General features: G+C 35.3%; 4 protein-coding genes across 5 annotated transcripts; 1 reads left to right on the top strand and 3 right to left on the bottom strand.

Annotated features, from left to right (window-relative positions):
- Positions 1–6,421: 6,421 nt before the first annotated feature.
- On the bottom strand, positions 6,422–8,105 carry LOC129246247 (probable 3-hydroxyisobutyrate dehydrogenase, mitochondrial). 2 transcript variants are annotated; one of them, XM_054884909.1, is made up of 2 exons: positions 7,833–7,941; positions 6,422–7,766 (listed from the first exon to the last, which is right to left on the bottom strand). In XM_054884909.1, exon 2 carries the CDS (start codon positions 7,745–7,747, stop codon positions 6,770–6,772), a length of 978 nt encoding a protein of 325 aa, XP_054740884.1. In that variant the 5' UTR covers positions 7,748–7,766; positions 7,833–7,941; the 3' UTR covers positions 6,422–6,769. The 2 variants fall into 2 exon arrangements, with proteins under 2 accessions (XP_054740884.1, XP_054740883.1); XM_054884908.1 differs by lacking the exon at positions 7,833–7,941 and adding an exon at positions 7,988–8,105 and having other exon boundaries at positions 6,423–7,766.
- A 59,073-nt stretch (positions 8,106–67,178) lies between these two features.
- LOC129245795 (mucin-2) lies at positions 67,179–141,313 on the top strand. The gene is made up of 7 exons (XM_054884187.1): positions 67,179–68,224; positions 90,330–90,353; positions 118,112–118,158; positions 135,618–139,261; positions 139,328–139,498; positions 139,565–139,836; positions 139,911–141,313. Exons 4-7 carry the CDS (start codon positions 135,626–135,628, stop codon positions 140,848–140,850), a joined length of 5,019 nt encoding a protein of 1,672 aa, XP_054740162.1. The 5' UTR covers positions 67,179–68,224; positions 90,330–90,353; positions 118,112–118,158; positions 135,618–135,625; the 3' UTR covers positions 140,851–141,313.
- A 5,486-nt stretch (positions 141,314–146,799) lies between these two features.
- Positions 146,800–151,411, bottom strand: LOC129245128 (putative inorganic phosphate cotransporter). Its single transcript, XM_054883130.1, has 5 exons — positions 151,315–151,411; positions 150,858–151,167; positions 150,646–150,782; positions 147,377–148,480; positions 146,800–147,281 (listed from the first exon to the last, which is right to left on the bottom strand). Exons 2-5 carry the CDS (start codon positions 150,916–150,918, stop codon positions 147,063–147,065), a joined length of 1,521 nt encoding a protein of 506 aa, XP_054739105.1. The 5' UTR covers positions 150,919–151,167; positions 151,315–151,411; the 3' UTR covers positions 146,800–147,062.
- A 7,498-nt stretch (positions 151,412–158,909) lies between these two features.
- On the bottom strand, positions 158,910–208,313 carry LOC129244893 (putative inorganic phosphate cotransporter). Its single transcript, XM_054882791.1, has 4 exons — positions 207,627–208,313; positions 165,221–165,357; positions 161,200–162,273; positions 158,910–161,132 (listed from the first exon to the last, which is right to left on the bottom strand). The coding sequence occupies exons 1-4, from the start codon at positions 207,652–207,654 to the stop codon at positions 160,902–160,904; spliced, it is 1,470 nt and encodes a 489-aa protein (XP_054738766.1). The 5' UTR covers positions 207,655–208,313; the 3' UTR covers positions 158,910–160,901.
- Positions 208,314–228,602: the final 20,289 nt, after the last annotated feature.

Here is a 228,602-nt window from a genome sequence, read left to right as displayed (position 1 = left end):
AAAGCTCCTCATGAAAAAGCCATCTAGCGCACGGAGACAGCCTCAAACTGTAGGTCCCTCCATTTGTAGAACAGCATCTAGTCGCCTCGATCAGATTGAAAGAGGAGTTTGACCAAACACCTAATAAAGGGTGTAAGCGCCAATTATAGTATAAGAAAAAATGTCCATTAAAACTTGTGATTGTATCGTTCGAGATTCGTTAGAAATGTAGGTTATGACAAATCTGTGCATAGGGTTATCGATTTTTTCTTTTGTTATTATCAGTAATTTCGCATTTTTAATTTTTTTTTTGATACCTATATTCAATATTCTTCAACGTGTTGTGAAGTGCTGAACGATTTTCGTTCCGAAATTGCAAAATTTTAACCAAAATAACCGTCACATGAGCATTGTTTAGAAGCTTTTGAATGACGTCACGTAGATTGCAATTGCTCAGAAAGATTATAACTGTCAAAGGCCAATTAACGCAGAGCTAAGACCGAAAAAAACGCACAAAGTACCATCAAATGTGAAGTTTTTGATTACTGTTTTCTTCAATTACAATGGCGATATTCGTGCCAGAAGATCGTATGACCAACAGAGAGTATTACTTTGAAGTTATGTGCCAGTTACATGGAACAATACCGAACAGTCTTTATTAACTTCGTTTCGTTCGAAAGTTATGTATGGCTTGCATGCATCTCGTCAACTGCCGATGTGCGTTTGCTGCAAATAAGTCTTTCTTAAGCAACTTTCTTTCGCGTATATTTTAATTGAATACAAAAGAGGCTCAAAAGCTTCTTAAGCTCTCGTTGAAGAGTGGCGGTACTGAAATAATTTCCTTTATCAGCTTTATCATATTCGCTTTATATTTCGAAGCCGAATAAATCTATATTTTAAGCGGAATCGCTTAACATGGACATGATAGTATTGCATCCAAAAGGATGAACAATTTTCCGGTATCCGATATCCAAAATTTTTGCTAGCATTACATAAGATTTTGATGGCTGGCTCATCGGTCATATATCCCACTTCAATATTTTGCTATTTTTTGCGTGTTATTAGAAGTGGCAGTCGGTCTTTAAACCAACTCACTTAGACCATTGCCTATATTTTTTCTACTTTTTGCAACAAAATATTCAGTTCAAGGTAAATAAATTTACTTTGTCTTAAGACTTTTTAGTTTTTCATGTAATGCCTTTAGATTGCCTAAAGAAAAAAATAGCCTATTTTGGGTATGGAGTAAAAGGAAAACACTTTATAATGCTAGAATAACTTTTGTATACGTATGAAGCACACGACAAATATAATGGAAAACCTCGGGCTGTTTCAAAGAGCCCTTGTTTTTAATGGAGACTAAAGCTCTCCGTTTGATTGCATGCTGACACTTGTTTTGTTCACGTACATATAAATGACGAATTGAGGCGCCTTTTATATCATTTTTTCATAATAACTTCATCAACAAAATTGAAAACTCAATATAATGTTTTATATGAATATTTTATTTAAAAAAATTTAGCATTGGACTTATTTTTAACAACCTATTTTCACACACCTTTATTTTCAACTTTTTTCACAACACGTAGTTTATTTTGATCATGCACTCCAAGTTAAATTAATTAATTAATATAGTAAATAAACTCATATGAAGTAAAAAAAAAAATCTTACATCCAAATGGCTCACAGTCAAAATAATAATTTAATAAAAATGAATATAAAAATTTTGCAAATTTAATATTTCTTTCGTTGTTAGTTTTGTTTGATAACATCTTTCAGGAAGGTTAGGTTAGGTTGACCTGGCTGGCTGAAAGCCATCACATAGACCTATTGGCCCTTAGTGTTACCAGATGGAGCTAGACCTTTCTAGACGTTTCTTTGTAGTAGACATCTTGTAATACGTTTGCGTCTTTTGCGAATCTAAGTAAACTCTAAAGCTCTATCTCCGAGAGACATTCCAACTTCTCATATTGGAAAGCTTTTAAGCTTTTTAATCTGATTCTAGTTAACGCAGGGCAATACCATAGAAGGTGTTCTAGCATTTCCCTCTCTTGCAGATCATTGCAAAATCTGCAGCTATCCTTATTTGTAATTCCCATCTTGTATGCGTGCGCCGCTAGCAAATTGTGGCGTGTCAGCATACCTACGATAGTTCAGCTTTCTTTTCGGGACAGAGCAAGTACGAATCGAACGTATTTATCTGCAATCTATGTGCACATGATTTTCGCGGTTTTGCAAGTGGCTAGATTAGTCCACCACCTGTCTATCCCTATTTTCAGGTTCGCAGCGATGCCATTGTATATCGTGTTTAAAGGTTTCAGTATGTCGTTTTCTTGTTCGAATGGTATGTAAACAGCGCTTTTGGCAATCTCATCTACAATTTCGTTTCCTGCAATGCCTTATGCCCGGGTACCCAATAGATATGCAACCGTCTGTCTAAGGCTTCCCTACTTTTTAGAACATTTTTGGATGAAATTTCATATGAGTTTATTGCTTTTATCGCCGCTTGGCTGTCAACGTATATATTTATTTTCCGCAGCCTTACCTACAGCAAAGACTTCTGAATGAAAGATATTGCAGAGGTCAGGGAGCTTAAATGGCTGTCTAATGCCTAGCTCTGCGCAATAGATCCCTGCCCCTACTCCGTCTAACATTATGGAGCCGTCAGTGAATATATTACGTATTAGTATTTGGGTTAGGTTACATTCCTTACTTCCATCCCTCTTCTTCTATTGTTGGTCGGAATTTCTTTACCCAATTTCATTTCGGAGTCATATAGTCGCCTGTAACTCACGCCTTTATCCTACATCCTTTAGGTGGTTTTCCATGGATTTCTTTAGTTTTTCCTTGCACTAGTGGCAAGTTTCTGACCAGAATTGACTTTTGAGAATTGTTTAGGATTTTTTGTTAGTTATGGTACTTTTTCTAAAATTTTTTCTGAAGTATTAGGAGAAATAATATGCTCCAATTATTTTCGTTTTTAGTGAGCCATATCTTATAATGTATACTTGTACATTACATCGGGTCATAAAAGCTTTACCTAGCATTAATTCTTACCCACCCGAGTTATTCTCATATAAATTATAAACAGACAACTAAATTTTTTTGTTTTTCTAATATAAATATAGCTCAACAACAAAAGCCATATAGTACAAAGTTCCAAACTATGTATAATACAAAATTTTTAAAAATTTCAAATTTCAAACTTTCAACATTTTTAACATAATTTCTAGAATTTTTTCGGGTACACAATTATATAGCCCTTTGAATTTTGATGCAAGTGCAAGTGACTACAAAACGCTATTGATTTTGACATTTTTTTTTTTTGCTGAGTTGTTAAACTTTTTTCCATATAAAGTACCTACTCGCATATTTTTATATGGAGAAAAAAGTCTAGCGCCGCCAACTAAAAAAAATCACCAAAAATCAACGGTCACTCGAAACGAAAACTAGTCAGAAAACTGTTAAGAATAATCTGCATAGGAATAATTACAACTGTCCTAATTTTACTTTTTACTTCATCTGAAATGTCACAAGTTCTCTAAGGCATTGACGTTTGGTGGTTGAGGGGGTATTTGGCTGCCCTTTAAATAGCCAAACAAGAGTCACTCTCGCAAATGGTCATAATGTTCATAATGCACTGATAAAATTCCCAAACTAGCAATATTTTCTATAATATATTAGAATTAGAATTAATAACCTTGAGTTTCGGCATGTTTGCCTCCATGAAAAGCAAATTTCCAACTTCTGATGCTGGCATGCATGGCAAAACCATAACTCGAGTTTCAATTGATATAAAAGTATGTCTTAATATATTCGCATGCGTAAAAATAAAGATTTTCCCGAAGTCAACATTTTTTCTTTTTTTTTTAATATGGCTTTTTGTGGTTAATAAGATTATTACAACTACTGTTTTTTGTTTGATTTTGGTTTCGGCATTACAATTCTTAAAAAAAAATGTTGAGAGTGTTTGAAACCAGTTTTTATGCGCTTAATATCTGATCTTCAATTGTTTTTCTTAGAATTCGGCTTTCATCAGAGCCAATGAAAATCTTTTGAATGCTAACTTTTGTTCTAATCTCTAATTTTATGCCGTTTTGTTACACATTGAATAGAGACGGAATTTCTGTTCAAGACTTTAGCAATAGAGGGAGAGAAAGTTATAATAATCTTCTCTTCCGTGGAGACTTGCTTTTTAAAACTATTTTTCCCGAACTTCCTCTGTCCCAAATTTTACACAATTAAATAGTACGATGTTGAAATGATATACATACATCATAAAGAATTTATCGGATCTTCTTTCTGCAACTTTTTAGATTCACATCCAAATTCTTGTCCTTCACCTGCCTACTTTAGTTGTGTTCGATAGGAAAATTAGCCATCACCAGCCATCAATCCAAATCAAGAGCGTAAGCGAAAATTCTCGTCTAAAGAGCAGATAAGGTAAAAAAGTTAACCTATCCAAAATTTAGCAACACTCGCAAAAACCGGTAGAAAAAGACTTATCAGCTGTGTTCATTTAGAAACTTTGCGTTGTCAAAAAAAAAAAAAAATACCAGAAATATATAATAACTACTTTAAAAATTATAGTTTTTGTGTGGTAAATTTTTCATTTTATCGTATCTGACAATAAACTGCAAATTTTAAACCAGCGCAAGTGCTGAAGTGCACAAAAGACCAGATTTCGCAAAAAATAAGTTTCTTTGTTTAAAAAAGGTTCAGTCATATGCTTTCGTGTTAGATAGTTTTTGGTGGTTAAATATCTACAGCGCAAAATAAACGGCTCTCCAATATCCAACTATCTTTTGCTCTTTAAATTTTTACATACTTTTATGGATAACGAACACCTATTTTCAAACATTAAGAATAAATATTAAACATATTTGTGTTATCAAACTCAACTTTTATCTGAAGTCAGTTTGGTTGTCCTATAACGCCTGCAGTTCGAAAAAAAACTAATTTTTGGTTGTGTTTATTGGTTTCGTGCCTTTCTTTTCCACAATCCACTATTAGAAGTTAAAAAATATATAAATTAATAAAATATTGCATGTGGAGTACTTATTCCATGTTTCTTAAACAAATTCGTGTGTTATAAATTCTGATCAAGAGTTCACAGCCATTCATTTTAATTGTTTGTTATTAATTTTATACTTATTTTCGTGAGTTTTTACGTGTACACCATCATTCCATGGCTCCGGAAATGAAATCAGGTTTTGAAAATAATTTTTTTCTACTAGCGGTCGCTCTTTTGCAGGCAATGGCTAGTCTCTGGAGGTATTTCTGTCAAAAAAAAACTGCTCATAAAACCATTTGCTATTGACATAGAACTGTAGGGCAACATCAAGAAATCGTAAACTGGAGGAGAAGCGCGGAAAAGCACCTAATAAAGCATGTGTGAATGAGGGATACATTAGGACGGGTACATTTTTTTGTTTTTCAACATTGATTCTAGCAAATTCGTATTCTACTTGAAATTATAGTAATATATAAGAAAAAAGTCCACTAGCGCATAGCCCTAAAGTCATTTTCAGGTGCTCCAAATTTTAGAAGAAGCTATTTTTAATTAATACGGAGTTAATAGGCAGATTAATAATTTATTTAAGTACTATGAGTGTTACTTTTTAATGCAAACTTGTACTGGAGAATTTTATTTTTTTACATCTATTCCCTATTTAATGGAATGGAAAATGGCGCTAAATATTAGGTACATTTTTTTCTGCATGTCTTAATTCGATTTACAAATAAAAGAATTACATGCATTCATTTTTCCCATTAAAGTTTTCATTTTACCATATTAAAATAACCAAAAGTTTTCTAAAATAAAAAATTTTTTTTAATTTTAGTGAAAACATTTTGAATTTGTTAAATTTTTATGCATATTGTTAAAAGTTTGTAACTTTAATTCTTTCAGTTTTCGTTACACAGTGAACTATATTTTGATTAATAGTTAACGAAAAAAATTTAACATAAGAAATATTGCGATTATAGTAAATGAATCAAGTGACCTAACTATGTGAACACAAGTGTAGCTTCTCTTAAAATTTTGATGGGCTCAAACTTGACTTTAGAGTTGTGCTGTAATAGACTTTTTTTCTCATAATTTTATGTAGAATCCATATCTGCTACTGACGCTGTCGATAAAAATAGTCCCAATAAATTGGCCTGCTTTAATTTAGTATCCCATCAGAGGTGCAGATAGAATATTGTATGGCTTATATATTTGCAAGTGCTTAACTTTTTTAATTGAATTTAGTAAAGCAATACCATTCTTAATATTTTGAACGCAGCTCTACAGCACATACGCAAGATGTTACCAAGCGTTTTTGCTAGCTTACTCGTAAGCATTTTAGCACTGAGTATTATAAAATATTTAGCGATTTTCTGCTGATAAGAGAAGTGGCTGATAGAAAAAGCTCTCAAAAATCATGCTCTCTGTAAAAATATTCATATCTTATAAGCCCCTTCGCCTCGGTGTCAATTACTTCTCACTAAATATAGGCATTGTTTTTGTAAATATTTAATTTATTTATTTTTACTAATAAAAGCTCAACACTTAATTTTTTTCAAATAGGAATACAATTAAAGTTTTAAAATAAATGCACATCTGGTAAAATGCGAAAATGTCACAATAAAAGCTTTTTTTCAACTCAAGTAGAAGCGCTACAACTAAAACATTCATATATGAACACTTATGCGCGCATATCTATTTTCGGCAAGCAAAGTCCAGCATGCCCTTTACAAGTTCATGCTCTCTTAACTATCGCGCTCGCCTGCTTTCTCGTCCCTTTCATTCCTAATTGTTCGCCTCATTCTTCATGAATTCATAGACAATTGAGAAATCTTTGCCGCCCAGCCCCTTTGCCTTCAATGTGCGATAAATTTGATGAGATAGAGCACCCAATGGAATTGGTGTATTTGTCGCGGTAGCCACATCCGATGCCAAACCCAAGTCTTTGGTAATCAAATCGGTGGAAAAACCACCAGCGTAGCCTTTATTGCTGGGCGCAGTGGGTGTAATGCCGGGCACGGGATTGTACGAGTCTGACGACCAGCAGCGACCAGTTGATGAATTGATGATCTCAGCGAATACTTTGGGATCCAAGCCTTGACGTATGGCCAAGTTCATTGCTTCGGAAGTGCCAATCATGGAAATAGCCAACATCATATTGTTGCATAATTTGGCCGCTTGGCCCATGCCATAGCCACCGCAATGTGTAATACGTTTGCCCATACACTCCAGAATGGGCTTGACAATATTGTATTCCTCTTCAGTGCCGCCGACCATGAAAGTCAGTGTGGCCTGCTCAGCACCGGGAACACCACCCGATACGGGTGCATCAATGAAGCGGGCACCCTTGCCGGTAATGAACTTTTGCACCTCTTTTGCTACATTCGGGTCAATGGTAGATGAATCGATGAATATGGTATTCTTGTTGATACCATCGGCAGTTAATTGGTTATAAGTATCTCGCACAATGTCATTGTTGGGCAACATTGTGATGAGGAAGTCTGAATTTTTAGCCAAATCTGAGGTCTTTTCGTAGACAATGGCGCCCTTGGCTTTCATACTATCACAAGCATCTTTTGAAATATCATAGACGTGCAATTTGTGTCCCTTCTTGATCAGATTGCTCACCATATTACTGCCCATGTTGCCCAGTCCGATAAAGCCAACATTCTTGGAGGCAACAGCTTGTGATGACATGGCGCGCACCAACGTTTGGCCCATAGCTTTCGATACAGGCATCGTGAACACAATACGGAGCGCCATTTTCAATCAATTCAAGTAACTGCAAGCAAATAATAATAAATTATTAGATAAACTTTGTTGTTGCTAACAATTAGAATAATGTTACGCAATGGAAACTGCAACTTTTCGACGTAGGCACATACATATGCATATATTTTTCGCAAAAATATTAAGATAGTAGATCGGCATACAAACATATGTACACGAGTGTGTGCTTAAACATGCGCGCACATACGCTTAGATATAAATATTTTTACATACCAATCCAGAAACTCCCGCAAAACGATCAACACTGTTGAATGCTAAAAAGCAAACTGAACCATCAGATGCCGAATTGCTGCTTAACTGCCTAGAATGCTCTAATATATATATATAGTTATACACACACACTGGCGGACCCAGCAACTCTTTACGGGGGAGACTAAATTGATACACACTTGCCTCTGCATTATTTAGTCGTGAAAAATAACACATTAAACTAACTACTTTGTGAAAAATATGCTTAATGTTATGCTTTAACTAATTTTTTAAAGCTCAATTTTCAACTAGTCGGTAACTAGTCCATAATAAACCACTTTTAAAAATTAAAGCACAGTGCCAAAAAAATTAGTTTTAAAATACTAAAAAATGTTAACAATAATTTTCTAACCGAAGCTTAATTTGAAATTTATCATAAATCAACCTATATTAAAGTTGCTACTTTAAGATCTTAAAACAATGGTAAACGCTTGACCATTTTAAGTACCTCGACACATAGAAGGTACTTTTGCCCCCAAAACCTCCACAAATTTCCACCTGCACTACTCTTCATACATGCGAGTACTACTTATACAGCTAATTTAATATATATTATCATATGTGCGACTGTAGGTGCACGTGGAATAAACTATTAGCGTACGTGTGAATAAAACTCGCACACCTCCAATGCTCTCCAGCCTCGCAGCTGTTTCTCAATAAGCAATGTATACTCAATTTTGTGGAGGCACGTATCGATAACGTAAACAAAATAGAGGTGGGAATGTGTGTGTGTTTATATAATAATAAATACATATACATAGGTACGTTCATGCCTTCTTGTCAGCATAGCTGCTGAGTCATTTAATACATAGATTGTCGCTAGTTAGCACACTTCAAATCAGTTCGGCCGGCAACTCTTCAGCATTTATTTACTTATTTGGTGAGTGCGCGAAAGAGAAAAACACGAGCGTATGCATTATAGTGTTGCCAAAGCAAGCGGAATTGAAAAAAAAAATTTGTTTGGGTTCTTGCACGATCATTTATGATGATGATTTTTTTTTACTTACGTTATCACTCTAGCGACAAAAAAAAAAACAATTCAAGCCTAATTCTGACGACTTTGTTGCGATTTCTTCTGAGAGAGTAGTATGAACAATTCTAATGCAAATGATCAGAGCCACCTTTTTTTAATCCTTCACAGATGGGTGAATTCTTATAATGCATAAGGCGTGGAACAATAAACACAATTTTTTTTATTGGCTGGTGGTTTTAAGTGCTTTTTTAAATTTTAAGTTGCTGGATGTAAAGGAGTAATAATAGTTTAAATGCTAATATTTTTACCAAAACACGGCTTGAGTGGGGGTTTCCGGTTACAAGTAATGTGGCCGCTTCGTTGAAAAAAAACGTGAAAAATTCCTAAATGCGAAATAAATAGTTTAATGAATTTTAATGGTTTTTTTCGGCTGAGAAGAAGAAATTTTTTTTTTTAAATGCTCATAACTTAGTCAAAAATGAACCGATTTTAATAATTTTGGGTTCAAAATGATCATTATTACTTATACGAGCGATTTCATGTAGAAACAGTTGCATAAAGGTAGTTGAAAATTTTTTATTTTGCAAAAAACAAAAAGTGCGGAACAGGTTTTTTACTCAAAAATTCATTACTCAAAAACAACGCATTTTAGCTACTAGGCATTCAGCTCAATTAAAATTTGAGATGTCCTATTGATTTGGAAAAAGTTATAAAAAAAAAAATACACTTTTTGAAATATTGAATTTCGAAAAAATTTAAATTTCTTTTCTTTTTTGCTAAATAAAAAATTTTCAACTACTTTTTTGCAATTGTTTCTACATGAAGTCGCTCGTGTAAGTAATTACGATCATTTTGAATCCAGAATTATTAAAATCGGTTCATTTTTTACTAAGTTATGGGCATTTAAAAAAATGTTTTTCTTATATAATTAAAAAAAAATCGAGTTTGAGCCGAAAAACAAAATTGCCGATAACTGTTGAAAAAAAATTTTTTCGGGCGAACAAAAAAATACGTGTCTCATTATTTTGACCAGAGAGCCACATATTTGAGTTACATCGAAATCGAAGAACATGACCCGAATAGCCCGGTTGAATTGAAATGGAAAGCATCTAAGAGCTATGAACTTTTTCCCCAACCTAATAAATTCTGCGATTGTTTATGTTTGAGTCAAACAACTATTTATTCTTTATTTTTAAAGAATTTTGAGTAAATTCAGTAATAATTCAGGACAATATTTTTCCGTGCAAGAGGTAATAGTGTCAGTAACAGACACCATGCCATTGTCTGTATGTATCCAAACACTCTATGTATGTATTCCAGTTAATTAAATAATGTTTTGATATATGTTTAAAATTGTATGCGTCAAACTATTTGTATAAGAATATAGACACCAATTGATATACCGACTAATATTATTTAATATAAATTTTTCAAAGTCAATTTACGCAAAACACTAAAGTTACCTTTAGCTTTAACAAAGCGTTTATCATTGCTACAATTTATTGAAAAAAATTAATAATAATTTATTTTATGAATCTGATATGCAAAAAATTATATTAAATAAATACTAAGAAATTTATAAATATGTAAAAATTAGATTGGTATTTATTCCAAAAATTATTGCCTTCATGCTTCCTTCCTTCAAATACATGAAATTTACAAAACAAAACTTACTTAGACTAAAAAAAATTTATGTAAAAAATAAAATAAATAGTAAAACATTTAGGTATTGTAATAAAGAGTCACGAATATGGTCATAATTTTGAGTACAACTCGAAATGTTGTTATATTGAAATTCGAAAACAAAGAAAAAAATTGTAATTATGATCCATAAACACATTTTCATCAAAATAAATTACAAAAAAAACAACTTTGTACCTTAATTCCAAATGTACAGAAGCCTAAATCCTCACTCCCATTTATAAATATGAACGATACATACTTAGCCACAACACTACTAATGTTATCAAACAATTTTTGAAGTATTTGTTAATATAAATTTTTACACTTATTAAAGTTATTAAATTTTTATTAAAATTATCAACATTATACCAACAAGTTTACTGTTTACCAATACTCTTCGAATATTAGCTTATATACATTGCCAGATTTAACACATACATCCATACAATTTACATACACATACATACCAATACACGCATTTTTACAATAGGTAACATTCATTTTTATAAACCATTAAATATTGAATTTGTAAAATAAAAAATTATATAAAAAAATAAAAAAAAATATGATTTATACCTTAACTAAGATCGATAGAAGTAAAATAGACAAAAATTATTAAAATAAAGTTCGATTTGAAACATATTAACAGAGTACTTTTAATAATTATATAAAAGATGAAGAGGTTCGCAAGAGATTGCGCTAGCTGGGTCACGTCGTCCGAATTGACACAAGCTATCCTTCCACCGACTTATGGTGGTAGTGGAAGAGGAAGGAAGAGTAACACCTTCTCTCTGCATTGGGAGGGCCAAGTGGACGTTGAAGAAAGTGGGTAACACTTGGTATTTCTAATTAATGCTAATTGGCGCACAAGAGAAAAGAACGACTGACGCGCTTTGTGGAACTCCAGCAAAAGTGCTCAAACACTTATGTTATTGTGCCCATTAAGACAAATTTAGTCAAATTCAAATTCAACTCTACTTCATTAAAGAGTTTCGCGGAGAGAGAGCGCAAGATCTCGATTAAATACAGGGTCACAAAAAATAAGTTAACACAACATTTTTTAATGAAAAAAAATTATCATTGATAGTAGTTTCGAAGAGGCCACCTTTAGCACGAATGCACAAGCTCAAACGTTTCAAAAACCTTTGGCCATTCTTGGGAAGTAATGAAAGCGGGGAAATTGGCTTTGCATCACTCTTGGGTTGATTTTGTTCTATGAGCACAGATCGCGGATTTTGACGATGTTCAACAATTTGAACCAATTTCTGTCGTTTTCATTATTGTGAGCGACATCTTTCGAGTCTTACTTTCTTGTTTTCCTCCGTGACATTTTTGTAGTATATATGTCTCACGAGCAATTTTCCTCATCGAGACCATCGAATTTTGTTGAACTCTTTTTTTGATGATTTTTCGGTTGTTGGAAGTGTTAACAGTTCGTTTTCTTCCTCTCCCAGGACGGTCACCTTCATTACCAAGCTCCTTAAATCGAGAAACCAATGAACGTGCAATTCCAAGCTTCCATGCTATCTCGCAGTTGCGTGCTCCTAGCTGATGCAAGGCTATAATACCTGAGCGACTACTTGACATCGTTACACAAAGTAATTAAAAAGAGCTTGAACAGAAACGAATACTTTTTTTTGTACTTCCGAACACACACAACAATAATAAAATAAGAACATTCGCTAAAAAATTCATTATGTTCATCTAATTGCACAGAGACGTTTCTATACATTTATTTTTTGTCACCCTGTAACAAATAAAATTCCCAGTCAAGCGTTCTCAGTTTCAGCTGCTGATGAAAAGAATTGAGATAGTGTGACCAATAACAGACCGCTATTCTGCTCTCAGCGAATTGGACAGGATCAGCTGATAGGCTGACGTACCTGGGGTCACGAAGCGGTTTGTTTACGAAACAACTAAGATTGTGTTAGTGAGATATGAAAAAGAATTTTCAAAATGGAGGGGTGTATGAACACATGTGAAAAGATCGTGCATAATTCGGTTGCCGAATACCTCGTCACATGGCACCCGTAGTTTGCCTCACAATTTTCTTTTTCACCATAGTTATTGGCCAAACCTTGTAAACCTATCATCCTTGGGCACTTCCAATCCTACGAAACACAGAGTATTTATTGTTCTCTCTATCCTTCAGATCTCACAGGTTTCAGGTTTCCTCTGCGTGAGATTAGATGGAAAAAATCTAAATTAATCGAAAACCATTTAGTTTTTCCTAAGCGAATACCGTTGAAATCGAGTTGAGAAATGGCTTCGAGTCATTCTATCTTTATTGGATATCGTTGAATAAACAAATTTAATATTGCTATTTGGCCTCTGTATTGGCCTATCCGAAATACGAATCTAACAAATTATGTAGGCATAAATATTCTCATTTCTCTCATTTTTGGAATGATTTTTATTCAAAAAATTCCTTTTGTGAAATTACGCAAAAAGAAGCAGAGAATCTAAAAATTATGAAAACCGAAAACTATAAATATTTGAAAAGTCACCGAAAAATCGAATTATACTCAGAAACTGCATGAAATTCTCTAAAACATGGTACGGACATGGTACTTTTTACCAGGAAGTACAAGGTCCGGACGTGGATCCTCCCGAAGCTAGGCAACAACGAATTACTTCTCAAAGATCATGCAAGGTACATCGGAGTAATACTAGAAAGTAAATTGCTGTGGAAGCACAATGTTGAGGAAATGGTGAAACGTTACGCGTTGTACGCATGTAAAAGAATGCTGGGCGTTACTTGGAGTCTATCACCCTCTCTGATGCATTGGTGCTACAGGGCAGTAGTTAGACCAATATTGCTGTATGGGGCCTTAGTATGGTGTACTGCAACAAGAAACTGACATACTTAATGCCACTGGAAAGGATTCAACGACTCGCTGCTCTGTGCATAACAGGAGCGATGAAAGCCACTCCAACGGCGGCGTTGGAAATGATACTCAGCATGCCACCTATTGACCTTATAGCGGAAAACCTGGCAGCGAAATCCGCGAGGAGGTTGGTGGCTGCTGGAGTATTCACCTGCAGAACCTTCGGTCACAGCTTAATAGGAAAGTGGAGCTCAGGTTACACAGACTATACGACTCCGTACTTTAGTTGGGAGAGAAGGTTTCGCCCTACAATTGAAGAGGAGGGATGGCACAAAGGCATGAAGCCTGACCATAGAACTTTTCACATCTATAAAGACGACTCTAAAACTCAACAATTAATATATATGTGGACAGTCAAGCAGCAATAAAAGCAATAAGCTCATATTGTATTAAGTCCAAAAATGTTCAACGGAGCAGGGAGGCCATAGGAAGGCCTCCCGCAAACAGTAGGCTGCATATCCACTGAGTACCTGGTCACAAAGGTATTATGGAGAACGAAATAGTAGATGGATAGATATACAATGAAATGGACGAGTACATGAAAAGGCGAGTGGAAGATAGGTGGACTAATCTAACCACATGCAAAACAGCAAAAGTCATGTGTAGAACTAAAGACAAAGAACTGACTCAATTCGCACTTACGCTCTCGCGAAAGGACTGCAGAACTATCATAGGTATGCTAACAGGTCATAATCTATTGGCTGCATATGCGTACAAGATAGGAATTGCTAACACGGACAAATGCAGGAAATGCAGATTAATGCATTATTAAGGACGCGACTAAAATACCTGGGAGCCCCACTTTTTGAGGGTCTGGAGGACGTCTCAAAAGCGCTGACATCGTACATGATGTCTACTTTCGGTATTCATAGAGGTCGGTCACCATCTCGTATCTCTAGGGACCAAAAGGTCTATGCGTGGCTTATTGCCGACCAGGCTAACCTAACCTAAACTCTCTAAAAGATTAATTTAATTTTAAAGTCTAACAGACCGGTACTCATACTTTTTATGATGTACTAATAATTAAGCCATGTAAAATTTCAATTTTTTTTTAGGATGAACGAAGAAGAGAAATAAAAAATAAATGAGACATTCCTTGACATCAAGGATGATATTTGACTAGGTTTGACCAATAACTGTGGTGAAAAACAAAATTGTTAGAGGAACTTTGGTTCCCACGTCACGGGGGTGGTTCGCCAAGAAAATTCTTCAGGATCATTTCACATGAATTCACATACTTGTCCAATCAGTTGTTGCTCTGAGATGCAGATGACCTCTGTTGAGATGCAGATGACCTCTCTTAATTTTCTTTTAATGCTAAATTTCTCTCAATTTTGCTATTTCAACGAACAAACAGATCAAAATATATTCAGCAATGAAATACTAATTGGGTTAGCTTAACTGCGTGTGTGTGAACACGAAAGCCGATAGCTCAATTAAAAACTTAATTTCCTCAATTAAGGTGCATGCCCGCACGTGAAAAGTTAGTTTTACAATTCGAGTGACTGCCAAATGATTAATATTGGATTAAATTTAAGGGATATGGAAAAATTGATCGTTTCTAAAAGTTACTTACATTTAAATGATCACCATCCAATCATTTATTAGGCCAATTTAAATTGGCTCATGAAGAGCGTCCGCTCGCTCTTTTTCAGTAAAAAAATTAGCCATATTAGCATATCAAGAATTTATTTCAAACTCTCGTTTAATTTTTCTGATAATACGCCTCTTTGACTTTCTCAATACCTGGTAGTTTTCCTGTTTGACTTCTGTTTTGTCTGACCGCAGCATGAACCTATGCGCAGCATTTTGCCATTCCTCGGCAGTTTGTTTCCTCACTGTGTCAGTTGTTTTATCGGGCCCGCCCAAAAACGATTTCTACTTCGCCGGAAGTTCGCAATGGCTCCATTGTTCGCAGGAAACGGTATTCAGTGTTCTCTGAAAGTGGGAGTAAAAGTTGAGTGAGGAATTTGCTGGCTGTCTGTTGCGATTGTTGTTTTATTATGTTTACTGGACGGCGGGGTGTGAAGAACCCGGCTACAATTAGGCAATTATTGATTTGATTTGGGATCTTCAGTTTGCGAGTATATCTTTTCTTTTCCTTGTTCACTCCGCTCGGGAGCATAGGGCCTCGACAAGACTCAGTCTTGCGTTGGTTTTGTTAATCTATTTGATTTCTGACAGGGTAGGTGATTAGCCTGCCGCTACCAGTCCTAAGTAGTGGGAATGCCCACCTGACGTTGTTTAAGAGCAACGCCTTCTTACTGCTTGAAGCGCCATCTGTGTGTCACATTTTTTTAGCAGAAGGACCACACAGATGGTTGAGAACTTCGCTAAATTTGGTGTGTCTGCGCTATTACCGCGATTGCCCGCTTCCTCTTGCTGGCGCCGCTGTTGCAATGTGTAACTGTGTTTATTTCTTTTGTTTTTTGCTTATTCTAGCTGCCAGAATGCAAGTAATGCTCTGAGTTTTTGTGCGGGAGTAAGGATTGGAAGGATAAGGTTGTTGGGGTTGAGGAATGAAATTATTTTTATTATTTTTTATATTTTTTTATTTTATTTTACGAGAAACTAGGAAAGTAGATAAGTTTGGCAAAGTGCGAGGACCGTGCTTTACGTGGAACCCGCAATCTCTGGGATGGCAAGCTAGTGCACTTAAGCTATACTACCGAGGCCGCGAGTACATTTAAATTATATTTATTTTTAAAATGTCGATCTATAGCAACACGATTCATCTGGTTTCGCGATTTCCAATGAAATGATAACCACGTATTTTGATACGAAAACTTTGTGTTGCAGACTCTTGTTTCGGGCCCTGGCTAAATCAATCAGTCTCAGTCCAGTATTTGCTGAAATTTCCAACAGTACGACAAAAATCTCTTTCTTACCCACCATGACTTTGAGGTCGTTAAGCACATTTTTCTATCGTGGCGGAAGCAGTGTCCTTAAGAGCATTCCAGAAGCTTATAGAAATATTTTTTAATCGTGTGGTCCCTCTTTTCTACTGGGGTGTGGCTGCAAATGAGCGAGATGTTGAAAAATGACTGTTAATACATGCCCGTTTACCAGAAAGAACGAAATTACTTCGTGGTGAGGTAATTCTTTAATCTTAAAACCGATAACATATTTGAATTATACATGGCAACTGTAGCAAGGTTCAATGGTCGTCTGTTCAGGCCCCATCCATCTGATCTATTGGATGCATGTGATGTTTTTGGTCTTACATGAATATCAACCAGTATGACAGAGACTCCTAGCCACCTATTCGCATGCCACTTTAAACCCACTTATCCCATTGAACTCAGCCCGTTGAAACATGTTTCCTGGCCCTACCGTTAGCTGAGATGGCCGATGACGCCCACTGACTACACAGTACTGGAAGGGTTTGCTGAACTGCAACAACAACAGCAACAATACTTTTTCCGCATTAAGCTACTGCGCGTATTGGTCTCGTGCGAGGTTGTGCTCAATTTTTTTTTTTGTTTTGCGTTCTGCATCCCAAATGTATGAAGTTGTAATACATAATTAATAGAGAGCTTCACTCTTTATAATTCTTTCGAAACTTTTCTCTGTAACAAAATTTGACCTTTGAAACTGGTCAACAATTTTTATTGGCAATGTGATTTAGTTATAATTCTAGCATAATTATGATAACTTGTAATTGTAATATTACATTGCAAATAAGCCATATGACGTATATATGTAAATGCGTTTTGGCATATTGACGTTTAAAGTCGAATTAGTGAATATTACGCCTCTTTCGTTCCACTTGATAAAAAAATATTTTCAGTTTTACCCTATAAAAAATTACGCACTGTTCGTAATATAAATTTAATTACAGTACACCACTCTCTCCTTATAAAAATTGTGTGGTGAGTTGTTTGTTACTGGCCAAAGTCATAAACCAAAACAGTACTTACCGCCCAAATTACAAGATAATAATAATAAAAACAAAAAATGTAAATAAAATTTTTTTTAGTAAATCAAAAACAAAAACAAACCCGTTAAAAGTGACATTATATGCGACATGCGTAAATTGCAGATTCGTATTGACATATGCGCGAGCGTGAAATAATGATTTCTCAGCATTACACAACCGGCACTTGAGCGCACACGAAAAATTAAGAGTAATAAAAAAATTGGTTATAAAAATTTAAAAATAAAAAACAGGTGGAGGCATTTTTATGCCTATGAACAGCAAATACTCGTACGTATTCATTAAAACTTCAAACACCTGGCGCAATGGACGCAAAAGGAACGAAATCTGAAAAATTTTTCATTAAAGCGGCTTTGAAAATTCGGTTAAAAAGAGGCTCTTTCCGAAAATGTATGTGAGGATTTGCGAAATTGGCAGTGGTGTTCAAAATCAATGCGTTGAGTGGAAAATCATTGCATAGATCTGGTTCGAAAGTTGTAGCAACTACAGAGTAGCAGCTGCAGTAGCAACAATTTCAACTATGTTTGTGGTATTCGCAAAGCTCACTAGCTCACCTACTGATATATGTTTATGGAGTGATAGCGAAGCGGGAAAATAAAAAATAAAGAAATAAATATAAAAACAAAAAAAAGAAGGAAAGAAAGAGTTGGAAAAACAGAGGCGAAGGAAGTATTGGAGAGTTCACTATTTGTTTGTCGGGCGTTTGGTTATCCTTGAGTAGTGTTCACTTTGCTTAATTTCAAAGCTTCAGATCAAATTTAGGAATTTACACAAGTACTGTTGCTTATGGATTTCAGGAGCGCTTATAAATTGGAATTATTTCTTCAGTGGGCCCCATGGGGGGTAGTGCCAAGGGTAGTCTGCATAAGAAAACCAGGTAAAAGGATGAACTTGTATTGCAAAGCCTACTAAAATGTCACGGGAGTGTTATTTAACATAAATAAATGATTCAGTTTGCGAAAGCTAATCCACTTATATGTATGACACGATTGGCAATCGATTGCTTGATGACAAAAATGGAGAAGGGCGCTTTGATCAGGAAAAGCATGCAAGGCATACCTCAAACAAGCTATGTATATTTTGATCGGCTATATCTTTGATGTGGCACATACTGGTTAATACAATTTCGATGCAAATGAATGTGGTTGGCTCGAAGTTGACGGCACATGCCACCATGATGAGCGAAATACTCGAAGTGATACCAAAGGAGAGCTGCAAATAGCCAACAAAGGTTTTCCAGTGTAAATAAGAGCACAAAAAAATATAGATTAAGTTCTATGGCATTTATAAAGGGTACAATAATCCGAGTTGGTTTCCTCTTAAAATAAGATATCCCGAACTGACCCCTAAATTAACCCGAATTATTTGGTGGTCATTCTAGAGAGGCTACTTGTATATAAATGTATATATCCTTACATGTCATATATACATATATACATATGTATATATAATCTGTTGTTGGGTGTTGTGATGCGCGTTATTCTAAAGTTTCATGACGGCTCCGAAAGGGAGAAAATTGTTTATGAGGAGCTAATAGAAAAAACCTTCTCATCATATTGATGATTCATTTTCACAGTGGGTTTAGAGCCCGGATTCTACCGGCTGGCAGTCACATACAACCCCGTTCGAGATATTAACCTGTTATTGATGTGAGGAAAAACATTAGAGAAGCTTTCTATGCCAAACAGGCCTACAGAAAAACGATCGACAAACTTTGGGCTTATCTTACCGACTCTTACTTTTCCTCTTTTCTATGAAAGCTGTAGATAATAGGCAACGATAGAGTTCATGCAGTAATCATTTCATTGAAGATGTGGATAGTTCTTTTTTCAACATGCTGATTGTGTATTTTCGCAAATATATTACGAGGGAGGTACAAAGCCTGGTCTGAGAAAATCTTCTTCGCTGCATTACAATGGACTTCTGTTGCACATAAAGGAGCCCTTTTCAGACCAAGCTAGTTTCTGTTTATCTGGCAGTTGAGAAATCCAAAATGGATGAAAGTGCAATTTAAAAGTATAAATAATTTATTGGCTCGGCTAGTAAATTCCATTATATTGATCATCTAAGAAAATGATCCCAAAGCTAACTGTCTAGGAGTTAGTTTTTAGACGATAAGTTCCGGAACTCTTTGAAATATTTCGATTGCTTGGACAAATTTCTTTATAAAATGTTTACTTGGCATTGAAACGAGTATAAGTCGAAATTAAAATCTTTTACGCTGATTGTTCAGGCTTGTGCTTCACAGAAAAGGAAAGTGTGAGATATCGAGTTTAAGCATACCTTCAGTTCTTTTTCTTGACGTCAAGATGTGTCCAAATTGGCTGCTCTTGAATTTTTTAATCCAGATTTTGCTCGTAATGATGGCAACTTTTCGCTTGAAATTCGGGGTTCAGTTTTGCTCCTCTTCGGTTTATGTCACCTAATGCCATGGCTATTTGGATTTCTAAATAAAAGGACTACTCTTTTATTACCGAAAAGGATTGTCTTAATTTTTCCATTGAGATATATTCTGAAATATTTTTAATTAAAAGTTTTCTCTTTTTTCTCAAGTTTTTTTCATATTGAAACTTATTTTATTGATTTAAGCTTTTTACACATCAAATGCAAAAAACAAAAATTTTAATCATAAATCCGGATGACTGCCTGCCTAAAAAACAGTCGACACAATATCTCAAGATAGGAGTCTTTGAAATAGTAATTGTAGTAAAAAATAGACTTTGGCCATAATTACGATGCTAAAATCCGAAATAAAACTGATAATTGCGGACTTGAAAATTTCGAAACTTTTTTAACCATCAATTGTTTAAAGAACGGTTTACTATTAGTTAATAACTATGATCATATTTCATGTTATATAGATATATCGTTGCTATTATAAGACTATGCTATCTTAATATGGTGAACAACAGAACGCAAGCCAGGGAACTGGATACATACTGGAGCACTATGCACGGCTATTGTTGATTCCTTATAAATATATAAATATATGGGTTTATGTTCAACACAGTTGCACTAGCAAAGATCTTGAAAATATACCCACGTCGGTCGTTTGACCACTGTAGTCGCAGCAATGAACTGCAGCTCGAACTGCGTTGTCATTCCCCATTTAGAAAATAATGGAACCAAACGAACGTAGGAAAGAACTTCAGTTCCATCACCTCACCTACAATTTTGTAATAATCCTTAGATCTTAATGGCCCTGCGTTTCCTTCATTGCAATATCTTCATTGAGGAATATCGTGAATCAGAGAGTTAGCAATCTACGAGTACTTAATCTTTTGAATCAGTTGCATTGTAAGTAAAGGTATTTTAAGCGCTTCTTTCAGAGCACTAGAGACCAGTTCTGATCTATGTGAGATCAGCCAACGGTTCCGCTAAAATCTTGAATGGGATTTTATACTGATTATCGAGTCAGTAGCTTTGACTTCTGCCTTTTTGTCTACTTTGGAAAAGTCAAATGGGCTTGGGGGCCAAAAAATTGTAAAACCAAAAATTGTATTTCTTTTTAATCATTGCCACATACGTAAAAATAAAATACAAGAATGAATTTTGATCATGGAAGAAGCGTTTGAATTTTTAACTTATGGTGGCGGCCGCCGTAGCCGAAAGGGTTGGTGCGTAATTACCATTCGGAATTCACAGAGAGAACGTAGGTTCGAATCTCGGTGAAAGATCAAAATAAAGAAAACGGTGTTTCTAATAGCGGTCGCCCCTCGGCAGGCAATGGCAAACCTTCGAGTGTATTTCTGCCATGAAAAAGCTCCTCATAAAAAAATATCTGCCGTTCGGAGTCGGCTTGACGGCTAGACTGTAAGTTTTTTTCTGCATTTCATTTGACATTTTTCAATCTCAGATCAACTCAATTTGAACCATGGAAATATACACAATCGGGCAACGCGTTAAAGTTATTCAGGCTTATTATGAAAATGGGCGTTCAAATCAAAATGCATAGCACGCACTTCGTGAAGAAAATCATCTTCAGTGATGAGGCACATTTTCACCTCAGTGGATTCGTCAATAAGCAGAATTGCCGCATTTGGGTGAATGATAATCCAAGAGTGATTGCAGAACAACCAATGCACCCACAAAGAGTGACTGTTTGGTGCGGTTTATGGGCCGGTAGCATCATTGGGCCGTATTTTTTCCAAAATGATGCCGCTCAGGCAGTTACTGTGAATAGTGTTCGCTATCGTGAGATGATAGTGAAGTTTTTATGCCCCGAATTGGAAGATATGGATGTGGACGATATGTGATTTCAACAGGACGGTGCCAGTTGTTACACAGCTAACGAAACAATGGATCTTTTGCGCGAACAATTTGATGACCGAATAATATCACGACGCGGCGATGTCAATTGGCCGCCAAGATCATGTTATTTAGCTCCGCTGGACTTCTTTCTTTGGGGTTATTTGAAAGAAAAGGTATACGTCGATAAGCCAGCAACAATTCAAGAGCTGAAGGATGAGATAATTCGGCATATTAACGGCATAGAACCACAATTATGCCTCAGCGTCATCGAAAATTTGAACCATTGGATGGAGGTGTGCCGTCGAGGCCGTGGCGGCCATTTGGCCGATATTTTGTTCCATACGTAATTGAACTATATTAATATTATCATAATAAGGAGAAATGACAATAATTTCTTAAAAAAATTGTATTTTATTCAAAATCAACACCGTCCCTTAAAACTTAAGCACCCTTTATAATGTCTAGACTAATAAGAGAATAAATGTGTCAAAGAAGTTGAAGTGGCTACTTACGCTGACGATACAGCCTTCATAGCTTCTAGCGATTCACCTGCAACAGCATCCTCTTTGCTGCAAAACCAATTAAATATATTAGAAATTTGGCTTGATAAATGGAGGATCAAAGTTAACTCCGACAAGTCTACCCATGTCACCTTTACGTTAAGAAAAGATAACTGCCCTAGAATATTTTTAAATAATGCTGTAATACCAATGAATACCAAGGTGACATATTTAGGAATGCATTTAGATCGACGCCTTACTTGGAAATCCCATATTAAGGCCAAACAAGAGCAGCTTAAAAATAAAACCAAGCGAATGCACTAGCTGCTTGGTCGTAAATCTCAGCTTAGTTTTGAAAACAAAATAAGACTATATAAAGCTATTTTAAAGCCTGTATGGACCTACGGTATACAGCTTTGGGGAACTGCTAGCAAATCGAATATAGAAATCCTGCAACGCTACCAATCAAAAACTTTGCGTGCACTTGTTAACGCCCCTTGGTTCGTCACAAATGAAGCAATACATAAGGACTTAGATATCTCATTTGTAAAGAGTGAAATTCCAAACTTTTCTAACAGATATCTTGCACGGCTGTCAAACCATGTAAATACGAATGCTATGTGCTTATTAGACTCAAGTAATGAAACAATACGACTGAAGCGTAATCATATCTTAGACTTGCCATTTCTCTAATTTTCCTGAATTAAATTATTTAATCAACACTAAATAAAAAACAAAATACATAAGTTCCTATATTAAGATAAGCAACTCATTAGTACAATTGAAATTTAATACATTTAAGATCAAATATTAGAATAAATATCGTAATTTTATAAGTAGTTTTGCATTTGTGCAAATACTACCGCTGCTATTAGATAATAAGACCTAATTTGCTGAATATCATTATTTTAAGATAGATTGCAAATAAAATACTTACAAAAAAAAAAAAAAAATATATAATATATTTTTCCATATATAGCAGAGGTTACTTTTAAGATGTGACATCGTCACCTAAGTACTTAACGAACATTTACAACACTTGCGGCACTCAATTGACTCAATTGCAATGGTATATATTTCAAAGGCAAAGTAAGGACTTTCTCTGAAATGGTATTACAATGGCCCAACTGACCCATGTGTACTTGTACTTATATTGCGTTAAGCGGCAATCATATTTGATTAACATAATTTATCTAATATCTATTTAAAAATATGTATTGTATTTTCAATGTCATACGAGCCCGGAACCACAAATTCGCCTCCCTTTGCACCTCGTATATACCGGCAAGGCTACAAAGAAAGTTTTCTTTGTTCCAAACTATTTCAGTGTCTCAACGCATTAAAAATGTAAACCTATGCATCGGTTTTTATTATAAAATACAATATTTCAGTAACAAAATCTGTTAGTTCGCTATATCCACATTATACTATTTGGGGCACAACTCGTTCCTTAACGGGTTTTCATTGAAACACTGCGGCATTGGAAATAACAGAACCAAAAAACACAAAACACCCAAAATAAATTTTTCCTCAACAGTTGATAGGAATGGATGCTCTAGCAAGTTACTTTTCCAGCCGACTCACTACACTTAAAAATTAGTATTTTTAACATATCAAATTAAAGCACTCACAAACACACACATACACAAAATATAACCAGAAACCATAAATACACGAGCGCAATAGAAATAAATTCATTCAACTAAACTGGAGTGCAATTCGAATGAAGACAACAAGTTGACAGAGTGGCTAACAGCTGACGAAGTAGACAGAGCGGTACTTGCAATATTTTGACATAAAATCAAAGCGAAAAAAAATATAAATAAAAGAAAAATCATGCAATGATTTTGATTTACTTATTTGGACTACCAATTGCAACAACAGTGAAGCGAATTAGGTGATCACGAGAAGGCGGCTAAAAAATATAAAAAAATGGGTTTTGGGCAAATATGTGGGTAAGATTTGAAAAAAGTAAGAATTTTGAAATAGTTTTGTAAATAAGGAAATGTTGCGGAATTCAGTGTTTGCAAGAAGAAGAAGAAAATTAAAAAAATGGTCAAGCAATAAAAGGAAGATAATGATTTTGAAATAATATCGTATTGCAAGTATAAGTAAATACTTACTTAAAGACATAGTAAGTAAGCATACAGCAACTTTGTATTTCTAGTCGCAAAGCAGTGCTCAAGATAAGCACAACACTATTAACGGAAAGGAGGCACATAAAAGTGAATGGCCGTTACCGCACAGACCCATTGCAGTACGTAAGAAAGATTTCGCCAGTAGTAAATCCCGAGCTTTAGGTGATCTTTGCACATTTTCGAAGAAGTAAACGTATTTGCTCAGGAAATGCTGAATAAGCTCTAAATCTTCTTTACCTCTAAAATTTCGATAGTAATCTTTATGCGCATTCTGAATTTGGCGGCCATTGAGTTCAACAACCAGTTAGCATCTCTTCTCATTTTTAAGTACCTCAGCTAGCTCAGCATTCCTGGTATATCGATTATTGGTCCAAGTATATGGGAAACTCAGCAGCACTCTCAGTTAGTCGGCATTAAGCTGGCAGCTGCTCTAACCTTTTTCTAAGTATCTGAAAAGAGGAAACCCAGAAAGATTTGTATGCTTGCCCCAAATCCCGCATCAGAATTTTTTTCGTGCACTCATTTGATTCCTCATTTTCTGGAACTTCTTTACGTCATGATAGCCAGTATGCCATATGACGGTATGCTGCCAAAGAGATAGCACTGCTATATATTCTTGATCATATTTGAAGTAGGTTAGATTACGGTGTTTGCTACTGTCCATAAAGATGTGCAGAAGCTTACTTAGACCTGGAAGCTCATTTTATAATAACATTTTATTCATTGTATACTTAGCGATGAAATATTATAAGCGGAGGTTCCGGGCCTACTAGAGATCAAAAATATTAATAGTTTAGACAACGATATCGCGTCCTGACAGTAGCACACGAAGTTTTAATAGCTCCTCCTCGTTCCTGCAGCTGTGACAAAATTGAGATTATTTGAAAGAAACCCCATATGTTTCTCATGCATGTCCATTAGACAATACCCGATGGTAATACCAACTACTGTACTGATGGAAGGCAGGTCTAGATTGATGAGGGATTTAGTCTTTTTTTCATTATCTCTTGGCCAGACCTGTCTAGTTACCTCACAATTGGGTTCCGTGGTTCATCTACTGTTGGCCTATGCGATATAGACCGACCTGATGGAGAGTAAAGGGTTGCCCACATTTTCGACAGAATTGACTGATTTAAGATCAGTTCACCTCTTTGCCAGCTCATTCGCAATACAATCTCCTAAAATGTATCTATATCCAGCGACCTCGATAAAGTTTGTGGTGTACCTCTTAGTCAGCTCATTCATAATAGCTCTAAATTCGATTGCCACTTTAGATGCAGCACTGTTGAGATTCTTAGGTAGCTTGACTGCCAGAATCAATAGTGATCGGTTGTTCTACAGCGGACGAGTCCTCTGACCCATAACGCATAGCAATTAACTCAGCTTGAATGACGCTTGCAGTACTCAGTTGGCTAACTGACTGAACGCTTAAGTTCAGTTGCAGCACTTTTGAGTGGATGTCACTACCGACCATATTATTTCATCTTGATCCGTTAGCGAAGATAGCCTCTAACCCTAAGTCAAGGCCCTTAACTTTGTCCCATTCGCATTTTTCTGGGATTCTTGTGGAAAAATTATTTGCATTTTGAGTAAGTCGTTACTAATATAAAGGCCTTCCTTTCAACCAAACTGTTTCTATAACAAATTTTCCTAACGTTTTTGGGCAACAAATTCTTATAAAAACAGTATTATGACAAACTTTTTTTACTATCATAGTACCCATTGAATAAATTAACAAACATAAACCAACTATAAAAAAGTTACACCAAAAAGTGGTACTACCTTTACGTGAGAAAATATGAACGCCGTTAGTCTTCAGTTAGTCTTAGTTCCTTTACTTAGAGTTAATGTCTCAGATCAATACATACGGGACCATAAAGCAGCCTTGTGTTATTTTTGCATTATTCAAGAAAAATACAAATTTTAAATCATAAAATCATGAAATACGTAGTAATTGTTTCAAGTAGGTGAAGGAAAATTCTAAAGCTCTCCATTTTCGGGATTTTGAAATCATAATTGTTTGTAATAATTTGTGGATTTTCATACAAAAAAAATACAAAAAACAATTTAAGCCAATAGAAACTGGTACCAATTTTCGATTCTGTTAAATGTCGATAACGTAAACCAGCAACTTTACACATTTCCCAATTCTACACATCACCCCTACAGACCCTAACAAATTTCCAAGTTTGTTCAAATATCCTATAAGCGGCAGTTCATCAGTTACTCGGTAATTCGGATAACACTTAAATAGTTCACATCTAATTCGATGCATGTAATGAGAGCGCAATTACTCATACAACTCGGCATTTCCTTTTTCTTTCAGAAAGTACAAATATGTAAATTGTTTTTAAGCATTAGACACTAACCAAAATTATTTACAGCTTCTAAAGAGTGCGCATGAAAGCGTTGAAATAAACATTTCTCTGCAATACTGAAGCTCAAAAAGCTTCACACACAAATCAATGTTAACGATATATTAATATTGTCAAACTGTCATGGCGTTACATTCGGATTGTTAATAAATTTTGTAAACGAAAACAAAAACAAAAACAAGCAAAAAAAAAACAAGTGGAACCGCAAGCGCTAAATGATCGATGAGTTGCAAAGACGAGTCGGAAATGCAGAGTTCGCACATAAATTCAATTGACAGCAGCGAAAAATTCAAAATAGTGCTGCTGTACGGTAAATCGAAAGACAGAAGCAACGAACTTCATTTTGAATTGACAAAAGACTCAGGCAACAAAATTGAATTGAAATCAATGAAAGATCAAAGCAACGTAATCCATTTTAAATAAAAGTTTTTGACCAAATCAAATTAAAATAACAACTACACAATTTGCCAACAAAAGTTTTACTCAATGAAATTTACAAATGAAAGATGCTATTATCTTCCGAATCAACAGAAGCAAGTAGACAATTCAAAAACAATACGCACGCACTTGAAATTAATTTTTAGAAAATTTTCGCTTTCTTTCCATGCTGAGTATTTTTATATTTTTATTTTTTGTTATTTCTAAAATCTCAAAGTTACACTACGTTAAATAAATATCGCACTAGGATTTATACATAGACAAGGTATGCCAATTTTTTTTTGTAATTTGAATAACTTTTTTATGAAAATATAATCACTCTCCTATAAAAACAACTAAATTGAAGTCTGCAACTTTGTACAAATTAATAAAAGCTTCAAATATTGTTCATCTACATTAGAAACTCTGTAATCAGAAAGAAGAAAAAAATATGCGAAATCTAAATGATTTTTGAACTACTTCAAACATCAAAAATGCAATGTGCTATAAAACTGCATTGCAAAAGTTTTTTAAGCGCTGATTAATAAGTGAGAAATTTTGTTAAAAATGTTGCGATTTTTTTATTAATTTCACAAAGTTTGAAATTTTAATTTATATGGTTTTTGTAGGAAAATAAACTATATTTTTGTATATATAAAGGTATTAAAATTAAATAAGAAACTAATAAATTGGCAAAACTTCTCAATAAGTCGCTGTGCTATAGTTTTTTGATGCAGTGTAGATATAGATAATTTATATAATTACAGTCTTGCGCAAAAGATTGCAGATTCCTACAGTTCTAAATAAGCTGGAATGTCAAATTGTAACACAATTTGTATGATGCTAAAATTTTTTATCAAGATAATTGAATTCTAAAGCAAAAATCTGTAGGAAACCAGTCTCGCCAAACAATTTGTTCTATAGAAAACATTAGGTCCAACCTTTGCTTTTTATAGAAAATTTAAGTAATCTGTGAATTTTACAGCCTACAGCCAGAGGTGATTTTGGAAGTTTTGTACAACAGTTGTGTTTTTGAGCATAATCAAGAAAGATTTTACCAAAAGCGGACAACCAAGAACACGTATGTAAGTTGTGTTGTTGTTAAAGCACTATCTAGCCAGTCTCTAGCGCCAGATTGAGGCACTGTTTTAAAAACAAAGCCACTAAAGGGTTTTCGAAAAATCGAAAGATCTTTCGCAGATCATGTCAAATAGGCCTATATGAGATACACTTTTATAAACCTATCAATTATTTGGTCAAAAGATCTCCATTTCGTTAGAGTACATAATATGAAAGAAAATCTTTGAAATCCGTAATATCTCATGGAAAATTCATTAAGAAAATCTCATTGAGAAGTACAGTTTATTACTATACCCAGGCCAAGTACCCCGTATCACTTAACATTTTGAGACATTTGTATATTCAAGCGGTACTCGAAACGGTACTTTCGGCGGGATCCTGTTTATGCATCTGAATAGGCAAAGCAATTTTTGAAATAATCGTAGAAAATGTTGTGAAAAATGATTTATTTACAAATCAGTATTCACGCATTTTGCGCTGTGTTCTCAAAAAGTCGGGTAATACAAACGTTTGACGCTCGACACTAAAGCCGCTATCTTTACTTTAGACAGCCAAAGGATATCTTGTCCTGAAATTGCGGGAAGAGTGAGATGTAGCCATGATACAGTGACAAATTTGCTTAAAACAAAGATACCTGGAAAACCGTTTGAATAATGCCAGCAGAAAGGGGACCGGCAGGAAGATATAAGGCCGGACAGACAACCTCACACACAGAACGAGTATGAAAGATAGTTTCAAAACTGCTACTGAAAAATCAAATGATTTTAAGAAACAACACCCAGTGTCTGTTAGTGCGCGAAATGTACGAAAACGGCTGAATAGTTTGCATTTTCTTTCAGACAAAAAACCATTGCTTATACAGCAAGCGCGATCCAAGTGATCAGAATGGGCAGGAGTGCATCGAAATTTGACTTTGCCGCAATGGAAAAGTGTGGGGTGGTGAAATGAGAGCAAACTTAATTGGCCCTGCGCCGACAATTTACTCTACGTTCGATGAATTTGAGGAGAAAAATTTAAGGATTCGTGTGTCACAAGAAGGGCTAAATCAACTGGAACTATTTTTCTTGCCATATAAATGGACCACTTCAGTGATGCCATTAAGAACGGCCAGAAGTACGGTGATATTGTAACTGATTCAATCGTGTCCGTTATTGAAAATCAATATGGGCACTCAATATGGTGCCATCTTTGAGAACGACTCCGTATGATGCCATCGGTTCAAATCGGTAAGTTGGGTTTTTGAATAACTTGCCAGTACAGGTATATCCAGCATTAGAATTTCAGATAAAAATTGTAAAAAAATTATCTCTATTTTACTTACAATTGTTTTGTCAAATCCCAATAAATTAAAAAAAATCGATTTTGAGCCGAAAAACAAAATTGTCGATAAATCTTGAAAAAAAAATTTTTCGGACGAACAAAAAAATACATGTCTCATTATTTTGACCAGAGAGCAACATATTTGAGTTACATCGAAATCGAAGAACATGACCCGAATAGCCCGGTTGAATTGAAATGGAAAGCATCTGTAGGACGATTGGGCTACGTCGGAAATCATTAATCATTCATTATTTTTACCATATTTTTCCACTTTTCAGGCCTGCGACTATATTTAAAAGAATTTACTCTGAATTGATTGACATAATTAAAACATTAATGAAAATTGATGGGAAAAAATTCATAGAAATCATAGTATCCGAAAATGTAAGAGTTTTTGCATCCAACTGAATGGCAAAGCTGATAAAAGAGAATTGTAAAAAATAATTTTAACACCTTTGAAAGAGAGTCCTTTTTGTGGCCGATTTTTTTAAGTAGTCGAATTGATTAAGTCAAATTTTTGCTCAGCCATGCATTTCAACCAAAATAATTAAAAAAAAAATAAAACTTAATTTGTTTCGTTTCACTAAATTTAATTTGTTTCACTAAAATTTATATAACTTTGAATTTTCGTTGAACCCCAATCTTCAGGATGACCTAAAAATCTGAGAAAATCTAAAAAAAATTAAGAATTAAACAGTACAAAATCCGGATTTTCCTTTTTTTAAAAAAATAAGTCTTCTGCAAGTTCTGAAATCAATCATGATAATCCAAAAGATAAGATAAACTGTAGAATAGTTTCCATAAAACATTTTTTTTATTTGTTAAATTTTTTTTTTGTTAATGATGTGAAGTAACAAATAAAATCGTAAACTCAAAATTTTATCAACCAGCCATTTTTAACTGCCAGGGCTTTATTCAAATCTTATTGATGATTTACATTAATTGGCACACTCTTTAGCTAAAAGCAAAAAAAATTCAGATCCGCGACCTAATATGTAATTAAAAAAGTGAACGTACCAAGAAAAAAAATATTTAAAGACTCTTTAAATGAACTTTGTGGCCTATGAAAGGAGATGTAGGAGCAATACATTGTGTGTTCCTCTGCGCAGAATACTTTCTCTCACCTAAAACCCTTTACTTACTGCTCTGCCTCGAAGAAAAGGATGAAAACAGCCAAAAAAGCTCTAATTTTTTGACCGTCTTGTCGGCTGTCGGTGGGTTTTTTTTGGGATACCTCGAAAACGCTTAAGTTTTGGACATCACATCACATAACCAAATAAATCAGAAACAAAATAAATAATAACGTCCACAATTATCTGGAACGACTTGCCCGGTAACCCACACAAAGTAAATTAAAGTATTCCAAAAACTTTTGCGCAAGACTGTAAGTAAATTTTTGAGTGCCCTTTTACCTGTTTATAAATGTATGTATGTGCATATATTATCAAACGAAAAGGTTTCTGACCTACGTTAATTTCTCATAAGCTTTGCATTTTAGTTTTGAATATTTCGCATACACCAGCGCACGCACACTTAAGCTTTTATGGCGCAAGGTGAATTAAATAGCAATAAAACAATTCGAAAATTTCGCTTTCTGTAATTTTATTTGCTCACTAACACGTTTTTAATGAACGTAATCGAATTTTGTTTTCTTTTTTGAAATCCATCAGCCAATTTGAATTACATATTTTTGCGTACCGATTTACGACAGCTGCATGCAGACCAGTCTTTCTCTCCACTGTCTTTTAGTTTACGCCCCTCCAGAGCATTGCTAATCAATCGCATGTCGTTCACTTTATATCGAATGCAAAATGTATGTCTGTATGTCTGTATGTTTATATGTTTGTGTGTTTGTGTGTCATTTGTCATGCCGCACGGCTGGTCGAACAGTTAACGACTACGATTATTTCCACTTGTCAACCGCGTCACATTTCATTTCCTTGTTGAATTTCAAACAAAATTTTAATATCTAATTTGGCAGTGAAATTGCGCGTGTAATAAAATTTGAGTTAAAAGTGATAAATCAAATTTTATATTGTGTTTGATAGATTTAATTTCTCTTTTTTTGCATAATTAAGCATATAGGAGCATTTATTTATTATTTGCGAAACGTTTCGATGAATTTGGTTTAGTGTATTAATATTAAGTTTTATGACTAATTTACTGCAAAGCTGCTGGATTTTTAACGCTCACTTTAACACATAAAACTCATGGGGTCATATTCAAAAAGTGGACAGAAGTTGTAGGCAAAACAAAAATGTTTCAATTATTCATAGACATTCATTTCATTCTCTTCAAAGTAATCTTCATGCTAACCTCATATTTCCATGCTTCTTTGAATCTTCTAAGACACCTTTAGTGGGCAGATTTTTTACCACTTTCAGCTCTGCTGTGATTTCTTCTTCAACACATGACCCGTTGAAATCAGAAAAAGCTTCCAGGATTCATGTCAGATAAATATCGAGTTTGAAAAAAATGGCACTAATTAAAAAGATGAACTTTGTGGCATATGAAATTAGGTTTATGAGCCAAAAAATTGTCGTAGTGTTGCTTTTGTGCTGAAAAATTTCTCTCACTTAATATCCTTTATTTGGTGCTCTGCCTCGAAAAATAGGAAGAAAGTAGCCAAACAACCTTTTTTGTTTTAAATCGCCTTGTCGACTGTCGCTGTGTTTTTTTTTTTTTGTTTTTGTTTGGTTTTAACTCATCATTATGACGAATATAATACAATACTTCTCACTGTTTCTTTTTTTATGATCCGGTCTTGATGAATTCCATAATAATTTTACTCAAAAGAAGCACTTTTTTAATAACTACAATTCATGGCTGTTTTATATACAATTTCACACTCTCGTTACAAATCATGCTTCTACTTGTCTTATCAGTAAAAAACCGAGCAGTTTGTAAACGAAGCCTGATCCGCTATTTGGTCCTAACTATTCTGTGATAATGAGGCCAATGCAATTGATAATGATTTTTCTAAAACATTTCACAAAACCAGCCAAACAATATTCATATGTAAACCACCTAGTTTGGAGTTTCGCTCCATTTTGCTGTCTTACATGAAATCACATCTTTTGCCACACTGTCGTGGTTCTTCTTCCAGTTCTTTCTTGTGTCTCTTGGCATTATCCAAGGAAATATTTAAGGCCCCCTACTACTTGTTATCTTTACCACTGAAATATCCAACTATTTTAAATAATCTAAATTTCTTTTAGATTCTGCAAGCATCAGCCGCATTTTAATGACGTGTCTGGTGTAATAAAAACAAATTACATTTAAAGATATAAGTTTTTTCTTGCCCTTTTCACTAAATCTCATTTCCTCTCCCCAGCTTAACATTATGTGAACCGGTGTTTCTCGGCCAAGCATAGTGGCTAAAATTTCCGATCTCGGTGTGAGTTTTGACTCTAAATTCCCATGCCTATTTTAAACTCCCCTATTGCAAAGCCATATTCAACGCTTCCTTTTATTCGCTGGCACAGCTCAGAATTTAGTGAGCCTTAAACCTTGAAACCTCACTGGTTCGCTCCCTGTTAGAATACGCTGCTTTCAACTGGAGACCATTCATTAACTACCAGATAACGAAATTTGAATGAAAATAAAACAACTTTTATTCCATTTGCCCTACACCCTTTACATTTCATTGAATCGGTTTCGTCTCACAGTGCTAACTAACTCAAAACCCTTGCACTCTCGTGGTCATATTCGTTTTGACATTGAACGCGGTGCGATTGACTGTCCATTCTTACTAAAGCGCATTTTAATTCTCCGATTTTAAGAACTTTGTAGGAATATACAGGATCCAACACTGGAAGTGTAACTAATTAAAAAGACTATAAATTTAGTTTGGAAAACAACTTTTATTCATTTCAAAGTAGCAAACGTGTGAAAATAATACAAAATCGGAATAATACAGAATAGATTTCCTTTTCCTCGATATGACCCCCATTTGCCTTGACTATGGTCTCGAGACGGGTCAGAAACAAATCGCAAGCTGTCCGAATGTGACTTGCAGGTATTTTGACCCACTCGCGGATAATGGCTTTTTTCAGCGCCTCGAGACTAGTGAATCTTTTAGTTCGGACCTTGCTCTACAAAATGGCCTAAAGAGAATAATCCATCGGATTCGCGTCCGGTGAATATGAGAGCCATTGTGTGGATGTTATGAAGTTCGGAACGTTGTTTTTTAGCCATTCTCGATTCACTCGAGCTTTTTGAGACGGTGCCGAGTCCTGTTGAAACGTCCATGGTCTGCCACCGAAAAGTTTGTCTGCCCACGGCTTCAAAGCAACCTCCAGAATACTCGATGAAAAAGATTAGAGGGCACCCATCTGCGGTTACAGCGGCCCAAACAATTACCTATGGCGGGTGCTGTCTCCTGGTGGCCAATCGATGACTCAAATTCGCTTATAAACGGTCAGCCAAATAAACCCTGACGTTTTGATAGTTCACGATTTGCTTAGTTTGAAACATTTTCTCGTCAGAAAACACAATATTTGAAAATTGACCGCTTTCGGCCAAGCGAAGCAACTCCTTCGCTCTCTCAAGTCTGAGTTGTTGCTGCTTTGATGTGAGATCATGCGCCTTTTAGATCTTGTAAGGCTTGACTTTGAGATCATTTTTCAAACAGAAGTCCACGTCACCGCACAGCATGTCATCCCCTTTATCTAAGTTTAGTATAAACCAGGATGTCCATCTGCCATTCGTTTCTGGCTCCCAGCGCTCTTGCGCTATTTGTAGTAATAATACGGACGCTTGTGTAATCCATTATAGCGTTTTCCCTTTTTAACGATCCATAGATCTCTTCGTTTTCTCTCTAGAAAATCTATAGGTATGGCGCCGCTGATGATGAGTACTGCTGAATACCATAAATTATCTTAAGCTTCTGATCTCATTCCGCCCTATAACTCGCTTCTCCTTTAATTAGCCTCAAGTCCCTTGAAGACTCTCTCTGCCTTTTGCGTTTGACAAGGTGCATGGCAATATTGATTGCCTATTCTGCGTGCTATTCAGTTTCTTACTGCAACTAGGGCTCTTTGTTATTATTTCCCATTTTATACTTCAAGGACTTCAGTATGAATTATGCAAAGTATGCTCCATTAGCACATACACTGGGAAAACTAAACTAGATTTCGGCTTCTATTACGCTCAATTTTTTTTTTTTTTTTTTTTTTGCTAAACATGTGCTTTTTAAACAATTCAACTCAATATTATTTTAGTATTTTCATCAAAATATTTTAAATTAGATTATCATTTCATTTTCATAACCTTCTCAACCCAAATAAAAATTGGGAATAAACTGTCGGTTTGTCAAGGTAATAACCCAGCACATATTATTATCACTTGCATATCTAAATAAGTTGAAAATTCGACTGATGATTTCTTGTTTTTTTTCTTAATTTTTGTTAAAACCTCTTTTGAACCAAATTTATATGCCAATTCAATGTACAAATAAGTTTAGTATGTGCAGTTCCACTTAATCCTCGCCAAATAACCACTTCACATAAATTGTACCGCCAGCCACACTAGTCACCTACATTTCAACTCAACTCAAATCGCCTTAGACCAACTAAAAAATTGCGTAACACAACAACGCTCTGTTGTAGCGGCAAAAATCCAAAACATCTGTCCAAAATCCATGCCTGCTAGTACAAGAGAAGGTGTGTGATTGGGGCAAACAGATATATGAGAGAACATACATACATACGTACATATACTACTTTATGTTATGTTGGACATTTATGTGCGTATGAAGAGTAGCCGGCGGCATGGGAATGTAGGCTTGCATAAATGTAAATATCAGACACACTCTAAACATATCTACGAGTATATGTAATACATATTTCTGAGCGTTGCTCTTTTAGTTTCCCAAGCTGGACAAGTACATATATGAATGTAAGTTGCTATGCAACGTACATACATACATACATATATACGCGTAATTAAATTTGTAACATATCGACTTAGCAGGAAAGTAGTGTGGCTAGCAGTAATAAACACTTCCTGGTGACCAGATAGGCAGGAATGAATAAAAGGAGAAAATAAATAAAACCAACGACGAAGTTTGCAGACATTTGTGAGAGCATGAATGCCGCAAGGATGCCAACTATTGCAATTGTTTTCTTTTCACGGTTGTAAAATATTGGAGGAAGTAAAATACTTCAGTTTCTTAAAATATTCTAAACTATGACTACTTTTATTCGTCATAATAATAATATTCAATACAATTTCTGGGGCAAAAAAGCTATCATATATTGTAATAAAGGGTGGTTAAGTTGCAAGGGCCGGTGTGAATACAATACAATTTTTTTAGAAAATTATTATCATTTCTCTTTATTATGATAATACTGGTATGGCAAAATATTGGCCAATGGCCGCTGCGGCCTCGGCGGCACACCTTCATCCGATAGTCCAAATTTTCGATGACGCTGAGGCATAATTGAGGTTCTATGCCGTTAATATGCCGAATTATCTCATCCTTCAGCTCTTGAATTGTTGCTGGCTTATCTACGTATACCTTTTCTTTCAAATAACCCCAAAGAAAAAAATCCAGCGGAGTTAAATAACATGATCTTGGCGGCCAATTGACATCGCCGCGTCGTGATATTATTCGGTCATCAAATTGTTCGCGCAAAAGATCCATTGTTTCGTTAGCTGTGTAACAACTGGCACCGTCCTGTTGAAATCACATATCGTCCACATCCATATCTTCCAATTCGAGGCATAAAAACTTCACTATCATCTCACGATAGCGAACACTATTCACAGTAATTGTCTGAGCGGCATCATTTTGGAAAAAATACGGCCCAATGATGCCGCCGGCCCATAAACCGCACGAAACAGTCACTCTTTGTGGACAATCATTGGCAATCACTCTTGGATTATCATTCACCCAAATGCGGCAATTCTGCGTATTGACGAATCCATTGAGGTGAAAATGTGCCTCATCACTGAAGATGATTTTCTTCACGAAGTGCGTGATATGCATTTTGATTTGAACGCCCGTTTTCATAATAAGCCTGAATAACTTTAACGCGTTGCTTGATTGTGTATTTTTCGATGGTTTAAATTGAGTTAGTCTGAAATTAAAAAATGTTAAATAAAATGGAAAAAGAACTTTAGGTTTAGGTGTGGTTTACATTCAACATCGGCTCTTAAAATTTAACCACCCTTTACTAAAAGTACACCATCAGTTGACTACTTTTGTAGAAAAAGTAAATATTGTTCATATACGAGTACTAAATAAATAATTGTGGTTCTCAGTTATGAATAAACAAACGGCTTTCGTGTCTTCGGTAACTACCACTAAAATGTTATAATAAATATTTTCCCAGAGCATTCTAGTCCCCAAATATGCTATTTAGAAGAACCTTTCGGACTTTTATTAAAAAGTGGTCAAACTGACACGTGAGAAGGTAAGATAAGAGATTAAAATATTACTCAAAAATTATCCCTCCGTATTACATTGATGGGAACATATGAATTTTAGGCGGTAATAACTTTTACATATTTGGGATTTAAACTAAGTCATGAAAGCTCAAGGGGTATCACAATCGACAAAAGAATATAAACAGCCAATAGAGCATACTTCTTATCTTCCCAACTCTTCAAACCAAAGCTACTTAAGGGATCCCGGTGATCTAGCTCGAAAATTTGGGGTATTTCCAGGAATTTATTTAACAACAAAAAAATCAAAAACGATATTTGAATTTTCTTGGCTTTTTATTTAACTTCTTTTACATACAAAAATGAAAACAAAAAAAATTCATTTTAATAATTTTAAAAATTGCTGACACTCTAATAATCGAGTTTTTTAATCTAAAAATACGAAATAATTGAAGTAATAATATGATTCTAGTAAAGGCGATAGCCATTGATGCTGTGAACAAAATATTAAAATTTCAGATGATTCGGTTGAATCGTTTTTTTTTTTGACAACTCCAGGTCGAAAAAAGTAGTTTTGAAATAATTGAGTTTAAAGTTTTTAGAGTGGCCACGTGACGATTCTGTCTCTACCTGCTGAAATGGCTGTAGAATCGAAAATACTGGGAGTATCCTTCCAAAAATTTGACAAAAATGTTTTAAAAGCCTATACTTTCGATGTATAAAAATTACAAATCGATGTTTTGAAAATTCTAGATGATCGGGACCCCTTAATAGACCGTGCAAAATTACGATGTTTAAATCTGTAGTCCGACCAGTTTTGTGCTACGGTCAAAAGCAACAATGGTGAATGGCGCATAAGATGGACCTATGAACTGGATCAACTAATAAAAAAGAGAATGTTGTGAGCTTCATCAAAACTCTAAGAATCAGATGGCTCAGTCATGTTACGAGAATGGACCCAACAAGAGCGCATCGAAAAATAATCGACGCTAAAACATTTACGACGAAAGCAAAGGGCAAGATCAAATCAAGATCAAGATGGATTGATGAACTGGAGAATGACATTAGGAAACTCTAAGTAAAAACACTGTAAGGAATCAGAAAAAGGAAACATTTTGTTCAGCAAGCTGGAGCTCACACAGAGCTGAAACTCGAAACGATGATGATGCTTAAATTGATAATAATATGTTATCTCTTAGAAGTCAAAGTGATCTAATTTTTACGCGTATAACCTAATTTGGACACTTTGAGCCAGTGTAAAAAAACTACTCATGATGTACATTAAGGATTCTATGATCGCTTTTCTGTTTCAATCAAATATAAAATTCAATGTACTACTAAATCTTATATAATTAGTCGTTTTATATTCCAGAACTTGAATATTTCATCAATACTTCTGACTTATGGCTGATGAAAATGAAAAACTTAAAGTAATTGAGTTCACCAGTGCGAGCCCATATTGCACAATATTTTTTCTTTGATTACGATGAAACGTAAAGATAAAGAAGATCCTGCCGTTACCACGGTTTAAATACTCATTCAATAATAGGCCTTGAAGTTGAGCATCTTTAGTCTTATAATGGACTCAGAAAGCCTAAACTCAGGCTCCTCTGCAACGAATAAGCTTCTCATAAAAAACCATCTGTCGTTCGAAGGCGGCATAAAACTGTGGAAATATATCAAGACAAACACCACGTCGATATTCGACGGTTGCGTAATGTCTCAAGTGAAGATTTGATTGGTTCATGGGGGCGAAAGTTCCAGACAACAAGCTCGGAGGCAAATAATACATGACTGGATCCCAGCCGGACATGGAGAGAAAATCAAAGTAGGAAACGGGTTGCTACAAGTACGCACGATAGTCCGCAAGAAACGACTGCCATGGGAATTCACAAAAACTATTGTACACTTTCAAAATGCAATTTCCATTTTCATTCAAATGAAAGTGTAAATAAGCCAAATTGCCATTAGTGATATCCCAATGGACAGAACTCACAATTAAAACATTTGCAGCCACTTCTCAGTCTCAAAGTGACGGTTTGGTGTGCATTATCAAGTAATGGAATAATAGGGCCATATTTTTTTTGAAAATCGTTGGGGGCAAGCAATTTGTGTGGACGGTGTCTCTTATCGGCGCATGCTTAATGATTATTTTGTAGCAATAATGAGAGAACATCCTTCCTTCGGTACACATACATGGTTTCAGCGAAACTTGGACTTTTCTCTGTGGGGTTACCTAAGAGATAAAATCTGTGAAATAAACCTAGAAAACCTTAGCAAATATAATTGTTTGTCATATTTGGATTTTTCACATTTCTCGTCCTATATTCGGCATTTTTGGTCATAAAGTATGCAATATCTCTGTTTTTGTCTCAAGAAGGAAACTTTTTTCAAGGCTCTTTGATTTGAGGTACAATAGCTGACACCTCAATTTGGTGCTTGACGGAGATTCTTCTCCAATTTGTGATGTGCGCTTTGATGTTTGGCTTGAAATGGAGGGACCAATAATTATGTTCGGCTCACAACTTTAGAGGGGGTTTCGAGCACGGCAGTTACACACAAGCCATTTTTTTCACGGCGACTTTCAGTATTTCAAAACTTATCCTAAAATCAAAATTTATGTTGAGTCGTTTGTTTGTTTCTCCCTGGAGCCATTAAGTTTACCAGGGTGTACCAAAAGTTGTATTTTTAAATCAATTAAATTTCAATTGTATTTTAAATCAACTTATTTTATCAGGCAACTCTGTTACATATGCAACTATCCAGGTATTTGAACGACTAAATAAACACTTGCATGCAACACTTTGAGTTTTTGTTTTTTTGCCTTAGTGGCGGCAGCTGCCAGCGAAATTACAACAGGTTTTTTGCTGCACTCGTAACAGAGCAACACCGGCTTCCTTCCTTGTTTTAGTGGCCCAAATTGAGATGAGATTTTATGGCAGTACTCAAAGTGGGCAGATATAATAGTGCACAGAATTAAAGAAGAGTTTTCATATCAAAATTTAAAAGGTAAAAGGTATTGTATATACCGCCATGATCTCAAAAAAAATATCTTAAAAAATTAAAAATTAAAATTTATAATCTTATATTATAATCTTGATGTTGTTCCACAAATGGAAGAACCTATAGTTTCAAGCCAACTCCGAACGCCAGATATTTTTATGAGGAGCTTTTTCATGGCAGAAATACACTCGGAGGTTTGCCATTGCATGCAGAGGGCCGACCGCTATTAGAAAAATGTTGATCTTAATTTTGGTGTTTCACCGAGATTCGAACCAACGTTCTCTCTCTCTGAATTCCGAATGGTACTCACGCACAAACCCATTCGGCTACCTAAGTCGCCGTAGGGTTGGAAGTCCAAATTTTGCGGGATAAATTCAAATTCTGTAAAAAAGATGGGAAAAGTTTATTCAAAAAATTTGTTTGGCTCACAGTATTTTACCTTATCACCATTATATTTATATAAAGTATTTCACCGTAGGTCTAAGTAGCTGGACTGCTCCATTAATAAGTGTTATATTAAATATTGTTCCTCTCAATAATATTTCTTTACTGAATTCGTTGACATACTAAGATACTGCCCAACACAAAGTTCACTACTTTTTTACTTTTTAAGTTTATTGCCTTGTTACTGATTGCACTGGTATATTTAGGTTTTTTTTTGTTATGAGTCTGGGTTTCTTAATGTATTTTTGTTTGTGAATTTGTATTCCAAAGTGCTTCTCATGTCAGAGATTTTTGTAAAAAAGACCCTAAAACCCGACCTTCTAGATAGGCAATTCTAAATAAAACGGAATTAGCGCTTTGAGGTCCATTAGTTACCGTCAAATTAATAATTTAAGTACAACTGAGCTAAGCGCAAAAAAAATTAGTGGTGGGGGGCTTGTGGGGTAGCCGATTATAATAAATGACTCCGAAAATTTCAGAGCGTTCAGTCTGATAGCGTATGTCGATGATATTAATATCATAGGCATGCAACCGCCCAGTTAGTTCTGCCTTTTCTAAGCTGGAAGCAAAGCGTATGGGTCTGGGGGTGAACGAGCATAATAGCATTGGCAGACAGCCGGATCACCGGGGCAGTAAATTTGGTTAAAATTGTAGTGTAGATGGTTGCTATGCAGATTAGTGAACAACTGATTTGTTTATTGGATCATTTTGTCACTGAACGATGAACCGCCGGCAACAAGTACGGGTATTAGCTGCGCTGATCCTAAAAAATATATAGTTTTTTATTTAAAAGATACATTAAATTGTATATAATATAATATCGAAGGTAAAAGTGCAAACTATTATAGCAACGATACTATCTCATCCAATTCTAAGTTTGATTTATATAATAAAATACAATTTGCTATCAAATTAAAATAAATAAAATTGAAATTCAACGGAGAACCCCTGTTGCCAAGAAGTACATATTTGGACTAAGTAGGCAATTGAGTAGTAAAGTCCTCTTCCGACGAACAAAACTAACACTTTTCAAGTCTCTCATCAAGCCCTTCCTAAGGTACGAGGTGTGTTAAAAAAATATCGTGAATTGTGTGTGTGTTTTTTTTTTAATTATTTATTTATTCATTAATATCTATTTTGTCTCCTTCAAAGTAATCCCCATAAGATATTATGCACTTGTGCCAAGGTTTTTTCCAATCTTCGAAGCACTTCAAAAAATCATTTTTTTTTTATCTCGTTCAGCTCCTCCTTCGATGCCGTCTTTATCTCGTCAATCGTAGCGTAGAGTTGTTCTTTCATGGGCCTCTTCAGTTTCAAGAGTGCACAAGAAAAAATCACAGGGAGCCAGATCTGAAGAATACGGTGCTTGTGGCATCATTAGAGTCTTGTTTTTGGCCAAAAAGTCGCGTTATCGTGATGCAAGAGCCAATTTTTGTTCTTTCACAAATTCGGGCGTTTCTGGCGGATTTCTTCGCGCAAACTGCGCATAATTTGCAGGTAATATTCCTGACCGTTTTACCCTGGGGCAAGAACTCATGATGAACAACGCCCCTGCAATCGAAGACGAACCGAAACACGTGCAAGCAAAGCAGCTGTCAACAATTAACTGAACATTCAAAATGGCCGAACTCGTCGGCATGAGTGAGAGACATGAGTACCAACATATCGCCACAAAAAAGTCGATATTCGAATATACATAACCTGCGAAAATTCAAAATTCGCGATACTTTTTGAACGCACCTCGTATGGCGTAGAAGCTTGAACGATGAGAGCCGTCCTTCGAAGTGTTTGAGACAAAGATTCTGCGAAAGATTTGGGACGTTTGCACGTTGACGATGGCGAGTCTCGCAGAGGGTGGAACAACGAGCTGTATGAGCTTTACGACGACAGAGACATATCGCAGCGAATAAAGATGAAACGTCTACGCTGATTACGTCATGCCCTCCCTAAAAAAGACAGATGATCCAGCTCGGAAACTATTCGATACGGTACCAGCTGGTGGTAGCAGAGGAAGAGGAAGACCTTCTCTGCGTTGAATTAGGTAGAGAAGATAGATCAGGTAGAGAAGAATTTGGCTTCACTTGGTGTGCCCAACATTTTGTTAAACTCAGCCAAAATCGCTTAAGCGGTCATCGCGCCAATCAAGAAGAAGAAGTTCATTTGGATAACATTTGCAATTACAATAATTATTGTTCTTTTTATTCAAAAAGTTTCTCCTGCTAGCCAAATGACACTAAATAGGAACGAATTTATTACTTAAGCATTAAAAGAAGGAAACGTTCATTACGCATTACCGCACTCACACACGTGCATATGTACAAGTAGTTCATGTAACTCAGAAAGAAAGCTTTATAAATGAATTTAGGAAATTCTTACATGACTTGTTGCATAAATATATGCCCATATTTTAATAAAATCAAAGCGAAAATTTAATTTCATAACTCAATAGCTTATTGTGTGACTTATTCTCAACCCACGGCCACAAGTGTGCACTTTTAGCCGGATATTGCATAGTCGTACCCATGCAAGTACATAGATACTATTATATGAGCTTCTGAATGCAGAAAGCTAAGGCTTTCCCTCTTCACTTTCAGTCTGATCAATTTATTAATTTCACTACAGACTTTGGCACGCAGCCGTACCTTAATGTGCTTACTATTATAACATCCATAAGCACATAAATTGATACATATGTAGTTATATATATATTCATATATACACATTCCATTTTCATTGCTATCTATTTTAGGCTTCAATTCATTCGATTTCTATTGAACTTTACGCTTATGCGATGTACTCCGGCCAAGCCGTGGCTGGCGTGCCGCCACTTAGCATAGCATAATGCTATGCTACGCATGCTAATGAACTGTTGCACCGAAAAAGTAACACCGCTTAAGAGCATAAAAGTCACATTAACAAAAGGAAAATATTGTGTAGGCAAATATGTAAAGGGAAATTTTTAGAGCCCTTAATGCCAAGCAATTTGTGAAAACAATAAGAGATTTAATAAAAACAAAAATTAAATGCATTTAATTTCACTTTCGATTTCGATTTTGATTTCCAATAATTACACGTACACACTGCTTATCAGTTGTGTATCAATCTGTCCGAGACGCAGTATGAATTCAAAGAGAGGTAATCGATAAAGAAACTAACCAAAGTAATGAAGCGGTGGGCAGTATGCGGTCATCAGTGGAGAGATGGAACGAGGTGTTAAAGGAGGAATACTGCTTAGTCATTACGATCAATTTGAAAAATATCTTATCATCTTATTTGATATTGAATGTAGGAGGCCCTAAACAACGACGTAGGTGTGCTATTGTAGTGCAAAGTTTTCGATTTTATGGTGACCAAACTTCAACATCCATAGAACAAAATCGATTCAAAAAGGCATCACACGCAGCTTAGGCTTTACCACTTTATCAGCTCTAAGCTATGAGAGTAAGTAGAGCAGTCTAAACAGGATCAAAAAAGTAAATTAGTCTCTGCTCTACAAATATATTGACAAGACAAGCGTTTACGAGGCCAGAGATTAAAGGATCGGCAATACAATCGCGCGATCTGGAAAAGTCAATCTATTCTAGCAGGAAGTGATCCAGCGACTGTCCAGCGGCGAGTAGTAGTTCAGGGGCAGCACATAGATAGCGGTTTTTTGTTTATACAGTCCAGCGATAGCTTCTTGGAGAGAAAAATCTCTCATACCATTTCGGTTTGCACATGAATTCGGACGAAGAACAACTCCTTCGCTTTGCAAAGCACAAAGAAGAAAAAGAAAGCACGATGCTAAGTTCCTGATATCAATACGAATGGAAAAAGATTGGGAGCCTGCACCACCCGTGTATCGAACAGTAGTCACATAAAGATTTTTTTTCTACATCTTTGTTCACTTCGCTCGGGTGCATAGGGCCTCGACAAGATTTTTCCATCGTACACGGTTCTGGGCTGTTGTTTTTGCACCGCCCCATAAGATGCCGGCATTTGCTAGCTCGCGCAACATCGATAGAGATAGATTTTTCAAATATTTTCATATCCAGAGAGAATATTTCGTGGAACTGCGTGATTTCGACGGAGTTTCTTTAGATATTTTCATTCGGTTACAATTTTTTAAGCGAAACCGTCAAGGCGGCCACGCAAATAATATGTAATTTTGAAGTGTTGGATCACTGGTTGTTGCAACAAAAGCTATCTGAAGAGAATCCAACTCGTATTGTGTGACAGAGTTGATACAATTCTGAATAATACAACTAGACCGTTTGGTCGCTTCGATTGTGGCTTCCACGACAGACCGCTTTTTGTGTAGCCGAGCTGGAGAATAATATGGAATAATTGGAGGTTTACACTTCGAACTGAGGGCCTTTTGTGCCCTCAACTTGTACCAATACCTTTTCCAAAACCAGTTTTTTAGTATCTCTTAGATGTTGCTAGCTCGAGTTGAGCGTATTTACCTTTTTTCTGGACTTACCCTGTCGGGTTTTATGGCATACCATGAAAAGTGATATAGAAAGATTGCGATGTATAATGTATGCATAAGTAAAAATATAAATGTGGGAGTGCCCTAGGGTATGGTAGAGGTCATCATGTAATGATTTTAATTAGCTCCCTTGATTGCTGCACGAGGAACAGCAGGGGGTAATTCTCGTTATTCCAACTAACTAAGCAACTATTTTGAGTCAGTTGTACTTTTAGCGCTTTTCATCACTATGAAAACCAAAGAAGCAAAAATTTAAAAAAAAGGGCAGTTATAAAATTGAACAAAAAACTCAAAGAATTTTTATGGAAAGGAATGTTTGATAAAAGATAGCAATAAAAAAATGTAAGTGAAAAATTCATTAAATCAAATCTAAATGAAATGAAATTACTGATCGAACCAAAACCAAAAAAAAAAAAGCAAAAAACAAAAATGAAATGAAATTAGTTATTTTATTACCTTAATAAATTTATGAGTCCAGAAAAAAAAACTAATCAAAATTCAACAAATAGCACAATACCAAAAATGCTATTTCGCAGTTATGTATTTTCGTATTTCATCAGGTACATATGTGTATATGTATGTCTGAGTAATATCAGTGACGAACTAATACCAGGGCAGCCATAAAATATGTGTTTTGTTCCGCATGCCAGCAACAGATGACGTACATATTTCGCCAAAAAATATTAAATTTCAGCTTTATTTCTTTAACCAAATTTCAGCACACTTTAAAGTGAATGCCTATTCCAGAATATTTCACAATAATTGCATAGCTTTGCATACTTTGACATAATAAATAAATTTCGGAAATCCCAACTATTTTGTGACACTGTATCGAAAATTAAATGGATATCAAAGTGCACATTCACGGCGTATTTATATAAATTTATTCTGGGCGGGAAAGATAATACTTGCCCTACTCAATACTACTTCGATGCTTCAATGCTTCGTCGATCAGTTTTTCTCAGCGCGTACAACTTCAATTTGGTGCATCGCGCTGGTCTTAGAATGGGCAATGCAGACTTTTTGAGCCGTTGTTCAATGCTGTCTGTAGCAGAGCCTACGTCGGCCGAAGACATTTGCATAGTAGAAATATCGGCAAAACCAGTTGTCAGCGTACATTTGATTGCCTCTCAAACTTCTAAGGATCCGGAGCTCTCCAAAGTTTTCAACTGGGCGTTAAGGGGGTGGCCCAGCAAAATCAACCGCTCCGATAAGCTGTATCAATACTTTTGCCGTCGAACCGAACTCAGTGCAAAAAGAGGATGTCTAGTTTGGGGAAACCGCGCTGTAATTCCGTCTACTCGTCGAGAGTCTACTTTGGAAACTCTGCATGCACCACATACTGGCATCGTCAAAATGAAGGCCGTTGCTCGAAGTTATATTTTGGTGACCGAACATCGATGCGGTAATCGAACTCGTTGTGAAGAAATGCAGTTCATGTCAGCAAAATCGCAACGAGTAAGCCCAAACAACAACGCACAATTGGGAATCTTCAAAATGTCCATGGTCCCGTCTGCACGTGGATTTCGATTTTGAGGCATACTCATCCACTCCTACCCTAAATTGAAGTGGCCGTCGTTATTCGCCACGAATGGACTACCTGATGAGCTCGTGTCGGACAACGGAACAGCTTTCATATCTGAGGAGTTCAAGAATTTTGTGGAGAACAATCTAATTAGACCCCCTTCGTTCTGCGCCTTTCCATCCTTCTACAAACTGACAGGTGGAGCGAATGGTTCAAGGTACCAAAAATTATTTGAAGAAAGCATAGCCTGACTTGAACATCGATGTCAGCTTGGCTAGATATTTGTTGAACCAACACACCACCTCACACTCAACAACGAACGGCTTGCCTGCAGAGCTACTGCTCAATCGTGAGCTAAAAACTTATTTCGACAAAATTCAACCTCACGAAATAGTGTACGGTAAAGTCACCGATCAGTACTAAACCTTTCATTTCAGGCAGTCCAGTATGGGTTCGTAATCATTCGACTAGGCCGAGATGGATCGCCGATATCTTATGAGGTTCGGTTGAACGACTCAAGGGTCATCAAACGACATCAGGACAAACTTCGTACTCGGGTGGCATCAGAAGATTCCGACTACGAAATACTGTCAACCGAAGACGTCGAAATCAGCAAAACCCAATCATCTGATGAAGTTGATTCACGTTGTGGAGACTCAATCGCCAGGGCAATCAACGAATCTACAGCCTATCGTCTCATCCTCGCCAACACCAGAAAAATTGCGCAGATCGAAGCGCGACCGACAGGCCCCACTATTCTACTCCGCCTCTGGGTGTTAAGGGGTGTCATGTATGAGAGTAGCCAGATGCAATTGAGACACCGATCGAACGCATTGTCCCGCGGATTCCAACATTTTACACACACATTACATATATAAGAGTAATATGTGTTGGTTTCACTTTTTAATAAAGACCATAAGCTCAATACGTAACAGTATCCTTACGATTCTTTCTCATCTACAAACACACCACAATTTTTGTATAAAAATATGGTTAATAGTACAACAAAAACCAATGTGAATCTCTTAAAGGTGGTATCTGTAAACCAGCTGATTTGCTTTCTTCTTTCGCCGTGTACATCCGGATGCCAGCATACAATGAAATGACGGAAAGTCGTTCCATTCGCTCCAACTCCATGTCGACTTCGTAACATAGCTCGTGCTTTTCTTTTTCTTTTCTACTTTATTTTGTCGCGACATTTCTATGTACAAAATGTTGTTCTTGGTCTAGCATCACCACCTTAATGAATGCGCCTTGACTAAAACCATATAACGCAAAGTTTCAAACTTTGCTCAAAAATTTAAAAAAATTGTTCAAAACTGCCATTGAAATATTCCACTTTTTTAATAGAATTTTAAAAAAATGTATGGGTATGCAGTTTTATAGCTCAATGAGTTTTGCCATAAAAAAGTGTAAGTTTTAAGTGACTACAAAATAGAGTTTGTTTTTGACAATTTGTTTCGCTAAAATGTCATGCCTCTTCTTCCATACAAAGTATGGATATGCTCGATTTTTTGTATATGGAGGAAAAAGCCCAGCACCCTCAACAAAAAAATTACCAAAAATTAGAGGGCACTTGAAACTTGCACTGGATGGTATTCAAATTCAAAGAGGTATAACTCTGCGTACTCGAGATTTTTTCCAAAATTCTAACTAAAATATTTGAAATTTTTATGAATATTTGAAATTTTTATGAAAATTATTTTTTTTTACTTTGCACAAGGTAAATTTGCATTTATATGGTTCTTGCAGAACAATGAATTATACTTTCATAAAAAAATTTTAAAATTAAATAAGTAGCACATAAATTGCCAAAACTTGTAAATCAATACCTGTGATTTATTTACAAACGCACTGTATATAAAATTTAAAAGCAGATCTTGGGCTTATGAGGATTTTAAAGCTTTATTGGAATTTAGTGGCATATTTATACGCTTAAAATAGGTTTTTAACATGATACTTCGGGTTGCTTTGCTAGTAGCAAAATTTGGAATTTAACTCCTTTGTTTAGGATTACTTCATAGAGTTTTGCCTACAACTGTGTGTAACTCTACAACGCGTCAGACGAGCAACTCGAGGAGAGAAAACGGTAATAAAAGAGTAATTTAGATCTAAAAATTTTATTTATCCTGTTTCCACCAGACGCATAAGCAGGTTTCCCTGGCAAAATTGAAAAATATGATTGTGTGAGTTTTGATCAGCTTTGGTCTAGATGGAGATCGTAACTGTAGTCTAAGTGAGAAATTGTGAGAAAATTTTCAAAACATTTACCTTCTATGTGAGCTGAGACAAACCCTGAATTTTTTAAGGGTTTGAAAGAAGAAAATTTTGTTACAGAATTTGTAAAACAATTTATAGAAGTTGTTAAACATTGTTTCGCAATATGATCCTTCAAATAGAATAATGAAGAAGGACGCATTAGAATAAAAGTACCGATAAAAAACGTTGGGAAATCTCAGGTTAGGTTTTTTGCAGAAGCCCAGACGGTTATGATTTTTAATAAAAGTTTCAAAAAAATTTTCTGAGCTTATTTTATTAAAAACAAAATTCCTGTTAAAAGTCGACTTTTAGCATTTAGAGAAATAAAAAACTTGGATAAAGAACAAAACTATCAACAAATGACATATTTTTGATATTCGATAAGACAAATCGTTTGGTACCAAATATACTGAAGGGGACAGATACCTGTAAAATTTCGAAAAAACAATTTTTTTATTTTCGTAAAATGTGCATAAGAGTATGTCAAAAAAAATTATAACGTAAATTTAAGTATTTCTTATATTACAGATCGTCAACCGTGATGACTCTATTCTTTGCGTTCGAGCACTGGGAGAGGTATAGTTACGTTGCCGACTTTAGACGCGTTTTTCTCAAAACTATATTTTTCGAATTGGTGTACATGATAACTCGAAAAGTCATTGACCGATCTCCCTGAAATTTTCCACACGTTTTTTTATGATAAAACTTTCTACGTGAATTTACAAGTTTTCGAAAATTTTTCGAAGAAATAATTTTTTCGAAGCAAAACTAGTAGGAAAATTCGCCCCAAAACTCATTTTTTTTTTTGAAGATTTTATACCGCAAATTTTTTTATTCACTTTTTTTTAATCCATATAGAAATTATGACATTAATAAACAAACAAAAAAATCCTTTCTTGTATTCAGGTCACTTACGCTGATGCTACAATGCCCGCCGATTGAGAAGCCCCGCTGCGACCTCCCTGGAAGAATTGAGTGCACATCCGCCATTTTAAATGGTTAAAATAAAAAAAAAACTTTTTTAAATTATTTTAATGTATAAATAAACTGTATGCCAACTTTGAAAGAAAAAATATTGACTTCTTCATTTTAAATAATTTTAATGAAAATCAGGGAAAATATGACCGTTTACAGGTATCTGTCCCCTTAAATTTAACTAAAGGCTTTTTTTGTTATTTACCTAAGAAAAAACTCAAAATCAACATTTAGCAGTTTATATTTGACTTTTTTCAAAAGGGTTAGAAGTATAAGAAACGTATATAGAGCAGATGGGGGCCCAAAAACATTGAAAATGTTTATCAATAAAAAATAATTTGTCCTGGACTTTTTTATTTACGAAGTGATAAATGTGATATTTTTTACTTTGGATCACTAGTTTTTTGGCTTATGTGTGGAGTAACATCATATTCAGCGCTGACCACTCATATGCCTTTATTTTTATCCATCCATTTTCAGCATCACTTGCTTACCCGTACATCAACTGCCACTAGCAATCTTTCTCTCACATTTCATCTTGACATTCTGTATTCGCTTCTTCATTACCTCACACATTTTGAAGCATTGCGTAAGATGGTGTTAACAAATATTTCATACGAATACAAATATACATATAACCATAAAAATATACAAACACTTTCACCTACACACAACTTAAGGCAACAGGGTGGAATAGAAAGTAAATACTGGAATGTGGAATTACGTGTATTGTATTCAAAGAATGTAACAGGTTACACGAAAGGAAAACAAAAATAAAAGCTAACTAAAAATTACTTGATCAAAATATAAACACAAAAACAGCAATAATAAAAAAACAAAGTTAAATGAAAGAAAGTAAATCGATTTGCTGCGGTCGTCGTAAGAAAATGTCGAAAGAGGAAGGAATGACCAGAAGTGACACTAAAGCTGCACTACTCAACTCGACGCAGACTAGCGCGAGCAAGTCAAGTGAAGCTTATGTATTATCTATATGTATGTATGTAAGACAGCTTTATTTATTTTAAGTGAAAATGCCTGCTTTTTATATGTGTAAATCTTTGGTCGCTCAAAGCATAATTAATTTTTGTGGCAACATTGAAACTAAGTCAACGCTCCGTCCGCTCATCGGCAACAATGTACGCAAATCATTTTTTTTTTTGTTATTTTAATTTACTAATAATAAAAAACATTCCTAATTTACAAATTTATAAACACATACATACATACGCGCACATACATCTGCGGCAAGACAGCAACTGTTTGGGAGGGAAAAATAACGTAAGCCGTGAGTTCGCCAAAAGGTGATGTCGGCCGACGGCTTGCAAAGCTGCACAACTTGTCTGGAGGAATGAATGACCTTCACTGCATTGTACATACATACACATGTACAAGTCTAAGTATTTATTTACTTAACTGCTGGCGTGTCGGGCGTGTTGTGTGTGCTATGGTATTGTAACTGCCACAAATGCCACACACCATCACGACCAGCAAGCAGCCACCCACCGCCGCCGCCAGCTGTTGTTTGTTTTCTTGTGAACTTTGCATTTTTCTCACGCGGCTTGCGAATTTCACACAACGATTTGGTGTTAAAAACTATTCAAGAAACAACTAATGCATATTAAAGTTTTTATAACACAAAAAATGCGGAAAATGTTACACTTTGCAGTATTTGTTATTGTTTTTTTTTTTTTTTTTAATTTTTTATCTGCTAATAAAATGGTGCTTTGTGAAAGAACCTGAGTTCGCTGAATTTGCATAAGAAAATAATTGAGCTCAAGTAGATTGGCATAGTCTATAAAATTATTTTTTCAAGCCACTCAAGCGGCGAGTTCTCACATTGCTTTACAATTGTTGAATGAGCGTAAAATAATTTAAGCCAAGCGTGGCGATATTTAGTAATTAAATGGTAGCATGCAAGTAGCTTAAGCCAATGCAGGGTCTTGCAAGTTTGGGTTGATTTTTTTTTTCAATTCACATAAAATGCATATTTACAATGAAAACCCATTAAGGAATACACAATTGGCGCGTTCATTTCTGTTAGGTGTTTGGCCGAGCTCCTCCTCCTATTTGTTTTAAACGTTTTGATGTTGTTCCTCAAATGGAGGGACCTATAGTTTTAAACCGACTTCGAACGGTAAATGATTTTTATGAAGAGCTTTTTCATCGCAGAACTACACTCGGAGATTTGACATTGGCTGCCAAAAAGCGGCCGCTAATAGGAAACGCTATTTCTATCTATTCGTGTTTCGTGCACGGGCCTTAGAGCCTGTGCTCTTCTGAATGGTAGACACGCCAATTATACACCTGTAGAAATAAAAACCGACGCACCCCTTGCGATTATCAATTTTGACTTAAATTTTTTTTTTTTGTCTATTTAATTTTAAGAAATTTTCAGTAAAAAATATAATAAATGCTTTTAAAAATAGTGCTGAAAGAATCAAAAATTCGAGCGAAATCGCGCGAATTTCCGTAAATTAGCATTTGGTCTTATTTTCATACTTAGCACCTATCAAAGAAGATATTGTCGAACTGTGACAACTGTCAAAACATAAATCTGCTAAAAAATGAAGCTCGAAATTGCAAGACTGTGTGAATTTTAAAAATAAGAAAGGTTTAGGAACTGTTGTACATACAGCGTTGAATGGCAAACAATTTTTTTTTTTATTTAATGGCAAATATATAATTTCAGCACTCATTTAGTTCCCAGTGTCAGCCACAAGTGTCTTGAGCTTAGAAGAATTATTTATTATATACCTCGCGAAAAAATTATAGCTCTTAAACATTTTGACCAATTTCGACGATTTTTCTATTTTTTATTTTCATTTTTTTTTAATAAAGGTAAAGCTCTTTTTCTAACAAAAACCATATAATTTCATTTATCAAATTTTATACAAAAATAAAAAAAAATCCACAAACTTCATATACCGATTTAGTCACTTTAAAATAAAATTTGTGCAAAAATTTTTTCCCTGCAGTTTTATTACTTGATGATTTCAGTACAAAAAAAATGCAAGTTTGAAGTTGCTAAAAATCCCTTTGTTTTTTATAATTTTTTGCCCTGGCGGTGGTCCTTTGTCTAACACCCATTTTTTAATAGAAAACAATATTCATTAGTCCTACATAACTAACCTTTCGATTAGTGATTTTCACTTGAAAAAAATTAACACACTTGTGCTTATGATTTTTCTGCAAGACAAAGTGAAGTCCAAAATAAAGAAGTCTGAGCTAAAATAAAAACGACAGGAGCTTTGTTCAGCCACCTTCAAGTTTATTTAATCTAAATAGTAACCTCTGGTCTCGATACACTGTTTTGTGCGATTTATAAGCTTTTCGAAAGAGTGCTTCAGGTCATTGACCGAAATTTTGTTCAGGATGTGACATTTTTGATGGAGTTTTCGGTGATTACTGATTTTAGGCGGCCCGTATGTTCATTGTCATTTATGTCGTCCCAACTATCTCTGAAATGTGTAAACCACTCATGAACTCTCTCACGAGATAGACAAGCACCGACATAAACTTTTTTCAGCAATTCAAATGTTTCGGTAAACGTTTTACCAATTTTAAACTAAAATTTGATATTAGCTCTTTGTTCGAACACACATTTTTGTACCGATGACACAAACATACTGACACTTTAGACGCAATAACTTCGCTTCCACTGAACCGAATGTCACCAAGCTTTCACTGGAGATTAGCTGGGATGTAACTTCCAACGCACTAACTCATTAAAAGGATGGTGCCATCAAAAACATTTCTATGACGCCAGGCTTACTTATTTTGGACTTCACCTTGTAGATTACAGATGACTGTATCTAAAACTTAAAAAAATATATTATATTTAAATATTTATTCATTACTGAAAATTTTGTTATACTATATTAAAAATTAAAAAAATTAAATATCATTAGTTCTCTTCATTTGTGGCTTCACAGACACTGGTAGGTGAAGGAGCCAATTCTCTTCAAACACTGATGCATCACACACTAACCTCCTACCGTGGCATCTACTAGCAAGCAGTTAATAAAGAAAATTTTGCTTATCGATATTCTAATAATATATAAAATAAGAAAAATAAAAAAAAATGTTATAAACATTAGATCCCCATCGTGGTCTTGAGTGATCTTATAAGCTAAAGAATTTCGTAAACCTCGAAACTCACCTAAAACTACTGCCACGTCATAGCCTAATATTTATAAAATTGTATTCTACAAAATAATACAAATTAATTTATATTTTATTGTACTTTTTTATTCGATTATTTTAAAAAGCTACGAAAATTAAGTAGAATTAACTAAAAAAAAAACAAAATAAAAATATTTGGAGGTATTTTATTAACGTCCGAAGGTAACGGTTCTCCGCTATTAACATCTCTAAGCAAAATATTTTCTCCGCTTCACCCTAATACTCACATTTATGAAAAAGTATTGGTTAAGGTTTACATTTTTTTCTACTACTTTACTGCCATGGATTCACACCTATATACCTTTGTACATGCACACGTATAGGTTTGCCATCGTTGAACCAAACTATCATACATACAAACAGTTAGCATTTCCGCCATTTCGCGTACATAATTCTCTGATCGGCTCAGTAATTCCGCAATAAATTTTATTTTATTGATTTCATATATCCAAAAATTGGTTTCTTGTACTACTTGCCACCCAAGTACTCTTCATTATGATTGTAAAAATAATTTATTTAGTGCTCTTGCAACATTATCAAAGTATCAAATTGTGTGTTAATCTTAAAAACAGAAACATTTTTTTTTAGCTTTTTGTTTTTTCGCCTTTTACTTCAATAGTTTAGTCGTTGGAGTGCTTATGCCGTCAAACCGGTTGAAGAGAAAATCCTCCTAATATATTTTACGTATTTTACGTTCAACTTATGGTGCCACATGCCACAGATATCAATCACAAACTGGCCGTAAGTGTTGACGAGTAAGTTATTTGTTGTTCAAACGATTAAGCAATCAATTACATACACAAAAGTGTTTATATTTAATTTTGTACGGCAGTATTGTGCAGACATTTTTTTCTAGATTTTTAGTAAAATATTTTTAGCTAAGTTGTGTTCGTTCCAGAATTGTAAAGGCTTAAAAGTAGGAAAAACTTTGCCCCGAGGATAAGCAGAGAAGTGTCCAGTAGAGTCCTTGAAAACTTAGGCTTCGTTTGTACAGGGTGGCACAATATTTATCTTCCTTTTTTTTTAATAACTGTTTTTACTAAATAAAACAAAATGGTTTTTAATGAGGGCGCTTTTTATTTTGACTTTTACGCGCTCTATTGCTTGGCCGTTTGTATATGATACTACAGCGGTCTAGTACACAAGTGTCAAATATGACTAACGTACGAGCCATATGAAAAAGATACAAATGTTTCGATAGGTTATATATCTAATGCACGGATATGAATGCATTCAATTACACACAGCTTTACGAAACTCTGATTTTGGAGGTTTAAAATTACAAAAAATTGGGATCCTGAAAAATTTCGGAATTTTCTTTCCTAAATTCACATCATTCCGCCTTAAAATTCGATCGGTACCCGCGCATCTGACACCATTTGCAAAAATTATAATCTTCCGATTGGATGATTACATTTGTGCCACCTTGGCCCCCAGTGGCATTAAGAAGCAGACTCTAGACCTAAGTCATACATTCAGCGGCAAGTTTTACTTTATTCGTTTCATTTGAGTAGTGTAAAGGGGATTTTAGACTAATTAAAAAAAATTCTAGATGCTCGTAAAAAACTGTGGTACATTCATTATATGGGAAAGAGAACAACACTGTAAAGGAAAAAGATTACCGATAAATTTCTAGATACTTCAAGCTTGCCTTTGATTATATTAAAATTTAATCGATTATGAAACTGCATACTCAAAATTTCCTAGAAATGCTGAATAAGGTGTGTTAAATTTTGATGGACAAATAAGGATTTTGCACATAGCTTCAAGTTTGGATTTGTGGTTTTTGCTATAGAGTAAATGTGGAAAAAACTGTATTTGAAAGAAATTTATAAAATATAAATATATATATGTACATTTAAACGTGTAACACCTCATATAGGTGCCACTACTAGAAGGCATTCGCTCTATTTCAAAAGTATTCATTACTTTTTAAATCACCATACATAAAAGTTCATTTCATATTTTCACAGTCAATTTTATATATCAAAAGTCTAAAAAATTTGTTAGGCAACTAGATTTTAACTTAACTACCGCGTTTTATATTATATCCCAGAAGCAACAATTATTTTTATTTCAGTGGGTGCCGCATATTAATGAGTATTTCAGTGCGCGTTTGCGAGCCTAACTTTAGAGTTAAAACTCTTAAAGCCACATTTTTCTCAACACTAAGAATTAAGTTTGCTTGTCACCTACACAAATGCATACAAATAGCCAACAAAGAGCTTAAATACCTACTGTGAATATATTTATGTATGCAAGCGACGCAAACAATGTCGAGAGTTCTAGAAAATTATGCAATTCACTGGGCAAAACAAAAGCGCGCTGGGAATGAGCTGCGAAAAGCTATGCGCTTAGGCACAATCGTATACATAATTAATTTGGAAAAATTCCATATTTTAATATACATACCTGAGCAAGGTCGTTAGCTTAAGCTGAGAATTTTACGAAAAATTTAAATTAATTAACATAATTTCCAGAGTAGAGCAAACGAGACAAATGAATTGTTTATCTAATATAGTAATAAAGCTTTGGGCGGGAACTATTATTTATTTTTTTAATGCAATTAAATTAAATTAAATTAAAAATGAGATTCCTTAAAAACCTAAGGCTATCGCGCATATAAGCACTTTGAAGAGTGTTGTACTCCAAAACTCTGCAGAATCACGCATGTATTTTAAAATTTATAAAGATCCACGTTTTAAATGGACACAATAGTAGCTTTCTTATATGTATGAAGCTTGATAACACTATGTTGAGATACCTGATACCTTTCTGATCTTAAGGCTATGACAACGTCTTTGCAACAGCAATTTTGTTCGACTGAATTTAAAATCAACGTCAATAAAACCAAATCCTTGTATCTCAACAGTATCACCTATAAGTCATTCGAGAAGGTGGAAAAGTCTTGCTATCTCGGGAGTATCGTCGACGTAGAGCAGGCTCTGGCATAGACGTTGAACAAAGAGTATGCAAATCGAAGTCTGCATTTGGTACTGTCGCGTCTCAATGGCACAACAATAACATAACCGTCGGTACTGAACTGAAAATATTCAATGCATGTGTCAAATCTGTGTTGCTATATGGGTGCACTACTTGGAAGGTTACATTGACAATCACAAAACGCCTTCAAATTTTCATCAACCGCTGCCTTCGACATATATTAAGAATTTTCTAGCCACGTTAAATAAGCAATTAAGGGTTGCTTAGGATTACCAATCAGGTCGAGATTGCCTGTGAAATGCGGAGAAGAAAAAGGCAATGGATTGGTCACACACTTCGAAAATATGACCACAAAGTGGATAAACAAGCATTAAGGTGATTAATATTATATATATATATATATATATATATCTATAATAAATAGGCAGACACATGTATTTTGGCACTTACTCAGCCAACCCACAAAAGCTGGAGTAAAATGGAGTAGGATCGGTAGGAATTCGCTTGAACTTAGTTATGTAGTACCATTTTCTTTCAATCCATCCCGTCGAAATAGCTTGTTTTCAGGACCTACCATGAGATAATATCGAATATGACTACTGATGATATTATCGCTTACAACTTTTCCACTCTAGGTAATTTAATATAGTAAGTTAGTACAGCAAAAGCTTGTGTTCGCTCTCCTGCTACTTTTTCCAAGAGTAGATAAATAGTGGTTGATCCAATGTAAAATTAATTTGAATTCCTGACCGACTCCGACAATGAGGTACCGAATACTGAGTTTAGATGCCAAACCATATCTTAGCAAAACACTTCACAGAAGTGCTATGGCAATCGATATATGATTTGTCGGAGATTTATTTCAGGTTCAGGCCCCTCACTAACAGAGTAAAGGCTTACAACAATTCCTCGTCGTTAAAAAAAAGCATGCACACATATATATATGCTATGTATGATGTAAATTTTTTCCACATTTATGATCTCGGAATTCTCGGGATCTGGTTATTACATATTTCCGGATTCCGGGACTAGTTCCGATATTTAAATGTTCCAAATTAATTCGAAAGAATTACATTAGTATTATTTAAGAAGCCTCCGACCATATAGTAGGTGGGTTGGTAGGTTAGATGACAAGAGTACCACGGGTACACTAGAAGTAGCACTAGAGTGCCGTTTTAATGTCATAATGTAGACCATTACTTGCGAAAAGTTTCACAACTTTAAGGAAGAAAACCCATCTAATGCTATTGATGTAGTGGACGAAAAAAAAGGGATCTAGGTTGCAAAAATGCCTCAGGCTATCCCCGAAAGGCATGCTAAGGAGCCTCAAGCACCTAGCCGCCTGACCTGGATATTTGCAAAGAAAGTATTCAACTGTCTCTTTTTCTGCCAGATCCCCACAGCTTCTGCAATAGATTATGACCTGTTAGCATACCAATGATAGTTCTGCAGTCCTTTCGCGAGAGCTTAAGTGCGAATTGAGTCAGTTTTTTTCCTTTAGTTCTACACATGACTTTTGCTGTTTTGCATGTGGTCAGATTAGTCCCCCTAGCCTCTACTCGCCTTTTCAGCTACTCGTACATTTCATTGTAAATTGTATTTAGCAGTTTTGGTATGTCGTTCTCTTGTTCAAAAGGTAGTCTCACAGCACTTTTTGCTATCTCATCTACTATTTCGTTCCCCATAATGCCTTTGTGACCAGGTACTCAGTAGATATGCAGCCTACTGTTTTCGGCTAGCCTTTCTATTGCTTCCCTGCTCCGTCGAACGTTTTTGGACTTAATACAATATGAGCTTATTGCTTTTATTGCTGCCTTGACTGTCCACGTATATATTAATTGTTGAGTTCTTTCTTGTTCTAGTGTAGGCTAGCTCCGTGGCTTTCCCCACAGCAAAAACTTCCGCTTGGAAAATACTGCTGTGGTTTGGCAGCTTGATAGGCTGCCTTATCTCTAGTTTTGCGCAATAAATACCCGCTCCCACTTTGTCTAAAGTTTTAGAGCCGTCTGTATAGATGTGAAAAGTTCTATAGTCAGGCTCATGCCTTTGTGCCATCCCTCCTCTTCAATTGTAGTGCGAAACCTTCTCTCTCAACTAAAGTAGGTCCCATACAGCAATATAGGTCTAACTGCTGCCCTGTAGCACCAATGCATCAGAGAGGGTGATAGACTCCAAGTAACGCCCAGCATTATTTTACATGCGTACAACGCGTTACTGGCCTTTTTCACCCCTTTCTCAACATTGTGCTTCCACAGCAATTTACTGTCTAGTATTACTCCGAGGTACCTTGCATGAACTTTGAGAAGTAGATAGTTCGTTGTTGCCTAAAGAATGGAGTTAGTCAGTGTAACTTTTGCAGCAGCGTCATATATGTGAATCTAGTGCATTTCATGTTAAATAGAAAATAAAAACAAATATTCAAACAAAATCATATTTACTAAAAGTTGTAGGCAATGATGTCGTAAAAAATTACAAATTCCGAAATTCCCGACATTATAGACAAATAATCACCAGATTTTAGGAACTCAGGAAAGGAGTTTAATTAAGTTTTTTATATTCTTTGTAAAAAATTAAAAATTGCAGCCCAAAAATCCCGAGATCGTCGGGACTTAAAAAATGTATATTCCTAGTCCTTACATACGTAGACACATCTAAAAAAACAAAATTTACTACAATGCAAAAATAAATTTCCGATTACTTTCCACACTGTTTGTATATAATTACTTCTTCGACTTCCTTAAATATCTGGATTTTTAATTTCATAGCTGATTTTGTGTTTGGTAAATGGCACTTTTCAGTAACCTAAAATTATTTAATTAAAAATTTATTTTTTCCCATCAGTATAGTATAAATTCACCAAAGTATTTATGCATTCCTCGCACTGATTATTAGTTTGTGATTGCTAGCGTTTTATTTTTTCTGTTGTTTAAATATATGTATATTGATTTTGTTTTTACTCATTGCCTCGTCATAATGCCAACTGGCCGTTAGCAACAATTTGGGTCAATACAATTGCAAGTCAATAATTAAAGAGTGACGTTTGCGCATACCACCTCATCATAGGCCTTAGAAAATTATTTATTAACCCCAATACATCAATTATATATAAAAGTTTTGAAAAATTTTTATGAAGTACTTGGCTGCCAAAATTTAATGCTACTACGATTGAGCTCATGGTGTTGGCTTGGTTGCGAAACGACACACAAAAAATGTAAAATTGGTTTCTTAAGCATAAATATACACATTGAACAAATTTGAGGCACCAGGCTATATGTTGATTGAGTAAAAACACCAATAAACTGAAAAAAAGGTCATTTATTCAAAGATTTTATCGCAGCCGCGGAAACACAAGCTGTTGATTACAAGGTGTGGGTTGTAATGCAGATTGTCATGTCGTACTGCACCCTACGTAAATATAAATAGTATGAAATTGCCTTTAATTAAATCAGATTGAAGTCACCTTGTAGAAAAGGAAGAAGTCACCTATAGAAAAAATAATATTTTTTAGACCCTTTAATGATACATCTTAAAATAAAGTTTTGTGATTCTAATGACAACGTTACACGTTTTAAAATAAGTTTTTTTTTTGTGAGAAATGTAATATGCAGATATTTAATAACTTAATAATAATAGTGAGTAGCATGAGAAAAATCAAAGCGAACCTCTTCATAGATGATAGGATTGCTTTAAAAACCATTAAAAAGATGAAACAATTTGACGCTTCTTCTACACCACTCCAGCTACATACCCCTCGATGCAAAATGTGCTATTGGCGTGTGTCGTATCCGTTTGATAGTAGATACCTACACTTTGTCAAAAAAGTACGGGGAATTGTTGAATAAAATGCCAAATAATTATTTAACCATACAATTTATTTTGTCGCCTTCCAACTATTCTCCATTCGAAGCAATACACATATGCCAACGATTAGTCTAGTCATCAAAGCACCATTAAAACGCGTTTATCTTCTCAGCTCCCTCAGCGAATTCTCCTTAATCGCCTCTATCGACTCAAAGCGGCGTTTGCGGAGTGGCAATTTAAGTTTCGGGAAAAGGAAAAAAGTCACAGGGGGCAGAGGCTAAATCCGATGAATACGGTGGTTTCTGAATGATATTTGTCGAGTTTTTGGTCAAAAAAGTGTTCAAAATATGAGCCTTGTGAGACGGTGCGTTGTCATGTTGCAAGATCCATGAGTTTTCTTTCCACCAATTGGGCCGTTTTCTACGCACATTCTCTCTCAAACGTCGCATAACTTCCAAATAATATTCTTTATTTATCGTAGAACCATTTGGAACGAATTCCGAGTGCACAATACCACGATAATCAAAGAGAACGAGTAGCATGACTTTCACTTTTGGCCGACTTTGACCTGCGATTAAATTAATCGAAAATGTTTAATTATTTCTATTTAGAATTTTGTAGCGCAGCGCCTCTCAGTCTAATATGTACCGTACCGAAAACTTGAAACACATTTTTTTGAAACTATATTTTTTTAGTGGCGGTTGCCGTAGACGAATGAGTCACAAGCCAACTGCATAGGGTCGAATCTCCGTATATAAAAAATTAAAATAATAGAAAAAGTTTTTTCTAATAGAGGTCGCCCCTCGGCAGGCAATGGCTAGCCTCCGAGTGTATTTATGCCATGAAAAAGCTCCTCATAAAAAATAATTTGCCGTCAGGAGTCGGCTTAAAACTGTAGGCCCCTCCATTTGTGAAGCAGCATCAAGACGTACGTCACAAATAGGACAAGGAGCTCGGCTAAACACCTAACAGGAGTTAAAGGGCCAATTATTTATTTATTTTATTTTTAAATTTTTATAGGTAGTCAAATGAACAAATAAGATGAACAAATTTTGACCGATAAATTTGAAATTTCAGCTGTATATTCCGATTAAATCGATTTTTTTTTGTTTTGAAATTTTTAATACTTTTATATTTGGTGTTTGTTCCAAGATGCGTAAAATTTGTTATAAATGAAATATATATAGTACATAGCTCTTTTATAAGTAATTTAAGGAAATGTTTTTTTCTATAATTTTGAATTTGAAAAAAATCGCACCCTTTATGCAAAACTCGATATATCAAAAATTTTTACAGCTGTCACATGTAAAAAACAATCGAAAAAACATTTTTTTAGTTATTTTTACTGCACTTTAAAAGCACTTTAGCGACACTTCGATCGCTTTGCAAATGGAGTACGTGAACACTCTTTCCTGAATTAGAATTTTGTATTGCTTCACTGTGCGTATTTGAATGGGAAAACAAAGGGAATCCCGCTTTGAAACTTGCAGAGATTCCTGAGGAAGGCCACAACTGTTAGTGCTAGGTAGATAGGTTAGATGGCAAGACTACCACGGGTACAATACAAATAACACTAAAGCACCGTTTTGATACCATAATGTAGACCGCTGCCTGTGAAAATTGTCGGAACTTAAAGGAAAATAAACCATCTACAGCCGTACTAGATCTTGATATAGTGGAGAAAAGAAAATCGGTCTAGGCACAGAAAGGAGCCTCACTTACAAAGAAATTGTTTAACAGTATCATACTCTGCAGGATACTACAGCTTCTGCAATGGAGGTTGTATGGATGTCTGTTACTTCGCGCGAGTTCCAGCTACCATTACTATGAGTTTGTAAATTAAATAGTAGGGTATCCCCAGCACTTTAAACGTCCTGCTTTTGTCGTACTTAGGCCAAAGCGTTTTTAAGATAGCACACGATAAGATAGAACTTCATCTGTCTTGCGCTTTTTTAAGAAAGAAATTGTGAAGTTTCCCTTTAATAGCGGTCAAAAAGAATCTGATTTCTGAGACGTGGGCAGCTGAAACTGTTTCTGTAGACACTTTATTGGCAAGCTCCTTGGCAATTTCATTTCCTTCTATGTTTCTATTCTCTGGAATGCGAATAAGAGAAATGTCTGAAATCTTCTTTTCAGGAGGTGCCTGGATTGCAACTTGACTATCATAAAGTATATTTATATCTCCCTCCCAACAGCGAACCCTAAGCATATTTCGTACCTTCAAGATTGCGAAGACCTCTGCTTGAAAAACACTGCTAGTTTCTGGCAGTTTAAAGGAGACTGAAATATTTGCTGGTTTAGAGAAAACCCCCTCTCCAATTCCAGATTCCACATTGGATCCGTCAATGAAAACAGGACTACCTATGTCCATGCAGACTTTCCACTCCTTTCAATTTTCTTTATTCCATTAATGATAAAAATAAGAAAAAAATATGAGAGTGAAAAAATGTACGACTTTCTTTCAAAAATGACATATATAAATTTTACTCTAAAAAATTTATACGAAAAAAAATATTTAAACAGTATAGTTTTTCACAAAAGTATTTTAAAAAACTATAAAAAAAATTATAGAAATAGCCGAACATATTCCACTTTAAAAAAACCTAAGCCAAATTTAATATTGAATAATTGAATATTGAAATTATTAATTGGACGACAGCCTCTCTCAGATTTTCATTTTTGGTTTCCCGCGCTGAAAAAAATTCCAAAATTATGTTATTCCTTTATTTATTATGTTTGGTTTTTTATTTATATTGATTTGTTCGTTTTGCTTTTTTTCATATTGTACCCGCATATAACTATTGTCGATTGTTTGATGAGAAATTAGAGACCATTTTGATCTTATAAAATTCGAAAAACTGATAAAATAAAACAGCTTCTGACTGCGAAATTCCCGACATTTTTTATCAAATGAACTATAAAATGGTTTTGAGCTTGTTACTAGTATAGTCGAATTTTGAGTACTAGCCGAACACTAAGTAATCTAAATTAGTAGTGCAACAATAACTGTTTAAACAGAAACGTTGTTTTTCATCTACCCACTGACACAAACGTTTGTGAGATATTGAGGGTAGATAAATAAAATTTAGATTGTTTTGTTGGTAGTTTGTGAGTTAATAAAAACTTTTTACCGCTAACCGATTCTCCCGCCATCTTAAATAAAATAACTTAATGATAATTTAGGCACCACCACATCACCTGCACAAATCACTTAAGCATTTATGTACCACAATTTCATAATACACGTATCACCACATCACACAATACAGCCAAATAGGCTGAAGCCTTAAGTTGGTTAGATTGTTTCAGTCAAATGCACCTTAATAGTAATAAGAAAATACACCAGCAGCTAGGCAGCAGCTGATTTGTGCGTTGGAAATTCCCAGTGTTATTTTATTATACACAAACATGGACACATATGTATACACATATACATTGTGCATGTATGTGCATGTGTTATGAAGCGCCAACGCGCTGTTGCAACGAAAAATACAGCAACGCATTTTGATTGACAAAAATTTGGAGCAATCCGCTACATAAACACTAACAAAACCAAATTTGTAAAATGTATTACCGTAATTTAGGGAATATTATGTTGAATATTTATGCAACCAATAATGCGATCAACTGGTATGATCAAAGTAAATTGAAAATTTGTTTTTATTTAACACGGAGTCAAAAAAATTTAATAAGTTTTTCTAACATTCCAATTTAAAAAAATTATTATATTTTGTATGGTAAAAGGGTTTTAGCCTTTAAGTTAGCACCACCAAATTGTTTTGTTTTGAAAATTAGTTCATTCTGCGGTTCATTTGTGTTGCACTTTTGTTAGTAGACAATGGCAAGTTCGTTGCTTAAGTCTTTTGTTCAACAGAGCGCACGTGTCTTAAATTTGCGTGTTGAAAACCGCAAAGTGTTTTCGATTGTACGTACCATTATTAGCCACCAAGCGAATTGTTTTTAGAAAATATGGCAATGTTGCACAAAGTGTAGTAGGGTGGACTCAGGGGCTTTGTTACAACTTAAATAACCTTTTCTCTAATTCATATGATGATTCGAAGTTATTTAAGTATTTTAGACATTGTCGTCGATTTTTCAGAAAATCAACAAAGGATATGACAAACAAAAATTTTGTTCTCAAAAATTTTGAACAATTTTTTCCAAAGATAATCTTTAGAATGTATATTTTATTATAAAATATTACAAAAATTATATAAAAAACCGAATATATTCCACTTCAAATAATCTATGCCAAAATATTGAATAATGAATAGATATAAAAATTATTAATTGTACGGAAGCCTCTTTTAGATTTTCATTTTTTGTTTCTCCCGCTGATTTTTCTGAAAATCGGTTAGTTTGTAGGCTTAAGTAGGTATAATAAAAAGCAAACCGAAAAAATTTTGAAAAAGTTGATAAATTATAAATTTTTAATTCTTTTTAGTTTAGGATAAAATATTTTTTTTGAAAAATTTTTTTTGTTAAAAAAATTTTATTTAATTTTTTAGGAAAAAAAATGTATTTTAATTTTTGAGGGGAAAAAATTTGTTTGTCAAAAAAGAAATGGCATTACTAGTTGAGTAATCTCTACAAATTTAATAGTGGAGTTCCTTAACCTTTTCGAGTTATATTCAAATAAATACAGCAATTTAATAAAAATGTATGCAAAAATGGGTCTTAAGCTGGGTGAATTCTATCTACTGAAGAATTTCGGTATTAGTGTCACTCCACATTCGACAATTTTTATTATTTACATGCGAGTTTACGACAAAATGGGGTTTGACTCGCAGAAAAATAGAGTTAAGCAAGGGATCGCGCACTTTCATCATTCGATGAATCCTCTGAAAAAATTGCGAGTGGACCGGCAAGTCGGCAGAATTTATTTTGCTTATTTGCTTAAAATAACAATAAACTGAAACTATAATCAGCAGTGAATGTTTACTGATACCCAGCTGAGTAGATAAAGTCCCAGCCGAAAGTACTGAAATGGCCTGTAAGACAGAAGCTACTTCCACACAGTGGAATTTTGGTAGTAATACCCTGCAGTATACATATATATATATATAATTGGCGCGTACACCCTTTTTGGGTGTTTGGCCGAGCTCCTCTTCCTATTAGTGGTATGCGTCTTGATGTGGTATGCGTCTTCCACAAATGTAAGAACCTCTTGCCTCAAGCCAACTCCGAACGGCAGATATTTTTATGAGGAGCTTTTTCATGGCAGAAATACACTCGGAGGTTTGCCATTGCCTGCCGAGGGGCGATCGCTATTAGAAAAATATTTTTCTTAATTTTGGTGTTTTCACCGAGATTCGAAACAACGTTCTCTCTGTGAATTCCGAATGGTAGACACGCACCAACCCATTCGGCTAAGGCGGCCGCAGTATACATGCAAGCTCAAAAAAAAACATTTACAATTTTGAATGATACGGGGTTACCCCTTTAAACTTGATTACGATGAAACTACAAATTTTAGAATTACATTAAGCTACGCTCATAAAAATGACAAATCGTTGGTTTTTGGGGTCCCTGATTATATATACAATGAAAGTTCCTCACAATTCAAAATGAATCCAAAATGGTGGACAAAAACTCAAAAATTTTAGCTCAGGTCTTAATATCACCGCAGATATGTTTGGGTCCTATCAGTGCCTATTACATTCAGACTCGGCAAAAGTGATCGAAAAACGTTTTTACTACAAGTTTTCTTAAAAAGTCGACGTACTAGATACTTTGGCCTATACTTAAAATTTTGGTTAACCCACTAGAGTCATTTTCAGCGCACGAAAATATGTATGAAATGTACGAAACAATGAAGTACACAAGTCTTCATTGTTTCGTGCATTTCATTCATATATTAGTACACATTTTTAAGTTATTTAAAAATTAATAATTGTTAAACATTTTCAATATCAACATATCTATTAGCCATTTATTTATTTTTGAATTTCAAAATATTCAATTTATTATTAATATATTAAATTCTTACTTAACAAATTGCTAATAACAATCTGACATACTGTGCCTACCATCTGCTCTGTGATAAACATTATCGGTTCATTTCCTCACTCAACTGTTCCACTCATTGACGCACTCATTTCACTACTACATCTTGTTGGTTCATTTAGACTTATTTCTTGGCAACAAATGTTGATAGCGCTGTTGGCAGTGGCATAAAAGCATGGCAACATTTTAGCGCAACAGCAACTAAGCGCAACCAAAATTGGTAGCAACGGCTCATACATACAGCAGCAATACCAAAACAAACATGGCAAACAACCGGCTAGGCAGACGGCAAGCGGCAAAGCCACCAAACGACCATCGAACCACACCACATCACCACATTAACTCGCTGCTACTGCCAGTTAAGCAGTCAATCAACAAACCAACTACGTGGGTAAGCAAACATCTGCAGCAGCAGCAGCTCCACCAACTCCAGCGCGCATAGGTTACTTACGTAGCGGCGCAAGGCTTTTCATATCTTCAGTTTGTTAACGAAATGCAAGCGATGCAGACGCGTCTACACGGTAGCTGCGGTGAACAAGCAAACAACTAAGTGTCTCACATAAATACTTTGGTGTAGAAGTGGACTGGTTGCAAGTTTACATAAAACTTGTAACTTGATTGGAAAACTGATTTTTTGTGCTTACTTTTAAAATTCAAGTATTTCTTACGGTGGCAACTGCTATTAACTAATTACCAAAAAACCAGTAAAAGTGACTTCCTCGTGTGCCTTTCAATAAAGTGTTTGCAATTTATAAAACGATTTTATTTGTTTTTTCAATTAACATTCGAAATTGCTTTCGATTCTTCGTTACACCCAAAAACCAGTGGTGTATGTCCAAGTGGCTGCAAGCGGATTAGAAATCTGCAACTAAGCCAGTATTTCACCAATACCTCCATCCACCCACCGCACCAATTTGCGCGCATGCTTGAAAGCCATTGACGTCTTACCTTGCATTTATTTACAATAATTTTCGCCGAATGCAGTTAGTGCAAAAACGTGAAAAGCATTCAACGATTGAAGCGCGGTGAAAATTATTTTCGTTTTATTGGCAACGGGGCGAAGCGTACGAACGTTTAGTGCGCTCAGTGAGCGTTTAAAAGTCTTCGCATTTCATTTAACAAAAGCCTTTCGCGAACTAATGTTTAGTAAAAGTGCTAGATTGCGTTTGATTGCTTAATTAATAATAGCAGCAAAAAAAGTAGCAGAAATTAAACAAACAAATAAACCGCAAGCCGCTTGCAAATGGAACAAAAAGTTGGTGAAGAAGAAGAACTCCACTACTAAGTAATTAATGCGCGAAAAAGAAGGTAAAAGCGGTGAATAGTAACTGTAGAAAAATTTTACCAAACGAGATAAAAATAGAAGAAAAAAATAAACACAACTTGCTAATGTAGGTGAAACTGAAAAGAAAATTGCGAAAAAATTGAATTTATTAGCAAAGGAAAAACGCAAATTCAACACGTGCGTCTATATGTTTGACGCAGGCGAGTGAAATTTTGAAAAAATCAAGTAAAAGTAATTAGTTGCAATAACTGAAAAGTAGTGCAGCATTTGTGGTAAAATATCCTGAATATTAAATTGAATTAATCAACCCGTGATTTTGTGTCAACAAACAACTTCAACAACATTCATTCATTGAGGTATGTACAGACGTTAGAAGAAAAATTATTGCACACTTCATGAAGCAAAAAATAAAAAAAGGAAAAAATAATAAATTACAATTTCTTAAGTTCCACAGTTACCATTTTGGTATTTTTCTGCTTTATAACCAGGTCCATATAATTATTAAAAAGTACAACAACAAATTTTTTGTTTCGCGCAGGAAAGCAACCATTTAATTTCGAAAGTACGAGTATATCAAAAGAAAGTCATGCATGTCCCAGTTCTTTTTTTACAGGTGCCAAACTTCGGTCATACATATATACTTTTATATTATATGGAAAAAGTATTTTCAGTCGATTTCCGATAGAAATGTTATGCCAATATTCTATAGTAAACCATTTCGCGAGGCTAACTTTTGTGTAATAGTTTAACCTCTAGCTTCGCCTTTACGGGTCAATTTACCCCTTTGTAAGAAAAGTCAGAAAATTTCTCTTAAATATAATAGGACAATTTAAAACTACATAAAATGTTCAGCGAAAATATTTGTGAGAAACTTTAATTAGGGTAACCTTTAGACATTAAAGTCGTCAATATAAGCGTTTACTTGGAAATCACGAAAATATTCCCAGAAGAATATTGAAAAGTTTTGAGAAATTTTTTTTTATTAAAATTATTATTCTTTTTTATAAAAATTTAGTTCATTCTATAGCACATAATAATCCAAGCTACAAACTTTGTGTAAGATTTATAAAAAATGGGAAAATCTTCATCAAAATTTTCAGCTTTCAACGAAGCACACCAAGCACACTTGAGCATATAGCTTTTAGCAAGAATTGTAACAAAACATTGACTATGCGCGTTTGTAATAGGATTTCTATAAAAGCGGTAGATATAAGGCAGCGATAAGTTCACGCAACACTCCCTTTCCGAATGCCACGAACTTCAGATTTCTGTGGAGCAGGCAGTTTCCTAATGGCTGATGTTTTCACAAATATATCACGAGGGTAGCAGGATTTGTTGTTAGTGGTCTGGGCGAATTTTCTTCGCGGCATTGCAGTAGGAGTGAGCTATTGATGTTCTTTCAAATAAAACTGATAACGCTTTTTATACTTGAAGGGAAGTAAATAAAGGTAAGTAGGTTTTGTTTTTTTTTCTCCGGCCTTTCCATAGCTTGGATCGGCAAATGGGAAAATGACCCAAGGTTAACTATCTAGAAGAAAGTTTTTAACCGATGAGTTCCGGAACATTTTGTAATATCTCGATTGTGAAGACAAATTTTCTTTATAAAACGTTTATATCGGGTTTTTCAGTAAGAGCGCTTCAACTTTTGAACTTTTTTGAATAAAACACAAACGGTTTGACTTTTTTAACTAATTTTTTTTTATTATCGAGTTTGAACATATACATTTAAGTATGAAATTCGATTTCTTTTGCATGACCACCGCGTGCACGTTTTACGAAGTCCAATCGTTGAACCCAATTTTCGACCACTCTTTTGCATAAATCGACCGAAATTCCAGCAATTTCGCGTTCAATATTGGCTCTGAGCTCACAAATCGTCACCGGCTTGTTACTGTAGACCAATGACTTCACATAACCTCAAAACGGGACGGCTTGTTAAATGGACCGTAAAATGGCCGTAATGATCTTAAAGTAGCAGCAACAAAACGATTATTTTCATAAAAAATTTGCACGATTTGCAATCGTTGCTCAAGTGTGTAGCGTTCCATGATGAAATGTATACTAATGAAGTTTACAAATGACAAGCGAAAAATAAAAAATATTGCGTCGTTCGGGAGGGCCCCTATCGGAAAAAAGTTGAAGCGCACCTATTGAATAACCCTTGACATTGAAAGGAGTATAAATTTACAGGTGCCAAAAACAAAGTGTCACAGAAAAACAAAGTGTCAGAGATCGAGTGTCAACGTACCTTCAGTTCTTTTTCTTGACGATAAGATATGTCAAATTTGTGTGCTCTTGAATATCTCAATCCAAATTTTGCTCCTAATGAAAGTAACTTTTTGGTTGACTTTTGATTAAAAAAAAATCTGCTTATATTTTTGTTTCCCTTTAGTTTCTGTCCACTCATGTCATGGCTATTAAAATTTCTAAATAAAAGGGCTCAGCAAGAACGGATGTTGCTGCATTTTCTACTCTTTTATTACCGAAAAGGAGTTTCTTAATATTTCATTGAAATGTACTCTAAAATATTTTCAATTAGGACTTATAGTAGTAACAAAGTTTTCACTTTTTTTTCAAATTAAAACTTATTTTATTGATTTAAGCTTTTCACACATCAAACACAAAAACAAAAATTTTAATCATAAATTCAGCGGACTGCTTGCCTGAAGTTAAGCTTCATCTCAATATCTCAAGTTAAGAGGATCTGAAACAAAAAATATTTGTTAGTAAAGAATAGACTCTGACATTAACTACGAAGGCAAAAATACGAAGTAAAATTGAAAGTAGTGGGCTTGAAAGTTTCGAAACTTTTTTAATCTTAAATTCTTTAACTATTAATTAATAATTATGATCATATAATATTTTATGTCATATAGACACACATGCAGAATAGCTCGATCGGATTAATTAATTTTTTTTAATCGTGTCAACCAGCTGGTGAAATATTGTGTCGAGAAAAACGCGTTCAAAGTGTTTCAGATGCTTATGGTATTTCGCGTTTTTCGACATATTCAACATTTCAACAATTATTTACTTTAAGCTAGTTTCTCTAAATTGATTTTGATACTAATCTCTAAGTTATTTTGTTCTTGTCTCCAAGTTCCCGATAAGCTAATGACTGGAAATGTTGAGTAAAGCTCAATTTGAAATCATGAAGTCTAGACTCACAACTGTTGTTGGCGAATATAGCTGAATTGACGGTCCTTGACCGAATATAAATTCAAGTCGTTCGGGTAACGTAGAACCACCTTGTATTTCTCAAATTAGAGAATTCCGTTTTTGCATTTTCATTTTAATTTCGATTTTTTGATATTTTTTTACTTCTTCTCACATCACATTCTTGTATTGAAGTAAAAGTTAGTGAAACTGGATTTTTACAATTTCTATGCTTCTCTAAGCCATTTATTTATACTTTTACTTGTTAATTTGGGATGGCAAGCTAATACTGGGTTGCCCATATTCGACGGACACATGTGTTTTTTTTTAATCAAAGAAAAACACAATTTTTTTTTATGTTGACGATAATAATCATTTTGTTTGAGCCTTGAGCCTGTACCGCGTATTGTGCCCATTTTGCAGCATTTTCCATAGTTCTAGCTAACATTTCGGCTGGAATAGCGGCTATTTCCTCACGGAAGTTGTTCTTGAGCTCTTCTATGGTCTTTGGCTTATTAATATAAACCTTTGATTTCAAATATCCCCACAAGATTTTCCGACATCAAACTACGAAGAAAAAATTTCTTCAAAAAATCGATTGTGGTGCGAGCTGTGTGTGGGGGAGCGCCGTCTTGTTGAAACCAGAACTGCCTCATACGCTTTCGGCGAATAATTGGCATCACAAAAGTAGTTATCATATCGTGATAACGCTCGTGATTGACGGTAACAGCTTGACCATCTTCATTTTCGAAGAAAAAACGGCCCAATAATCGTTTTCGCACTAACGCCGCACCAAACAGTGACTTTTTCGTCGTAAAGAGGTACCTCTTGAATTTCGTGAGGATTTTCAGTGGCGTAAATACGGCAATTTTGCTTATTTACAGTCCCATTCAATAAGAAATAAGCCTCATCGGACATGATGATTTGTTCTTCTTCTTCTTCTTTTGACTTCTTTTGAATTTAAATTTCAACAATTTGGGAGCGCTCGCGTGGCGTGTACTTTTCCATGGTACAAATCTGTTGGACTGACGCTTCCAACGCGGTATGTCATTAAGCGATCTGACGTCTCTGTCAAAAGATACGGGGTTGCCAGATGAGTCCGTCGAATATGGGCAACCCTGTATATACAGACCACAGGTGCCGCGAATTTGTGTCAACTTCAATACAAAAACAGTATATTTACCATATAAAATGAACAAAATTGAAAATCAAATATAGATCTTTACAAAAATTAAGGCCTCGCACTCTCCTCGGACCGATCGAATTTTAAGGTAGGAAGATGTGAATTTAAGAAAGAAAATTTCGAAGAATTTCAGGATATCGAATTATCTATTTTTAAATCTCAAAATTTCGATAATCGCAAAACTATGCGGAATTGAATGCCTTAATATTCCTGCATTAGATATACAACCTACTCGAAGATTTACATTACTTAACAAAAATTTTTTTAACTAGTAAAAAAATGTTTAAAAACAAAATTAGGTGATTAATTTTGCGCCACCTTGTACAATATGCCGTCTACTTATATGAAATTTGATTTTGTATGGGCTTACTTAAATAATGAGACTTATTTTTATACAAGAATAATAAACATTAAAACAGTAAAAACTGGTTAAAAGGTAATGTGGTTTTTTTGCTGTGTAAAAACAAAAAACACTTTGAAATAAGCCCACATGTTTTCTTTTTAATTAAAAACTTAATACATTTAAAAGAAACTAAAATGTTTTTCTAAAAATTTCTAGTTACAAATAATCACTAAATTCATGCTATTTTTTATCTTAAATCTACCGCTGAAATGGCGTTTTCTGAATCTACTATTTTATGCTGGGATACTGATTTTTTAACCTAAATTTTGTAAAAACTCTTTCGCAGCTAAATTCTTGGTTGTTTACAAGAGTGAATTACTAAAATCAGTCTTCGCTTTCTTTGTCAAATACCTATTTATACATACACACATACATACACATTTATAGTTTTTTCTATTTGATGTTTTAAAAGCGAAAGTGAGAAATAAATAATGTGACTGATAGGAATTAAAGCGTAGAAACAACAGCCGTGGTTAATAGTAGATGCTTACATATGCACATGTGTACAATTCATACATACATATGTATGTATATTTCCCCCATAAATATGCATAATGCATAAATATGTTGGTTCGCATTCCAAGAAGATTGGCGTAAATGTAGTCACTCCCAAAGAGCATCCAAAGCAATCTTGATTTAGTAGGCATTTACATATTTTATTTGACTTAACTAAGCGTCGAAAGTTTACAAAATACTTGCTCGCTAATGCATAGCTACCGAAAATAAAAATATAATAAAAAACAGCTCAATGCAAATAGCGAAAGCGTAGAAATGTAAATGAGTTAAGGATGCAAAGGGAAAACTCATTTCTTTTGCCTAGGGAAAATGCAACAATTTTATTTATTACTTGTTTTTCGAAATAAGATTTCCACCTAAACCATTTACTTCACACTTATCAATCCGTGACACTTTACTTTCATTGCCAATAAAATTTTTGGAAGCAAAACACAAAAAACGAAAAAAGAAATTATAAATAAATAAATGTCAATAAAAGCGAAAATCAGGCAAGAATCTGATATGTTTATTGGCAAAATATAAACTCACAACAACAATTATGCACAATGTCACTTTTACCATTTCATTTCTTTCGCAATTTTCATATTATTAACTGCTTTCATTTTTCAATTGATAATTTAAAATAATTATTTACCTAATAAATATGCTATAAGCAATTTAATTTCTTTTCATTGAACGCACAATAAAAAGTGAATAAACGTTGATGCATTCACACATGCATACATACGTATGTACTTAGGCACATATGGAAGCTATCAAAAACTTAAATCGCGCAATCGCCACTACAATCAAAGGCAGTGGCTAGTATATGTGCACACGTATTATATATATATGTGTATGTATGAAGTTCGTCGCACATTGATCGATAATGCAAACGGTGAAGAGTATTTGAAGATAAAAGCGAAATAATTTCGTATTTATGTACTAGCACTTACGTGTTTACGACAGCAAAATGTCACCGGCACGCACAAACTTTTATGACTGTATGAGCGTGCATGTGTGTATGCGTCTTTTCCCCCACACATATATGTACGCAAACATTTAAGTAATACTTTTAAATACTTTCTAATTACAACAAAACGTATGGCAATAACGATGAGACCGTCAAGTGAAGTGCAGTCAATAGTGCGCAACATACACACAAGCACTTGCAGCAGCAGTCGCGTAGACATTTCTTAAACATTGAAATGCCCAAAGAAGAGTAGTAGGAGAAATGTGCCAATGAATGTGCTGTGAAAATACATACAAAAAAAATTAATATAATTTTCCAAAGTATTTTACAACAAAAATATGTAAAAAGGTAATGATTGAAGAATTATTTACGTATCACTCGTTTGCTGGCACAGTCTACATAATACTCCGCAAAAAAGTAAAATTACTGAGAAATACAAACATGTCGCCGCCGTAGCCGAATGGTATGGTACATGACTACCATTCGATAGTGCGTAGGTTCGAATCTCCGTGCATGAAACACCAAAACGATTGAAAGTTTTTTCTAATATCGGTCGCCCTTCGACAGACAATGGCAAGCCTCCGAGTGTATTTCAGCATGAAAAAGCTCCTCAAAAAACATAATCTGCCGTTCGGAGTCGGCTTTAAATTGTAGGTCCCTTTCACATTTCACATTACTAGAACTTTTCAGGTATGATTTTTTTGGTTAGACTGGTGATTCATCTAGAATCCGACTAGCGCTTCCGCACCATTCATATTCACTAGAACTTTTCAGGTATGATTTTTTTGGTTAGACTGGTGATTCATCTAGAATCCGACTAGCGCTTCCGCACCATTTTGTTGCTACATCCTCGTTACCAACTTGTTTAACAGTTATTTACAGCAAGACTATATCCAGTCTATGCGGTTTAGGAACCTTATTAAGCTGTTGACGTCTAAGCCAGATAGTTGTTCGAGACTCTCGAACAGCGGCTTGCCCAGAGTTAACATTCTGTCCTTCCATAGGGCAGGGCATTCAAAGAGGAAATGGAAGATTGTTTCCTTTTTCTCCGGTTGTTTACAACTATGACAGTATGTATTGTGAGGAATGCCCATTTTGGCGGCTTGTTCTCTGATAGGCCAGTTATGACTGCCCTTAGTCTACAGGCATCCCGTCGTTTCATGTTTATCAATGTCGACGATTGCTTGAGGTGGGCCATAATGTACTGCTGATTTTGCATTTCGTCTGGCCCCTCCATCAACAATCTGCGCTTCAAAGCTATGGTGTGAATACAGGTACTACAAAAACGTTATTCATGGCAGATCCCAATCTTGCCAGTTCATCGGCCTTTTCGTTACCTTCTATGTTCCGGTGTCCCGGGACCCAAATTAAGGTTACTTTATAGTTTTCACTCACGTTGGCGAGGCTATTCCTACTTTGCTCCTCCACTTTAGAGGTTATTGTAGCCGAGTCCAGAGCCTGGATTGCAGCTTGACTATCCCAAAGAGTAGTGATATTTCCCTTAAAAGAGAAATCTGCGATTAGTAGCCTACAGGCTTCCCCAATTGCCAGTACTTCCGCCTGGAAGACACTGCTGGTATTAGGGAAGCGCACAGATTTTTCAATTCCAAGTCTATAAGAATATATACCAGCTCCAACACCACAATCCACTTTACTGCCATCTGTATAGACTGTGGTATTGAAGTTGTTTAGAGAGAATCCCTTATTCCACTCTTCCTAAGATGGAAAGAGAGTGGCAAAATTCCTATTGAAAGTTACCGTCGGGACGATGTAGTCAGTTCTCACCGAGATTAACTGGGCTTGTCGCAATAATATACTAGCGTGACCATAAGTTTTTTCTTTCCAGCGACCGGCCTCCTGAGCCATATTTTTATGATAAATTGGGGTCAGTTTATAATCTTGCAGAGGCATGTAAAGGGTTTCCCAATAACAGGTGTTATGAATGAATGGATTGCCCTATCGAGAAATTATTATCGATTTTTTGTAGCTGGAATTGGATGGTATTGATCTGGACAACGTTTATTTTGAACAAGACGGCACTACGGGCCACACAAGCAACGAAACCATTGATCTTTTACGGTAAAAGTTTCCGGACCGTGTTATCTCTCGAAGAGGTGATCACAATTGGACACCGAGATCTTGTGATTGAATGCCTTGTAACTTTTTTCTTTGGGACCACGTGAAAGAAAAGGTCTACACCAACAGCCCAGCCTCAACAGCATATCTAATAATATTGTAATTATTTATTTCGAATATCCCAATTACCATAATTTAGAAATAATTGCATACCTACTTCTGTAGGTTACCGGAAATTTCGCTGAGCTCTTGCAAACTCTTTAATCTTTTTTTAAAAACGCATGTTTATATTTTCTCCAAATGGGCAGGTAGGTTGAAATACATTTAACTTCATTAAATCCTTATCCGCTATTCTCTCTGCAGTTATTCAGTGAAATAAGTACACATTCTATAAAAGAAAGCTTAAAAGCGTGATAAATTTCATAAAAGTGTCCTGAGTTTTGTGGACGCCGTGTGACAAAAACTGTTCAACTATTCTTCTCTTAATTTCATTACTGATTGATTAGCTAAGCGAGAGTGTGGTTGGGCAGGCATAGAAAGAGAGAAGCTGACTTAGTAGGATGCTGCATGTGACATTTCTTGCTTTTCAAATTATTGATAGGTTGAATGGGGCTTGATGCGATCGGCTGGCAGTCTGGTTCTACCAAGGTTAATCAAAGCGACTTGTACTCACTTCTATAACTAGTCAAAACGCCTTTACAAGGACATTAGCATTATTAGTTATTATTGTTTTGTAAAAGAAAATAAAACAAGTTTAATTAAAAAACCTTAGCAGTACTTTACCTTTTCCAGTAGAAACTAATTAATATTTCGAAATTTCAAACTTGGCAAACATTTGGTAGAAATTTTTATATTCGTACGTAAAAGTACAAAAACAAAAACAATTTCTTTCCTTTTTCCTAAACAACGTTCCAATACCTCTTTTCTTCCTGCCTGTTTGACATGGCTCGTGCTTTCAGTTGTTCACACGCACCATTTCATTTCTAATAACGTATTAAATACTGCTTTAACTTAAACACGTGCGTACATGCCCATATACAATAGATGAATGTATGTGTACAAACACTCCCCTATTTGCTTGGCACTGTCAAAGTGGCGGACGTGTCAATATGATTTCCAATGAAAGTGAAAACGAACTAAGCGCACAGAAAAATAACAAAACTAAAGGTAATCCAAAGAGCTAACAAAATTATTTATGGACAATCAAAAAAAAGTAAATATTGAAAGTAAGTGCGTGCGCTTGGACAATTCTTTAATTGCAGATTCACTTTCGTTTTTGTTTGACTTGAATTTTGAACTTTTTTCTTTAATTTTTTTATTTTTACACACTTCCCTGACAGCGACCTATTTATGTATTAGTTTATTATGCTTTTGCCCATTAGGGAGGTTGTCGCCTTTTTTTGTTGTTGTTGAATGATTTACTTAATTCATTTTCTAATATTTGCCATGCCAGACCAACATCCGGTTGTGGTTAAGATTTTCCGCCTTTTTTTAGGGTAATTGGAAAAAAATTTTGATTTTAATTTTAATTGTAAAGTCATTTCCAAGCACTTTATTCTATGCATATTTGAATTTTTTTCTTGTCTTCAAATATATCAGTAAGCTAGCAAGCGTAGCAGCAAACAAAAGACTTTAGGCACATACTCGCCGTTGGCATTTGGTTGACTGATTGGGAAGGTTGCTTCTCAGACACTGAGTTGGCGTACAGACAAAAAATAATGGAAGAATGGTAAAAATAGTTGGCGGCATACTAATTTAGGTAATAATAAAGTAGTTGAGTGGCAAGGTGAAGCTCAAAAGTTGGCAAAACTAATAAGAATTAGAATAGCAAAGAATAAATTATATGCAAATAAAGAGTTCAGAAATCTCATATTTATAATAAATGTGTTAGCAAGAACCAAAGCGGATGCATTTTTTTATAGTTAATAGTTTCATATATAAAGAAACCCATACCTCTCCTTGAATTTCAAGTACTAGGGCTTTCGTTGAATGCGCTCAAGGAAATTTTGCGATGGATGATTCTACATTATCTCATTCTGGCCCGCGCTCGCGTAAATATACCCAAGTATTCATCATTGAAAGCGCACTGCCGAATTGAGAAATTCGCTAAGAATTGATTCGTCCTTCTCCATAATCTCCAGATCTGACTCTTAGTGACTATTATTTATTTCCAAACATGATCTCTACGGAAAAACAAAATTTTAATTCATATGCTGAAATCATCGAAGAAATAGATGGCTGTTTTGAAGAGCGCAACAAAATTAAGATATTTTTGTAGTTTTTTCACCGATGCAACGAAGCCAAAATTCCGAAGAGGGTCCCAATTTTTCATCCTATGAACATGTTATAATTTTTATTACTATATTTTTCTCTCAAAGCAGTACAAAAGAAAATTGCAGTGATGCGCATTTTTTATACAGTGTGCGGATCAACAGCACCTGCTGTTTTTAATTCATGTTGTATAATCAAACTTTTTTCGATTATATTGTACATAACATATATTTGATTCCACGTAATAGATACGCAATATTTTCACCAGTTTAGACAACTTCTACTTTGTTTTTAAAATTTTTGTTCCATTTTTTTCTCTACAAACAAATTTCTAACAAAAACACACAATATGTTTCACTCGTTATTTAGAGCAACTGCGCAACACTGTCAAGAGAAAAAATTATCAAAAATTAACGATAATTTTATGGCACCTCAAGCCTGCACGACATTTTATTGCACTATACTTGGATGGGCTATAAATCTGTGTACCAAATTTTTTGTAGAAAATTTTGATTAAAATGTTTGAGTTTTTTATGAAAATTCTTCGAATTCTTATAAATCTTGGACAAGGCTTGAAGCTTCGATTTATAAGATATTTGTTGAAGTATGATCTATTGTTTTATTAAAATTTTATGAAAATTACAAGAACAGAAGAAAAGTGGGGTTTTCACCTGATTGCTAGTCTTTAGAGATCCGAAAAAATTTCCAAAATTTAGCGTGGTACGCTTTGACGGTGGCAATTAATATAATTAATGCGTTTTCTGAAATTAATCAAACATTTAAAATCAAAAACAAAATAACAATTTGAAAACTTTTAAAATTTTCAAAAACAAACTTTTTAAATTTTCAAAAAAAAATTTTTCTTAATTAGTAAAATATTTGTTTGCTTGTTTCACAAATTTGAAATAAAACTGCATTGTGAGAGATATAAAATTTTTTTTCTGGAAAAGCATTAGTAAATCCTTGAAGGGAATTTATTCAAGCCACTCTACAATTTTCTATGCGATCATTGGTTGACGGAATATAGGTGATCGAAGAGAAGATTATCCTCTACAATTAACAGTCCGATATCTCAGTGAGAAACGGTCTTATTAAAGTCTACAAAAATCGAATTAAAAGCTGGGTAAACGAGTGAACCGCTACTTACTGTGGATTAGTCGAAAAAAGCTGTTCATAGTCGGTGAAACCAAAAAAAATTATAAAAAGTTTACAATTTTACTTCACTCTAATTTTAGGTTGCTAAACAATGCTGTCCAAAAAAAATTAAAACTAGAGAATTAAAGTTTGAAATCGCTTTCTATTTCAAACTAACGTAAAACCATTTGTAACTGAAATACAACCATTTGGAAAATTCATAAAAACTCGGAAATTTTTTTTTTTTCGATCCATTATATTAATTTTTTTCGCTAATGTACTTTGAGTATGTCATTTCAAAGCTATTAAAGCATAGTTCCAACAAACCCTGAACATTTAATTTTTTATTTTATTTCAATAGCAGGGTAGCTTTTTATGGATTTGGAAAGTATACCGAACAATAAAAAACAATTGTCAGAAAAAAATAATATTTTCCTTTCCATGCTCGGTACATTTCATTATATGCAGAATTCATCTAAATAAAAGAAATTCGCTGAGAAGTGTAGAAAATTCCACACAGATAGCGGCCTTGAGCTACTCACGAATAATTTCGATTAGTCTGGCTAAGGCGCTGTGTAGCCACCCAGTCAGGCTATGAGTAATTTGTAAGCACACATTTTTCCAACAAATTCAATACTTATTTCTTCAATGCCATTTGGCTGTACTACAAAACTTCTGTATTCGCGATTATTCGAAATATAATATAAATATATGTTTGCATGTATTTGCTTAAACGCTACATTTATTTCAACATACAAAGACGTTTGGCAAGAGTTTTGAAGAAACTAAATATATAGTACATTAGGGTGCCTCACCAGGAAAAAATTGTTTTTTCTTCACCGGTATCATTAAATTTATTATATTTTAAAACTTCCACCAAAACCGGTCTTTTTAGAAATAAATTTATTTTTTTAATATTTCTTCCAAGAAATTAACTCAGTTGAAAGATGATATTCTATCAATGTTATTCAAATAATGGAATTCTCAAAGGTACTTTCAAATCGGTACAGCTTAGGTAAATTTATACATTTTTCTGAAAAATATTAACATATGTAAGTCTTAAAATATAATAAATTCCGATTTAAAAAGGAGTTTTTAATTTTTTTTTTTACACAAAGTAAAGCACCCTAATGTACAAGTTTAGCTCTATATACCATCAATTAAAAAAAATGCACAACTGCACTGCACGACAAAACTTTGTGCAGCTGAAATAACTGAACATTTTAGTGCAAAGCTATTGCAGCAACAATTCACCAGCCACAGTTGAAACAAGCAATACTTCTGTCAGAGTTGTCGTTATTGTTATGGCTGCTGTTGTAGTTAAGCGCTCATGTATGGTCGTGGTGAGATTTTTGCAATGCATAATTGCTGCAACACTGCTAACTGCCAGTCAGGTGGCGATGGCTAACAGTGTGCCGACGACAGCTAGCACCGGCCAGTTAAAATATACACACATTCTTGCAGTGATATGTTTGCCAAAGATCTCACAAGAGTGCAACTGTCGTAGCCACCAGAAAGAGATTGCTTTATATGAAAGTGTATGTATACATATGTACGAATGTGCTTTAAAATCTTAAAATCTTTGTAAGAGATACATGCGTGCAAATGGAGCATTCTCTTTTGATCTGAACAGAGTGAGGTAAGAGAATAATTTAAAATTATTTAAATTTCATAAATTAATCTATATACTCAGGGTCCATTACTCTTTCTTCCAAAAACAAAAAAAAAAAAATAATAATAATAGCGCAAATAAAATAAGAAACCAAAAACTATGAGTTGACAAATTTTTGCATGTACCGCACTTTATTGTCGAAGAACTAATGCGTCCTTCGAGCGTAACAGTACTCAGTTTCGCCAATTTCCTATGCCGAGAGTGTGGCGCCAGCTCCAAGTGGCAATACAAAATATCAATCGTAGAATTAGTAGAGCTAGTAAGAACACTAGCACTATTTCCACCAAAATCTGTTAATTCTGAATTAAAAATATTCAAAATTTCCTCTAACCAGTCCATGATACGTTGAATCTGCAAACTATGATAACTACCGCAGAATCAGTATTTATTAGAATAAAAACATTGCATACAGGGTTACCGAGAAAATCGTCTCAAATAATTTAAGACGATATTATTTAGATCATTTCTGATTAATTTGGTTATGATGCCTAAAACATCGCCGTTTTCGAGATTTTAGATTTTAAAGATTATTTTAAGAAATAATTTCTTTTTCATTTTAGATTCCTCTTTTTTTGTATGTTGATTCAAGCATGCGATATTTTTTTTTTTGTTTTGCTTTTAATTAAAATGTATGTCAATCAGTACAAATCATCAATAGAATTCGAACCGAACCCTGACAACTAAAAACTGCAGCTTGATGAAGTTCTGAATTTACAACTTTTCAGTAAGTACTTGCTAATTCACGTCATTTGTCAACTCCCGTCATTAAAAGCAAAAATGACTTTATGGAAATTATTCTGCAAATTGTTTTAAAAATAAGTTTGTCTCTCTAGCTATCCAAAAAGGTATAACACTTAAATTAGAGAACTAACCTCTAGGCGGATTGTGGGCACAACTAGTGGTGAATAAAATTTTAGAAAAGTTGGCTAAAGCAAAAAAATTTACAATGTAAGCTTTTCTATTCATACTAATTCATTTTCGAAAAGAGCGCCCCTATACTCGACACAAATTCTCATTATTTTCCTAAAAGTTTAAAAAAATTTTTTTTTTCGATTGCTTAAACTATGACAGATACTAAAGAACTACCGGCAACCCCTCGGTTTATTCAATTGCATAACGATCGGTAAATTTCTCTGTTGGGACTCGGAGCAAATTTAGCTTTACGGAGTTATTTCCCCCTTAGGAACTTAAAGCAAATATGGACACACAATTAGTTGAAACTGATTTATTGTGTCTCTTTTCTCTGAAATTTAGATTTTGTAAGCTCTACTGATCCCGAACATCTCTTCATTCCTCTTAATGACATTTTGCTGCCAGATTGGCGGCAACGACTTGCGAATGCCGCCACAGTGGCGACAAAGGGTTAATCTGATGCTGATCAGTTTTGCCTCAAACCTATTGACCAGATACACATTCACTATGCACCAAATCTAAGAAAAAATCCAGGAAATAAAAATCGATTCACACTGTCTCTTCCCTAATTTTTAAGCCGCTTTCACCAGCACGCCTATGTCAGGCTCGCCCATATGGCCTGCCAAGAAGCTTCTCATATCAAGAGTGACTCCCTCTTTTATAATTTTGAAGACAATTGCACCATGGACAAACAAAAATTACCCGAATATCGAAAAGAATGAAAAGATGAACTGTAAGAGCATTACAATGGCAAAGGCATCGCACAGGAATAAAAATTCATCGGCTACGCTGGCAAGATTCTTTTGTGTGAAAGCTCCGTCCCTGAAGTATTCATTGTGTTACTTGCTGGTAGGGCAGAGGAAGGCTTAAACTGTAAACGAGTTGGGGGCAGAGAAAGAGGAGGTTTCTTTTTTTTCTCCAAGTGGAGAAGGATTTAGCCTCACTTCTTTTTCTGATTGACGTTAGTGATCACGAGAAATGAGAAACAACTATTTGAGTTTGTGGAACTTGGCAATAATTCAGATTGGTGATTGGTAAGCAAGGGAATGAAAATTTTGAAAATGCGTGATGTGATCTTTAACATACCTGACAGACAGTACGAGCGTAATTCTGTAAACTACCATGGCTTGAAAGTAATCACTCAAAAAATTTCAGAAAATTTTCAAATTTCAATTGAAACTCCGCAACAGAAATTCAAAAGTAATCTAAAATTTCATATCAAAGAATTGTTCGCATTAAAATGACATGACTCATAAGCATTTTTATTGCGCTTACCACTAAATAGTTTACGATTGCTGTAATACGCTGAAATTGCTCGTTGCAATTTGTGTTTACTTATTTTTTATTATAGTTTTTTTATTTTTTTATTTTTGGTATTGCACTAGTTCTCGCACAGCGACGGATATGTCGCTTACACATTTCTTCTGGCTCTGGGTTTTTGTTGCGTCAATCTTTTCCCACACTCTGTCAGTGGCTGTAGCGACGGGCGATAATATGCATGCGCATGTGCATACATGTGTAATAACATACATACATATAACATATGTGTACAGTATGAAATTGGTACTTATGCCACAATTTTGTTAACGCTAATGACATAATGCTTGTTATATCATGCTAAATATGGCTTTTTGATTATAGAAGTGTTGAAATGCACATAGTTTGCATAAAAGACAAATGCAAAATGAACTATAATTTAAGAAAACGATAGCTAATGAAGACTTTATGAACGAACGTTGTATAGAAAATATTTAGATTTTTTATTTCACTTAAAATTATTTTCATCCACTGTGACTTATATCAGTCAAACTCAATGGACAGACAGCCAGACAGGTAATGCCGTTTTTGTATTTGTGTCACATTTTAGTATCTTTGTCGATAAAGTTATAAAAGCCATCATCGCAAACATAAAAGAAAACATTATATGGAATATTCAGCTGTCAATCGTTATCGTAGTTTGTCATTGAACATAAAATTTTTGAAGATCTATAGAATATAAAATAGGCATACTAGCTTAATAAAAGAGTTATTAACTACTTTTTTAAAAACTCTACTACTTTAACAATTCGACTGTTAAGTAATAAAAAATAATATTACCACAGGAGTAAGAAAATATTAGCGTAGCGGATCAGATAACAAGATCTCAGCTCAGACTATCTGTTTCAGGGTCATTCTTTCTTCATACTCTTTTAAAATGACTTTACTCGGGAAATAAAGCAATCCTCAACATCAAACTTTTTATCATTTATTCATCTCTATTTGGAGATCTTAAAAAATAAAAAAATAAAAATTCTGTCATATTTTGAACTAGAACTTGGAACTTTTTTTCATATACTCACCTGTATTTAGGTACCTTATAAACTAAAGGAGAAAATAAAAATTCATTTATTCTTAGATCTAATTTAATATATATCATCGTACCTGCCCATCAAAAAAACTAGAAATCGGTTGTCACAAAACCGTTAGATCAAATAATTTAATCAGTAAAATATTAGACAGAAACTGTAGCAGAATATTTTAAAAGTAATTAAATTTAATTTTTAGCTCGTTGTTAAAATTTTTGGGAAAATTAAAAATAGCTAATAAAGATTTATTGCGGGTGCCGTAGCCGAATGAGTTGATGCGTGACTATCATCAAAAGTCCATAAGATTGAAACCTCTTCTTCTTCTTCTTAATTGGCGCGATAACCGCTTACGCGATTTTGGCCGAGATTAACAAAGCGCGCCAGTCGTTTTTTTCTCGTGCTAACCGGCGCCAATTGGACACACCAAGTGAAGCCAAGTCCTTCTCCACCTGATCTTTCCAACGCAGAGGAGGCCTTCCTCTTCCTCTGCTACCACCAGCTGGTACCGCATCGAATACTTTCAAAGCCGGAGCGTTTGTATCCATTCGGACGACATGACCCAGCCAACGAAGCCGCTGGATCTTTATTCGCTGCGCTATGCCTATGTCGTCGTAAAGCTCATACAGCTCATCGTTCCATCGTCTACGATATTCGCCGTTGCCAACGTGCAAAGGTCCAAAAATCTTACGCAGAATCTTTCTCTCGAACACTCCAAGCGTCGCTTCATCGGATGTTGTCATCGTCCAAGCTTCTGCGCCATACGTTAGGACGGGCATGATGAGAGTCTTGTAGAGTGTTAATTTTGTTCGTCGAGAGAGGACTTTACTGCTCAATTGCCTACTTAGTCCAAAGTAGCATTTGTTGGCAAGAGAAATTCTACGTTGGATTTCAAGGCTGACATTGTTATCGGTGTTAATGCTGGTTCCTAAATAGACGAAGTCTTTTACAACCTCGAAATTATAACTGTCTACAGTGACGTGGGTGCCGATACGCGAGTGCGCCGACTGTTTGTTTGAAGACAGGAGGTACTTCGTTTTGTCCTCGTTCACCACCAAACCCATTCGCTTTGCCTCTTTATCCAGTTTGGAGAAGGCAGAACTAACAGCGCGGTTGTTAAGGCCGATGATGTCAATATCATCGGCATACGCCAACAATTGTACGCTCTTATAAAAAATTGTGCCTGAGCGATTAAGTTCTGCGGCTCGTACGATGCTCTCCAACATCAGGTTAAAGAAGTCACACGACAGCGAGTCACCCTGTCTGAAACCTCGTTTGGTATCAAACGGCTCGGAGAGGTCCTTCCCAATTCTGACGGCGCTGCTGGTGTTGAGCAACGTCATCTTACATAGCCGTATTAGTTTTGCGGGGATACCAAATTCAGACATAGCGGCATACAGGTAACTCCTTTCCGTACTGTCGAATGCAGCTTTGAAGTCGACGAAAAGATGGTGTGTGTCGATTTTCCTTTCATGGGTCTTTTCCAAGATTTGGCGTATTGTGAATATTTGGTCGATGGTAGACTTTCCAGGTCTGAAGCCACACTGATAAGGTCCAATCAGTTGGTTGACGGTGGGCTTCAGCCTTTCACACAATACGCTCGCTAGAACCTTATAGGCGATATTTAGAAGACTAATCCCGCGGTAATTGGCACAAATTGCAGGATCGCCCTTCTTATGGATTGGGCAGAGCACACTTAAATTCCAATCGGCAGGCATGCTTTCATCCGACCATATTCTGCATAGGAGCTGATGCATGCACCTTACCAGCTCCTCGCCGCCATGTTTGAATAGCTCAGCCGGCAGTCCGTCGGCGCCCGCGGCTTTGTTGTTCTTTAGCCGTGATATTGCTATTCTCACCTCGTCATGGTCGGGTAACGGAACTACAATTCCGTCGTCAACGATTGGGGTATCGGGATCTTCACATTCTCTATGACATGCGCAGCTGTCACCGTTTAACAGGTTCGAGAAGTGTTCCCTCCATAATTTAAGATTGCTTTGTACGTCAGTCACCAGATCGCCGTCTTTGTTCTTACAGGACAACGCCCCGGTCTTAAAACCTTCTGTAAGCCGCCAAACTTTCTGGTAAAATTTTCGGGCGTTGTTCCTATTGGCCAGCATCTCAAGCTCCTCGCACTCACGTATTTCGGCCTCTCGTTTCTTCTGTCGGATAATACGTCTCTCTTCCTTTTTTAGCTCTCTGTAGCGATCCCACATGGCTCGCGTTGCGCCCGATCGCAGCGTGGCTCTATAGGCGGCATCTTTTCTTTCGGCGGCAGCATGACATTCCTCGTCGTACCAATTGTTTTTTCGGGCTCGCCGGAATCCGATTTCTTCTTCGGCGGCGGTACGTAGGGAACGAGAAATGTTGCTCCATTGCTCGCGCATGCCGGTGTGTTGGGCAGTGCTCTCCGAGAGCAGGAGTGAGAGTCGAGTGGCGAATCTTCTGGCTGTCTGTTGTGATTGCAGCTTTTCGATGTCGAACATTCTTTGCGTAGGTAGATGTACGTTTTTTGCCGCACAGAGGCGTGTGCGAAGTTTGGCTGCAACAAGGTAATGATCCGAGTCGATGTTGGGTCCTCGGATCGTACGTACATCTAATACACTAGAAGCGTGTCTTCCATCTATCACAACATGATCGATCTGGTTTCGCGTTTTTCGATCTGGAGACAACCAGGTAGCTTGGTGAATCTTCTTATGCTGGAATCTGGTGCTACAGACTACCATGTTTCGGGCCCCGGCGAAGTCGATCAGCCTCTGTCCGTTACCGGATGTTTCGTTGTGCAGGCTGAATTTTCCGACTGTGGGACCAAAAATTCCCTCCTTGCCCACCCTGGCGTTGAAGTCGCCAAGCACGATTTTTATGTCGTGGCGGGGGCAGCGCTCATAGGAACGTTCCAAGCGCTCATAGAAAGAATCCTTGGTCGCATCGTCCTTCTCTTCCGTCGGGGCGTGGGCGCAAATTAGCGAGATGTTAAAAAATCGCGCTTTGATGCGGATTGTTGCGAGACGCTCGTCCACCGGAGTGAACGACAGTACTTGGCGACGAAGTCTCTCTCCCACAACAAATCCGACACCGAATTTGCGCTCCTTTACATGGCAGCTGTAGTAGACGTCGCAAGGTCCTATGTTTTTCTTACCTTGCCCCGTCCATCGCATCTCTTGGATGGCAGTGATGTCAGCCTTTACTCTCACGAGGACATCAACCAGCCGGGCAGAGGCACCTTCCCCATTAAGGGACCGGACATTCCAGGTGCATGCCCTCAAATCGTATTCCTTATTTCGTTTGCAGGGGTCGTCATCAGTGTTGGAAGTTCTCATCCGAGGCTTTGTTGCTGTTTTCATTGGGGGGGCTTTTTAAGTGGCGGGTCCCAAACCCAGCGCACAACCAGCTATGCTGGGATGCTTCGCCTTCTCACTTTAGCTCACTCCCGAACGGGTGTTCGGAAGCTAACCAGAGGATACGTGGGCTAATCCCGGACGTTGTGAGCTGCTTGAACCATATGTAGAAGAATCGTCCTGGCCACTCCCAAGTGAATGGCGATCAGTAACTTTCCCCACTTGCGTGGACTTCTACACATGGAACCATCCATGAAACCCCGAGTACGAAATACCAATGGATATAAACCTTTTCTTCTAATAAAGGTCGCTCCTCGGTAGGCTTCCCAGTGTATTTCTGCCATTAAAAAGGTGCTCATAAAAATCTCTCTGCTGTTCAGAGGCGGCATAAAATTGTAGGTCTTTCCATTTGAAGGAAAACACAGACCACACCACAGACAGGAGGACGGGATGAACCAAACACACAAAAAGTGTGTAAGACCAATTATTTATATATATTAGCCTGGATCCTCCAGTGCCTAAACAAAGCATGTGCCATATAATATTAATATATTAATTAATATAATAATATTAAAGGTTGCAAGAGGATCTCTCAAATTAATTTCAATTTGAATTTTTGGCACATTTTTGAAATTTTTTACGAATTTTGAAATTTTTAGAAAATATTTGCTCATGAAAAATATAGAAAAAATGGGACAGAAAAGATAAGAATGTGGTACAGCAATTATAGAAGAGGAAAAGTTGTCGAAAAGTGGAACACCTACCACTTTTTAGCAGTAACCTCAACATACAGGGTGCGCCATCTTATATGTTTATATGTAAACACTGAATAACTTTGTCATTTACCAACCGATCGACTTCAACATACATATTTTCGATACCTCAATTCAGTACGATTTTAACCATGGATCGCCTTACACCGAAACCACGCGCTGAAATATTGACGCTATACATACGCGCATATCGCAAAAAGTATCGGGGCAAACAGGCATACGCAACAGGCAGCACGGAACAGTAGGAGATCGTCAACATGCCGTTCATCAACGACCAAGACGTTCCAATGAACTTACTGAAGCAGTGAGGGAGAGCGTTGCCCAGGAGCCAAGAGTGTCGTATCTGTCCCGCTTAGCATTTTGGCGTCAATGAAACCACAATGCGGCGCATTTTAAAGGATGATTTTAATTTGTTTCCGTGACACACAGAATATTGCCGACAGACCATTCACGTCGCTTGGAATACGGCCAAACAGTCGCTCGAATGGTTGGCACTACACCCAATTTTTGGGAGCAAATTTTAATAACTGACGAGGCACATTTTAACCTCTTTGGCAGCGTGAATAAACAAAATTGCCGCATTTGGGGAACTAACAATCCACACGAGATCCATTAAACGCCATTGCATGACCAGAAAGTAATTTGGGCCGGCATTTGCGCCAAAACCATCATTGGGCCATATTTTTACCGAGAAAACGAAACGGTCAATGGAAACCGATATCGATGGATGTTGGTTCATTATGTCTGCCAGCAAATGCTTGAGAAAGGTTCAAACGGTTACTGGTTTCAACAAGACGGTGCGCCATGCCACACTGCGAATGCAACAATTGAATTTCTGCAACGAAAATTCCCGGGACGTGTGGACGTGTCAAAAAGAGTCGACATCGACTGGACCCCCAGATCACCTGACTTAACCCCCCGGACTTCTTTTTGTGCGGTTATCTGAAAAGTAACGTTTACGTCAATAAGCCGCAGACTATTTACCAGCTTAAGGCAAACATTCGTGCCGAAATCGATGCTATAAAACCCGAAATGCTTGGCAAGATGATGACAAACGCAGAAAAAAGATCGCAGCTTGTGATTGCTAATATAATAAAGATGGCCACTTGACTGTTATTGTATAAAATAGTTTTAATAAATTGTTAATGACCAAATAAAAATACCTCACTTATACAAATTAGTTTTTTTTTTCAAAGTTATTCAATGTTTTCATACCGACATAAAAGATGGCGCACCCTGTACTGTAAAAGAAATTGTGATATTTAGGGACCAAACGGCAGGAGCTTTGTCTTCAGTCCATCCATCACATTTGTCTCTGATATAAAAAACTCGTATTACCCTGACCAAATTGAAATTTGAAAATCTTTATTTATTATTGGAAATCAATTTCATTCCCTTCATATATTGCTATTATTTGAAAATAGATACCAATTTTCCAGTATTGTCATATAGCACTAATCACCCAATTTTGTTTTTGAATAACTTTTTTGCTAAATAAAAAAAAATATTTTGGCTGATCAATATCTTCATCTGGACTTTTAAGCGCTCCATTGCTTATCTGTTTCTATACTGCAGCTATCTAGTTCAGAAAAGTCAAATATGACTGACGTACGATGCCATTTGCAAAACGCATAAATCTAACAGCTGGGTAATTAACTTTGCACCACCTGGTAGTTCCATTGCATGTTATTTTTAAATTTTGTGCTCTAATCTCTGTTTTACTCTCGTTTCAGATTTTCAAAGTTGTGGAAAATCAGGTAAGAGGAAAAAATTACTGCACCATACTCATTTTCGGTTATTAGCTTATTCTATGGCTCAGAATTTATGATAAAAATTTCACTTTATATATTAGTTGATGTAAAATTCATAGAATTTTTAATATTTTGAGAAAGTGTATGCGATTTAAGCCGATTTTAAGCCTCTCTGTAAATTCAGAGAAATGTGAGGTCTAAGTAGCCTTTCGAATTGATTTGGATTTATCCCTACGATATCCAAGGAATGTAAACAAGGTACCTATTGGTCAGTGGCATTTTCAAATGGGCAAATTTTTACTAAATTGTATAAAAAATATAGGCAGCCATGAAACTAGTAGATATAGTGACGCCTATTCATAGTCCTGTGTTAGAGAGAGGTATCGGGATCTTCCGTTTCTCTGTATTCAAATTTTAATCGAAAACAGAAAAGTGGGTTTGTCAAGCCGATTGCGGCTATAGGCGTATTCTCCGTCTAAATAGAGCAAATAAATTCATTCCATATATATTTATTTAACACCAAATAAAAAACAAAATACATAAGTTCCTATATGAAGATAAGCAACTCATTAGTGCAAATGAAATTTAATATAATACATTTAAGATCAAATTTTAGAACAAATATCGTAATTTTATATGTAGTTTTGCATTTGTACAAATACTACCGCTGCTATTAGATTATAAGACCTAATTTGCTGAATATCATTATATGAAGATAGATTGCAAATAAAATATTTACACAAAAAAAATATATATATATTTATGTCAATCTTAATACTCATAACTCCTTCATAATATCGGATTCCCTTTCCATTTCTTTAAAATAGTATTTATTCACTAGTTTTCTAATCACGCTCCGTATACAAAGAAATTTAAATTTCATTCAATTTGACAGATCTGCTGCTACTTAAGAACAGTTTTTCATCTTTCTAACTTAGGAGCTGGTTCTAGAGAAGAAAGGGGAGTCTAACTCTATTATGACTGAGATAAAGTCCACAATTAAATGAAGTATGTTTCAGTTTATTTAGAGTTGGCTATGATTATGCGTCAGTGCCTTTAATATTAGCCATAGGCTTTAGTAAAGAATAAAAAATACTAAAAATTAAATACAAACAAAAATATTTTTCAATCTTAACACACTCATAATTTGTTTCCATATTAGCTATCATCAAATGTTTCGACAACTGATTAAGGAGAATGGGTTTGGATGATGTATTGGAAAGTGAAAAGGCCATATTAAAGTGTGGTTAAGTTTCAAGGGCCGGTTTTAATTTTGAATAAAATACAATTTTTTAAGAAATTATTGTCATTTCTCTTTATTATGATAATACTAGTATGGCTCAATTACGTATAAAATAAAATATTGGCCAAATGGCCGCTGCGGCCTCGGCGGCACACCTCCATCCGATGGTCCAAATTTTCGATGACGCTAAGGCATAATTGAGGTTCTATGCCGTTAATATGCCGAATTATCGCATCCTTTAGCTCTTGAATTGTTGCTGGCTTATCAATGTACAACTTTTCTTTCAAATAACCCCAAAGAAAGAAGTCCAACGTTGTCAAATCACATGATCTTGGCGGCCAAATCATATGATCTTGGCGGCCAAATCATATGATCTTGGCGGCCATCGCCGTGACGTGAGATTATTCGGTCATCAAATTTTTCGCGCAAAAAAGCCATTGTTTCGTTAGCTGTGTAACAAGTGACACCGTCCTGTTGAAACCACATATCGTCCACATACATATCTTCCAATTCGGGCCGTAAAAAGTTCCTTATCATCTCACGATAGCGAACACTATTCACAGTAACTGCCTGACCGCCCTCATTTTGGAAAAAATACGGCCCAATGATGCCGCCGGCCCCTTAAAACCGCACCAAACAGTAACTCTTTGTGGGTGCATTGGTTTTTCGGCAATCACTCTGGGATTATCATTCGCCCGCGGCGAATTCGGCAATTCTGCTTATTGACCACTGAGGTGAAAATGTGTCTCATCCCTGAAGAGGATTTTCTTCACGAAGTGCGCGATATGCATTTTTATTTGAACGCCGGTTTCCGTAATAAGCCTGAATAACTTTAACGCGTTGCTCGATTGTGTATCTTTCCATGATTCAAATTAAGTTAGTCTGAAATCTGAAATGCAGACGTTTAGGTGTGGTTCACATTCAACATCGGCCCTTGAAATTTAACCGCCCTTTAGATAAGTAGGCCGAAATGTACACATCAAATTATATCCATTTGCAGTAAATTACCCCTGTTTTCGCCCGCAATGGCGGCATGCATTCCACACACAATTTTCTGAACATCGAAAATATTTTTGTGCCTCTGCAATACATAATTTTGCCTACAAGGGTAAGGCACGAGAAGGAGGGCTTCGAAATGATCTCTTCTATTACAGGGTCCGGCACTCGAAGTGTAACCAATTCAAAAGTGCCATAAATTTAGGTTGGAAAACTACTTTTGTTCAATTCAAAGTAACAAATGTGTGAAAATAATACCAAATTAAGAATCAATTTACTTTTGCTCCATATGAAAGGCCTTTTGCCTTGTCTATGGCCTTAAGACGGTCCACAAACGAATCGCAAGCTGCCCGAATGTCACGTGCAGGTATTTTGGCCCACTCGCGGACAATAGATTTTCTCAGCACCTCGAAGCTGGTGAATCTTTTAGTTCCGAACTTGCTCTCCAAAATGGCCTAAAGGGAATAATCCAGCGGACTTGCCTGTGGTGAATTTGAGAGCCATTGTGTGGACGTTATGAAGTTTTGAACGTTGTTTTTTAGTGATTCTTGGTTCACTCGAGCTTTGTGAGACGGTGCCGAGTCCTGTCTGCCACCGAAATGTTTGTCTGCCCGAGGCTTCAAAGCAACCTTCAGAATACTTTCTCAATAATATTTCGCATTTACCTTAACGCCACGCTCGATGAAAACGATTGGAAAGCGCCAATTTGCGGATACAGCGGCCCAAATCATTACCTGTGACGAATGCTGCCGCCTGGTGGCCAATCGATGATTGATGCCGTGCATCAACTGCGCGAGTAGTCCTAAGTTGGTTACACTACGAATGCAGGAAAAAACTATAGTATTAGTTCTTATGGACCACTTTTGACAATTTATTTCTTTCTTATTTCTTTTTAACAATACCTTTATAAAAAGACCTAGTTTCAAATTCAAAATTCAACAAATTTCCAACAAAAGCTTACACCTTTTAATCACAATTACTACAAAAATTTAGTGAGAAGTTTATTTTTTCCTTTGTTTTACAAAAATATAGTTCATAGTTCCATTTATTTCAGTGCACGTTTCAAGCTTTCTGCAAATTTTAAAAATTGTCAAAAAACTTTCCACAAAATTTCACACTTTTAATCCAAACCCATTGAGAAGTTTGGTGCAATAAAGTGCAAGTTTCAAGTAGCACAAAAATAGTGTTGATTTTTTTAATTTTTTCCTGATGGTGTTGGGTCTTTCTTCTATATAAAAATTATTTCGGGTAAACAAAAGAACAAATATTTCTCAAAAGTCAACGAGATTTTTGAATGAACTAAAAAAAAAATCAGGTATCTAAACTGGTCACTAAGCCTCTGCGCTATAGTTATTTAACGCAGTCTGCCTTGTGGAATAATAGAAAATTTTTATAGAGATTTTAATCACTTTATCTTGTGCTCTATAGATGCTGATGATGTAATCGAAAATTGAACAGAAAAGCTATCAACCAATTCTAACTCTGTCATTTACACCGTTCACAAATACTATCACGCAAAGTCTTGCAAATTAAGCAAGAATAAAGTCAAGGAACATTTGCTAGCCAAGTAATGTTAAGCAACAACATCTGTTTTAACAATTAAGTAGAAAACATTCAGTGCAGACACATGTACGCGTTCATACATATAAGCGCATATGCAGCAAGTTCTTCTATTTATAAATGCACCATACGTATGTATGTCGCTTTGTTGAATGGCAAAACCCATAAATACATACCAACACACCAGCATACGAACATTGAAGCACGCGTGCGTGACACATACTTTTGTAAGTAAAAAATTAATGACACGATTGCAACACTTTTGTAAGTAAACCGTGACAATAAATCTAAATGTGTATTTCCATGTGACAAGCAACAAAATTAGTAAACGCAGCAGACGAGTTAGTAAAATGAATATTTCAATCAAAAAGGGAAGTGGTTTTCCTAAGCAAGTTATATGTATGCATTTATATGTATTTTCTCAGCATGTACAGTGCCATACATAAGAATTCGGACAGGCGCTAAGTTTGCATTTAAAGTGCTATACAATCCAAATGATGCAAGATTCAGCTGGAGGAGTGTTAGTGCATTCTGAAAAGTGGTTCTCTAGTTGCAGTGAGAGGGTTGATTTATGCCTACTAGTAAGAAAATTACTCAAAGTGGCAAGAGCAAGAGTCTGGTTCTACAGAAAAATAAATATACTATTCTGGAAGCAAGTGAAAGAGTTGGACACTTGTTGTCGTATAATGCTTTAAGATTTAAACGAAGACAAGGCATATGAGAAACCGGCTCGAATCGCCTCAGAAATGCCAGCCCGAAGATCTCTCTAACTCTAAGGTGATCTCTAACTGGAATACTTAAGTTTACCAAGTAGAACCAAAGCTACCGAACATCTTAGGAGAGAGAATTCATAGAAGAGGCGGCACTAACAATTGTAGAACAGCTCTTCGTTTGAAGATCTGAGCTTACTTTACAACTCTCTGTCAAGGAGCCATTTTTGAAAATGGAACTGTACCAATAAGTATCCAATGGCGCAAACAACACCACAATTGGACTACAATTCATTGAAAAAGAGTGATTGCCGCAGACGAGCTCCAATTTAGCTTTTTCAAAACCATTCACATGTCGTAAGGAAGGAGACGAATCAGTGAACTCCATAGTGAAAAGTACTTTTCTGAGATGACGCCCGTGAAGAAGAAACTCTCATTAGTACTGCTAGACAAGCATAACAGCTTGCATGACTTGTAACCTCACAGCTACACCTACGTACAAAACATTTCTTCACTATCTGCCACTCTCTTCGTGGAACTGCAAAAGGTATTGCCTCACGTGCCTGATTAACTCATAGGCTTCTAGTTATTGTTGAATAGAATCTTCGAAGCAAAGCTTGGGCATTGGAACAAGATGTGATCAATATCTTTTTCCCTCTCCATGCATATTGCACAGTTTGAGGAACTATCATGGCCAATTCTATGGAGGTATTTTCGAAATACCCTGTCCTATGGAAGTAATTGAGATCGGTGGTAGTTTGAGCCCTTATGGTTCCTTCCGTAAGGATGGCTAGGAACTCATGCGCCCTTACTTTTAAACGCTGCCAGCTAGCTGTGTTAAAAGCACTTTTTTGGAAGTAATTGTGACAGATGAATTTTCAGAGGTGCGTTGCCTCTATTATAGGGCAGCGAAAGCTATCCCTTATAGACGGCAGAGTAAACTTCATTATGGAATGTGGTGTGCGTAAGGAAATTTTGAACACATCGATTAGAAAGCATTACCCACAGGAAAATTCAGCAAACTCACTACACAGCACTACTAGCAAATTCAGTTCCTGCATTTCGGGATCCCGAATATCGGGATTAGTGGAAAACAACTTCATATCGTTCATTTTCTTTTCAAATCGGGATATACTTATAGGAAAGATTTAGAATAAAGTTGAATTAAGCGACGAAATCCTGAATCTTTAAACTGTCATACAGTATTGGTACTCACACACATATATACATACATGCATAATTGGCGCTTACACCCTTTTTTGGGTATTTAGCCGAGCTTCTCCATATATTTGTGGCGTGTGCCTTGATGTTGTTTCACAAATGGAGCGGCCTACAGATTTAAGACCGCCCCGAATGGCAGGTATCTTTTATGAGGAGCTTTTTCATGGAAGAAATGAACTCGGGCGGCCGCTATTAGAAAAATGTTTTTCTTAATTTTGGTGTTTCACATTCTCCGAAATTCTCCGAATTGCAGTCACGCACATTTCACACCCATTCGACTACGGCGGTGCAACCACATAGTTATTACACAGGAAAACTCCATATATCCCTGCCTTTTTTTTTTTTGAAAAAAAGATAGAAATAGGCAAAGGCCAATGAACTTTTCTGGTAATAGTTCGGCCTGAAATATGTATATAATCTTTGGCACATTTTGGAGATGTAAGATAAAAATGGACTGGCTAACATTGTATCTTAATTAATTCAGATTTTTACACACTGGTCTCTCTGCAAAGAAATTGTAAAAAGAAAACTTAGAAATTGCAAACTGAAGCTCCAAACTTTATAAGTAAAACTTAAACAAAAAACCCCTTTTTGAAAGTGACTTATTTTTTTAATGATACTATTGACAAAATTATATAAATTCCAAGCTTTTTATAAAATAAAATTATATCTTTCAAATCTTACCTTTTGAAAACTTAATGCCACAAAAAAAGCTGTTTTTATGTCGGCAAGTTTTAGGTCCGAAGTTTTATGTTTGTAAATGTACGCTTTGGATTAAGAAAAAAGTTCAGGAAACTAAAGCAGAGCATGCTGGCGAAGCATGTCCGCCATAAAAAGGTGTTGTCTACCAAATAACAACCATCTATGTACACACATACATTTGTACATGCACATACCTTTTGGTTTATGCCCACAAGTAAACTCAAAAATGTAAACAAAGGCTCAAATCACTACTAAAGTAAGTGACTACAAATTTTGGTGGAAAAATGTATTTAAAGTAGGTTAACAACCAATTGAAAGTGTCGAGCAGCTCATAGTTTTAGTTGGTAACAACCGGCATGGTTTTTATAAATTAGTAGTAGGCCAACAATAGCTGCTGGAGTTACTCTAACTATTGGCATTCTATTATAACTAATCAAAAATATTGGATTTGGTTAATTTTCTGGCTGAAATATTAAAAGCTATATAGGAAAAGAGGAAACGCCGACACATACGATTAAAAATTCGGTCTAATGCTATTATCAAATAAAATTAAAAAAAAAATAGGCGAATAGTAATACTCAAGAGTTGGTTCATAGAAAGAAGAGGAAGAACTCAGTAAAAGAGATAAAATTAAAAACTCGTTTGAATAAAAAGAAATAAGATTAAGTAATTTTTCCAAACCCCAAATATTAAGCAAAAGAATAAAATTATTTAAGTGATTATAACTTCTTTTGGGTATATTTTTTAATTAACCGCCTAACAAAAAAGGACCGCAAAACATTAAGAAAATGCCAAAAATCTAACACAAAATTTAATACACCTACTTATGTGCAGACTTATCGAGCAATTCTTCGTCTTTCTGCAATTCGTCATGAAAATTAATATTTGTCCATCACTAATTGAATCAATGTTCGATATGATCGTAGAAACTATTGACTGACAAGGTTATTCATTAGAAAGTTCGCAAATACCCAGTTATTGAGAACGTAATTTTGCGCAAAAAAATAGTTGCAATTTAATTTCTAGTATTCAAAAGCAGTCAGAGAGTGCTCATAAATATATGTTATAAAAAAAATATCATACATTAAAGACTTTTCGAATATATACTAAAAGATGTCATGGAGGAAAAAATAACGAAGATTCACTCAAGGTGTACTTCTTTTGTACAACAAGAGACATATGCGATGGCTGCTGTACGTGATATCGAAATATTTAAGACCTCCATTTAGTCTTCTGAGTTAATTTTTTATTTCTAATAAGTAAATAAAGGTTTTTCTAACACTTAAATAAAGGTTTCAAGTAAAACAATTTAATAATTATGCTGAAGTAGTGTCGCAATTTTATTTTTTATTTTACTTGGTTTGAACGAAGAATATATCGAACAATAATTACATGTTCCCGATGCACGTTGTTACGCCACAAAAAACACACATATTGAGATTTGGAATTTATTTTTTTAATAATTATTTTACTAATTTTATTTAATTTAATGTTAATCGATACAATATTTCTGATTCTTTCATTTGTTATAAAAATGTATAGTTTTTTCGGGACACCAAGGTTTTAGTATACCAAACACCATACAATTGACCAAATGAAAAACATAAACTTTAATTTGACAGCGTCAACAGATAGAACAAATTTCATCTGCAGAGAAGTGGCAGCCCTTTTTAAATACTCTGGACTGAAGTATTCTTACATATAGCCCATCCAAAAACCACACAACAATAGCGTTTTGACCAGTTAGGACTATATTTATTTTGTTTTGTTAAAGTTCATAAAAATACTGTTCATTTTACAATAAATTTCAAGCAAATCATTGTTCCATTTCCAAATTCATGAAATTTCAACAAAGATCCAGCAAAAATATGGCATGCATTTGTTTTAAAGAGAAAATTCCCAAAATGAACAGGATTTATTAACAATTCAAAGTCAAACTCGTTTGTTGCACTAAATGTTAACAAGCCGTAAAATTGCGTAACCAAATTTTCGTAAAAATTCTAGAAAAAAAATTTAGTTAGTGAAGTTTTGGTGAAATTTTGCTGATTTTTTTTTAATTTTGTACAACGTTTGAAGCTTCAATTTGTTGAGAATTTTGAGCCAATTCAAATTGTTTATTATACTGAATGAATGAATGCGTTGGAACAAACGCTTCAAAACGCCAAGATAAAAAATTTCATCAACGGTTTGGCCCGTTGGCATGAACTCCTTGTGGACTGTTCTCCTGGAATCGTAAAAACAAATGAGCATCGACTTGATTTTTGACTCCTCCAAACGCAAGTTTTTGGGTAGTGGCTCGTCTGGGGACTTCCATTCGGCACTTTGATGCTTACTTTCAGATTCATGTTGGAAACAACACGTTTCATCACCAACTACAATCTTGTAAAGGAAGTTCTCGTCTTTTCTCACCTCTTTAATTAGATCTTTCGAATGTTGAATTCTGAGCAATTTTAGACCTCAGTTAACTTATGCGGAATAAAACGTGCACAGACCTTTCGTAAGCCGAAATGATCAGCTAAAATGCGATAAATCGAAATTTTGGAGATATTCAACTTCGATTCCATGAATTTCAATAATGATTTCGTTCATTTTTGATAAATTTACGAGCAATTTCGATGGAGTCTTCGGTGGTTACTGATTTTGGGCGGCCCATATGTTCATTGTCATTTATGTTCTCCCAACCATCTCTGAAATATGTAAACCACTCATTAACTCTGGTACGAGAGAGGCAATCACCGTCATAAATTTTTTTTACCAATTCAAATGTTTCGGTAAACGTTTTACTGATTTTAAAACAAAATTTGATATTAGCTCTTTGTTCGAAACTAATTTGAGTACCGTTGACACAAACATACTGATACTTTAGATGCAATAACTTCGCTTCCACTGAACCAAATGTCACCAAGCTTTCACTGGAAGTCAGCTAGAGATGTAACTTCCAACGCACTAACTCATTAAAAAGATGGCGCCATCAAAAACATTTTAATGACGCCAGTCTTGTTTATTTTGGGCTTATAGTTTGTGTGACTTTTAGATGAGCGGCAACTCTATACAAAAATATTTAAAGAAGAATGTAGTTTTAGGTAATTAAGGTTTCATAACCAGTTTTTTATTCAATTTACATAAGTTATTAATTTGAGTTTTGTATATAGGCAGCAACCCTTTTATTTTCGATCCGATTGGTCCTTATCCTTACAGGAAAACTTGTCATACTTTTTCACAATACTCTACTCTTGCTGAAAATTTCATCAAAACTCCATCACCGATATTGTAAACGACTATTTAAATTGATTTTTTGCATATATGTATAATAACTTGTACATACATTTTTAGGTTAAGTGGCAACCCTGTCTACAAATATGTCGAAATTAAAATGTCCTTCGTCTGTAGCCGTAATATGTTGCCTGTTGTAATATGTTGCTTTATTAAAATATTTAATTCATTGTAATTTTTATGTGATGGCAACCCTGTTCAAAAATTATTTTCGGCCAAGCCCCATGCATTCTATTTAAACTTTGTAATATTTTATTTTATTTTTTACATAGTTATTAAATACATTATTAGAAAGGCGGCAACCCACTTAAAAACTATTTATAGTTTGAGGTTTTTTAAATACCTTAACTTTGCCACCCATATCGTAATTTTTCACTTTTCATTTTTCACAATTGATCTTAATTTTTTTATGTAGGCGGCAATTTTATTTTTTATTCGATCGGCCCCACGATTTAGGGTAGCACTTCTCACACTTTTCTAAAGTATTGCTGAAAATTCCATCAGCAGTAGGGAGCCTACACACAAAAGCACATATTTATCCACTAATATGTACAATACATATGTATGTATATACATGTAAAGATTTTGCAATCTTTTCTCTCTTCATTTAGCAAGCTTTTGTACCTCCCCTTGCATGTTTTATTATATATAAAAAATAATTGTTTTGGCAAATTAGGTAAAAAATTCAAGACAGGTTACTATCGATTTTTCCATATATTTTTTCACAGCCTCAAATATTTGATTAGCTAACTAGGTTTCATTTAGCAGTTAAAAACACTAATTATTTCTTTTGCAATTACATATAACCAATTATGTAAAGTTGCAAAGCCGGAAGCTTCAAAATATTTACAAACAGTTTCTGAAAATCATTCACACGTTGTGGACTCAGCAAAAAACGATAATTACAATTAAAAAAACACAAGAAAAAACAACATTTCAGTGTAAAGCAAGTGACTTAAGCACCGTTAACAAGCATTGGCATGTAGCGCTAATGATTTATAGCGAAGTGAAAACTCAAAACAATAACAAAAATCGAAATTAACGTCAAAAACAATTAACACACAAGAGTATTGTGTAATATGAAAATGATATATTTTTGTGTCTCCGTAAAAGTTACTTCCATATATATAAGTAATGTACAGTTTTTTTCTACTTGCAAAATAAAAATTACAAAATTCAGGCAAAGCAGCGAGAAAGTTATGGAATAGCTAAAAACAGAAGCAATCTGTCATTAAGCAACAAAATTGTTTATAAGGTGTACTAAACGGAAACCGTTAAAAAAAAGCAAATTTTATAAATCAACGTGAAAATATGCAATAATCATAAGCCACAGCAAAGTAATCTAAAGCGCGCACACATGCATGCACACAAAGCCAATGTAAACAAAGCAACAGGTGTCATTAAGGCGTTCATGTGGCATAATTTATGTGAATGTACTTAGGCATATGCATGCCTGTATATGTAGATGTGCATGTGCTTGTGCATTTTTTTTTTTTTAATTTAAGCCCATACGCTCGTGACACTTATTCTTGCCTAATTTACGCCAATACCTATGCACATGGAGAGCAATCGAAGAAGCACAAAAAAAAAACAAAATGCGAATGCTAATCAAAAGCAAATTGCGCCATTTCACTTTCGCTTTCAACGCCCCGTGTCGCACTTGACGCTTGGCTGACTAGATGGTTGGCTGGCACTTCACTGTCATCATTCGTCATTAACGCCGCGCCATGTCGGCATATCGCTAATCGTACATTAACATTCTGTTTTCAGTTGTGCAAATTGTGCAAGTAATGACGCTTTAGCGAAACAGCGAAACACACAGGTGAGCTCATATAAACGAAAGGAAAGTTCGTGTCTGAAGTCTTTCGTTTGAGCGGCACAGCTTACAACGTGAATGCGCTAATAAAAGTATAAAAATGTTAAGTATTTGAATAATTTTCGACTGCATGAATTTTTAAGTGCAGACATGCAAAATTATTTTATTTGTTTAGCTATTCGAATTTTGAATGCAAACTTTAGTTTGCTATTTGGACAGCTGTTGTTGCGCACTATAGAAAAGCTTACTTAAAATTGAGTGTTTCAGATATGGGCAATGAAACAATTTCACGAAAAGTTTTCGTATATTAGTGAAAAACGTTCAGCAAATTTGTTTTTTTTTTGGTTTTTTTTATTTCTTTAAAAAGGTGAGGAATTCCGTAGAAATATAATAAATACGAATTGAAGAAACGTATTTCATAAAATGTTATGGGTTAAAAAGTCTAAAAGTTAAAAAATAAAAAAAAATCTGCAAGTCCTGATATTTTGCATAGATTACACTGGTTTACGAATTTTGAATTTTTTTCTCACCGGATACCACTTTCCAAATCCTATGTATAAGTATAAGTAGAAACGAGCGGTGGTTCTGAAAATTTAGTACATTTTTTTATAGTTAAATTTTCGAGACATTTGCTTCACAACCAGGCAGAGAATCAGAAAGCTAGTGTATTCAATAGAAATATATTAAATAGGCATCGGAGAAAATATTTTGATAATATTTTATGGCTTAAAATAAGTCTAAAGTTGAAAAACAGAAAATAAAAGTGCTTAGATAAAAGTAAATGAAAGATATATAAAATTTTCTATAAACAATGCATACATTAAGTTTCAATTGGTATAAGAATTTCTGAGAAATTAGAGTGATTCCATGCCAAGTGATTAGAGTATTTTGGACATGGTCCTCAATTTATCTGAAAATTGTTTTATTTGCAGGCTTAAATATAAAAAAGTAAACTGACAAATGTTCTAAAAAATTAATGATTTCGAATTTTTTCCCCCTTATTCACTCCACTTGGGAGCATACGGCCTCGACAAGACTCAGTCTAGCGTTTGTTTCCTTAATCTACTTTGATTTCTGAGAAGGTAGGTGATTAGCCTGCCGCTACAAAAAATTTGGAATTTATTCAATGACAAAAATTTTGGTATGGAGTTTTTCAAAGTCAAGTAAATGCGGTTCTTTTAAACATTTTTATATATTTTTTTATAATTTTTTTTTTTTTGTGTGATAAAATAAACTTTTCTAAGATTTGAATTTTTTTATTGTATATGATATTATAAATTTTTTTTTGTAGTAAGTGTTTGTATAACATTTTGTTTTTTTATTGTAAACGCTTTTGATGGGCTCGGTATATTCACTGCATTCAGTATATAGAGAAAATATGCAGTATTTCAGTGAAAGAAAAGTTGTGAAAAATCGTTGCAGATTTTCAATCACTTGCATATCACAATCAGGCACTTTATCATACTTGAATATAATAAGCTATAAAATTGCATTCCTAACTGTTTTCTAGAAATTCTAAAACCGCGAAATGTTGCTGATATTTTCTAATTTTTTTTTTAGTTTGATATTGAATTTGAAACTTGGATATATTTGGTATTTGTTAGGCAATGAGCTACAGTTAGAAATAATAATGAGTATTCAAAAAAAAAAAAAAAACAAAAAAAAACCCGCGGCCAAATATCAAAACTGGCTAAAATATTACTCCCATTGCAGTCATATCAGCCACCAGAGCTTTCCTACCATTCCAGTCGTATATCTAATCTCAGCCACCACAGCAGGGAACCATACTAATTTTATACTGTATTATAAGGCCGAAACAGAAGATGTGAAAGATATCAAGAACTGATATTTTCAGGTACTTAAAAGGCACTAACCTCTCAGTGACATAACTACCAGCCCAAAAACAGTAGAAAATGGGCGAGTTAATATTTCTGAGACTGTCCAGTCACGGCGCACAATAGACAATAGAACTTAAGTTGATTTCCGAGCCAAATTGAAGAGAGATCTCCAAGTGATCTTTGACTTGCAAAAGTAGATTCAACATTCGGTGCAAAAGGCTACAGGAGAACAAATGAATTGTGCTATCAAATGAAATCAGAGCTTTTAGAGCCTCGAATGGTAATTTCACCAAAAAGCCATGAGAAAAAGTCTTGACTTTGATCTGTTTAGTTTTGACCGATGAAGAAAAATTAACTAATTTTTTTTTATTTTTTAGAGTATTTTTTGTGTGAAAAAACTATTTTTATTTTTAATACGTATTTACTATGTAACGACGTCGGAAAATTTCTTGCCATTACATTTGTTTACTCGTGTGCATTCACTTCACCCAAGACGTAATTTATCTCTAATTTTTTTCTTTCATTTTCTCGCACATGAACCAGCAAGCAATTGTTCAATGCCACTGACTTGCGGCCTACAATAAATAATAATGGTATAATAAAGTGGCCCACACAACATTGACAGATTCAGGCCAGACTTTTCATCACAGTTTTTCTGCTACTTAATGTTTATACTCAAAAAGCTTTTCGCTTTCCACTTCTATGCATTGTCAGAAGGCATTCTAAAAATCAACCGACTTATTCTTGTTTATTATTCTATGCTGGAACGGCGCGACCCAATACCCTCCCGTAATACCCCACGTACATTGCAAAATTCCTTTAGTGGCAATGGGTTGCAAAAGCGCCCTCAAATGTGCCTGCTTTGCAATTTCTTGTGAAATTTCCGGTAAACATGTTTAGTGTGTGCAGCTTTCCTTTCGATATATTTCTGTGTATATGTGTGTGTATATATTTCTTTATTTATGTGCCTGTGGCAGGCCATTTTTCCGACTAAGGCCTAAGTCTTGCCCACTCAAATATAGCTTAAGTCATTTAAACAAAACCAAAATTGTTAAGAAAATGACAGCCAATAAATCGCTCATTGAAAATAAATTTCAGCAGCGAGAGAAAATTATTCGAAAAATTGTATACAGCTGTCAATGACAGAAGAGAAAGGAATTTTTATTGCTATACAATTTTTGAAACATGTCTTGCGATTTGTAATAGTGACTCTATTGTGCCTTCGCTCGAATCAGACTTGAGGTCTTTGGCACTGATGTGGCGACCACCTTGGCTCCTTGGCACCACAAGGTCTTCTCAGATTTCTTCGGAGGTCGAGTAAATATAAAGAAAATTAAAAAGGGAATCCGAGTGCAGACAAATGGATTTTATTGTGTCTGCCTGCTGTATTTGCTAGCCTGTCCTGATAACAAAGAAAAAAACTCAGCACAACTCGTAACTCACTCCTCCGCTGTCTAACAATTCATTTTGCTAACCCTTTGAGAGGGACTTTCAGGAACCGCCTGGTTGTTTAACAGGTGTCAGTGCTGCTCCAATAGTTCTCATGATATTTATTGCAGAGAGCCTTGAGATAAGACATCTTATTTATTTTGACTACACTTAATCTTACCATAAATTCTGTAGCAAATTTCACAATGCATTCGGCGAGAACAAATTCGCCGGAAAAGTTCCGATATTTTTGCTTTTGTTGGAACTCATAAATTATACTCAGTTTCTTGGTAAATTTCGCTTGTTAACAATGAAATGAGGAGCTAAGGAAAATCGCATTGCATTTTCCAAAACGTCTGAAGTGATAGACAGAAAAAAAGTGGTCGTCCTCGCGCGAACCGAACCGTGCAGCCATAAAAACCGTTCGAGAAAGAATTCGCAGAAATCCCCTTAGAAAATAGAAAATCATGACCAGGGAAATGAATGTGTCAACCAGATCCATATCAAGACTAATTAGAGTTGGTCTCCATATGAAAGCCTTCCGTCGCATAACTGGTCATGTTTTGATAACGCGCTTGAAAAAAATTAGACTCGACACATGCAGCGGTCAACGGTCATGAAAATATTATTTTCACAGACAAGAAAATTTTCACTGTTAAAAAAGTTTTTAATAAACAAAACGGCAAAATCTATGCTAAATCTTCTAAAGACGCAAAAAATGTTGTTCCAATGGTAAAGCGTGAGCCCCATCCAAGTGGGGAGTGTCTTATAAAGGTGTTACATCTCTTCATTTCCTTGCCAAAAGTGTACTATACCAGGAAGATGTCGCAGAAAGCGTGGTGAAGCAGTTGAGCTGTACTATTTTCAATGGAGAACGTTGGATCTTCCAGCAAGATTCCGCTGCAGCCCAAAAGGCAAAAACCACCCAGCAGTGGCTAAACCTCAAACTTCCCTCTTTGGCCCCCTGGAAGTCAAATCTGAATTCATTGGACTAAAACTTGTGGTCAGAATTCGAAAACATGACCTGTCGGAGACCTAATAAAAATCAACAGAGTCTGAACAAATCTTTGTGTACGTGCTGCAATAGCTGAAGCGCCTAATCGTTTGAAGGCTTGTGTAAAAGCAAATTCGAATGAAAATTTAAAGTCTTTTTACATAATATTTACATGATTCAATAAAACTGACTTTAATAAAAAAGTATTATAATTTCATATCTATAACGGACTTAACTTGTAACAGAACTTATGGCAGGACTAAGTATTCCTCACCCAAAACGGAACTTGCAGTTTTTCCACCAGGTTTATATAGTTTATTATATTTTAAACATGAGCCGGACCGATTTTAAAAAACCAAAAACAAATTTTTTTAATTAAACTAGTTTTTAAAAATATTGGTAAAAAAAAAATCAATATCTAATTTACTTTTGCTATAAGCATACAGGATACCTAACTAAAAAAATTTGCAATTTTTTCACCGAAATTATAAAACTTACTATATTATAAGATTAAAAATATTTTTGCAAAAAATCCCCTCAAATAATAAAAGGGCTTACGACTAACGGACTTAATAAAATATGCAAATATTTCTACAGCAAAAATATATATGACAATCTCCTCATTGTTACTCATACGCAACACCAAACTCAGCCAAATATCTCCAATGCACACCAGCGAATCTAAAACTTACATAAATTAAAAAAATAACCTGCAAAGTATCGATACCAACCAAATAATCACCACCATTGCCACTTGCCTATTGCATTTTTAGGCGTACAAGTACGCGCTAGCGTGTCGTAACCACGAAGTAATTAACAGCTGAAATAATAAATATGCATACATACATACACAGACATATATTCACACATACATATTATTAGTCGTATTCATCCATTGTAATGTATATTTCGTAAGGCGTACAAGGCAGTGTCATTAGTAAGTAAATTGAAGCAAAATTAATTCAAAAAGCCTTCGGGTGGTATATGAAAACCCCAAACCAATAAATAGTGTAACAAAAAACTGTCCACAAATTGCAATTCATTCAATAATATTTTGATGTTCAGTATCGATTTTAGGTATGCACGCGTATGTGTGTGTATGCGAGGTAATGTTAACTGCATTATGCGGTTGTGGTCGCATAATTTTTCAGATTTGTCTCTTCTATTATTTCTTCAGTATTTTTTAAATTTCTTTTCACGATTTTTGTGATAATTTCGTTTATTTTTATTGAGGTTTTTCTCAAATCCATTGCACATAAATTCATTAGCTGACGGTCAGATGCGATATATGTGTGTATGTTGTACACTGCTGATGTTATGGTGACAATATTTTTTTACTCCCATTTTAATTGCCAAAAGTGTCTCGATTGGACCACACAACACCAAAATTGGACTACACTTGATTGATGAAAAATTATTTTCTCAGACCAGTCAAAATCAGTTCTCGGCACTCCTCACCATTCAACTTCCAAACTTGTAGCTATGATTGCCGCTCATCGCACAATCGGCATACACGTGGAAAAGCTAGGTTTACCATTTAATTGCTATTGCAGAAGCTGAGGGGGCCTTTCATAGAAGGAGACTGTTGAGCACTTTATCTGTAAATGTCCGGGCCAGGCTGCTAGACGATTAAGGTCACTGGGTGCTCCATTCTTCGACAACTTGGAGCAGTGTGTCAACTTAAATATCATCTATCTTCTCCGTTACATCAACAGCTCTGACTGGCTGTAGATATCTGCCTACTAAAGGTCTCATATCGGTATCAAAACGGCGCTTTAGACCTACTTGGGGAATACCAGTGCGGAGGGCTTCACCCCTTTCACCGACCTAACTAGCTATTTGCTACATTGGCTAAAAAAATCGGCTATATAAAAATTCTGATTAAAAATTTTAAAATTCTGATACAAATTTGTGGAATTTTCTTCAATTTTGTACAAAGTTGTAAAATTTTAATGACATGAATTCTGTTGCAGTATGAACTATATTTTTGATAAATAATAAAAACAAAATAAAAAAAAATTTAGTTTTCTTAATGACCAAAATTTTGCTCTACAACTATAGTGAACACAAGTGTAGACGCTTTTAAAAAATACAGCGCGGTAACTATTCCTTTTGGCTCGTTATGAAATCAAAGCGTACACATACGTTAATTCACATGTATGCAAAATAATGGCTGAATGACAGAAATCGTGATTTGATCTTTGATGAAATATTCTTGTAATCCAACAATCAATTGAAAAACAACTTACGAATATTTACCAGATCACAAATCACACAAACAGACAACGCTACGCAGCGGGTGATAAAATTCGAGTGCATTTGTGAGCTGGCTGTCAATCGTGATAAATGCGGACGTTTATGCAAATCTAACGTAGTAATTTTTTTAAATGCAACGGAACTGAATTGGAATTTCCTTTAATTGATTTGCCCACATTTATATGCTGCAGTGTTTTGATTTTATCTATTAAGTCTTGTCTTTGCAGAGGGTATCAAAAGTGATTAATTGTCCATTAGGAAATATTCAAATTTTAGGAGCCTTAAATTGACTGGCCATAATGTGCGATTTTAACCCATTCGCGGATTTGCCAAATATATATTAGGTTGTTCAATAATTGTTGGGTTCAGTCTGTTTGCAAGCCATTTAGTATCGGCATGTCATAGTATTTCCTACAATGGTAAAAATCAAGTATCATGCAGTGATTGAATTTTGATTTTCGGAAGGTTTAAAAGCAAAGAAAATTTATGTTGCATGCATGTTAAAAGTATATAAGAGCTCTGCGCCATATTTTAGTACAGTAAAAAGATGGATTGCTGAATTTAAACGAATTTAAACTACGTCCAAACACAGCGACAACACCAGAAAATAGACAAAATACAGGATATCGTTTTGAAAAATAGTCGAGTGACTGAAATACATTTATTAGAACCTCTAGGTATCTCATTGATGTATTGGGTTTCAGAAAACTATGTTCAAATTGGGTGCCGCATTTGCTAACAATGAAACAACAACATTTAGGGCGCTTTTGAAAGGATAAAGTATATTATATGCGTTAATTCATCACTATGTATAAGACTTGGGTCTATCACCATGATCCTAAATCAAAACAAGACGCTAAAGAATGGTGTGAGCCTTTCTCTTCTGCTCCGAAACGAGTTCGTGTAAAAAAATCTTCCAAGAAGGTGTTAACTTCAGTTTTTGGAAGCGAAAGAAATTTTGTTTCTGGATTACTTGAAACTGATGAAAGATGAACAACAAGAAATTTTGAATATTATTGTAATCCTTTAGACCATCTGAAGGTGAAAATTCGTGAAATTCACGTGAAACTCGTGAATGTCGTGATTTTGACAATGGCTAAAATCCATGAATTAAAGCTCGAGTTTTTGGAGCGCTTACCCTATTCACCAGATTTTTTTTCATCAAGTCTAGTCGATCGGTCTTAACAGCTGTGTGAGCGTACTTTGCGATTGCACAGTTTTTTCGTAGCGCAAATTTACTCGGAGGGTCGGCCAGCTTTTAGAAAAAATATTCTGAATTATATGATACTAAATATCCTCAGTGCGCTTTGAACCCAGTACCCAACAAATGGTTGTCACAAACCACCTCATCTACGGCGGTAACAATTACTGGGCTACCAGGAAAGTCACCCCAGATACTTACGGACGTTATTATTTAGGTATTCTCTAATTAATTTGGTTAAAGGATATGATTTCCGAAACTTTACAGTTACGATTTTAAGGATTATTAAAAAAAAATGTTCTTGTATGTCCATATTTTTTTTTAATTCTAAGGTAAGAGTCCGCTATTTTCCTGTTTTTAATTAAAATGTATGTCAATCAGTACAATTGGAATATTCCTCTTTTCCTGCTACCACCAGATGGTACCGCATCGAATACTTTCAGAGCCGGAGCGTTTGTATCCATTCGGACGATATGACCCAACCAGCGTAGCCGATGGATCTTTATTCGCTGCAATGTGTCTATTTTATCGTAAAGCTCATACAGCTCATCGTTCTATCACCTGCGATATTCGCCGTTGCCAACGTGCAAAGGTCCAAAAATCTTGTGCAGAATCTTTCTCTCAAACACTCCAAGCATCGCTTCATCAGATGTTGTCATCGTCCACGTTTCTGCGCCATACGTTAGGATGGTCATGATGAGAGCCTTGTAGAGTGTTAGCTTTGTTCGTCGAGAGAGGACTTTACTACTAATTTGCCTACTTAGTCCAAAGTAGCACAAAAGAGATTCTAAGTTGGGGCAAAAGAGATTCTACGTTGGAGTATTTACTATTTCCCTTCATTAAAAAATATGGACAGAAACTAATCTGAAAATGATTTTAAAAACTAGTATGTATTTTTAGTTGTAAATAATAGAAAATGACTCACTCAACTTGTGGAGTGTTGAATTTCATAAGGAGGAACAAATTGTAAAAATACGTGACCAAAACAAAACATTGAATAACATAATTTTTTTTATGCAGAATAATTTAATATCAAAATAACCATCCCAGTTCCTGATACAAATTCACATTCCTTTCTTTAAATTAGTTTTCAAGACGCTTGCTCGTAGATGCTGCTTAATTTCGTTAGCCCCACCAAGTGTCTTCTGTTTTAGATCATCCATATTACCGATCCAAATCATCTCGTTGTATACGAGACGTTTCATTTGACCACACACGGTAACCCTGTATAAGCTGAGAAAGAATGCGCCTACCAGAAGTGGGTGACTAAACTCTGTCACAAATTTGGTATACTCAAACTGATTATACATTGAACCTAATTTCCAATGAAGGAAGGAGGTATTTCAAGAAATCCAAGCAAGTGAAGTTCTTCTTATTCAAGAAATTCGTTTAGCAAATTTCTCACAGTACCAGTGGATGCAAGAAAGTGGTCGATAGAGAAACAATTTTGTGGTTTGTTCAAGAGGTGAAGAATGTTTAATTTGTTTGATAAATTTCACTCTATTAGCTCCTTTTTATAGAGCCTTAAAGAACACAATTTCCATTCCATTGCATCAAAGCGCGTAAACTCTCTTACAGAACGGTGTTGTGTCAACATTGCCGAACTAACAGAAAATGTTGTGTTAACAGCGATAGCCAAATGTAAAAATATTTACAGAATGCTTTTAAGTATAGACAGAGCCATAACTTACGATCAAAAGTGTAATTTATCCATGGAAAATAACTTACCGTTCTTTTTAGCATAAATATATTGAGTAAGAAACGCAATAAAAAGAAACATAAATAAAAATCAGATGTTTAAGTGAAGTCCCATTCTGTAGGATCAAAAGGAACAGAGCTCTAAATTACAGTTAGTGTTTGGTAGAAAAAGGTTGTACGACTTAATAATAGTTGCTTTTTATTGACATTTATTGAAAAACAAGAACTACAGTTGTCAACAAAAATCAGCGCCTTCAATTAATTTTCTTTTAGTGAAAATGCTTGTCATTAATTAAACTTAACAGAGTTTATTTTTTTATAAAATTTTTTTTCATTAGATAAAGTTAAATTTAGTCTTAATCCAAGGCATTTTGAAGTGTTTTTTTTATTTTTTTTTTTATTATTTGGTATTATCCGGCAAGGCGGATGTCTGTCAAAACATAATTTGAGCAATCAAGGAGAGCAAAAAGTGAAGGACAATTTCTCGAAATTCCGCCTGATCAATGAATAGCTTCATATTGAAAAAGAACACAATGTGAAAATCAAAGCATTTTTGCTATCATTCAAAGGGTGAAAATATATATATGTATAAACAAAAACTTCTGCTTTAGCAATATAGCATTTTTTCCTTTTTTCGGTGGTTTCATATTCGCTTGTCTACAAGTTTTTAGACTTTAAACTCACTAAGTTAAATATTTGGCAGAGAAAGGGTTAAGCGCATTCACTTTTTGCAAACACACATCTTGCAAACTTTGTAAAGCAATAGTCAAATGTTTAAGCAATTGCAACTTACTCAATCACACATATGTACGCATGTATGCGCATTGCATAAATCTTAAACTTTACATCTCACACACACTTTTACAATCCAATTTAAATGTACTCGCCTCATTTTTTGCCATTTTCGAGCCTTAAAGCAAGTTTTGTACATTTATCTGCGAATTTACGATAAATTTACGTGTTTTCGGTCACATTTGCACTAAAAAGCGAAATCGAAAATAAAAACAAAAATGTGGCAAAATTTCGAGATCAATTGCAGACGCGTAAGTTTTAATTCGATGTATTTATTTATATTTTCAAAACATGTTGCGCATTTATCATGAACCAAAGTCACAAACATAGACATCTCTTTGAATGCGACAAACCCAATCGCTTAGCAAATCACACATTTGCAATCTCTTGGAGCAATTTTGAGACAAAGTTTAAGTACAGAATTGAAAAAGTGGTGTTTGAAATGAATTTATTGGTTGTAGAAAATGGATTGCAAGTCGATTTATTTTCATTGGCCCCTTCACTAAATTTTGCTTCTGCAGTTGTACAAAATTAAAAAATGTAACGTAATTTCACGACTTCATTTGGGTAAAAAGGGAAACTATTTAACACTAAAATCTTTTCTATGATGAAGTGGTCTAATTGGGACATTGGGGGCTCCAGGTTCAGCAATTTACAACTAACAGAAAATAATGCATTACGAGTAGGAACGAGAGCCTACGACTCCAGTTGAATTTCATAGGGCTAGCTCTGGTTAGTATGATAACAGTTGACCAACCAAGTTAACATTAACTGGCCGAAGGTATTGGGCCATTTGCTTATTATCGAATCAGTTATGTTTTTGTATAATCTGAGCACTTAATTTTGTCTTTTATTGCTAAAGTAGATACTAAAATAGAAGATATTGGGTATCATAACCATTGATAAATATTATCTGTTACCATATCTAGAGCACCTAATGAAGGTTTAGAGGTCCTGGGTAGCCATGTTCTAAATAACCATAAAATAAACTATACCTTACTTTTCTTACATAATATAAGGTTGTCAATAAAATCTTGCGGTATTTTTATTGAATTTTCAATTGTTCATAAAATTGGTTATAATAATGCGATTTAAGTCAAATACGCGCCGTTTTGTTCGATGACGAGTTCCCAACGAGATGCCAACTTCATAATGCCCCTCTTATAGAAGCTCGCTTCCCTATTGTCAAAAAACTCGGAGAGCCAATTTTCACAGGACTCTCTTGTGGACAACTTCCGACTACTAAGCTCGTTCGCCATGGACAGAAATAGGTGGTAATCACTTGGTGCGAGATCCGGACTATACGGTGGATGCAAAAGAACCTCCCGGATCTTCTGGCACGTCACCAAAGATGTGTGTGGCCCGGTGCTGTCCTGATGGAAGACAATTCGGCCCCTGTTGATCAAAGATGGCCTCTTCTGCATGAGTGCTGCATTCAAGCGGTCCAGTTGTTGGCAGTACAGGTCCGAATTGAGCGTTTGGCCATAGGGGAGCAGCTCATAGTGGATGATTCCCTGCCAATCCCACCAAACACACAGAAGAACCTTCCTGGCCGTCAATCCAGGATTCGCCACCGTCTGGGCAGCTTCACCGCTTTTCGACCACGACCGTTTGCGCTTCACGTTGTCGTAAGTGACCCACTTTTCATCGCCAGTCACCATCCGCTTCAAAAACGGGTCGATTTTGTTGCGATTCAGAAGCGATTCGCATGCATCCATACGGGCAAAAATGTTTTTTTGCGTCAAGTCGTGTGGCACCCATACATCGAGCTTCTTTTTGAATCCAAGCTTCTTCAAATGGTTTATAACGGTTTGATGACTCATGCCCAGCTCTTGGCCGATGCTACGGCTGCTACTATGACGGTCTCTTTCGATCAATTCAGCGATTTTATCGCAATTTTTGACGACAGGCCTTCCGGACCGTGACGCATCTTCGATCACCTCTGCACCAGAACGAAAACGTTGAAGCCATCGTTGTGCGGTGGAAATGGAAACTGTATCGGGTCCATAAACTGCACAAATTTTATTGGCAGCATGAGATGCATTTTTGCCTTTATCGTAGTAGTACTGTAAAATATGCCGTATTTTCTCTTTATTTTGCTCCATGTTTGCGACGCTATAACTCACGAACGACTAAAAGCAAACAACAATTAATCAAACACGTGTTAGCACGTGAAAAGAGCTTTCCAAAAAGCTCTAGCGTGAACCGATGCGACGAATACAACTAGAACTACGCGTTTGCAAAGACAAGCTTGGGGAAATACCGCAAGACTTTTTGACAACCTTATATTAAGACATTACAATAATATTAAGACATAACAAGTATTAAGACATTCCTTCCAGAAATAGGCCTACTTCTGCTTCTGAGAGCAGATAATCCGCTAAAGTCAAATATTTCAAGGCACGGTTAACCTATGCACAGATGTCTCAAAGTGGCGCGAGTTAAGGCAGAAGTTTTCTATGAAGAGCTTCACAATAATATAAGCCTTCTGGTTCAAATACGTAGTCAATGTTCACGAAAGAAATACAGTTCCAAGCGATAAGCATTTATTCTGATAACCATGCTTAGTTCTAGACTCTCTAATACTGAACCCGAAATTTCGGGAACGCCTGACTTCGCTATAAAGCTTACAAAAACCTTACAGGAAACTGAGAAGTTTCTGCAGAGCTGGGTAAGCAAGTGATCCGTAAAGTTTCTTCCTGCTAGAAAGACTCCTGCTAGAAGACTCTGCGTTCCTTTGGGTAGCTGGGACCTTTTCTTGTATTAGGCGGTCTCAGATAAGATCTGCGAGAGAACATTGAAATGGTCGTGAGTTGCTTCTACTCCTGTGTTTGGAAGGCACTCAATGAAAAGCAAATATAACCCATTAGCTAATTTAAACTTCATAACTTCTTCCATATGAAAGAAAAACTTACACCAGGGGATCTTAATGGACACCTCAATATCTTGAACAGGGTTCAACAAGCAGTATGTATAAGATAGGCGAATGACCACACGGAATCCGTACTCAATTTTATAAAGAGATACAAGGTTATCTTTCCGTCTAGGGAAGAGTAGAACACTAACGCAACATTGATAAATGATGGCTCACAATAATAATACACAGATGGTTCTAAAACGCTGCAAGGAGTAGGAGCAGGAATAGTGGGGCCTAGAGCACACAAATCCCTAACACTAAGTACAGATACCACTCCCATTTTCCATGCGAAGCTCTTCGCCATAATGGAAACAGTGGAAATCATATCCAAAAGAGGGTTGGAGAAAGTAAAAATTAAAATACTTTCGGACAGCCAATCGGTTCGCAAAGCCTTGAATATCTTAACATTCAAGTCAAAAGTCCTAATAGAGTGTAACAATGCACTCAACAAACTAGCCACTCATAATCAGGTCTCACTGATTTGGATACCAGGATATGAGAGACATGAAGGAAATGAGAAGGCAGACTTTTATGCCAAAACAGAGGACCAACCCCATTTTTCGGCTTTAACAAAAATAATATAAAACAAGAAATAAAAAAAATGGATTCAAACTAAAATCAGGGAACACTGGAACGGCACAAGCGGCCTTAATCACTCTCAAAAGTTTTTGAACTTCAATGCCAACAGAGCAAAAGCTGCTCTAACCCGAGACAAAAAGGGCCTGCAATTACTCTGTGGAGCACTTGCACGTCACTTTGCCTGTAATAAACACTCTAACACAATAGGATTATCTAGTACAAGATTGTGCAGGTTCTGCTGTGATGAAAAGGAGTCTATAGAACACTTAATCACCAATTGTGAGGCATTAGGCCACAGGAGATACAGAATCCTGGGCTCGTACCTACTAGAGGAGAAAGACCCACAATTGCTCCTTCCTAAGGAGCTGGTTCGATTCCTCGGTGTACTAAATAATTATTATTAAGTAATTAGGGGCGCATAATAGATCAATCTGGTCGCAGTGCATAAAGGCCGTCATGAGCAGACTATTTGGGTAGAGCAAAGTTATAGCCCACCACACCTCAATTTTTTACGGTAGGTTAGAGTTTCCAAATTTTGAACTTGGAACGCATGAAATGTGCTACCAGTCTCAAGTAATTTATATTTTCGATATATATATTTTTTTAATGGAATAATTTTTAATTCCTTTTTCCAACCAAAATTTGGAATACAATTCTTGATAGTAAAAAAAAGTTAAACAAATTTTATGTTAAAATTTTTTTTTTTTAATTTTATATTTTAATTTTTTTTTTTAATTTAATTGAAAATTTAATTTAAAATGAAATATATATTGAATTTTTTTTAATATTTAAATTTTTTAATTTTTTTTTAAACTAAGTTCAAGAATTTTAAAAGAAAAATTATAATAACTCACAACATATCTAGCTCAAAACAATTTAAGTAAAACCAAGTAAATTAATTATTTACATTTTATATAAGCCCAACACTCATAAAAATATTCCACATTACACAATTCCCTTATGACGGGTCAATTTGGTTCTCTTAAATAGCACTATTGAATACCAATATTTAAAGTGGCAGCTACTGAGGACTCATGGAGTGCTTTCAGCTTCGGTTCCCAAAAATTTGTAGGGCAGTAGAATCAAACTCGTAATCAAATTAAAAATTTTGTTTTTGATTAGTTGCATCTTTTGCCGTCAAAGTTTACGTCTTAGAACTTAAAAATAAAATATTTTTTAACCTTCATCCACTGCATTTAATAACAACAAGTTGACATTGGTATTGTCAGCTTCTTTTCATAAATATTTTCAGATGAATAAAAATGCAATTCATACTGCCAATTCATGGCTATCGTGCGCTAAACTTTTAATGCTTTGCACGCTTTTCTTCAGTGGCAAAGATGAAAATAAATATTGCAGCGATCAAACAGCATGTCCACCTACTTGAAAATACGCTTCGATGCAACCACAAAAGTGTGTATATGTATGTGTATGTATATAATATATTTATTGTACAAATGCCTTGTGGTGCATGCCTCACGCAGCCAGCCACTTCTTTCTGCTCTAATAAATCGCGTACAAGTGCAATAAATCAAGAATTTCTGCAAATTGCAACTTACAGAGCAACAACAACAACCATTCATTAAGCATCAACTACTTAACTGATATTTGTTTTGCAACACAAGGCAACCACAAAAAAGGCAGCAACTCCAACTGCTCGAGTATGTACTGAAGTTCACTCTGCTGGCAGACGAAGCGTATCCCATTGCCGGCGGGTGAGTGTTGAAAGCACGAAGCAGATGGCAGTGATGTGCGTTGGCGGTCAGTAGGCAGGAATATAGGTAGGTGGGTATGTTGCAAGAAGCATTGCAAATGCATGGAGGAATTGGTGTGTGTGTGTGTGTGTATATTGGACACCTTCAGCCACACAAATATACGTATGCTGCATCTGCCAAGTCATCGATTTCTTCACTTTCGCACGCCAATTGGCACATACATATGTATCTGCTAATTAGTTTATTTGTAGCTTTAACCGCAACAGCAGCATTGCTGCACCAACACTTTTGCTACCGCTGGTCTCCTTTGCTGTCTTCCACGTATTTCTACCGCTCCAGCACCTCTTTCAGTCCATTTTTTTTTTTGCATGCTTGTTTTCCGATAACTTTTAGTGTTTTTATTCCATTTTCTTCTTCTACATAGTTACAAGTATGCATGTGTGCATGACTTTGTGTTGATGGTGCTTTTGTTGCCACTTGTTTGTTTGTCTGCAGTACGCACAATTAATTTTAAAATTAATTGCAATTTTACACGAGCATTGCTCCACATCAAATCAGCAGCACTGTTGACGTATTTATACAATCATTTTTTTCCGATTTCTTTTGTCTTTCAACAGACTTGAAAATACATATAAAAAAATATGATATAAATATGTGTCTGCTTGTGTCACATTGCAATTACCGAAATCAACACTTTGGTTTGTTATAGTCATTACAAAATTGGAATTAACTTAATTTTTATAGCAGAACTATTTATTTGTTGAAGAAACACTTGTCATTAGCTTAAATTTTATTTATTTTTTCTCATTTTTTTTTTTCTTGCAGATTTCGTAAAATTGGTTTTGAACGCGTTGCACGTACTTGAATTTATGGTAAGTCAGTGTGTTGTATATCGCCGAGAAGGAAAATTAAAAATGACAAAAAAATTTCAAAGCAGTCATTGTGAAGTGTTTGTGTGGTAGACCGCTTTGATTCAAGCGGCTAACCTCAGTCTGCCTTCTAGGGTACAAAAATTCGGCATGATTACGCCAGGCGCTCAGAATCATACCAATTCAAGCCCTAAACGCCATTTTGATTCTCTTGCTCCTAGACCAGTGATTGGCAAAGGTATTCACATATTTTTTCCTAGCTCGCTTTTCGTTTGCGCTCCTCGCCCCTCTGACATCAAATATTCGGGATGTGTGAGAGAAAAAGCGTTCAGTAAGCCAGCAGTATCAATCACTGCTCCAAAGCGTAGACTTTTTTAGATAGAAATTATTTGTCAGTTCTTGCTAAAGCAGGATTTGAAGAACCTTGGGACATCCTAAACATGTTTAAGTTTCTTCTGAGCAGCACAAATCGTTGTACTCGTATCTCGGCTCCTAAACACGAAGAAATCTCCTTCTTTTTGATTGGCGCAATGGTTTTCTTCTCGTCTTCGGCCGAGTTTAAAATAAAGCGCCAGCCATTTCTTTCTCGTGCTAACCGATCCCCTTTTCAACTGATCTTCCTAACGCATAGGAGCCCTTCCTCTTCCCCTGATACCAACAGTAGGTACCGCATCGAAAACTTTTAGAGCTGGGGCGTTTCTGACGATATGGCCGATACATATACTATACCCCTCCCAGTGTACCCAGTTACCTGGCTATCTATAGGCTTGACGGTAGAATAGGAGCTGGCATCTGCTCAATCAACCCGATCACTGCAGTGTATTCCAGGCTGTAGCCGCAACCCTCATGAAAGTTGTGGAGCTGCTCTAAACTTGCACTGGAGCTCCACTGAAAATAACTTAACGGAACGGACACACCCCACTTAGATTATAGGTAAACACGCAAGGTCAGGCACGACAATCCACAGTAGGAAATCGCATAAAAAAGCTGGATGTGGACTTTCGAAAGTGCTTCGGATATTGCCAGAATTACGAGAAAAATAAAACAATTTCTCACCTACTCCGCTTAGGGGAGTGGGAGAACCGGGTTTGGCCTTTATGGCTCGGTTGACTGTTGGGCTCTTACTAGCAAGAGCTTCTTGATGTGATGCATTCCTATGAATGTTAGGCTGGTTCAAACGATAGTAAAGAATAATAGCCAGCTAGTGTGACAAGCACAAGATCAAATGAAGGTAGAGAAAATCAATCTGCAACGGCAAGAATAATAATAAGAAATTCGCCGCTTTAATATTAGAAAATTCTGCGATCATCGAGTAGTAACCGAATATTTGGTGCGTGACTACCATTCAGAAATGCATAGGTTCGAGTTTCCGTCCATGAAATACCAAAGTGAAGAAGAAGTTTTTTCTAATAGCGGTCGCCCATCGACCGGCAATGACAAATCTCCGAGCGTATTTTTGCCATGTCAAAGCTCCTCATAAAATATATCTGCCGTTCAGAGTCGGCTTATAACTGTAGATCCCTTGGCCAAACACCCAAAAAGTGCGTAAGGGTGTAAAACCTTTTCTATTATGTGCTGTTTCATGCCGGGGCTTTCGAATCGGAGCACTATCGAATGATAGTCATACAACAAACCCATTCGTCTACGGCGACATCCAAATTTACTCACATATAAAAAATCATTAAAATTCGCTCATAACTGTATTTTTTTATATGGACTCAAAGCACTCTGTGAGGTGTGGATCTTCCTTCATCCTTCCTTTCCTTTTCTTTTATCTGAAAAACTTATTTTTCAATAAAATTGGTAATTTTCAACCAAACGTTCTCTAGTCCATTCAGCGCACTTCATTTGAGTGAAATGGGAATCATTTTGAAAATTTCGAACTATGATACTTGTATAAACTAAATTTCCGGCATATTAAAAATGTTCTTTTAGCTGTCGAACTAAAAAAAAGACCAATAATCCTGTATAATATGAAAACAAAACTAGAAGAAAAGCTGAGCAGATAAAATGCTGATAAACAACATCCGCCTTAGGATTTACTTTAACTCGCTATATAAATTCTATTGAGTAGTTCTACTTTGATCTATTTTCTTAAAAGCGCATTAAATTTCTTAAAAACGTTTTGCACGCGATTCGCTAGGGCAAAAGCATCAAAAAATGAATCAGTATAATAACAAAAAGCTGTTTATATAACAGATCAAATCAAAAGTTACCCAGCCCAGGTTGCTTTCTGTTTAGTTTACTTGTTGCTGTTGTTTTTTTTTTAGCTCTTCAAAGTTTGTGTCTTAAGTCTTTGATTGAATTTCAGTTGTTGACATTAAATCAAAGCCTTGATTACTTATTTCTTTTTACAATTTTTCATTTATTGTACTTTGTTTTTGTTTTTATTTTTGCTCATTGAGGCTCTATAATCTTATTACGAAAACAACATACGCGTACACTACTTCTATTGTAGTTGTAATGTAATCCTATTAGCCTTGAACATAAACCTTTGAGAGCAAGGTAAGCCGATTGCCGTGGTTGAAACCAATGTTGGCTCGGCACACTTACTTACATAAGTGAGTTTGTATGTACAACTCTATGTATGGTTTTTATCTTTTTTCACTTTTTCACACTTCAAAATCCTATTTTAGTGTTGCATAATTTTCATAAACTCGCCTATCCAATCGATTGTCGACGAAAGCGTATCCAAATATGCTTAACCTTTTTTTAATGCAGTTTACTGCAGGCTGCAGCTCAATAGCACAACTGGACGAAAGGCAGAACAAAATTTTAGCTGTTGTCAGCGGGGAAGTTGTTTGAAAATTTCTCTTGAGCTGACATACATAGATAAGGCTCTGTCAGCCCATTATCTACAGCTCTGTCTGTAACATTATTTTACACTCTGGTCAGAAACATGTTTAGTTTGGTTGCGGGTTCCTTTTCGAAAAAATACGTATGTGCAAGGATTGCTTAGAAGGTATCCAAATTTTTAGATCTTCGTGATTTTTGGTTCGGAGACTCAAATTCAGAAATTAGTAACTCCGCCAACTACCTTGGGAATAGCCTTTTTACATCTGAAAGCACTTCAACATAATGACCAGTTCTGACAATACATATATATTTTTTTTTTATAAAATAATCGTTTTTTATTTAAGGGGTTATATACAGTTAGATTTTTCAAAAAATCGTTTTTTTATTTCATTTTCTTAATACACAAAGCGGCCGCCATAGCCGAACGGGTTGGTGCGTGATTACCATTCGGAATTCACAGAGAGAACGTTGGTTCGAGTCTCGGTGAAACACCAAAATTAAGAAAAGAAACATTTTTCTAATAGCGGTCGCCCCTCGGCAGGCAATGGCAAACCTCAGAGTGTATTTCTGCCATGAAAAAGCTCCTCATAAAATATCTGCCGTTCGGAGTCGACTTGAAACTGTAAGTCCCTCCATTTGTGGAACAACATCAAGACGCACACCACAAATAGGAGGAGGAGCTCGGCCAAATACCCAAAAAGGGTGTACGCGTCACTTATACATATATATATAATATATATATATATATAATACGCATATATAGAACATTTAAGAATACACACGGAAAATTGAATATCGGTCCGGTGAATGTTTTCGAAGTTACACGCAAATTTGAAAAGGGGTTTCAGAGTGCTTGAAAGTACAAGGCGTAACTTTAAACGCGGTTTTCTCAAAATGGTGTTTTCAAAGTCGGTGACCAACATTACTCAAAAAGGGCTTAACAGGTTAGTCTAAAAAATTTTAGCATGAGCTTCTTAAATATATTTTTTAGTAATTAATCGAATATTTTTTCTCACCGATACATATTTTTTTATAAACAATTTAGGGCCAAAATTTTGGTCAAAACCCGTTTTGTTTTAGAAACCACCATTTTGTCAAAAAAAATTAATTTTGCTTATTCCTTCGATTAATTACTAGATTTAGCATTACTTTGAGGAAATCTGTTTGGTTTTTTTAATTTTAGACCAGTTCAGAGATACAGTGGTCACCGCAAAACGTTTTTTGTTTTTTGAGAGGAACTCACGGAGATCAGCTGTAGCTCCATTTCAAATAAATATTTTTACTAAAATACAGTTAAAAGATAACATAAGATGTGTACAAAATTTTAGATCAATACATTTAAAAGTTTTCTCAGAAGCAATTCTGGAAAATTCGCTTTTTTGGGCCTTCTAACTGTATAAGTATAACCCCTTAACAAACCCAAAATAGATCCAAGTTTCAAAACCTATATAAAAATTCCACAATACCACTCTTTTTAACTAGAATTTCTATAAAATGTTTTGGTAAGCAGTTCTGTAGCTCATCAAATAATCGTGCAAGTTTCAAGTAGCTAAATAATACGGTTGATTTTACATAATTGTTTTTTCTTGACGGTGCTGCGCATTTTCTCCAAACTCGTACAAGAAATGCAAAAAATGCAAATTCTCAAAATAACAATTGCACAATTGACGACAATGCCCAAAATACTTGAATCACTTAACAAGAAATCGCTCAGTTATAAAAATGTTTCCATTATAACCAACAAACAAAAAAATTAAAATGGCTCCTTAAAAAATTGAAATTATCTGGCAAATAAAATTGTGGCACTTTCACTTATCTGGATAACAAAAATTACTAATCCATTAATTACTAAAAAAAATAATTAATTAATCCTTTACAAAAAGTTTGGTGAGCATTGAGCAAGGTAAACCGTCTACACTGCTGGGTGACTTCTTAAATTGAGAAGCTACTATAGATGACGCATGTGAACTAAAGCTGACAAAATTGCTGAATTCTCGAAAAATCTAGCTATGTTAAAAAAGTGCGTGTAGCGTAGTACACACAACAGAAGTGAAACTTGCAAGGCAAACCAAGAAACAGGGAGAGACCCGAGAGAGAATGAGAAAGAGAGAGAGAGAGAAAGAATATATATCTAAATAAATTCACAACATTTGCAGAGAATACAAAAAGACGAAATTTACAAAAAACAGAGAAATGGGTCGACCGCTGTAGGTAAGCGGCGGACACAAACCGTGGCAACAACTCGCACTACTCCGAGCCTATCACCTACACAAATGCAGGGGTTCCAGGACCGCAGCAACAACACAAATTACCGCAAGGCAATACCAATAAATTCCGACGCCGAATGGATAGCACAAGCACTAGCCAGGAAACGGAAACAAGCGCCAAAAAGTAGGCACCAAAACAAACGCCACAAAAATTGGGACCAAAAAACGCGCCAAATAGTAGGCACCAAGGAAATATTACCCCAAAAGTAGGCACCATAAATATATTTTTTTTTACAAGTTGGTACCAACAAACAAGTGCTTAAAAGTAGGCAGTGTTATTTCTCACTAGAAATTAGTAACCACAAGGAAAAACTCAGGAAAATAGCCTAAAGTGTATCTAAGATATATATAATATAAGGAATAGCTCTCTCTCTCCTTTTCCTCTACGTTACATCTTTTTCTCTCTCGCGGAACGAAAATGCCCAAAACGTTGCATGGCCTTGGAATTTTACTCTCCATTCTTGCTCGTCCATCGACGCCTAAGAAGTTTCACTTCAGTAATATGTATTTCCACTCATAAGGCATTGGATTCCAACTGGTAGCACTAGTAACCAAATGGTCCTTGTGTGAGCAGGCAAATGAAATATATACTAGTTTTCCATGTAAAATAAATAAGCTCTTGTTGGCAAGTAAAGAGTTAAAGTGACTCATAAGATTACTCTTGAAGATTGCTTTCCGTGCAAAAGGGCCTATAATAAAACGTAAAATTGTTAAATTTTACTAGTTTAAGTTAGGTTAAGCTAGAATGGTTGCCCAGATAATGGACACACTTAGACGAAGAAATCGAATTCATCCTTTGTGATACCATTGCAAGGGAAGTAAGATTAATGAAACCGATAGAATGAAAGAAGGGAAAGGAGGGGGTGGGGGGAAGGAGAGGGTTGAGTCACAAATACGAACGATGACTGAGTTACAGTGGTGTTAACCGCTTTATGCTGCTGATGAAGTTCATCAGATTTTTAATGTCCCGGCCAACCTCTGCGAAATCTAACAAATTTTAATCAATATTTAAAAATCTTTATTCAGAATTTTTCAATTTTATAGCATATTGGATTTTGGCACATATTGGAACTTGGCATGTACGAAGTAGCTCAAAACTTGTGTTAATTTTTACAATAACATTTTGTTTTTTTTTTTTTGCTTGTGCATTTTCTCTAGATAAAAAACTTCGTGCATTACTTGCATAATAAAGGGTATTTCAAAAGTGACGTTTAGATGCCAGTAGTGAATAATTCCTTTCTATCATCTTTTACATTTGTCAAGTAGACAGATGTGCAATTTTATACGATAGAACAACTCGTTAAAAGTATGGAAACTTATCATGAAAATGAAAAACATATCGTAAAATTCGTAATTTTTTTGGTAGAAATAATCGTCTGAATCAGACGAGAAGGTACTCCAAAGTTCGAGAAAAAGTTTTAAGAAATTGGTTCTGTGGAAGATAGAAAAAGGAGTGGCAGACCAAAAACTGTACATTCTGAAGGGAATATTGCTGCTGTATCATTACTGAGTAGTATCGCTGACCTACCTTCAACATCGATAACTCAACGTTCTCAACAATTAGGGATTCATGAGTCGACTATTGAGTGGATTTTACCTCTAGGCGAACTCATGTTGGGCATTTAAGTTACGGAATTTTTCACATATAACTGTTAAGATACTTATTTTGAATAACAATAATACAACCTGAAATAATATTATAATATAAATTAAAACAATAATTACGCGCGTTCTTTGAAAGACCCTTTATTGTAAATATCAAAATTTAATTAGCTACGAAACTGTGTACACTAAAAATTTTTAACAAAAAATGTGAAGTTTTGATGAAAATTTGTTAAATTCTTTTAAATTTTGTACAAAATTTGAAGCTTTGAATTATAAACTTTTGGTGTAACTATATTTTTATAAAAAAAATAAATTTAAAAAAATTATTGAAGCTTGACAATATGCCATTCTACTATTATTTTTATCACCACTGCACATGCAAGTATGTATGTATGTATGTAGCAAATCATTAAAAGCCTTTTGCAAATGAAAGAATTTCTCCATCTATTTTACTTTACACTCTGGTCAGGTTTAATAGGAAAATATCATAATAGACAAAATACTTCATTAACCGAGTTATGATTGGGTGGCAATTGAATTTTTTTTTTTTTAATATTTACGAATATGTGAAAAATGTTAATTACTAATTTGTGGCTAATTCGAAATGCGGCGCAAATAGACTAGAAATAAATTGGTCGATTTTTCTTCTTTTTTTTCAAACAGCCTTTGTCAAAGTATTTCGTATTTTCTGTTGCGAAAATACTCTATTAGCGAATAGTTAGTAAAATAATTTTCAATTAATATTTTCCAACATTTTAATTTTTTGTTCACTACAATTATTACAATATTTTATTGTTGGTTCATTGAATAAGCAACAATTGCAATTGTCAATTTCTTTAACTTCATTCTCTCACTCATTGCACTTGTCATTAGGAGCTTTCAATACCTTTCAAAGCAAACTTACATATAAAAGTGTGCATGCACTTGAACTTATGTGTCTCTTCATATGCACGAGTATGTCTATAAAATAATAATTGCCGTCTAAATACTTAACGAGCAATTGCGGCCCGCGTCCATTGTCTAGCTGTCTGGTCATCTGAATACGAATAAATGCTTATAAATACATCTGATATAATAAAAAGTTCATAGAAAAACCTGAAGCACTTTTTGTATGCATGTATACGAACTCCATTAAAAAAGCTTGCAAGATAAAAATTAAATCATATTTGTGAAAGATTAACATGAAAAGGGCTGAGCGGCAATTTCAGGAAACTTTCCTTTTCACTTTTGTTAAGTGTAGAAATCATAATGATGACGCTTTTAATGGCACTTATTGGTCAGTAAGTTGATATCAAATTATTTACTATGTACAAGTATGTATGCTTGAATTACTATGTACATTAAGTTGGTACATTTTTATGGTAAAAAATGTTTTTTTTTGTTTGTTAACTACAAACAAATATTTAATGTTACGTAAACAATTGTTGTACCAATTACACTGGTTTCCAAATTTTTAATAATTATTTACCCAAGAGCCAGACCCTCCAATTCTTATGGAAAATCGACAGCTGAGTGCGACAATTCACATAATCGTTAAGAAAACAGGTAGATAAAATAAATTTATAATATCTGAAGAACAAATTTTATCATTTAAAACAAGTGGAAACTCAATTTAAAGTTAATTAAATTTCATATCATTTGTATATATCCCATAGTTGGTTAGAATCAAATGTTCTCATTATACATATAATATTTACAAAATTAAGCAAAAAAGTTTTTCTTTTTCTAAATTTGAAAATTTTTGATTTATATTGTAAGAATGTATAAAAAAAACGATTATATTATAGAAAACAATTTTTTTATTCGTTTCTTAAGCCCAATATATCTAGAAAGTATGTAAAATATACACACAAAAAAACCTCAAATAAAAGTTATTCAATAACGCAACAACATTTTTACAAAATTTATTCATGATAGCAGGAGTGATGGTATCAGACTTTAATTATGAACTGACAAAATCCCTTGAAAATTCCATATCTATATGATAAAGCTGGTTTTGGATATTCGGACTCGGCGACAGATTTCGCATAGGAGTTGGATGGTTCTTGTTTTGTTTTGTTTCTAATGCTATTAGCCCACTTGTTTAAATCTGATTAGGGTGGAGCAGAAAGTGAGTTTTGAATAGGCGTAAAATAACCAAAAGTAGAGAATGAAAACTCAAGTAAAGCTCACACTTGCAGCTTTTTTTTATTGGCAAAAAGTAATACATACATTTTTCTATTAAACATGGAAAACTAAAAACTTGCAACAGTTAGAAACAGAGATAGAGATAGAGATAGAGATAGAGATAGAGATAGAGATAGAGATAGAGATAGAGATAGAGATAGAGATAGAGATAGAGATAGAGATAGAGATAGAGATAGAGATAGAGATAGATAAACGTAGAGAAACTTGTTGAATTTCGACCACTCAGCGAGCACTAGTATTTCCAAACAACCGATCCGTCTCAGACCTATAAAAAATTTATTTAATTTCATAATTGATTGAACGACTGAACTCCAGTGCCAAACACATATCGAGTGGTCGAACATTATGAAAATTGCTGAAAAACTTAATATTTCGAGAATGTTTGCTTACAGTAGGATCAATCGTTTTTCCCAAACGTCTGAAGTAACCGACAGAAAAAGAAGTGGTCGTCCTCGCGTGGTTCGAACCAGTGGAGCCATAAAAGCCGTTCGAGAAAGAATTCGCAGAAATCCCCTTGGAAAGCAGAAAATCATGTCCAGGGAAATGAATGTTTCAACCAGATCCATGTCAATACTAATTAGAGATGATCTCCACATGGAAGCCTTTCGTCGTTCAACTGGACATCTTTTGACAACGCGCTTTAAGAAAATGAGACTCGACAGATGCAAGCAGCTTCTTCGAGGGCACACTGCCAACAGTCATGAAAACATTCGTTCCACAGACGAGTAAATTTTCATTGTTGAAGAAGTTTTTAATAAATAAAACGACTAAATCTATGCTGAAACTTCTAAAGACACGAAAAATATTACACCAAGGCTTCAGCGGGGCCACCATCCAGCCTCCGTAATGGTTTGGTGAGGACTGTCTTTTAAAGGCGTTACATGTCTTCATTTCTGCGAAAAAGGAGTTAGGACCTGCCAAAAGATGTCTTAAAAGGGCAGCATTTGAGCAGTACTCTCTTCAATGGAGAGAGTTGGATCTTCCAGCAATACTGGACTCAAGCCCATAAGGCAAAAACTACCCAGCAGTAGCTAAAAACCAATATTCCTGGGTTCATAGCCGCAGAAGATTGGCCGCCTGGAAGTCTTAATCTGAATCCATTGAACTACAGTTTGTGATCAGCATTAGAAAACATAACCTGTCGGAGACATCACAGAAATTTGGAAAGTCTTAAGCAAAACAAAATTGTAATACTTACATGATTAAATAAAACTAACTTAAATAAAAAAAAGTATTACAATTTCATATCTGTAACGGACTTAACTTGTAACAGAACTTATGGCAGGACTAAGTATATATGTATGACAACTCTTTCACACACTGCCATCTGAATAACCCTAAATGTCTGATACCTTGGCTCAAGTTGTCTAACTCCACTATCGTCCTGGGAGCATATACTAGTATACGCTCGTATTGTTCTTTCCCCATTTTCTGCTTGACTCACCAACCTACAACGGTGCTCGCTCTCTTATTAAATTTGTAAATATTTAGCTTCAAATGTCGTTTCTTCACATAAATAAGTAAGCGGCGCAAATTTTTTGTTCATGACTAGCAGGTAGCAACGCAGGTAATGTCCTTACATATATACTCATATATATATATATATATTTCTAGTAGGCTCTCAGAATCCTCAAATCCCGCAGTTATAGTCATACTAGGCTCTACTGAACCACCCTAATGAACGTATTTATGTATTAAAACTATATCAATTTCGCGTGGATAAAATGAGTAAAATAAGAAAAACTCCCTTCTACTTTAATAATTCCATTTTCCACTTTTATGCCTTTTGTCTTTCGAAGCACTTTGTTATCTTGACAAACTAAAGCTGTTTTTTGCGTGCAAAAAATACACAACAGCAATGATTTAACCTGAAGAAATTCAACAACTTGTGCTTTCATTTAACCCATATCTTGACTGCATTTGGTATCATATATACATACGTATGTATATGTGCATGTGTATCTCATTCCCCTAAGCATATCCGCTTACTGCATATACCAATAGTTTTCAGGCGCTTTTGTTGTTCTTGCATGCATGCTGTTACAAAAAGTATGCGCTTATATGCATAACAGGCAGCAAAATGAAATGAAATGAAATTGCACACGAGTAATTCAGTGGAAAAGTGAAAATGAAAGTGACCAGCTAGCCGCGCAGCCAGCTGGGCAGTGAAGTAGCCAAGCGAGCAGCAAGACAATCAGCCAGCCATGCAGCCATGCAGCACACAAACCATTTTGAAGTTGCGCACACGGCGACTTAACTTTAAAGTTGACTTTTGTTGTTGGTGTTACTTGGTTTTGTTTTTTTTTTTGTTAACTTACTCCAAGTTGTTGTCTCGTTACAATTCAATGACCACTAACTTCACGATGCTCAAGATATTCATACCTGTACAGATACGGGGTATACTCACATTTTCGCTGCCTTTCTCAGTTGCCCATCGCAGTAGCAAAGAGCAGTCGAAGCACTGGTACTCGTACATACCACATGTACATATATACAATATGAAGCTGCAGTTACAATCACCACTCAGTTACAATCATGTGCATATTAGACACGCCAACAATATCAGCAACATCACATTAGCAACACCAGCAACAATACGTGCAATATTGAAAACATTGGCGTTATTAGCCTTGGTTGCACATAAATCCATCAATGCTAAGCAGTTTTTTGCACTTTTCCGTTTTCAATTATTTGTCTATTGTTCGCTACTACATAAACAAGTTTTACTCATTTCATTTTAATTAAATTGGAATTAAATTGGAAAATTATTGTAAATACTCGTATATGCAAATCTAAAAAAAATTCAAGTTTACAGTTAATGAAATAATTTTATGTGTATGACTTTGTGTAAGTAACTACTTCAGAGTTTGTTAACTTGTGGCAAAAAGAAAAAAAATTACTTCAACTACACTTTACTACTCATTTCAGTAGAAAGACCATTGTCGGAAAAAAGTAACTAGTGCGATTATGATAAAAATTAAAACTAAACAAATACGCCTGTTTGATAGAATAAAATGGCACTTGGCCTGCTTAACCGCGTGGGTGACTAGCAATTGGTTGGCCCTAAGTTCAATGCTTACTGATGACACGAAAAATCGGATGATAGGAAAAGGGTTTTTTAACCCACCGTTGGACAACTTTTTCACAACCTTCGGATGGGCACACGGGTGTGGCCTTTTTTCGACCTGTTCGAGGATACTTTTTTAAAAGTTATATCCATAAATTGATAGAAAATAAAATTTTAGGAAGCTACCTGGAAGCTCAAGTCGTTAGCTATAGTAGAAATATGTTAAATTCACGTACAAAGTCGAAAAATGTCTGGCCGGACCTGAGTGCCAAACGGAAGGTTAATATGTATCTTCTCAGCAAGCAATGCCAAGCCTCCAAGAGCATTTTTATCATTGGAATTTCATTTAATTCGGCTGAAATCAAAAAGTAATAAATATATTTTTTTGTTGAAAGAAGAAAACCTTGACATCAGGTATGGACAAGTGGAAAATTTTATTCAAATGTCTTCTTTTTTTTAATCCAATTATTTATTGCAAATTGTTTTCTAACATACAGCAATATTTGTACTTAAAATCAGGACTTTATACTAGACATGCATGGAAAGCACCCAGTAGTACAACCATTTCTAGACCTTAGCTTATTAGCATAATAAATCCGTTGTTGACTTCCTCTTCAGTCTGTTTTGAGGAGATGGGATTGAGAGTTATTTCTGCAATTAAAAGTTTGGGTGCGATTAGAGTCATATATGATGTGATGTGGCAAGCTTTTTTATTTCTTCAGTTATTGTGAGAAATTCGAGATCACGATGAATTTGGGCATTTGTGATGTAATATGGTGCATTTGTAAACATTCCAAGAAATCGTTGGAGTATTTCGCTGTTAGAATTGACTGCAGTACCACAAAACTCTATGCCGTGTGTCCATATTGGTTTTATGGCTGTATAGAGTGAGAGCTTATTTTTGAGAGAATCATGAAAATTTCGATTAAGTAGCTAGTATAGATTTCGGAGTTTGATTCGAAGTGCCTTACGTTTAGTGAACATATTGTTTCCCATGTCAGTTTGCTGTCCAGGTGCATACTAAATATTTCGTAACATTATTTTGTGTTATGATTACTTGATTGAGGGTAAAAGTTACTTCAACTGATTTTGTCTCATGGGACTTCAATCTCCAATCTTTTAACCATTGAGTTAAATCATCAAGTCCTGTTTGGAGTTTAAGTGAAGCCTTCTGGTGGTTAGAAGAAATTGCAAGAACAGCGGTTTCATTTGCAAAAGTTCCGATGATAGTCTCCTCAGTGACTGATAAATCGTGGGTGTAGAGTAAGTATAGGATTGAGCCCATTATACTGTCCTGCCTGGGTTACATCAGGTAAGCTTTCATTCACATGAACGGCTGGTTTTACAGCATGTCACGAGGTAGTTTCATGTAATGACATTACCAGCCATATTAGCCATTTGACTTTTACTAGTACCAGATTGAAATTAATTTTTTTGTTCAACATGTGTATCATATTCATTTAATTTTGTTTTTGAATAACTTTTTTATTAAATATTTAATTCATCTAAAACTCACCAGAAAGGACCTGAGAGTACTGGTAGGTGTAATCACAGGGCACAACGCCTGTGGCCAGCATATGGCTGCCATGGGTGTCGCCGACAGTCGGATATGCCTGCCTTGATGATGACGACACTGCAAAGCATTTTCTCTGTAGCTGTTCGGCGTTTTCCAGAATCAGACTTAGATTATTGGGTTGCGATATATGTACTGAGTATGGATAAAGTTTATACTCTTCCTCTTCCGAATCTCTTAAGATTCATCAATGAATCCAAGTGATTTGTGGAAGAGTGACCTCAAACTAATTTTTCCGTCTTACCGCCCACATTTTTTCTTTCTTATCTATCTATTCTTTCTACTGAAATCTGTAGGGGTGTAGTACAATGGTCTTCCTGACTGAGTGCTTGGACTTGTCCAACCCCCCACAAATCTAATCTAATCTAATCTACCTCCCGTATCTGTGATGATACCGGTAATGGATACTATCTTTATTTCTATAAGAGAAGTTGTTTCTTTTTTTTAAACTGAACCTGAAGGTCAACGTTTCTATGCTCATAATTTTGTTGTGATCCTAGAAATAACGAACCGAATTGTGAAAGAACACCAAGAGATTTTCAACCAAGGCAATACGCCGGCTCATTCCGCTTTGTCCGTCTAGTAATTTCTAGCAAACCAGTACTATATCATCCTCTTATTCAACATATCTTGCACCATTAGAATGGTATCAGTTCGCCTCTAAAACAAACAGGAAAAACCGACTTTGATAAGAAGTCAAAACATCGAACTCAAGACTACAACGGAACGACTTCTAATGCATCGCAGAATATTATTAACATCAGGAGGAGTGCATGCTCACGATATATACTTTTCGGACAATTTCTACTGGAATGCTACTGAAGTGATCTCCCTGGTGATACACCCGCTATAAACTAAACTGGTTTTCTCAAAAGAAAGTCTCCTTGGCTGCCACGGAACTCACAGATCAGTCGTTTATACAAATTAGGCGCCAAAATTAATGGAAACAAAAGCATGCCTTCCCCTTTACAACCTTACATGTGTAACGCTCGGCAGTTGCTTGCATAACTCGCCATTTTCTTACGCTACCATTAACTTCATCAACAATGAACCTGAACTTGAACAGCTGCAAAATGCCTTTTACCGCGAATTATGCCATAAGCGAAACAATTTCGTCGAAACTTATCTCTATCAAACAGCCGGTGCAATCGAGATTCAATGTTGAATGTCAAGGAAATTATGGCATTTTTTTTCTTTTCAATTTTCAATGGGAAAAGCGGATATTAAAGAGTTAGTAAAAAAATCAATTATAGATCATTCCGATTGCTAGCGCAAAAATAATACCAACATTAAAATACCAACAAACAAAAACAAAGCCATTCGGTAAATGGCGTAAAGTATTGGAGGGAATACACAAAATATATAAATTTAGGAAAGAGGCAGTCAAGTGTTGAAACAATAAACTAAGTCATAGCAATAAGGAAATCAAATATTGCCAATACGAAATGCAGAAAAAGTCATTTGCTTCTACGACTGCGACGATTAGAGCATACAAATTAAATTATAGATTCGTGCAGGAGTGCTACAAGGTACCGCAAAATGCACGAAAAAGTGTACATAAATACATACACACACATGGTTGAAAAGACTCAGGCAGCTTTTTTATTACGAGACTGGAAACACGTGTATAATTTGTAAAATCACTGTCTTGCCGCCGATGGATAATTATGGCGCATAATACAAAAAATAACTCAGCCGGTATAGCATTGCTTGAAATGCCGCTTTCATGTATTAGCAGGAATTGGGTATCAAAGTTAAAGCAAAAGCAAGCACATTTGAAATACACCGCAACTGATCCTTGACAAATTAGCGGGCGGCGGTTGTAGAAATAAAAAGAAATGAAATGTATTGCGATTTAATATTTGATTACTGTAATGTATTAAATAGCCGTCTTAACTTCCTAGTTCAAATTGAGTTGTAGACCACGAGGGTGGGTTAAAAAGTTTGCGACGCAAAGGGACCGGAGAAGGAATGGCACATTTTTTTATACTACTGGGCGTTTAAATATAATGAGGAGAAGATATCGACTATGAAGAAAATAGAGTTTCGTGCCGAGATTACGTTTTTCCTTAAGAAAGGAGAAATACCGCAGGTTATTATCGTAATCGCTTAATGCTTAAATATATATATTATATATTTGCACCTTTTTAATGATTAATAATTAATTATACGGCGGCCGCCGTAGCCGAATGAGTTGGTGAGTGATTACCATTTGGAATTCACAGTGAGAACGTTGGTTCGAATCTCGGTGAAACACCAAAATTAAGAAAAACATTTTTCTAATAGCGGTCGCCCCTCGGCAGGCAATGGCAAACCTCCGAGTGTATTTCTGCCATGAAAAAGCTCTTATAAAAAATATCTGCCGTTCGGAGTCGGCTTGAAATTGTAGGTCCCCCCATTTGTGGAACAACATCAAGACGCACACCACAAATAGAAGGAGGAGCTCGGCAAAACACCCAAAAAGGGTGTACGTGCCATTTATATATAGGTATATATATATATAATTACATAATTTATATAATTAATTATTTGGTTATTTTTAATTACTTTAAATTTATTCAAGCGTTAAAAAATATTTAAATAAAAAATAAAAACTAAAAATAGTCAAACAATTAAAAGTACTTATTTTTTTGAGGAGTGGGGTAGGGTTCAAAATGTTTTCGCACTTACAGCCGAGTGGTGTGGCCAGTAAAAAGGGCCCTCTTCTCCTTCTGGGGAGACTCCCTTCCGAGAACAATGGGGTCCACCATGGTTGTAGCCAACTTCATGCTAGCCTCGTCTTCTTATGACTTTGTCTGTGAGGCTCCGCTTTGTTGTACTGCGTCGAGGTCTTTCTTTTTTCCTCCGTAATACGCCTTTTAGCCGCATTCCAGTTATCCTCGCAAGCATCTTGCCGATCACATAGGTCGGCGCGATGACGGTAATCTTTTCTCTCAGAGCATCTCTTTCTACGAGCCATCTGTCGCAATCAAAGATCGTGTGTTCAACGTCATCGATCGTTGCTTCGTAGTATATGCACCTGGGATCACTTGCATTAGCCGGAAGTACCCGTGTCCCAAGAGGAACTGAGTCGTGGAAGGAAGGGGAGATCTGCTTCAAGATGCTACTATGTCCTACAGGAAATTGCCTCCATAGGCCAAGCTCCTTCAACCTAATAGCACTCTGAGCTGCAATGGATTTAACGTGCAGATCCACGGGAAGTAAGTGGAGAATAACGTTGAGCGCAGCAGTGGGACATGTTCTACAAGCACCAGTGATGCCCACACATGCATTTCTCTGCACTCTCTCTAAGTTTAGTTGTGTTGTAGCCCTTCTAAAGAGCTACTTAGCAAACTAGGCAACCATATGTTAAAATTGGCAGAACCACTAAGTTGTACATCCAAAGTACGACACGTGGATTGAGACCCCATTTTTTGCCGAACATAGATAGACAGGCGTAGAAGACTATACTGGCCTTCTTAACTCGATTTTCTATATGCAGCTTCCAGTGGAGCTTGGGGTCAAGTATTACACCAAGATACCTGGCTTCCGATGCGAGTGTAAGACACTGGTTGTATAGTCGTGGAGGCTTAAAAGGCGGAGGCTTGTATTTCCTGGTGAATAGCATCAACTCCGTTTTGTCAAAGTTGACTCTGAGACCGCAACTGGCAGCCCAACTGCTGAGTGTAGCCAGTGCTTTACACGCAGAAGGTCTCCATCAGCTACCACTTAATTTCCCGAAATTTTTTAACCACCCTAGTAACTCAAACTATGCAGACTAATTACAGTATTTGTAATATACATATATATTTTATCAAAGACAAGGATGTTGTGGCACTCCACCGCTACCTCTAATTAATATATATGCAGAGCCACGATCACGCCAATCGCGTTGTCGTACGTTTCTTTATCAATTATAAGCAGCTAATAACAATTTGTACTCAATTAATACAAACTACCCTTGTTTTCATTCTTTTTCGTTTTACAGACCTAACAATGACTCGAAGGCTACAAATATTTATCACTCCAATCAGCGTGCTTGTCATTTGCGTCTGGGTGTGCTTGCTTGCGCCTGCACATGCCGCTGAAAAATGGTCACGCCAACTAGAACCTACCTCGCCGGGCGTATCGGATTCTTTCGATTGGGTGCCAGTGGCACAACCTGTGGATAGTTCTACTGCCAAAGATCGTTCGGCAAATGCGCGTGTGCTCACCTACTCCCAGGCTTTCCCACCAAATGGACGTTTCGGTGACCTGCACAAACCACATAATCCTCCTGTTTCTCAGCAACAACCGTTCGATTTTCCTTACCAATTTCAACGTTTCGTTAATCCACCACCACGTCCACAAGTTGGTTCACCTTTCGGCGCGCCACCACTAAAACCTGCTGCTCCGGCAGTGTCACTGCAATCTGGTGAACCGACTTCGCAATCGTTCTTCAAGTTTGAGATGCCCTTCCGCACGGACGGTGGCAATCGTGGTGCTTCGGGTCCACCAAGTTCATTGCAGACAGGCTACCAAATTCAGCACACCTTCGGTGGTGGTGCACAAGCAACACTCTTTAGCTCGCCAGTATATAATGATCAACCTGTTTTCCCGCCAGAATTCCACCCGATACCACAAAAACCACTGCAGCAGTCTTTGCAAAAGCCACTGCCGCAACAGAACTTTATCGAGGATAGCTTCCCGACGAAGAATGTTTACCGTGAATCAAAACCCAATCCAACGCAACAATCTCTGCAAAGCGTCACACCCCAAGTTTTCCCGGTAGAGCCCCCAGCAGATCAGTTTTTCGACTTGAATAGGCCATCATCATTCAATTCGCAACTACCATTCCAACAAGCTGATAGTGTGCCAACAGCACCCTTCCAGCAGTCGGCTACTGCACCGACGGCACCTGCTTCAGCCCCTACAAGCAATGGTGGCAACCAACAAGATGTGCAGCTGCTTTATGTACCCTACGATACGCTCTATAATCAGCAGAAGCCCGAGTCACAAGCTTTTGAAGTGAACAAGTATAACATCAACGCCGGTCTACCAACTGTCAATCCATTCCAAATCAATCAGTTTTACACGCAAGACTCCCTCGGTCCACTTGATCAGCAGAACTATTTTACAACTAGCACCACTACCACCAGCACAAGCCGTCCCAAGACGACAACTCTCAAGCCAACCACCATTTTCCAGAATTACGCCAACCCGCAACTAACCACGCCACGGCCAAAGCCAAAGGCACATCAGCCGCCGCTCGCTATGTTTTTGGTACGCAACTCAGCGCGTCCCACACAATCGGATGTGGTGTCTGCTTTACGTCATTCCAACACTATCGCCGTTGTTGATGCGCCTACTAAGAAGATACCTGAGATATTCGTGGGACCTGCTGGTATGTCTACGCCAGATGGTTATATTAAGTTTGATTTGCCTTATTTGTCGCAATTGACACAAACGCGTGAGCTACGTGACATACCCTTCTTCGTAGCGCCACTCAGTTACCGCACACCAAGTGGTTTCAATAAGATTCTCTTGCCCGAACCACATGTTGGCTCAATTGTGATTAATCTTGCAAAGAGCAACAGTATTACACAAGAAGTTATCAGCCAGCCGGCTAAGCCAAGTGTTGTCTACAGCCAAAATGATATCAATCAGTATCAAGCGCCACCACAGCCCACACAGCGTGTGCGTCCACACCGGGTGAAGCAACCATCTACAACAAAGGACTACTATCCAGCAGGTACGCTAAACGAGCCTGTGCACAAAAATCGCGATCAATTCGAAGTCACAACACAGCGCGCTACACTGGCGCCTACGCGCGGCAACAAGTTCAACTACTTTTACAATCAAGATGCCATACAGGAAGTCAGCTCACCGAAGGTCACGAAGCATGATCGTCCTAAGAAGAAGCGTCCACAACACGTGCAACAACAACAACCAATTGAGCAACCCACTTTTACACAGACCATCAATAATCCATATGCCCAATTCCAACCAGCACCCAACCAGATATTTAGCGATGATATTTACAAAGTGCAGCCTAATCGTCCTGCACCCAGCACTTCTACTTCGACCAGTACCACGACCACCACAACTAGCACTACCTCAACAACAGCTGCACCAGCTCATGCATTCTTCACATTCAATCCCAATGGGCAAGTTGAGTTCCCGAGCGCACACGGACCCCTCTACTCTTTTGGCACTATACCAAAAGAACCTGTTGAGGAGCAAGTACCACGCTTCACAACCCGTCCTCCTACCACACCAGAGGAGGAATACCGCATGAAGCAATATTTCCGCCAGCAAGATGCTTTCCGTAATCGTCCACAAATTGTAAATCCCACTAACCCTCCCTTCGAACAAGTGCAATATACGCCTGTGGATTTGGATTATGAGCGTAATCAAAACGTACCAACAACGCACAAGACCACATCGACTACCAAACAACGTGTCACTTTCTATTCACCATCTCAACCAGCGGCATCAGCACCGGAGGATGCATACAATGTAGTACAACAGCCCGATTTCGCGGAGTTGCAGCGAGATAAGGAGATACAAGCCGAATTGAAGCCGCATCGTAAGCAACCTTCAAATCATCGTCCTTTGTACAACCAGAATGAGATTCCCGATAGCACCGTTGAATATGAACCTAATCCGTACCATGTACCTTCAGAACTGCCACCACTCACACCGAATCTGCCGGGACTTGTAAATAATTTAGAAGAGAACGACAAACAAAATGCCGTGGCGGAACTTGCCACTACTACACCAGCACAGCCTGAGAAAGAATTGCCTACACGTCCAACAAGACGTCCAATCAATCGTGTACGCAAGCCTGTTGTTTCTAAGGTTACATCTTCAGTGTCCTATTCCGAGACGGAAACCTCTACACGTCGTCCCATACAACGCGTGCGCCGTCCATTTGGTGCGCGCGCAACAGCCAGCACAACTGCCACACCAGATGGTGAAGAAGAAGCAACATCAACAACTCGCCGTCCATCGTCTGCAGCTCGCAACCCTCTTATACGTAATCCTAATCGCATACGTTATCAACCCACGCCAGAAGAACGCCAAACGTTACGTACGAAGCAGCGTAAGAAGTACGGTGACTCAGGTAAAGATGAAGATTTGGACTACCAACGCGATGTATTGAAACAAAACTACCCAATTATAAAACCACTGTCATCGCGCACGCCATCTAGTCCTACGGCGATACCCAGCTCTTATACAACAAGCACCGGAGCTGAGGCACCAACTTCAGAGACGCAACAAGTTTACACAGTCACGCCCAGCAACACCGTAGAAACGAATGAACAGACTTTCCCAGCCGGCATGTTAGAGCCAATGCAAATTGCACAGCAGTACAGTCAGTATACAAAGGATAATTTCGGACCAGGATACTTCCCGAACCAGGAAGATTTAGGTCCCACCGAGCCGATCATACGCAACGAGATTAATCCAGTCTTTACTACACTGCCAAGCACTATTACTAGCACCACCAGCACAACAACAACAACAACTGAAGAGCCCCAAGTAACCACAAGACGTTCGCCATTTATACGCAGAAATTATCCACGTTTGCGTACCACAACTACAGAAGCTCCTACTACAGCCCCAGCAGAAACAGAGACGAAGACTTCGGTGAGTATTGAGATGAAAGTAGACAATTTAAGATGTAAATAAAATTTGTTTGATATTTTCTTAAAGCTGCGTCCACGCATACCGCCACGTAAAGTGATTAAGGTACGTACACGCACACGTCGTCCACAATATTCAGTCTCTTCAACGCCAAGCCCCGAAGAAGAATCCGAAGTCGAAGAGCCCAAGAATAACTTCCGCAAAATAAACCGCTTTAATCATGATTTATATGAAAATGATGTAAGGCTTGTTATAAGTAATTCAAAGTTCAATGAACTAAAGGCTTATTTTTTTTCTTTCTGAAAGGCTGCACCACCACAAAGACGCCGTCAAAGACCGAGCTTCCAATTGGATGGTCAGGAATCACAATGGTCGCCAGCCTTAAAATTAGGCAGTAATCATCACTTTAAACCATCGAACCCCAAAGACCGTGCAAAAGAAAGTGAGCACAAATTCGAAGAGGAACCGGAAATTGTAACGATTGGCCCTGAAAATGACAAGAAGGCGGACAACTTTGAAGTGAATGTTTCCGCTAGTTTCGGTGAAGTAAAGCCGACAGTTAAGGCGCCAAATTTAAAGTAATTGCATACATTCTTATTATTAGAGTTATATGATCTTAAGCTAATTCTTTCATAAATATACATCCCTTCAGGCCAGAAAAATCCTTTGCTGAACTTTTGGAAGAAGTCATGGGCAAGGCACCCGAGGAGAAACCACTCGAATCAGTCGAAGAGACCAGCACACGTAGCACAGATGACACATTCTTCGAATCGCAAAAGACTACAATATTTAATCGCATCAATAGACGCAACAAATTCAAGAAACTCCGATTGCCGTCAACCCCAAACAGCGAGAGCTTTGAAACAGCTGAGTCCCAAAACCTTGGTTCTCAGCTCTACAACTCGCTATACGGAAAGGAAAAGTCCACTATAGAAATAGTCAATGAACTTAAAACGACCACACCACTTACCCCCGCATCAATTGGAAAAATCACAGGAACTACACTAACAACAACTGCTAGTCCGCTAAGCACAATGTACACCGATGAGCCGACAGCATCCGAACAATTAGAAGTCACCTCCTATGCAACAACACTAGCAATGGATGAGGCTGTTGAGAAGACCACAAACGCACCAGTGGAAAATGAGGCCGAAAGTGTTACAGCAGAGAGCGCTACACGACGCATGGACGACGCTGTAGATGATTTGGAATCACAACCAAGCATATTCTCTGAAGTCAAGAGACAACTTCATGATTTATTCGCTATCGATGAATCAGAGGATCATGCGGTGACTGCAGCGCTGGCTGCGGTCGGCAAGAGACGACAAGAGTACATGAATATCAAGCGAACGAAGCCGGATACGACTACGCAAGCGATGAATGCTGCAGCTGATGTGACATCAACTACAGAGTCAACGATTTCAGCGACAACTGAGGAAACCGCCGCTAAGAAGCCATTGCAAAAGAGTTTAATGGATCAAGTCGTATATGCGACTTCCACATCAACGAAAGTGACATCCGAAACGGAGATTTGCTACCGCGGACGTTGTATACGTTCCGAAGATTTGCCAGCGAACCATAAATTGCATTAACTAGTTGAGAAGTACATACTGAGTAGTAAGCAAGCGTAAGGCCTTACATATATGTACATACGTGTATGCGTGTATGCGTCTATGTGCATATTGGAATTTGCAGCGCAACGAAGTTAATGTGACTTGCTTGCAAATATTCGTACATTTGTGTATGTGTATATGCGTCTACACAAGAACATAATCGTACATGCAAGTTCGTATTCAGAGAGAAGATTGTGATAACATGAAGAAAATGGAGACGAAGAAAGAAAATAATTTCAATAAACTACACAATCTGTTTTTAAAATAAAATATATTTTTTATAAAACAATTGATTATTAGAACTTCACCGTTTAGTTTACTTACAATCTTATATATGTATATGTGTATGTAATTTTTTAGCAAATAGTATTTTTTTTTTTTAATTTTTCGTCTCTTCCATTGCACGCTGTCTATATGTAATATTTGACTTTATTGTAATTAATTAGTTTGTAATTTAAGTTTACGAAAATCTAGTTTAGTTTTAGAGAAAAATAATAACACAAAAACCTGTGACGCGTCCAGTATGTTTTTGTTTCAGTTACTTTAATTATTAATATATATAAATTTTAATATAAAAAAAATGTATTTTACCGGCAGATGTAATTGCACATTTTTCTCTAATAATTAAAAATCTAACGAAACGATTTATATATAAAATGTATTTCTAATAACCCGCACAAGCAAGTAAAAAAAGAGTTATACTGCATTGTTATTGTACTTAAACATAAAAATTGTAGTATGTGGTAATTAAGTGCGAATTAAGTAGTTATAAGACTGTAATATACACATTTAGAAATCCAATAAACATAATATACTACATACATAAACAAGCACACCTATCAAATTAATTAATTATCAAAGCGGCCGCCGTAGCCGAGTGGGTTGGTGAGTGACTATCATTCAGAAGACGTAGGTTCGAATCTCGGTGAAACACCAAAAATTAGGAAAAATATTTTTTCTAATAGCGGTCGCCCCTCGGCAGTCAATGGCAAACCTCCGAGTGTATTCCTGCCATGAAAAAAGCTCCTCATAAAAATATCTGCCGTTCGGAATCGGCTTGAAACTGTATGTCCCTCCATTTGTGGAACAACATCAAGACGCACGCCACAAATAGAAGAGGATCTCGGCCAAACACCCAAAAAGGGTGTACGTGCCAATTATAAGTATACAGCCATGGTCATATAAATAGCACATTTGAACTTTGAAAGCAAAAAGTTGAATAGGTTTTTAAATAATTATTTTTTATTGGGAAAAAAGCAACATAGAAAATAAAAAGATTATTTACTTCCACTTTAAACCAAAAAATGGTCCAAAAGAATTTCAGTTCTGATTTAATTTACGAGAACGTTGATAATTCACGAAACCTTCTGGACACATAGATAGCACATGCTAAAAAATTCCAAATAAAAGCAAAAATAGTGAATAAATCAGATAGTTAAGTAATAATATTGTTTTACCAGATTAGTATTGTGTATGTACTATATCCACCGTTTTTTCCGAACTCGTAGCTGTGCTTACCGTTCATTGGACGTTCGGCTCACACGTAGAAAAGCTAAGTTTACCATTTAACCCCTATTGCAAAAGCTTTAGGAACCTTTCAGAGAAGGATAATGTTGTGGGCTTTCTCTGTAAACGTTCAGGTTTGGCAGCTAGACAATTAAGGTCACTGGGTACTCTTTTCTTCGACAGCCTGGGGCAGTGCTCCTTCCTAAATCCCATCAACCTTCTTCATTACATCAAAAGCTCTGGCTGGCTGTAGATATCTGCATTTTGGAAGTCTCATAATGGTATCAAAACAACGTACTTCAACCATTTCACCTACCTGCCTATTTCCTTGCTTAACTGCATTAACATATAAAGTAAAGCACATAGCATAGGATATCATTGATATTAAAGATATCATTGGTTTTTACTTATTACGGATGCTATCACCTGTAATCCTCAACATCTCGACACTTAAATTTGTCTGCTGATTCTATAGGCAACACTGTAATCGATTAGAGGTGGCATGCTATAATGTCGTATTCATACAAAGCGAATTGAATACTTAAGGTGGCGTCTTTCCAAAACAGTTATGTATTTCTTTGCCGATTTTGACAAATCTCACGTTATTTATTCATGGAGGCTGACGGCACAGCGAATTCGGAAGGCGTAATCTTGTATTCTATCGTTCTTGGTAGAATAAACTGCTGAATACTGATTTGCTGCATTGTGGTATATAATACATACCATTACATTACTGAATAAATTACTAACCCTCCGATGTTCATATGGGTCTGGCCAGACCCATTCGATCTTTAAATGTATGTAGATCTTTTATTTTTAATATCTGAGGCTTCTTAGTCCATGACTTCCTAAAATGTAGTGTGCCAAACACAATGAAGTAGCAAATTTAAGATTTTTGCTATATTTGTTGAAAAAACAATATTTTTCAACTAATTTCGTTAATTAAGCTCACATGGGTCTGTGCGGACTCATATAAGCTTCTCATGTAAATTGGTTAACCGTTAGGTGTAAAGAACTAAACTGTTAGCGGAGGCAGCGGCAGAGATAATTTTTTAGTTGACATTTGAAAATTAAAGTGAACACGTGTTTTTTAATTAGTGGGAAGTGCTTTTTTAAATAAAATGGATCAAGTAAATATGGATGAAGTTGATGTGATGACGCGTTTGCTTCGTAAGCTAAGTGCAGCAAATGTGAGTCCGGAAGAACATCAGCGACTTCAGGCACAAATTGAAGAAATTATGGGACAGGAGTCCGATCTATTTGAAACAAGTGGCGACGTAGAAGATGATATATACAGGTCGAAAGATGGTAAGATGTGGAATTCAAATCCTCCACCACCTGGAAGGCCTCGTTGTCACAATGTTACAATTTTTACTCGTAAAGGGCTACTACGAGGAGCGTCACCGAGTCATAAAGCTCTTTTCAAGCTATTGCTGTCTCCTGAAATCATAAGTATCATTGTGCGGGAAACTAACAGAAAAGCCGTTGAAGCGTTTCGTCTATGGAATGAAAAGCATCCCAGTAATAAACAGCGTTCTTGGGTAACGATTAACGAAGACGAAATGTATGCTTTTTTTGGGATGCTACTTATTGCTGGTGTATTCCACTCGAATTCTCAGCCAGCGAAAGAATTGTGGGCCAGTTACAATATGCCAATTTATAAGGCCACTATGTCATTGAATCGGTTCAAGAGCTTAACTACTTTCATCCGTTTCGATAACAGTGGTACTCGTGCTGAGAGGTTGAAGCAAAGCAAATCTGCTGCCCTGGACGATGCATGGCTCATGCTGATGGCCAATTTAGAGAAATGGACACTCCGGATTGTCATGTAACCGTCCATGAACAGTTATTTCCATATCGTGGGCGCACTCGATTCACCCAATATATTCCGAGTAAGCCGGCAAAATATGGCATGAAAGTGTGGTGGATTTGTGACTCTGTTTCAAACTAAAAACCTCAAAACTCAAACCCTTTAAAAGGTATAATTTATACCGGAAAACCACCAGGTGGCCAGCGAGAAACGAATCAAGGTGAACGGGTCGTCATGAAATTGATGGAAAATTATATGGACAGCGGTAGGACTGTTTATGCTGACAATTTTTTTTTCAACTTGGCAGAAATGTTGATGGATCGTAAAGTGGCTTTCGTCGGTACCGTAAGAAAAAATAAGACCTTCATTCCGCATGAATTGCTCAACCCGAAGCGTGATGTTAAGAGCACTTTATTTTGTTATCACAATAATAATATCGCTCTGTGCTCGTATATGGCAAAGCCGAAAAAGCCAGTAATTATGGTATCCACTGCCCATTACCATCAAAACACCGATCCATTGAAAGGATTCAAGCCAGATCAAATTTTGGACTACAATAAATTTAAAGCGGGGGTAGATACAATGGATCAAATGTTGACTGGCTATTCGTGCAAACGCTCGATAAACCGTTGGCCACTGGCAATGTTTTATAATAAGCTTGATATTGCCGGTTTGGCATCATTCATCATCTATGACGAGCTGAATCCGGCAAAGCAGAGTGATAAGAGGCGCTCATTTATCATTGAATTGGCACGGCAGCTAGTTATCCCACATATGACGAAACGGGCGACTAACCCATTAGTATGGAGGTTTACTCATATAAGACAAGCAATGAATCTTTTCAATATCAAGGTGAGTATGAATTATATACACACCTACATATATCTCCGCGTATAAAGATATGTGTATGCATGCATTCATATTTACTAATTTAAAATAAATTATTTCGCTACTTTTAGGTACCGGAATCTTGTCCATCGATATCAGATGCAGCACAGCAACAATCATATGCTCAAGTTGCTTCAACACGGTCATCGTGCTACCATTGTGCTGCTTCTTCTTCGAAAAAGCGACGTAAAACTCGTTATAACTGCAGCAAATGTAATCGTCCCATATGTCTTAATGAACATTCCATGCAACTATATAGTTGTAAACCCAATTGCTCTTTGTAATTAATACTAATCCGTTCAAATAAATAAATAAAATTAGTTTTAAAACCGTATTTCTTACATTATTTGTATTTGTCTGGGCAGACCCTTATGATGCACTTACCGCATCATAAGGCACCGAACATCGGAGGGTTAAATTATCAAGTAATTATATTTTTTCAATATTCAAAGTCTTATTCAATAGTTGATTAATTGAACAAGTGATTACTAACCAATTAGGGTATCAGTTACTGGAACAATTAGGATTATTTTCCATCTGGGTTACCTTTCATATATGTATAACTTTTATTTATTATTAAAGACACTTTATTACATTGACATAAAATAATATTTCTTTAGTTCTTTATACTTATTATTATTTACGTTTGTACATAAATATTTATACAAATAATAAATCGAGTTCAAATTATCTGTATTAAAAAGGAATGTAGACAGCACTTCAGATACAAATAATTATGTATACATATGTACATATATAATTTGAAATATTGGTTTTAGTCTGCCTCATTTGTTTCAAGACACTCATAACTCCAAAATGTGTTTTATGGATTTCACAGGACGACAAAATACATATGACTGACCTTCAGAACCGAGCACTACATAAACTACGCTTTTACAAATTTTGAACTACTACATTTGAATGTGACCTTAAAATGAGATTTCGAGAAATCAATAAAATCTTTTTATTTTTTAAAAGTTGCAAATGTGGGCTTGTTCACAACCGTTGCGTTGCCAATTATTTACAGTATCACGTTCAATGTGAAATCCTGGCAGCTTCGGCAAAAGAATAGTGTTATTATCAAAATTAGGTTATTGTTGTGCGCTACTTTTAAATCGGCATCATAAAAATTTTATTTGCACTATTACTTTATTCTTTTTTTGGCGATTTTCAATAGTAAATTAAATTGAATATCGAAATTATCAATCAAAGTAAGATTCGAAATTTAGGAAATTCTTCTCTTTATCTAATGCTACTCAATTTCCGTAGACAATAAATCGAAGGCAAACAAAAAAAAGAAGATATTTAACGTTCTGGCGCTATTTTTAATTTGGAATTCTAATTCGTACAAACGTCAAAACCATTCGAAAAAGTTTAATCTGGTTCTTGACTTCAAATATGTGTCGGCCCGTGACAATTTTCAATAAATTAGTTGGTTCAAAAGAAAATGTTTGCCAGACTTCGAAGAAATTGTATTGGTATTCCTTTATCAATAACTTGCAGCTTACTTGCAGCGATTTTTTGTCATGTATAACTTACATTTAAACGCTTAATTACATTTCGAGCTTAAAATTAAATGAAAATATTTCTATAATATAATTGAAATTAAATTTAAAAAATTTGTGTATGTATACTATTTTTCTCGTATATATGCACCTAAGATGTTTAAATTGTTTTTTTTTTTAATCGTAATTGTATGTCATGTTTGTTGTTGTGTTGAGTGACAGTTCTTGGCCGGACATAAATCCCAATCGTTTCGGTAACGTAGAACCGAATGTCGTGGAAACGTTGTCATGTTTGTCGCAGTTAGCAGTTTACAAACTGTCACGAATGTGTTTACATATACAATATAGATTTTGAAGTAGTAATTTACCCACAATAATTAAAAGAAAAACCAACTTGTATCACAACATTCTGAAAACATCCATAGCCAGAAACATATTTTTGCAAATCACAAAAATAAAATAATACCCTTGAATTTATAGCCTTATGGTGCAGCGTTACGATTTAGCGGCGCATTTTCGTCGTCGCTTAGATCTTGTGTATCGTCGGTTCTATTATCTCCGCCTTCAACGTTATTTGTGCGTGTTTCTGGAAAATTCCACTTCTGTGGGCTCGTACGTCCAAAGATAAGGAAGAGCAGATTGCCAGCAAAGTAGAAGAATGCACTCACATAGAACACAATACGCCATTGTGCGGGATTTTTCTAAAAAAAAAAAAAAAAAAAAAAAAAAAAAAAAAAAATAAACATACTTTTTATGCACACATACAAATTTACCCTTAACATTTTATGCTACTGACCTCATCCGTAACAATCAATCCAACTGTGAGCGGTGCTATTATGCTCATCACATTCGCCACACAATTCGTAATGCCCATCATTGTGCCGGCAAAATTTGGCGCCAGGTCTATGTGATTTACCTGCGAACCCAAATAGGCGGCCGCATTCGCACCGACTGCAATGGTTAGCAGTGTTACAGCCAATTTGAAGCTACCACCCGCATTGATGTATCCCAAGCCCATCAACGCTGCCATTGGCACCCACTGGCCGATGGTGTTGAAGAGTTTACGTGATACCCATAGAGGCATTGTAAAGTGCGCATTTAGTATATCTGCCAAGAAGATAAAACCATACGACAATAGGCACATTGCAAAGTATGGTAGCGCCGATAGCGGTCCATTGCTACGTATATCCACACCAAGTATATTCTTCATATAAGTCGGTATTTCGGTGAGTAAAGTCCAGAAACCCCAATTATTTGATGAATGCACTAAAATCAATGTGAGGAATGGTGGTGAAGTGAACATAGCCGCCCAGGGCACTTTGTGTGCTTGCGTTTGTGCGCCACCGGTAGTGCGGCCAGCATCCGAAGGTCTACGTACTTGTCCAGACGATTCAATATAACGCAGCTCTGCTACGCTAATCGATGGGTGTTCAGCTGGTGTACTCGAGCTGCAGTAGTACCAAACGAATGACCATAAAATGCCAACGGTACCGGACAAATAAAATATGCTGGGCCAACCAAGCCAAGAAGAGGCTATGTAACCACTGACGAAAAGCATTACCACCGTACCGAATTGTGAGCCTGAATAGCAATAGCTGACGAGGCGACCGCGCTCCTCAGCTGGTGCCCATTTCGAGAGGAATGTGTGAGTCGATGGGAAGATCATACCCTGCGATAAACCCTGAGCGGCGCGCAGTGTTAACACCAAAGGCCAGTCGCCTACGTGGGCACAAAATGGTGTTAAAATAGCGAGACATGAGCAAATTAGGACACCAAAGAGGAACGTATATTTTGCACCATAGTGATGAGCGAGGTAGCCGCCGGGTACTTGTGTCACTACATAGCCCCAAAAGAAGCTGCTGAGCAGATACGATTTAATGCTTTCATCCCAATCGAATTCCTGCAAGTAGCAAGTAGCAAAAAAAGAGATAAGAATTACTGGTATTCGTTATTATAATATAGTATATGTAAGTATAGTAGTTTATCAGAAGCGACATTATTGTTTAAAAGCTGTTCTAAAAAACGTACATTCATTCATATATAATATTTGGAGTATTTGTATTAATTCAGCTGAACAAATGTTTATATCATTTGCTTTTTATAAAAAATAAAAAAATATTTATATAAAAAGTTACATTCATGCGTACAAACATATACACATGCATAAATATATCTACCATATATATACATATATTCCTAATCATATAATCGATTATATTATATGTTATTATACATATATGTATACATATACAGTATTGGGCAAAACCTAAGCAATTTTCCCATCTTTGTAAAGGGTGGGCCATATACCGTTTGCTTTTTGAACCACCTATTTTTTTGAGAATGGTAACACAAATGATATATCAAATGTGCTCATAATTTAGTTAAAGGTTTGACATTTACGAAATGGGACGCTATACGCTTGAACAAAATTGGGAAATATTGAAAACCTATTTCCAAAGTGGTGAGTCTTCTTCTTCGTTTCTGATTTTCACACCGATGGCTACGTCAATAAGCAAAATTGTCGGATTTGGGGCTCAGAAAGTCCACACGTTACTGTAGAGTAGCAAATGCATCCACAACGAGTCACTGTTTGGTGCGGTTTTTGGTCTGGCGGCGTCATCGGGCCATTTTTTTTCGAAAATGAGCGAGGAGCCGCGGTTACAGTAAATGGCGAGCGTTACCGTGACATGCTCAACGAGTTGTTTCCAAAAATTGAAGAGGAAGATATGGACGACATTTGGTTTCAACAGGACGGTGCAACTTGTCACTCTACCAAAGTTACACTCGAACTTTTGGCTACCGTTTTTGAAAACCGAATAATCAGCCGAAATTCCGATATCAATTGGCTGCCTCGGAGCTGTGATTTAATCCCGTTGGACTATTTATTGTGTGGAGCCGTTAAGTAAAATGCTATGCGAACCATCCAGAGACGATTGATGCTTTAAAACTCGAAATCGAAGTTGCGATTCATGAAATAGGAGCCCAAATAATCGAAAATGTGCTTAAGGGGGTGGTAGGGTTTAGCGCTAAAAAAAAACACTTTTTTTTGAATTTTTTACAGAAATATGGCTTAAGATACTTTAATAAAATCAGTTGCATGTTATTGTACATCTTATCCCCCCCCGCCCCCCCCCCCATTAATAAATTTTTTTTTTTCATTTTGGTAGTTTTGGTGGCAAAAAAAACGTTGAAAGAGCATTTTTGGCGAAAAATTTCGTCATATTTGTAAGTGAAAAACAACCTTAAAAAAAAAAATATAAAAAAAACAGTGGGGGGGAGGTATTCTTGATTTAGAAAACGTGTGCCAAATTTGAAAAGAATCGGTTGAATAGTTTCGGAGTTGTGATTGGCACCGACTTTTAAGAAGTCGTTTCGGGAAAAACGCGTTTGAAAAAATGACTCTGAAAAATTATCGATGCTCCGCATTCGAGGTAGAGTGTCTACAAAGGCTATAACTTTGAGAGTTCTGCTCCGATCCACTTAAAATTTTGACACAACATTCTTGAAATGATTTACTATAAGATGAGTGAAGAAAAAAACTTCGATTTTGTGAAAAATATTGATTAGTTTTTTTTTATAGCCGATTCCAAAAGCAAATTTTACATGGCCCACCCTATATATTACACTTGCTCTATCACTCAGCAGAAAAATGCGCTCAGGTTTGTCACGATACTGTATATTTAGGGAATATCTCTATCTTTTTTATGTACGTACATACATATACCTATAATAGTATTTTTTTATCAACGAAACGAAATGTGCCCAGCAGCAAACACATCACTTATTTGCCAAACTGCAAGTGCTTATGAAAAAGATAAACGTTTGGCTCTCATGATAATTATGTATAGCTAGACATCCATGACGCATATTATGAACAAAGGAAGGGATACACTAATTGATATCTAGATGCTACTTTTATTTCAGAAATTTAATATACATACATACGTACATATGTACATATGTAGAACACAATTTGCACACCTACCTGATGGTAAACCAATGCCACATACATACTTACATATGTACAAAAGCAAGAAAAATGGAAAAAAAATAAAAAGTACTGACCTCAAAGGCAGGGTTTGTAGAATTCCGATCTGTCATGGCCACAATAGCCACCGAAAGGTTTACACGCAGAGCATAAGCCACGGCCAGACCGCAAAAGGCAAGGAAGCATTGAAGATGACGTACACCAAAACGTGGGCCTAGCCGTCGGAAGATGTTGAAGAATGAAATATTAATGTAATACATTTTCACACTGACATATTAATGGAACTTACCTTGTCTCGCCGCATCAATCGGTTGGTAGCCACCATTGAAGCAATCACACCAGAAAACCATTTTACCAGCGTTTCAAATCTGCTTAAATGCAATGCATGCACCTAACGCCCACCTGCTGCTGGACACCAAGAAATTAGTATTTGAATTAAGCTATCTTTAGGAAGTTCATGCGTCGTATGGTATGACGTTTTTTTTTTTTAATATTTTTCTAGCACAAGCTGAATCTCCATTCGTCCGGTAAGCTAGTGACGCGTTTTCACTTATTCACACACAAATACAGCCTTTCATCATTCACTGTTCTTTCCACAACTTTACCAAATATAAATTTTTGTATACGTTCCCTAATACGTCAACAAAGAACGAGCGATAATAACACAATGAAAATTTAAAAGATAAAACATTGTGAGATAAAGTAAAAGCAAATGGGCGAAATAAAGAAAAGGGTTGTTTCTTTACTCTTCTAGCTGATATCAAGACTTCTTGTAGATGTGTAGTAGCAATAGAGCAACTGATTTCACTTTTTCCTATAATTATATGTCTCCAGAGGAAAAAGGATTAGAAGTTTACGACTCGTTCACGCTCTCGTACATTGCTCAGCTAGATTTTTAGAAAAGATGCAACTCATACCCCCATAATTCGCGAACAACCTTCCCAATTATAATTAGAAATGCCGCGTGTTAAACTGAAAAAGCAACAGTACTAAAAATAGCTCCAAATGCAGTTTTTGGTTTTCTTGTCGATGATGCCATAGTAATAAAATCTGTGTGCATTCTTTTCCTTTGCATATTTGCCATAGATAACTAGATGTGAAACTTATTCATTTTGAGAGAGAGCGCGCCCATGAGGACGTTTCGAAACTTGGCAGCACTCACACATTATGGGATTTTGAACAGCTGATAGGCGAAATGGCAGACTGCCAGAAGAAACGCGCCAAAAAAACAGACGAAAACAGTTCGTTTTTGCTTAATGGAGAAATTACGTGTTGAAATGTTTATAATTATTTGTCTTAAAATTAATTCAATTGAAATGTAATAATTTGAATTGAAGTGAGTTTGTAGAATCCAAAGCTCGTTATACCCTTTTCGACTTCTACTTTTACCTAATTAGTCTTATGTACATAATGTAATTTTATTGAAAACTGTGTGTTGGTTTATGTAAATTTGTATATACGGAAATATTCTATGGTTGAAAAGCGTAGGTAAGGGAACTGAATTTGGGTTTGAGATATTTTACAAAAATTAAAGGTAATCTGCTTTAACTTATTCTGCTCGTTGTTTAAGAATTTTTTTTTTTTTGTTACCCACTTTCTGTGTTATATTAAAAAATCGCAATAAGTCATGTTTTTAATTACAACTTATGTTTTTCGGGTTCATAACTTTATTATTATTAAATTACTTATGTATATCAGTTTTAAATAATTTCATTTACATATAAATTTTTAAATTTTTGGCTTATTTATGTACATATTTTAACGGATTGTGCTAATTTTTTGTATATGTAGGTGTTTACGAGTGATATAAGGCTACTGGGCACACTAAATACTAACCCCAATGGTGGTGTGGAAACTAAAAATTCCAGACCTGTGTTTAAAAAACACCCAATTCATGTTTTATACCGGTGTGGCAATATTGGCGAATGTTATAAAAAATGCACATTTTTCAGCGCTCTCACGAAAAGAGTTTCACATCTAGTCACCATAATATTTGCATCACTGACGTCCCAATAAATAGGGAAGGCGCAGTCTTGTATTCTATCTCTCTTCCTCATATTGGTTGCACAACTATGTGTAAAGAAACAGACTTCGAATAATCGTATCAACAGCTGATAAGTACTTCCAAAGTAGCGTTGCCATGTGTGGTCAAAAAACTATTGATTCTCTGCTATTGATATCCTATCGATAACTCAATACTACAGTTAATTCAGTATTTAATATTTGTATGGCACACTTTCTCCATATAATGAATGGGCATTTATTTTTTAACTGGATTTTAAGCTTTCTAAACTGGCACTTTATTATAGTAAAATTAAATAAGCTACTAAGCTATTAATGATTGAAAACGTAAACATTTTTAAATAACTTTTATAGGTTAAGTGAGGGAATGAACTAGTTATATACTCTTGTAAAAAAATTAGCGATAAAAAAACACAAAAAAAGAAAAATCGTCAAAGTGATATGACATTTAGTGTGCTCTTCTGCATTCTAAGCGGTTATTTGTAAGCGGTGTTATTCATAATTGATATCGAATGTCAAAAGTTATAAAGTATATAACATAATTTGAAAATGTAACTGTTTGACTGTGTGAACAGTCTAAAACTATTTATACCTAAAATTGATTTCTTTTTTATTTAGTCCAGCGACGTAAGTGGCAAACTTTAAATTTCACAAGAACTGAAGTATATTCCACAATTTTAAACACGTAACTAACGCATGTTTCTTCAATTAAGTATGCATTTCAACTACCGATATAACACTTAAAAACTAACACGTTGTCAAAATGTGCAGTTTTTATAACTTTTTGCAATAATACCGCCCCACCTAAAAATAGAGATAAAGGAATTTGTTGATGTATTTTCGTGATTATTCTTGGATCCCTATTTTTTGACAGGCACCCTTGGTATAAGTTTGACAGGCAGTCAAGTGTGTGTTGGTCTGAGTGCTTCGTCTTTTTGCTTGAGCGTATTAGCGGCGTCGCAATGCCAAATTAATATATAATTTTTATGGTAACATTAGAAACAATAGAAACCAACACAAAAAAATAAGTAAATAAAAAAAGTACAAATATCTTTAACTTGTAGAATTTACAATAACAAATATTTGTAATACAGTCGAACCCCGATAACTCGAGCTATGACATGCCACAAAAAAAATCGAGCTATCAAGATTTCGAGTTATCAAATATAATATACATATGTACATATACATATAAAAATCCACAAGCAAAATAAAACCTGATGGAAAAATAAAGCAATCCATAAAACTCAAGGGTTAGCAAACAATTTTATTGATAAAACAGTACATGCTTCAAATTATGTACAATATATAATATTGTATGTGTATATTAAAAGTCAGTTATTTGGGATTGACGAGAGGATTTTTTATTATGATCTTCAAAAAAAAGCTTCAATATTATTTAAACCATTGTACAGAGAATCGGTTGTATGTTCATTGGTTTTTAAAAATGACCGCAAAATCTTGAACGAATTTGCAACTAGCTCGTTTGAAACTGGTTGCAGCATATCATCTTGCAAATCATCTTCTATATAATTTTCGCTATCATGCTCAAATTCGGATTTAGATCCCAATAGCTCCACAATATCTTCATCTGGGGGAAACTCTGACATCTTCTGTACCTTTGATATTTTGCCAAGCTTCATATTCATTCTGCAGTTTTTCTTCCTTACTCCTTTCTTTTATGCGTTCGCTTATGAAAACCAAAGGAATGCCATCTTCTTCCTCCCATTCAGAATATTGACCGAAACCGGCTTTTCTAAAACAATTAGAGATGGTTTCAGGCTTAACATCGATATTCCATGCATTAGTTATTTCATCAACACAGTCCATTAATGTAATGTTAAGATTTTTGTTTACTTCAAAGCATTTTATAGTATTTTTTAAAATTCTGCGACGATAATGACATTTTAAATTTTGTATGACACCTTGATCGAGTGGTTGTAACTTTAATGTCATATTCGGGGGAAAAAATGCAAGTTTGATAAACTTTAATCTCTGTTGGATGTCTTTAGGATGGGCTGGGCAGTTGTCAATAAAAAGTAGAATATTTCTTCCGGCTTTTCCAAATTGTTTGTCTAAGTTAAGAAGCCATTCTTCAAAAAAGGCTCTCGTCATCCACGCCTTTGAATTTGCTTTATAGTCGAGAGGTAACCATTTAACACCTCTAAAACAGCGGGGTTGATTACTTTTACCTATCAAGAGTAGTTTTAATTTTTCTGATCCATCCATGTTTGCGGCAACCATCAACGTAACTCTCTGTTTACTGTTTTTAAAAGTTAAGGTGTTATCAGGAAGACATTTAAAGAGTAAGCCCGTCTCGTCTGCATTGAATAAATGAGGTAAAACATCACGTTGCCATTTAATACAGTCTTCTTCGCTTACATCATTACTCTCACCACACGCCTTTTTATGACATATACCAGATCTTAGAAAAAAAATTGCTTTAGGTGCCAGCTTGCACATTTATTTTATGAATGTACATACCTTCGTTTCCAATTATCGAGCCAATCAGTGCTTGCCTTGAAATTAGGTTGTTCTATAATAAATTTTGACTAAATTCCAATGCTTTTTCTTTAAGTAATCCTCCGGATATAGGCAAATTCCGTGTTCTTGCCGATTTAAACCACTCTAAAACTGCTTTGTCCATATTTACGTATGTTGGCTTTTTTAGTCTCTTTGAACTCCCACTTGCACCACCGCTTTCGATTGCAGTAAAAACCGTTTGTTTATTTTTTAAAATAGTTGACACTGTATTTGCCGAAATAGCATACTTTACAGCTACTTCTTTTTTTCGAGCACCCATTTCTACTTCCTTTATTAGTTTAATTTTTTCATCAATAGATAAAGTTTTTAAACAACGTTTTGATGACATGTCAACAGAGTTTATTTTCGCGTAAGAACTACTAATAAAATACCTGTGGACTTAAACAGTGCAGCGACCCAACTGCTGATATCTGTTTGCTATAAAATAAGCAACACGTAATAAGGGGACTCCCCCGGAAATTCGACTTATCAAAGCCGGCGCCAAATGTTCGAGTTATCAAGATATTCGAGTAATAGAAGTTCGAGTTATCAAGTAAAAATTACACACAATTCTCACTCTAAACGCCATTGCCAAGCAATTTGATTCGAGATATCAAATATTCGAGATATCGAAGTTCGACTTATTGAGGTTCGACTGTATATATTTTAGCTAAAATAATCTTTTTTATTGAGAAATATCTGAATTTTTACCTAATTTTTTAGACTCTTTGGTACGATTTTATATGAAATTTAATCTCTTTTATTATTTGTTTGGCAACCAGCTGAGAGTGTTTTTACTAATGGATCTATACAAAGGTACTGGCGGAAGAAAATTTATATATTTTCAAATTTGAATATATATTTTCTTTATAAACAAGCTAAAAAATCCTTCTTACTATCTGCAAATAGCTATAAACGTGTAAGGGTTAAATAAAACGCGTAAAACATATCAAATATTTTAACTTAAACTGTTTTAGTGTTGATATTACCTAGTATTATCTATTAGAAGGTTGTAAATTTTAAATACCGTATTTATTAAAAAATTTGTTACGATTTTTCGGATGAGAAGTTGTGTATTTCGTATGTAATTAATGCTATCTCAGTTTTCGGGTTGCCAGCTGCTCATCTTCCTAAGTTTTTGCTTTGCTCTCTACCAAAAATAGAGATCTTGCAATTCTTACAGCAGATAAATAGTAAGTTCATATCACGCTATCTGGTGGCGCAAAAATAGTCATCCAATTTTGTTTTTGAATAACTACAGGTCCCGGCATTCGAAGTGTCACCGACTTCAGACCGCTCGCGCAGCTGTTGCATGGTTAGTTGGCTAAATGACAGTGCAGAGTATTGTTTACCGAGAGTAAACGCGAAAAAAGAAAATCAGTAATGGATTTCAAACGTAATAGTATCATTGTATTATATTTGGCTGGAAAATCACAACCAGCGATTGTTCGTGAGCTCAAGCACCTTAAAGTAAATAGAGTTTTTGTTTATCATAACATTATTCGTTACAATGATACTGGTAGCATCGCGAAACGTCATGGAGGCGGTCATCAAGAGACTGCAACGTCTGTGAAAAGCTCGTACCACGTGTAAAAATTTTTTTGACTCAGAGTGTTTTGAGCAATTAATTCCATTTTTTACACAAATTTTGATGCAACTTCTTTGATCAATTTTTTTCGATAGCAGAAAATCGCCGAACCCACAAAACGCTTGTCTTATTTATGCCACTCACAAACAAGCTAAAGATGCTAATGGGTGATTTTTTAAGAGCTATAGGAAAGTTTTTCAAAAAAACACACGTAAAATTCAGAAAAATGCATGAAATTTTTATTTAAATCGATAGTACAGTCCATATAATTTAATGTTTGAAGATTATTTGATGCAAATGTTGACCGCGACTGCGCTTCAAATGGTTCATCCGTTTAGTCCAATTTTGGCGTACTCTTTCCAATGTTTCGGCCGGTATCTCACATATAAATGCTTTAATGTTGTCTTCCAATGCGTTAATTCAAGCAGGTTTGTCTGAATAGACATGAGCTTTAACATAGCCCCACAAAAAACAATCTAATGGCGTTATATCGCACGATCTGGGTGGCCAATTGACAGGCCCCGAACGTGAAATAAAATGTTCATCGAACTCGCCTCTCAACAAGTCCATTGTTACGCGTGCTGTGTGGCATGTGGCATCGTCTTGCTGAAACCACATGTCATGCAAGTCAAGCTCTTGGGTTTTGTGCAAAAAAAAGTTATTATTTCACCGTAGCGCTCACTATTCAGAGTTACGTTACGATTCGCAGCATCTTTGAAGAAGTAAGGTCCAATGATACCTCCAGCCCATAAACCGCACCAAACTGTGACCTTTTCTGGATACATTGGTAGCTCTTGCAATTCTTCTGGCTGATCTTCACTCCAAAATCGACAATTCTGCTTATTTACGTACCCATTGATCCAAAAATGAGCTTCGGCGCTGAACACAATTTTTCGATAAAAAAGTGGTTCTTCGGCCAACTTTCCAAGATCCCATTCACCAAAAATTCTGCATTGCGGTAGGTCGTTCGGCTTCAATTCAGGCACCAGCTGTATTTTGAAAGGCTTCACACCTAAATCCTATCGCAAAATTGTCCACGTTGTTGAGTAACAGAGGGCCAATTGCTGCGAACGGCGACGAATCGATAATTGATGGTCATCATTAACACTGGCCGATACAGCTGCGATATTTTCTTCAGTTCGCACTCTACGCAAGCGTGTTGGTGGTTTGATGCCCAATAATGTAAATTTGGTTCTAAATTTAGTCACAATAGCTCGAATAGCCGCTTCAGTGGGTCGATTAAACTGGCCATAAAATGGAAGAAGCGCGCGATAAACTTTCTTAACAGAACACGCATTTTTATAATAAAATTCATTGATTTGCAAGCGTTGTTCGTTTGTAAGACGATTCATGGTTAAATTATAGAGCAAACTGAAGATGTTTGACAGTGAAACAAAACACGAAACGTGTGTCAGCTGCTTAAACCAACTGTTTAAAAAGATAATAGCTAAAAAATCACCCTTTATATCGCTAAAACCGTGAACATATCTTTGAGACGAGTGTACTCGTATCAACATAAAAAATAATACTAATCGAAAGTCGAATGTACGTAGGCCGCGAAATTTAAAAATTCGCCTTATTTTTTGGTCACACCTCGTATTTCAGTATTTGTGGACCCAATATACAGTATCGAATACAAAAGCAAAGCATTGCTTCAAACGATTTCTTTCTGGTATTCTGGCCGTCGAAGATGAGGCTGGAAATTGCCGCCCCAGTAAACACCTTATCGTCGCAAAGAAGTTTTAATTAAAAGACTTGTTTGTTTTCGAATGATTTTGATATCATTATTTATTTTTGGACCTCAATTCCAATAAGTTCCAATTCCAAGTTTATTCTTTTTTCTTGTATTTATGCATACATTTACAAATGACTTAATTTTTTTTTAAATGAACCGTTCGTTTTGAAAATGGTGTAAGTGCATTTTTTCTTTTTTCGGGAAATTGAAAGATAAACAGTTTAAATGTCGAAAAAAAAATTGAAATAATAATTATATAAGTAAAGAAAAATATCATGCAAGTATTTGAATTTGGCAAATTCTTAAAAATTATATTTTTTATTGTAGTTGAATAAATATTTTCGTATTATAAGTACACCTACACCATTTTCGTAGTTGTAGAATTGTAAAAATAACTTATTTTAAATTGGTAAACATTTCTTTCATTTAAGACAGAATATAGCACTTTTAAAATATTAACCAAAAAGCAAAAAAACAAAAAAAAAAAATTAAGTATTGCCATACATTCTCAGCATTAAAAAGGTTTACTTTTAAAATTTTCAGTTTTTATTATTGCGATTTAGCAAAGTTTATGATTTTTTTAAATATCATCACTGCCGTTTATTATTATTTATTCATATTAAAATTATATAATTTCCAATTTCATTAAAAAATTAACTTACACCACTTCCGAAACAAACGGTTCATATGTATCTCTCATTTCAATCATAAAAAATAGAATATTGAAGCTTAAAAAAATTTAACAAATACTCAACTTGTTTCAATGTAACAACTTACAATTTAGAGCCTATTAAATCTAAGTCGTACTAAACAAAATTCCATTTGGCCGCTGCAAATAGTGGCAAAATATTGTCAATATGGAACGCTTAAGGCACTCAAGTCTAGGCACTGGTTGACAGCTTCATGCACATGCATGACTACAGTAAGCCAGGTATCTGCACACAGATCACAGATACCCGTGTGAAGGCGACTGTTACTTAATGTTACTAGATATTTTTTAACGATTCCATAAGTTGTTCTATAAACACTTGACTAATCGCTTTTATAGAAAAACTAAACTCATAATTTTTGTTGTCTACTATTGTTTCAAGTGCATTGATGGCATATTTGCGTATTACGCAATCTAGAGATAGTACAGATAATGTATTAAAAAAATTACATTTTTGCGTTTTTCAAATAAACAAACCAACCAGTCAAGAGTTAAATTCAATTATGCAACAAATGCATTTCCACTTGTAAGTGTTCTAAAATTCATTGTTATTATTGCAATTTGTTATGAATAATAGAAAAATATAAACAGCATTATCAGCTTTCATTCGTACTAGGGTACTTGGTAACATTCTCTCGTTCAACACTCGCCAATTATTCAATAATTTCATCAAATAAATTCAAGTTTCAACATTCACTTTAATCAAATACTGTACACAATGTAATTAAAAATTTCTTAGTCATTATTTGGTTTAAATTACATAAAAAATATATTTTGTTTGTTTTTTTTCTTATCTAATTATTTAATTAAAAGTATAATATCGCGTGTGTGCGCATGACTTTATTGTTTGCCAAATTTCACTGCGCTGGCAATGGAAGCTCAACTGTGACTGACCTACGATGAGAGGCCAAAAAGTTCGCAGAATAAAGTGAAAGGGGTGTGAAAATAATTTTTTTTTCGAATTTTTTTATGGTGGTCCTTCAATCGCCCCACCTGACTGTTAACCGCCTTCACTTCACCCTCTAGCGTGCTTGAATACATCCTACCACTTGTGAATCATTGTTTTACAGATGGAAGAGAGTGCAAAGAGTTCCCATAGGCAGATGAAATATTTTCTAGATTGTGGTGTTTGGCACTTGTTTTGAGCGGAATTTAGTAATGGCACGAAATTCAATTGTCCCCTCAGTTGATGCCTGCTACCGATTGATTTGTTTATTCTTTAATAACTCAAATGTTAATGCACCAATTCGACGGAAACTTAGTATTCATAACTGTATTAAGTCGCTAAGTATGTAGATCCAAACAAAAATACACAAAAATTCCATTGTGCGAACTTTTTGACATCTCCTAGAATTTGTATGACTAAACAAATTACTAATTGAGCTCTATTGCACAGGAAGCACCCTTTAACGTACGTTGCTAGCTTAACTACATATTTACCACATATGTTTGTATGTACAAGCGAGCAGGAGCACCTTATATCGGTGTTGCTCTTACTCGCATTTTTATATAGAAAATCTAACGTCTATCTACAAATATTGTTATATCACTTAAAAAATAATATAAATAAAATTATCGCAGGACGCATGCTATTGCAACAAAAACAACAACATACTGCGTTGCCCGCACGTCAGGAATCATTCATAAGAACTTTAACATACACCTATTGCTTATGAACTAGGAGGTCTTCTGTGTGCTTAGTGAACTACAACTACTACATAGTAAAGGACCAGAGCGCTGTCCGCGTAAGCTTGCTCTATTGCGTGCCATTCTTTGTGATTGCTGTGATTGTTGGCTTTTTCGCATCGCCATTTTGCAGCAGCGCTGGCGATTCAGCGTCCACCACATTCAATCGTTTGGCTAACGCATCTTCAGGAGAATTCCAACTTTGCACTTCGGTTTTGCCAAATATGATGAAAAGCAAATTGCCGACGAAGTAGAAACCGGCAGCAATGAAGAATACGATACGCCATTCGACCACATTTGTCTGTAAGTAAATACGTTTCGTTAATAAAAGCTACGCTGTGACAGCAAATCATATAAGTCAAACTTACCACATTGGTGACAACTCGTCCTACAGCCAGCGGTGCGAGCGCGCTCATCACATTCGCTGAACCATTGGTAATGCCCATTAATGTGCCGGCATAGTTTGGTGACAGATCGATGTGATTCACCTGGAAGCCCAGATATGTGGCAGCACTGATGCCCACTGTTAGTGTTAGTAGCACGACTGCGAGCGCGGCATGTCCTTGCGTGACAAAGCCAAGTCCGATTAGCGAGATCATTGGTATCCAGTGGCCGATGGTGTTGAAGACTTTACGATTAAATGACAGCGATATATTATCATAACGCGCCAAAACCTTTGACAGGAAGATGAAAAAGAAGCTCAGAATACACATAACGGCATAGGGTAGCGATGACAATAGCGCGCTGTTCTTCATATCAACACCCAGAATATTCTTCATGTAGTTGGGTATCTGTGTGAGCAGCGTCCAGAAGCCCCACATGTGCGTGCAATGGACGACAATCAGCGATAGGAATGGCAATGAGGTGAAAATCTTCGCCCATGGTGTAGGCGCCACTGTACGTGGTGTTGAATCAACTTGACCCAGTGAATTTTCTATGTATTTACGTTCCTCCAGTGAAATCGTTTTATGTTCCGCCGGTGTGCTCGCAGCGAAAATGAGCCAGAAAATACCCCAAACGATACCCAAACCGCCGGAGATGTAAAAAATGCCCGGCCAGCCCAGCGCTGACTCAGCAATCACTCCGCTCATGGCCAACACAACGACAGTGCCGAATTGGGAGCCTGAATAACAGAAAGTGCTAAGCATGCCGCGCTCTTCGACGGGCGCCCATTTGGCTAGCATAGCATGTGTCGCTGGGTGTACGGAACCCTGTAGCAGACCTTGTACAACACGCAAGGCAAACAGCAATTGCCAGCCACCAATTTCAACTGCCAAGGGCGTGAGTAGCGTAAGCGCGGAGCAGAGCGTAATGCCAATCAATAGGAGCGTTTTGGCGCCATACTTTTGGGCGATGTGTCCACCAGGTATTTGGGTAACGATGTAACCCCAGAAGAAGCTACTTAGCACATATGACTTGGTGTCCTCCTGCCATTCGTATACCTGGAAGAGAAAAATGAATTTAATTATTAGCCTAATTTACGAGAGCAAATTGTAATTGTAAAAAGCTTTATTTTAAGGAAGATCGATTAAACTGGCTTGAAAATCAAGGTGAGTGTGGCGATCAACTATTGACGACGATCAGGGATGCGTGCGCTGCTATTCACATCTACTCGCTAAAAAATGGTGAAATGATCACTGGCGCATATTGCGCAGTTCAGTTGGATCGATTCTGCGCCAATCTGAAGACAAAACGATAGCAGTTTGCTAAGCAAAACAATTCTCTTGCATGATATTCTTCAGATTTAATGAGTTGGTGCGTGACTACCATTCCAAAGGGCACCTCGGGACCTCGGGCATGAAACACCAATTGATAGAAGAAGTTTCTTCTAATGGTGATCGCTCCTCGGCCGACAATAGCAAACCTCCGAGTGTATTTCTGTCATGAAAAAGCTTCTCATAAAAAAACATCTACCGTTCGGAGTCGGCTTAAAATTGTTGGTCTCTCCATTAGTGGAAAAACATGAAGATTTACGCCAGAAATACGAGAAGGAGTTCGACCAAAGACCCAAAAAGCGTGGGCACGCCAATTACATTCTTTGTTTATTCTTAAGTAATATGGATCGAATGACGAGCTTAGTGATAAAGCAAACGTCTCTTTTGAGACATCATTTCCGAGGCATCAAAAATTGCATAAACAAATTTTGCTATAAGGAGACTAAGCGAAAGGCACGTTCGATCAAGAAGATCTAATTAAAGGATTGAAGGCTTCCTAAATATATAGTTAAAACAGCGGAATGAATGTAGAAATTGAAGATTTTATTTCTAAAAATTATTAAGCGATCTGCAGTTTCTATCAATAAATCTGGAGGAAGTAAATATTCAAATTTGCTTCGCTAAACTTGATCTAAAATCATTCTAAGTAAAGTTAGACTTCTTGATATAGGATACCTAAAATATTAAACACTCAACTAGACTTCTCGAATATGGGGTTTGACCATCGCAGAGTAAGCGATTATATGGAGGCTTCCACCCCAGACTGTCAGAAACTAATGTTGTAAATGTGGCAATAGAGCTAAGTGTTATGAAGTCAGGTAGTAGGACCCATTGGAAAAGCCCTTACTACACTGTACCTCCAACAAAACCTAAGTTTTTGACAATGGATTCTGGTGCAGGTTTCCTCCCCATTATTTCAGGGGGGAGCAAAGTTCTCACTTCTGGTAAATTGGTATATATATATATATATCGATATAAGAAACTAGGTGAACCTTACATTTAGATTTTAGATATGTAATGCGTTCAGCAAAACTAAAACTAGCACTCTACAAGGCTCTCATCATGCCCGTCCTAACGTATGGCGTAGAAGCGTGGACGATGGCAACATTCGATGAAGCGACGCTTGGAGTATGTGAGAGAAAGATTCTGCGCAAGTTTTTTGGGCCTTTGCACATTGGCAACGGCAAATATCGCAGACGATGGAACGATGAGCTGTATGATCTTCACGACCACATAGACATAGCTCAGCGAATAAAGGTCCAGCAGCTACGCTGGTTGGGTCATGTCGTCGGAATGGATACAAATGCTCCGGCTCTGAGAGTATTCAATGCGGTAACAGCTGGTGGTAGCAGAGGAAGATGACGGCCTCCTCTGCGTTGGAGAGATCAGGTGGAGAAGGACTTGGCTTCACTTGGTGTGCCCAACTGGCGCCGGTTAGCGCGAGAAAGAAACGACTGGCGCGCTTTGCCAAATCACGTAAGCGATTATCGCGCCAATTAAGAAGAAGAAGAATGTGTTCAGCAGATATATGGGGAAAAAAACAATTGGAAATATTTTTGTAGGACATTTTGACCCTCTAACTCTACAATAGTCGGGTTTGTTTTGTCTTTTTTTGCGGGAAAGAGCGAAAAATACTCAAAAGAGAGGGATTTAGCGGTTAAAATGTACCACAAATCTATTTGTCATAAAATTCTACTATAAGTTTCTTCATGCAAAAAAGTTAAAAATTTAAATTAAACTCCAGAAATAATAATAAGTTCGTGCGGTTTTACAACAGATGGCGTAACTTGATTATTATTCCATCGATCCACATTTCCAAACATTCATTGGAGAGCTACTGTCGTAAGGCACAAACGTCAGTATAAGTTTTTTATTTGAAGCGTAAACAACAATATTTTTACCACACTTGAAAATGTCGAATTTCGTGCCAAATAATGTGTTTTTGCGGGGAATTCTTCTTCATTATTTTAATATGAAGAAAAAAGCAGCCGAAAGTCATCGTATCTTGGTGGAAGTTTATGGTGAGCATGCTCTAGCTGAGCGAACGTGCCAGAAGTGGTTTGCACGCTTTAAAAGTGGTGATTTTGGCTTGGAAGACGAAGAACGCGAGGGTGCGCCGCCAAAGTTCATGGATACCGAATTGGAGGAATTGCTCGATCAAGATCCGGCTCAAACGCAAGAAGAGGTTGCAAAAACTTTGGGAGTTGATCAATCAACCATTTCCAAACGTTTAAAAGCCATGGAAATGATCCGAAATTCAAATTTCGAAAAAACCGCACGAACTTATTCATAGTCCTATTAAATAAGTCTCCTCTACCTGTATCCATTGCCGGAACCTTTATATTTTGGAAAAGGTATCACACCTTGTTTGGAGGGCAAAATATAAGATGCTTGAGAGCATTGTGATATGAGAGAAGAAAACTGTACGCCACTATAAGCACAACAGCATTTGAAGGACATTCGGTTAGTTGCCAAATTTAACTTCACTTTGTGCCCTCTAAATGGAATCTTTCAGTTCTCTACGAAAAATTTTATAAAGTCCTATATGCATATCATGGAAAAATCATTAACAATAAATTTCCTATTTACTATTTACTATTTTCTCTTTTACTCTTATACTTTTCACTCTTATACTTTTTCACTGAAATTCTTTTTCAACACAATTCGCACTTACCTTTTGATCACTATTCGTGGAGTTTTGGTCTGTCATTGCCACAATGCCCACACTGAGGTTGACACGTAACGCATAACAAATTGATAAGCAACAAAAACAAAGGAAACATTGTATATGTCGCGTCCCGATAAGAGGAGCTGTAAATAGAGTAAAAAAAAGAGAATATAAATAATTTGCTTAACTGTAAGACTATAAATAATTAATTTAGCTCTCAGCTCGTGTAAAGAACGCTTATCAATAAATTGAAATCAATACGAGAATGGTTATTAGAATATGGAAAACACTAAAATCGTTTTTCAACATCATCTCACGCTCAGCTCGATACAGTTCGTCCGACGAGCCATTTCTTCAAACTTGAAACCGCCACAGGCGTCCAATTATGGCGAATGCGCTGGGTGAGAGGGAGCAGTTCATAACCTATTTCAAGCAATTTGGACATAATGACTGCAGAATTGGGTTCCGGTCGGTTTCTTAGTCTCTGAAGAGAGTTCATGTTTCATAATCAAGTTGAGAGTTGTGCGAAAACCAATCTGCTATCTTAAGGATAGATTTTTCATATTCAAATATTTTTTAAACACCGAAATCAGATACCTTTTACCAATTTTTCTGGCGTGGTTATCTCTATTGTAATATAATGGAGCCTTATAAAGTGTAAGTTTGATTCGTCGAGAGAGAACTTTACTACTCAATTGCCAACTTAGTCCAAAGTAGCACTTGTTGGCAAGAGAGAATCTACGTTGGATTTCAAGGCTGTTGAATTTGAGATGATAACACCACCATTTTGTAGTTTACGGACTTATTGAACCAGCCTCGTATGCTCAGAAATGTATTGTCTACCTATGCATGAGATACCGGTCGTATATTCAGTGTAAATATATGCATGTACTTATTTTTAAAATATTGGAAACGAACTGTTGGTTGTAAGACCACTTAGTAGGCCTAAGCTAGCCAAATGACTGATCACACCAAATACCGAAACCTCAATTCAAAATGCTGAAAGATTTTTATATTACGCGTAGATTAGCAAAGTGAATGCGCTAGAGTGATTAGGAACAAAAGATCCTTTTTATGCAATGCACTTTCACTATTTTGATTATTTTTCCTTTATTTTATATTATTTTTTAACTGCTTACTTTTTATCTGCATGTTATCACTGAATTGACGAATTGTATAGAAGAAGTCGGATGAAGGATGCACTTGTTGGTTTGTGTGTTTGAATGAATTTATTTTGTATTGCCGAAACGTCGTCCCGCTGGCTGCGTGCACAAATTGAGACTGACTAGATGCGAAGCGTGGTCTAGTGTTTAAAGGAAAGTTTTCACTTTCATCTACACAGCTCACATACCTACGAGTATGTGTGTATATCAATACCATACGAGCGTCTATAAAACAAAACAAGCCGCAAGTGTATGTAGGTAGGAGTGTTTGCATGTGAGTAAGTATGCAAGTGCGTGCAGTTGCACTGTGCCTCTTACTCTAAATGACACTTACGAGCGTTTGAAGCATGTACTTCCATACCAACATACATACATACACGTATGCATCCACTTGCACTATGAGTGATTGTGTGCATGCACTTGTGCGCTTGTGTACTTCTTCTCGCAGCCGTCACTCAAGCCTACTTGCTGGTGATTAGTGAATACCGCTTCCTTCAGCTGTAAGCGTACTTACATACATACGTACACACAGGCAAATTTGCCATAGATAAACAAACGTTTCAGATTAATTATGACTGCATAGAGTGAGCGCCTGCGATGGATAGCCTGTCTAGATGGCACGCAGTGAGTCAGCTAGTCTGTCAGTCAGTTGGGTCAAGTAAACATTTATATTTGTATGTATGTGTGGCCGCTTGAACTAGAATGTGCGAAATTTCTTTCGGCGAGTCAGAACTTAATCGCAGTCGCTAACTCAAATACATAGATGAGATTACTTAATAAAAGACATGTAACCTGTAGGAAATGCTCATAAATTAAGGTAAGGTTAGGTTGAAGCGGTTGTCCACTATGGGACACACTCAGGCTCTCAGCTCATTGTGATGCCGCGTTGGAAACTTGTCCTTATTTCTCCTGAAAACAGTACTTTTTGGAAATTTTAGAAGATCCCTGATTTTTGCAGTACTGATATCTTCCAGCGGTTGCCGTAGCCGAATGAATTAGTGCGTGACTACCACACGGGGGTGCGTAGGTTCGAATCTCCGTCCGCTAGTGCAAGTTTTTTCTAACAGCGGTTGCCCCTGGGCAGGCAACGACAAATCTCCGAGTGTATTTCTGCCAAAAAAAAGTTGCTCATAACAAACCATTTGCTGTTCGGAGTCGGCTTAAGAACCTGTAGGTCCTTCCATTGGTGGAACAATATCAAGACGCACGCCACAAATAGGAGGAGGAGCTTGACAAAATCCCTAGCAGAGGTGTACGCGCCATTTATTTATTTTTATATCTTCAACTCATTAAAAGATGTCTACCTAAAATGGCAAATGTAGGTCTGGATAGAGTAGGACAATGGCGCAGAGGATGCGAGATCGTCTCTCCTCATCTAGACAGCTTCTGCAGAAGTCTTGGGTTTGCACGCCCTTCCTCTGGGCGTGTTTGCCTATCAAGCAGTCCCCTGTTATAACGGAAATCAGTGTGCTAAGACTGTGCTTAGTTTGACTTAGCAGAGATTCTGTGCGTTTAGTATTGAGAGTTGGCCACAATTGTCGCGCGACTCTGCAGGTGGTTTCTATACGCCATCTTTCATTCGCTGTGCTTAAAATTTTCTAAAAAATAAGTAGCTTACAAGTCTGTAAGATCTGCGCTTACCATCAATGTCATAATGACCAGGAGCCCACGTCGTCGTTAGGTGAAATGATTCAGTCATCCTATTAAGAGATGTGCGGTAGTTCATGGCACCTTGGAGGTTCTCGACTACTTTGTGAGGAATTTCAACGCCATATGGCTATTAGTTAAAATGAAGATATTATCTCCAGGGGACCAGTGTTACAGCTTTTATTGTTGCCATAAATTCAGCCTGAAAGACACCGCAGTAGTTGGGAAGCCGAAAACTAAAAGAGATGATCGAAATATACACCTCCTCCCATCCTGCCCTTGAGCTTTGAACCATCTGTGTTCATATGGATGGTCTTGCCCTGTCTTACATCGTTCCGATCCCACTCTTCACTTGAGGGTAGGAGGGGTGTGAACGTTGTACTGACAATTGTTGACGGGAATGTATAGTCCACTTGTTTGGGAAGCTCCGAAATGCCAGTTAAGATTTTTCGTGCAAGCAACTAGTGAATTTTGCTCAATTATCCTACTACTACATCATCCTTTCGATAGTTCGGTACTACGATTAGGTTAGTGTCTCGAATGGTAGGATACAGGTTTGCGTAGATTGATGAGGAACTTTTTGCGTAACTTTAACGTGACGTCATAAGATGCTTGAGAAAAGATAAAAGAACGAAGATTTGTAAGAAGAATTTGTGCATGGATGATCAACAAATCCTCTTAGCTGGTATACCAAACAGCTGATAATAGAAGGATATTAGCGCCTTGAACTTTTTTGCATTGAATGTTTACCTCTCCTTTTCCCCTAGTCCACCTGCCAGGCAGGCTTCATAGTGCATATGGTATTTGTACCTACAATGAAAATTTATCTAAATCGGTACTAGAAGTAAGTGGATAGTCTACCCTGGTGTATAGTTTATGATAAATTATACTGTCCGAGTGACCAAAGATGTCCCAGCTATAAATATATGAAGATTGTGGCACATTCCGCAAAGAGGTCATTTTAAACTCTTCTACATTAAATACATAGCTACCTCTGCGATTGTAGAGCAGGTATTCCCAACCCTTGCGCTTTCGGCACACGAAAGTGTAATAGATTCAATGCTTTTCTCATAAAATGTGTAAAATTATTTTGCAATACACTGCCCTGTATTGTAAAGATTTACCAGCAGCTTGGCCATTAGCGAAAACCGTAATAAGTTGCTCAGTATAATTAGAGATTATGAGCCAATGGGCGTATACTTTCTTGTAAGAAATTCAGCCTGGCAGGCGTTGCAGTGTGCAGGTAGATAAAGGCTTAGTATTTCACTTCGTTAAAGTGAATCCTGCGACCTATTATGTTCTTTAGTCTTCAAAATGTTTAGATTGATTTTGTTGTCAAAATGTAATTGAATAGAGGAGTAGCGTAAACTAACTGTTCGGCACTGTACCTGAAAAAACGTCTATTGTCTCATGTCTCCTTTTTATACTGCGCGCACGAGTGTGCAAGGATATTATAATTTCTTTAATTTAGTATGTCCTAAAGCACTACTTAATTTCCTGGAAAACCCTTCTATGTTCCAAAAACGAAATATACTTCACACTCTGACAGATCAGTTTTTTTTTCTTCGAGCTAAATGCACTAGATTTTGTCATTGAAAACAAAAAATTACATTTGTAAATAATTTACTATACAAATACAATCAAGGTGCATTCGCCAAAGGTGGAAGGTAGCACTAGACCAACAACAATGTGTGGTGCGTTTGATTGTCAAAGTAGCAAACAAAGAATGAATTCGCCTAGTTTCATTCTAGGCTGACAGCCATATGGATACGGTGAAAGAAATCAAAAAATCAGCTGAAATTTACCGATAATTCACCTTTAATAGATTCGCCTTGCACACAATGAAATAGAAGTCGAACACATTTTTTTACCATCACCTCTACTAGTGGCTAAACTAATGACTAACGGACTGGTTGGAAACCATATAAATTGAAGCAGTCTTTGCCTCATTAGATTCACTTTTACCTACAGGGAATATATTCATATACATATATGTATATGTTTTGAAAAAGATTTTTTATTATTACGCTAAAAATTGCTTTCTAATATAAATATTTTGAAATTGTTTCTTCTATTTTTACTCTGCAGTGGTTTAAAAATGTTGTACGAATATGTGTTCGTAGACAATATTTTGACGGCATATATCTTTTACGTGACAACACTCCTGCCACTGCGCAAAGATATGAATAATGTTTTGTACGCTACACGATCGCTGTCAAGCTGATATATAAAGGGGTCTTTGAGCTTTATGCGCAATAATACACACATACGTACAAATATACGTAAGCACATAGAACAAAGCAGGATTTTGATTAATAATGATAATAGGACGATAAGATAAATTTCAGATCTTGTTCGGGCATTTTGTGGGATCATTTGACTGTTGCGGTTTTTGATTTGAATACTGCGAATAATGAATCATTGTAGGTACATATATGTATACATATGTATGTATATATATAAATATGTACATATATATATGTGTATACCTACAGTTTTATGCCGCCTCCAAACGGTAGATGGCCTTTTTATGAGGAGCTTTTCCGCGACAGAAATACACTCGGATTTATGCCATTGTCTGCTCAGGAGCGACTTTTTCTTTTGATTGGTGCTTCGTGCCGGAGCACTGACTTATGCATTCTCTCCATATACCGAATGTTCGACTTATTTTTATGTGAAAGAAGCACTCATCAGCTAAAAAAACTCTCAAAAATTGACGTAGTTTTTGAGCCACTCGAAATTTATATTTTATCATACCAAAATTCAAGGGACTATAAAACGGCATACATGATTCATACATTTTTCTAGATATTCTGAAAAAAACTTAAAAATTGATGGAAACTTTTTAATTTTTACAAAGTTTGAAACTTGGTTCCTTGTGGTTTTTGTATATTTTGTATATTTTCATTAATAAATTACTAAAATTAAATAAGAAACAATAAATTTTCAGAAATTTTCTACAAATCCTAGTCCTTTAGTTACTTAACGCAGTGTCAATAAATATTGTAACCCGCTACACTCCCTATCAACGCCATTAGCATTCTAAACTTTTTAATCTGAAATATTTATAAGTACAAATGTGTGTATGTATGTACATGCGAGAAAAATCTTTGTTAACATTCCTGTCATATTTGGTGAAAGTTAGTCGGCAGTATACACTTTGTGAGCGTCATAAGTAGCTGTCAAAAATTTATTACCACACTTGACAAAGTAAATATAAAAAATTCAAATGCACTGAAGTTGACCAACTGACGTGTGGACGAGAAGATATGGAGCATCAAGATTATTTAGAAATTCATTTTTTTCTTAGAAAGTAAAACAATTTGATGTCTATTTGATAACCTTTTTCTTCCAAGTCATTTACAAATTTGTTAATAGTATAATATGACATAACGGATAAACACTTCTTACGTATGAAAGGGTGGCATATTTGTGCTGTTTACTAAAGTGACATGTTTTGAAAAAAAAGCTCCATCTACTCAAACAGTATAGATGTTTGATGACATTGTTGGAACTGACAGACTTGACAACGAATACTTGAGTTGGTGTTGTTGAGTGACGTTTTAGTAAATTTGTGTAATAAATCTTTATCTGATCCGAGGCATTCCTAAGCTGTTTCTTTATGATACAGATTAAGCAGTCTAAAGTATCAGTTTCAATATGGCGGTCCTTCTTACCGAAAGTCGTAGTCCGTGTGCAGAGATAAATTTACAGCGGCACAACTGTAGCGAGAATATCGCCATCTGAAGCGATAGTCAAGCTAAAGTCCAGGTCACAGCATCATTCTCATTAGTTCAGTTGCGCATAGGCGGGTAAAACTCTCTAGCGGTTCATGGCCATCGCAGGATACTGTAGTAAAAACACTAATGGGACCCACGCTCGCTCTTCTTTGCGACAAGACGGCACAGCAATAAGACAGAGCTTAGGGAAAAGGTTAGAAACTAAAAATACTGTACTGGTACTTAACTCAGGAACATCACCAGGTGAAGTGCTTAAAGGAAGAGCGTGACCTTAAACGTTTTAAAAAGCTTATCAAACGTCTCAAAGATCAAAACGAAGATTCTCTCTGGCAGTTTCACTAGTCACTGCAGTTTGTTAAATTATCTTTAAGGCTCAAGATATGGTTGAAAAACATGATACTTCCGTTTCATCTCCTGGGTCCCCTGAGGCTGAAATTTGATGACGAGATGCATATGTGACTAAGCTGAATACGCTACATATTTATGCAGTCTAAGCTCAAAGCTCATTGTGGACGTTCGATGAAATGAAAAAGCTCCTAATAAAAAAAAAATATATGACAAGGGGAGTCGGCTTAAAACTGTAGTCCCAGCATTGGTGGAATAACATCAAGACGCACGCCACAAACAAGAGGAGCTCGGCCAAATACCTAACAGAAGAGTGCGCGCCAATTATTTATTTTTTAAGCCCAAAGAAGCGTTGGGAAAAAGAGGAAATGTAGCAGTTTAAATGATTAAAAAAAAACGCATTTTTAAAGTCACATTATATATCGTCCCCTTAGTATTAAAATAGCCTATAAATTTTTTGATGTTTTGAGAAAATGAATTTCAAACTTTTTGTCGAAAGTAGCTCTCACTCAAATCTAGTTATGTCTGTAAATATTTATTATTTTTGACTGACGTTTTGACGCACTTTGTGGAACTAGAATTTGACCAAATTTTGACCACATATAAAATCGACGATGGAGAATCCAAAACTTCAATAAAAAAATAATAGCCTATGAGCACATAGGCTATTGTTATACTAAGGGGACGATATATATATGGTATATATATAATTGGCGCGTACACCCTTTTTGGGTGTTTGGCCGAGCTCCTCCTCCTATTTGTGGTGTGCGTCTTGATGTTGATCCACAAATGGAGGGACCTACAGTTTCAAGCTAACTCCGAACGGCAGATATTTTTATGAGGAGCTTTTTCATGGCAGAAATACACTCGGAGGTTTGCCATTGCCTGCCGAAGGGCGACCGCTATTAGAAAAATGTTTTCTTAATTTTGGTGTTTTCACCGAGATTCGAACCGACGTTATTTTTGTGAATTCCGAATGGTAGTGGCGCACCAACCCATTCGGCTACGGCGGCCGCCACATTAGTACATACATATTATGTGTATTTTCGGCTTCTTTGGACGTCCCTGTACTATAAATGGATATCATATTTACTATTTATCAACGGACCTCTTACTGGTTATTTTATTAATCTGTTGAGAATTGGAGGTATTTCACAAAAATAATGAAATAATGAGCTAATAGTGCAACCAATTGCAATAAACAGTTATGTGGAATGTAACTTTTGAGTTTTGTTGCTTGCATCTAAATTAAGCAGTCATAAAGGCAAAAAAAAACATTATCCTGCACCTGGCATTAGAAGCCCATTTAATTTGGTAAATTTACTGACAGGTGCAAGAGGAATTGATGTAAATTTTGTTCGAGCTTATTTATGTATACTTTTTCTGACATTTGTTTCATCATCTACGACTGGAGTTTTCAAAGGTGGTTGAGGAATAAAGTTGAATAAAATCACTCACTCCTAGTTATCAACTAATATTTTTGATAAAAATTTATAAAAGCAACAAAATTGAGTGGTGGAAAAATGTTTTTAAACAATTTGTAATATTTCAAATGAATAACAATTAAATTTTTTGGAGAATCTGATATAGGAAATACCTGTGGGGCGGAGTCTACACAACCACTGAGATATCTGCTTCCCCTACTTGCAATCTTTTTCTAATTTTCTAAATATAAGTAGTTTAAAATTTGAGCTAGGTGTTTAAGTATTTACATTGCAAACTAAGATTTTAGGGCGCTTGCCGTGACCTTAACTGTCGTGACGGTGCCGCCGAGCAGATTATTTATGTGACTATTTATTATCATTATGTGTTCAAAATAATAGGAGGAAGACGAATTACGAAGTTTTCATCTTTTTTTGTTTTTACTGTTTTTATAAAAGTATAACTACCATATAACTCTAAGATCCGAACAAAAATTTAACAAATTTCAAAATAAAAAATCCCAATTTTCAACTTTTTATTAAGAATTTTTACCAGTTTATAGCTTATAAAATTTTAGTAAAACAAAGTGCAAGTTTCAGGTGCCACAAATTTTCGTTGATTTTTTGACAATTTTTTTTTCGCTGAAATGTTGGACATTTTCTTTCATTTAGAAGACATGGCGGAAGCAAACAGAAACTGCCCAAGATCAGCGAAAATTTCAATTACTTCTAACTTGACTTTTATTATTCTAGAATTATATAAGCTATACGTCTGCATACCCAGAATTTTTCTAAAAAAATTTCGAAAAAAGTTGCAAAATTTATGTTATTTTTTTGTTTTTTTTTTTGAAATTTGCTAAATTTATAGTTTATAGTTTTTGTTGTAGAACGCACTAGGCTTGTATAAAAAATCAAAAATAAAATTAGATACAAAAAATAGTTAAAATTAGCACAGGTGTAGAGTAGATAAAGACTCTAATTCCCATTTTCTGGACTTTGCGTTAAAATTTATCGCCTCTTCAAACATATTTTCGTTTTCTGAACTCTTTGTTGTGTAAATATATACATTTATATATACATATGTTTGTATATATTGTCGACAAATTTAAAGGCGGTCAATCCACTGGTTAGCATTTCTCGCTTCGCCAGTGCCTTCTGCGTTCTTTGTATATATAAAACAGCTGATTGTCAGGTTTAAATTATTTTCGTTGATGGTCTGTTGTTATACAATAGTAAAAATGTAGCTATCGAAAAAAGGTGCTTTTTATATTCATGCACCTGAGGAAATATTTGAAGAAGCCACACATCGCCATACAGCAAAGAGAATTTTTCGTAGCTGAATGGATTATTTTGAAAAGTACACAGATGAGGAATTCATTAAGAGAGTTCTGTTAACGAAGTCCACTAACGAAATCTTGCATATACTGAGCAAGATTGGCGGTGTTACTCAAACCTGTACGGGAAGGTAAATCACAATTACCGCCAAAGCGAAATCCGGACCCTCGACTTCTTTTTCACAATCATCTCTTCGTATTCATTCGTCAATACATATTTAGTTGCCACTCGGCAGTGAAGTTTTGGTCTATTCATTTTCTTTTGTTGTAAAACTATTTACGATCTTGATTGTGTACTTAAATCCTTTTTTCTGTACTATAATATATTTACATTTATTTGCCTGAACCCCTGATTTTGACAACTTCTTTTCTATACTTTATTAGAGTTGCCACCTATTCCCTAGTGTTGATTATATTATATATTTAATTGGTTGCTAAGAAAATGAAATCAGCAAATTTAACCACCGGTTTCGTGATCCTCAAATTAAAAGGCAGTCGGCTCTAAGAATGCTAGGCAAGTTGGAACGACTAATGCGGCCACTATAGATGACGATTTGCCAACATTCGGTATGTAAGGTCTCGGGTGCAAATAACTTTTTATGGAGGTATGCCATTTCTTTATTAAGGTATGTTCCACTTTATTTATAAACCCACTTGATTTTTTTATTAATGTATTTCACTTTTTTTTATTAAGCCAAATATTTCACAAGAATACACACCTCCTACTGTACTAACCTTACACTCCAAGACTTATTTGTATTTATGGAAATTCAATTTTTTTGAGTATAACAAAAAAACCAGTTGCATATAAATATTTACATTTAGGGTGTTTCCACTCGACTTGGAACAAAAAAAAAAAAATTTAAAAATTATAAAAATTGCTTAACTAATTACTTTTTTCATACGAAATTTGCATGAATTACTCAAAGGATTGCATAAGCAATTTGAAATAATTAAGCGTGCCTGCTTGTTACGAAAATATTACCACGGAAATATTCATACATATATACATACATGCACCCATATATATGCACCTATATATATATATATATCATGTTATTACCGCACATTAAAAAAAGGTTATAAAAATTGCCATTAAATGTTTGATGAATATGAAATGCATTCGTATTTGCAACTCAGAATTTTCCATATTTAGTAAAGTGAGAATAATGCAATTCATAATTAACTTGATTTAATTGCTTTAATCTGCAATGCGTTCCATATTTAAAGGTACATTCTACTGCCCTCTTTGTTGTTGTTGCTCTTGTTCGTGCCCTTATTTATGTTGCTATTAACGTAACTATCACTTCTTCTGCGTCAGCAACTGAAATTCGCAAGTATGCGAATGTGTATGCATGTATGTATGTATATTATATTACATTGCATACGTAGGCATTCCAAGGTATGAACAAGCCTGGAACGTGCAATGTCATTTGATTATTTTTAGCCACAAACCATTAGCAGTAAAGAACAATTCTATTCTTAGCTTTTAACCAACCTCAAGGGAATCCTCTTGTTATTGTTGTGTTTGTTCTTTAATTCGACTCTGCACTTTTTACACTCATTGTTTCTTGCTAATAGTGTAGTTGTTATTTTTGTATTCACTGGTATTTTACAAAACTTGTTTACGAATTGTTTGAAAGCAACAGAAGACGTGGATGTTGAAAGCAAAGAAAAATACCCAGAATGCAGAATGTTAGTATTGCTGCTACAACAACAACAACCCAGAATGCAGTCTTCAAATATTTGTTAATGAAATTCAAAACTGAGTATTCCAACTGATGGAAGAAAATACGGAAAATAAAAATTTGCAATAGTGGATTTTGGTATCGAATTCTAGAAATTTCGGATTGAAACGCTAGAATTTAATCATATTTATTTATTCTTGGGACCATTTCCTCAAGTAACTTAATTATTAAAGCTCACTTTATTATGGAGATTGTTTTTATAGTTTCACTGCTGCCTTGGGTCAATTTAGGTTTAAGAAATTCAAGTTTCAAACAAATTTTCTTTTTCTCGGAAGTTTGTTGTACTCTTTACAGATTAGGGGAAGTGCTCTTTAAAGTTCATATTGAGGTTTAAAATGGATAAAAACCAAATATAGAAGGCGATGTGAAGACAGAATGTGAGGTGGCTTTGCACATTGGCATTACCAGGCTTTAAAATATTTGAATAGTAGATTCGGAACTAGCAAATTTATTTTTATTAGATAATTAAGAAAACAAAAAAGATGAAAGTGCACTTTAGAGTTAAGAATAATAAAGTAAAGTTTACCTTATTCGTTCGATGAGATTTTTTATTTATGGGAGTATTTTTTGTGCCATTAAAAAGCTTCTCATAAGAAATATTTGCTGTAGGTCCCTCCATTTGCGGAAGAACATCAAGACGCACGCAACAAATAGGAGGAGAGCTCGGCCCAACACCCAAAAAGGGTGTAAGCGCGAATTATATGTATATATGTATATATTTGTTTTTGATATGAAAGAAAATACTCAATATCGTAGCAAGAGCAAAAATAAAAATATGACAAAAATCAACGCGACTTTTAAGCGACTTTAAACTTATACTTTATTATACTAAAACTGAATTATAGTAGCTAGAAAACTGCATACTCAGAAGGTTTCTAGACAGCCGTAGTATACAAACAGAGAGCATTGAAGCGCGCAAAATAAATATTTCACCACTCAAAATCATCTTTTTTTTATTTATTACAAATTTTTTCAAAAACAAAGTTAAGTCGATTAATTTTGCGCCACCTTGTACATATATGGGCTTGTTAGCATACACAACTCAATTCTTTTTTAAATCAACTCAGGCAGTTATTGCATAGAAATATTAATCTTAATATTTGCGTGCAGCCAAAGGTATAAATATTGAGTTAAAAACATGTATTTGCATTTTAGTGAAGTTCCTCGAACTTCCATGAAAGTGCTTAAATGAAGTTACGCCTTTGAATTTATTATTCTAAATCTTCAAACACCGCCTGTTAGTTGTTCTAAACAACTAATTTTAGCTAGCGCAGCTTACTTTGCTTACCATTGTTGTGTATTTGCGTATGTATGTGCATGGTTATGAACGTTGCATCCAGCCTACTTGCAGGTGCAGTTCAAATGAATTCTCTGTGGGTTTTATTTTTCTGCCTTTTTTGTTTGGAATTTCCTTCGTTCGCATTTAATTGAATATATTTGAGCAGTTAGACCTGTTTTCCTTTGCTCGGCCTCTTTCATCACGCAATTGTTTTTGGTTTTTGCTTTTGCACTGCCTGCTTAGCATTAGGCCTTTGAACCGACTTTATGACTCAGTGTGCGATGACGTTGCCGAAGTTGATCTTCTCCTTCTTCAATTCGTTCGTTTTCAGCTTTTTGTTCGTTAACTAGCGACCGGCCATGCATTGCACTTACCCATACGCACATAGTGCTTACACATTAAACTAGGTTGTTGTAAGGCACTGCATGACTATGACTACATACATAGTTCCAACGAGATCGCGAAGTCTCGTGCGATTTCGTCGCCGCCTGGGAATGTTGCTTTGTTGGTGTTGTCATTGTTGGCGCTACTGCTATTTGGCCACTTGCATTGCGTGTATTTTTAGCCATGTGCCACTCACGCGTAGCATGTGTTTTTGCTAGCATGCATTGTAATTGTTTTTCTTGTTTATTTATGTCTTTTTGTGTATTGCCTTCGCACATGAATGCGCAATTACTAGATACCAGCGCGCTCTAGCGATTACCATTCGATCGTTTCACGAACTCAAAACATAGGAATTAATTTCTCAGTATCACTACTTCTTTGTCTCTCACGCATGCTCACTTGTTGAGGTCGCGTATTTGAAAAACAAAAAAAAAAAAAGTGTTCACATGCATGTGTGTATGTATGTTGCTCGTGGGTTAGCCGATTAAAACAATGTATATGTACCTATGTGTGTGTGGGTATTTTTTTTAAATTTCTATCATTGACGTGTAGATCAGCGGCTGTCCATTGTTGATGGTGCTGCTCTAACTTAAATACAATATCAATATTGGTTTACAACGCCACGATGGGTACAGGGTGCCTGATGAAATACGTTGCCAAAAGCAAAATGTATTATAATTATTTTTTTTTTAACAAATAATCAAATAAATCTATTTCATTTACAAAATTCTATTAAACTTTAATAAAAACCGGCAGTTGGGATAAAACACATCTTGATTTGTGCGACAATATCACCCTTTGGAGTTAGAAATTTCCATCCAAAAGGAGGTGCGGCATTTGGTGGCACACCTTCGAGCAGGTGATCTGGAAATGGTGGCTAGTAAACTTTTTTCGCGATATAGAACAGTTTATCGAACATCTTATCACCGAAAGTCGACAGCCGGCACTTCGTACAGGTCATTTCAGAATGCTGGTATCTGCTCAAATCTGTATTACTGTTGACATGTATCACCCCTTTATAGGGCTTAAATTACAAGCAATTCTAAACCGCAGGCTTGCCCAGTCCCCTCGACTTTTGCCAGAGGATTCTTCAAATGTTGAATGAGAATGAAACCATATCTAGGGGCTACTGTACGAATTTCATATTTCACACAAGGATGATAGATTACCATGGTTTGGCCAACCGACGCAAAATTGTGTGAGTCACTTCGTCTGTCACGTCATCGGGGACTCGGCAGCAGAATTCAGCCTATTCATTTCAATATTCATCCAATCAGTCGTTGTCCAGACGGCAACGAATTACGATGAGTGTAGGTTTCTTTATTTTTTTTTTTTTTTTGCATATCATCAACACAATCTTAGTGTTTTCGTAAGCCACTGCCACAACTCCCATGACGTAAGCAAATCAGTTGATAGCCGGTTAACGGTCCAATACTGGCCACACATCTGCATTCTGTATATCACGTGTAGGAAAGCGACTTATTGGTAAGTTTTGACAATTTATTTAATCGAACCTTCGTTATAAAGCAAAAATGTGCAATACCGTCAACGCGTTTTTTCAGCCACTTGAGATTTGCACTTATTGTACCGAAATTCCATCGGCTATAAAATTGCATACACGAAATTTTTAATTTTGTTTAGGATAATGAACTGTATTTTATTAAAAATTTACGTAACCGAAATTTTGAATTTTTTTTTAGGATAATAAACTGTATTTTATTAAAAATTTACATACCCGAAATTTGATTTTCTGTTTTAGGATAATAAACTGTATTTTATTAAAAATTGGCTACTAAAATTAAATAACAAACAAATAAATTGTTTAATCTTGTCAATAAGTTCTAAAGCTGTAGTGATTTAACTGACTCCAAGCATTTCTCAAATATTTATCGGTAATGCAACAATCATTTTGTGATAAGATGCAATTATGTATTAAGCTCATTTATTTAGTGTGGAGGTCATTTACATTCTATCTATCCTTTAAAAGCCGTTACAAAAAAAAAAAGAAATAAAATTGAATTACCTTTTTAACTAAATTATATAGTTCATACTCAAGTGGCAAACCACCCTGTATAATAATAATAATATACCAACGTGGTAAACGTGCTCTATTCAACCATTTGCTATTTGCTCGTGCCGTTATAATGATGGCGACGGCAACGCGGAGTTGTGTTGGAGGCGCGACTCACTTCATTCAGTCGCTGCCGCTACTATGTACTACTACCAACACCTACTATCCGATTAGCAATCTAAAAACATAGCCACATGGCGAAAATAGTACTCCCTTCTGCTCTCGCGCATATTTTTATATACATAAATTTTACTCTCTATTTGTTTGTGCGCGCATATTCACGTGATTGACGGCGCACAACGTGTTCAATGGTTATTTATAAATAGGAAAAAATTGTGGTTTTTAGGACTTTAATTAATTTTTTGATTTTCAAAGTTTTTCTATATTTATAAATGTATTTTGTTGTTCTCTTGCAGATAAGCACAGCTTATATATGTAAATACATATATGTACATGTACATATGTATATTTTATATGACATTTCACAGCGTTTCGAAATGGTTGCGCTTTTTTTGAAGCCTTGTTGCTGTTTGTGGTATTTTCAGCGACAATATCGTTACTTAATTTTAACACTTTTTTGTTGTTTCATTTTGTTTTGCATTTTTGAGCATGCCAATTGGCATGACTGTGCATTATCGTAAAAATTTCACGCAATTTGCATATGGGTAAAAATAATTATAAAACTTGTGATCTTTTGAAGATTTTTTGCTTAGCTGCTGATTATATTTGCTTATAGAAGGCGTGCCGTTTTTACAAAATGAACTCATGCATGTAACTGGTGCACCAAAGAGAAAAAGTTATTGAGGGAAATCTTATTGTATTGTAGAATTCCAAATGGCTTTTAAGGGTGTTAACCAGGTTTTAAGAAAATTTGCTATTCCAAATTCAGAAATGGAATAAGAGTCATGATTATTGTGTTCTAGCAAGTACGGTGGAATTTGGAAAGAAAATTAGGGTAGTCGCCGTCCACAGATGCCTGTAGCTGGTCCCCACTAGTAGAAGATGGTTTTGTTAGTGAGAAATTATTATATTGGTTGGGAAAAAAGTAATGTCGTATTTTGTCAATTGAGCGCGACATTTAAACATATCTTGCGTTGTACTTATTGCATCGGGTCACACTAAACGGCGATTTAAAGAAAAAACTTTCCCCAACAGCCACGCGTATTTCTCAGAGGCCATGAGAGTTTCATCTTCAAAGTACAGCTGCTGGTGCATTATCGCGGGAGAGACTTTACAGCGTCAGCATTTGTTATTTCCCCCTGAACCATCTAAGTGCAACTTTTTTCATTCAAAAATAAAACTTATCCCGATTGTTTATTGCAGAGTTTGCATTCTCAGCAAATCGAAGTGAGACTCATTTTCGTAATTTTGGTAATTTTTTCTCAATCGAGTAGTGCAAATCTCGTTCTAAATTTTGCTTTGCACGACGTTTGCTCTCATCGGTAAACTAATTTCTAGACTTATGCTTTGGGAGCCCGAATTTTTTGCCGCAGCTACTATCTTTATATTACATTTTTTTTCATTCCTTGTTCGATCAATAGCGTCCATCCTGTGCCCTTGGTAGTTCCATATAGGATTTTTAAAAAGTTATGCGTTCCTTTCTTAAAAAGTTATGCGTTCCTTTCTTAATCCATCTAAAATCCATTGTGTAGAAATCTTAAGTAACTTCAAATCTTAAAAATTATCAGGAAATTCTAAAAATCGAGTAGAACAAGTTAGACATTGAAGCTACTGTGAAATTTTTTTAGTATATTTCAGGCTGGCGCGACTACGTGCAGTCTTCATGCAGGCACCATAAAAGTTAAAATAAATTGTATAAATAATTTTTTTTTCTCAAAACCAAAATAAAAGATTGAATTGAATGAAATATTGCAGGCAAAACTGTGCATAACTGAAGCCCATGGGCTGTAGAAAATTTTTTGTTGTAGGTTACGTTGTTTTTCTACCTCTCTATGGAGTTTTACTGTTTGTGTACTACAGAATTGTTTATTTGTGTTGCTTCAAACTTAACAATTAATATACAAATTTTATCTAATTTAATTTTTATTTAATTAAAAAAAAATGTCGTTCCTGGATGCATCCTGGGATTTCGGGATTATATTAAATGTATCCCGAAATTTCGGGATCACCAATTACTGTGAATATTGTCATTCCTGACATGCATATATTCCACATTTATTCACCATAAGTTTTGTATTTAATTACAAATTGTGGCTGAGCAGTAAATCAGTTGAATGCTAAAATTAGTACAAAAAATTCCACTCAAGTTGTTATTAATTAAAGGAACAAAATTTGGTTAAAATTTCATTTATCTTCCGGAAAAACTGAAACTTGTATTACGGAAGTTCTTATTCCGAGCTTATTTAAAGCCTTAGCACAAAAAAAAATTAACTTTCCTTAAACGGCGCTCCAGGTTAATGAGTTTGCATGCTCCCCCACATATGAATAAAAAGCGTTTTGGTAACTTCAAGGTTACCTAACAATAAAAATTAAAAAAATCCGGTGCTAATGTTCGCACTTTTCTCCAACATTTATTCAACGTATTTTTATTTATTTTGATTTCACTCGTGGAAAATAATTAATTGCCACCAATCAAAAAAAATATTTTTTAATTTTCTTTTACTCATAAATTCAAGAAAATGATAAGCCAGAAATTTGGTAGAGAACTTATGGCGCATATGAATAGATGTACATACAAATGTATATATGATTTGTATAGAAGTATTTGTTCAAGTACGTATGTAAGTATGTAATAAGAAAAACTTAGTTCTAGAAGCTACACGGTTCCACGTATTCTACTCAGACGACATATCAAATTGTGAAATTAATTATTTTGAAACTTTTTCATAGAAGATGTAAGTAATGGAGCGACATTTTTCAGCGTGGCAGATGGCGTTACTCAGCGCAAATCCGGTGCTAATGTTCGCACTTTTCTCCAACATTTATTTAATGTATTTTTATTTATTTTTACTTCACTCGTGGAAAATAATTAATTGCCACCAATCAAGCATTATTGGAATATTGCACTGTTATTGATAAGATGCCTTTGTCATTGAAAAATTTATATGTGATGATTTTTTAATTTGTATTTAAATAATTAATGTATTTATTTCAAGGCAATCACCTCGTCGCACCAGTCAATAAACTCAATATAAAAATGTGCAATAAGTTAAAATCACCAATTTTACTAAGTTAAGAGTGCCAACATTGGTTGTCTTCCAAGAAATTTCAATCAGAGATTTTTAAACAGAAGGAAAACAAAAACAGTTAAGAAATCAACTTCTTTTTAAATTAGGCTATGAAGTTTAAATGAAAATTAAAAACGATATAAAGTTCAGATCGTCATTTTATATTATAAATCTGGCTTTAAATTCGTATTCAAAGGTAGCCTCCTCAGAAACCTCTGAATACGAACATTCAACCGAATCCCTTGAAATTTAGAGCGCTGCTCTAGCAAGGTGCTATCTCATAGCACAACAATAAATCACAATTATAAAAATGCAAAAACAATTAAAAACAAACTGTTTTAGTCGCAATATTTTACAGGAAACTAAAAAAAATACTAAACTACCGCAGCCAAGTGCAGAGAAATGACGGCAATTACTAAAAAAAAAAAAACGAAAAAGAAAAAATCATAAAAAAGATAGATAAAAAAGTATGATAAAATAACAACAAATAAATTCAGAAAAATCAAGCAATTGCTGGTGTCACTACCACTGAAATGCTTTTTAATCAATAAATCAGTCAATTTGCGCACAAAGCAAGAGCCAATCAAACCTATCGCTGATTTTATCAATTATCGCAATTCATACGCGTGCCAGCGGATAATTTTTGAAAGCCTTCGCCAAGCAATAAGGCGGTTTGGGTGACGCAATCAAATACACGCGCTAATTTAGTGAAAATTGAGCAAATTTGAAGCGAAATTTTCAGGAACCATGACAACTCATTGGAGTAGCGCAGTTTCTCAAGGCTCAGTTACTCAAACTGAAAATGACACGTGAAGCTTTGAACTTCATGCCCTATCACTGAATATGTATGTACCTATGTACTTACATATGAATGAAAAAGGGAAGAAACGCAGACCGCTAATGGTTCTAAATTAGTAGAAGCGAGACAATTCCAGATTTTTCCATGATTTGAATTTACGACGCCACATTCATAAGTTGATAAGTTTTCCATCAATACTCATAAACAAATGTTGCATTCTCGTTTTTTTTTAACTTTAAGTATAATATATAATATCTACGTACTGAAGGCAGTGAAGTATAATTATTAGAATTATTAGAAGTGTAAGGAATTAATAAAAAATACCACATCGCCTTAAAATGTTACTACCATTAATAATTTTAATAAAAACAATATATTTGTATTCTCTTCATACATACAAATGAAAAACATATACTTATATATACTATTAAATGCCCTATAAGGAACTGATTTCTGATTCAGTGCAAACTCCCTTTCAATAATTGTCGCCAACCACCTGTTGGCCAACAACATAACTGCACGTATGTATGTCAAAATTAAAATTAACTACCTACCTAAGGATTGTAAGGACACACTTATACCTGTCATAAATCCATTGTGATACCACTGGAATCTATCCTCATACTATGGGTTGCTTTTCAAACCATTCTATGGCTCTTATAAACCAGCAAAGCTGTGTTAATTTTAGACACATCCGCTACATCTGTTAAGAATGCACTGAAAGATTGCGAAGGCCCCTTTTGGCTAAGCCTTCACACTCACATAAGAGTTGTCTGATTGTTTCCTCTTCTTCTGTACTAAGAAGCTTCTACAAAAATCAAAGTATGTGAGCCCCAACCTTCTGGCATGTTTAGCTATGAAACAATAACCAGTTAATACACCTATTACGTTTCACTGTAACTTCTCTATTAAATCCCAACAGGCTTTTTGAGCGGCCGCTCAATATTCGGCCATATCTGTTTGCTTAGTCCCAAGGCGAATTTATTACAGGTGACAGCAAACACATATAAGTAAAACCCTACATGTATTTGTTGTTGCGTTTGGTCCAACCATCACGTCAAAATCAGCAAGCAAATGTAAACATACGAATGTAAACATACCAATACATACAAACAAAGCATATCATTTTGACGTAAGCCATACCTACGGTGAAAAATTCAGCTGGGTGAATGCTGTCACCTTAATAAATCCACCTTGCTTAGTCCCGATTTACACGAGGAGACATCTGGAAGGGAGACACTGGAAATTCTCTTTTGATGTTTCATTCGCGTGCACACGGACAAAAATGTTTCCGCGACATTTTGACATTTAATACTTTAGCATCGTCTGGTTCGGATGTATTCTAGCACGCGCTTACATGTAAAGCAGAGAGCGTTCGACAACAGTTTCTTAAATATATGAAATATATTTATAAATTCTTATACTTGAATAAAAAAAATTAAATTAAAAATACTTCAAATGTATATAATTAACTTAAAATTAACTTGAGTATCTTCGTTAGCCAAATTGTATTTACTATGTTGATGGTTTCCCTATCTATCAGTGGCTTCCCTATCTATCAACTTTTTATCCAATTTGATATTTTACAAATATATTGGATACCTATTCTAGAAAGTTCATCTGCTTTGCAGTTTCCTGCTATATTCCTATGGCCTGGCATCCAGATAAGGTGTACTTTGTAGTATTGAGAATGACGTAGAATGAAGTTTAAAACATTGTACGAGTATGACTGTTTCTGACGAAAGTGCTCTGGAGTCTAGCGCTTTTATAGGTGATTTTCTGTCTGGGTGATTGACTGTCTGGGTAAATGAACACTTCATTTGTGAATACTTCTCTTGTTTTTATCGCTGTAAGTTCCCCCTTTATAGCTGTGACTTACGCTTGAAATATACTGCAATGATCAGGTAGGGGAAATTGGAAGTTAACATTTACATTAATATTAACATCAACTTTAACATTAGCATTAAAACTAACATCAGCTTTAACATTAACATTAGCATTAACATTAAAACTAACATCAGCTTTAACATTAACATTAGCATTAACATTAAAACTAACATCAGCTTTAACAGAAGCATTAGCATTAACATTAACATTAGGATTAGCATTAAAATTAAAGTCAACATTAGCATTGATATTAACATTAACATTAAAACTAAAATAATATTAAAAAAGAAATTAATATTGAAATTTAGATTGCGTTAAAAATTAAAATTAAAATGTATATTAAAATTAAAATGAATATTAAAATTTAAATTATTATTGAAATTAAAATCAAAGTAAATTAAAATTACAACTAATTGATTAACGGAAATTTTTTTGTTGCCCTAAAACCAAAGCTTGTCAAATGTTTCATCAGTGGTATCAGTTCGAGTTGTGTTATAATTCTCTTTTTTAAACACAACTTTTATTGATTTGCTTCGGCACTATTGCGTCGGGAGACAAATGCCACTTCCTGGCCCTTTTAGAATTTCGCTTTTGCTGTCATGGCAGCGAGGTAGACATAGCGTACTATACTAGGTAATAGCCGATTTCCTGCAGGGTATGCACATATTTCGGACATTGAGGGGTACTGAAACTGTTGGGAATGTAATCAGTGAAGACGTTTGGAGGACATAAACGCGATTACGTTCTTAAATGGTTCGAATAATAAAGTCTGCTAAAGCTATAAAAATGTTTACATACATAGTTATACACTCATAAGTGAACTTATTTTTCCAATACGATGGGGTAACCTATATATCGAATAAGTACATATGTCTAACAAAGTATACACATAAGTATGAATTGTATAGCAAAAGTTGATTTTCTAGAATAACAAGAAACAAAAACAAGAAAAAAAGACAATATCAGCCTTATCTTACCAGCAATTGCGTAAAAAACTTTTTAACTTACTTTAGTCCACACGTGATAGAATGTTATCGATTTAAAAAAAAAAATGTTTCTTGCTTTTCCTCAACAAGTTTTTAATTTGTAAAAATAGTATAATCTATATGGTTGCGAGCCATTATCGATTTTTAGTGGCATATTTTTTATAGTGTTATTTGTATATCTGATAGTAGTACAGTTTTTTTTCAACTATATTTTTATTTGCATAGTGATTTGAAGAGTTATTAGAAATATTAAACATATAATGTTCGCAATATCAACGTCAGACAGTTGTTTACTTGGAATGTATGACTATTCCAGCCGTTTAATTACAGATAAGGTTGTCATTTTATTTTTACGATTTTTTCACCTAATTTTATTGCAAGTACTTTATTAGTTATAGAGGTTGTTTTTGTTTTGGCCAGTTATAAGTACATTTATACTCGGATATTTCTTTATTTATTTATTATTTCGTATGATTTTGTGGAAAATTTTTTGGTTCATTTAAGAATAAATAAGCTCATGTCGTATTATAAAAAGTACAGACTGTATGAATGCGATTCTGAATAACGTATCCATAGATACTAAGAGGAAGCAAATTTTACAATAGTAAAGTTCGCAAAGCATATGAAAATGCTCAAATTTGTTATCAAAAAAAAAAAAAAAACAAAGGAAGTAAGTACGTGACGGCAGTACAAAACAGCTGTCAGTATAGGCACAAAAAATTCAGCAGTTTGCGGAATTGCATTTTTGGCGGAAAATCAAAATTTATTAGTGTTTTATGAAGACTTTCTAAAATCATATAGTTTCAGTTTGATGCTTTCAACTGTAAAAAGTTATAAATAGTAATTTAATAATATTTTTTTTTCACAACCTTTTTGATTTTATATTTACTTTCCACTTTATTTGCATTTGTTTTGGTACATAAACAAAAGTTTGTCTTGAATTTGGACCGGCATGGGGTGTTTAGGTATTTAAAAAATAAAGAATCAAAATAAAACGAAGGAAAAATTAGATAAGTCAAAAAAAAAGTGAAATTTTCTAGTAAAATATTCTATTTTCGATGCTTTATAATTTCGCTCTCATTAAATAGTTGCTGGCTGTCAGCAGTTCGAAATTCATACGGCTAATCTCTGTTATGTACAATGAAAACTTATGTGAATATAAATAAATATGTACATACTTACATACATATGTATGTATTGTGATGTTGTTATTTTTGTTCTGTGTTGTTTTATTTACGTGGCACATATTTCTCATGTCATTTTGTTGTTGCTAATTTTTGGCGGTATTTAAAAATATTTAAATCTATTTACATTTTTGCTTGGCGTTGTGATCATGCGGGCGGATTGACTGCTATTGATGTATTTGTTGTTGTTATTGTAGTCTATTGTTATTATTGTGGTCTAATTTGCTACATTTAAGCAATAAAGTCAATACTATTTTGTGATAATTAGAGCTTGTCAGATTTGTTTGTAATAACTTTTTTTTCATATAAAAATAAAAAATATTAAATTTGGATATTTTAGTAAAAAAAATGATGTATATGATTTAACAATTTATAACCAGAACATAAAAAAATTATAATAAAAAAATGGGGGGAAAAAGATTCTGTAATAAAATATTTTGTAATTAAAAAAAACTTTGTAAAGGGTGGTTAAATTTCAAGGGCCAGCAACAATTCAAGAGCTAAAGGATGAGATAATTCGGCACATTAACGGCATAGAACCTCAATTATGCCTCAGCGTCATCGAAAATTTGAACCATCGGATGGAGGTGGGCGATATTTGGGCGATATTTTGTTCCATACGTAATTGCGCCATACCAGTATTATCATAATAAAGAGAAATGGAAATAATTTTCTCAAAAAATTGTATTTTATTCAAAATCAACACCGGCCCTTAAAACTTAACCACCCTTTATAATAAAAAAAAACTTGAACAAAAGTTTCCAATAAAACAAAAATACATAATTGCAAATTTTATTGTGATAATTAGAGTTTGTGAAAGTTTTCTGTGACAATTTTTTTCGCCATAAAAGTAATAAAAATTTTATTAGGATTTTTGAGTTAAATGCAATACAAATTTCTTATAAAATGATATTTAATCAAAAAGATTTTTTTTTAATAAAAAAAAAAGAAAAGTAATAGTAATGATAAAAAATTTAATAAAATAAATTACTAATAACTAAAAAGGTTTGTAATAAAAAAAATAAAACAAAAACAAAAATCAAATAAAAATACAAAAATAATAAAAAATATTTTACAAAATATTTTGAATCAAACTTTTTGTTAGAAAAACTCAAAACTTCAAATAAAAATAGAAAAATAATAAAAAGTATTTTACAAAATAGTTTGCAATTAAATTTTTTATTACTAAACAAACTTAAATAAGAATAGAAAAATAATAAAAAATCTTGTACAAAATATTTTCAAATCAATTTTTACTTTTGTCAAAACCAAAAAAAAAAATGGCATAAAATCTGTTAAAGCTGCATTTTCGAATAATAAAAAATTAATACAAGTATCAACTCTATCATCTTATAAAACACATTTTTTTATTTAAGTTTTTAATTTTGCGCTAATTTAGCTGCTATTTGAAACCGTGATTTTTGCTGCATTTGGTGCCCGCCATGCAAAATACTCGTTGATTTTATTCTTAAAAATGTTTTTAATGTTTAATGTTAAAAATGCCCTGAGTTAAACGCTCTTGTCAGAATAAACGCCGAGGCATCCAATCCATTGAAGCTTCCTAATTTGCGCATAGCTGCATACAAATGCCAGTAACTCAGTATGAAAAGCGCATTTCAACGGTCGGCAAATATTGTAAACAAGGAATAATAAAGTTTACAGAGTTGCCAAACGTTAGTTAAAGGAACTATTAAAACTCATTTCATTCCTCATTGCCTGACCAATTTTAAATTAGTTTTTGTTTAACTTTTTCATATTATTAATTTTTTGTTTTATTAAAATTATTATTTTTTTTAATAAAAAAGTAGAAGAAATTTACATCGGAAAACCCAAGTTCATAAAAACATGTTTCAATAGAGTTTTCAAAAGTGATTCATTTTACAAGGATAAAAAAGTTTGCAAAATTTTCCTTTCCTGAGATCCTCCTCTAGGGTTGTCGTCTTGTGCAATGCTCCTGAGAGCGCTGCCTGCGGAAGAGTAGCTACCGACAGGGACTCTTAAGGCGGTAAGCTCGAGGGTGAGCACCGAACCTAAGAATAATTCTTATAACACAATTCTGTTACAAGGCAGAATGTAACGTCTGTCCCTAGGTTAGTGCCTTCTATCAAGCGACTCGCTACATAAACGTGCATCACTGGTCCATCCAAAGTCCAAGCAGTAGCTATATGCTATCAAAGGTAGCAGACCTCGTATTTGACTAGAAAACCTGGGCCAATCCTACACCTTTTTAAAATACAGGGTTTGATTGAAAAGTAATGAGCCTTCCCGCGCGGAGCGTCTGCCAAGCGATCAACCGAATCGGCTGGTGGGGGAAAATGATCGTTGGACCTTCTCCTTCCACTAGAAACCGGTCCCAGTTCGCTGGCAACAGCGGTGCAGTCAACATCGCTCCGCGCGTGAAAGTTGTTTTAAAAGTGTGTTAGGATTTTGCAGTGGCGAAAATGCAGCGATCGTTGGAGCAACGTTACTCGATCAAATTTTGCGTAAAGCTAAACAAAACGAATACCGAAACCATTGGACTACTCAAGGAGGTTTACGGGGACCAATCTCTGTCCAGTGCCCAGGGAAAACGGTGGCACAAGTCACCACGACCCAAGAAGGCGCGCATGTCAAAATCTAAGGTCAAAACCATCCTGATCATCTTTTTCGACTCTCGAGGCATCGTCCATCATCACGACAATGCGCCGGCGCACACCGCCTTCTTCTGCACCTCTGCATTGGCCAAAATGGGGGTTCCGGTGCTTCCCCACCCTCCCTACAGCCCAGACCTGTCCCTTCCGGACTTCTTCTTGTTCCTGCGCCTGAAAAGAAAGCTGAAGGGGAGGCGTTTCGACTCCATCGAGGCGATCCGAAAAACTGTGACAGCCGAATTGAACGCGATTCCGGCGGATGAGTTTAAAAAATATTTCCTGCAGTGGAAGGACCGCTACCAGCGGTGTATTGACGCTCAAGGGTCCTATTTTGAAGAATATTAGTTGTATAAGCCAATCGGTTTAATAAAACTGCTTAAAAAGATAAGGCTCACTACTTTTCAATCAAAACCTGTAAACTGTATACTGGAATCAGCTGACCCTACGCTCCAACCGGAGTTGAATGAAATTATATCTATTCCTGAGATAGTTACTGGTATATAATACAACAGATGGCGTAACTTGATTATTATTCCATCGATCCACATTTCCAAACATTCATTGGAGAGCTACTGTCGTAAGGCACAAACGTCAGTATAAGTTTTTTATTTGAAGCGTAAACAATAATATTTTTACCACACTTGAAAATGTCGAATTTCGTGCCAAATAATGTGTGTTATGGTGAGCATGCTCTAGCTGAGCGAACGTGCCAGAAGTGGTTTGCACGCTTTAAAAGTGGTGATTTTGGCCGCGCCGCCAAAGTTCATGGATACCGAATTGGAGGAATTGCTCGATCAAGATCCGGCTCAAACGCAAGAAGAGGTTGCAAAAACTTTGGGAGTTGATCAATCAACCATTTCCAAACGTTTAAAAGCCATGGGAATGATCCGAAATTCAAATTTCGAAAAAAACCGCACGAACTTATTCATAGACCTATTATAACTGCTCGGGTTCTGAATCATTTCATGGCAGATCAAAAAATGAGCAGCTTACTTACATAAAATATCCAAATTCTGTATTAAAGAAAAAATATTAAATGAACTTTCCATACTAGGACTTGGTATCACTATGGATCAATTTCTGGCCTATGTGTGATCTAGTGGATCAACCATAGATCAAATATTGTGGCGTAACAGTATTTTTAGGAGCAGTCACAAGCTTAAACTTTCAAACCTGAAGTAATAAAATATTATTGTGCGACAATTCAGCTTGAAAATGCATAGGTCTTAACAACAGATGTCTGCAAAACCTTACCAAAAATGACTTGAAATATAGTAATACCCTGAATTTTTGGTCGAATGGAATTTCGCGCTAGAAAAAGCTCAATAAAACTCACATGGCGCATTTCGAGACAAGAACTCCAAAGCAGAGATCAGATTTTTCTAATGCATATAAAAAAAGTTATTCACAAACTAGTTGCATTATTCTCTTCTTGCCTCCGATCCTGATAAGCAATTTAGTTTTATTTTAAGAATTTCATTTAAGGGGGTCTTCTACCGTCGCGCCTTAATCTCGGGCCTATTTTTGGGAATTAATTACAAAGCAAACACTTGAGATAATGAAATCAGATTTTTTTTATTTAATTTGCACAAGTTTGCACTATTTAAAAATATATTTTTCAAATCGAATTCTTTGGCCCTGTGTCCTTGAACCGTCCTCGAGGTTGCCCTTGTAAAAATGTCCTAGGCGACTTTGTGGCACGCGATCGACCATTTTACTTATCTGAAATCAAAAAAAAATTTTTTTTTATCATAAAGTGTAGCGTTGGCTATGTTTTCCCAGTGGCGATTTTAAATATTTTGAAATTTGTAAAAAATGCGTGATTTTAAAAAAAAAGTTTGAAAATTTCCTCTTTTTTTTACACTTTAGAGGCCCGCAAAATTAAACTAATCAAAAATTGAAAAAAGTGGTCTGGGAAAACATAGCGAGATGTTCACTGAATAACTGGAAAAAAGATGGAATGAATTCGACAAATATTTATAGTAGATGTGTGACCAGAAAGTTGAAAAAAGTCAACTTTCGGGAAAAGGCGTTTAAAGATAAAGAAACGCTCGAAAATGCCACGCGCATGCATGTATTCTCCCCGAAATGCTCATGAAGGAACATGTTTTTCATAAAACCCTCTTTATAGCATACTCTTAACATTAGTAGCTTTTAAAAAATCTAAAAAAAAAAAAATCGATTTTTTCAAACCGTGACGGTAGAAGACCCCCTTAAAGTACCAGTACAATACTCAGTTTTTTGAATAATTTATTACCTTTAAATTAAATAATTTTTTACACCAGAAATATATTTATGTACATATGAAAGTGCATGTATAAATGTATAAAATATTAAAAAAAATCTTTTCAGCATCAAATAATACAAAAATAAAAATTTATCCCACATAAATAAGTACATAAACTCATTGTCATCAAAGGCAATTGCCTTTTCACAATCGTTTTATATTTTTGGAACAAATAAGTTCACATAATAAATTTATTTCGCTGCCACTTGTAATGCAAATTTTGCAAAATTATAACTTATTTGCTGTTTTTCGCACACTTCACAGCCTGAGATCTCTCTCACAAATGTGTGTGTACATTCGTGCGTGTGTGTATGTGTTAGAAATAAAATACTAATCAGTGCTTATAAATACTTACGAATGTATGTATGTAAAAGTATTCGTATTTAAATGCAATTAAATATAAGCAGTAAGTAAATAACAATCCATATATTTATATATGCACGTGTGTATGTATGTGTGTTTTTGTGGTTTTGTATTCAACATATGCTTTTTATTTACATACATATGTGTATATATATACATATACATTTATATTATTTGTATGTGTGCATGTATGCATACAAATTTTTGATTACGGGTTGCCTCAAGTGACAAACGACTTGTCGACTTTTGAAAGAATTCGATAGAAGCCCTATCACCGAGTCCATTGTATGAACTTACCCAGAAGAAGAAATTGGAATCACTGAACTCATCTAAAATCGAAAAATTTCTTCGTATGCCAAAGTAAATACCAAAAATTTGATTGCTTTCGGGTTTTTTCTTGTAGATGAGACGACGCAGGTAAACGAAAATTGGCACGAGGAAATAATTTGAATAAAAAGCAGACAAGTACAGACAAAGAAGTAGCCTTTCTTAGAATTTATCACTTACCACTTTCAATGACCTTAAAGTGGTTACACACGACGCTTTCGTTTTTAAGCTCCTCAAAAGCAATTATTGTTAAAAAATCGGGATACGTGTTTAGAGACTACCAACCCATGTAGCCAAAGTGAAACTCGAAGAAATAGCAAGAGTTACTCACATTAAATATACAAGAATGAATGAGAATTATCCACTGCCAGAAAAAGCCAGAAACCTACCGGAAGACGCGCCGATTGACGAGCGTTCGCCCGCAATTACTTTTGTATTAGTAGCTGTGTACCGAGAAAGAATCAGAAACTATCAGGCATCCACTTTGAGATTGCTTTGCCTTGGACTATGTAGGAGAATTCAAATATTTCTGATACCCACCGCCAAGCAATATCTAACGGTAGTTCCAGGGAAAAAGGTAAACAGAGCTGAGGTGGTTTGTGAGTCGAAACGTGAGTGCCACACTTTGGCTTTCAATGCTTTGTGTTACCTCTAAAAAGGAAAAAAAATCTAAAAAAAAAACAATAAAAAAAACCAAAAAAAAAATTAAAAAACTCAATTGCAGGCTTCAAAACAGACAGCAATGCTCTTTAAGAGTAGCAAGCCTCTACTGGTAAAAAAATAACTAACTTCCAAGAATTTTTTTTATTATGGGCTCTAACTAGGATTTACTTTCAGAGGGGGTTTTTAAGGGGTTACATGGGTTTCGTCGAGTAAAAAAGGTCTATTTTCAATATTTCTGTTTTTCTATGTAAAAAATTATTTAATTAATTCAAACCTTTTCTGCCTTTTAGATACATATCTCAAGAATAATTTCTGAAATTTTCAAAAAAAATATATATATCAAAACTCCTCCATTGTGACGTCATTTCCGGTGGCCCCTCGAAAAAAAGGTGCATCCGCTTTGTCATCATAACTCCTGACAGGATCATCAAAAGTAAAAAAACAAAAATAAGTGTTTTAGTTAAGACTATAAGCTCGTGCTTGAACGAAGGGAAGAAAAGAAAGTAAAAATTGGAATTTTGGCAGACATTTTTCCAAAAAAATTAAAATTTCGGTCAAATTTCCTTGACATTTTTTTTTTTTAAATAGTTGTAATTGATCCTTCATCCAAGCACGAGTAAATTATATCTCGAACATCTGTGTAAAATTTCATCAAGATCGGTTGAGTAGTTTTCGAGAACATTTGACAACCGACTTTGAAAACACGGTTCCGACAAAAAACGCGTTTAAAGTTTTGAGTAACAATAAAAGTGGCTTGAAGCGCACACATTCCAAAGGCTGTATCTCCGAAACGATTATTCGGATAGACTTGAAAATTTAGGATAATATTTTTGAAATGTTGTAGAAATTAATAAGCCAAAAAAATCAATATTTTGAACCCACAAAGCCCCCCTTAATACACATTAAAGCATCAACGTTTTTTTCCTTATTATGCGACCAAATTGGTTTTTTTTTTAACTAACTGTGTTATTGAAATCGATCTGCTCCAAACCATAAAGTAATTTGTACGACCAGTGTGAAAAAGTGCTGCCAAGAACGGCGGTTTTAAAGTTCTACAAGCACTTCTGAGCTGCTCCTAGATGGTACAGCAAAATTACAAATATTTAGACAAAATTTCAGTTTTTATACATAAATGTATATATTTATTTTAAATTTCATTTATGGTTTAAGCCAAGAAAATATAGAGATTTCTAATATCCTTTAGAAGTGTTAACGCTCAAAGGCTTTCTCCGTTAAGGTGTAAATGCATTTAAAACAAGTACTGCTTTCTAATTGCCGATATAAAATAAGTTTATGCATACAACGTGTGCACATATGTACATACATATATATGTATGTACAACTGCATGTAGATAAAAACTCTGTTCAGTACTTTTAGGACTCTTCTATTCGACATTTCCCCGCTCGGCTCTCTATGCTCGATTAACTTGCCGTAAAATTTGCAAGCGAAAGAAACAACAAAGTTATCCAGTAAGATTCGCCGCTAGCGAGTATGGCTATAGCTCTTTAGACCGCACTGCCTTACCAGCACATATAATTTAAGGCAGCTCTCTCCCCGCGTTGCCGACAAATGTTCATTTGCTTCATCTATTCACCACTTGCTAGGTCTTGGCGAAAAAAGAGGCCTTTTGACATTGTGGTGCACTTAACTGTCTTAATCAAAAATTTACGCTGCACTGCTCATCAATGAATAACATTTTCAGCCATTGTGGTGTCTTCCCGGAATACTAACTATTCATAAATCGTTGGGATTTGTCAAACGCAAAAGAATACTTCCAAAATAATACCTAGCATTTGTCGGCTTGATTGGATCATTTGCATTTGGAAAAGAATCAAAACGAATTCAATGATAAAATAAATGTATGCACATTTATGCTGCTCTTATACTAATCCACTTTTGTATTTACACTCTTCCATATGTATGTATAAATGTGAATGTGCTTATAGAAGGCCGAAAAACATATGTTATGGGTGCTGGACTTTTACTGAAACCATGCACACACACATAAATACACTCATAAGCACATGATATGTGCACGTGCTGGCGCCATAGAATGATATTGCCTAGTTGATTATTGTGATCGGCTAGTACCAGCGAGTAAACAACAATCGATTGACAAAGCAGCAGGAGAGCACAAGAGCAGAAGAGTGGGAGAGTAGGAGAGTAATAGCCGAAAAACCCAAGCAAAAACCGACAAGGCGATAAGGCGAATTGTCAAATAGTCGCGTACACAAGTTTTATTGGACTTTGAGCAGCTGCCCACACACAATCATATGAGCAAATATGTGTACGCATGTGTGATTATGTGCAGCCGCTAAATGAGTCGTTGACTGTTGTTGCTGCATCATTTGTGCAAGTAGAGAGAAAGTGATTGAGGGGACGCATTTAAAAGTCATTGAGCAAAAATGAGCAAATAATTTGAAAAATGAACATTAGAAGGATAATAGGTATGTATATGTACTTAGAAGGCAACGCAAGTGCACGTATAAAATAACCGTTTGGGCCGGTAAATGTACAATGCAATAAGTAATTAGGTGCAGAAATATGATGCTAATTATGCATAATTGTCGTGTACAATTTGCATTTCAATTATTGGAAACGTATGTGGGAGATGAACAAAATTTGAATTTTTATCAATGGAAAAAAGTACAGTCATTCACATTCGTTATATTAGTATTACTCACACTCAAGCATGTGTACATACATATGTATATTAATTTTGTACAGCTTTCATACACAACTGTGACATTTTTCTTAATCAAAAATATATTATTATTAAATACAAACGCCGCCGGGTTCTAGAATGATGCCACATGAAAAACGTTTACCTGGCAAAATTTTTTTAATTTTTTTCGTGGTTAGGAATCAACTTTTTCCAACTTCTTTTACCTGGTGTTTTTATTTACGCCTTTTGTGGAAGTGAACCGTACTTTTGAAAGAACCACTCAGTGAAAATACAATATTTTAACTTGAATTTCTGATAGGCTAAATCATCTTCCGACGCCACGAGGCTACAGATCATATGGCACTCATTTGATTCTGGTTTCACATACCTCAGCTGTGGTAGTGATACTTTTCTGTGACTTCTACTTTTTTAATTGTAGAATTGTAATTAGAGTGGTAGCCTCAACTTTAATTTTTTCGATGTACAAAAGTGCCATTATTTCGAACATGGCTGTATGCACATATACCAACATACATATATATTCATATTTAGTGAGAATATTTAAATCAAATACGTCTGAAATGCACTGCGGGGTGTAAAGCGATGCAAGCTAATTATAAAATATTAGTGTACAATAGCTTTGAACAGCTTATTTGCATTCCAAATATATTATAAGTGGACTTAAACACATGTGTACTTTGTTTTTCAATAAATATTGCACACTAAATAAAATTGAGTTACGTAAAATATTTAACTAGTGCTGGAATCAAATAAAATAACGCGAACTGCATGTGAATGTGTTGTAGAAATTATGAGAGTGAGAGTCTGGGACTCTTTGAGTAGAGCGTCCTTACGGGTGCTAAGAACACACGACTTTGCAACCTAATTACAGAAAGTAAAATGAGCAGCGAAATACAGCGATGGATAAGAAATTCAGGGGGGAAAGGAGGAGAAGAGGAACCAGATATGTGGGAAAAACGAAGAAGGGGCTTGAAGGAGGGGATGACGACCAATGGTGTCTATTTACGTTCGTATTAGTTGCTTCAAGCAACTGATGAATTTCATCAGCTGCGTAATGCTTAATGCCCGCAACATCCGTAGCAGTAGCGAAAAAGTGAGAGCCCAGATGTCTAAATCCTTGCCCGACGAGAGCAGGATAGCTGAGCAGAAGGTGTTGTGGTGCTTCCACCTCGTCCTTCAGATAGTTTCTGCAGAAAGGACTTGAAGTAATCTCAAGGCTTACCGCATGGATACCTAATGGGCAGTGTCTACAAAATATCATTGATCTTTCACAAGTTTTTGTTTTTGCTGACAGTGTCATGCCTATTCTTCCAGACAAAATACGTTGGAAAATTTGAGCTTCCGATTTCTTTTAATAGACATAAAGTAGTTCATTATCAATAGATTTTTTATTCTAAAACTAATTTATAAAACTCAAACAATGAAAAATTTGCTAAGAGTAAGAATATACTAAATTACAAAAAAAAAAACAAAAAAAAAACATGACACGCAATTCTTCATTTCTCACAGCTTCAAAAAAAATAAAAACATATGTAAAATGGTGTCTCCGGTTTGCTGGATCTCATTACTTAAGACTTAATGTTTATCTTATATTAAATATTTTGTTTTTATTTAATATATGGAAAATAACAACAAATTATTATTTAAAAAAAAGGGACACTAGCAGCCAGGGCTTACGGCTCATCTTATATTAAATAAATCCAAAATAATTCCATAGAGTAGCTGAACACTTCCACAAACAAAATTTTTGAGTATATTTTTTTCGATTCCAATCGTATTTCAAATCTCTCTCATTTCTCACCTAAAAAGCCGAAACAAACCTATACTTTAAAGTACTCTTTAAATTAGAAACATTATCCCACTTAATACATTTTTATATACGCCATTGCACTTCGATCACTTTTACTAAATAAGGAAGCTTATTGACAGCAGTTTTTGTTGTGTTGTAATTAAGTATGTCATATGTATATGTATGTATTATATTTTATTTGCTAAATTTACTTAGCTTAGCTAATTAGAGATAACTTTCAACATTTTTAGTCACTCTCACTAAATACTCTTATGAGCAGACATACATACATACATACGAGTACACTCATCGTTTGTTAAAAATGCGCACGAGTAGTACATGTACGTAAGTATATGTAAGCTGAAGTACCGATGTAATGTTATTTCATACAAGTACTCGGTAGTTAGGAGTAGTGAGTATAGGGGAAAGTGCACAAACGTACTATATATTGATGTCTAGAAAAAATAGGGAAGTTATTCAATTGTTTGCCGCGCAAGAGTTAAACAAAAAATCCGTGTGTTCTTTTAACCTCTGTTACTCAGAATGCGAAGAATAGGCGAATGCATTAAATACACTCCAGTACTTGACAGTGCTAGATAAACGTTTTTCAATATTGTGATATGGTATTTATATAAATATACCAAATTGACGGAAGGAAGCTTTCACAGAACTATAGGCAATCAGCTTGTGCTAAGATTTATTTTCAAGTAATATTCTACTAGAATTGCAGAAATATCAACAAAGAAAATGAGTAGAAAACTATCGAGTTGCTATTTTACAAAGCAGAAAAGTATAACCGAATTCTTTTTTATTTTATTATATAAAAAAAGGCAAAGGTTCAAAAATTCTAACCATAGCCTTCATAGGTTCTACGCTTGACGCTTGCGCTTCTTATCTGAATCTTAAACTTTTCACCATATTCGCAATTATTTTTTCCTGAATTTTTTGTACAAGTGTAGTTTATTTTATAACAAACAGTTTATTAATCAAAGTTTCAAACTTTATAAACAATTTAGCAAATGTAAAAAAAAAAATTCTCATCAAAATTTTCAACTTCTTTTATCAGAATTTCTAGAAAACTTCTGTGTATACAATATAATAGACGCGTACACCATTTTGGGTATTTGGCCGAGCTCCTCCTCCTATTTGTGGTGTGCGTTTTGATGTTGTTCCACAAATCGAGGGACCTACACTTTCAAGCAAAATTCGAATGGCAGATATTTTTTATGAGGAGCTTTTTCATGGCAGAAATTCACTCGGAGGTTTGCCATTGCCTGCCGAGGGCCGACCGCTATTTATTAGAAAAAACTTTTTCTTAATTTTGGTGTTTCACCGAGATTCGCACCTATGCACTCTCTTGATTTTTAATGGCAGTCACGCACCAACCCATTCGGCTATGGATTTATGGCCAATTAAATTTTAGTACCAAGTAAAAATTTGAATTCATGTTTTTTTCCATATAAGGTAGTAGCCCAGTGTGACGGGTTGAAAAAATCGAATTTCTGTTTTTTACATTTTTCGGAAGAAAAACATCTTAAAAATATACTATAAAAATTTCAGACAGAAATTTTATTAATTTTTAAAGTTATAGCTAAAATAAGAGAGCGCGCCGTAGTGTGTATGAAAGCGAATTCGACTTACATAGAAAAAATATAAGATTTTAAACGAGTTTTTTTAAAAACCATGTTTTCGAAATTTCGGGGAATCTCTGACTTAAAACTAATAGGACTATGAATAAGTTCGTGCGGTTTTACAACAGATGGCGTAACTTGATTATTATTCCATCGATCCACATTTCCAAACATTCATTGGAGAGCTACTGTCGTAAGGCACAAACGTCAGTATAAGTTTTTTATTTGAAGCGTAAACAACAATATTTTTACCACACTTGAAAATGTCGAATTTCGTGCCAAATAATGTGTTTTTGCGGGGAATTCTTTAATATGAAGAAAAAAGCAGCCGAAAGTCATCGTATCTTGGTGGAAGTTTATGGTGAGCATGCTCTAGCTGAGCGAACGTGCCAGAAGTGGTTTGCACGCTTTAAAAGTGGTGATTTTGGCTTGGAAGACGAAGAACGGGAGGGTGCGCCGCCAAAGTTCATGGATACCGAATTGGAGGAATTGCTCGATCAAGATCCGGCTCAAACGCAAGAAGAGGTTGCAAAAACTTTGGGAGTTGATCAATCAACCATTTCCAAACGTTTAAAAGCCATGGGAATGATCCGAAAGGTAGGCCATTGGGTGCCGTATGAATTGAAGCCAAGAGACGTTGAACGCCGTTTTATGGCATGCAAACAACTGCTTCAACGGCACAAAAGAAAGGGTTTTTTGCATCGAATTGTGACTGGCGATGAAAAGTGGGTCCATTACGACAATCCAAAACGTCGGGCAACGTATGGATACCCTGGCCATGCTTCAACATCGACGTCGGCGCAGAATATTCATGGCCTGAAGGTTATGCTGTGTATCTGGTGGGACCAGCTGGGTGTTGTGTATTATGAGCTACTGAAACCGAATGAAACGATTACGGGGGATGTCTACCGACGACAATTGATGCGTTTGAGCCGAGCACTGCGAGAAAAACGGCCGCAATACGCCGATAGACACGACAAAGTTATTTTGCAACATGACAATGCTCGGCCACATGTTGCACAAGTGTTCAAAACATACTTAGAAACGCTCAAATGGGATGTCCTACCCCACCCGCCGTATAGTCCAGACCTTGCGCCATCCGATTACTATCTCTTCCGATCGATGCAACATGGCCTGGCTGACCAGCACTTCCGTAATTACGATGAAGTCAAAAAATGGATCGATTCGTGGATTGCGGCAAAACCGACCGAATTTTTCACAAAGGGAATCCGTGAATTGCCAGAAAGATGGGAAAAAGTAGTAGTAAGCGATGGACAATACTTTGAATATTAAATTTGTAACCATTTTACGTCAATAAAGTTTCAAATTTCGAAAAAAACCGCACGAACTTATTCATAGTCCACCGATTTGGCTAAAAATTTAACCCGTTATTCTAGACACACATATCTAGATTCCGGACTTTTAAAACATTTAATTTTTTAATAATAAACTATTTAGTTTAAACAATTTATGAAGAAAAAATAGATTGTGAAAACTTTTTTTCACAACTCCGCCATTTTGTTTTTGTTTTTTATTTTTATGTATATTTTAGGTTCGAGGCCTAAAATAAAGCCTACAGAATAATAGTCTCTTTGAATTTTTTATTTCAGATGACTTTGGAAGGCTGTGTGGACTCCACTTTGACGTCAAAAATTTTAAACAAATTAATATAAAATTAACTTAAAATTTTTTTTATATACTTCAAACCACCAATAAAAACATGTAGAAACTTTAAAACGATCGCATTTTATTTTCTTTTTAAAAAAGATTCATGGAAAAACGTCGAAATTTCGGTCCTTACACCGGATTACTACCATAAAAGAGCTCCAAGCGTATACTGGAAGATTTCAGCATATACTCGTACGCGTTGGTTTATTTATTCGATAACCTATGGTAAAGCCTTATGGCGACCAGCAACTAGTGGTAGTCGTGTTAAGCAGAGGTTGTTCTACAATACCTAAGCAGCAGTGACATTTCGAAAAATTACACTGCCTCAGATTTTTCTCGTAATGTATGAGTAGACATTTGCTCTCAATGCTTCACATGATTCTTAGTCCAGTAAGACCGCAAATTTTAGCACCTTCTCATTTATTTATTCGCACTCTCTGTGATGTCACTTTCGAAGTCACTAAATTTTGCAGCTTGAAAACCATTTGAAATGTTTTGCTTTATTAACAGAACTGTCACCGTTATTTTTCAAAATCATTCAAAGAAAAAAAAAGATGGCATTTACTTGGCTCAAGTATCTAAATTTTTATAGAAATAGTATGCATTTCTTAAAGTAATAATGGCAAATTGTTCGCAGAAATATAAACTTTACTATGTGACATTTGTGACCTGTTACTGTTGACAAATAATTATTTGTAAAATTTCTATTTTTGTGTCCAGCAAACATAGGTATGTATATCTATATTCGGTTACGCGGTTTAATTATTACAGCTGTGAAATTTCTACAAAACATTTCTGTTTTGTTCTACTACTTCGAATGTTTCATTTTGCTTCCGGCAGCAATTACGAGTGCAGAAACAAATGTACAAAAACAAGAGAGATAGCGTGCATACTCATACTACTAAACTCATATGAGAATGTACATACACACGAAGAATCGTTCGATTTGTCGCCAATATATGGTTTTAATCATTCTTAATATAATATTTTTACTTTTCATTAACTTTTTTTTATACTAGCGTGCACTTACGCTAGGGTATTATAATTTTGTGCGAAATTGATGTAGAATGTCTCGCGTCACTCTCTATGGAGTGTAGAGCGACATATTTAGGTTAAACAGCGCATAGTGATCTGTGGAACGAATTAATGGAGTAAAAATGGTTATTCTCACTAACGAGTCTCTTTGGGTCTCTTTTTGTGTTGAAAATGAGAAAATTTTCACATGAAACGGTAATTTTCAAAAATTCAAAAGCCGATATTTGAAGAACTAGAAGTTCTATTGTTCTATAAAAATAATTTGCTTAAAACTGGCAAAAGGAATGATATGAAAGAATAAAACAAAACTCAATTTGAAAAATTTTACACAATTTTGTTAAATGGGCGTGCCACCGCACACTACAAAACAAACAAAAAAACCTTTTTAAACTCTGCAAAAATAGTTAGTATATTGTTTTGTTCTAACCAAGTGAAATTTTAGGAGAGCTTTGAAATTAACCGGTGCTGATTGCACGTCAATTCCGCAGAATTCTTTACTACAAGTGTTGGTTAAAACGATACAACCTGAATTATTATTTAGCCAAGCCCTATCACCTCAGCCGTATTTAGGAAATTTTCAAAAATATGTTTTGCTATTGCAATAACAACAAACTATCGTAGAAAACAAACAGAAAATTTTACTATTATCCCTCTAGCGGTCTCTGCAACGAATAATTCGAATAAAAATTGGCAAGCCTGCTACTCAGAAGTTACAGAGTAAATTAGTGGCTAAAATTGAGGAATTCTGTCACTAGTCACAAGCATTTGCCAAGTAATGCTAATTTGGAAAATTTTAAAGGAGCGATATCTCAGTAAATAAAGAAAAGAATTTGCTAAAATTCGGGATGAGAAATGATGTGAAAGGAAAATTATGTATGATTAAGGGGATCCGGTGGTCTAGCAATTTCAGAAAATCGATTTTTTATTTTTTCGATATTTCGAAAGTATAGTATCTTAAGTATTATATGTATTTTGTTTTTTTCCTTGTTCACTGCTCTCGGGAGCATAGGGCCTCGACAAGACTTGTCTTACGTTGGTTTCGTTAATCTATTTGATTTCTGACAGGGTAGGTGATTAGCCTGCCGCTATAACTTATAACTTAATCTTAAGTATATAATATCTTAAGTATCTGAAGAATAAAGTGTGAAATTTTCATGTGGAAAATCCCAATATTATAGTTTCTACAGCCCATTAACTAAGTAGAGAGTGATCCGCGCGCTCCTGTACCTCAAACTTTAAACTCATTTATCTCGAAACGACTTTTTTCGACCAGGTGTTGTCAAAAAAATAAGACTATTCAACCGAAACGTCTGACATATTAGTAGGTCCTCCACAATATCAATGGCTATCGCCCGTACTAGAATCATAAAAAAAAATTAAAAAACTGAAAAAGCAACCAATTTTTAGAGGGCCAAATTGAAAACCACCCATTTTTGTAAATTTTTTTTTTATTCTAGTACGGAACATAGCTACAGTCATACTGATTTTTATTTTTTTTGGTGTTTTGGCTTTCAGATAAATAGAAGAGCCAAAATGGGCAACACCGTCCAGGTCCAATTTCGGGAAGGTCAAGCTCATCGCTATTTTTAAAATTATTAAAATTTAAAAACATTTTTTTTTGTTCATTTTCATTAAAAAAAAAATTCATAAGAAAAAATTTATTTAAAAAAAACAAAATTTTTTTTCCATTTTTTTATGTAAAAAATGTTAAATAAAAAGCCGAAAAAATTTAAATATCGTTTTTCATTTTTTATTGTAAAAAAAATCATGCAAATACCCTAAATTTTCGAGCTCTAGACCACCAGGAACCGTTAAGATAGATTTTTGGAAAAATGTGCACTACACCGCCTACATTGATGTATCTAAAAAGTTCCTTTATAAAAATTCATCTTTACAGTGAATGATTTATTACGATTGCCACATTTTTTTAGTTCATACTTCAGTGTTGCGAGTAAAAGTAGCGAATTATCGGAATATAGGTGTGACATAGATATTTCAGTGTAATGGAAAATTGCAGAGAACTTTCGAAAAAGATGAGTGGCATCGCTTACTTTTAAATATAGTATAAAAGTAACCCAAAAAGAAAAACAATTTCTGAAATGATTAGATTCCAAGCACAAATTGCATTCGTTTGCTTCTTAGCAAATAGCCCAATAAAAAGCAATGCGTTGAAAGGTAATTATAATTATGAAATTTATATATTTATGGCCCTTGAAAACATGCGCCGGGTATATAAAGTTCAATTTTTCATCCAACTCAGACACTTCTTGTTTGTACATTATTTTCATTGTTCTCGCTGCTGTACAGAGAGTGTTGTGTCAGTATGTGTGTGTGTGTGTATATATTATAAATGCTATGTTGTTTCCTAGTAACTACTTTTTGTTTTCATAGAAAAATGTATATTTACTTTTCGTACATGAGTTTGCAAGTTTTTTTCAACACATTCAAACTATAGTAGTAAAAGTTTCTAATTAAAAAAAAAAAAATTTTATCAATATCATTTCATCCATTTTCGTCTATCATATTTTATTTACTATATACACATATTAATATTTTCCTTATAAATTTCGCCACATCATGATTACAAATTTAGATTTTTAGAACTACTTGTACTCAGTGCTCTTTATCAGCTTTTTCAAGTTTGATGATTCCAAATTGACTCAGAGAATTTGAATAATAAAAATATTGAAAAGCGTTTATATGATTCTGTTGAGAAATCACGATACCGCTTTAGTATATGTAGAAAAAGAGAAAAAGTTATATTCTGGTGGGAGCAAATTTTTTTAAAACGGGTAAAATTTTTTAATATTTGGTTCCAGTTAGAAGTCTTCAGATTACATGTAAAAAGTTTTATGAGTCAATTTCCGATATTAATATGATTGACAAGGATTCATAATGAAATCCCACTAGTAAATTTTTTGAACATTTCAATTCCCCAATTTCCGTTTTACGTGTTAATTTGACCTTTGTTTAAGAAAAGTCTGAGAAATCCTCCTAAATAAAACATTTGAGGACTAAATTGTACTACAACGTTTAGTTCAATTCGATTTAAATTATTTGCATGGCAAAGTTTTTGTAAAATATTCTCTTAAAAATTAAAATTAAGTAAGAGAAATGGTTGTGGAGTGAACTAAATTTCAAATTAATTTGAAAAATTTAAGATGGATGGAAGCGGATAGTAATTTTTGTAGATTTAGTCAAACAAAAAAGATTTGATCTGATCATATTATTCTTTTTTTTTAGTTTTTATTAAGTTGAAAAGCTTTCCGTTTAAAATTTAAGTATCGTGCAATTCACAGAATTTTCTTACAAAAATTTTAATTCTACAGCAAATTTATTTATATTATCACACTGATCATATTATATGGTATACTTCATATCAAATATATAATTTACCAGATATACGAGAAAAATATGGAATATTAACATTTTTGTGATTTTTTTTTATTCCATAGAAGTTGGAATTTTTACTGATTTTCAAGATCACTTTTTGTATGCAATTAATTTTGCGTAATTCCAACAAATATTCACCATTTAGGCGAATTAAAATTTTTTATTAAAATAACAATTTTTACTAAAATAAAAAAAATTTTACTCCAAAATAATTTACTAAAGTTAAATTTTTTTACTTATTTCAAAGTGAATTTTCTGTACTCTGCCGAGGTTTGAATGTTTATAGATGTCAAAAAGTATTTTTTCTTAAATAAAAAAGTTTAACTAAATTTTAAATTCTTTTCAAATTCAAAACGAATTTTTCATTTAAGCGAATTTAAAATTTTTACTTATTTCAAATATAACTTTTTCAATTCCATCGATACATATTTTTTAGATTATTTGAATTTAACAGTGGCTCTCGGTGCGCTTCTATCACACGAATATACAATTGTGTGGAAAATAATTTAATCAAGAAATCTTCTTTTGATAAGAATCTGTTTTCATATGTATTTTAAATATATATACATATATACAATTAAATATTTGTGCATTTTTTCTTCACGCACTTTTATCGGCCTCACACATTTATTTACATAACTGCATACATATTTTAGGAAACTCACATTTTACGTTAAAAATATGCCAACAAAAATTCTAAATCTTTTAATCCGTTTCTTAAAAATTTAAATAGACAGCTTTGCCTTTCACATCTCTTTCTTACCTTTTTCAAAACGCCTATTTTTCACCATTTTTCCTGTTGAAGCTGTGGTTTCTGCTGTTATCCTTTTGCTTGTTTTTGTTGCTGTAGTTGCGCTGCAATTATTGCATACGCAATGTCACTGAAGCAGTTCTATTTTTGTGTCACAGATATATAATTATATACAGATATGTATATACAAAGCAATACAGTGAAACGTATTTCTTTTTCCTTACACACAAAACTTTCAACTTTTATTCAATTCAATAGCACACGCGCACGTTTGTCTCCGCTTTTTGGGTTAGACTGAGCAGCAAAACGTGTGGAAAGCCGAAAGCTAAAAATCAACAGGCGCTGATGACGTAAATCGACAACCAATTTGACTTTGAAAGGACTGCTTGCAATTGCTGACTTTTGAATATATTGCTTGCACTCGATGGTTATCACACTCGCTTATGGTTATTTTATAATAAAATTATGAAACCATAAATCACCCTTTTTTAATTGAATCTTAATTTTTACTCCAAAAATAAAATGAACCCGTTTTTGCGTGCGTTTTACTTTTTAGAAAATTTTCTTGCGTGAATTTGTATTTTTGTAGATGCGCGCGATGTGTCTTTATTTACATATGTATGTATTTATGTGTGCCGTTTTAATGCGTGAAAAATATTGAAACGAGAAATTTTCACGCGTTCTCGTATGAGAAGCGTTCTAAAGTCAACTGCTTGAAGTGAACGTGTTGGCAATGCTTTTATATAAATAAAATTGATCGTATCACAAACGGCGAGCGGGGGTATATTTGTGTTCGTACACATGCATAAGTGCATATATAAACATACACAATTAAGAGTGGCAGCAGCGACTATGCAAATACAAGTAATAAAAGTAGCAGCATATATCGGCACCTCTTAGCGAAAACCAACGCACACACGTGCACTTAGTGTAGGTGACATGAACGAGCGGCTGATTACGCTGATGCAGATACTAGTTTTACTCCCAAAGACAACCAAACAAAAGCAAGAGCAACGGTCAGTTGTGGAGCGGAGTAAACAAACGCGCACACACACGCAAACACGCGCTGCAAGTGGGCACTTCAAATAAGAGCAAAAAGTGTGTTAGGCAAACCGTTTGTGTAACGATTATCGTTGACTTTTAGTTGTTTGTGTATATATGTAAGTGTGTGCGTGTGTATTGAGTACTCACTGCGTGAAGTTCTTTCCGATCTATACATGTTGCTGCATCGCCGCTAGCAAACTCATACACTCGAGTTAATTTTCATAAGCGCTCTGTGACATTCTCGAATCGGTTTAACTGCATCGAGGCGTGAGAGTAAGCGGAAATTCCAATTTTTTTATTGACTTCTGTTGCAGGCGCACTTGTTGCTATGTTTTTTCTTCTTCATCATCTTCCTTATTCTGCCTGGAATCACACACACTTTCCCTCTCTCTCTCTCTCTCTCTCTCTTTCTCTCGCGTACACTAGAAAACTGCCGCTTTTTCTACGAATTGGCACATTTCCAAAAAGCACGGTTATCAATGCTTATGCTATTCAAACTTATATATGTTCTAAATATGTATGTATGCACATATGCATAAATAGAATTCAATAGACTCCGTGCTAGGCCGGCCTCCTGAAGATATACCAGCCATTTTATCACACAACACAGCCTTATCAACAACTCGCTTGTAACAGACCGCGGTGGCTTAGGAATTTCGATTAAAAAAGAGAATAGTAACAAAACAAGTACTGATAAATATAATACGTTAAAATGAATTAGGGTGTAGTGGTAATTCTACTCTTACATGCAGTTGTGTGAAGTGTTGGCAAAAGCAGTTGCTTGAAGTGTAGAGGGAGCAGAAAATAGAGTAGTGGTTGGTTTATCGGTGAGATTTATTGCGACAAAGTGGGAGATGCATAGTTAAAGTACTTTGATGGGTGTTGAGAGCGAGACGCCCACTTGCGGTCACTCATATCTCATTTATATCTCTACGCTGGCTGTCTTGCTCTGAGTAGTTGATGTCGCGCAACTGTGTGCGTGCATGTGTCGCTGAGTAGAGCAGTGCGCTGCTACAAGCTGCTCGAAATATACTAGTATCAGCAATTGATATTTTGCTAGTTGTTGTTGCACAGTTCTCTTTTTATTGTTTTCGGTTCAGAAGCGATTTGTATTATCAGTTGGAGACGGCAACTGCAGTGCTATGACATTTTTGTTGTCATAGCTGATTTGGGTTTGTTAGTTGAAATTGTTTTTTTATTTTATTTTATATACGGCTGTTTTTTGTAAAAATTGTATGCCAAAATTTTTACTGCTGTCATCATTCTTTCTACATATTCCCTTGGGAGGTTTGGTCAATAAATGAAGTCCAGTTTTAAAAATTAATTTATCTTTCTTAAAATATTCCCTATTTTATATCCTTAATAGTGGCGTACTCTAAATAATAAGGTGGGAGAATTTTGAATTTTAGTGGATCACTTTTTCTGATCGAAATTATAAATGCGTTTTTTCTCGAAAAGACATTTTCTAAATCGGCTTGGCTCAAAACTCGAGCTGACTTGAAACTTTAGCTACATTATTGCAATTACATTCGTCATGGGAGCAGTTAGGTGTTTTTGTCTTATTCGAATTTTCTCCGACGCTAAATTGGCTTAACCGCTATCAGCTCTACACCTCGACCCTAATTAACATTCTGAGATTTTTTAAGGCGATTCTATTTTATAAATTATATATTAGATTAGTCAGCTTCCCTAAAAAACAAGTGCGTAACAACATCACCAATATCGAAACAAAGGGGGAAAAGTGAAGCAAATTCTGTTCACTGGGAAAATACACCCACATGTATACATGCCTTAAGTTTTCTTAATAAACATACGCACCATTTGAAAGGTCAAAGATTCTTCTTTCATAGACCGGCACGAAATCGATTATTAATCAGTTTCAGATTTATAAGTGCACAAGTTGCGAAAACCGGGTTTTTAATGGTGAGTGAAGATTTTGCGGAGTATGACAAATATTATATCATATTTCGATTCTCGTTTTACTCGAAAAGGCATAAAAGAAAAATAGCATCCCTTCCCAGGTATTATATTTTTAAATGTCAAACCGTGCCTAATATATTTTATTAGAAGTTTGGCCGAGCTCTACCTCCACTTTGTATGTGCGTCATGATTTGCCGGCTCCGAACGGTGAATGGTTTTTTAAACTTTTAAAAGAACTTTTTTTTTCATCATTTGGTGTTTTGAATTTGGAATATGAATATGAACTGAAACGAAATGTAAATAAAATATTTAGAAATATCTCAACTCCAGCGTCATGCCACTTTTTGACACAATTGTGGGACAGAATTGGTTTTTTTTTTTTGCACTTACTACTATGAAGTTCTATACTAAATTCCTTATAAATTCTCATCAAAAAGTTAGTTTAAAATTGGCTGCAAAATTTTAGCAAAAGAGTCAATTGGAGTAGATGAGTAAAATTTCTATGTAAGTTTTGCTCGTCCATCGCTAATTTATATTATATCAGCTTAAAGTGCTAATGAACCAAACATTTATTTTGGCAATTACAAATTTAAAAATACAGCTCGTATAAAACATATAGCTCCTCAATGTTTTTACCAGCTTTGGCTATTTATTAATTTTTTAATTTTAACTATGATTTTTTTTAAACACAGTTTATTATATAATAAATTCCATAGTTATCCGATTTTCGAACTTAATAAAATACACAAAACAGTAACATGGTTTAATGCTTGGGGTGTACAAATCAATAGTGGCAAAATAATTCATGTGGTTTATTCTAACAAGAAAGTAGGACACAATAATCTCACAATAAACAATTCACAAATCCCGATAGACACCAGAGTAAGATACCTTGGAATGACTATTGACTCCAAACTTCTCTGGAAAGAACATACCACGTTGAAAAGAAATGAGGTAAACAACAGATTCCGACAACTGTATTGGCTACTTGGCAGGCGCTCGAAACTATCATTGCTGAATAAAACCCTTATATACAAAACTGTGATTAAGCCAATCTGGGCATACGGCATAGAAATCTGGGGAACTACAAATAAAAGTAACATTAACATTATTCAACGACGACTATCAATAATACTCAGAACTATTACCAATGCACCTTGGTACATCCCAAACGAAGACATTCATCGCGATCTCAACATCGAAACAGTAGCAGAAATCATCCGCAAACGCAGCGCAAATCATATTGTCCGTTTAATGAACCACTCCAATAATAACATGCGACAACTCTCATCAGCAGAAAAGGCAAACTCCAGGCGGCTCAAACGACCAACCCCAACTCAGCCGATAACTAGAATAATTTAAAGCTATGTACATACACTTGTAAACTCACACAAAAACTTAACCAAAATGTAATATTGATAATGATTAATGTATGAAATCCAAGCTGTAGAAAGAATAACTTAGTGTCATACGACAGGTGTAATTAATAAAGGAGGCAAAACTAAAAACTGTCAAAGAAAAAAATTATTAAAAGTCAATGAGGATTCTGAGCCACTGCACATTCGCATTTTGTTATTTAGAACTGCACACCAGAAATTTTTCTTAAAATTCTTATTAAAAATTTCTATGTTTAGGTGACAATTTATCGAATATATGTATAAATTTTGTACAAAGTTTGAAACTTTACTAGAAAAGAAAATAAATTTGTATAAGAAAATTAGTAAATGAATAATTAAATACATAGTAAAAAAATTGTCAAAATTTTCAGCTGCTATATTTTTTTGTGTTCTGTGCAATTTTTGCTTTATCTCAACCAATATTTTCTTAAAAATGATCTTTGTTTCCTTTAAATTCTTTGCAAATATCACTCAGCAAATTACAAAAAATTTAATTCTCCTATATTTTTTGGCAACTCTTCAATGGGAAGCCTTCAAAGTGTAATTATGTCAATACAATTAAGACAGAATTCCGTATTTCCGTGTAAAATGTATGTGTGTGTATGCATAGCTGCAATGAAATGTGAATTGTTTTGCAAATACGATGAAGGGAGACAAATTTCTCAAATTAGATTTATTGCAAAAAGCAGTGAAATTAAATTGCACAAATGAAAAGAAAAAATAAATAATAAGACAAAAATAAAACAATGAATTTAGTGGCGCAAAAAATATTTCATCCGAGCCAAGGCGTGGGTGTTTACTTACATATAAGTATACATGGTGGCTCAAATATAAGTTTCTATTTGAAACATACATACATTTGGCGCTGGCAGGCCAAATATCGACAGTCTTGAGTTCACGAAAGGAAATTAATCGCTTTATGTTTGAGCAACCTTTCCAACTTATTTCCAAAGGGATACTCGTTTATGGCTATTAAATAGTGAGACTGGCACTACTAAGCTAGCTGAGACCTTCTCTTTCGCTTCCGTAAAAGTTTATTATAGCCATGTCGCATGTCAGTATTTGTATGGTTCATTAAACGGACGATATAATTCGTGCTGCGTTTTCGGATGATTTCTAACTAAGGTTGGGTTTTTCGCGTTTTACCGTAGAAGGTTTAACTGTAACCATAGAGCATCGAATTGTTGTGCAATTTCACGGTAATTTAGGAAAACCGCTATTGAAATTATAGCTGAAGATCGAATTGCTAGCCAAGAGTATTTTGCTGAACTCCGTTAAATTAAAAGAAAAAGGAACCACTCGAAATGTGGAGAAAGAAGTAATTGGAACACCACAAAGACAATACATCAGCTCTTTGCGCATTCTGTCAAGTACGGCATCAAAATGGGTTGGAAGCGCTAATTGGATTTTGTATAAATCCAATCAACTAACCAACGGCATCCCAGTATTTTATTCGCTGCAGCTTGCCACATGCAACTTCCATCTGCTCCCTAAGGTAGAATCAACATTCAGAGAAATTAGATTTGAGTTCGTTGAAGCTGCGAGTGAGAGGTTTGAATGCATCTTGAAGCAGCGAATAGAAAACTACCAGCATCGTTTGCAAGTACAAGACATCAGAAGATTGGCATGGTAACTTGTAGCGATAGAAAAAATGCGAGCTTTGAAGATATTTATGCATAAATATGTGTAAAGAAAACTATTTCCCAGCCTCTGCCACACCTTGTAGTATGTGTTTAACGAAAGAAGTGGGCAATGCTTAAGTTGCTTAAAACATTCTAGTGTCTGGCTTACATCTATTTAAAACACTCAGTGAATACGGACAAAAATGTCTTACCTATGGCCGAGAATGTGCAATTCAACCCAAGAACATTGATTTATCTACGAACTTATGAACTCAACCTTTGATTTCATAGTTCTCGAATTATTCGATTGCAACGTTCAATTGGCTCATTAATTGAAATCAGGGTCCACCCATTGTGTTATTAGTACCCAATTTTAGTCTGACGGTAGTGGGATTTCGATGTTAAATTGTGGCAGATTTTGTTACGAGGCAGATTAAACAAACAAAATTGTTGCAAATATAGATAAGACCCCATTTAATATACTTACAACAGAAGACAAAGGATACGTAGGGAGTGACAGTTTGGTATGAAAATATATTCCATTCTCTTACAAAATTCTTATAAATCCATGTTTGAACTTTTGTGCAAATTATAAAAAAAATCAACGAGTTTCTAACGAAATTTCACACTTTTTAATCAGAATTTCTACAAAAATTTCAGATATGTAGTTTTATAGCCCATTGAATTTTGGTCTAATGAAGCGATAGTTTCAATTGGCTCAAAAATAGCATTGATTTTTAAAAATATGTTCCTCATGGTGCTGGGTGTTTTCATGCACATAAAAAAATGTCAACCACATAATTTTTTTAAAATTTGCGCAAAGTTATAAACTTGGACTTATATGGTCTTTGTAGAGAATGTTATATATTTTTTGATATGCAATTTTTGGTGATGTCAAATGTTTGCGGCTTAGCTACTATTTGAAGTCGTTAGACCTGTCTCCAAATATCAATTTCATGTGAGTAATCCAGAAATGTTTCAGTCTCTTAAGTCATATATTGTACGAGCCTCTTCTAGTTGGACCAAGAAGTGATCAAAAAGTCAGTAATTCACGATTTTTTATTTTATTGCTAAAAGAACATACTTGTATTTAGGCCACCCTTTATGAGCATATAATATGTACGTATATGTGAACTCACAAGTGGCGCGCCAAATGCTCGCATCACACAGTGAAAACAATAATACGAAGACGTAATGAAGTCGAGACCAAATAAATGAAAATTTAGCGGTACACATACACACAAACATATAATTATATATGAGCATTGTTTTGCTGCTGCTTTTTTCGCAAGACTTTTTTGCCGCCAACAATTATGAATGTCCAACAGACAGGCAAATTTCCAAAAGTGGTTAATTGGCGGCAACTTTAAAATAGGGAAAATGGCTTTTGTATTTTATAAGTTTTCCTTTTAGATCTGCCTCCCTTTGATGCATTCTCAGATGCTTGGCAGTGTCAGGAGTGAGCAACAACGGAGTGATAGCGAGCAATATATTGGAAGAAGGAAGACAAATACTGCTTTATGATGGGTATATTTATGGTGGTTTGAATGCAATCAAACGTTACCATTCTTCTCTTAACATATTTTAATATGTCAGTATGTATGCATCTACTAACTTAGTTATTGTGACTGGCTGTGGCTGGTTCGCGCTGGAAAACACGTATACGCCACGTTGTACCCGCATCATCTACTAGCAAACAAAGCCGCTATTGTTCATTCTACTGATAGTATGCGCAAAAAGTACAACACTGCGCAAATAAATACACCAGCGAATTATGAACATAAAAAATGGGGAAATAGTAGACATGCATTTGAAGGCCTATAGAGTCGAGAAGGTAGAAATTAATCATCTAATTTTGTTTTGAATAACTGTTTTACTAAATGGAGCTTTATATTTTGACCATTACACGCTCTTTGTGTAATGCATCTGACTAGTTCACGAGTGTCAAATATGACTGATATACGTTACCATTAGAAAAAATTATAAATCTTTCGATAGGGTGATCAATTTTGCGCCACCTTGTATGTGCATTCAGCGGGTAAGTGCGTATGCATGTGAGTATGATGAAAACGAATAGATGCGCCATTTCGTGCCAAGTGATCCCAGTATTTTGGACAATTGTGTAAATTTTCGTGAAAATTGGCATTGAAAAATTTTTGAAAATTAGTTCATACGGAATTTTGAAATGTTTTTTATGTTATAAATTTTGGTATGAAAAAGAAGTGAACTATCTTTTTCTATAAATATTTTTATTTTTTTGGCATAAAATATACTTTTAAAAGCATTTTTTTGGAATAAAATTAAATTTTTTATTATATGTTAAAAAGTGTTGGGAATGATTTTTTTGGTAATGAAGTGAAATATATTTTTCTTTAAATATTTTTAATTTTTTGGCATAAAATATACTTTCAAAAGCATTTTTTTGGAATAAAATTAAATTTTTTATGTTAAAAAGTATTGGAAATAATTTTTTTGGTAATTTTTGGAATAATAAGAAAATAGTTCCAATAAAAAATTAGTTTTTGTAATGATGAGAAATCGCAAATCCTAAATTCCAAACCGCATCGAGCCGGCATTTTTAACTATCAAGGATTGCCTCAAATTTTATTAAGGATTTTTATTAACTGACTTACTGACCTTTAACTAAAACAGAGAAAAAATCGATTCTGTGAACTAACATAAAAAAATATATTTTTTTTAAATAATTATTTAATGCAAAAATATTAATAAAAGTATATATTTTTAATAATAACAATTTTTTTTAAATAAATATTAATTAAAACATATATTATATATATATATATATTTTAATAAAAAGTAATAAAAAAATATATATATTTTTTAATAATAATAAAATATATATTTTTTTTAATAATAATAAAATATAGATTTTTTTTAATTTCTTAATGTGTAATAAAAAAGTATAATATATTTTTTTTAATAATAGTTTTTCTATAATAAACAACAATAAATCTATTTCTACTTTTTCTTCACCGAATTTTTATTCATTTATGTACCAGGGCTAAGAGTTTTGCCTTATTTTGTTGTACAACCGAACTAACTAACTTAAAAAAATAATACAAAACATTTGCATGTATACAAATAATGCAGCAAAAAAAAATTTTGCTTGTGTCCTTATTAATATGAGCGCAACTGTATACGAAATTGTTTATGCAATTGTGTAAATTTACGTGTCACCCAGCTGTCAGTTACGTAGTTTGTAACTCTTCTCTTACTTTTCTCCTTTTCTTTAAGATTTGGATTTATGGAATGGAAAAAATGTGTGATTGTTGCACGCGCCTGTGACGTCAATGCAACTATAATATTTTTTATCGCGGCACATCATATGATGTGATTAATCTTGGACTAGCGAATTTCTTGTACGACGGGCAAATGTTTGCCGAAATCGCTTATAAAGATTTACAACTGCAAATGCAAAGATTACATGACAACGCGAGGAGTTGTGTGCCATGTAAATATAAGACTTTTAATCGCATCCATTAGTTTATTATTTTTGAATTGTTCTACTCTTTAATTTCGTGGAATCAGTCTGACTAATATTTGTCTTGGGTGAATTGCCGCAAATAAATTAATTGAATTATAAAAATTAATTGTACACTAACATGAACGATATTTGCTTTTTCTATATTTAGTATATTGACAAGTTGGCGAGTAGTCAGCCAGGTAAACAGAATTTTACTTTGTATCATACATATGTCTGCGCTCACCTTTATAAATTGTGTGTATCTCCGAAGAATTAATGTGATTTGTCATTGTCAAGTGGCAGCTCATTAACCGCTCATGCGGTTTAATTTTTGTTTTAATAAATATGGCTTATGGTGTTTTTACAAACGAATGCCATAAGTGTTGGACTAAGCCATAAAGGAAATATCTGTTACTGATTTAAAAATAAAATGAAATAAAGTTTTGTTTTATTGGTTCTATTAAAACCGAACCACTTAACCGGTTCTGTGTCCTGATAGATATGGCTAATTAAACAATAAATATTTATATGCCTCCTGAGGTTTGCTCAAATAAATTTTATTCTCTGAAAAGTAAGATAGAGGAGTTTATATAAAAGCCTAAAAGATTATATTTTCTGCGCTTTTTTTTTGCAGTCTTTAAATACGCAGTCTGTCAAAAAAAATTTTGCTATATAACATTTTGACTAATTTTAAATATTTATTTATTTATTTTTTAATTGAATAAAAATAAAGTTCGTTATACAATAAAAACCATTTATAAAAATTCGACAAATTTCCATAAAAATTTCAAAATTTTTAAACAGAAATAAATTTTAAAACAGAATGAAAATGCCACATATAAGACAGAAATGATGATTTCGTGATAAACATTATTCATCTTGAGTCACAAACGCCTTCAGAAGAGCAAACAACATCCAATATGCTAAGCAATATGAACTGTTCAGATGACATAGAGACACCACAAATAGTAGCAGAAGCATTGCAGAGCCAATATTCGAAAAATTGGCAAGAGTCGATGCAGTCGGAGTACAACGCACTTCTAGCAAACGACACGTGGGATTTAGTCGACTTACCTGCCGGTGAAAAAGCAATTGGTTCGAAATGGGTTTTTCCAATCGAGAGAAGCAAGAATGGTGAAATCGAAAGATTTAAGTCTAGATTGGGGAAACTGGGAAACATTCTCTCCTGTTTTATGCTATGAAATCATCCGACTGCTGTTCACTATAGCTGCAGAAACAGAAACAGTTATACATGCACCAGATTGACATCTCTAATGCATATTTGAACAGCAGCCTAGTTGAAGACGTCTTCATGATGCAACCACAAAATTTTGTCAGCCGGTACATCCTAATAAGGTTCTTAAGCTAAGCAAAGCTATTTATGGGCTTAAGCAATCTGGCCGCACGTGGAACATCACTCCAGATGAAGTTTTGCAAAGCATAGGCTTCAAAGGGTGCAAACTCGAGGCGTGCCTATATAAACGTCAAGTTCAATCAGCAACAGATCAGCTACATCGCAGTTTACGCCGACGATTTGATAATCATCTCACGAAATTAGCGCGATTAAGAAGAAGATATCATTCAAATTTGAAATGCACGATGGCGATCCTCTCTCGTATTTGCTTGGGTTAGAAATACTACGAGACGGAAAACAAGGTTCTGTGTCACTATGCCAGAAAACGTATATCAGAAACCTTTTAGACACATATGGCATGCCAAATTGTCGAGCTGTTGCAACACCGCACTATCCCGGTTTCAACGTTGGTTGCAATGATGATAGCTGTTTTAGGGTAAATGTTACGCAATATCAATCATTAATCGGTTTTCTCATGTATTTATCAATTTTGAGTCGACCTGAAATTTTGCACGCAGTTAGCAAATTGTTGCAGCACAACAGCGAAACACATCTTGCGATACCTCTCCGGTACTATAAATATGAACGTCGATTATCGCAAAACAGGCGAACCAGCGCGAGGTTTCGTAGACGCCGATAGGGCAAATGATCAGCTGGATACTCCTCGGGCTATGCTTTTTTTCTTGGAGGCACCGCGTTTTCGTGGTCTGCAGCAAAGCAGAGTGTTCTTGCATTGAGCAGCACAGAAGCAGAATACGTTGCCCTCTCCGTAGATGCAAAGAAGCGGTGTACCTACGCAGATTGTTAGCTGAAATAAGATGGTCAGAAGAAGAGCCAATAGTCATCTATGGCGACAACATAAGTGCATAAATACATTATAAATACTGATTCGATTCGCTGCGTTTTTCCTCCAACAAACCCATATATAAAGGGTGGTTAAGTTTCAAGGGCCGGTGTTGATTTTGATTAAAAAACAATTTTTTTAGGAAAATATTGTCATTTATTATGATAATATTGGTATGACTCAATAAGGTAAGAAACAAAATATCGGCCAAATGGCCTCGGCGGCACACCTCCATCCTATGGTTCAAATTTTCGATGACGCTAAGGCATAATTGAGGTTCTGTGCCGTTAATGTGTCGAATTATCTAATCCTTTAGCCCTTGAACTGTTGCTGGCTTATCGATGTACACCTTTTCTTCCAAAGAAAGAAGTCCAACGGTGTCGTTGACGTTTAGGTGTGGTTCACATTCAACATCGGCCCTTGAAATTTTACCACCCTTTAGTATTACTGTTTATGTTCAACTTTATTTCCAAATTAAGTATTATATAAAATTCAAATTCAATTTTAATCAATGCAAAAAAAATTAAAAAAAAAAAAACAAAATGCCTCTGATTTAATAAAATAACCTCACTTTTATGCAAGTGGGTAAAAAAGTAGAATTGAAGTGTGAGTGATAAATTTTCGAAAAATCATAGCAGGGTAAAACGTAAGCACTTCTTGACAAAAATTTATTTTCATCTCAGTACTTTTACTCTCTTCAGAAAGAATTTCCTCTCCATACTTTGAATCTCTAAAAAAATATTTTCATGTCTAAACTTTCACTCATTACACATCTTTTGCGTCGGATAGTGATTTTTCCGCTAAGTGTTAAAAAAAATTTGGGTATGCAGTTTTATAGCAAATTAATAAAGTTCAAGTTTGAGGTAACTCAAAACTTTGGTTGATATTCAATAGTTTTTGACTATGTTGACTATTTTCTTCATATGAAAAAAATTGCATGGATTTTTCTAGCAACCTTAAGCTTTTACTTTATTATAATAAAATTGAATTGTCTATTAAACTTCGCACCCAATTTTATTTTTTTGAAATCTGGTTAAAAATTTTGAAATTTCGCTGAGCATTTTTGCATAAGTATAAAGTTTGAAATTTGGATTAATCTAGTAATCAATAAATTGCACTGTTATAAAAATATTGAACAAAAAAAAAAGAAAAAAGAGTCAAAACTACAGTCCAGTTCACTTGATTAGAGGCAATAATTTTTATGGAAGAAAATGATTATTTAAGCAGTCGTATTTGATTTAGTAACACAAGGATTTCCAGTGGAGACTTTACTTTTTTCGAAAATAAACGAAATATTATTCCATCTAACGTTTTTTCACTACAGTAAAACCATTGTTTTCCATAAGAAGTTTAGCCACTAAAAATTAGCTTTTCTTTGTTATCCAAGAAAATTTTCACATGCAAGTGGTTTTATATAATTGTATTCTGTTCATCAAGTCAGTCCATAAGTTCGTGCGTTTTTTAAAGGTGGTTTTAAAATTAATAAAAAGGATGTTTAAAATATTTATTAACCAATAATATATTTTCCTTCATTATTTACAATGTCTTCCCAACGTTTAGGCAAATTTTGAATTCCCTGCTCAAAAAATTGTTTGTCCTTGGAGCCAAAATACGCTTCGATATCCCTTTTTATAACTTCTTTTGAGGAGTACTTCTTGTAACTCATATGAGATTGAAGTCCACGGAAAAGGTGATAATTATAAGGCGCAATATCCGGAGAGTATGGTGGATGCGGCATTAGCTCCCATCCGAGCTCGTTCAGCTTGTCTAATGTTTGCCTTGCGGTATGAGGTCTTGCGTTGTCGTGGTGAAACAAAACTTTGCGCTATTCACTAATGACGGTCGATTTTTTTTAAATGCCTCATTCAGGTGTGATAGCTGATAGGAATAATAATCAGCAGTTATCGTCTGGTTTGCTTCCAGAAGTTCATAATAAACAATACCGGCCATATACCACCAAATAGACAGGAGAATCTTCTTGGGTTTGAAGGTCATCTTTAGGGGTGGGTTGTGGTGTTTCATCTTTATCTAACCATTGGCGTTTGCGAATAGGATTATTGTAGAGGACCCATTTTTCATCACCACTAATGATACGGTTCAAAAAACTTTCACTTTGAAGCCGTTGCAGCAGCTGAGAACACACGTTCAGTCCCTGCTGAAGGTAGGCGACGGAAAGTCTATGAGGAACCCATTTTCCCAGCTTTGAAACTTTTCTTAACTGAACCAGGTGCCTGTGAACTATTCCATGCGATGAGTTTAACCTCTGAGCTATCATATCGACTGTCAAATTTGGCTCAGCTTCCACGAATTCGAGCAAGGCGTCGGAGTGAAAGACTTCAGGACGACCAGCGCGCGGGGCATTCTCCACGTCGCAGTTACGACTTCGGAATTTTGAAAACCACTTTTGCGCAGTCCTTACACTCACGGTATCCTCTCAGTGAACAGTGTTCATTTCTGCAGCAGCAGTTGTTGCATTTTTACCACTTTTATAAAAAGAATACAAAATATGCCTCTTATGGGCGTTCGAAGATTCCACTTGATTTTTTAACAACACGTGCTTCTATCCGCGATTAAAATCACTTGTTGAATGCACAATATATCAAAGAAAATATAAATAGTTCCGTTATATTCCGCGAATAATGTTTTGTATGCTAAAATAGTAAAAAAGTGAAATTATGGGTAAAATACGCATGAACTTATGGACTGACCTGACACTTATACTCACTCTATGATTTTAATATGGATATCAAACGAAAGAGTAAATGTACAACTATTAAAAATGCTTCGTTTACTTTTGATGTTGAGCATTATCTTTCCCATAAAAGGCTTGCGAACATGTGCGAGAAACAACTGTCACAGTCAAAAGGGCGTATAATTGAAAAAATACCGTTATATCAATCACCCTGTATACCTGCTGTGTAGAAATTGTAGAGGAATAACCCGAGTGTGTATTCTGGCTTTTATTTGTCTAATGAAGAAATAGTCTTGTACTTCATGTTACGAAAAAAACCCTGGTTTTGTGTATTGAAGAAGTTGTCTCAGTAGCTCAACATGCGAGATTTATTCTAAAACCGTCATGGAACACTGCAATGCAGTAGTATCATATTTTTTTCGTGCCCGTGAGAATTTGATTACTTGCAATGCGTACTTCTTTGAATTTGTTTGATTGTAGACTATCGCTAACGGAATTGAAAATATTCATTTGATGGCCGTTTAGTGAGAATAATAAGCTCCAGGTGGTGGGAGTTTACGCAAATTTACGAATGAAAACATAGAAATAACTTCTCACCTTTTGGAACTGTTCCTGACAAATGTGTTTTCAAAGCCGTGCAATTTTGCAATCAAAGCCCCTTACTATTTTATTTTCATGTCTTGTTAGAAAATTTGCTTCGCGATTATATCTGTGGTATCATTTCTTCAACGTCATTTGCTAATCTTCTAAGTCTAAAGTGTTTTCAAAGGCTGCAAAAATCTTCTTATTTTTTTAATCCATTTCTTTATTGCTATTTGTTTTTAAACATTAAACAAGATTTTTACTTAAATCTATTTAATTTATTTAAGAGAGAAAATATTAATGGAGTACACCCAGTGGTGTAACCATTTATTAATTTTAAGATACATAATAATTTAGCGTATTTATTGTCATATAAAATCTTTTGTAGATTTTCTCTAGAGTCTGCTGAAGGTTATGGGATTTGCAGTTATTTTTGCGGCAAGAGGGTTTGAATGCGATTGAAGTCGTGTGTTGTGCGATGTGGTATATTTTCGTAATTCTTCAGTTATTGTGGGTACTTTGAGATCACGATGAATTTGTGCATTTGTAATACAGGGTGGGACAAATAAGACCTACTAATGTTAAGCACAAATGACTTTTTTATTTTTTGACATATTTATTATATTTTTCGCTTTTTGTAGGTTATAATTGAATTGTTGGATATTTATTATGGAACCCTATAGCAAGACCATCAACAACGACTACAATACGCTAATCGTTTTACACAATTAGCCACACAAATTGATTTTTTAATTTAAATGGTTGTGTCAACAAACAAAACTGCAAATTGTGGGGCTCTGAAAATCCAAGGGCAACACACCAACATCAGTTGCACCCATCTAAATGTACTGTTTGGTGCGGTGTTATGGCCACTGGAGTTATCGGTCCATATTTCTTCGAAAATGAGGATGAAACGCCGGACTTGATTTCAGGAGCTTCTTACAGAACATTGATTGAAAACTTTTTGGGGCCAATGGCGGAGCAGTATCCTAATTTGTGGTTTCAACAAGATGGAGCAACTGCGCATACTGCTAGGCAAACTATGGACCTGCTGCGGGAAATTTTTGGCGAACGTCTGATTTTCAAAAATTCAGATTTCCCTTGGCCACCTCGTTCGCCAGATTTGACTGCGCCCGACGTTTTATGGGGATATTTAAAAGACAAAGTGTATCTTAATGAACCAGAGACTATTAGACAGCTGAAACAAAATATTCGAGCCGAAATACTAAGCCTTCAACCTGAAACATTATGGGGTGTAATGGAAAACGCGTTAAAAAGAGCCAATCTTTGTATCGAGAAAAATTGTGGACATTTGTCTGATGTAATATTTCATGCATAATTTCCATAAAATAAATTCAATGTATAAAAACAATTAACCAAATGGGGAATGTGTAAATAAAACAAAACAGAATTAAATTTCAGGTAAATTTATTTTATCTCCTTCAAAATATGACCCGTCTGAAGCCACACACATCTGCCAACGTTTAACCTAGTCTTCCATGCACCCCTGGTAGGCGGACGAAGGGATGGCCTTCAGCTCCTTCGTCGCATTCTCTTTGATTTCCTCTATCGACTGAAATCTCCTTCCACGAAGTGGTAACTTCAACTTGGGAAACAAAAAGAAGTCGCATGGGGCCATATCAGGTGAATACGGTGCTTGCACGATGGTATTTACTTGATGTTTGGTCAAATAATCCAGTACAATTTGGACTCGGTGCGATGGCGCGTTATCATCATGCAAAATCCTACAATTGTTTGCCCATATTTCCGGCCGGCCAGGCAGGCACTAATGATCCGATGGCGCTAAAAAGTGATAGATGTGTGTTTTACAGTCCTACTAATATAAGAAAAAAATATGGACCAGTTCCCATGTGCGCGGTTCGTTTAAATTAAACATTCCCGGTACCTTTTGATCATCTATACTAATATTATAAAGAGGAAAACTTTGTTTGTTTGTTTGTTTGTAACGAATAGGCTCAAAAACTACTGGACCGATTTTAAAAATTCTTTCACCATTCGAAAACTACATTATCCACGAGTAACATGGATTACATTTTATTTTGGAAAAAACTAGGGTTCCGTAAGATATTTGGATTTTTCGGACACAAACTGAAAAAAATCTTATATAAAATAAAGTCAACTTTTTGTGTGTGTTCACTAACCGGCCGTGTCTGCATCGAATTAAACCAAACTTACACACATTGTTAAGAAGATATTGAAGATGGTTCCCGTATAGTTTCGATACCTATTGGTGGATAGGGCTCGAGATATAGGTCAAAACGTGGACCCGGGTAACCTTCGGATGTGTATGTACAATATGGATATCAAATGGAAGCTGTTGGTGAATGCTTTAGTTCAGAGTATTTCCATCCGCTCCGTGACTAGGGTCTCGAAATAGAGACCAAAACGTGGACCCTAGAATGTGTTTGTACAATATGGATATTAAATGAAAGCTGTTGATAAGTGCTTTAATACGGGGTAATTTTCATACCTGTTGATGACTAGGGTCTCGAAATATATGCCAAAACGTGGACCCGCCGTGTCTTTGAACCGAATTAAACCAAACTTACACACATTGTTAAGTAGGTATTGAAGATGATTTCCGTATAGTTTGAATACCTATTGGTAGATAGGGTCTCGAGATATAGGTTAAAACGTGGACCCGGGTAACCTTCGGACGTGCATGTACAATATGCGTATCAAATGGAAGCTGTTGGTGAATGCTTTAGTTCAGAGTATTTCCATCCGCTCCGTGACTAGGGTCTCGAAATAGAGACCAAAACGGGGAGCCTAGAATGTGTTTGTACAATATGAATATCAAATTGAAGCTGTTGGTGAATGCCTTAGTACAGAGTATTTTTCATGCCGCTACGTGACTGGGGTCTCGAGATATACATAGGTCAAAACGTGGACCCGGGTAACCTTTGGTTGTGTATGTACAATATGGGTATCAAATGAAAGATGTTCGGTGTCTTTGCACCGAATTAAACCAAACTTATGCACATTGTTAAGTAAGTATTGAAAATGGGTTTCGTAAAGTTTGGTTGTAATTCGTAGCAGTGGCAACGGGTACAGCGTTTTTTTGAACCAGCCATAACGTCGCTTACTTTCTTAACGCTTGGGGCGGAACTGAACTGTCAAATTGACAGTGTGAGTTACAATGTGTCAATATTTCTTTCTGATTTGGATGCCATAAGGAAAAAACGTAAGTGCAACATGTAAATTTTTGGAGTGGATTTTGGAACAGTGAATAATTTCTTACGAAATTTGAGAATTTAATGTGAAATCCGAATGAAATTATGTGTTCGTGGAAAAAACAATTTTTTTCGTTTTTTTTTTTTGAAAAATATAAATGGATAATAGTTAAAAAAGCTCCAATGCTTAATAAAACATATAAATTGAAACGAAAAATTCATGGATGATCAGGAAAAAAGACGATTGTTTATTCATATGCGTTGATTTGAAATTTAAAAACAATCTTCTTTTTTCCTGATTTTCAATTTATATTTTATATTTACTCAAAAACAAATAGAAAAACAAAAAATATTGTTTATGCCAAAGCGCTTGAACAAAGAATAAAGAAATAAATAATATGAAAACCATATATTTTCTGTTCTAAACCATATCTATTCTATTTTAGTGTGCCCAGCGAAGGGGGCCGGGTTTGCTAGTAGGGCATAAAAGGGGGCATTTGAGATCATTCTGAGGGTTTTTGACTAGAATCTTTGAAGTATTTCGATGTTGAAGCTAGCTGCATGGCCCCAAAGTTGAATGCCACATCTCTATAACGGTTTCAAGATAGCTGAGTGAAAGTAAGTGCTTACTTTCGAGAGAAACATGAGAATTTCGATGTAGTAACCAATAAAGGCTCCTGAGTTTTATTCTTCGAGCCTTCCGTTTGGTGAAAATATGGGCTATCAAGATGCATGCCGAGATAGTTTGTGACGTTAGTTTGGGAGATAACTTTATTATTAAGCTTAATCCGACTATGGTTTCTTCAGAAGCTGGTAGATCGTATGTGTATATCAAGTATAGGATGGGACCCACAATATTGCCTTGGGGTACACCAGCTGAGCTTTCACATAGTTCAGACTGTTCCTCGCCTTGTTTGATAAAGAAATATCGATTTTTGAGGTAGGACTTAATACATAATTATATAATAATTAATTGGACATCTGGATTTCACAAAATTGGTCAAAAATCTGGATTTCAAACGAGTCCTAATACCTCAAACACCTAAAACGCTACTTGTTCGCCACAGTTTTTGCTCGTGAAATTTAATTCATTAATATCTGAACATGAGTTCTTTGTACGCCTCATGATAATTGGGGCTTAAGAAAAATATCTAACATTTTAAAATTGAACCAAATAAATTTCATGCCTGACGAACGGTCAGTTATATTCAATTACTCTACCTTTTGCCTTGCTCATCCTAATCTATATATATAAAATTCAAATTATGTATGTATCTATAGATCGACTTGCGTCCTAAACGCATAAACCGATCGTAACCAAATTTGAAACACGAACTGGATACCTTACCGGGATGGTCATAGGCTAAAAAATATTTTGATATATATAGGGGGCGTGGTACCTCCCATACAAATGGAGTTTTTAACAGTCCGTATTTCTGAAAGTATTTACGTTAGACTACTGAAATTTGGTAAGGGGTTATATGGCATTAATCCTTACCACATCCAGAAAAACTGCGTATAACGAAAAAGGGGGCATGGAACCTCCCATACAACTGGAATTTTTTATAGTCCATATCTCTAGAAATATTTAGGCTAGACCAATGAAATTTGGGAAGGGGTTATATGAGGTTAATTCCTAACACCTCCAAGAAAACTGAGAAAAACGAAAAAGGGGGCTTGGCACCTCCCATATAAATGCAATTTTTCATTGTCCATATCTCCGGAAGTATTTGGGCTAGACAACTGAAATTTGGTAAGAGATTATATAAGGTTAATACCTGCAGGTGCAGATGAAAACTGGTGATAGCTAGAAATGGGGCGTGACACCTCCTATACAAATGGGATTTTTCATACTGCATATTACTGGACGCATTTATGGTAGAATACCAAAAATTGGTAAAAAGTTTAATGAAGTTAGTATTTAGTACTCCTAGAAAAAATATGAGCTTAGAGAAAAATGGGGGTTAGACCATTTGATATAGAAACGAATTTATATTATCAACGATAGAGGTTACGGATCAAAAAGTCGCGTACGAAACTATTCAAGGAATGATTATTGAAAATAAGGGAGGATTACCCTTTTGTGTGGCGGACGAACAGCTCACTCAGCTTTTAAGTTACCACTGTCTATGCAAATATCTGACACACCGATGTGCAATATAAGCAAAAACTCAGGTCAAGGTAGGGTTCTAAAGACATGTAAGCTAATCGTGTGGGATGAGTGCACAATGGCCCATAAAAAGTCGCTGGAAGCTTTAGACCGATCTCTGAGAGACTTGAGAGGTAATGATCAACCCATGGGTGGTGCCTTACTCTTAATGGCAGGGGATTTTCGACAAATTCTTCCAGTTATTCCGAAAGGAGCCGCCGCAGATGAAGTGAATGCCTGCTTAAAATCGTCATACCTATGGGACTACGTTCAAAAATTGACTCTTTCTACAAATATGAGAGCATATTTGGGAGGAGATGCTTCAGCAGAAGTTTTTTCTGAACAACTACTTACAATAGGCAATAGAAAAATACCAGTTTCTTTACCACCAAATTTAATTTCTTTTCCTCCAGGTTTTTGTCAACTTATGTTATCAGCCGATGCTTTGATAGAAAGGGTATTTCCAAATATTTCAGCCAATCACACAAACTATAGATGGCTTCGAGAAAGGGCAATTTTGGCACCTAAGAATGACGATGTAAATGTCATTAATTCCAAAATTCAAGAAATACTACCAGGAACTGTCACAACTTATCATTCCATTGACACAGTCGTCGAAGAATCCCAGGCTGTTCATTATCCCGTTGAGTTTCTTAACTCCTTGGACCCATCAGGAATTCCTCCTCATCGAGTGATGCTTAAAAAG

The sequence above is a fragment of the Anastrepha obliqua genome, chromosome 4 (genome assembly GCF_027943255.1).
Source record: "Anastrepha obliqua isolate idAnaObli1 chromosome 4, idAnaObli1_1.0, whole genome shotgun sequence".
In the NCBI taxonomy this organism is placed as follows: domain Eukaryota; kingdom Metazoa; phylum Arthropoda; class Insecta; order Diptera; family Tephritidae; genus Anastrepha; species Anastrepha obliqua.
The sequence above is the reverse complement of the archived record's forward strand: the minus strand, read 5'-3'. Positions and strand labels throughout refer to the sequence as shown.

Coding starts and splice junctions, on each gene's coding strand:
- LOC129244893 (XM_054882791.1), bottom strand. CDS start 207,654: ATGGTGAAAAATAGGCGTTTTGAAAAAG. Junction 165,358..207,626: donor AAATAGGCGTTTTGAAAAAG/GTAAGAAAGAGA, acceptor CTCTATTTACAG/CTCCTCTTATCGGGACGCGA. Junction 161,133..161,199: donor GACGAGTTGTCACCAATGTG/GTAAGTTTGACT, acceptor ATTTACTTACAG/ACAAATGTGGTCGAATGGCG.
- LOC129245128 (XM_054883130.1), bottom strand. CDS start 150,918: ATGGTTTTCTGGTGTGATTGCTTCAATGGTGGCTACCAACCGATTGAT. Junction 148,481..150,645: donor CTACAAACCCTGCCTTTGAG/GTCAGTACTTTT, acceptor TGCTACTTGCAG/GAATTCGATTGGGATGAAAG. Junction 147,282..147,376: donor GATTGATTGTTACGGATGAG/GTCAGTAGCATA, acceptor TTTTTTTTTTAG/AAAAATCCCGCACAATGGCG.
- LOC129245795 (XM_054884187.1), top strand. CDS start 135,626: ATGACTCGAAGGCTACAAATATTTATCACTCCAATCAGCGTGCTTGTC. Junction 139,262..139,327: donor AAACAGAGACGAAGACTTCG/GTGAGTATTGAG, acceptor ATTTTCTTAAAG/CTGCGTCCACGCATACCGCC. Junction 139,837..139,910: donor GTTAAGGCGCCAAATTTAAA/GTAATTGCATAC, acceptor ACATCCCTTCAG/GCCAGAAAAATCCTTTGCTG.
- LOC129246247 (XM_054884908.1), bottom strand. CDS start 7,747: ATGGCGCTCCGTATTGTGTTCACGATGCCTGTATCGAAAGCTATGGGC.